This window comes from Oreochromis niloticus, linkage group LG2 (assembly GCF_001858045.2).
Source record: "Oreochromis niloticus isolate F11D_XX linkage group LG2, O_niloticus_UMD_NMBU, whole genome shotgun sequence".
Taxonomy (NCBI): Eukaryota; Metazoa; Chordata; class Actinopteri; order Cichliformes; family Cichlidae; genus Oreochromis; species Oreochromis niloticus.
Window position 1 is genome coordinate 24,736,014 of NC_031966.2, and position 229,661 is coordinate 24,965,674.

The 229,661-nt window shown below is 39.2% G+C and overlaps 10 protein-coding genes and 1 long non-coding RNA gene across 23 annotated transcripts; 9 read left to right on the plus strand and 2 right to left on the minus strand.

The window, feature by feature from the left end:
• The first annotated feature begins 1,989 nt into the window (after window positions 1-1,989).
• On the plus strand, window positions 1,990-141,159 carry LOC102077425 (uncharacterized). Of its 2 annotated transcripts, XM_025912000.1 has the most exons (10): window positions 1,990-2,342; window positions 16,781-16,785; window positions 28,518-28,584; window positions 30,229-30,354; window positions 32,150-32,275; window positions 49,449-49,574; window positions 53,059-53,385; window positions 91,786-92,043; window positions 140,347-140,469; window positions 140,684-141,159. In XM_025912000.1, the coding sequence occupies exons 3-10, from the start codon at window positions 28,536-28,538 to the stop codon at window positions 140,920-140,922; spliced, it is 1,374 nt and encodes a 457-aa protein (XP_025767785.1). In that variant the 5' UTR covers window positions 1,990-2,342; window positions 16,781-16,785; window positions 28,518-28,535; the 3' UTR covers window positions 140,923-141,159. The 2 variants fall into 2 exon arrangements, with proteins under 2 accessions (XP_025767785.1, XP_005467759.2); XM_005467702.4 differs by lacking the exons at window positions 1,990-2,342; window positions 16,781-16,785; window positions 28,518-28,584; ... (3 more) ...; window positions 53,059-53,385; window positions 91,786-92,043 and adding exons at window positions 135,905-136,117; window positions 136,207-136,575; window positions 139,360-139,680; window positions 139,857-140,114.
• LOC109204808 (uncharacterized) lies at window positions 65,474-66,849 on the minus strand. Its single transcript, XR_002064324.2, has 4 exons — window positions 66,608-66,849; window positions 66,023-66,066; window positions 65,831-65,877; window positions 65,474-65,518 (listed from the first exon to the last, which is right to left on the minus strand). It is a non-coding gene; the product is annotated as an uncharacterized LOC109204808 (long non-coding RNA).
• Window positions 72,195-77,889, minus strand: LOC109204800 (uncharacterized). 3 transcript variants are annotated; one of them, XM_025912033.1, is made up of 17 exons: window positions 76,895-77,889; window positions 76,679-76,768; window positions 76,471-76,590; window positions 76,217-76,392; window positions 75,852-75,923; window positions 75,518-75,704; window positions 75,219-75,375; window positions 74,512-75,091; window positions 74,137-74,252; window positions 74,027-74,068; window positions 73,868-73,939; window positions 73,720-73,785; window positions 73,519-73,607; window positions 73,295-73,406; window positions 73,096-73,204; window positions 72,939-73,009; window positions 72,195-72,436 (listed from the first exon to the last, which is right to left on the minus strand). In XM_025912033.1, the coding sequence occupies exons 8-17, from the start codon at window positions 74,666-74,668 to the stop codon at window positions 72,344-72,346; spliced, it is 927 nt and encodes a 308-aa protein (XP_025767818.1). In that variant the 5' UTR covers window positions 74,669-75,091; window positions 75,219-75,375; window positions 75,518-75,704; window positions 75,852-75,923; window positions 76,217-76,392; window positions 76,471-76,590; window positions 76,679-76,768; window positions 76,895-77,889; the 3' UTR covers window positions 72,195-72,343. The 3 variants fall into 3 exon arrangements, with proteins under 3 accessions (XP_025767818.1, XP_019222199.1, XP_025767823.1); XM_019366654.1 differs by having other exon boundaries at window positions 76,679-76,993; XM_025912038.1 differs by lacking the exons at window positions 75,219-75,375; window positions 75,518-75,704; window positions 75,852-75,923; ... (2 more) ...; window positions 76,679-76,768; window positions 76,895-77,889 and having other exon boundaries at window positions 74,512-75,139.
• Window positions 114,790-121,463, plus strand: LOC109204802 (hepatocyte cell adhesion molecule-like). Its single transcript, XM_019366658.2, has 6 exons — window positions 114,790-115,043; window positions 116,060-116,383; window positions 116,591-116,848; window positions 116,933-117,037; window positions 117,191-117,304; window positions 117,686-121,463. Exons 1-6 carry the CDS (start codon window positions 114,995-114,997, stop codon window positions 117,862-117,864), a joined length of 1,029 nt encoding a protein of 342 aa, XP_019222203.1. The 5' UTR covers window positions 114,790-114,994; the 3' UTR covers window positions 117,865-121,463.
• On the plus strand, window positions 126,089-129,604 carry LOC109202952 (T-cell surface antigen CD2-like). 2 transcript variants are annotated; one of them, XM_025912028.1, is made up of 5 exons: window positions 126,104-126,195; window positions 127,135-127,452; window positions 127,605-127,862; window positions 128,136-128,252; window positions 128,541-129,604. In XM_025912028.1, exons 1-5 carry the CDS (start codon window positions 126,147-126,149, stop codon window positions 128,726-128,728), a joined length of 930 nt encoding a protein of 309 aa, XP_025767813.1. In that variant the 5' UTR covers window positions 126,104-126,146; the 3' UTR covers window positions 128,729-129,604. The 2 variants fall into 2 exon arrangements, with proteins under 2 accessions (XP_019217487.1, XP_025767813.1); XM_019361942.2 differs by lacking the exon at window positions 127,135-127,452 and having other exon boundaries at window positions 126,089-126,195.
• A 2,958-nt stretch (window positions 141,160-144,117) lies between the features above and the next one.
• LOC106098197 (uncharacterized) lies at window positions 144,118-151,504 on the plus strand. 4 transcript variants are annotated; one of them, XM_019366568.2, is made up of 8 exons: window positions 144,118-144,196; window positions 144,909-145,024; window positions 145,113-145,475; window positions 146,601-146,963; window positions 147,427-147,789; window positions 149,455-149,712; window positions 149,793-149,918; window positions 150,138-151,504. In XM_019366568.2, exons 2-8 carry the CDS (start codon window positions 144,970-144,972, stop codon window positions 150,317-150,319), a joined length of 1,710 nt encoding a protein of 569 aa, XP_019222113.1. In that variant the 5' UTR covers window positions 144,118-144,196; window positions 144,909-144,969; the 3' UTR covers window positions 150,320-151,504. The 4 variants fall into 4 exon arrangements, with proteins under 4 accessions (XP_019222113.1, XP_019222127.1, XP_019222120.1 ...); XM_019366582.2 differs by having other exon boundaries at window positions 149,809-149,918; window positions 150,138-150,272; XM_019366575.2 differs by having other exon boundaries at window positions 144,156-144,196; window positions 144,963-145,024.
• A 3,437-nt stretch (window positions 151,505-154,941) lies between these two features.
• LOC106098212 (uncharacterized) lies at window positions 154,942-160,353 on the plus strand. Of its 2 annotated transcripts, XM_019366618.2 has the most exons (7): window positions 154,942-155,011; window positions 155,718-155,808; window positions 155,897-156,262; window positions 157,114-157,434; window positions 157,838-158,095; window positions 158,584-158,703; window positions 159,114-160,353. In XM_019366618.2, the coding sequence occupies exons 2-7, from the start codon at window positions 155,721-155,723 to the stop codon at window positions 159,272-159,274; spliced, it is 1,314 nt and encodes a 437-aa protein (XP_019222163.1). In that variant the 5' UTR covers window positions 154,942-155,011; window positions 155,718-155,720; the 3' UTR covers window positions 159,275-160,353. The 2 variants fall into 2 exon arrangements, with proteins under 2 accessions (XP_019222163.1, XP_025767807.1); XM_025912022.1 differs by lacking the exon at window positions 158,584-158,703 and having other exon boundaries at window positions 154,945-155,011.
• A 6,803-nt stretch (window positions 160,354-167,156) lies between these two features.
• On the plus strand, window positions 167,157-201,433 carry LOC102075817 (hemicentin-1). Of its 2 annotated transcripts, XM_019366606.2 has the most exons (6): window positions 167,157-167,325; window positions 167,705-168,025; window positions 168,328-168,648; window positions 169,175-169,495; window positions 197,317-197,574; window positions 201,360-201,433. In XM_019366606.2, exons 1-6 carry the CDS (start codon window positions 167,277-167,279, stop codon window positions 201,416-201,418), a joined length of 1,329 nt encoding a protein of 442 aa, XP_019222151.1. In that variant the 5' UTR covers window positions 167,157-167,276; the 3' UTR covers window positions 201,419-201,433. The 2 variants fall into 2 exon arrangements, with proteins under 2 accessions (XP_019222151.1, XP_019222154.1); XM_019366609.2 differs by lacking the exons at window positions 197,317-197,574; window positions 201,360-201,433 and adding an exon at window positions 169,692-170,430 and having other exon boundaries at window positions 167,160-167,325.
• On the plus strand, window positions 172,889-178,478 carry LOC109204797 (peroxidasin). 2 transcript variants are annotated; one of them, XM_025912011.1, is made up of 8 exons: window positions 172,889-173,033; window positions 173,466-173,937; window positions 174,021-174,365; window positions 174,862-175,224; window positions 175,521-175,835; window positions 175,988-176,245; window positions 176,927-177,049; window positions 177,327-178,478. In XM_025912011.1, the coding sequence occupies exons 2-8, from the start codon at window positions 173,883-173,885 to the stop codon at window positions 177,422-177,424; spliced, it is 1,557 nt and encodes a 518-aa protein (XP_025767796.1). In that variant the 5' UTR covers window positions 172,889-173,033; window positions 173,466-173,882; the 3' UTR covers window positions 177,425-178,478. The 2 variants fall into 2 exon arrangements, with proteins under 2 accessions (XP_025767796.1, XP_025767799.1); XM_025912014.1 differs by having other exon boundaries at window positions 173,470-173,937.
• LOC109204804 (uncharacterized) lies at window positions 183,033-185,864 on the plus strand. 2 transcript variants are annotated; one of them, XM_019366671.2, is made up of 5 exons: window positions 183,033-183,389; window positions 184,137-184,394; window positions 184,495-184,599; window positions 184,716-184,829; window positions 185,264-185,864. In XM_019366671.2, exons 1-5 carry the CDS (start codon window positions 183,341-183,343, stop codon window positions 185,377-185,379), a joined length of 642 nt encoding a protein of 213 aa, XP_019222216.1. In that variant the 5' UTR covers window positions 183,033-183,340; the 3' UTR covers window positions 185,380-185,864. The 2 variants fall into 2 exon arrangements, with proteins under 2 accessions (XP_019222216.1, XP_019222221.1); XM_019366676.2 differs by lacking the exon at window positions 184,495-184,599 and having other exon boundaries at window positions 183,036-183,389.
• Window positions 201,434-208,551: 7,118 nt separating the features above from the next.
• On the plus strand, window positions 208,552-216,220 carry si:zfos-741a10.3. 2 transcript variants are annotated; one of them, XM_025912054.1, is made up of 6 exons: window positions 208,552-208,642; window positions 209,156-209,265; window positions 209,370-209,460; window positions 209,544-209,900; window positions 214,892-215,014; window positions 215,350-216,220. In XM_025912054.1, exons 3-6 carry the CDS (start codon window positions 209,406-209,408, stop codon window positions 215,472-215,474), a joined length of 660 nt encoding a protein of 219 aa, XP_025767839.1. In that variant the 5' UTR covers window positions 208,552-208,642; window positions 209,156-209,265; window positions 209,370-209,405; the 3' UTR covers window positions 215,475-216,220. The 2 variants fall into 2 exon arrangements, with proteins under 2 accessions (XP_025767839.1, XP_025767840.1); XM_025912055.1 differs by having other exon boundaries at window positions 209,156-209,256.
• The last annotated feature ends 13,441 nt before the right edge of the window (window positions 216,221-229,661 follow it).

Sequence of the window (229,661 nt, forward strand, 5' to 3'; positions counted from 1 at the left end):
AAAATATAATTTTCTTCTTTAGATGACAGATCATGATAGATTAATCAATCACAATCAAACTGATATTTCAAAAGACAAAAATATTGATTTTACAGTAACTTTTTTGGAGAAGCTGTAAACAGATCATAGTTTTAGGGTTTTACTAACAGAACTGGAGTGTATCTGAAACCAGTTGAGAGTGCTGATCATCACCACTCAGTTATTCAAAATAAACTTATTTTACATTTGAGATTAAATTACTTTTGTTGAAATCTCCCAATTCTTTTAATCTTTAGGCTGAAGGAAGGACAATACTCGGTGTATAAATGCTCAATCAACAATATTTTATTTCCATACAATTCAACACTTAAGAGCATAAGAACCATCATGATGGGGAGACCTGCCTGCAGAGGGTCACAGCAAGTCTCAAAATGGTGACGGGTTACTCAGCCTTTTATAGCCTCTAGTAGCCCCCACCTAGTCGTAAAAGCCTAAACATTCACATTCTTTCTCTCACACGGCGCCTAAGTTATGACCTCGGCTCCTTGTTTTTCTGCTCTCCATAAAGGTGGGGGTATGGAATGTGGTCTGTTTCTTCTATTCTAGACACAAGGTCTCCTGCACACAACATTCTCTTCATGATGCAGCAGTATGAAATGTCAAGATGAACACCATGTAACACATTCAACAGTGTCGAGTAATACAGGTCAATCCAATAGATCTAATGATTTTCACACTCTTTTAAGTCAGAAGTATAATGCAAACTAAAACTACATACTGATCACACACTCTATATTAAGGGGTATAATATGATCTACAGCAGTATCATAATTCAACTACTTTGATTACAGATATAAGGTAACATATGATAACAGAAATCTCACACTTTCTGTAGTGAAATATAATAAAGATGTTTAGTGAGCCATTGTTTTTGATCCTCTGTATTAAAATATGTCCAATTCAAAGTCAGCTTGAGTTTTATTTCTTTATGGCAAACTGCTGCTTATGATGCTATGTTGAGCTGCTTAGGGAATAAAAACTCACAATGAACATTTAATGCACACAAAATGAAAAATCTCCCTCAACATATGACCTAGTACATACTTAAATGTACCCTATGGTTAGATGAGGTACATACACAGTAACTGTCAGAAACTGTGTCAGAAGGCTGCCGGTTTAGCTCACTTAGATGAGCGGCTGACCCAGGCGTGCGGTTGACCTTTGTCGCATGCCTTCCCCTTTCTCTCTCCTTCTGCTTTGCTGTCACTCTTCACTGCTCTGTCCAGTAAAGCTGAAAAAGGCCAAAAATAATGTAAAGACACATACTGAACTTGAACTGAACTGAAGTGTAATAAAGGTAGCCAATAAAACATAGCTAGTTTAGTAATCTTTTGCCTTAGTCTAAAGTTATTATAACTACTATTATAACTACTACTTCCTGCATCTTCTTCACAAGGACATCAACTGGTTCTTTGGCAGCAAAAACAGTCAAGAAGGTTCTTGAAAATGCAGTGGAAAAACTGAACAGGGAGTTAACTGTGGCAAATGACAAATTCAGGTTTATTTGTCTGAATGTGTCTGTGTCAACCTTTAAAATGTAAAGCAAAACCTTTGAGCGTGTCTGTTGAATCGAAAAAGCAGCGGGTCCTTCGCTGCTCACTTCATGTGCTTCTAAGTTGTCTTCTTGACAGTCGAACCACATAAAGCTGTTTCCACCCTCATCCTATTCATGTAACCCCTTCCGCCAGGGTCTAAATACCATAAGGCCAAATCCCTAAACTGAAAATATACATGTGTATATAGTCTAAGAAGCTTGGAAAGAAAAGTGTCTGGACTGCACTTTAAGTGGCTTGAAGACGTTTCAACTCTCATCCGAGAAGTTTCTTCAGTTCAATGATGTCCAGATGCTTTTCTTTCTAAGCTCCTTAGACTACGATGGTCTGGATGACTGAGAGCATTCACATACATTTTTAAATGTTTTATAAGTGTTTCTTTTTTCTTCATGGATGTGTGTATCATATACTGTGTATCAGCACCAAAATATGGACTTAAGATGGAATATAAATGGGACTGCTGTTGAATTGCATTAAACTGCATGACATTGTGGTAGATACTAAGTGATGGACAGGATAGTGTTAGTTTGTTTAATTATTACTCACACTGTCACTGGACTATTTTTAGATATGTAACGAAGTCTGTGGAAGATCTATGAGGTTCCTTTTATTTCTGCAAAGTCATGAACATGCTAGCTGTACTTCCTTTTTCACATTTCCACACACAGAGTGAGAACAGCTTTTCAAAAGATGCTGATCAGTAGCAGGAGCCATTTCTGACTGTTAACTGCTGGACAAATTTGCATATCATTTAATAAAGTACTCTGATGGCTGCCAACTATGTCAACACACACTGAACAGTGAGGAGATATGGAAGCTGTGCTGGGATTAGTGGTGATTCTCCCGGGGCTGTCTCAGGAGCTGTTCTTTTTACATGCGACACTTATCATTTAATACCTTTTTAACCTGTACAAAATATCTGACATCGTCCTCAGAGATGTTAAAGCATCTGAATACTTACACAAAGTTACAATATGTGTACTTTGATTCATTTTATTAAATTGATGTAAGAATCTATTGGCTCCATCTGCAGTACGTGACCATTTGATCAGAGCTTTAGTTCCTTTTTTTGTCTTTTTACCAGTTTTAGTAGCAGTGGTAAATTCTTAGCCTACTATGCACCTTGGCAGCCTTGTTGCAGTGTGTTTAAGTGAGTTCTGAGTTTATAGAGGACTTTATTCTTTCCCCCTTATCAGAGACGTCAAGCTTATTTGTTACTTTGATGGACTGCCTGATTTTTGAAGAATCTGTCTCAACTTATTGATTGGCTGTAACTAGGAATCCAGATCTTAAGTTATTTATGTCATGCAGTCACTACTGATATGCTGAAGAATGTATTGGTTGCATTACTTTTTCATTTTTAATGCTACCTTCAGAAATGAACATCCTCCGTCCTGTTTGTGGGCAGATTCTTTTTTCTGAAATACAGCTTCCTGTTTTCTGTTTGACAAACATCCATTTCTTTTCTTTTTTCCACATGAAAATACTTTAGTTTTTGCATTCGTCTAAAGTGTGGAGAATGTGTCTACCTGTATTTCTTAATTATTAATATATTAGTAAATGTAGGACACATTCGTGTGATAACTTTGGGATTATGGATGCAGCATTTTGTCCTTGAGCCTCTATTACCTACAATTTGCAAAACTGCTACCTACTCTGAGTAAAATATTAAGAGCTGACAGATTTATGGCAGTAGTGCTACTATAAATAGTTTGATTCCATTCAATCAAAGCACTGAGTTATCCAAAACATAATTAGGCATTAGGTATAAACATGGTAATACAAAAAATACTTTTTAACAAGTAAAAGTCCTCACATCAGTAAATTTTGCTTTGCTGACAATGTTAATTGAGTTTTTATTGTAATTTATTTGGTAGAAACTAACAAATCGCAAATGTTTTTCTTTTTTAATGTTTCAAAATTTGCAGGTGTGGAAACTTACTGTGATCGCAGACAGGATGGAGCTCAGTGTTATGGAGCTTTGGGAGGAACTGTGGACACCCAGCTGATGGACAGCACCTCAGAAATACCTAGATACCAACTGTTAAAGAATTCATTAAAAATACTAAATGTCATAAATAATAAGATATTTTTTAATACCATAGCAAATAGGTCTCTCTTTTTTCCCAGTAATAGAACATTTTTGATCAATAACCTGAGCAGGAACAACAGTGGTGATTATACCCTTCTAGTCTTTAATTCAGATGGAACATCAACAGGTGAGCAGATTTTACAGTCGTTTATTCAAGGTAAATGTTGGGAAAATTGACGGACATACAATATTGTTTTGGTCATCTTTATAATGTAGTGCTGATAATTTCAGATACGTATATTTTGTGCATTCCCTGTTCTAAAGTAGGGAACCATAAGTAATGATATCTACATGACGCACACCACATTCGCCAAAGTATTGGGCCACATCTCTTAATCTTTGAATTCATATGTTTTCCATTGCCACAGACATATGAAACCAATCAGCTAGCCATGCAGTGTGCCTCACTGTAACATTTGTAAATTAATGAACAAATCTAAAGAGCTCACTGAAATTCAGTGAGTATGTTACTGTAACAGGATGCTGCTATTGCAGCAAGTCAATTTGAGATATTTGTTCCCTCCTAGATATTAGATAATCTACTGATATTTTTGCTAAGTAGTAGATTTTAGGAACTACGGAAAGTCAGCTACCAAGTTACAGACCATGTAAAGTTACATAGAAGGAAGCATAGTGCATGAAAGTGCATCTTCTTATAGTACCAAAAGTCATCTGTGTGTTTCTCTCAGCTCCTGTGTCCTCTGTCCTGCTGGTCTCTGAGTGTCTGTCCCAGGGAGAGATGAGGGTGTCCTGCTCCTCTGAGGGAGGGGACAGTCCTCAGTACAGCTGGACTCTGGATGGACGCACACTGACAGATGCTGAGCTCCTTCCTGGAAATATTAAGACTAACATCGTCACTCTGAAACAGCACGTCTCAGGACGTCTGGTCTGCTCAGTCAAAAACTTTGTTAGTAAAGTCTCCGAAGAACAGAGGATATCTACCTGTGGTGAGTGAAAAAAGTGACAATTACAACTTTGACAATTATATCACTTTTACATTTTTGATAAATTATCTGTTTTTTGCCCATAGGATTCATTTTCATCAACTGCACTTCAGTCAATGGGACACAAGTGTCAGGGTGGGTGTATGAAGCCAATAACACCCTGTGCATTGAACCCTGTGATTGTAGTGAACCTACCACAACCACACAAACTGCAGTGGTTAAGAGGAATGACCCATGGTACAGTGGAAGCAGATCCATTGATGTTATTTTCTCCTTTCTTCATTTCATGTTTATTGACTTAATCGTGTGTTTTTGTTATGTCTTGTTTTTATGAACTAGGACATTTGCCACTGATCAGTGGTGTTCTGTCAACGCTTATAATTTTCTTAGTTGTGGTTGGAGCAGCAATCTGTGCTCAACGGAAAAAGCAAAACAGAAAAACAAAAGGTACAAAATTTCTTTTCCCTTACTCCCTTTTCTCAAATTGCTTTTTTACTTTTTTATAAATATACTATATCTCTGTTATATTTCACTTAAATATTGTTAAGCAGCCACAGTTAACTGTAAAAAGAAAAAAATCTCAACAGCTTAACAAAATCCACCATAAAGTCTAAAGTTTCATACAAAGTACAACTATTCCTTTAGTCATTCATTTATTGTTTTTGAGCCACTCCTTTTTCTTACTCTCCAGAGGAAGAAAATGATCAGGAAGAAATCTTTGCTGATCTCAGGGTCGTGAAACGGCAAGCGAAACAACTGGAGAAAAGAGCGGAGCTAGAGTTTGGCCAAGTCAAGTATTCAAAGCGTCCTCGGCAGACTGAACCAACAGGAGATGATTGTTTGTATGTTAACGTCCATAAATTCCGGTGATTTAAGTGGTCAGTGCTTCTACACAGACTGCATCACAGAAGATCCATGGAGAGAAGAGCTGATGTTAAAATGTCTAAAGGTCTTTAATTTAATGCGATTTCCCATCAGAAAAATTTAAAAAAGCTAACACTTACTGATTTCTTTTACTTTCATCTGCATTATACCAGAGGACTACACATGTATTCTTTTATGATCTCTTGATTTACAGATAGTATGTTACATAAACACTGTGAGTGTTTTCTGCTTTTGTATTCTGCAGACGCTCTAATAGAACATTTTTATTTAAGAGTTTTTCTTTTTTCATGTGAACTAGTTTTTGACTTGGTAGAAGTTGCACCAGATGATCCTTAAATTAGAAAGAAATAAAGTAAATGGCTAAATGTTTGTAAAAATGTCAGTGCAGCAAAACCTTTGGGCAGTGATAAAACATCCAGATATCAACAGTTTTACCTTTAGTCAATACATTTCCTCCCAGATTTCTTACAAGAGACACTGATGTTCAAATGACATTCTCAAGGGAAAGGTGTGTGAGTCACCATCGTTGTATTTGCTGCAATTTGGAGAATCACTTGAAAGAGGCTGTGCGGTTTGCTGTATGGCAAAGCAGCACTTGAATGGACTTAATGGACAATTAATTTATTTAGAAGCGTCAAAATGTGCAACAAACAATCCCAAAACTCGATACACAGCTTCGATGATCCAGATTCCAACACGCCAGTGATTCTCTACAACAGGCTGCTTCCCACTGGTTTCTGTGCACAAGAGGAGAGGTGGTAAGTTTCTTCACAAGATAACAAGAAGCACAACAAACCAGCACAAGACCCGGAGTTACACTAACTGAAGTTCCTCAATGATCCAGCGAAGACTGAGTAGCTCAGGTAGTGACTCTTGAGACGCTTTAATAAGCAGACTTGATGCTCTCTTTTGAGGTGGCGTATCTTTGGACTATATAAATAGAACAAAAACCTATTGAAACAAATTATGATAGTACTCAAAGTAAAGTCCAAAAAAGGGGAAAAAGGTGTAACTGTTCAACAAATCAGTCTGAAGCAGTATTATTATTTTTTACCACGAGATGGTGCTATTTTGCAGCATCCTATAACTGTATTAACTGTGTTTTAGTGGCTTATCGGACTTTATTGCAAAGGTCTTTAAGATTTGTACTATTAAAACTTTAAAGCTTTAAAGATGAACTAACTATTTTAATTATGTTTTTGTATACATTCTTATGAAACATCAGTTTTTAAATATGAAAGTAATAATTTTAGTGAACAGTGTGTGTAAACAGTCATTCGTTAACATCCGGAGTGACCGATTCTTAGTTGCCAGTGATTAAAAATTTATTATTAATAAAAACTAAATCTGTAATACAGGGAAACTGATTTCTTAGCAATTTACATAATTAGTCTCAAAACCTCTTTTAGCATAAACAATGTGTTTCCCTCTTCTTGAGGGAAACTTTGCTAAAAAGGAAGAAAAACTGATACCACTTCCTTTCATCCCCTTATCAATAAAACCTAACACCAAGGTTTTCACACATTATTCTCTGAGGCCGATCACTATATGCCGTCTGTTCAGAGCAGCATACACTGAGCTGCTGTCTGGATCAACAGATGCTGAACAGAGAGCAGACATGACAGCTGTTGGATTGTTGTTGATGGTTTTTACAGTGTCTCGTGGTTAGCCACTAAACTTTTTTTCATTAATATTTAATTATACACTTCAAAATAGAATAACATAATTTTCAGCTTTATTCTTATGGATGAAGAATCTCAAACACAGAAAAGAAGCAAAATTCAGCAATAGATCTGTTGAATATAATTACAGCTCTTTAACCGTTTTTAAATTACACTGTTTGGTTTCTTGTAATAATAATTTTAAATTCTGAGATCAATTTCATATGGATATGCACTTTAAGTACAGTTATGGCAGAAGAACTGTTTAATATATACCTAATTTTAATCACTTTAATTAGCTCCATCTCAATGTTTATTAACAATCAAATAATATGGAAGATGAACCATTTTTACAATTTTTATTTATTCTATTTAGATTTCGGATAAGCACTCAGTTATCTACAATGTAAATGTTATTTAAATGCAGTTTTCAGACACTATCAGTGTAATTCAAACACTGTTTATTGGAATACATTATATCATTTATTTGGGGTATCAACTACAACTATGGTATATGTGAACAGATTTTACATAAACAACAACCTGGAAGAATTATGGGGGCGAGTTAACTAAAACATCAAATATCAGAATTGTTCATTGTTAGCACAGCAGGCACCTTTACATTTTGTAGAAAAAGTACAACCATTTAAAATGGCTGTATTTTACAGTATGAGGGAGTGCTTCGAGCCACATTAAGAAAAAAATATTACTGATCATTTCACGGTTTGCAGGGCAAGCCGTGTGTAAATTATTAAAGGACCCAAGATGCAGGCAGCTTCTGAAGTGAGCGAGCTTTATTAATATGAAAGGAGAAACAAACAGGAATGTGGTGGACATAAACCAAAACCTAAGAATAACCTGGGAAAAGCTAAGCAAAAACAAACCTGAAACCTTGAGACATGAAACAGAGATGCAGGGAGACGTAGAAAGACACAGGTAAACCACACAGGATGACAGCAGAAGATAAGCAGACAAACTGGCAACACACACAAGAAAACACAGGGCTTAAATACACACAGGGCAATCAGGGAATGGAAGATAGGAGGGAGACACAGCTGAGATTAATTAGACATAACGAGACACGGGGAAGCGAAACTAGAAATACTAACAAGAGACACGGACCTTCAAAATAAAACAGGAAACGCACCGACTGAGCTCTACACATGCAAACTTAACCCAGACTGGGGAGACAGTACATAGGAACGTGAAACGTGGAACAGGAGAGTACAAAGGACACAAAACACTGGGGATAATCATAAAAAACAACCCAAAATAAACAAAACCACAGAATATTAATAAACTTAAACATAAACACGGAGTCCACAGACTCCGGACCATGACATTTCAAGATTAATGTCGAAATTTTGAGATTAAAGTCGAAAATCTATTTCATGTCCAAATGTGGAGAGTACAGTTGTTTTAAAACAAACTGCTATAGTAGCTATACTCACTGAGTTAGTGAAATTGTACCTTAGAATTGATTTTGGTAACAAGAAGGGAAATTATTTCTCTTTTATTTCATAAACAGAATTTGATGATCAGTATAAGCACTTTGAAAAGATGGTGCAGAAAGCTGCACCTGATGGAAAAAAATGAAACTTGGAGGAGTTGACTGGATTTGTACAAAATGAAATGGCTGGTAATGGACAGATGCAAGGCTATTTATGGTTACACCCTTGTGCAATAAAGAGGATGTATGCTATGAGATGTAAGATGGATGATTAGTTTGTTTCACTAACTCATCTACAAAAGACATTTTGTAGAGACTATAGCAGCTGTGGCAACAACTATAATTGATCAATAACATATATTTTTTTTCTTAATGTTGCCCTAATACTCCTTTGTACTATCTTAAGTACTTAAGTACTTATAAGTATCACAGTAGACCATTCGGTAGTGATGATAAGGCAACACGTACAAGCTGCAACTTCATTAAAATCATTTTACTGTTTGGACTTCCAGACAAAAATGTCAAAATTTGACACTCTAAATAGTGCTGCTAGCTGCGCCATAACTCAATGCATTTCACTCAGAGACCTGTGCAATGATAATCTGCATGCTAATAAATGCTTCTTCACATAGTGTGAACTGAGACAAATATTTATTAATGTTTCTAAGTGTTCTGAAACATTAATAAATATTCAGTAAACTTACTGTGAGGCTGCGTGTATGAAGCCAGTAACACCCTGTGCATTAAGTCAACAACGGAACCTACCACAATCAGACAAACTGCACTGCATAAGGACAAAAGCATGGTGTCAAATAACCCTTTTTAATCCAACTACCATCAGTGATGACACATGCTATATAAATGAGTGAAAAATAACTCTGAACTGGTGATGATGCAGTTTTCTTCATCTTGGACAGAAACATTTAATGTTTTTTAAATCAGTAAATAACTCTGACTACTCTACTTTTCTACCTTTTCCTACTCAAAATGCTGTTAGAACAATTCTAATTTTATAACTTCTGTTACGAGCCATTATAACTTGTGCTCTCACAAGAAACTTTAAACGGGTGCCTGCTGGTCCACCACGTCATTTGTTGTTTTTCCACATGTAGGATAGTAAGTAACAAACATATAAGAAACTTACTGTTTCCACACATTGCCTCTAAAACTATCTTCCACAGTTTCTGTCCCAACTTTTCTGGCCCACTTTTCTAAATTTCTAAATCACACATTTCTAAATGTTTATGAACTTCTATACAATGCAAATGTGGCGTACTTAATCAACTTGGACTAACAAAAAATGCCCCCTTAGAAAATCAATCAGAAAACCTGCAGTATGGTCAGAGAATCTTTAGTTAATAATAACATATTTTTGTTGCAGTACAGTGGCTCTAACATCAACACATACAAAATGTTGTACCAGGTATACCCAACAGAATTACTAAGATTTAAATGTAAAAGATGTCAAACATTATAGATTACTCAATCTGAAGACATACCCTCTGCTGGCATTACTACAGTACCACGAGTGCTCCTCAGCACTCTGTACACCTGAAGAGAAAAGAAGGGAGGGAAGAGTCCAAAAAGTCAAATGTACAAAGAATCTTCAGTGAAGAATAACATATTTGCCTTCCAAAGTGTGGTGTTAGACACCACTGTACCTCTGCCATTTAAGAAGGTGGTTGATAACATTTTGGGTCAAAACACTTTGTGTTTTAGTTCATAATCTTTTTTTCCCCTTTTTAAAATCCAAACTAACAACATATGTAGCTTTTTAGCTAATATAAATATAATTTTCTTCTTTAGATGACAGATCGTGATAGATTAATCAATCACAGTCAAACTGATATTTCAAAAGACAAAAATATGGATTTTACAGTAACTTTTTTGGAGAAGTTGTAAACAGATCATAGTTTTAGGGTTTTACAAACAGAACTGGAGTGTATCTGAAACCAGTTGAGAGTGCTGATCATCACCACTCAGTTATTCAAAATAAACCCATTTTACATTTGAGATTAAATTACTTTCTGTAGTGAAATATAATAAAGATGTTTAGTGAGCCATTGTTTTTGATTCCCTTTATTAAAGTATATTCAATTTAAAGTCAGCTTGAGTTTTATTTCTTTATGGCAAACTGCTGCTTATGATGCTATGTTGAGCTGTTTATGGAATAAAAACACACAATGTACATTTAATGCACACAAACTGAAAAATCTCCCTCAACATATGACTATCTAGAACATACTTAAATGTACCCTATGGTTAGATGAGGTACATACACCGTTGTCAAAAACTAAACCAGTTTAGCTCACTGGGATGAGCGGGTGACCTAGGTTCGAGTTTGACCCGTGGCTTTGCTGTCACTCTTCACTGCTATGACCAATAAAGCTGAAAAAGGCCAAACATAATATATCTACATATATATATATATATATATATATATATATATATATCTATATCTATCTATATATATATAAAAACACCCAGCACGCCCCTGCGGGCGGTTTATCCTTCAAGCTCGGGTCCTCTACCAGAGGCCTGGGAGCTTGAGGGTCCTGCGCAGTATCTTAGCTGTTCCCAGGACTGCGCTCTTCTGGACAGAGATCTCCGATGTTGTTCCCGGGATCTGCTGGAGCCACTCGCCTAGCTTGGGAGTCACCGCACCTAGTGCTCCGATTACCACGGGGACCACCGTCACCTTCACCCTCCACATCCTCTCGAGCTCTTCTCTGAGCCCTTGGTATTTCTCCAGCTTCTCGTGTTCCTTCTTCCTGATATTGCTGTCATTCGGAACTGCTACATCGATCACTACAGCCGTCTTCTTCTGTTTGTCTACCACCACTATGTCCGGTTGGTTAGCCACCACCATTTTGTCCGTCTGCATCTGGAAGTCCCACAGGATCTTAGCTCGGTCATTCTCCACCACCCTTGGGGGCATCTCCCATTTTGACCTCGGGACTTCCAGGTTATACTCGGCACAGATGTTCCTGTACACTATGCCGGCCACTTGGTTATGGCGCTCCATGTATGCCTTGCCTGCTAGCATTTTGCACCCTGCTGTTATGTGCTGGATTGTCTCTGGGGCATCTTTACACAGCCTGCACCTGGGGTCTTGCCTGGTGTGATAGACCCCAGCCTATGGATCTTGTACTCAGAGCTTGTTCTTGTGCTGCCATGATTAGTGCCTCTGTGCTGTCTTTCAGTCCAGCTTTGTCCAGCCACTGGTAGGATTTCTGTATATCAGCCACCTCCTCTATCTGCCGGTGGTACATACCGTGCAGGGGCCTGTCCTTCCATGATGGTTCCTCGCCTTCCTCCTCTTTCTTGGGTTTCTGCTGCCTGAGGTATTCACTGAGCACGCTGTCAGTTGGGGCCATCTTCGTGATGTATTCGTGGATGTTTCTTGTCTCATCCTGGACTGTGGTGCTGACACTCACCAGTCCCCGGCCCCCTTCCTTCCGCTTAGCGTACAACCTCAGGGTGCTAGACTTGGGGTGAAACCCTCCATGCATGGTAAGGAGCTTTCTTGTCTTGATGTCAGTGGCTTCTATCTCCTCCTTTGGCCAGCCTATTACCCCAGCAGGGTACCTGATCACGGGCAGGGCGTAGGTGTTGATGGCCCGGATCTTGTTCTTACCGTTCAGCTGACTCCTCAGGACTTGCCTGACCCTCTGCAGGTACTTGGTGGTTGCAGCTTTCCTAGCGGCCTCTTCATCGTTCCCATTCGCCTGTGGGATCCCCAGGTACTTGTAACTGTCCTCTATGTCTGCAATGTTGCCTTCTGGTAGTTCAATCCCCTCAGTTCTGACTACCTTCCCTCTCTTTGTTACCATCCGACTACACTTCTCCAGCCCGAATGACATTCCAATGTCATTGCTGTATAGCCTGGTAGTGTGTATCAGTGAATCGATGTCTCGTTCACTCTTGGCATACAGCTTGATGTCATCCATGTACAGGAGGTGGCTGACAACCGCTCCGTTCCGTAGTCGGTATCCGTAGCCAGTCTTGTTAATGATCTCACTGAGGGGGTTCAGGCCTATGCAGAACAGCAGTGGGGACAGAGCATCTCCTTGGTAGATCCCGCACTTGATGGTGACTTGTGCTATGGGCTTGGAGTTGGCCTCTAGTGTTGTGTGCCACATTCCCATTGAGTTCCTGATGAAGGCTCTTAGGGTCCTGTTGATCTTGTACAATTCTAGGCATTCCAGTATCCAGCTGTGGGGCATTGAGTCATAGGCCTTCTTGTAATCAATCCAGGCTGTGCACAGGTTGGTCAGTCTGGTCTTGCAGTCTCGGCTGACTGTTCTGTCTACCAGTAGCTGGTGTTTTGCGCCTCTGGTATTCTTGCCAATCCCTTTCTGTGCCCCGCTCATGTATTGACCCATGTGCCTGTTCATCTTAGCCAATATGATGCCTGACAGGAGCTTCCATGTAGTACTGAGGCAGGTTATTGGTCGGTAGTTGGATGGGACCGGTCCCTTCTTGGGGTCCTTGGGGATCAGGACCGTCCGACCTTCGGTTAGCCATTCCGGGTGTCTCTCGTTAACTAGCAGCTGGTTCATTTGTGCTGCCAGACGCTCGTGGAGTGCAGTCAGCTTCTTCAGCCAGTAGGCGTGAACCATGTCAGGCCCTGGTGCTGTCCAACTCTTCATACTGGAGACCCTTTCTTGGATGTCTGCCACTGTGATGGTTACTGGACCCTGTTCAGGGAGGTCGCTATGGTCTGCCCTCAGATCCACTAGCCACTGAGCATTGCCGTTATGGGTTGCGTCCTTCTCCCATATGCTCTTCCAGTATTGCTCCGTCTCCAGCCTTGGTGGTGCTGTTCTGTTATTGTTCCCTTGCCACTGAGAGTACACCTTTGCTGGTTCTGTGGAGAACAGCTGGTTTATTCTCCTGCCTTCTATCTCTCTGGTGTACCTCCTCAAGCGGCTGGCCAAGGCTGTGAGTCTTTGCTTGGCAGTTTCCAAGGCCTCAGGTATGGACAGCTTGCTGTATTTCTTATGCACCTTCTTTGTCGCGTCTTTCTGCAACTCCGTTAGTTGGCTAACCTCCCTTCGTGCTACTTTGATCTTGCCCTCTAGCCTCCTTCTCCATGGAGGGTACTGCCCCTTGTGGCTGTTCAACTTGTAGCCAAGCATCTCACTGATCACTGCTGCCGTAGTGTAGATCAGCTTGTTAGTGTCGGTAATCGTGGTTGTAGGTATCATCCGTAGTGCTGCATTAACATCATCTAGCAGACCTTCTGAGGGTACTTCACGTAATCTTGGTAACCGGCTAGGGGGGGTCCAGGTTTCAAGCTTGGCCATGATCCTATCTTTCAGGTCAGTTCCTCTCGCACTCAACGATCCTTCTCCTATCGCACTTGGGGCTATGTACCCAATCTCGGGTGGGGGTGATGATATCTCCCCCCTGACCTGGCGTCCTGACTCCTCCTTGCCGTAGCATTTATGTTGTACCTCGTCAATCTCTAGCTGTGAGAGCAGTCCCTTCTTTCGAATGTTGGAACACTGAGCTACTAGTTGTTTCGCCGTCATTGTGGATGTTGGGTATCGAAGAATCCATAGGTCCCTCATCCTATTCATGTAACCCCTTCCGCCAGGGTTACTTGCGTAGTAGCATTCCAACAACGCCCTGTTTTCGTCTCTTGCCCACCGATGCCTTCTTGTTCCAGTAGCCCACTTGTCGTCAGGGTGCCCTGGTTCCTCAACACCTGACGCGGACCTTGTTGATCCGGGCGACGTCCGAGCCGGCATGCCTTCATATTTATCTGTCTCGCTCATGTCTGCGGTAGGCTCACTTTAGCATAGGGGGTCTAGCCTTAGGACCCTTACTGGATACAGACGCCCCAGGCAGGAATCGAACTTGCGATCTTCTGCTCCAAAGGCGTGTAGTTTAACCACTACGCTATCCAGCTGCTATATATATACCTGATCACGGGCAGGGCGTAGGTGTTGATGGCCCGGATCTTGTTCTTACCGTTCAGCTGACTCCTCAGGACTTGCCTGACCCTCTGCAGGTACTTGGTGGTTGCAGCTTTCCTAGCGGCCTCTTCATCGTTCCCATTCGCCTGTGGGATCCCCAGGTACTTGTAACTGTCCTCTATGTCTGCAATGTTGCCTTCTGGTAGTTCAATCCCCTCAGTTCTGACTACCTTCCCTCTCTTTGTTACCATCCGACTACACTTCTCCAGCCCGTATATGCTGTATAGCCTGGTAGTGTGTATCAGTGAATCGATGTCTCGTTCACTCTTGGCATACAGCTTGATGTCATCCATGTACAGGAGGTGGCTGACAACCGCTCCGTTTCGTAGTCGGTATCCGTAGCCAGTCTTGTTAATGATCTCACTGAGGGGGTTCAGGCCTATGCAGAACAGCAGTGGGGACAGAGCATCTCCTTGGTAGATCCCGCACTTGATGGTGATTTGTGCTATGGGCTTGGAGTTGGCCTCTAGTGTTGTGTGCCACATTCCCATTGAGTTCCTGATGAAGGCTCTTAGGGTCCTGTTGATCTTGTACAATTCTAGGCATTCCAGTATCCAGCTGTGGGGATACTGGAGCCCCACAGCTACTACAGCCTTCTTGTAATCAATCCAGGCTGTGCACAGGTTGGTCAGTCTGGTCTTGCAGTCTCGGCTGACTGTGTTTTGCGGTGTTTTGCGCCTCTGGTATTCTTGCCAATCCCTTTCTGTGCCCCGCTCATGTATTGACCCATGTACCTCCATGTGTCTCCAGCCTTGGTGGTGCTGTTCTGTTATTGTTCCCTTGCCACTGAGAGTACACCTTTGCTGGTTCTGTGGAGAACAGCTGGTTTATTCTCCTGCCTTCTATCTCTCTGGTGTGTTCACACCGAACGCGATAGAGGCGGCCAGAGCGTCAGGTTTACATGTAAAGTCAATGGAAAGAGCGCGATGACGCGCGATTGCGCGTCAAGCGAAAATTCGGAGGCAGATTTGCGTCGCGAAAACGCCCGAAACGCGCGTCAGTGTAGCGCGTGGGGCACGTTTGACTCGCGAAAAAAACCACGCGCGTGAATTTTTGTGTTGCATTTTGTGCATACACGTGTTTCGCCTCTGCCGCTCGAGTTGGAAAATCTGAACTCCAGCGTCAAATCGCGCCGCGACAACCAATCAGGAGCCTGGTGACGTGGCTGTGACCTAGGTCAAAGGGGCAGATCCAGCCAAAGCCCTTCATTCTTTAATGGAGGGAAGGCTAATCAACCCCGTAGCAAACAACCCGGAGCTGTACGACACCAGCTGCTTTGTGTACCGAGACAGGAATATAAAGGACCGAGCTTGGAGGAAGATATGTGAAGAGATCGGGCAACCTGGTAAGTTCATTAATTTCTCTTTTTACATTTTTCACTGACCCGGGGAAGCCGCACAAAAGCTAGCAAGCCACCGCTATTTTCCCACTGATGTACAAATACCGTTCTGCTTTTATGCATGTTGTCATATAGGAATATATTTTGTTTATTAATAAACAGCACACAGTGGTCCCGCTCATCCGTCACTGCCTCGCTTTTTCGCTGATTTTTTTTTTTTTTTTTGCACAGTACAGCATTGCATTCTGCAGCCTGATTGACAAATCTCCTCCGTGCTGTGTCTCCTGCGCTTGTCAAATTTATCATGTTTTGTTTTGATAACCATCACATCCAATAGATAAAACAGCACAAAAACACCCATAACTATGACCCTCATTCGGAAATAGACACCTGCACCGCGAGGGAAAAAGGCGCACGAAAGTGGCAGGCAGATGAAGACAAAACACAGCATAATACTTTTACGTTTTGCAATCTACAAAGGTTTGCACTTTGAGAAACAACTTGTGAGAACTGTGACTAATGTTCATGTGTGTGGGGGAAAAAGTGTATAAAATGCATGGCGAGGGGCTAGTTATTCTGACAACCCCTGCTGCAATAAATGAGGGACCACTGTATATACTTTCTCTATGATTATTGTATTCAACCTGTTAACATTTAATATTGTCTTGATAGAACCAACTGATTCTGCAGCAGAGCATCCCATTGCTTCTCCTTGCACCCCAGTCCCTGAGCTCCTGCTGCTGCACCCACAGGTATGCAATTGTAGCATCAGATGTACAGCAAGCACTGATAGCTTTTTACTCGGTGGGATTCCCTTGTGATCACCTTTACTAAATATCTACAACTAATCTGATTATATCCTGTTGTTTTTTTTTTTTCAATGTTGAAATGAAAATCTAGTAGCAGCCTTCTCATTTCTTTGTGTTTTGTGCTGTTTTACAGGCCCAGAGAGGAGGACAGCTCCGAGGCAGATGAGGGATGGGTCCCAGGACGGTCCATCGGTGGTGGAGCTGGCCATCCTGGTGTCCCTGAAGAGGCCACGCCAGTCTCCAATGGAGCATTTCCTCCTCAGCCTTATATCCAACAAAAGGGAATAGAAATACATTGTACTGCCAATACTTTGGTTTATTCTTTGTATGACTTGAAAATCAGGCTTTAGGGAAAACTAAATGACATGTTTCTATCATCAATTACATGAAGTAAACACACAAGCACTTGCATACACATTTAAGACATGAGACACGCTAATTCCATCTCATAAAATGTGTCTATAGGTGAGACGCTTTGCGTTGATTGGTGCTGCTGGACCACACTGGAGGTGCGAGTCCGCCATGTAATGGTTTATGCCATTACAAAGGAGCTGGCCTCTGTACTCAACTGGGCAGGGGAAAAAACCAAGGACCAGACAAAGCAAAAAAGGGCATTTAAAGAGACAGCGCTGTGCAGATGCATATTTGGTAAGTTTTAACATTTATTGTAGTTTTATGAGCCTAAAGTGAACAATAAAGGGATCAATTGATGTGCTGGGTGCATTTCACATTTCCTATGTTTTTTTTTTTTTTGCTATATTACTTTGTCTTTCTTAATAACAAGACTTTCATGTCCGGTTAATCTGGAGATGGAGTCTTTGGTCTTCGGCTTGTTTTGTCCTCGGGTTGTACACTTTGTACAGCCCGAGGACCCCATGTTTTCTTTTTTCTTTTTTTTTTTAAAGGATACACGGCACACCATGCTAAGACATATCACATTTTCAGCTTATAGCTCTTTGGGAATCAAATGCGGCAGTTTGCTGATTTCTGCCTGGTGACTTTCATGTTTATCAGCCTAGGAGTTTACATACTTTCTCCCTGCTGAAGACAATTAACAAGAGCTTATTCATGTGCTCTAATTCCCTTTTTTTGTCTTTGTTTTTTTTGTGTGTGTGTCTATTTTTGTCCTAGATGGCCTGGTGCAGCAGCTAGGGGCGAACTCTGTCTGAGTTGGTCTTTGCTCAAGCAGTCCAGAAATGGCTCAGATATGCTCCAGATCATACGGGTGGCGCGCAGGACGCACATCATCCATCCCCATCCCGGAGTAAATAATAAAAAGTGACGTGAAACATAGAAATGTAAATAGGAAACTTTGTCTTTTAATAAAGTATTTTGCAAATGATACATGTCTATTGACCTTTTTTGTTGTTTTTTTTCAATAAAAAGCAACTGTACGAAAGAGGTGGAAAATCAATACCATAGCTCAACAGTGTTTCAATATCAGAATCTGACATTGTTTCAATGTCAACAGTGTTAGAAAATATAACGTCGAATCAATGTCAGGTTTCAACATTGATTCAACATCAAAACCTGACGTTGTTTCAACGTTAAAAATGGGTGCAAGAGTGATGTTGGGTCAACGTCACACTTCAACGTTGCTTCAATGACGTCGCCTGATATTGACTCAACACTGTTTCAATGTTTCCTTGCTATCTGGGTTGTTCCTGCTCTGGAGAGCAGCTGGGTCCTTTTTATTCCTGTCTCTCTGTAAATACTTATATTTTATATATTTATGTTTAATGTTTTTCTGTTTGTGAATTTTATTATTTCAAATAAATTTTTATAATGACTAATGTCTCAGTTCTACTACACAGCAAATGTTGGCACACGACTTGACACATGTAGAATTTATTTCATATTATACTAATGACAGAATATACTAATACAGTGGGATGCAAAAGTTTGGGCAACCTTGTTAATAGCCATTATTTTCCTGTATAAATCGTTGGTTGTTACAATAAAAAATGTCAGTTAAATATATCATACAGGAGACACACACAGTGATATTTGTGTTAAATGTGATAAATCAAGCAGGTGCATAAATTTAGGCACCACAAAAAAAGAAATGGAATAAATATTTAGTGTATATCAATGTGTGTGTCTCCTATGTGATATATGGGTGCCTTTGTCTGGACGTGCTTCCCATCCAGAGCTCCACAGCAGAGAGGGAAGTTCCAGCGCTCCTGGAATCCCTCTGTGATGGACCGCCAGTCTCCAGGTGAAGGCACAGCCATGAAGTCGTCCACTAGACAGTCCCAGATGGCCGTCGCTACCTGGGGGTGATCTGGCACACCGTGGACACACCGACTCTGAAACTGAACGCGATGGTCCTGAAGGAGTCCCCGGTGGCAAGGAACCTGGACAAAATTGTTCAAAATTAGTATTATGTGTACTGCAGTTACAAAATACATTATTCAAATTCCAAAATACTTTTGTGATGTCAGATTTAAATTACAAAACATAAATCTTACATAAAACATTTTGTAGTTATAAGGATAATTACATAACATATATTAGATATAATATAAAACAGTCAGTTGTGTTTTGTTTTAACTTTACCATATCATAATTTGATTGGTAACAACTTTTACCCCTACAGTGAGCCAATCACTCATAATTCCTAGACATGTCAATCAGGTAGGAATGAAGTAAGACATTAATAGAAATAAAGAGTTGTATGTTGACATGTAGCCCTTTCCTTGCTTAAATCATTGTTAATATTTTTGAAAAATTAACCTGTGATAAGACAGCTTATCAAGATAGAATATGCTAGATAGAACCATATAACTAAAGATGAACCAAACTGTTCACAATTTTATCTAGCTCTCAGTTTAAAGAAAGGCTGCTGACCCCTGTTATAGAGTCTGACAGCTGTGGGGATTATATACAAATATTCAACTATACCAGAATTAAACCAGGTCTAAATAAAAAAGAAAAAAGGAGTATCACTACAAAGATTAACCCACAGTGGTCCTCATACCACAGTTTGATATCAGCAAACACCGAGAGCATACATTGATAGACACCACAGCCATGCTATCGTTGCTAACACTGATAACAGCATAAATCGAATTAAATCAGGACTTGATGAGACCTTTCGAGTATCACTAGAAATATTATAAACAGTCGTCTCCATACCACAGTTTGCTATCAGTAAACACCGACGGCATTCACTGATAGCATAACACAGCCATGTTAGCAGTGTATAAACGATAGTTTAGCATATATTAGCACAGGTATCAATAAAGGACTACCGTATTAAACACTTTTACTAACCTCAGGCAGATGGACAGGCGCTCTGCAGGTGGGATTGAGCGCCTGTAGTTGGTGTCTAGGCGGGCGATTCTGGGACCGACGCGGGACAGCAGGTCCTCAAACTGGGCGAGTGAAAGACGGTGATATCGCTGAAATCGGCCGTCATCCAGGCGCTGCTCCTCGAGCAAGTGGTGAAACTCACCAAACTGCTCACGCCTCTGGAGGACCTGATGGACCCAGGTACGGCGGGGACGTCCTTAACGCCGCTGCTCTGCTCTCCACAGTAAATAGAGAAGGGAGACTCTCTCTTCAAACGCTAGCTCGACAGCTGCCATCTAGCAAAGATACCGTCTGGCACAACTTCCTCCCACATCCCTCCCACATTTCCGGTTCACGCGCGTCAAAATATGCAATTTTGACGCGCGATGGATTTTTCTTCGACACGCGTTGAGGTGCGAATGTGCACGCGTCAAATTAGGGGCGTTTGGGGCGTTTTCGCTCGCGCCTATCGCGTTCGGTGTGAACACACCGTAAGAACAAGATCCGGGCCATCAACACCTACGCCCTGCCCGTGATCAGGTACCCTGCTGGGGTAATAGGCTGGCCAAAGGAGGAGATAGAAGCCACTGACATAAAGACAAGAAAGCTCCTTACCATGCATGGAGGGTTTCACCCCAAGTCCAGCACCCTGAGGCTGTACGCTAAGCGGAAGGAAGGGGGCCGGGGACTGGTGAGTGTCAGCACCACAGTCCAGGATGAGACAAGAAACATCCACGAATACATCACGAAGATGGCCCCAACTGACAGCGTGCTCAGTGAACACCTCAGGCAGCAGAAACCCAAGAAAGAGGAGGGAGACGAGGAACCATCATGGAAGGACAGGCCCCTGCACGGTATGTACCACCGGCAGATAGAGGAGGTGGCTGATATCCAGAAATCCTACCAGTGGCTGGACAAAGCTGGACTGAAAGACAGCACAGAGGCACTAATCATGGCAGCACAAGAACAAGCTCTGAATACAAGATCCATAGAGGCTGGGGTCTATCACACCAGGCAAGACCCCAGGTGCAGGCTGTGTAAAGATGCCCCAGAGACAATCCAGCACATAACAGCAGGGTGCAAGATGCTAGCAGGCAAGGCATACATGGAACGCCATAACCAAGTGGCCGGCATAGTGTACAGGAACATCTGTGCCGAGTATAACCTGGAAGTCCCGAGGTCAAAATGGGAGATGCCCCCAAGGGTGATGGAGAATGACCGAGCTAAGAAGGAACACGAGAAGCTGGAGAAATACCAAGGGCTCAGAGAAGAGCTCGAGAGGATGTGGAGGGTGAAGGTAACGGTGGTCCCCGTGGTAATCGGAGCACTAGGTGCGGTGACTCCCAAGCTAGGCGAGTGGCTCCAGCAGATCCCGGGAACAACATCGGACATCTCTGTCCAGAAGAGCGCAGTCCTGGGAACAGCTAAGATACTGCGCAGGACCCTCAAGCTCCCAGGCCTCTGGTAGAGGACCCGAGCTTGAAGGATAAACCGCCTGCAGGGGCGTGCTGGGTGTTTTTATATATATATAGATAGATATAGATATATACATAGATATATATATACATATATATTATTAGAACCATAGTATAGTGTAGTATAATATATATATATGTATATATATTAGAAAAAAATGTGAAAACCAATTACCTATTTGAAAAGAAATCTGCCCTGCAGCCGATAAAATGTCTTCTAACGTGTCTTTATTTTTTTTTTACAAACATTCACAGTTCAGCACACACCAGACAACTGAATAATCAGCCTACAGACCTCTGATAGTATTCATGATTCTGTAACTGGCCTCTGTATTTCAGAACAGTATGTGTAAATACACGTACTGAACATACCTTTAATGTAATAAAGGCACTCAATAAAGTAATCTTTTGCATGAGTCTAAAGTTATTATAACTCCTATTAAAACTACTACTTTTTGCACCTTCTTCACAAGGACATCCACTGGTTCTTTGGCAGCAGAAGCAGTTAAAAAGCTTCCTGAAAATGGAGTGGAAAAACTGAACAGTGAGTTAACTGTGGCAAATGACAAATTCAGGTTTATCCATGTCTGTGTCAACCTTCAAAATGTAAAGTGAAACTGTTAAATGTGTCTGTTGAATCAAAAAAAAGCAGCAGCTCTTTCACTTCTCACTTCTTGTATGTCTAAGTTTTCTTTTTGACAGTTGAACAACATAACAGCTGTTTCCACCCCCAGTGTCTCAAGACTCTGGATACCTTTATCTATATAGGATCAGAGATTTAGACTCTTTAAGCAGGGAAACAATCCATACTTCCTGTATTGGGGTGCTCAACACCACTTTAGTGTCAGTCTTGAGTTCACTATCCAATAAAGGCAAAAAGAGAAATATTTCAGTGGTTGGAGCTGAAGCTTTGCAGACATGTAGTGTAAGTTGCAGAGAACAGGGATTTGTGGAGAATTTCATGTCAGTTATCAAAGAAAGATGAATTTTTTCTGTAAAGTTTTGTTAATTAAAATAACCTTGTTGAATTTGAGTTGAAATGTCCTTTAATTTCTCTGGAATCTTGCAGCATTTTGTGATGAAAGTTGGCACACATGCAGAGAAGGTAACCGAGAGGAGTATTCAATTGACAATTTCCTGTCAACAATCACAGATGATTTTTAATTAATTTTTTATGTGATGTTATAATTGAATATGCATGTTGAATTTCAGTAGAAAAGTCCTTTAATTTCTCCAGAATTATGCAGTGGATTGAGATGAAAAGCCATATAGTACGGGTGTCAAAGAAGAGGAATCCGTTGAGAAACTCATGTCAACTATAACAGATGATTTTTTAAAATACATTTTTAACATGACATTATCACATTCCTTTAAAGTTGAAACTTGAGAAGACTTGTCCTTTAAATTTTTGGGAGTGTGAAAGCCGTTTCAGATGAAGTTTGGCATAGAGGTACAGTAGGAAGACCAGAGGAAGAATGTGTTGAATGTTTGACGTCAACTATCAAGGATGATTTTTTAGTGAATGTTTGAATATGATGATATATTTTAGTACCTGTATTGAACACTCAAGGCTGTGTGATGAGCCCTTTCCTCTACTCCCTCTTCACCCACGACTGCAGACCTGCTGATGGTTCCAACACCATCATTAAGTTTGCAGATGACACCACGGTGATTGGCCTCATCAGTGACAACGATGAGACCGCCTACAGGGAGGAGGTGGATCGCCTGGCTGAGTGGTGCGACACAAACAACCTGCTGCTTAACACTGAGAAGACTAAGGAGCTCATCATGGACTACAGGAGGAATGCTGACCCACATCCACCCATCCACATTAAGGGGACGGCTGTGGAGCGTGTGAGCAGCTTCAAGTTCCTGGGAGTCCACATCTCCGAGGATCTCACCTGGACGACCAACTGCTCCAAGCTGGTCAAGAAGGCTCACCAGCGCCTCTTCTTCTTGAGGACTCTGAGGAAGAACCACCTGTCCTCAGACATCCTGGTGAACTTCTATCGCTGCACCATCGAGAGCATCCTGACCAACTGTATAACAGTCTGGTACGGGAACTGCTCTGCCTCGGACCAGAAGGCGTTGCAGAGGGTCGTGAAAACTGCCCAGCGCATCGCCCGAGCACCACTTCCTGCCATAAAGGACATCAACAGGAAGCGGTGTCTGAAAAGGGCTGGGAAAATTATCAAAGATCCCCGTCACCCATCACATAGACTCTTCACCCTCCTGCCCTCTGGGAGGCGCTACAGGAGCCTCCGGACTAAGACCACCAGGTACCGGAACAGCTTCTTTCCCACAGCTGTCAGACTCCTGAACTCTGCCTCCTGACATCTGACCCACGTTAAACTCATGGACTGAACATACACACACCCACAACCACCTACACACACACACACACAATGGACAACCATACCCTCAAACACACAATAATAACATGGACTGAACCACCACTCATAACCACTAGCACTTTATATAGCCTCTGTAGAAATTATCCACATATCTCACTTATCGTAACTGCACTACTGTATAGTTCTGTGTAAATAATCATTCTGTACATACGATAATTTTTAATCCTACAACTGTTCATAACTTGCATAGTTCACATTTCTGTATAACTGTATATCTCATATTTCTGTATAGTTTTTTATTTCATATTCTGTATAGTTTTTCATATTTATATCCTGTTCATAGCCTGTACATAGCTTGTACTCACTACAGCCTGTACATACTTATAGTTATAGCATATTCATAACATACTTCATACCGTGTACATTATAACATACCATAATAGACCCATTTCTGTAATATACTTACATATCTATATTATTGCTAATATATATTGTAATATATCTATATCATGGCTAAAGCACTTCTGGATGGATGCAAACTGCATTTCGTTGCCCTGTACCTGTGACATGTGCAATGACAATAAAGCTGAATTCTATTCTATTCTATTCTATTCTATTCTATAATATTCTCAGCACCCAGCAGAGTGTTGTTATCCATGTTACAGGTTACTCCAGCCCTTTTAAACTAACAGACCCTTAGGTAGGGATGGTTCTTGTTGAGAACCGGTTCCCACTGTTTCGATTAATTGGAATTGTTTGCCATTTTTGCAAATGATTCCCCTTCATTTACCCGACAGGAAACATGACGATTAAGTGGCACAAATGCTCAAAAGTTTGGTTATACTTTATGAGAACAGATGACAGCAGGGCAACAGCAGGGCAACTTGGGTTTCTGAGTCAGTTACAGCTGGGTGAGTCCCCTCACACATCGGTTTCATCAAAGCTTTGCACTGTTTGCTGGGTAAGATCGATAGGATCAGAGATTTGGACTCTTTAAACAGACAGCCAATCCCTCCTGTATTGGGGTGCTCAACACCACTCTACTGTCTGTCTTGAGTTCACTAAAGCTCACAAGAGAAATGTTTCAGTGGTTGAAGCTGAAGCTTTGCAGACATGTAGTGTAAGTTTCAGAAAAGAGGAATTTGTGGAGAATTTCAAGTCAACTGTCAAAGAAAGATGTTTTTGTTTTTGTAAAATTTTGTTCATTAAAATAACCTTGTGGAGTCCTTTAATTTCTCTGGAATCTTCCAGCATTTTTTGATTCCAGCATTTGGGACACATATAGAGAAGGTAAAAGAAAGGAGCATTCATTTGACAATTTCATGTCAACAATCAAAGATGATATTTAATTATTTTTTTTACTTATTGTTATAATTGAATGTGAGAGTTATGCAGTGGATTGAGATGAAACTGTGCACACATATAGTGTGGGTGTCAAAGAAGAGGAATCCATTGCGAAATTCATGTCACCTCTCACAAATGATTTTTAAATACATTTTAACATGACGTTATCACATTCCTTGAATGTTGTGAAATTTGAGCAGACTTGTCCTTTAATTTCTTGGGCGTATGAAAGCAGTTTCAGATGAAACTTGGCATAGACGTACAGACCAAAGGAGGAATGTGTTGAAAGTTTGACGTCAACTATCAAGGACGATTTTTAATGAAGTTTTGAATATTAGGGTTAGCGTTTGGTCTAGTCAATTTCACTTCTTTCTGTGCAAAATAACTTCTGTGGTGAAATAAACTAACATGTAACCTCAACATACATAACCTCAGAAAACATTTTAAAACCAGTGAACAACAGAACAATCACTGATGTCTATGAATTTGTTTTAAGATTTGAAATAACCTGTAATTTAAACTTGAATATAAATTGGAATTTTTATCATGTATGTGTTGAACTGGCATGAAAATACATATAAACCTCTCACTTGTTTTAATTTTAATTTTATTTAGTTATTGCATTTATTGTAAATAAATGTAAATAAATAAATAAATAATTGTAATTGTAAATATTACAATGTCAGTGAAACTGCATGATTAGCTAAACAAGAAAATTACACATTTGGTTTCAAAGTATTAGTATCTCTAAACTGAAAGACAACTTCTGTCTTTTCTCTCTCTTTAGTTCCATTCTAACCACTTCCGTTCTTTCTGAGTTCACACATTCTTATCTGAAACTGATCACTAATGATAACTGCTTTCAGTAGTTAGACTAGAGTAGTTTATCTGAAGGTTGCCAGAACGTGGGAGCTCCTATCAAACTCTGCCATACAGGCATACTCATAATCATCAGTAGTGTAGTCCTATTTTAAATAATTAATTATTGACCATGTTAATTCAGTTTCCTCCTTGTGGAAAAAAATAATGATGATGAAGAGAAACAGCTAGTTGCTTTTAGTTTTAGTGAGCTAACTTTAAAACCCAAGAGTTTTAGATTTAAATAATTTAATAATTTTAATAACAACTTCCTCTGACATAGGTGTGATGATTTGCCCTGTTATTTTTGACTGAAGCTCTACAGTTACAGAAATAAACAAATCAAACAAAAAATGAAACAAAGCAAAAAACAAAGAAACAAAAATGCAGAGTTCTTTCCCTAAGATGAGTGTACCAATGGCATTCGTCAAAGTATTCACACACTGCTGCAGGCACAGCATGCCCATAAAAAGTTTTTGGTTCACTGAGGCTCTGCTTTCACAGTATTAAACAAACTGATAATGAACAGTCTTCTTTGGTCAACAAACACAAAATGAAACCAATCACAAAAAGAAAGAAACAACTTTTCACTATTTTACTCATTTCAAAGAATAATAAGATGATTATAACAATGTCTTTCATCAAAGTATTCACACACTGTTCTCTGAGGTTGAGATTCACATTTAGGATCAGTAGTCTGCACAGGCAGACAATCTGAGCAGGCCTATGATTCAGATGAACACTTAGATGAGCAATAAAATGTTTCACTCACTGAAAATGCTTTGAGCAGATTAAGACAGTTTTCTTAAATGTTTATATCTGGATTATTGAGAATGTAGTATTTAAAACATACTTTTGAATAATAGTGTCATTTTTCAGAACTTGTACTGGTTTGAATGAGCATTGGCAAAAACAACCACTCAAGCCACCAGTTAGCCCAGTGGTTCCCAAAGTGTGGGGCCCGCCCCCTGGGGGGGCGCAGAGCTATTGCAGGGGGGGCACGGCATGAAAAGGGAAAAAAAACAAAAACAACGCTTGGACAATGCTAGCACGGGGCGCCCACACAAACGCAAAGCAGGAGATGAAGCATTGCTGAATATGTTTCCAAACCAACTTCATTCTAAGCCAAAGACTAGAAAATATGGTGAAGCATATCTTCCCTTTGGTTTCACCTGCACAAGTGCTGAGGTAGGTCTCCCTGCAGAATTAGTTTTCCCTGCATCGGGAGCAGCGCTGGGCTGTTCAAATCACGGACAAACAGTATCCCACAGTTGTTTATGTTTTTGAACCCATTTTGTAGAGGGGTTTTTTTGAAAAATGTATTGACAGCAATGTTGAACATTATTACACAGGAAAAAAACAACTACATGTAAAATAATTACACCGTGATGCCTCTGCCTTTCTAAATGCAGGGACAGTAATGGCCTGTATATGTAAGCGTGTAAAACCTGCAGAGTCAGATTAACAGTATTTTGTCTCTATCTGCCATTCTGCAATTCATCTCATGTAAACAATAACGTGGCGCACAGTGTGACGTGAAAAAGGCACATACCTTTGACATTGTGTGACAAACTCTGTATTCCTTGTCCACACGTAAACGCATAAAAAAAAGGAGTTTTAAAAATCTCCGTTCTCGATGATTCGATATGCCGTTTACATGTGCCCGAAACAGCTGCGCGTTCAAAAATACCCGTGTAGGTGCGGACGGAGCGTAAAAGAGTTGGTAGTTTATTTTCTTACTACCTGTAATTTATTGCAGATTATTTGTATTTGCTTAATTGTTTAATAAATGTTTGAGGTGTGAAATAAACCGCAATGGAGCAAAATATGGGTGTGCGTGGTTGAAGGATGTGTTTGTGCGTGTTTGTGCGTGCGCGCGTACACGCGTGGGGGTGGGGGGGCGCGAACATTTTTCTTGTTAAACAAGGGGGGCCCAGCAAAAAAAGTTTGGGAACCACTGAGTTAGCCTAAATACCACAATCCCTAAAGTCAGAGTGTACATTTTATAATGTTTTATAAGTGTTTCTTTTTTTCTTCATGGATGTGTGTATCATATACTTTGTATCAGCACCAAAATATGGACTTAAGATGGAATATAAATGGGGCTGCTGTTGAATTGCATTAAACTACATGAATGTTGTAGACACTGAGTGATGGGCAGGATATGGTTAGTTTGTTACCGATCTAAAAATAGTCCAGTGACAGTGTGAGCAATAATGAACCAAAGTCTGTGGAAGATCTGTGAGGTTCCTTTTATTTCTGCAAAGTCATGAACATGCTAGTTGTACTTCCTTTTTCACATTTCCTCACACAGAGTGAGAACAGCATTTCAAAAGAGGCTGATCAGTAGCAGGAGCCATTTCTGACTGTTAACTGCTGGACAAATGTGCATCATTTAATAAAATACTCTGATGGCTGCCGACTGTGTCAACACACACTGAACAGTGAGGAGACATGGAAGCTGTGCTGGGATTGATGGTGATCCTACTGGGAGTGTCTCACGGTGAGATATTCTTTGTACATGTGACACTTATCATTTAATACTTTTTTAACCTGTACAAAATATCTGACCTCGTCCTCAGAGATGTTAAAGCAGGACAAATACTTACACAAAGTTACAATATGTATACTTTGATTCATTTTATTAAATTAATGTAAGAATCTGTTGGCTCCATCTGCAGTACATGACCATTTGAGCAGAGCTTTAGTTCCTTTTTTTGTCTGTTCTTTCTCTCTTTTTTCTTTTTCTTTTCTTAAAAAAAAAATGACTGTGAGAGAAAGCAGCAAGCCAGGCTGAGCACACTCACACACTCCGAGCAGACAGGCTGGCAGAGCAGCACGGAGCGAGTCACTCGCTGGAGATTCTTCACACTGTCTTTTTTTTTGGGGGGGGGGGGGGGAGGGGAATTGTACTTACATGCGGACAACCGTGGAGCCCCCCCCAGGATCTAATGATGTGGACAGAGGTCAGAAAGCTCGTGCTATTACATCTGTTAGTCCTGGAGCTCCATTGCGCTAAAGGTAGGGGACTTGTTTCGAGGTATAGAGGGGTGAATTTGCATCGCAGCGCGGACACTGGCAACACTTTCTCAGGGGTTCTGCGTTGCCTGTTTGAAAAAAAATAAATAAAAAAAAATCCCCAAACAAACGAGTTGTCTGTCAGTGCGATCGACGTCTTCTTCTTCTTTTTTTTTTTTTTTGCCTGTCCCGTTTGGCTCTTTTGCCATCAGAATTATTGTCTAAAGGCAAAGAAAGATGCCCAATGGATTTACTTTACCAAATTGACCATCCCAGCCTTGCCGTTATGGTCCATTTGATTCACCTTTTATTGTTTATTTTATTTTCATTTGCTGAATACGGGACAGACTTTACTGGGAGAAAGAAAAGGGGAGAAAGAAAGAGGGAAAGAAAAACAGCTGAGAAGAGGGACGGGGAAAAAAGGGCAAAAAACAAAAACCAACAGAGCAAGCAGACAAAAAAAAATACATATATCGATCACCTGGATCACCTGTTGAAAAAGATCGACGTCTTCTTAAGTGCCGAGCTAATGTGCTGTGTGCATCGTGCGTACATTTGGACTGCAATGAGCGGCGGTAGGTGACAATGAATGAAATAAAGGGCAGCACATGCTCTCTAGCTGATGCTGGATGATGGAAAAAGGCTGTCAGTGGTGATGTGATCGCTGAGTGGAGATTGTAATGGTGTGCATTGAATGCATTTTTTGTAATTGGAGCTAACATTTTGAACAGAAAATAGCCTGAAATTGGTCTGAATGTTTAAGTGCCAGCAGGAACTTCGGCAGCAACCTGAGTTAACCAAAGGTGGCATAGTGGTACATAAACAACAGCATGCCCATTACAGTCTTGGTGGAAAAAGGGATAGTTGGCATGTGAGCAACACTTGAATTAATACTTGATTACAGCAGCAACATTATTGATTGGGGCAACTTTACCAATTTCCCACTTTCATTAGTCACAAATGAAAGTTTGTCAGTTAACCTCTCAAACTTGTTTGTAATTTGTTGTATTTTTGTTTCTCTGATTCACTCCTGTGACGTTCACAATGTGATCTCTAAATGAGAAATGAAAGTGACGGACAGTTTGTCTTTCTTTCTTTCTTTTAAAAAAATATTCCCCTCAAAACACAGGAACTCACACGCAGTCAGAGTGTGAGACCGGGCAGTTTCAATGCAAGAGCGGAGCGTGCATCCCGATCATGTGGAGATGTGATGGAGATGATGACTGCCCCGACAGCAGCGATGAGGAGAATTGTCGTAAGTAGCCTGTACAGAGTCTTTTGTGTTGGCTGATTGAACATAATGATGCCTTTGCTCGCTGCTTCCTGGAGTTTGAACCTGCCGTGACGGATAGCTGCGTTCCTGCTTCCATAGGAGCAGGCGCCTTTGGATGAACTCTGGATTTTCAGCGGCAGGCATCAGTGTCTAAATACTGCAATCTGGAGTTTTAATCCAGGGCAAGACATGCACATGAATGGATAATGGTGGATGCTGTAGATAACCAATTAAATTCCAAATATAACTTTGGAATGAATGAAGTTATACTAAGAGTTGGCTCCTAATCATTTTGCTTGGGGCCCCTCTGGAATCTCTCATTCAGTTGTTCTACACAATGGAGCGCAGAAACTGTTGATCCTGGATCAAAGTCACATGGCCACAGGAATTTTTTTACTAAGCAAACCTCTGACATAAGCAGATTTTTTTTTTTTCAAAAGATGATTTTTTTTGTTTTTTGAATCTTTCTCTGGCTGTTTGGAGATAATGTCAGTCTGGTTATCAGTTCTCAGCATTTTACAGTCTCATAATTCGGAAGGGAACCATAGCATTTCAGGGTTATGTTACATGACATCTAAATGCTGAGTAATGCCGGCTCTTCTGAAGTACTCGGGCTTTTTGATGGGGCTAACCACTAATTTTCTGCTTTTCTGGCCTTTGGTTATTGTATTAGTGTTATGTTAGGGAAGGGGAATGGGGGCTGGTAGTTTATGCCTCTGAACTGGATCCTATCAGGAAATTGCACTGACAACCAACTTTACTAATCATCGTTTATGAATTTGTCATGGTACTAATTGCTCGAATGGTTCCATTAGCAGCCAATTGATTCTTCACTGATGGCAGGGACCAGCACACCGAGCGCATGATTCCATCCTCTGGCACGCCGGTTGCTGCTGACTGTCTCGAGAGTTTTGTGCAGGAATGCCGTGACATTTACAGGCGCGTGTTGCTGACTGCGGAGACTGATTGGGATTGTTGGACATTTAGTGGCCAATACTCGACGGTAGCTGAATTGGATTTTAATGAGCTCCACTTCAGTCTAACAGGTTGGGTTTACTTTTTAATTCAGTACGGGGTTGTTGTTTACTTTTGTTTTGTTTTTGTTTTTTTTTTAAAAGCATTAGAATGGTACTTAAGCCACAAGGTGACAGAATGACCTTTCAACTGAGCTGCTCTGTCTGCACCAGAAATGTGCTCCTGTAAGCCTCAGATGTGGGTTTGATTTCCTCCTGGGCTCTCTGTCACTCTCTTGATCTGTTCTCCTGCTCAGACTCTAAGCCCCTCTCACTGTGCCTTATATACTCTTCATCCCTTGCTTGTGCTCTCCCTTCCTAACAGCTTTATGCTCTATTCTTTGAGAGCTTCAGCCCTCAACTTGAGCTGGAAGTGATTTGATTTTATTTTTTTAATAAAAAGCCACTCCTCTCACTTCCTTAGCGTTCAAGCACCCATGGCATAGTGGTACATAAACAACAGCATGCCCATTACAGTCATGGTGGAAAAAGGGATAGTTGGCATTTGAGCAACACTTGAATTAATACTTGATTACAGCAGCAACATTATTGATTGGGGCAACTTTACCAATTTCCCACTTTCATTAGTCACAAATGAAAGTTTGTCAGTTAACCTCCCAAACTTGTTTGTAATTTGTTGTATTTTTGTTTCTCTGATTCACTCCTGTGACGTTCACAATGTGATCTCTAAATGAGAAATGAAAGTGACAGACAGTTTGTCTTTCTTTCTTTCTTTTAAAAAAAATATTCCCCTCAAAACACAGGAACTCACACACAGTCAGAGTGTGAGACCGGGCAGTTTCAATGCAAGAGCGGAGCGTGCATCCGGATCCTGTGGAGATGTGATGGAGATGATGACTGCCCCGACAGCAGCGATGAGGAGAATTGTCGTAAGTAGCCTGTACAGAGTCTTTTGTGTTGGCTGATTAAACGTAATGATGCCTTTGCTCGCTGCTTCCTGGAGTTTGAACCTGCCGTGACGGATAGCTGCGTTCCTGCTTCCATAGGAGCAGGCGCCTTTGGATGAACTCTGGATTTTCAGCGGCAGGCATCAGTGTCTAAATACTGCAATCTGGAGTTTTAATCCAGGGCAAGACATGAGTAGTAATATAGCTATAGCTTTTTTTTGCTCCCCCACCCCCCACCCCCACCCGCATCCCCCTCCGCATCCCCCTCCGCGTCCATGTGTGCGCGCGAACGGACTTTGCGCGTGAACGGACTTGTGAGTTCAGAGGTCATATGAGTTTACATGTGTTTAATAGCGTTTTATTTAATGAAACCATTATGTGTTTTAATTAAACTCTTTTTTAAAGGATTGTATAGGTCTCAGAGCTCTGTTATTTAGACATAGATGATTTAATTTAACTAGTTTAGGGGTATTTTTCTTTAGGGCTCTGAAACACACAGAGGCTAATAGTTTCAAACAGAAAGTTTTCCACCTTCTAAAAAACACATATTCACACACAGCATTTAATTTAACTGTTTTAGGAGCATTTCAAACAGAATACCACAAACAGCAGGCATTCCTTTAGAAATAAACAGGGATTCTTAATTCTGCAACAGCTAGACAGGGGGGGGGTTACAGTTAGACCCCCTACAGTCAGCAGAAGAGGTCATCCTTATCAAGAGCATCTCAATTGTACTGCCATAGTTTTCAATACAAACAGTCTCCTTTATCTTATGGCAGGTCCATCGGAGCCACCATAGCTTTTTCACCTTTTATCATGCCATTACACTTTCTACTGACCATCCTCCAAACAGGCTTCACCTTTTGTTTACACCTTTATCTCTGCATCTCAGAGGCCAGCTGAAACCAAGCCCCACACCTATATAAAAAAACGCCCTAATCAAACACCCTGTATTTTTCCTCACTACTTCACATCGGTCCTTGAGAGCATAACACTTTCGTTCATCAGCACGAGCATTTTACTTTTAATTTAACTAGTTTAGGGGTATTTTGCTTTTTTCTTTAGGGCTCTGAAACACACAGAGGCTATTAGTTTTCAAACAGTGTCACAAATAACATGTATTCCTTTAGAAATAAACTGTGATACTTCTAAAAACAAACAAACACATATTCTTTCCTCATGACTAGCCAATTCGCCATTTTATTTAAATATCTGAATTTTCGGAATGATGATCCAAGCGGGACACAGAGGCTGCTAGTTTAATGCACCAGAATGCAAATATAAATAAAAGCATGACTATCCTGAGAGCCTAGCTGCAGCGACACCTTTCTTTCAGACGGATGCCTGGATGTGCGTTGGAGCCGACTGTGCTATCCGCACACAGCGTTTCTGACCTACGGGCGCTGCTTATACAACAGAGAAAAGCAACAATACAGCGTGTTTCTCTGCTCCAAGACATCGGTGGGCCTTTCACACGGTAAGCATGTCTGTTATACCCAGCACATAAATGTCTGTATGTCTGTATGTCAGTGCTGATTATACAAACCCTGTTTAAAATGTGACACATATGTTGTCCGAAAACAAATCCTCTAAATTTGCAAAGTTCCTGATTTAAAAATATATTTTCGAATTTTTAGTTGCATGTCAAACACACGATAGACTCTTGAGCGTATTTATTTATATAGCTACATTCACAACGGTACAACCATGCTAAATAAAAGATACCCAAGCACCAAAGCACTCTAATGCAAGCCTCTAAACTACATGTTGATAAGTGCATGAAGTTAACCTCTACAGCTGAAAACAGTATGTATCCGCACTCTGAGGGTCTGCTGAATTGTTTTTAATATTGCGCTTTTTCACGAACTGCAGATGATGAATTCCTCTTTATTGGACATAGTGTCCTTAAGCTATTGTTGCTCATACTTACAGAGTTCCCTAGCTACTTCTTTACTATGTCAGTAAACTTTTCGAAAAGGAAGGTGTTGTAGATTTAAAGAAACATCCTAATTGAAGCAAAGGCAAAAAATTGGAATGAATTTTATGTGACTGTTCATATTAAAGCCATCAACAAGTGAAAATCCAAAACCGACTCCAATGCTTTGTATTAATGATCTCCCCCTCTCTCTCTCTCTCTCTCTCTCTCTCTGTGTGTGTGTGTGCGTGAGTGTGAGTGTGTGTGCCCTCACAGAAGGAAGGTCACAGCAGGAGCTTTTTCAAACGCGTTTCCAATCATCTTTACAAGAAGTGTAGCTCATACAATGGTATTATTGTATTATTTGCGATACTTTATAAATATGAAACTCTAAAGATTTGGAGTTCATGCAAATTGTGAAACAAGAATCTAAATATTTGTGTCACAATGATTTCTATAAAAGCATGTTGTTTATGGGGATAATGTAACAAATCTTTTGTGGCCCTATTAATGATCAATGGTAATTGAAGAGGAAGCTGAACCCCGGCTCTGGACATTTTCATGACAAGTGACAGTGCAGACATCTACTAATGAGAGAACATGTTTTATCATCATAAACACGGTGATATGAAGCATCGTTAAAGTGTCACTTCAGTAATGTTTTTAATAGATGACTTTAAAACACTAAACTCTAATTTCTGTGGTTTATTTTAAGCTTACAGAATATAACGTGGTAAGACGATGAGTTTTACTTCTCACTGTCCGTGTTATGTGTATCTATTTATCATGTATGCTACTTTGCTCTGTGGACTGTAAAATGTTTCATTGTGTTCATGAAATAAACCAGACTTTCACCGTCTGAATCTTTTACTGTTTTTTCTGCTTTTGTTCACTACAAGTTTGACAAACCCACAGACATCCAGAGTTAACTTGCTAACAATGTGGAGCAGTCTCAGTGTATTTAGCTGCTTTTTCCCTAAACACAACCAACTGAGAGAAACGCTTGCAGGCCTCACTTTGGTCATTTTGAACGTTGAAGGAGATTTGTTCCATAGACACCTTATACTAGTGTTCTATTTAAATTCAGATTCCTTTTATAGTTTGCAGTTTCTTTACTAACACATTTGTAGATAAGTTTATTGCTGAACCACACAGCTAGCAGTCTCACTCACTCTCTAGGTTTTGAAGTTTTGTGTGTGTGTGTGTGTGTGTGTAATGGTTTAGTCTATCAAACCTATACCCTTTTTCTCCCCAGTATCACAACAGTATGACTCCCAAAGTACAGATCAGTAAACAACCAATGATTCTAAAGCCAGAACAGAAAGATACAGTTGGAAGATGCATGATGGTGTTTTTATGACGCATAGTAAAACTACCCCCTCTTCTTCTTCTCTGTGTTGTTGTTGTTGTTCTCTGTGTTGTTCTTGTGTGTGTGTGTGTGTGTGTGCCTTAGAAGTCAAATAATACATTAGCCACACTTAAAAATACAAAAAACATCTGAATTTCATTTAGAGCTGAGATTCTAAGTTGTAAGCAGAAATCTTATCCTCAGCCACAAACATGTTTCCCCACTTTCACAATGCTGAGGTGTCAAATCCACAACCCCCAACAAATGGTTTGTTACACGCGGGTGTGAAGGGCATGCTTTACTTACACAGCCTCACACACAGTAGATTTTTAAAGTTTTTGGGTACAGTGGTTTAGCCACAGATGTAACTTCTACTTTTGATAAAAACCACTCCACCTGTTTATTTCTTAAGAAATTAAGCTCTTATTTATACATGTCTACACAATAATAGACACCGTGTGCTCTGTGACATTATAGTCTTCTACTTCAGCGTTCATTGGTTTGCATTTTAATCTCTCAACCTTTCAGGTTGTTATGAACGACTTATATTTCTAACATTTTGTGATATAAAAGTGAACCATGTGGGGTTTTTTTTAATTTTCTGTGTGATGGAAGGACTTAAGACACGAGTTATTTAAACAATTCTAAATGACAGTGTGATGGCCATAGTACTTTATGCTGGACCAAATATGTTAAGGATAATGTTTATCAACGTAAAATTGCAAAGAACCTTTGAATAGATTATAACATTTTGTAAACAGTTACCTCAGAACCTGTACTGTCAGCCCTATGTATGTATGTAAGGTGAAACTTTCCACAGTACTTACACTTAAGTAACTAAACACCAGTGTTGGTCAAGTTACGTGAAAAAAGTAATCAGTTACTAATTACTGATTACTTCCCCCAAAAAGTAATCCCGTTACTTTACTGATTACTTATTTTCAAAAGTAATCAATTACTTAGTTACTTAGTTACTTTTTAAAAACACGATTTACAACCTGAATAGGTGATAAAGCGATAGATCTTTCAGCCCAATTCTACTTTTTCTGCATAATCCATCATACAAAATGTAATCAAATGGAAAAGTCTCTTTTTAAAACTTGTTTTATTAGTTTTAATCTTTTAACTTTATGCATCAAGCAAAAATTAAATTATATGCAACATTCTCTGACTGGAAGAAATTTGTTTAACATTTAAACCTATTTTCTGCACATTCCAGCACATAAAATAAAATATTTTTTTGTGTTTACACTCACTCTTTCAAATAGATGCAAGTAAAACACAGCAGAAAATAAATAAAATCAAAGACTAGCGGTCCTGTTGCTCTATTTTCACCTGTAAAGCAGGACTGGGGTAGGCGGAGGAGGTTTACCATGGTGCAGGTGTGCTGCAGCGGTCAGTGGAAGAATCCGCGAGTTTCATTGTGAATTTCACATTACGTCGTAGTACACTCGGTGCTTGCTTGGAAGTTTAGGGGTTTTTTCGCTGTAAAAAGAAGTTTTCTTCCCACGCACAACGGACACTAATGTTTTTGTCACTTTTTATGGAATCAAACTCAAAATAAGGTCAGTACTTCCACGCTTTAAACGCTGCATGCTACACTCTGTCCCGCACTCGATATATTATGATCTGCACACAGCTGTTGTCACGAACGTCGCACTCGCTTACGTCACTGTCATGAGACGTTCTCGCAAAAAGTCACGGTTTTAGTAACGCAGTAACGCAGCGTTCCTACGTGAAAGTAACGGTAATCTAATTACCATTTTTGCAATAGTAATCCCTTACATTACTCGTTACTTGAAAAAAGTAATCAGATTACAGTAACGCGTTACAAGTAACGCGTTACTGCCCATCTCTGCTAAACACATAAAGTCACCCTTTACCAATAATCCACTGCTCCTTGAAAAAAGTAGCACAAACAGACAACTGACTCAGCAATGATGAGTAGAGCTACCCTGAGGCCGAGACTCAAGCGGAAGAAAATTAAAAGTTTTGGTTTTGTGGCTCGAAAAATTAAAGAAAGTATGTTTAATAATTCAACAAGACCTACACTTTCAACACACGTACATTCAAATTTTGGATCAGACTAACATCGATGTTGTTCAATAGTTTTTATCCGTTCAAAAAGCCATTTTACGGCTTTAATGTTTCCAGCTGATAAGGAGAATGAGTGCATTTCATCAAATGGGCGTCCAAAGGCTTTAAACATCCGCTTTGTCTGTAAAGACAGTATCAAACTACAGAGCATTGTTTTTACTAAAATTCAACATTTTCAGATGAAAATTTGGCTGCTTTTTTCACTGTAACACCCCCCTCAATGCCATTTTTAGGATATTCTCGGTGATCCCATTTTTATCATATTTATGCTTTTGGGACTGAGGGCATCTAATACGTACGTCGTCACAGTGTATTGTACTACCAACTGTGAGGGCTCTGCTTTTGCTTTGAGCAGACTGTTTTTTATTTTGTCTCCTGAGTGTGTGTTTTTCAAACGAGATCCTCCTCCTCAGTTTGATTTTGTTACCACAAACTTTGTGTAAAGTTCACAACAGAGGTAAAGAGATTTAAACATCCCAGTTTAAGGAGGCAGGGGTTGGACCAGCTGCGCAGGGCAGGTGCAACAGAAGCAGAGGGAACATTTTACAAGATGATAAATGGCACATTTAGGTGATTAAGGATTTGTTGACAAGATTAAAAGACACGGCCGTCAGAGTTCAACAACATTACAGTTTGATTAAATAAAAAGTTTTAAACTACACAAGGTTCATTTTCTCCTCTGATAGTAATCATATTAAACATGTCAAGAAAGAAAGAGTACAAAGAAAAATAGTAAATGTGTGTCTAATTAAACTCTTCCTGTGAACCTTATATGGTGATGGCCAGAGGGGCCGATGGCGCGATATGGCAGCCTAGCCTCTGTCAGCCTGCCCCAGGGCAGCTGTGGCTACAACAGTAGCTTGCCGCCACCTGTGTGTGAATGTGAGAGTGAATGAATAGTGGCATTGTAAAGCAATTTGGGTGCCTTGAAAAGCGCTATATGAAACCCAATCCATTATTATTATTATCATTATTATATCATCCCTTAATATGTTCGGTGTTACAAACTTGAAGAATCAGAGAAAAGATCATCAGACATTAATCTAATCAGTTTTCAGCCTTCATTCATTCATATTGAAAAGTTGGAAATCTTCCCTGCTAGACCAAAGTGTAGCGTTTAACACCGTTGGCCATAACATTTTATTACAGCTATTATTAAATGGAGAGGCCTCTTCACACACCGAGGTTAATTATGAAGCTCCACAGGCTTCTGTGCAAAGACCAGTTCTGTTTACATTATACGTGCTTTAGAAGGCATAGCGTACATTTTCACTGCTATGCATATGATACCCACTTTTATTGGTTAAACTGCCGGGATGTCTTAGACACATAATGAGCTTTAATTTTCTGCTTCTAAGTTCAGATAAAACTGAGGTTATCGTAACGGGGCGTAAAAATCTTAGAAACACTGGCTAACAAAATCCTTACTCTGGACGGCATTGCCTGAGTAGTCTGTTGTAGTCATTTGGCACATTATAAGTAAAATTGAAACATACAATCCCATAGCACAACATCAACATTTATTTATATACAAAAATAAAAATGCTTTTTTACAGAAAAGAATTGTAACTTCATATTTTATCAACGATTACGCGGGTACATAGGGTAAGTCCTCATCATTATCCCATAGCGGTTCCGGTAATCTCTCAGGACCTTGGAAGGGTGGCCATGCCCAGTCTACCTCATCAATGTCTGGAGAGTCGCCGAAATACAAAAAATCTTCCTCGTTGTCAGTGTCCATAGTCCACAGTTGAGGTGGTGAAGGGGGTGGGCTCCACTCTGATACTGGTGAATACGGTGCGTCTTCACTCCAATCTTCAATGCAGGGTTGGTGGATGGCTCTTCAGAGAGTAAAGATTGCCCAGCATCCCTGATAGTACCAAGTACCAAGTATGTACCAGGTTCAGCCACTTTGATGGTTGATTGAACAGAAGGGCTGGAAGATGCCATTTTCATGGAGAATTTCAAGCCCAACAGATGAAAATTAGCGCTCTTTTCCAAAGTTGCAACTGCTAGAGAGACACGGTGGCCAACTCTACGGTTTTTGAAAATTGTTGCCACTCCTACCCACACCCTTTAAGATCAACCCACTTCCAGATCACGCCCCCTCCTGTTATTTTAAAAAGAACACCGCCGTCTCAATCCTTCAAACCTTTTTAGCTCAAAAACCAGAAGTATGGCCTCTACAGCCCTGCGCCACACTGAGGAGGAGGAAAGTTCTGCGGCCGAGGGCACAATAGTACCCGACACGCCCGGTTACTATCGCCCCTTGGAGAAGCAGCAGCAGCATGCCGACGAGCTTGACGGTTGGGCATCTTCTTTTTTCATCGATACCGTGAAAACCGCGGTGTATCATCTAGTAAACCTAGTAATCAACAGGTACCTCACTGACGAATGCAACGGCTGTAAGTCCGATCACCCCCGCCAGAAACAACACGAGTGTGTGCAAGTCTTGGAGGATGACTTTCACGCTGAAAATTATCACAGCATCAGAAAAAGACTCCTCACCCCACGTTTCATTCCATCTATTCAACGGCTTCTGATTGCTCGCAACATCAAAATGGACGACGTCAAAGTCCGCATGGTGGCGGAAACTCTCTTGCACGAACTGAAATCGGAAAGGAAAGTCTTTGACGCCATAGCCGAGGCATACACCAATCTGGTGGGGTTGGACATGGTGAAAATCAGACAGTTACGGCTGGTCGCAGAGTGTTACAAAGGAGGCTGCTAATGTTTTCTCTGAAAGACTGATTTTTCTTTCTTAAAACGTGTAACCTGCATTTTACCAAACAATGTATCCTACATTTAGTGCATTTTTAAAACATGTACCCGCGTAATCGTTGATAAAATATGAAGTTACAATTCTTTTCTGTAAAAAAGCATTTTTATTTTTGTATATAAATAAATGTTGATGTTGTGCTATGGGATTGTATGTTTCAATTTACTTATAATGTGCCAAATGACTACAACAGACTACTCAGGCAATGCCGTCCAGAGTAAGGATTTTGTTAGCCAGTGTTTCTAAGATTTTTACGCCCCGTTACGATAACCTCAGTTTTATCTGAACTTAGAAGCAGAAAATTAAAGCTCATTATGTGTCTAAGACATCCCGGCAGTTTAACCAATAAAAGTGGGTATCATATGCATAGCAGTGAAAATGTACGCTATGCCTTCTAAAGCACGTATAATGTAAACAGAACTGGTCTTTGCACAGAAGCCTGTGGAGCTTCATAATTAACCTCGGTGTGTGAAGAGGCCTCTCCATTTAATAATAGCTGTAATAAAATGTTATGGCCAACGGTGTTAAACGCTACACTTTGGTCTAGCAGGGAAGATTTCCAACTTTTCAATATGAATGAATGAAGGCTGAAAACTGATTAGATTAATGTCTGATGATCTTTTCTGATTCTTCAAGTTTGTAACACCGAACATATTAAGGGATGATATAATAATGATAATAATAATAATAATGGATTGGGTTTCATATAGCGCTTTTCAAGGCACCCAAATTGCTTTACAATGCCACTATTCATTCACTCTCACATTCACACACAGGTGGCGGCAAGCTACTGTTGTAGCCACAGCTGCCCTGGGGCAGGCTGACAGAGGCTAGGCTGCCATATCGCGCCATCGGCCCCTCTGGCCATCACCATATAAGGTTCACAGGAAGAGTTTAATTAGACACACATTTACTATTTTTCTTTGTACTCTTTCTTTCTTGACATGTTTAATATGATTACTATCAGAGGAGAAAATGAACCTTGTGTAGTTTAAAACTTTTTATTTAATCAAACTGTAATGTTGTTGAACTCTGACGGCCGTGTCTTTTAATCTTGTCAACAAATCCTTAATCACCTAAATGTGCCATTTATCATCTTGTAAAATGTTCCCTCTGCTTCTGTTGCACCTGCCCTGCGCAGCTGGTCCAACCCCTGCCTCCTTAAACTGGGATGTTTAAATCTCTTTACCTCTGTTGTGAACTTTACACAAAGTTTGTGGTAACAAAATCAAACTGAGGAGGAGGATCTCGTTTGAAAAACACACACTCAGGAGACAAAATAAAAAACAGTCTGCTCAAAGCAAAAGCAGAGCCCTCACAGTTGGTAGTACAATACACTGTGACGACGTACGTATTAGATGCCCTCAGTCCCAAAAGCATAAATATGATAAAAATGGGATCACCGAGAATATCCTAAAAATGGCATTGAGGGGGTGTTACAGTGAAAAAAGCAGCCAAATTTTCATCTGAAAATGTTGAATTTTAGTAAAAACAATGCTCTGTAGTTTGATACTGTCTTTACAGACAAAGCGGATGTTTAAAGCCTTTGGACGCCCATTTGATGAAATGCACTCATTCTCCTTATCAGCTGGAAACATTAAAGCCGTAAAATGGCTTTTTTGAACGGATAAAAACTATTGAACAACATCGATGTTAGTCTGATCCAAAATTTGAATGTACGTGTGTTGAAAGTGTAGGTCTTGTTGAATTATTAAACATACTTTCTTTAATTTTTCGAGCCACAAAAACCAAAACTTTTAATTTTCTTCCGCTTGAGTCTCGGCCTCAGGGTAGCTCTACTCATCATTGCTGAGTCAGTTGTCTGTTTGTGCTACTTTTTTCAAGGAGCAGTGGATTATTGGTAAAGGGTGACTTTATGTGTTTAGCAGAGATGGGCAGTAACGCGTTACTTGTAACGCGTTACTGTAATCTGATTACTTTTTTCAAGTAACGAGTAATGTAAGGGATTACTATTGCAAAAACGGTAATTAGATTACCGTTACTTTCACGTAGGAACGCTGCGTTACTGCGTTACTAAAACCGTGACTTTTTGCGAGAACGTCTCATGACAGTGACGTAAGCGAGTGCGACGTTCGTGACAACAGCTGTGTGCAGATCATAATATATCGAGTGCGGGACAGAGTGTAGCATGCAGCGTTTAAAGCGTGGAAGTACTGACCTTATTTTGAGTTTGATTCCATAAAAAGTGACAAAAACATTAGTGTCCGTTGTGCGTGGGAAGAAAACTTCTTTTTACAGCGAAAAAACCCCTAAACTTCCAAGCAAGCACCGAGTGTACTACGACGTAATGTGAAATTCACAATGAAACTCGCGGATTCTTCCACTGACCGCTGCAGCACACCTGCACCAGGGTAAACCTCCTCCGCCTACCCCAGTCCTGCTTTACAGGTGAAAATAGAGCAACAGGACCGCTAGTCTTTGATTTTATTTATTTTCTGCTGTGTTTTACTTGCATCTATTTGAAAGAGTGAGTGTAAACACAAAAAAATATTTTATTTTATGTGCTGGAATGTGCAGAAAATAGGTTTAAATGTTAAACAAATTTCTTCCAGTCAGAGAATGTTGCATATAATTTAATTTTTGCTTGATGCATAAAGTTAAAAGATTAAAACTAATAAAACAAGTTTTAAAAAGAGACTTTTCCATTTGATTACATTTTGTATGATGGATTATGCAGAAAAAGTAGAATTGGGCTGAAAGATCTATCGCTTTATCACCTATTCAGGTTGTAAATCGTGTTTTTAAAAAGTAACTAAGTAACTAAGTAATTGATTACTTTTGAAAATAAGTAATCAGTAAAGTAACGGGATTACTTTTTGGGGGAAGTAATCAGTAATTAGTAACTGATTACTTTTTTCACGTAACTTGACCAACACTGGTGTTTAGTTACTTAAGTGTAAGTACTGTGGAAAGTTTCACCTTACATACATACATAGGGCTGACAGTACAGGTTCTGAGGTAACTGTTTACAAAATGTTATAATCTATTCAAAGGTTCTTTGCAATTTTACGTTGATAAACATTATCCTTAACATATTTGGTCCAGCATAAAGTACTATGGCCATCACACTGTCATTTAGAATTGTTTAAATAACTCGTGTCTTAAGTCCTTCCATCACACAGAAAATTAAAAAAAAAACCCACATGGTTCACTTTTATATCACAAAATGTTAGAAATATAAGTCGTTCATAACAACCTGAAAGGTTGAGAGATTAAAATGCAAACCAATGAACGCTGAAGTAGAAGACTATAATGTCACAGAGCACACGGTGTCTATTATTGTGTAGACATGTATAAATAAGAGCTTAATTTCTTAAGACTATTTATGGTGTGGTCTGCTGGGGAGGCAGCATCTCTGCTGGGGACAGGAAGAGACTGAACAGGCTGATCCGAAGGGCCAGCTCTGTTCTGGGATGCCCTCTGGACCCAGTGGAGGTGGTGAGTAACAGGAGAATGGTGGCTAAGCTGTCATCCCTGTTGGACAACATCTCCCACCCTATGCATGAGACTGTGACAGCACTGAGCAGCTCCTTCAGTGGGAGACTGCGGCACCCACGGTGTGGGACGGAGAGATTTCGCAGGTCTTTCCTCCCCACTGCTGTCAGACTCCACAATAAAGCATTTAACTGATCAATCACACACATCCACAAATGTGCAATAACACAATGTGCAATAATCTTTCTGGCAACCGTTGTATTTTTCACTCTGTTGTATATAACATTTGTATTCTATTTTTATCCTATTGTATATTTTACTCTATTTATTCTACTGTATATATTATTCTATTTTTATTCTATTCTGTACAGTTGTGTACTGTATTTATTCTTTTTTATTTTATTCTAATTGTCCTTCATAACTTTTGCACTGTCCACTTCCTGCTGTGACAAAACAAATTTCCCACGTGTGGGACTAATAAAGGTTATCTTATCTTATCTTATCTTAAGAAATAAACAGGTGGAGTGGTTTTTATCAAAAGTAGAAGTTACATCTGTGGCTAAACCACTGTACCCAAAAACTTTAAAAATCTACTGTGTGTGAGGCTGTGTAAGTAAAGCATGCCCTTCACACCCGCGTGTAACAAACCATTTGTTGGGGGTTGTGGATTTGACACCTCAGCATTGTGAAAGTGGGGAAACATGTTTGTGGCTGAGGATAAGATTTCTGCTTACAACTTAGAATCTCAGCTCTAAATGAAATTCAGATGTTTTTTGTATTTTTAAGTGTGGCTAATGTATTATTTGACTTCTAAGGCACACACACACACACACACACAAGAACAACACAGAGAACAACAACAACAACACAGAGAAGAAGAAGAGGGGGTAGTTTTACTATGCGTCATAAAAACACCATCATGCATCTTCCAACTGTATCTTTCTGTTCTGGCTTTAGAATCATTGGTTGTTTACTGATCTGTACTTTGGGAGTCATACTGTTGTGATACTGGGGAGAAAAAGGGTATAGGTTTGATAGACTAAACCATTACACACACACACACACACACACAAAACTTCAAAACCTAGAGAGTGAGTGAGACTGCTAGCTGTGTGGTTCAGCAATAAACTTATCTACAAATGTGTTAGTAAAGAAACTGCAAACTATAAAAGGAATCTGAATTTAAATAGAACACTAGTATAAGGTGTCTATGGAACAAATCTCCTTCAACGTTCAAAATGACCAAAGTGAGGCCTGCAAGCGTTTCTCTCAGTTGGTTGTGTTTAGGGAAAAAGCAGCTAAATACACTGAGACTGCTCCACATTGTTAGCAAGTTAACTCTGGATGTCTGTGGGTTTGTCAAACTTGTAGTGAACAAAAGCAGAAAAAACAGTAAAAGATTCAGACGGTGAAAGTCTGGTTTATTTCATGAACACAATGAAACATTTTACAGTCCACAGAGCAAAGTAGCATACATGATAAATAGATACACATAACACGGACAGTGAGAAGTAAAACTCATCGTCTTACCACATGTTATATTCTGTAAGCTTAAAATAAACCACAGAAATTAGAGTTTAGTGTTTTAAAGTCATCTATTAAAAACATTACTGAAGTGACACTTTAACGATGCTTCATATCACCGTGTTTATGATGATAAAACATGTTCTCTCATTAGTAGATGTCTGCACTGTCACTTGTCATGAAAATGTCCAGAGCCGGGGTTCAGCTTCCTCTTCAATTACCATTGATCATTAATAGGGCCACAAAAGATTTGTTACATTATCCCCATAAACAACATGCTTTTATAGAAATCATTGTGACACAAATATTTAGATTCTTGTTTCACAATTTGCATGAACTCCAAATCTTTAGAGTTTCATATTTATAAAGTATCGCAAATAATACAATAATACCATTGTATGAGCTACACTTCTTGTAAAGATGATTGGAAACGCGTTTGAAAAAGCTCCTGCTGTGACCTTCCTTCTGTGAGGGCACACACACTCACACTCACGCACACACACACACACAGAGAGAGAGAGAGAGAGAGAGAGAGAGAGAGAGAGGGGGAGATCATTAATACAAAGCATTGGAGTCGGTTTTGGATTTTCACTTGTTGATGGCTTTAATATGAACAGTCACATAAAATTCATTCCAATTTTTTGCCTTTGCTTCAATTAGGATGTTTCTTTAAATCTACAACACCTTCCTTTTCGAAAAGTTTACTGACATAGTAAAGAAGTAGCTAGGGAACTCTGTAAGTATGAGCAACAATAGCTTAAGGACACTATGTCCAATAAAGAGGAATTCATCATCTGCAGTTCGTGAAAAAGCGCAATATTAAAAACAATTCAGCAGACCCTCAGAGTGCGGATACATACTGTTTTCAGCTGTAGAGGTTAACTTCATGCACTTATCAACATGTAGTTTAGAGGCTTGCATTAGAGTGCTTTGGTGCTTGGGTATCTTTTATTTAGCATGGTTGTACCGTTGTGAATGTAGCTATATAAATAAATACGCTCAAGAGTCTATCGTGTGTTTGACATGCAACTAAAAATTCGAAAATATATTTTTAAATCAGGAACTTTGCAAATTTAGAGGATTTGTTTTCGGACAACATATGTGTCACATTTTAAACAGGGTTTGTATAATCAGCACTGACATACAGACATTTATGTGCTGGGTATAACAGACATGCTTACCGTGTGAAAGGCCCACCGATGTCTTGGAGCAGAGAAACACGCTGTATTGTTGCTTTTCTCTGTTGTATAAGCAGCGCCCGTAGGTCAGAAACGCTGTGTGCGGGTAGCACAGTCGGCTCCAACGCACATCCAGGCATCCGTCTGAAAGAAAGGTGTCGCTGCAGCTAGGCTCTCAGGATAGTCATGCTTTTATTTATATTTGCATTCTGGTGCATTAAACTAGCAGCCTCTGTGTCCCGCTTGGATCATCATTCCGAAAATTCAGATATTTAAATAAAATGGCGAATTGGCTAGTCATGAGGAAAGAATATGTGTTTGTTTGTTTTTAGAAGTATCACAGTTTATTTCTAAAGGAATACATGTTATTTGTGACACTGTTTGAAAACTAATAGCCTCTGTGTGTTTCAGAGCCCTAAAGAAAAAAGCAAAATACCCCTAAACTAGTTAAATTAAAAGTAAAATGCTCGTGCTGATGAACGAAAGTGTTATGCTCTCAAGGACCGATGTGAAGTAGTGAGGAAAAATACAGGGTGTTTGATTAGGGCGTTTTTTTATATAGGTGTGGGGCTTGGTTTCAGCTGGCCTCTGAGATGCAGAGATAAAGGTGTAAACAAAAGGTGAAGCCTGTTTGGAGGATGGTCAGTAGAAAGTGTAATGGCATGATAAAAGGTGAAAAAGCTATGGTGGCTCCGATGGACCTGCCATAAGATAAAGGAGACTGTTTGTATTGAAAACTATGGCAGTACAATTGAGATGCTCTTGATAAGGATGACCTCTTCTGCTGACTGTAGGGGGTCTAACTGTAACCCCCCCTCTGTCTAGCTGTTGCAGAATTAAGAATCCCTGTTTATTTCTAAAGGAATGCCTGCTGTTTGTGGTATTCTGTTTGAAATGCTCCTAAAACAGTTAAATTAAATGCTGTGTGTGAATATGTGTTTTTTAGAAGGTGGAAAACTTTCTGTTTGAAACTATTAGCCTCTGTGTGTTTCAGAGCCCTAAAGAAAAATACCCCTAAACTAGTTAAATTAAATCATCTATGTCTAAATAACAGAGCTCTGAGACCTATACAATCCTTTAAAAAAGAGTTTAATTAAAACACATAATGGTTTCATTAAATAAAATGCCATTAAACACATGTAAACTCATATGACCTCTGAACTCACAAGTCCGTTCACGCGCAAAGTCCGTTCGTGCGCACACATGGACGCGGAGGGGGATGCGGAGGGGGATGCGGGTGGGGGTGGGGGGGCAAAAAAAGCTATAGCTATATTACTACTGACATGCATATGAATGGATAATGGTGGATGCTGTAGATAACCGATTAAATTCCAAATATAACTTTGGAATGAATGAAGTTATACTAAGAGTTGGCTCCTAATCATTTTGCTTGGGGCCCCTCTGGAATCTCTCATTCAGTTGTTCTACACAATAGAGCGCAGAAACTGTTGATCCTGGATCAAAGTCACATGGCCACAGGAATTTTTTTACTAAGCAAACCTCTGACATAAGCAGATTTTTTTTTTTTTTCAAAAGATGATTTTTTTTTTTTTTTTATCTTTCTCTGGCTGTTTGGAGATAATGTCAGTCTGGTTATCAGTTCTCAGCATTTTACAGTCTCATAATTCGGAAGGGAGCGATAGCATTTCAGGGTTATGTTACATGACATCTAAATGCTGAGTAATGCCGGCTCTTCTGAAGTACTCGGGCTTTTTGATGGGGCTAACCACTAATTTTCTGCTTTTCTGGCCTTCGGTTATTATATTAGTGTTATGTTAGGGAAGGGGAATGGGGGCTGGTAGTTTATGCCTCTGAACTGGATCCTATCAGGAAATTGCACTGACAACCAACTTTACTAATCATCGCTTATGAATTTGTCATGGTACTAATTGCTCGAATGGTTCCATTAGCAGCCAATTGATTCTTCACTGATGGCAGGGACCAGCACACCGAGCGCACGATTCCATCCTCTGGCACGCCGGTTGCTGCTGACTGTCTCGAGAGTTTTGTGCAGGAATGCCGTGACATTTACAGGCGCGTGTCGCTGACTGCGGAGACTGATTGGGATTGTTGGACATTTAGTGGCCAATACTCGACGGTAGCTGAATGGGATTTTAATTAGCTCCGCTTCAGTCTAACAGGTTGGGTTTACTTTTTAATTCAGTACGGGGTTGTTGTTTGTTTTTGTTTTTTTTAAAAGCATTAGAATGGTACTTAAGCCACAAGGTGACAGAATGACCTTTCAACTGAGCTGCTCTGTCTGCACCAGAAATGTGCTCCTGTAAGCTTCAGATGTGGGTTTGATTTCCTCCTGGGCTCTCTGTCACTCTCTTGATCTGTTCTCCTGCTCAGACTCTAAGCCCCTCTCACTGTGCCTTATATACTCTTCATCCCTTGCTTGTGCTCTCCCTTCCTAACAGCTTTATGCTCTATTCTTTGAGAGCTTCAGCCCTCAACTTGAGCTGGAAGTGATTTTATTTTATTTTTTTAATAAAAAGCCACTCCTCTCACTTCCTTAGCGTTCAAGCACCCATGGCATAGTGGTACATAAACAACAGCATGCCCATTACAGTCATGGTGGAAAAAGGGATAGTTGGCATTTGAGCAACACTTGAATTAATACTTGATTACAGCAGCAACATTATTGATTGGGGCAACTTTACCAATTTCCCACTTTTATTAGTCACAAATGAAAGTTTGTCAGTTAACCTCTCAAACTTGTTTGTAATTTGTTGTATTTTTGTTTCTCTGATTCACTCCTGTGACGTTCACAATGTGATCTCTAAATGAGAAATGAAAGTGACGGACAGTTTGTCTTTCTTTCTTTCTTTTTTAAAAATATTCCCCTCAAAACACAGGAACTCACACACAGTCAGAGTGTGAGACCGGGCAGTTTCAATGCAAGAGCGGAGCGTGCATCCCGATCATGTGGAGATGTGATGGAGATGATGACTGCCCCGACAGCAGCGATGAGGAGAATTGTCGTAAGTAGCCTGTACAGAGTCTTTTGTGTTGGCTGATTGAACATAATGATGCCTTTGCTCGCTGCTTCCTGGAGTTTGAACCTGCCGTGACGGATAGCTGCGTTCCTGCTTCCATAGGAGCAGGCGCCTTTGGATGAACTCTGGATTTTCAGCGGCAGGCATCAGTGTCTAAATACTGCAATCTGGAGTTTTAATCCAGGGCAAGACATGCACATGAATGGATAATGGTGGATGCTGTAGATAACCGATTAAATTCCAAATATAACTTTGGAATGAATGAAGTTATACTAAGAGTTGGCTCCTAATCATTTTGCTTGGGGCCCCTCTGGAATCTCTCATTCAGTTGTTCTACACAATGGAGCGCAGAAACTGTTGATCCTGGATCAAAGTCACATGGCCACAGGAATTTTTTTACTAAGCAAACCTCTGACATAAGCAGATTTTTTTTTTTTTCAAAAGATGATTTTTTTGTTTTTTGAATCTTTCTCTGGCTGTTTGGAGATAATGTCAGTCTGGTTATCAGTTCTCAGCATTTTACAGTCTCATAATTCGGAAGGGAACCATAGCATTTCAGGGTTATGTTACATGACATCTAAATGCTGAGTAATGCCGGCTCTTCTGAAGTACTCGGGCTTTTTGATGGGGCTAACCACTAATTTTCTGCTTTTCTGGCCTTCGGTTATTGTATTAGTGTTATGTTAGGGAAGGGGAATGGGGGCTGGTAGTTTATGCCTCTGAACTGGATCCTATCAGGAAATTGGACTGACAACCAACTTTACTAATCATCGTTTATGAATTTGTCATGGTACTAATTGCTCAAATGGTTCCATTAGCAGCCAATTGATTCTTCACTGATGGCAGGGACCAGCACACCGAGCGCATGATTCCATCCTCTGGCACACCGGTTGCTGCTGACTGTCTCGAGAGTTTTGTGCAGGAATGCCGTGACATTTACAGGCGCGTGTCGCTGACTGCGGAGACTGATTGGGATTGTTGGACATTTAGTGGCCAATACTCGACGGTAGCTGAATTGGATTTTAATGAGCTCCGCTTCAGTCTAACAGGTTGGGTTTACTGTTTAATTCAGTACGGGGTTGTTGTTTACTTTTGTTTTGTTTTTGTTTGTTTTTAAAAAAGCATTAGAATGGTACTTAAGCCACAAGGTGACAGAATGACCTTTCAACTGAGCTGCTCTGTCTGCACCAGAAATGTGCTCCTGTAAGCTTCAGATGTGGGTTTGATTTCCTCCTGGGCTCTCTGTCACTCTCTTGATCTGTTCTCCTGCTCAGACTCTAAGCCCCTCTCACTGTGCCTTATATACTCTTCATCCCTTGCTTGCGCTCTCCCTTCCTAACAGCTTTATGCTCTATTGTTTGAGAGCTTCAGCCCTCAACTTGTGCTGGAAGTGATTTTTTTTTTTTTTTTTTGTTAATAAAAAGCCACTCACTTCTCTCACTTCCTTAGCGTTGAAGCACCCACTGAGAGCCCTATGGAGAGGGGGAGGTGGTGGTTGAAGGGGAGGAGGAGGGGAAGATATGATCGGGAGGAACAGGATGCTGTAGGGCAGCCATGATAAGGAAAATAGAAGCAAGTAATTTTCCAGAGTGGGCGCGGGGCAGCATGGAGAAGGTCTACAGCACAATTGTGGGAAGAATTAACCCAGCGAAGCCAAATAATAAACTTTTCTGTCACTCATAATGGTGGGATAGGCTAAACAGGGTACAGGCATCTTTTAACACACTCTTATTCACAAAGAACCCTTTTAGTGCTCTTTGGTAATTCAACATGATTTCTTTTATGGCAAATTAGCCAAAGAATACTCTGTACAAAAAAATGATACTGTGTAAAATTGTGGGGACATGGGACTAGTTATTCTCAGTTTCCCTGCATGAGATTTAAACAGTTTATTATGGAGAACTTACCCCAAACATCAATGGTTCCTCGAGCTTGGAGGGTTATTGGATAAGTCGATTGCATAATTTGGTTTCTGAACAAATTGGAAGCAGGAAATACTTAAATTTCATGTGAAACACTGAAGGAGGACATTGCATGAAAACCGACATGCGAACATGTGTTTGTGTCATTGCATCCACTGTCACATAGAGTTTAGGCAGTAGTTTGTATGCAAATAAACCAGACATCATTCTTTTACACATACCAAGGCCAGATATAACTGTCTGAGCATGTACTCCATTATCTGTATCCATCAGACGGTAGCCACATTATCCACACTCGCCCATAGACAGGTGTCCCACAGCAGGGATTACCCCTATAGTATCCTCCTCCTAGCAGCTTATTAGAATAAGTCTTGGTAGATTGGGTTGTCTTTTGTGTCCGTCTCCCCGTTCTTTCATTCTCTCTTCTTCTTCCTCCTCCTGCTCCTCTCCTTCATTCTCAACATGCCTCTTGGTAGATTCCGCTCTTGTTGCCCTGGGAGACGGGAGGTGGTGGTGGTAGTTGGATTTTGTGCACGCACTTTCTTTGTAGGGAACAGAACACTGCTGCACATGTGTGTGCATCAACTCTGCATCTCTGCTTGGCTCTGTGTGACCTATATTTCAACTGTGGAACATACAGAAAAAAGCCCGTATCGTTTTAACAGCGGATTTTAGTACATGACCATTTGATAAGAGCTTTAGTTCCGTTTTTGTCTTTTTACCAGTTTTAGTAGCAGTGGTAAATTCTTAGCCCACTATACACCTTGGTAGCCTTGTTGCAGTGTGTTTAAGTGAGTTCTGGCTTTTTAAAGGACTTTATTCTTTCACCCTCTATCAGAGACATCAAGCTTTTTTTTACTTTGATGGACTGCCTGATTTTGAAGACTTTGTCTCAACTTATTGATTGGCTGTAACTAGGAATCCAGATCTTAAGTTATTTATGTCATGCAGTGACTACTGATATGCTGAAGAATGTATCGGTTGCATTACTTTTTCATTTTTAATGCTACCTTCAGAAATGAACATCTCCATCCTGTTTGTGTGTGGATTCTTTTTGCTGAAATATGGCTTCCTGTTTTCTGTTTGACGAACACCCATTTATTTTATTCACATGAAAATACTTTAGTTTTTGCATTCGTCTAAAATGTGGAGAATGTGTCTACCTGTATTTCTTATTTATTAATATATTAGTAAATGTTGGATAACTTTGGGATTATGGATGCAGCATTTTGTTCTTGAGGCTCTATTACCTACAATTTGCAAAACTGCTACCTACTCTGAGTAAAATATTAAGACAGATTTATGGCAGTAGTACTACTATAAATAATTTGATGCCATTCAATCAAAACACTGAGTTATCCAAAACATAATTTGGTATTAGGTATAAACATGATAATACTAAAAATACTTTTTACTTTTTACTACAAGTAAAAGTCCTCACATCAGTAAATTTTGGTTTGCTGACGATGTTAATTCAGTTTTTATTGTAATTTATTTGGTAGAAACTAACGAATTACAAATGTTTTTCTTTTTTAATGTTTCAAAAGTTGCAGGTGTGGAAACTCACTTTGATCGCAGACAGGATGGAGCTCAGTGTTATGGAGCTTTGGGAGGAACTGTGGACATCCAGCTGATGGACAGCACCTCAGAAATACCTAGATACCAACTGTTAAAGAATTCATTACGAATACTAGATGTGAGGAGGAATAAGGTTATTTCTAATACCCTAGTACATAGATCTCACTTTTTCCCCAGTAATGGAACATTTAGGATCAATAACCTGAGAAGGAATGACAGTGGTAATTATACCCTTCAAACCTTTAATTCAGATGGATATTCATCAGGCGAGCGGACTTTACAGTTGTTCATTCAAGGTAAATGTTGGGAAATGCAGCCTTTAATTGATGTAAATGCAATATTGTTTTGGTAATCTTTATAACACACAGCACAGAATTTCACATACGTACATTTTGTGCATCCCCTGTTTTGAATTAGCAAACCATGAATAATGATAATCTACATGATGCACACTACATTCACCAAAGTATTCGGGCACATCTCTTAATCTTTGAATTCTGATGTTTTTAGTTCCACTGGCACAGATGTATGAAACCAAGCAGCTAGCCATGCAGTCTGCCTCTACAAACATTTGTGAATTAATGAATATTTGTAAAGAGCTCACTGAAATTGTGTATGTTACTGTAACAGGATGCTGCCTTTGCAGCAAATAATTTTGAGATATTTCTTCCCTCCTAGATATTCCATAACCGATAGTGTTGCAAAGTAGTAGATTTTAGGAACTATGGAAAATCACCTACCAAGTTTCAGACCATGTAAAGTTACATAGAAGGAAGCATAGTGCATGAAAGTGCATCTTGTTATAGTACCAAAAGTCATCTGTGTGTTTCTCTCAGCTCCTGTGTCCTCTGTCCTGCTGGTCTCTGAGTGTCTGTCCCAGGGAGAGATGAGGGTGTCCTGCTCCTCTGAGGGAGGGGACAGTCCTCAGTACAGCTGGACTCTGGATGGACACACACTGACAGATGCTGAGCTCCTTCCTGGAAATAATGAGACTAACATCATCACACTGAAACAGCACGTCTCAGGACATCTGGTCTGCTCAGTCAGGAACAACGTCAGTAATGTCTCAGAAGAACAGAAGACCTGTAGTGAGTGATAACATTATGAATAAAAGTCGATAATAACGACTAATTCACTTTGGAGGTCTTTCATGAATTATTTGTTTTTTGCTCACAGGCTTCATTAACTGCACCTCAATCAATGGGACACAGATATTAGGGTGGGTGCATGTGGACAGTAACAGCCTGTGTATTGAACCAACAACTGAACCTACACCAGTCACACCAACTGCAGTGGGTAAGGAGACTAACTTAGTGTCAAATAAGCCTCTTTAATCAAATTGCCATCATTGATGACACATGGTATATAAATGAATAAAAATTAACTCTGATAAAGGGGATTCATTCATGTATTTTTTTCCTTAATATAAACTATGGTACATGAGTGAAAACTCTACTGTGAATCTTCTTTCACAGTTCTAACTTGTCATAAACATTTTTGTGTCTAACACAGGTTCTTCCTGGTTCATATTTGGCTTGAAAGCCGCTGTGGTAATTCTGTCATTAAGTGGGATTTGGATCTGGTTCACTTGGAAGAAAAAAACAATATTGGAAGGTTCTGCTTTCCCACAAAGGATGGTATCTCCAGATAACTCTGTTTTAATGATTGAAATGAGTCCTTACTCCAACACCTAGTGTCACCTTTCACCTGATGTACATTTGTCTGCTGGAGCTACTCTGCTACCCCTGTTGACACTGCGGTGCTCCTCCTGTAAGCTAAGAACAGGAAACTGAAGACAGACTGGAAGGGCTCATTAAAATACAGAAGATCTGGTGACTGTTAAGGCCGTCAGCAGATCTCAGTTTCTCCACCACTATCTTTGGGATGTGGTGGATTGAGAAATTCGTATCTTTGCAAATTTTTTAAAAGCAATATATTGTCGATTTGCAGGCCCAGTTCGCCTATACAGAAAGTCTGGTTCAGCTCTTTGTTGAAAATGTTTTAATCTCTGATCCTGTGAGTCTTATGATTCCTATCTCATGGAGTAGCTATTCTGCCCTCACTAAGTGTAAAGCTGGTTTCTAGCTTGGCAGCTAGCGTCACATTTGTAGAAAATGATAAAGTAGAATTTTTGATACAGTAGACAACAACAAGTGGTCTGCTTGACCCCTTCTGATGCAGCAGAAAACAAGATTTTGAGGAAGATTTCCATGTTAATAGATTAGAAAGAATAATACACTAAGCATCACTGCAAGTCTTTCTATAGAGATACACACCAATTCTAATGCCCTTTGACAGTCTGACTTTTCATTTTCATAACTTGTCGTTTAAAGATATTAGCTATACATAGTCCTATTACAGAACAAAAAATGTGTAATAAAAAATAAATATTAAGAAAATGCTCCTAATCTCCATGTATGTTGATATCATAGTTTTACAGCAGATGGATAAATATTAGGAGTGGGACTCGATTAAAAAAAATTTAAGTAATTATAGGCTTTGTAATTAATCTCAATTAATCGCACAAGAAAATTGGCCCCAAAGCGCAAATGTTTTTTTTTTTAATTTGAAAGGGTTTTAGTGAGCGACAGAATCAAATGATAGATATGGACATGAATACTATAAACTCAAGCTCTTTTAATTTCTGGAGAAAAAAAGCATTTAAACTGCATTTCAATTCAAAACAGAGAAACAAAAAAATATTATACCTTACAAAAATTGGACAGACTTAAAAATAAAGTGCTATTTTAAGTACATTAAGTACATTTTCAAAATGGTATTGTCTTTAAATAATAATAATAATAATAATAATGATACAATTTTCAACATAAAGGGCCATTTTTCTTCCTAAAAAAAATAAGGCAGAAACATAACAGGTTATTTGACCAGCTTCACCTTTAAACTCTGAGTAACCTTAACCAAAATTATTTTATCTCGCTATACTTCTCGCTCTCCCCTCACAAGACATTTTAAATCCTTAAAGCACGGGTAGGCAACCTTTCTGATGATGAGTGCCATCTAAAATTTCCTCAGAAGTCAATCTGCCATATGATTGTATTAGCAATACATTTAATAACGCTGTATATTAACAGTTACACACTAACTTTATAGAATTATATTTCTTCACAGATGTTGGCAGCTATCAGCGAATATTTATCAGCTATTTTGATCAAAGAAAAAAAAGACACGTTTTGTCCATAACAAGAACTTCATAAAAGCAAAAGAACTGTACAACAGAAAATGCAAATGCTATTTATGGTCTCCTCACAACAATGATAAGAAAAATAAACTGGGCCAGTATGGCATGTTTGTTAATACAGGGATACACATGTTAATGTGATCTCTGGTCTCCCACTCAGAGACACAGGTCTCCAAGCGTCCAGCATTCAGACGGCTACCTGAGGACACTCTCACACAGATATGTAGAGCCAAATACTGTCAATAAGGCCTCTGCAATGTTCTGAAGACAGTTAACCTTGTCAGGTAGTGATGTCCAGCAGGTGAAAATGCAAGCTCCATGAACACGCACAGCTATGGATTCCAGCTGCGTTCGTAGTTCTGCAAACTTTGACCCGAGCTTTTCAGTTCAATCAGCTGAATTTTGATGTCCTCTGTGTCCAGCCAGTTAAAGAGAGACAAATCCAGCTGCTCATTAATCCGTTCTGGTTTGATTAGAAAAGAAAACATTGGTCCATACAGCTGAAAGTCCCGAAAATGCATTGTGAATACTCTTTCGAGTCTACGGATGTATCCGTGTATTTCCGCGGTGCTGATGCTGCGCTGAGCCGACAGCTCCTGAAGCATTTGAAGTGTCAGAATGTGGAAATTTCAACATCGCTTGAAAAAAATGCCAGCTAGCAACGTCCCTCTCACCGGTAGGCTAGTGATTTTTAGCCAATTACAAGTTGAATCTGGTAGTTGGGGTTGTTAGCTAAGATAACGTCATTAAGAAGCGGCACAACTAATGTGTCTATGCGAGCTAATTTGCGATGTGCACCGATGACTCGGCCATTTATTTTTTAATGCACCTTCTCAGATTAATTCACTGCGTGTCGTGCCCAGGGCTGGACTGGGACAAAAAAATCGGTCCGGGTATTTTGACTAGAGACCGGCCCACCAGGTATTATAGGAAAAGCCATAAAGCCTTTGAATGAAAACGAACACTGTTGTGACAGTGATGTACACTGTCTTGTTGGTATATGTATGATTTCTATACATTTTACATCAGATAAAAACTTTGGTTGTAAGCTTCAGATAATTATTTGTTAAAAGCTAGACGTTTTAAATGAGAATGAGAAAGAAAAGTATTTCTTTGTGCCCCCCTTTCCCTGTTAATGCTAGGGCTGTGCGATATGACCAAAATCTCATATCCCGATATTAAGACATCTATCGTCGATATAACGATATAAATTACAAAAATGTAACATTTCCTGTAAATTCTGTGAATCTCGGGCATCTCGACTTGCGTGAAGTGTTTCCAGCTGGGCGTCGTGTACCTGGAGTCGAGTGTTTTAACTGATGCATGGAACTATACATTTTTAGACGTAAGTTGTAACGGCCGCCGTTTTCTTTGTGAGTATTTATTACACAGCGTGCTGCGGGGAAAAGCCTGTTCTAACGTTTGAGTCTAAGGTTTATTTTTTAGCACCTGGCGGCTCTTTTTTGCTTCTCATCCGTTAATACTCTGCATCTTTCACGTGACTCGTTTTATTTTGAAAAGCCTCAACAGGATCTTGAGCTTTATTGTGAAAGGTTTATGTGGAAAATAAACAAGCGGACACGCCGTGGTTTTACCGTCGTTGTTGCTAACGAAAACGCATAAAAAACAAGCGCTTGTCCGTCCGTAGTGTGGTTATATTAAATATAAGAGAAAGAGAGAACTTTAAGAAATTAATATAGACACTACAGTGACCATCAAAATGATGAAAAAATATTGCCGTAAACAGTTTATTTTGCGACACCACGAAACAAACGATAGCGTAAAATGAAACGATAGACGTTTTTCTATCGTCATCCGATATATATCGTTATATCGAACAGCCCTAGTTAATGCCCTACCTGGCCCCCTGGCAAAACTTTGCTAGACCCGCCCCTGCACAGTTACCAGCTGTCAGCTCGGTATCCGGCCCCATGAACGCTATGCAAACGCGGGCCGCCCGCAAATGTGCAGTAAGGCCTGGCCCGCGGGACCAGTTTCCGCCACAAGAGGGGGCTAAAGGGGGCTACTATTATTTTTGTCCTTATATCAACTAATATAAATTAGTATTAACTGAACCTTTTTATATTCAGTAGTCCTTAAACCTGTCACAATCTCAACGCTGTCCAAAAATTGATATATATATATATATATATATATATATATAAATAAAAGATAAGACCAATAAAATCACTTCATCAAAGCTTTCTTCTTAAAAACTGATCCACCTAATCCCTCCCTCGTTATATTCCTTCCCTCTGCATGTATATATTGTATATATTGTGTCTATTTCTTTGTCTGTAATGTATTGTCTGTCTCTGTTACTGTTTATACTGGAGCACTGTAACCAAAATAATTTCCCCTAGGGATCAATAAAGAATTCTGATTCTGATTCTGATAACAAAAACTAAGGATTGCTGAATCATTCAAAAATATAGACTATTACCATAACAGGTGTGCAGCATGGCTAACTAGCTAGCAACAAGCCTCCAACACAGTGCGTATGCTAGCGGCTAATCTAGCAAACAAATTAACAGCAGAGTGATTTTAGATGTTGTAGAACTATAAGCTGTCTGTCTTTTTCATAACAGTGACGTGGTCGTATTTACCTTATTTGAACGAGTCGTCAGTCGAGGTAAACCCATCAGCAAATAAACCGGAGCAGCCAGGCTACATAAAAAGTGTAGGAGGGCGTGTTTGCGGTCACGTTCAGAGGGTGTGTGGGTGGGAGTGTGGCACAGTCGCTCCAAAAACGGCGAATGGCTGAATCGGGGCGGCCGAAGAGTAAACTTTCAAAAGTAGGTACTGAATATTATGTCACTTATTTATGTGTAAATGTTTAATAACGAAGAACATTAAAACATTACTGTTGGTCACATGTCAGCAAAGTTATGTGACATTAGTGATTTTAGTACTTTCAGCGCTAACTTGGTTTTAAAGCCTTTAAAAAATACGCCGTTCAATAGTCGACCTCAATCTTACAGAGAATGTGATAATTTTATGAATAATTAAAGTCAGTCATATATCCACAAACACAACAAGCTGAAAGTCGGTGAATGCTGCTCGGTTTGTAGTCCTGAATATGACGGCACAAGCAGGATTCACTGCACTGTTAATGTTAGCTATGTTATATTGCTGCCTCTGTTCGGTGGTGTCGAGCCAAACGGACTTAAGCGTTTGTTTGAACGAGCTGACGGTTCACTCGTTAAGCTGAAAGAAAGATGCTTTAATCACAGGAGTCACATGTGTCCACTGTACCATCTGGGAACTCTTCTTGTTTAGCACTCGTAATAACACAAACACTAAATCCTCCTTCTCTTGTGCTGTTTTGTAGCAGTGTATACACCTGAGACTGTCACCTGTCTGTCTGTCCTGCACTCTCTCTCTTTTTCTTTCTCTCTTATTGTGTAATAAAAGTATGAACATGTATTTATAAGTTACACTTGTGTTTGAGCTTATCATACATTTGATTTCCATGTGTGACAACTGCAAGTGTCCAGAGTGAGGACAGACTGAGGGACCCACTGCTGCACATCATCTGTGAGGCTTTGCACCCCTGATGATCCACCAGGACAAACTCAGCAGTGTGTGAGGAAGAGGAGGAGGAAGAGCCAGCAGCAGCTGACAGATGGAGAGAATAGACAGACTGTTCCCTGTTTGTGAAGGACTGCTAGGAAAGTTTAAAAGAACTAATTGTCTGTCCTGAATCAGTCTTATTAGGTAATGTTAAAATGATTTTATCATTCAAGTGTTTTAAGAGTGGGAGAAAGTACTCAGGGCCTTCAAGTTAAACACTATGAAAGGCAGAAACAAGTTTAATATTCAGAAACCTAAAGTATGTATCAGCAGCAGAATGGACCTAAAAATAAATGTTTGTTTCAGTTCTATGAAGCTTTGATTATTTTGGATTAGTAGTACTGCTGTGTTTGTTGTATCATATTGCTGTAATTGTTTATATGCTTTATATATTTTGAGGTAAGTTGAGCTATAGTGTTACATCATATTGTATAAGGATGTTATGTGTTTGTATATTTTCTGCCCAGTTTGACCCATGTAGCAGAAGTCAGCCTGTTTAAGGCTCTGATATCTATTCTGAATGACTTAAAGCAATTATGACATGGTATGATTTTCTCACCCATTAAAGGAATATTTAATATATCAGTCTACTCTTCATTTTATCAAAAACAGTTATCACAGCCTGTAAATTTTCTTTTTACACATATTTGTAAGCATTCAGACAGATTTAGTAATGCCAACATATTAAAAGAACACTATTTGTCTCTTACGTATAAAATATCTAATAGATCTCTGTAAAAGATACAGTGATCTATTGTAGATTTAAGGTGATAGGAAATATAAATAAATGCAACTTGAATCTTTACTGAAGCTCAGTATTTGACACAGAGTTCAAGCTAACTGCTGTAATAAATCAAAATAATCTAATAATAAATATAATATTGGCCATATTATATTTACATTACCAAAGTGTAATGACTTTAGTCTCATGAACAACATAAGCTAATTGTTATTTACTAACTAATCTTAAAATGACTGTTCAGTACAGAAATAAAGCCCAACAATCATGTTTTTACAGTCCCTCGGTCTCAGCCTCAGATACTCAACAAATCAAAGTGATCTCATAAAAAAAATAAACGAACAAAAAAACATTTTTTCTCCTTCATTTCTGTCAAACAATTCTGTATGAAACGTTTCTTGCGGTTAGTATCATGGTTGTTAGGCAACCTGAGCAGCACGACGAAGGCCAGACTGTCTCATTTCGCAAGCCTCTCACTAACGTCTTTCCTGCCCTTCGGAGTACCCGCCCTACATAGTCCGCGAAGTGCGGGTAGTCCGAAGCGTGCGGTCAATGAATTGGGGCACAGCTTCTGGTTTCAAAAATGCAAGATGGCAGCCTCCAGAAGCAGGGTATTTTGGCTTCATTTTTGCACAATGGGAAGAAGTGCTGTCACGTCATCCATGTTTTCTACAGTCATTGATCGCAGCTGTACAAGCTAGCTGCGTGTTTTGTAAGCTGCTGTGCTCTTCACAAATAAAGCTTGAAGCAGCTCAGACTATTAGAACCAGCACTGAGCCCTGTTACATTTATACAGTGTTAAAGCTTTAGAGTTGCAAGCTACTGCCTTTAAACTGGCGATTAAAATGCTGACAGTAAACTCATCAGTCCAGATGTTACCACATTACTTTATGATACTTGGAGTTAAAACAACTGAGACAGAGATGATACTTGTTATGGAAATTTTAACAATAACCTGCAACTAATCCAGTGAGCTAGATTTGAAGTGGGTTCAATAAACACATTGCAATGGGGAGATAAGCATCCCAGCCAAAACACTAGGATCATCTCTGAATCGTGGCCACTGCCCTTGCACCTTTATACACAGAGACAGACAAACAACATTCCACAAACTCTTACATGTTATGGGGCTATACCTTCAGCCCGTTCCTTAAAACCACCTCCCTCACAGAGAGAATTATGACCTTGTTTTCTGCTTGGCCGTCACCTAAGGATTTACATCTCTGATAAGCAGGAGTCTTACTATCTGTTTAACATCTCCCATCACAATGGCCTCACAGTGTGTGTAGAGCATAAGGCCCATCTGTAGTGCACATGCATACAACTAAGTGAGAAAGTGACATTATTATTACTAATGTGTCTGTGAAGGTTCTCAGTCATCCAGGTCATTGTAGTCTAAGGAGCTTGGAAAGAGAAAAGCGTCTGGACTTCTTTAAGTTGCTTGAAGACGTTTCACCTCTCATCCGAGAAGCTTCTTCAGTTCTAGGGTCAAATGGTGGAGAGTCCCAGATTTAAGCTCTGTGGGAGTATCCCACCGAGAGGAACAATGGACCCCCTAATGATCCTCTACCTAATCACATGAGCCAAGGTGTGAAAATGGGTGTAGGTCACAATCAGTCAAGGTTTCGGGTGAGCTCATTGTGAAACGTATCCCCACCCTATCATGTGATTTCCTGAGGTCAGATGGCCCAGGATGTGAGTGGGCGTTAAGGTGTCTGGGAAGGGATCTCAAAACTGGATTATAGATGGCAGACAGTTGGTGTCATAAACCACCGCCTCTGTTCAAAGATGGTCGCTATTACTAATGTGATATGATTAAAATATGTGATTAATACACGAGAAAAGAAATCTGCCACCACAGTCTGTAGGTCTGTTTGATGACAATTTGGACTCCTCTGGGAGATGAGGACACACCCACATCTGTTCCATACCACAGTCATGGATGGTGTTACGGCTCTGAGTCAGCTTTGGGGCATCAGACACACACACGGGAACACCAGCACCTGAACTTCATGCATTAGAGACTGCCTATTGATTTAGGTTCATAAGCGAGTTCAAACATTTCTTTTTTCTTATTACTTAGATTTCTAAATTAATGCATGCATTAAAAAGTGAATGCATTTAAAGCAGGAACTGCACACCTACCCACATAGCAGACAGGTCTGGCCCGACTGACTTCTGGCATGGTAAGTGGTATGTCATACAGATATGGGCCAGGCCTGGCGTAGATGGCACTGTTTATGTAATAGCATGCCACACCTGGCCCGATTGTGGTTTGGTTTATTTGCCCCAGGTTAATAGAAAACAGGTCTGGCCTGGATCCGGCATCAAGCTGGCATTTCTTACTGACTGGTGTCATGGAAGGGTGTATGTCAATCAGATGTGGGCCAGGTCTGGCAATGATAGCACTATTTATGTTCCTATTTCCCTATTTTAGTTAGAAGACCCAAATGCCATGCTGCAATACAATACTGCTATGGTAGCCAACGTTTCAAATGCAGGTTTGACAGGTTTGTGAGTGTATACTTTATCCAAAACCTAGTGACGGTTTACTGATGTTTTCCATTGGGTGGCTATAGTTCAGGAGGTAGAGCAGCAAGGTGATCTGATTGGAAGGTTAGTGGTTCGATCCCTGGCTCTTCCAGTCTGCATGTCAAGAGTGTGAATGTGTATGAATGTAGTTAGGAAGCACTCAGTTTAGAGAGATTGGGTGAATGTGGCATGTTGTATAGAGCATTTTGAGTAATCTGGCAGAGTAGAAGAGTGCTATAGACGAAACAGTCCATTCATGGTCTGAATAGAGTTTTAGTCTGGTGCCAGAGCTGAAACTGTTCTGGATCATCTGCACAGGACCACCAGTGTGTTTGCAACTGGCCCGTGGCTGCACACAACTTATACATGGCCCATATACCACAAAGAATGACGGCCCTTTGGTGGCCCAGATCAGGTTTGCCAGAGGTAATCCACACATGGGCCAGCAAAGGACCACCAGTGTGTCTGCAACTGGCCTTGTGCTGGCCCATGTGTGGGCCACATCTGGCAAACCAGATCTGGGCCACCAAAGGGCCGTCATTCTTTGGGGTATGTGGGCCATGTATAAGCACACTGTGTGGGCCAGATCCAGGCCATACAAATTTTGCTATGTGGGATAGAGGTACAGTAGGTAGAACAGAGGAAGAATGTGTAGAAATTTTGACGTCAAGTATCAAAGATGATTTTAATTTTTTAATATTAGGGTTAGGGTTTAGTCTATTCAATGTTATCATCAATGTCCCTTTACTTATTAGTCTCTGTATGTCCATGTTTCTATGAACAATTGTGCCAAGAATGTTATTCATGTGGCCAAACTGGCTCCTTCGGAGTCAAAAACGTTGTCATGTCGTAAGACTGAAAGGACTGTGTTAAGCTTCTCTGTGTCGGGTGGAAGGATTGTCTTTTGAGGCCAGGCAGTTTTGAAATTATTTCCCCTGGAACTGCTAGTTCACTTTCTGAATACTCATGGACTGTTATTATGCACCCTAAAAATGCTGGGTAAAAAATGACCCAATTTGTAACCCAGTGTTGAGTCAAATATGGACCGAGCCAATGCTGGGTTGTTTTAACTTAACAGACTTGGGTTACTGGTTTGACCCAGCACACTGGGTTAGGATAACTATCCAAAAATTGGGTTAAATTGAACAATGTTTAAAGTTGAGGTTACCAAAAATTGTGTTGAAACTCAGAACCCAACACAAGGGTTATATTACCATTAACTCTCGGGTTAAGATTTCTACTTACTATAAAATACAGCATATAAAAACTACATTCAAAACAGATTTTCCCCCAAAATATTTTCATTGCTATAAGATAAATACAACACAGCAAATTTCATACAAAATATATCAATGAAAGTAAAGAGCAAAAAAAAGTGTACAGTTCATTATATTATATCCATTACGTCATATCAGTCTTTGGTTACAGCACATGTACTAGGGGTGGGTTTAAAAAATCGATTCATCGATTAAAATCGATTCTAACTGGAATAAAACGATATCGATTCATTAAATCCTGAAATCGATTTTTTTTTATACATATGTAGTTTGCCGCGTATGAAACTTGCAAGTGGTTAACATGAGGAAGTCACGCGAGAGTTAAGTGACCTGGACGCATGAACCATACTCCCGTGAATGTGCCACCGAGCCTAAAGGCAGATGTCTGGCAATACTTTGGATTTAAGAACTGTGAAGACAGTGAAGAGCCGGACAAAAGATGTGCAAAACCGTCTGTTTTGTAGGCCTGTTACGATAACAACTTTTTGTTGGTCGGTATATTGCCCCATAAACAATTGCGACAAGTTATGTCATTGTCATTTTAAGACCATTTTATGTCTTTGAATGTATAATCATAATATAACACCATAATAATGCAAGATCTACACACTTTCAATTGACAAACCAACATCTAATTCTTAAAATATTTAGATCATGGAAATTAGGTATCAAAATATTAGATACCATAAATCTTGAATAAATAGTAAATTTTCTAACAAATAGAAAACAATGTTATTTAATGTTATTGTGTTGTTATTATTATATTTTATTTTTGTAAATATAATGGCAGATAAATTGCATCATCAACAATTATTGAGGTCATGTACATGTATTGTGTGTTAAGTCGATATATCGATTATTGTGATAGGCCTACTGTTTTGGTATCATAACAAGCTTGTCAAACATGCATGACCACTAAGCAATGTCTAAGCAGTAGTATTGGTCTGAATGACAACAAACATAACTAGTGTTTTGGAAAATCTGTTAGAAAACAGTTATTTCAATAATTATGATTAGCATGTGACACAGACACTGCATAAAAAACTACAACAACAAATACTTACTTTAGGAAGATGGGGGAGGGCAGCATGAGGTTGAGACTTTGACATCTGTAAGAAACAAATTCATGTATTACAAACAAGTCACTTAAAAATACATTAATGTGGCAGACTGTTCCCTGTTCAGATGCAGTGTATAAGTACAATCAGGGCTGTCACAACAATGGGGTGGGGCCAAGTGGCTGCAACCCTAGGTACAATGTGCAGGTATATATAATTACATATAATATATGTGAATAAAGCAAGAATCTGTTTAGGTTAGTCACTGTGCTGACTGATGCTTGCTAGGTTTATATGATTGCAAACTGCACAAAAACAACAACAGCAACAACATTAATGACAATGACAAACAAAAGTACTTACATTTATGTAAATCTCACATCAGGAAGATCTGCATTCGATTTCATGGGCTGAAATAAATAAGCAGAAACATTACAGCTAAAAAAACAAAAAACAAAAACTCTAAAAAGCCTAAAAATGACTTAAAAAGCAAGGAAATGTGGAACATTGTAATTAGCAAACATTAATAAAGTATAACTGTGCTTTGTTTCTAACCTTGGTAAGTAAGTACTCTGTAGCCAGAAGGAGAGGTGGGATTTCTGTGAAAGCCAAATTAAATGTGAATAGGTTTTGATAGTTATTGTATATAACAAGTGTAAACAGTTTTATTTGTATTTTTTTCCCTTTCTGAGAAGGCAGAATAATAAGAAAAGGCAAAAGTACGTCACAATATAATTAATTAAGTTACATATTTTGATTACCAAATTATGGAAGCGTGGAGCTGCCACCCAGGCAAAAGAAAAATAGAGCTATATCTATAACGTGAAAAGTTTATTGTTCTAACATTATGCTTTTCAGGTTTGTATAATATAATATCACGTTATTACAATATACATAATTATCACGTTCGCACAATATTGTACGGATGTGATAATTATGTACATTGTTCGTACAATGTTGTTCAAACATGTTGTTCAAACATGAAAAGTATATTGTATAAACATGATAGTATATTGTTAGAACGATAAACTTTTCACGTTATAACGTGATATACTTATATTTCTCTTTTGCCTGGGTGGCAGCTCTACGCTTCCGTGCCAAATAAGCGAGAATAAAGTAATATTATATGAGAAAAGGCACCTGCTAGCTTGATGATGGAGGCTTCATAGACCGGCCACCCACCTTTTGGCTTCTTGTCGCCACTCCACCAAATAAAGGTCCGTTTCCTCCATGCCGGCTAATTATTCATCCTCATTAAAATCTCGTATATGTTCAGTTGGCAGAATTGAGAATTTTACATCTTCCAACCACTTAATTAACGCGAACATAATCGGCTTGTTTCTTCCCGTCTCCTGTATCCGGCCGTTCCTCTCACTGTCGGAATTCACGCCTCAGAGACGTCGTTATTTTTCCCCCCAAAAAAAAGAAGAAAGAAAGAAAGAAACAGCAACAACTAATAAAGAGAGTTTTTGCACGTTCATTGCACATTTGTGGGAATGTTTAAATATTTAATTTTTATTAATTACTTTTCATTATATCTTTATTTTTTAAACCACCATAACAATGCGCATGCGCATACTCTCCTGCACGCAAAGGGCTTTGGAGTTGACGTAATGTCGCAATGCATTGTGGGAGCGCAGCACCATCTTGGCAGGCCACAAATCAAAACAAGATTGCTACGAACCATTCTGAAACCTAGCTCAAAAGAAAAATGAGATTGTGTCCAGATGCAAAGAGACGGTACTTGATTGTTGAAATGTGGACCCGTATGAAATATGGCCATGGAGTAGAAACCCTGAAGACCAAACCGCTATTGATTTAGCATGATCTACTCTCGTACCTTGTCTGTGGAGTCAGCGCATACACGGCGCACCAATTTCGCAATTATAAATCTCTGGAGGCGCACATCCAATTCACCAAGGACTGGGTACAAGATTTGGCTATTTTTAAGCCTCCACGTTGTGAGTACACCGTCATTCAAGCAAAGGTAAGTCAGCTTGAGTACTGCGAGTAAAATGCGTTTGATTCCCCCCGAACATTCAAATTAGTGCAAGCATAAATTCATTCATGAGGGGGAAATTACAGTGAGAACATGTAGAGGCTCTGTTAGAGGGATAACATAGTGAGTTCAGTGCATTGATGTGACATTGTCCTGAAGGATTTAGTTATTCTTTATGGTTAAAGAAATTGCCCTAATTAATTCATATTTATTATAAATAATCCTAATTACACATCTTGCTTCCTTGTTTGTGTCCTGTGTCACTAAAAATACATTCTGTTTTAGTTTTATACATTGATTAATGACCTGCAGAATCTCCTTATCATATTAGGTGTCCATAATTGTCACTTAAAGTCGAACATTATGTTTTCTCCCTCTTGAAAGTGATTACATCCTTGCATTACATACTTTAGGTTCATTTTTTGCTGATAGGTTTCTAAAAAGAAACAGGCAGATTTAGAATATAACATGCAGCGTTCTATAGATGGATACATAAAAACACTTTATTTGTTACATTTATGATAAATGGATTTGAAAGTAGATAAAACACATTTGTGTCAGCCTTGGCTTATTAAAGTTCTTGTCTTTAAATGAACTTTGTCTGTGTGTGTTTCAGGTACTGCACTCTTAAAGACTGAATTGCAGCATTGCAGCCATGGGTCATTGTGATCATCACAGGGAAGGTTGAAGCTGCCCACTGCACCTGTATGGCCGGAGTCGTGGAGACCTGCAGCCATGTCCCTGCTCTTCTGTTTAATGTAGAAGCAACAGTGCGGATCTGTGGCACAAGGACTTTTACAGATGAACCTGCATACTGGGTTTTGCCTGGTAATATGACCAAGATACAGCCAGAGGTTGGCCATAAGATAGACTTCTCCTCTTCAGCTGCCCAAAAAAAGGCTCTTGATCAAAACATAAACAGACCATTCATTGTGACAGGTAAAAGAAGCCATCCTCAAAAAAGAAAAGTTCCACCTGCTACTGTGGAGGAGTTGTCTCAACTGATGGGACAATATTTTTCCAAGCATAGTTCTGTTCTGAATAACCCATAATGTTTTAATTTAGGGGCCCATGTAAATACTTTGCATTTACTGAATATGTACTTACTAAGTACCACTGTTCAAAAGTTGAATAAAGAAACAAAGAAATGTTTGCCTATTTTTAATTAAAAGCACTTTGTAGAACATCAAATCATTTACAATGTAGAATCAAAGTTATGTATAGTTTACAAATGACAAAATGTTCACATAAAATCATGACAGCATTTAAATAATATCACCCACTACTAGCATTCTGTAATTTACTGTCTCTTTTGAAAACCTATCACTACATAAACAGCACAAGACTTAAGAGTATTTAACAAGAGCATTTTTCCCTGGTTTTACTACCACACTGGGGCACATGTTCACCAAAACACAGTAAACCTTTGCCATCTTATCCAGGAGGGTCACCTTTTTACCCACACATGGAAGAAGTAATTTGATTGGCATGGTGGTATGTAGCATGTAGTTTGAAGCAGGGATTTCGTAGTGCCCCATGTGTAGTGTTGGAACCCAGTCAGGATTTGTTTCATTCATTTCATAGGCTGGTTTGCTGCAATAATGCCAAATAATTAGCAACTCTATAAATAGAAGGTAGTTCTGCATGTTTGTTCTAAGTTTGTGCTATGATCTCAGAGCGCATTGAAAATAAAACTAACAGGCTATAAAGAATAATATGAACTTATTTAGAACTTACCTGAATGAAAATACTGAAGCACACCAACAGATATCTGGGGATGGTAGAGAACTGAATATCAGCTCGTCTCGCAGCTGCTATCCAGGCTAGACGCCTTCTTTTGGTAACATCCAACACATAAGCTCCCTCATGATGCTTCCAGGTGAGGAAACAGTGAAAAGAGAGCCTGTTTTCAAGCTTATTCCTTTGCCGGTAGTGCAATCTAACATTACAACCGGCCACACAGCAAGCATTTGTTTGGCCTGCTAATATGGCGCCTCGACCAAAAATCTTGGCTACGCCCCATCCCGTAAGATCACGCTCCAGAGCCCTGTTAACGTACGGATCTAGAAAGAAGATGCTGCATTTTTAACTCTGAGGGAGATGGAGAATGAACCTATTTCCAAAAAAAGTGGAGTGTGTTCCTTTAAGTACTATATTGTATATATTGTCAAAAACTAAAGTGTACATAGCAGTTGTTGTATCTTGTTTACTGTATCACTGACAGATAATTTCAAAGTCAATGAACACTACATTATAGTGAAATATTGTGTAATGTGAAATACTGTAAGCAAATGAATAAACAACCTAATTCGTGATAGACCTTTGACTCTGTTTTGTTTGAATCCAACTGTTTTTTGCAGATGTGCATAAAACATGTTACTTTTAGTATTATTATCATTATCATCATTACTGCACTAAATACATTTTAAATAAAGGATACTTTGATATACATTCTACTGTAAGGTTGGAAATGTATTTTCTTCACCCTAAAATATGTTTTGAAATGTATTTTGGTTTGAAAGAAATATATTTTCAATTTCAAAAATATATTTTTTTTGGAGCATCACAAATACAAAATATATTTGCCATATATTTGAAATATATTTTGGCCAGGAAAAATTTATTTTTTTTTACCGTATGGGAACTTAGTGCAAATTAACTAAATAATTAAATAATTAAATAAACCTACCTACTAACGTGATATCAGTGTACCGAGGCATAACTTTAGCTTTAACATGCACAAACAACTATAACTATTATCGTACCAGTTAACCTGTCAAAGGTAATAACACTTACAGTTTCATTAACGCACACGGAATCACACAAACTGCGTTACAACTGCCATGCTCTGTCGCTGCGCCTTTCGTCTCTCACTCCCACTCTCCCTCTGCGTGATGTGCACATGATCAATGATGCGATCATTTGGGTGCGCTTCATTCTTGCCTCTAGCCATCCTGAGGCCGAGTCAGCAGGGAATTTGCACAGCGTTTCCTGGTGGATGATGCAGTGATATGCATTTAACTCATCTGTACAGTTCTCCTCCTGCATCTTTACTTGCATCCTGCCGACTAATCCACTTTTTTCACCGCACATTGCCGGGGCTTCATCTGTTGTAAGTCCAACAAGTTTGTCCCAGGGCAGTTTCATGTCGGTTACACTTTGACATTTCGACGTTTGACGTTTCCGAAAATGTTTTTTCCTGTCGTTGTCCCATGCATCGATTTAATGTCCAATCTTTTTTTCTCTGTAACGTGCAAATTGGAGTAACAACAACTTCACTTTGTGATTTTGCTCTGGTGAAAAACGTCTGTTGAAATGTCAGATTCTTCTTTAGCTCTTCTACTTTCTGTAGTTTCTGCTCTGCATTTAGGTTTTTCAGCTTATCCTGATGTTTTGTATCGTAGTGCCATCTTAAATTAAATTCCTTAATTACAGCCACATTAGCTCCACAAATAAGACACAAGGCTTTACCGCCAATGTCTGTAAACATATATTCAGCCTCCCACAGGTGCTGAAAGGCTTTATTTTCAGAATCAGCTCTTCTCTTTGCCATTGTGAGGGGCTAGCTTTGCAATAACAGAAGTTTGACTTGATTCACAAGCGAATATTCTCAGGTAGCCTAGTGTTCGGCAAGGAGGCTGCAGAGCTGCATTATCAAATCTGTAGTTTGTGTGTTATTAGCATATGGCTGGGCCATGCATAACAATAATAATAAATCTATATAAAATGATCTCATGGGCCAGATATAAGTGTATGCCGGTGTTCTGACAAAACGTCCTACTTTGGCAAAACGTCCTACCTGTAGGAAAATTTTACGGTGTCCTCTGATAAAACGTCCTACTTTGGCAAACCGTCCTACTGTACGTAATTTATGCACATTTCTGCTGCCACACAATAATTCCAGTACAAATTTAAGTAGGTATGACGGTTTGCCACTTAACTTTGCCCATCAGAGTATGTTTGTAGCTGATATTCATAAAGCCAGTACGGTTTGACACTTCTTTTTACCCATTAAAGTGTGCTTGTAGGTCACATTCACAAAGGTAGCATGGTTTGGCACGTAATTCTTCCCGTCAGAGTATGCTTCTAGTTTATAATAACAACGGTAGCATGTTTTGGCACGTAATTCTTCCCGTCAGAGTATGCTTCTAGTTTATAATAACAGAGGTAGCATGTTTTGGCACGTAATTCTTCCCCTCAGAGTATGCTTCTAGTTTATAATAACAACGGTAGCATGTTTTGGCACGTAATTCTTCCCGTCAGAGTATGCTTCTAGTTTATAATAACAGAGGTAGCATGTTTTGGCACGTAATTCTTCCTGTCACAGTATGCTTCTAGTTTATAATAACAACGGTAGCATGTTTTGGCACGTAATTCTTCCCGTCAGAGTATGCTTCTAGTTTATAATAACAACGGTAGCATGTTTTGGCACGTAATTCTTCCCCTCAGAGTATGCTTCTACTTTATAATAACAAAGGTAGCATGTTTTGGCACTTGTTTGTAGAAGCAGTCTGCATGCCAAGGTGCTTAAGTTATACAGCTGTCACCATTGAAGTGATTGGAACACTTGACTATATAAACTTTGACAATGAACTCACTCCATTATAGTTACAGTATATATTTACTGAATATATTTACAGATATATATATATTTCATATTTACAGATCCAACAGAACACAGGGAGAAAGAAGTGGAAAAGAAACAGTATTCATAACAAATTATGCACATTTTTTTTTTTACACAAGTACTTGACCAGGCTGCTCTTTGTACTTTACTGTGACTGACAGCATATATTTACAGATATATATATTTGATATTTACAGATCCAACAGAACACAGGGAGAAAGAAGTGGAAAAGAAACAGTATTCATAACAATTATGCACATTTGTCGCACAAGTACTTGACCAGGCTGCTCTCATATTGAGCACATCCAAAATGTGCCCATCTGAGACAAAACTCACACTGCACCTGAAGAGGGAGAAGGGGGGGGGTGTAAGTGTGTTAACCAACATTACGAATTTCATGAGAAAATAATTACTACAGTGGCTTGCAAAGTATTCGGCCCCCTTGAACTTTTCCACATTTTGTCAGATTGCATTCACAAACATGAATCAATTTTATTGGAATTCCACGTGAAAGAACAACGTCTCTACCTGGTAGAGGCATACCCTAAAGGTCTGGCAGCTGTAATTGCAGATAAAGGTGGTTCTACAAAGTATTGACTCAGGGGGCTGAATAATTACGCACACCCCACTTTTCAGTTATTCATTTGTAAAAATTGTTTGGAATCATGTACGACTGTCGTTCCACTCCTCACGTATACATCACTTTGTATTGGTCTTTCACGTGGAATTACAATTAAAATTGATTCGTGTTTGTGGCTGTAATATGACAAAATGTGGAAAAGTTCAAGGGGGCCGAATAATGTTGCAAGCAACTGTATATTGCATTTGTGGTTTATTTGTTTTACCATTTCAATCATACTGGACTCAGGATCGGCTTCCAGCATGGAACAAACCACACAGTAGTCATCAGCATTACCTAGAAACACACCGGCATTCAAAATAACAGTTTTTAAACAAAACTGAAAGTGCTATTGCAATACAAAAGCACATGACTCAACTTACTTTGATGTTCTAGCAGTTCGCAAGCAATTTCTGTGCGTTGCAGCCCAATGGCTTCTGGAGTGGACAGCACCCTAGTAACCTCTCCACTCATAAGGTAGTGTTCGGCAAACTGTAAAATATGTTACAGTAATTGCAATTGATTAACGTAATTCTAGTTAAATACAATAAATACAATTAAATACAATGGCTTATTAAATACCTTCAACACTAAAACTCCACAACTGCTGGAGTCCATCTGCTTGTTGTGTGGCAGAGTCTCCATTTTCCAATCCACTCGGGACTCTTCCTTTCCTTTCATCTTCAGAAAATTCCTAATAAAAATAAAACAATTTTTTAAAATGTAGCCAGCATTTTGCTCTAAATATAAAAAAACCCCCCACAAACCAAACAACCCAAAACAGATAATTAATGAATGATGAATACCTCCAGTTACGCATAATTTTCCTTTCATAACAACCTTCATTTCCAAGAGGGTCTAACAGCAGTACAGATCGTGAGGAGATTTTGACAACCTAAAATAAAAATGGTATTTAGTAGAATATGTGTAGTACACTCACTTAAGTAAACATAATCAGTTGTAAGCATTTTCAAAATAAGAATATGCTGCTAAAAAGAACAATGTACCACAAGGATCCAGTGTGCACCGAAGTTCAGTGGGCACAACCAAATGTCCTCAGCTGGAAACAACATCTGTGGAATATTTTTAAGTTTATAAAGGTTTAGATTCATGTACATAACATGCACTATATGACCTATATAACATCTACATTACCTTGGTGACACATTTAAACTTCCCAGAAAACAGAGAGGTTGCAACAACGCAAGACAACTGATACACGGGTTCCTGAAAAATGCAAGAGTTTTTTTTTTAAAAGATTACATAATTGTATAAAATGCTTTTGTGAAATAACTGGCATACGTTCTTACTTGCCTTTTGTTTCCTAATGAGGCAGTGCAGGTATCCATCAATGACCTGTTTGGATTAAAAGAAGATTATTTTTACAGACCACCACTAGGACCAAAAATGATTACTTCACTTACCTCATCAGAAAGCCACCCACTGTCCTCCAGTGTGCGAAAAGAAGAGTCATACAATTTGTATGGCCCAACGACTGCCTCCACACGCCCGGTGTCTTTTGCAGCCCAAAGCCACTTCACTAAAAAACAAAATATGATAAGTTTCTTTAGTAATAACAGTTGCCATTTGAAAATCACGGTCAATGGCCAACGGGCCACAAACAGACAAGGGCCAACGGGCCAACAAAATAACCATGCCAGAGGGGAGAAATTAGCCAAAATTGGACCAACAGGTCAAAATTAGCAAGAGGGGAGAAAAAAAAAAAATTCTATCCATTCGACTAGCCAAACTGGCAACAATTGACCAACCGGTCAGAATGAGATTTTTAGCTATGCCACCTTTTTCTTGCGTGCTGGGTTTCTGGGGGGTCACTGGTACAAGCTCTTCTGGTGCTTGGACTGATTTTACCTGAGCTATTTTTGGTGCAAACTGTATGACAGAGGGTCTGTTATTTTGCAGCGCTTCAGGATGATGCTGAGGACTGCAAGGCTGCATCTCAGAAGATGGGCTACTCTCAACAGGTTCAGTTGGAGTTGAGACTTGGACAGGGTGGCTTGTTCTATAAGGTTTAATGTGGTCAATACTGTATAGACTTTTTAAAGTATTTCCCTCAGCGTTTTTCAGTCTAACACATTTTCCACTGATGTCATCAATTGTTTAGGGACCTGAAAAATCTGGTTCAAGTCTTCCTCCTTTTCGCCCACGTTTCCTCATATTTAGAAGCAGAATTTGATCCCCTACATTGTACACAACATTTTTGTACTTTTTCAGGACCCGCTTGGCGTATGCAACCTTTTGCTTGTCTTGTGACTTCGCAATGTTTTCTTGTGCAGTTTCTTTAACTGCATGTTGTGCTTCACTTTCAGACTGTACATAGTCACTGTACCTTTTGTCGTCTGGCAGAATGATGTTGGAAATCTAAAATTTTGTAGATATTAGCAATTAAAACCAAATGATATCATATTCATAAAGACATTACTGGGTTTTTTACTTAAATGGTTTCAATTCTTAGTTCTAACATAGAAAGAATTTGACAAACACTCACCGGCACTTCTGATGGAAATACTGCCTCTCTTCCATACATCAGAAAAAAAGGTGAGTATTTTGTTGTGGTGTGTACTTTTGACCGCAGTGAAAACAGGGTGGGATCTAGATACAGATCCCAGTTATTCTGCTGGTCATTCACCAGTTTTCGGAGGGCTCTAAATGCAGGCATCGAAATATGTAAAGACAGTAATGAAAGTTTAATTAGAAGTAAAGAAATTAATAAATTATTAAGTAACAATTAAGTTTGAATAACATAAGTAATGTTATTAAAAACTGATAGATAAAAATTATGCATACCTTTTTATGTTGTCATTGGTCTTTTCATCTCATTGGCTACCTCAGATGCAGATTTCGTTTTTAATGGGAAAGCTTCAACCCATTTTGAAAAGTAGTCAGTTGCAGTAAGTATATACTGGAAGCCGCTTGACATTTTAGGAAGAGGTCCAGTAAGATCTATACCAATAAGTTCCCACACTTCAGACACCTATCAAGGACAAATTAATAATTTGAATAACAATTTGTATAATGTACACATTAACATCGATGGTTAAAATTAGTTGGCAAACACTCCTGCCTTCATGAATATGAGCTAGAAGCATAGTTTGATGGGTAAAAGGGGCATAATATTTACCTGAATACACTGCAACGGTTGCACAGCAGTCAGTGGTTTCCGAACTTTTTGACACTGGTCACATTCCAGAATCTTTAAGGTAAAAATATTTATGGAGTTCACGTAAATGTTCAACATTCTCATTTATAAAAAAAAAAAAAAAAAAACATCATTAATGATATATTCTCTAACGAACAAACAATTTAGCAACAAAACTTTGTGTGTGTCTTCAAATCTCTGCCAGGCCTACAGGTTATTACTGTAATATCACTAATTAATCATATTTATCTATATTTTGCAAGTGTACAGTTTCTCTTTTAACTGATATAAAAAAAAATTCTTATTTTAAACGGCATTTAACAACAATGCAAACAGTTAATACATACCCATGTTTTAATGTCAACTGTCATACCAAACCAGTAAAATCTGGAACACACTGCATTTAGCGTTTTGTGTGTGCCAGTGTGTCCTCCAATTGGAGATGAATGAAACTCATGAAATAGCTTCCTGGCATCATCCATGGTTTTTACTACTCTTCTGGTTCCAACAAAGAGTTCTCCATCTGCAGTAGAACAATATATATTTATAAATTAATTTAACCACATATATGAGTTGTTAGTATTAACAATAAATTACTGACCCTTTTGTTGGAATTTTGAGGCATATCTTCTGAGATTTTGCCTTTGAGCCTTGTCATATCCTGAAGGGTAGGAGCCCGCAGAAATAAACGCGTAAATCTCTTCCCACTTCTTCTCCATATCTACGAATGTAAGTAAACATTTTCTTCTGAGCTTCAATATGTGCAGTTAACAATGCAAATAATTTAACTTATTAAATAACGACATTACCGAAACAGCCTTAAAACACCGAAGCTGCGGATTCAGAAGTGTTGTGCAAATACCACGTGTCCAGTAACTTGACAGCAGACTTCACCGAAGCTGCAAATTCGACAGTTTTGTGCAGAAAGCAGATAGCGACTTTACTTTAATATTGACAAACAATCACAAAGGCTTAAAAAACTCAAGTATCAACGTCAATAAAAAGTACTAATACTTACTACTTACCTATTTTCCTGCAAATATGACAACGGGGTAGCATTAAATCACAGCCGGATGCGCTTTGCTTCACTTTATGTGTTGTGCGCATGCGCGCACATGCTCAGAAACAACGGGTAGGACGGTTTGCGGGGTAGGAGAAATTCCCAGAACACCTGCCGTGTTCTGGTGATGCGGTCGTAAGTGCAGTAGTGAGGGGTTGCTGGTTTCAGCACATTGAATAGAGGTTAGACGGTGGTTTATGGTGTCGGTTAAGCCTCGAGGGTTGCGGCCATAAAATTATAAGTAAAATATTTACTTCACCCCGATTAAAGGTAAAGCAGACCCTGGTTTATGGTGTCGGTTTTGAGCCTCGGGGACGAGCATCACTTCTGTTTTATGATGCGATTTTGCCCCGTGGTGGCGGTCATAAGCGCAGTGAAAGGGGTACATGGTGTATGGTGCGGTTGTGCTTCGGAAGAGTTCTAACAGTTGAGCTTAAGAGGTTTCTGTGGAAATTTCCGCTGATGAAAAGCGCTCTCTGTGGGTCTCACTGCTGGTGAGGCGCGCTCTGGGCGTTGTGTGTGTGAAGCGCGCTCTGGGTGCTGTTCTGTGTGTGAGGCGCGCTCTGGGTGCTGTTCTGTGTGTGAGGCGCGCTCTGGGTGTGTTTCTGTGTGTGAAGCGTGAACACAGTGACAGTGGCGGTTGATGTGTGAATAGGAGGACATTAGTGCGAAGAGAATGCTTTAAGATCAAAGGTTGACGCCTAGTGTACCTGTGGAAATTAATTTTGCCCTGGGGTTGGCTCCCCCACCGTACGTTGGACGCGGCGTACGGACCAGCGGTGTCTGGAGGTCCAGGTTTATCACCTGAGAGCTGAGGGCCCTCAAACGATAACAGAGTAACACTGGAACGGCCGTGTAATCACGGGTTCACATTTATTCTGGAATAGAACAAGAGAATGCTTTGTCATCTAAGGTTGAGTTCTATATTAGTCAAAAGAAAACAGAGGTTAGAGTCCTCATTTCTAAAAATAGAGGTTAGAGTCCTCGTTTCAGTGACGTTTCAGTGGTTAAAATTGTTGTGTGCCTGTTCCCTGATAGCGTGAAATTAAGAACAAAGAGGGAATTTGGAGCCACATAGAGATAGACGGGCATAATTGGATGTATTACTCTGTGGTGTAATAAAAATAAAAACAATAAAAAAAGGAGAAAGAGAGAGTAAGAGGTGCGTAGGGGAGAATTATTGAGAAGCAGAGAGAGGAATGTGTTGGGAGACTGGCGTGCAGTTTGCGCTGTCAAGGTGGGCGTGTTGCCTGCTTATCTGTTTAACAGTGATGAAAATGATATTAAATAAATCTCTTAGTGTGTTAATACAGGAAGCTACGGACCTGGACCAACTGCCCCCACAAGCACAGCGGCCGAAGCAAAATTATAGTAATGGGAACCACACCCAGCAAGAATCAGCAGCTGTGAAACAGACAGCAGCGAGGAGAGAATTAGAGGAGAAATTAAGAGAAGTTTTAACACAAAATTGGGGCCAACAGACTTGTGGAGGTTGGGAAGGCGTCCGGAGCATCACAACAAAAGGTGAAACAAAAACACACACAAGCAGAGAAATGTGAGAGAAAGGCTCCTTTTAAGGTAATGCCTAGTTTGAGAAAAAGTTAAAAATTAACCTGCCTACAAATGCACACACATGCAATGAAAAAACAGCTTACACTCATGAACATGTGAAGATTTTCCAGCAAGGTTAAAGCAGCAAAAATTAACATACTTTTGTTGTTAAATGATGAAGTTTATGCATTACTGACAAATAAACCCTCTGGGTTGCAGGACAACAATTTAGCTTCAAAGAAAAAGAAAACAAAGAGACTGGTATGACCAACCAGTGAGGAAATAACAAATTTAGTGGTTAACAGTCAAATTGTGAGATGTTTTCTGATGATTGAACAACACAAGTGATTACTGACGGAAAGAAAATTCTCTTTTGTGAGTTTAAACATGATCTTAAGAATTTGAACATGTGCATGTTGTCCTGTCAACTTGGTGGGTTATGAGTTGATTATATCGTGAGAAAAAAAAAAGAAAAAGGGGGGAGAGAAGGCTGACACAGGGCCTGGTCCGGTGTTTCTCCCCTCTCGTTGTAACACAGCCAACACAACATCATTTTCCTGTTTGTACACTTTGGTTTGTTTTTGTTTTGTTTTGTTTTGTTTTTTTTTGTTTTTTCTCTTTATGTTTAATTACAGGCTGCTTTGCCAGCCCTGAAAGCCGAGGCTGACCTGGACTCCTGCTCTCCCCTCTACGTGACCCTGACCAAATGCTGCAACAGCTGGACCCACAACAACAACCTGAAAATGTCAACAGTGCTGCAGGAATGCGATCTCATGCAGCAGAGACGGAGAGCACTAAACCTAAGGCCCGTTTCACTACACGGGGGAAAATTCTCAGACAGCTTCAGCTGACAGAGCTGTGACGAGACGCCCGCCAAGCCCGAATGAAAAGTAAGGTCAAGCAAAAGGATGCTGATCTTAACAATTCTGCATTAACACTGTGCAGGACAGTGATGGACCAACACGGCAACAAAATGGGTGTGACCGAGACAGGAGGAGCAAGTGAGGTCAAAAGGCACCTCAGAATGGACAAAAAGCACAGAGGAAGATGCAGCTTTCACCTGCGGTGAGCATGGACACTGGAGAAAGGACTGCCCCAATTGGGGTCAGAACCAGGATGGACAGAACTTCGAGCAGCAGCAGCAGCAATGGTCGCAAACAGACTGAAAAAGAGGAGGGCAGGACCCCAGGGCACGCTTCAGGCCGTGGTTTACCCAAGACACCAGAACAGGAAAGTGATGAACACAAACACACACATCTACATACACTGATGAAAAGAAACACACACATGAACATATGTGCACTCGTTGATTGAGTGAAAAATGACACACACACACACACACACACACACACATCAAAAATGCTGATTCAATTCACTGAGAAGTGATCCACACATACACATGCACACGCTTGTGCAATAAAGAGTGATGCACACACACACACACACACACGCTGATGCAATGAAGAATGCTTTGCTAACAAATGCTTATGCTGATATGCAAAATGCTGCACACAAACATCCCAATATATAATTTTTATGAGGAGCCATTAATTATCGTTGATTATTTAGAATGTGTTTTATGTCACCCAAAGGGCATTGATGTAGATTTAAGGAATAAGGTCTAAAACAGTTTGGTTATGAAAACAATGTCTGTGCGTGATGTCTGTTTATGGCTCAAGGCCTTCACTGAATTCTTTGCTGTGCTTCACACAGCCTGATGAGGAGCAGTGGCACAGAGTGAAAATGATGAATTAATAGTGTAAGTTTTAGGTTGGAGTACGGCATTTTCTGTGATTGAAATTTAATACAAGGAGGAACAAAGGTGCTACGGTACCTGAGGTTCTCATCCCTACACAATATTGTCCCGGCAGGAAGCAAAACGTTCCTGTGAATTTCTGGTTGACTTTTGGGTTTTGCTTAGCGCTAGCTTGATTTTATCAGTGAGCTTTGGCTTGTGTTCTTTCTCTAAGCGAGAGAGGGATAGTTTTATGCTTGGACATGTCTGCAACGGGCCCTAGTATGTGTTGTTTTTATTAGTATTTTGTTGGTTACGTCTGTTTTTGTTTTTGTTACAGTGCACTGAGGAAAATCTGAGAGGTGATCCACCGGTGGTGATATTTTGTGAGTTCATGATTTAACAATCAGCTCTTTAAACCAGGCCTGAAAGATTGAAATTTAAAGCGCTATAAAATATTATTACTGTAAACAGTTGCAAAGTGTGCTTCTCCATGATTGTAATTGGCTTGAGAGAAATTCACTTACAGGGACACTGATCACGTGAGAAGTCCTGAGTCTAAAAGGATTGCAGCGAGTCAATCCACTCCAAAAAACAAGGAATTGTTTTCCTTTAAAATGATGACGTCATCTTGCTGGTGATGGATGCTCGAATAGGTCGCGCGTGAGACTCCATTATCAGCAACATCTGGTATGAATGGGTGTGAATGAATGCATGTGACTGGACTGTGATGGACGGACTAAAAGTTTTGACTGACTTGATACTGAGACAATGACTGCACCAACTTTAGGATTAGTAAATGCTGACAAACAATTCAACCAGTCAGCAAGAGAAGGGTGGATGCTTCGCTTTGTTTTGTTTTTGCAGGAGCAGGAGGATAAGAGAGACTGAAGAGGAGACGGTAGCTTCACATGAGAGTGTGGAACTGCAGATTTAACCCTTTGGTTGCTAATGTTGAGTTCTGAGATATGATGACACTAACCTTATCTTTTAATTTTCTAGCTCCAATGGATTGACACATGGGAGTGTGTCAAAAAGGGGGAAGTTGAGTTTTAACATCAAACCACGGTTTTATGAACATTTTATGACTTTATTTGTGTGTTTGATAATTTAGCTATGGTAAAACTTAAGCTTATGAGATGTTAGACTTAGAAATGGTTCATTAATTTTTGATTTCCAAATTTGCATCACCGGAACAACAATGGAAAACAATATTAGATTATCAAGGCTAGGGAGAGAGGTGTTTTGGTTTTCTGTCTCTTGCGGAGAGAGGAACAGACACCAGACGGGGACACGGAGATATGAGGACCCTTCACAGCAGAGACAGACGTACGGACTCCCGAGACAGCAACTGGGGTCAAGTGTCATGGCGTTTGGGCTCCTTGAGAAGATGGATCCCATAAACACAGCAATAACCATGAAGGGGTTGGCGAAAATCTAGGAACACCAGACCAACGAGGTTCGAGAGGCTCTTGGCGAAAAGGGGGACACGGCGGTGACCCCAAAATACACAGATCTTTGTTTGAAATCGGGGCAGAATAATCCCCTGATCTGTGCACCGACTAAAGGGTGGTCTAACCCCGGAGGTCGAAGAAAGAAGCTGAGAATCACCCAACTGGAAGATACTGGTAGCTGCAGCAATAAAAATAAAGGTTAAAAGCTCCTTAGACAGAGGTTCTAGTCTAAGTACATTTGAAAGGTATAAGGTGACACCAAAATGGGAGTGGGAAACTGTAGCACCAAAATAAAGCTGTGGGAGAACTGGGAGTGATGGGACTGTCATCTGTAACTGCTGTTATGGTTGTAAATCTAATTTTTCTTGCATCTGAACTGCGTAAACACAGAGGTCATCCCACATATGGTCCACCCGTTAAAGGGGGACAGAGGGCCTCAGGACCAAGAAGAACTGGACCTTGTAATGCTGGAGTGTATGTTATAAGTGATCTCTTAAAAAAGAGATCAAAAGGGGGAATTGTGAGATTATTCTGTTATCATATGTTACCTTATATCTGTAATCAAAATAGTTGAATTATGATACTGCTGTGGATCATATTATACCCCTTAATATAGAGTGTGTGATCAGTATGTAGTCTTAGTTTGCATTATACTTCTGACTTAAAAGAGTGTGAAAATCATTAGGCCTATTTGATTGACCTGTATTATTCGACACTGTTGAATGTGTTACACCGTTTCTTGACATTTCATACTGCTGAATCATGAAGAGAATGTTGTGTGCAGAAGACCTTGTGCCGATAATAGAAGAGACTACATTCCATACCCCCACCTTTACGGAGAGCAGAAAGACAGGGAGCCGAGGTCATAACTTAGGCGCCGTGTGAGAGAAAACATGTGAATGTTTAGGCTTTTTATGACTAGGTGGGGGCCACTAGGGGCTATAAAAGGCTGAGTAACCCGTCACCATTTTGAGACTTGCTGTGACCCTCTGCAGGCAGGTCTCCCCATCATGATGGTTCTTATGCTCTTAAGTGTTGAATTATATGGAAATAAATAATTGTTGATTGAGCATTTATACACCGAGTATTGTCCTTCCTTCAGCCCAAAGATTAAAAGAACTGGGAGATTTTAACACCCTCAATGTATTTAAAATTGAGAGGTGGGCAACAACGCCAGGGGTGAGGTGTACACCCTGATGGTAATTTGGAGTCCGTGTTGCGTGCCCACCCCCAAGATCCTATATGTATGTGTTATGAGAGTGTGAGTAAGGTAAATGTCTAAGTTGTGGGATAAAATTGAGGCACAGGCAGCCAGAAGGGGACAGAGGCGGGGGGGGGGGGATGCCTCCTCTGCACCCTGGTGACACACCCTTACCCCAAGGCCCTGCATTTGTGGGTGATTGTGGTGGAGCGGGAACAGGGAGGCAGCTGGAGATGGGGAGGGAAGGAAGGGAGGGGCAAGTGACCCCTCCCTGGGGCCAGCTCCCCCGCTGACCCCAGTAGGCACCCCCATACTCTGCAACCCGCCAGGGAAAGGGGGCCCAGGCCCATCCGGACCGGGGCCCAGTGCAGCAGCGCTGCCTGGCCCCACAGAGCCCGGGACAGCCCACCCGACCCCACCACAGAGAAAACTGCACCCACCCCATCATCCACTCATCTTCCACACTACACAAGACAATAGACGCCCAGGCTGAGATCTTCCTCCACCTCTCCTGTATCACCCCCTCCTGCAGAGTGAGTTCCTGAAGAGAGGAAAGCTCCTGCAAGATGTGACAACCTCCCCCACCAGTTGAAGAGCCCCACGTGGCTCGATGCAGTGGCGGCACCCTGCGCCAGGGTGGGCCCCATACACCCATCCGCCCACAACCCGGCAAGACACCAACCAGGACCCAAGCCCCGAGGCCCGGCCAAGGCCCCAGCTCAGAGACGGAGCGCCCCCAGAACCTCACGCCCGTCCCGGACCCACCCAGGGGCAGCCAGGCTACCAGGTCAGTAACCCACGTCCGTCAGCAGCACAGACCCTCCCCCAGCCCTGCTGCATGCAGCCACGAGGAAACCGTCACCTAAGAGCCAACAGAGCCCTTAATTGGCCATGACCGCTACCCCGGGTTGAGCCCCCCAAGGAAGATGCTCCTGGGGAACCCCTGACGCCCCAAGCCTGTTCCTACCCCCACACCAATCACAACAGTGAAGGTGGGACCAAACTATGACCCCCCAACCCCACTATTTGATGGAGCTGATCAAAGGAGCCCAGAGCAATTGATCTGATGTGGTGGCAGAGGCTGTATCAAGACTAATGTAATCTAATAGAAAATTTCTATATTGGTTAGAATTAAGATTATTTTTATTTTTCCAGTTCATGAGGACTGTTTTCTTGGCTATGCATAGGGCAGTGAAAACCATATGGGCTATATTCTTTTCTGTAGTGACATTATCTAAGCTGCCCAACAAACACACTAAAGGGGAAGTTGGAATGTTACATTTCAGACACTTTGATAAGTCTTCACATATCTCGCACCAAAACTTCTGAACTGGTGGACAGAACCAAAGAGCGTGGATATAATTGTCCGGTGAATTGGTTTGGCAGTGTGAGCAGTTGTTGGTAGACGTAAAGCCCATCTTGAACATCCAATGACCTGTATAGTGCACTCTATGTAGTATTTTGTATTGAATTAATTGAAGACTGGGATTTCTAATTAGATGAAAGGTTTTTAAGCAAATCTGAGACCAGAAGTTTTGGTCTAAGTTAACTGATAAATCCGCTTCCCATTTTGCAATAGGAAGTGATATTGATTCATCTGTTTTAGAAAGCATTCTGTATATTTTGGAAAGTAATTTGGGGGTTTTAAGAGTAAGAAATTGAACCACACTTGGTGGTGTTTGTAGTTCAACTTGACCCGGTTTAAATTTCTTTTTTACTATGGATTTAATTTGTTGATATTCTAAAAAGCTTTTCTTGTTGATCCCATATTGTGTAACTAGTCTGTCAAATGAAATAAATTCTGTTCCTTCTAGTATATGTTCTAAATATTTGATTCCTTTACCACTCCAATCTGAAAAGTTTATCATATTATTGTTTTGTAATATGTCAGGGTTGTTCCAGATAGGTGTACATGCATGGGATTAATGAAGATTCTGTCAACTTCAGAAACTCCCACCATGCTGTCAGAGAAGAGCTGATGCTGACGCTTTTGAATCATTCATGTTGTTGGATGTTTGAGCTGATAAATGGTAGATCTGAAATCTCTAGATTATTGCAAAGTGCTTGTTCTACATCTAGCCAAGGTTCATCTAAGAGGGTATGTTTTAGCCATCCTGAGATAAACTGAAGCCTGTTGTCTAAGAAGTAGTGCTGAAAGTTAGGTAGTTCTAATCCTCCGTTATCCTTGGTCTTTTGTAGTGTTTTTAAGCTTATACGTGGGGGTTTGTTTTTCCAAAGGAATTTGGACATATATGAATCTAGAGATCCAATCTTGCGGCGGTTTAGTTGGGATCATTGAGAATAAATAATTTATTTTTGGTAATACCATCATTTTTATAGCGGCAACCCTTCCCATGAGTGATATGGGTAGACATTTCCACCTAGCCAGATCACCTTCTACTTTCTTTAAAAGTGGGATATGGTTTAATTTAGTTAGATCTGCAAGCTTGGGAGAAACATTAATACCTAAATATTTTATATTTCCCGATTGCAGTGGAGTAGAAGAGGAATTATGGAAGGAGCAATTAATCGGAAGGACTGTAGATTTTGACCAGTTAATTGAGTAATCTGATATTCTTGCTAAAGAGTTTATCAATTCAATCACCCCAGAGATATTGTTTTGTGAATTTTGGAGAAAGAGTAACACATCATCCGCATAAAGGCTGATTTTATGTTCCACGTTCTTGCATTTTATGCCCTTAATTACTGAATTCTGTCTAATTGCTGCTGCTAGTGGTTCAATAAAAATTGCAAACAGTGAAGGGGAGAGTGGGCATCCCTGCCTGGTGCCCCTCAGGAGACAGAAGCTGGAGGATGTCTGGTCATTTGTTCTGACACAAGCTGTTGGGGAATTATATAATATTTGTAACCAGTTAATGAAAGAGGATCCAAAACCAAATTTGTGTAAAGTTGCAAATAGAAATTTCCAGTTAACTCTGTCAAACGCTTTTTCTGCATCTAAAGAAAATGTCATGGTCCTGGGTCATGCGAACCAGTGTTTTGAGTTTTAGTTTATTTGGATGTTTATTGTTTGTTTAGGTTCATTAAGTTATTCCAGTTCATTTGTTATTATATTGCCCTTGTGTTAAGTCTCCCTGGTTCATGTGTCATGTCCGCGTGGTTATGTTTAGTTCATGTCATGTCTAATCTCCATGTTTCCTGTTTTACTTTGGAAGTCTGTATTCTGTGTCAGTGTATTCAGTTTCACTTCTCCTGTCCTGTCGTTAGGTTCATGTGTGTCAGCTGTGTTCCCATGTGTGGCCACTTCCCCTGATTATCCCTCATGTGTATTTAGTCTCTGTGTTTCATGCAGTCTGGGTCGCATTGTCTGTGTTATCTCCCCTACCCCTTGTCATAGTTTCCCAGCCATAGTAAGCCATAGTTTGTATGTTGTTTAGTCGTAGTCTAAATCTCAGTAGAGTCGTAATTTCCCAGTCTATGTTCAGGTTTTCCCTCAGTTACTTTGTTGTTTTTTTCCCGTGAGTTTTTGGCCCTAAATAAAGGCTCGCCTTTTGTTAAGTCCAGTTTTGTGTCCTCACCTCTGTCTGCTCTTGGGTCCTCTACTCACTCCACACGGTCTGCCCCGGCAGTCCGTGACAGAAAATATTGTAGTTTCAAGGTTTTTACTGTATGAGTAGTCTATCAAATTAAGTAATCTACGTGTATTTGTTGATGAGTGCCTACCCTTTATGAAACCAGTTTGGTCAGGATAAATTAAGAGGGGGGTTATTTTCTCTAGTCTCTTCGAGAGAGCTTTGCAGATTATTTTAAGGTCTACATTTATAAGGGATATTGGACGATAGCTTGAGGGATATACAGGGTCTTTGCCTGGTTTTAGCAGGAGATTAATGTTTGCAGAATTCATATTTGATGGAAGTCTGCCATTTTCTTTGATTTCCAACAACGTTCTGTAAAAAAAAAAAAATTGGTGCTAGAATCGTCGAGAATTCTTTGTAGAATCATTTAATTCTAGTTTTGTTTTGCGTATTTTGTTCAATGTTTCCTGATCTTGGTGGGACGCGTAGGCTTCTTCTAGTGATTTGATGGTTTTTTCTAATTCCTGAATAGTTTTGTTTTCTTTTTTTCTTTTTATGTGAAGAGAAAGAAATTATTTTACCTCTCATCACAGCTTTCCCTGCTTCCCATAGAACAGAAGCTGATGTTCCGGGAGTGTCATTAAAGTCTAAATATGAAGTCCACTCTTTTTAAAAATATTTAATAAAGTCTTCATCTTTAAGCAGTGATGTATTAAATCTCCAGTTTTTACTTGGCGTAGTATTATTCTTGTGCATTAGTGCTAAAGATACAGGAGCATGATCGCTGACAGCTATAGGGTGAATCTCAGTGTCTGAAATGTCCCTCAGCAGTGAGCTGCTGACCAAAAAATAATACAGACAAGAGTAGGAGTGATGAACATGTGAGAAAAAAGTATATTCCTTACTGGTGGGGTGAAGGGAGCGCCATGCATCGCAAAGACCAAAGTCGCTTATGGACTGCCAATTACGCTGAGTTCCTGCTGTATTGAGCCTATCCATTTCTTCATTTAGTCCAAGGTTGAGGTCGCCTCCAAGAACAAGTGTGCCATCTAAGCGTTCAGAGAGTGCACTGAAAAAACTGTGAAAGAATGAGGGATCATCAACATTTGGACCATATACACTTACAATACATAGCTTTTTATCAAGTATAGATAGTTTAATGATTAAGAATCTGCCCTCTGGATCTATAACTGTATCGAGTACTGTGAAATTAATTTTTTTATGGATTAAAATTGCTACTCCCCTTTGTCTAGAATTATAACAGGCTGAGAACACATTAGGAAACTCAGGTGTTTTAAGTTCATTCGAACCTCTAAGAGGTCTGTGGGTCTCTTGTAAAAGGACAACATCTGGCTGTAGTTTTTTGAGTTGGTTAAATATTTTTAACCTCTTTTCTCTGGAGCCAGCTCCATTTATATTCCATGTAACGAATCTTAGTGCACATCTATGTGCACACACATAGATGTCTGTGTATAACTAGGGGTGTGCGCTGTGTGTGTTGCTTAGACAGGTGGAGAGAATACATCACTTGTTCATAAATAAAGAGAGGGAGAGAGAGAAAGAACATGTGGCGAGATGCTCCCTGAGTCTGACTATGTGTTTGCATATTTACTAATATGAGTACGCTTGGCTTAAGTGTGTGTATCCTGTAGGTCTGTGTGCGCTGTCTGACTGATGTAAATGTGCTGCCATTGAGCGCATGACTGTGCGTGATCGTGCTGTGCGTATGTGTCGAAATAAAGGATGCTGTTTGTGGATGAGTCTGGAAGCAGGTGATCAAAGCAGTGAAAGAAAGAAAAAAGAAAGAAAGAAACCAAGGACAAGGGTGAGCAGCATAAAAACAAGAGGGGGAAAAAGAGAGAAAAAAAAGCGAGAAGAAAAAAACCCGGAAACATTCCAATCAAACCATTGATGGAGAGTGACGGTATTAATTCTGCTATGATATCACACTTAAGATGCGATTTGATATTAGTAAGTTAAACAGATGTTAATGCAAGTTAGTGTGAGTGGATGGGGAAAGGGTGTAGTGTGACATTAATGTTGTGGAAGTTTTCATTTAATAAAGCCTGCAGACAAACGGTAAGCAGTAGCTAACATCCTTTAACTGAAAAAGAACAAAAACCCAAACTTGGTTAGAGCAGCCATCACACGGGGCAAACGACCGGCAGAGTCTCTACTGAACTCAGAACAGCCCCAGGTTAAATACTTCCTACAGGAACAAAACTGTCTCAGTTTATTAGAACAATCCGCATTTGCATCCATTCATGGTGCATTTTACATATCGCCTTAACACGTTTTTACACATGATGAAAGGACAGAGGGTGTTTGCGTGTTGTGCAGACACGATTTTACATCCCATTGTAATTAATGTTATGTGTTATAATTTAGAACTACTTAGAACAAAGTATCAACAGTTTGAGAGCAAATGTACGAAAGTAACATCCTGGCAGTACATTTTCTTAAAGCAAATTAGAGCTGCAAGATGACTGTGAGTCTTCATAATTACAAGTGCAGCTGAAGGTGTCTAATGCTGGCAATAAATACACATGTTCTTTTTAAAACCACATGCCTTGTGTGACCGCAACTGATATGCACTACACTGATGCCACTCGCACCATTTTTTCATAGAGTTCTTCCTCTTTCTGCGCTAATGCCAGCTAAGACTGTTTGTGCCAGCCCTACGTTAAGTGAACTGGCTCCTCAGTCACCCCTTCCATGTGTATTGAGAATGTTCAGTTTAAGGCTTTTTACTGTGAGACCAAGCTGGGCATTGTGGAACTAAAGCAATTGGAGTGTTGGATCCAGAGGCTGAGTTGGAGGTCTCAGTTTGCTCTGGATTCCCAGAGGGAGTCTTTCAGCTCTTTCAGCTCCCACTATGGTCTCACATCAACTTGTGCAGCACGGCTCTGTGCCAGCTGGAAGGCTCAGATTAACTCAGGCAGCAGTATTCATTGTCAGCTGGGGGCTGACTATGAAATTTGGGTCTTCCCTCATTTGCTCCTCGCTCCAAGCTGACTGTGACAAGTCTAGATTTAGCTATAGGCAAGGAGCAGAATATAACGAAGAACAATCATGGAGAGTTGCAACATACAAACATACAAACATAAAAACATACAACATACAAACCACAGTTGTGGTTTGTATGTTGCAACTTACTTTTGCTTCACTTCCTTCTGTGCAAAATGACTTGTATGGTGAAAGTAACTAACATGCAATCTAGACATACATAACTTCAGAAAACATTTTAAAAACAGTGAACAGCAGAACAATCGTTGATGTCTGTGAATGTGTTTTGAGATTTGAAGTAATTTGTAATTTAAATTTAAATATAAATTGTAATTTTTATCATGTCTGTGTTAAACTGGCTTCAAAGTACATATAAACCTCTCACTTGGTTTTATTTTTAATTTATTTAGTTCTTACATTTGTTTTAGTTGTAAATATTACAATGTAAGTGAAACTGCATGATTAGCTGAAGTCACAGTATTATTCAAATCAAACAAAAAATGAAACCAAGCAAGAAAAGAATGAAACAAATATGCAAATTACTTTTCATTATTTTACTCATTTCAAAGAATAATAAGATGAGTATACCAATGCTTTTAGTCCAAGTATTCACACACTGCACTCTGAGTTTGGGATTCACATTTAGGATCAGTAGTCTGAGCAGGCAGACAATCTGAGCAGGCTTATTATTCCGATGAACACTTAGATGAGCAATAAAAGGTTTTGCTCACTGAAAATCCTCTGTCCAGATGAAGACAATTTTCTGGAATATTTATATCTGGATTATTGAGAATGCATCAAGACAATACATCCAAACATGCTTTTTGAGTAATAGTGTTACTTTACAGAACTAGCATTGCTATAAATGAGTATTGGCAAAAACAACAACTCAAACCACTAATTAGCCTAAATACCATTAATGCCAAATCCCTAAGCTGAAAATGTACATTTTTAAATGTTTTAAAAAGTGTTTCTTCTTTCTTCACGGATGTGTATATAAGGTACTTTGTATCAGTACCAAAAGATGGACTTAAGATGGAATATAAATGGGGCTGCTGTTGAATTGCATTGAACTACATGTTGTAGCTACTGAGTGATGGGCAGGATAGTGTTAGTTTGTTACAGATCTAAAAAATAGTCCAGAGACAGTGTGAGTAAAAATTTAAAAAAGATTCAGTGGCAGTAACGATCATGCGAGTTGTACTTCCTTTTTCACAACAGTATTTCAACATACAGAATGAGAACAGCTTTTCAAAAGAGGCAGATCTGTAGCAGGAGCCATTTCTGACTATTAACTGCTGGACATATTTGCATATCATTTAATAAAGTACTCTGACGGCTGCCGACTGTGTCAACACACACTGAACTGTGAGGAGATATGGAAGCTGTGCTGGGATTGATGGTGATTATACTGGAAGTGTCTCATGGTGAGCTGTTCTTTTTACATTGATGTGGTACTTATCATTTAATAATTTTTTAACCAGTAGAAAATATCTGACATAGTCCTCAGAGATGTTAAAGCAGGACTTAATTTATTTGATAGAAATTAACAAATCACAAATGTTGTTCTTTTTAATTTTTCAATATTCGCAGGTGTGGAAACTCACTGTGATGGCAGACAGGATGGAGCTCGGTGTTATGGAGCTTTGGGAGGAACTGTGGACATCCAGCTGATGGATAGCACCTCAAAAATACCTGCATACCAACTGTTAAAGAATTCATTACGAATACTATTTTTTAGAAAAAATGTTCTTTCTAATACCATAGCAAACAGGTCTCTCTTATTTCCCAGTAATGGAACATTTAGGATTAATCACCTGAGCAGGACAGACAGTGGTAAATATACCCTTACAACCTTTGATTCAGATGGAAGATCTTCGGGCGAGCACAATTTACATTTGTTCATTCAAGGTAAATGTTGGGAAATGCAGCCTTCGATGTAAATGCAATATTGTTTTGGTGAACTATATAATATATTCCACATAATTTCAGATACATATATTTTGTGCATCCCCTGTTTTGAATTTGCAAACCATATGTAATGATGATCTACATGATGCACACTACATTCACCAAAGTATTGGGCCATATCGCTTAATTTTTGAATTCAGATGGTTTCAGTTTCATTGCCAGATTTTATGAAACCAAGCACCTCGCCATGCAGTCTGCCTCTGCAAACATTTGTGAATTAATGAATAATTCTAAAGAGCTCACTGAGGTTGTGTATGTTACTGGAAGAGGATGCTACCTTTGCGCCAAGTCATTTTGAGATATTTCCTCCCTCTTAGATGTAAGATTACACAGAAGGAAGTGTAGTGTATGGAACTACATCTTATTATAGTATCTAAACTCATCTGTGTGTGCTTCTCTCAGCTCCTGTGTCCTCTGTCCTGCTGGTCTCTGAGTGTCTGTCCCAGGGAGAGAGGAGGGTGTCCTGCTCCTCTGAGGGAGGGGGCAGTCCTCAGTACAGCTGGACTCTGGATGGACGCACACTGACAGATGCTGAGCTCCTTTCTGGAAATAATGAGAGTAACATCATAACTCTGAAACAGCACGTCTCAGGACGTCTGGTCTGCTCAGTCAGGAACAATGTCAGTAATGTCTACAAAGAACAGAGGATATCTACCTGTGGTGAGGAAGAACATTTTGATTAAAAAATAATAATCATGACTTTGTTCAATATGGTCACTTTGTACATTCATTCATGAATTATTTGTTTTTACACATAGGCTTCATTTTCATCAACTGCACCTCAATCAATGGGACACAGACATCGGGGTGGGTGTATGAAGCCAATAACACCCTTTGTATTATGCCAACAACTGAACCTACCACAATCAGACCAACTGCAGTGGGTAAGGAAACTAACAAAGCATCAAACAACACTGTTTATTCAAACTGCCATCAGTGATGACACATTGTATATAAGTGAGTGAAAATTAATTCTGATAAAGGGGATTCATTTGTGTAATTTTTTCTTTGTCTTATAAACTACACTCTAAAAACTAAACCTGACATTTACTTAAAATTTTTGAGGCAACACTTTTACACTTAAAAATATTGAGCAGATTGGAAACTAGTCAAATCTGTTCAATATACTTGATCAATTGAATAACTAAAGCTTAAACATATTAAGTTGAAATCAATAATTGTTGTTGTTACACAAACATGAAAAAATTGAGTAAATAACACTGACATGCTTGGTCAATGTAACTGAAATATACAGTGGCTTGCAAAAGTATTCGGCCCCCTTGAACTTTCCCACATTTTGTCACATTACAGCCACAAACATGAATCAATTTTATTGGAATTCCATGTGAAAGACCAATACAAAGTGGAGTACACGTGAGAAGTGGAACGAAAATCATACATGATTCCAAACATTTTTTACAAATAAATAAGTGCAAAGTGGGGTGTGCGTAATTATTCAGCCCCCTTTGGTCTGAGTGCAGTCAGTTGCCCATAGACATTGAGCGCTAATGACTAAATAGAGTGGACCTGTGTGTAATCTAATGTCAGTACAAATACAGCTGCTCTGTGACAGCCTCAGAGGTTGTCTGAGAGAATATTGGGAGCAACAACACCATGAAGTCCAAAGAACACACCAGACAGGTCAGGGATAAAGTTACTGAGAAATTTAAAGCAGGCTTAGGGTAGGGATGGGTATCGAAACCTGGTTCTTGTTGAGAACCGGTTCCCACTGTTTCAATTCCTTGGAATTGTTTGCCATTTTTGCAAACGATTCCCTTATCGATTCCAGTCGCCCCGAATGATGTCACCATGTTGCGGAGCGTCATTTACCTGGCAGGAAACACGGCGCCTAAGCGGCTCAAAAGTTTGGTTATACTTTACGAGAACGGATGACAACAGGGCAACTTGTTTGCAAAGTAGATATTTCATTTAAGGGAGGAAACACTACGAATATGCAAAAGCATTTGCTCACAAAACACGCAATGACCTTAAATGAATGTCGTGTTTTTAATTCCGCTCCGGACTCGTGAATCTCAACCCAGCAGCAGCGCTAACGTTTGCACGTCCTCTCTCGTTAATGCGGCAAGTAAATAAACAACTAACAGTGCATATTATGTTAGCGCGATCTGCCTTATTACAAAACCTGGTATTGCTGTGCGCTGCATTTAGGTGACCATGATGAGAGAGACAGAGTCTGGCTGGCTCAGATGCTGGCAGTTCTCGCTGCAGTCTACCGTTAGTGTCTCCTTTCAGGCCAGGATAGACGAATGTGACTAAGTGACGAATGTGACTAAGTTTGTGGTCAAAGGCTTGCACCCATTTGACACAGCAGATGCCCCCGATTTTCGGTAAGTGAATGTGTTTAATTGTAGGCAGGGACATTACTGGATATTCTTGTGTAATTGCTACAGAATAATTTATGTTATATTTTGTTATTGCTACAGAAGAATATTTATTTTATTATTTTACATTTACAATTTTTTTTCCTGGGGACCCTGTGACACCCCATTGAAGAGCTGTAGGCCGTGGATCTCTTAAGAGCTCACTGTTGGGTTTGTAAGGCCATGTTACTCCTAAATTTCTATCTTGTTCAAAGAGAAGATATAAAACAAAGTTCTAAGCTAATCGACCTTAGTGTTCTCCTTTTTAAAAAATAAGAATCGATAAGAGAATCGATAAAGAATCGAATCGTTAAACAGAATCGAAAATGGAATCGGAATCATGAAAATCTTATCAATACCCATCCCTAGGCTTAGGCTACAAAAAGATTTCCCAAGCCCTGAACGGAGCACTGTTCAAGCGATCATTCAGAAATGGAAGGAGTATGGCACAACTGTAAACCTACCAAGACAAGGCCGTCCACCTGAACTCACAGGCCGAACAAGGAGAGCACTGATCAGAAATGCAGCCAAGAGGCCCATGGCGACTCTGGATGAGCTGCCATCACACACACATTGGTGATGGCATGCTACATTGCAGCCACAGCTGCCCTGTTAACATTTTAGACATTTATTTCAACTTATCAAACTCAAATAATTATTAAAAGGATATTCATAGATTTTATCAGGCTCATGTAACTTATATTTATAGTGATATTTACTAAGCCTCTGAATTACTTTTTAGAGTATATGGTACATTAGTGAAAATGCTCCACTGACTCCTTTTTCAGAGCGCTAACTTGGGATAAACATTTTTGTGTCTAACACAGGTACTTCCTGGTTCATATTTGGTTTGAAAGCTGCTGTGGTAATCCTGTCATTAAGTGGGATGTGGATCTATTTCACTTGGAAGAAAAAAACAATATTGGAAGGCTCTGCTGTTCCACAAAGGATGGAATCTCCAGATAACTCTGTTTTAATGATTGAAATGAGTCCTTACTCCAACACCTAGTGTCACCTTTCACATGCTGTACATTTGTCACACATCTGTGTAGGTGTGGGAATAAGGATTAGATTATTTTTTCCCCTTTCCATTCATTCCACATTTTGTTTAGAAGATAACAACTGTGTGTAAATTTCCATAAAAATTTGGTTCTTTCTGTAATTTCTGTAATTTTACACTTAGGTCCTCCTAAATATAATCAAAGTGGAAAGAACTCTCTGTCCTTCATAGTTTTCATTTTGCATTTATATTCCATCTGTAGTGCTGAAGCACAATTAGGCTGTGAGCAATACTTCAGCTCTCCCAGCCCTTTGCCACACCTTTTGCCAGCCAGGAAGGAGACGCCAAAACCCAGGTAACTCAAACAAAGAAAGATGTATTAATATAACATAAAACAGATCTTTGACCTTGCAGTGTTAATATGTGTGCACACCATATAAACATTGGAAGGTATAATGGAAAAAAAGTGACTGCAAAATAAAGTGAATCAACTGGTGAGGTGTGGAGCTTACCATGTGTGGCTTGCCATCACAGTCACAAACAACCAAAAAATATTGGCAATCACCAGTGATACCCCTCATCCTCCTAGTAGCCACACCTATGTTATCTATTTCACCGTTCTCGAATAATCACATTAATTTGTGAATGTGATTATTCCCTGACCGCCCACCTGGCGGGATGATGAGAATACCCTATCAGCCTTTGACGACTGATGTGGTAGAAAAGGATTTAACTAATGTGAACCATGGTAGTTGCTGGATAGTGTAGTGGTTTGTACATTTGCCTAATGACCAAGAGATCTTTGTCTCTTGGGAGGAAACAAAAATCCCTTTGAGTTGTTTTAGGAAGGGCATCTGGAATGACATATATAAAAAAAGAAAATCTTACAAATCAAATACACTTCCTGGTGTGGTGAGTCTTTGTAAATAAGGAGTCAGAAAAAAGTAGATATAACCTGATATGAACCACAGTACATAACAGATAACTCTCCTGTCACATCTTTAAATTTACCTGTGGTTTTTGTGTCTCTGAACAGATACTTCCTTGCCTATATGTGGTTTGAGAGCAGTTGTGGTAATTGTCTTATTAATTGGGATTTCCATCTACTTTACTTTACTAAGCCTCTGTTGTCCCATAAACAGAATTCCCAGAAAACTCTGTTTTGATGGTTAAAATGAAAAGTTCTGCAACTTAGGCCCAACACCAAGTTACAAATTTCATCTGATGAAGCTTTGAGTGTTTTTAACATTTGGATTCTGTGGAAACTAATAGGGAAAAAAAAGATGTAAGAAAAGTAGTCCGGATCTTTTCATTTGACAGTTTTTTTTCTAGCTAAATGTGAAATTAGATCACGTTATAAACAAAAATAACCCAGTTATGCTGGTAATGCTAAATTTTATTTCAGCATGGGGCTTGCCTCCCCACCTCATCGGGTAAGTGAAAAAACGATAAGAGTAGTGGAATTTCACCGGCGACCAAAGCCTCCCACTTATTCTACACCTCTCATGTCTCAAGTGTCAGACTACAGTCAAGCTCAACCGTGTCTTCTTCCCCCACTGATTTTGCCAAGCCCGTTTCTTTGGCAGCGGTTTCGCTAGATAGCAGTTAGGGACAGTGGGAATCTCTTTCATCCATTCATGCTCTTCACTAATTAGATGACAAGGCATTTGGCTACCTTAAGAGAGTCATAAGGTCCGCGCCAGACCGTTTTGCCCGGTGCCGATCGGGGGCCCAAGTCCTTATTAAAATAATTAATCTTTAATTTTTTTATTTAGTTGTTTTAACACTACATTCAGTCATCCTAAATGTAAAGGTAGAACACTGTTCTACCTTTACATTTAGTGAGCTATCTTAGTTATTTAAACATATGGCGGAGAGTAGTGATGAGTCGATTATTTCTAGTGGAGTGTATCAGTCAATACCGATATCTGCTGGACAAAAGAATTATTGCAGGCAAAGTGGATAAAGCTTGTGCAGAGAGGCTGAACTTGGTACATTTATTCTGACATCTGCACACCAAGTGAGTGATATATGTTCCTGTTAACATAACCAGCTGATAAAGTGCTAATCTAAATGAAAGAGAAATCTGTATATTCCAATTAATTTCAATATAACAAAAAATAATATAACTGACTAATAGTGTATGTAATGTTTAGAACAGAAAAAAAATACCTGATAATACTTGATGTTGTTATGCAAGGAAGTATAAAGTTCCATCCATCCATCCATCTTCTTCCGCTTTATCCGGGGCTGGGTTGTGGGAGCAGCAGCCTAAGCAGAGAAGCCCAGACCTCCCTCTCCCCAGCCACCTCCTCCAGCTTATCCAGGGGAATACCAAGGCATTCCAAGGCCAGCCAAGACATATAATCTCTCCAGCGTGTCCTGGGTCTGCCCCGGGGCTTCCTCCCGGTGGGACATGCCCGGAACACCTCACCCAGGAGGCGCCCAGGAGGCATCCTTGTCAGATGCCTGAACCACCTCAGCTGGCTCCTTTCAATGTGGAGGAGCAGCGGCTCTACTCTGAGCCCCTCCCGGATGGCTGAACTTCTTAACCTATCTCTAAGGGAGAGGCCAGCCACCCTTCGGAGGAAGCTAATTTCTGCTGCTTGTATCCGTGATCTCGTTCTTTCGGTCACTACCCACAGCTCATGGCCATAGGTGAGGGTAGGGATGTAGATTGACCGGTAAATTGAGAGCTTCGCTTTTACACTCAGGTTCCTCTTCACCACGACGGACTGGTGCAGCGGCCGCATCACTGCGGTCGCAGCACAGCACCAATCCGTCTGTCGATCTCCGGCTCCCTTCTCCCATCACTTGTGAACAAGATCTCGAGATACTTGAACTCCTCCACTTGGGGCAGGAACTCATCCCCGACCCAGAGTGGGCACTCCGCCCTTTTCCTGGCCTCAGATTTGGAGGTGCCGATCTTCATTCCCGCTGCTTCACACTTGGCTGCAAATCATTCCAGTGCGAGCTGGATGCCATCAACCGATGAAGCCAACAGAACCACATCATCCGCGAAAAGCAGAGATGAGATTCTGAGGCCACCGAAGTGAAAGCCCTCCGCCACTTGGCTGCACCTAGAAATCCTGTCCATAAAAATTATGAACAGAATCGGTGACAAAGGGCAGCCCTGGCGGAGCCCATCACCCACCGGGAACGAGTCCGACTTACTGCCGGCAATGCAAACCGAGCTCTTGCAACGGTTGTATAGGGATCGAATGGTCCGTAGCAATGGGCCAGACACTCCATACTCCCGCAGCACCTCCCACAGGACACCCCGAGGGACACGGTCGAATGCCTTCTCCAAGTCCACAAAACACATGTAGACTGGTTGGGCAAACTCCCATGCGCCGTCAAGTATCCTTGAGAGAATAAAAAAACTAAATAACACTGGACCAATAAAAAAACTGGTCCAGTGTTCCGCGACGAGGACGAAAACCGCATTGTTCCTCCTGTATCTGAGGTTCGACTAGCGGATGACCTCTCCTTCGGCAATGGAGATGCTGAACATGGTCCATTCTGACTCAATGTCCCCAGTCTCCCTCGGAATGCTGTTGAAGCTCTGCGTTGAAGATCTCACGGACTGGGGCCTCTGCTAGGCATTCCCAGCACACCCTCACTACATGTTTAGGTGCACCGGGTCCCGCCACCTGATCCAACTCACCACCAGGTGGTGATCAGTTGACAGCTCAGCCCCTCTCTTTACCCAAGTGTCCAGAACATATGGTCGCAGGTCTGGTGATACGATTACAAAATCGATCATCGACCTGCGACCTAGAGCGTCCTGGTGCCACGTGTACTTAAGAACACTCTTATGTTCGAACAAGGTGTTCGTTATGGCCAAACTGTGATTTGCACAGAAGTCCAATAACAAAACACCACTCGGGTTCAGATCAGGGAGGCCGTTCTCCCAATCACGCCCCTCCAGGTCTCGCTGTCATTACCTACGTGAGCATTGAAGTCTCCCAGTAGGACAACAGAGTCTCCAGGTGGAGCACCTTCCAGCACCCCACCCAGGGACTCTAAGAAGGCTGGGTGCTCTGAACTGAACAGGTCAAGAAAATGTCTCTGAAAGAGACATTAGTTGACCATGGTGCTTGGCTATTTAAAGAAAAATCTTGATTCATATTATTATTAGTAATATTACTTCATTATCACAACTACCCAGATTACGCATTTCTCAGACAACACTCTAACATCTTTATTTTATTTATTTATTTTTTACTTTTCTTGCATTTGTCAGGGAGTGCTGCAGCACCCACAGCAGTCAAAAGAAGTAGACTGATCACTTTTTACTAGACTTATAGTCAAGACCGCCTAAACCAAGACAAAGACCAGAGGGTATCGAGACCAAGACAAGACCAAGACCAAGACCGAGACAAAAAAAGTCTTTAAACTGCAGCCAGATGCTGCTTCGTTTACGGGTGTCAGGGATATTTATGTGTTTTTGCGATGCACTTGCACAGCCCTCCTCACCACTGTCTACTGTATCACTCACTTACTGAGAGGACAGACGCACGCTCCACTTGACTGTTGCGTCTCTCACCCTCTCTGTTTTAATGATAATGATTTAATGATTTAATGATAATGATATTATCCTATATCCTCGCATGTGATTGGGCACAATATGGAGGGATTGGAGCACAGCTGAGCCACTGTGTGAGACCTGGGCAGCAAAAGGAAATTAAGTGAGGAGCCGGCTCTCGCCCAATGGGAGTCGACTCTTCTGATTCACTACAAAGCACTCTCTAAGCACGGCTCTTAGAGCTGATGCTTTTGCGCATGACACATTATCGAACGTTACGTCGTGTGTCATGGATACTGTTGACTCCAAATCTCCCAACCACTATGTTGATCTGAGACAGCAAGACCGAGGGATCCGAGACCAAGGCAAGACCAAGACCACATAAAAGTGGTCTCGAGACATCCAACTCTACTTTTTACAAAGGTCTAAAATGGTTTTCTTTTGCTGTTCCTATTATGACGCTAACCTACCTACATTTTTCACACTATGCTACTCTTGTTTGCGCTCCTCTGATGTTGCTCAGCACTTTTGATTTAATGCTGTATTTTGCTTCACATGTTTATTATGCATTGCTTTATTCCTGTAGCCATTTTATACACACTGAACAACTGAATTTAACTTTGTTTTAGCAACACTTGAAGTCGCCTTCCTGTCAAGTGCTAATGAGTGAGTGTCAGTTCTTCTTCATTAAGACATAATTCCTGTGCTGTGACAATGTAAGAATGTGTGAATGACGCTGAATTGCCCAATCAAATTCTTAAACAAGGTAAGTAATTCATGCTTCTCCTTTGTTGCAGAGTGTCAGATCTCCGGCCTGTTTACTGTTTACTCTCGGTTCCCCCTCAGTGCTATGTCCAAACCCTGGTACCCCTGTACCATAGTCATGTTCATGTTCATAGCATTCCCCCATGTCCATATAAAAAATGTTTCATAGACGCAGCATTTAGCTCACGTTCATGTATATAGCTTTCTTCGTGATTTACATCCTCAGCACTTAGCTCTTGCATTTATATACAGTGGTGTTCAAATTTTTGGGTACCCCTGATAATTTTCATGATTTTTCTTCATAAATCATTGGTTGTTTGGATCAGCAATTTCATTTAAATATACCATACAGCAGACAAACACAATGATATTTGAGAAGTCAAATGATGTTTCAATAGTTATTTAAACAAAATTAAGCTGGTGCATAATTTTGGCACCCATGTTGTTTTATTGATTTGAATACCTTTAGCACTAATTATTGGAACACAAAATTTGTTTGGTAAACTCATTGACTCTTGACCTACATACACAGCTAAATCTACTTAGAAGAAAGGGTATTTATGGTGGCCAGTTGCAAGTTTTTCTCCTCTTTGCATCTTTTCTGAAGAGTGGCAGCCTTAAAACAACTCACGAATGACCTGAAAATAAAGATTGTTCAACATCATGGTTTATGGGAAGGATACAAAAAGCTATCTCAGAGATTTCAGCTGTCAGTTTCCAATGTGAGGAAGATGGTGAGGAAATGGAAGACCACAGGCACAGTTCTAGTTAAGGCCCGAAGTGGCAGGTCAAGAAAAATCTCAGATAAGCAGAGGCGAAGGATGGTGAGAACAGTCATAGTCAACCCACAGAGCAGCTCCAGATGGTGTCACTGTGTATTGTTCAACCATTCAGTGCACTTTGCACAAGGAGATGCTGTCTGCTGTATGCAGAAGAAACCTTTTCTGCACACATGCCACAAACAGAGTCACTTGAGGTATGTTTCACGCACATTTGGACAAGCCAGCTTGATTTTGAAATAAGGTGCAGTGGACCGATGAAACAAAAATGGACTTATTTGGACATAACAAAAGTTAGTATGCATGGTGGAAACAGAACACAGCATTCCAAGAGAAACACCTGCTACCCACAGTAAAATTTGGTGGCGGTTCCATCATGCTGTGGGGTTGTGTGGCCAGTGCAGGTCCTGGGACCTTGTTAAAGTTGAGAGTCCCATGGATTCTGGTCAAAATCAGCAGATTTTTGAGAGCAGTGTTCAAGAATCAGCCACAAAGTTGAAGTTGCTCCGGGGCTGGATATTTTAACAAGACAAAGACCCTAAACACTGCTCAAAATCTACTGAGGCATTCATGCAGAGGAACAAGTACAACATCCTGGAATGACTGTCTCAGCCCCCAGACCTGAATATTATTGAAAATCGATGATGTGACTTAAAGTGGGCTGTCCATGCTCGAAAACCATCAAAGCTGACTGAACTGGAGATGTTTTGAAAAGAAGAATGGTCCAAAATACCTTCAACCAGAATCCAGACTCCTATTGGAAACTATAGGAAGTGTTTAGATTCTGTTATTTCTGCAAAAGGAGGATCTACTAAATATTGATGTGATTTTTCTGTTGGGGTGCCCGAATTTACGCACCAGCCTAATTTAGTTTAAGTAACTATTGCACACTTTCTGTAAATCCTATAAACGTCATTTCACTTCTCAAATATCACTGTGTTCGTCTGGTATTTGATATATTTAAATGAAATTGTTCATCCAAACAATGTTTTATGAAGGAAAATCATGAAAATTATCAGGGGTGCCCAAACATTTGTATACCACTCTAGTGCTAAGGATCTATTGTTGCCTTCACTGATATACATAGCTTTTTCACGCACGCCGCTGTACACAGTTCCCTGCTCCCGTGCACTAGTACTTGTCATTTATGTTTAAAAATTACATCTTTGTAAATAAATGTTATTCACGCCATTTTTTTGAGTCTCAGTGTTTGCATCTGTATATTGGGTCCATTCTGCCTTTTGGCCTCATCGGCCTTGACATTATTCTTTACCAAGAGATGGTGCTATTTTGCAGCATGCTATTACTGGATTAACTGTGTTTTAGTGGTTTATTGGACTTTAATGCAAAACAGAGGTCTTTAAGATTTGTACTATTAAAACTTGAGATTTATCAAGCTTTAAAGATGACCTGTAATTATTTCTAGAAGTATAAAATATCAATATCAATTCATTGCATAGTGTGTAAAAAGTTAGTGGTCATCCAGAGTGACTTTTTTTGAAAGAGAGAGAAAATTTATTATTAATAAAAGCTAAATTATTATAACTAAAACATAAATTCTGTAATACAGGTGCACTGATTTCTTAGGAATTTAAGAAATTATTCTCAAAACCTCTTTTAGTATCAATGAGATGTTTCCCTCTCTTCTTTGAAAGCTAAAACGGAAGAAAAACTGATGCCACCTCCTTCCATCCCCTCATCAATAAAACCCAACACAAAGGGTTTCACACATTGTTCTGAAGCTGTTCACTAAAAAGAACACACGGCAGTCTGTTCAGAGCAGCATACGCTGAGCCGAAGCTTGAAAGCCGCTGTCTGGATCAACAGAAGCTGAACCTTTAGCAGACATGGAAGCTGTTGTATTGTTGTTGATGTTCTTTCGAGTGTCTCATGGTGAGCCATGTAACATTTTAAAATTAATACTTAATTCTACATTTCAAAAATAGAATATCATGTTTTACAGCGATGGGATCCAGTAAAGTCAGTGAAAAAGTTTGACTTTTTTCTCATGGATGAAGAATCTCAAACACAGAAAAAATCAACAATAGATCTGTTGAATGTAATTACAATTACAGAATGCTTTAACTGTTTTTAAATTACACTGTTTGGTTCCTTGTAATAATAATATCAAATTCTTTTTATTTATTTAATCTATTTAGATTTTGGAAAAGCACTCAGTTATCTACAATATAAATAAAATAAAAGTATTTTAAATGCAGTTTTCAGACACTATCAGTGTAATATCAGTGCAAACACTGTTTATTGGAATATATCATATTTTTTATTTTGGGTATCTACTACAACTATGGTATATGTAAACAGATTTCACATTAACAACAACTTGTCATAATTATGGGGACAAGTTAACTGAAACATCAAAGTGTCAGAATTGTTCATTTTTGTCACAGCAGGCACCTTTACATGTTGTAGAAAGGCTACAACCATTTAAAATGGCTGTACCGGTATTATGATGGAGTGCTTAGAGCCACATTAAGAAAAAAATATTACTGATCATTTCAAGAATAATGTCCAAATTGTGAGATTAAAGTGGAAAATCTATTTCAAGTCCAAATGTGGAGCGTACACTTGATTTAAGACAAACCGCTAGAGTAGCTATACTCACTGAGTTAGTGAAATCGTACCTTAGAATCGAGGAAGGAAATGATTCCTCTCTTATTTCATAAACACAGTGTGGTGATCAGTATAAGGACTTTGAAAAGATGGTGCAGAAAGTTGTATCTGATGGAAAAACAATCCAACTTGCTGGAGTTGGCTGGAAAGGAAATGGCTGGTAATGGACAGATGCAAGGCTATCGATGGTTACACCCTTGTGCAATAAAGAGGATGTATGCTATGTGATGTAAGACGGCTGATTAGTTTGTTTCACTAACTCATCTACACCAGGCATTTTGTAGAGAGTCTCGCAACCGTAGCAACAACTATAATTGATCACTAATATATATTTTTTCTTAATGTAGCTATAATACTCTGTTGTACTATCTGAAGTATCACAGTAGACGATTCAGTAGTGATGATAAGCCAACATGTACAAGCTGCAGCTAAATTAAAATCATTTTACTGTTTGGACTTCCAGACAAAAATGTCAAAATGTGACACTAATTCTAAAATAGTGCTGCTAGCTGAGCCTTAACACAATGTGCTTCACTGACAGACCTGTGTAATGTTAATGTTAATCTGCATGCCAATAAATGCTTCTTCACATAGTGTGAACTGAGACAAATATTTATTAATGTTTCAAAATTTTCAGGTATGGAAACTTCCTGTGATGGCAGACAGGATGGAACTCAGTGTTATGGAGCTTTGGGAGGAACTGTGGACATTCAACTGATGGACAGCACTGCAGAAATACCTAGATATGATCTGTCAAAGAATTCATCAAAAATACTAACTGTCAGAAATAATACGTTTTCTTCAAATAGCATAGAACATAGATATCTCTTTTTTCCCAGTAATGGAACATTTAGGATCAATAACCTGAGTAGGTCAGACAGTGGTAATTATACCCTTCAAACCTTTCATTCAGATGGAAAATCATCAGGTGAGCGGACTCTACAGTTGTTTCTTCAAGGTAAGTTTTCCTTGTTGGGAAACGAAGCACAAATTTAAATTTTTATTTACTATATATATAATATATCCCAATAAATTTCAGATGCATGCATTTTGGACTTTCCCTGTTCTTAATTTGAGAATGTAATATATACTCTTGTTGTAATGAAACTATATACAATTTAAATGAATACAATTTGACTAAACAAAGCAAATAGGCAGAAACTTAAAATTATTACATCAAAATAAAAATTGTAGAACATGATTAAAGGTCCTACAAGATACACACAAAGAAATGCTTGCAGAAGTTTTTATGCAAATAAAAAATTAATGCACACAGCATAATTGGTTTGAGTTTGAAACAAAAATTGGAATTCAGGTCAAACACATGGTTTAAATGAGTACTGTAAGGCTATTGTTGAATATAATGAAGACATTTATAAATACCTTTATGGGTGGAAAATAATCTTTTTTTAATATTGGATTAAGAATGATATTGATCAATAAATGAAAAAGCAGAATCTTAAATTACAAATACTAAATTATGCACTGATATTCTCATTTGTGGTTAGTGAACAGTGAATTTCAAAGACAGACAATTTTATGTAGGTGATACACTCTGAGAACAGATATGTTTAATACAACTCACAACTTGTTACATTTCAACATGTGCTTATTGGCCCAGAGACTATTCACTGTTCACATACATTTTGTGTGAATTTTTGAACCAAAAACATTTCAGAAAAAAGCACATGAATAAAACGTATAAAGTGTTGGAGGAGATAGGTCTGTCAGCAAGACAATGCCCCAAAACATACAACCAAGGCAGCAAAGTAGTGGCTAAAGAAGAATGTTAAGGTCATGAAGTGGCCTGTCTAGTATCCAGACCTCACTACTGTAAAATTTCTGTGGAATGACAGGAAGCTTTCAGTTTCCAAGTGGCAGCCAACAAACCTAAAAGATTTAGAGAGTTTCTGTAAAGTGGAGTTGGCCAAAACCCCTCGTGAGATGTCTGCAAACCTGATGACCAACTGTAAGAAATGAATTACTGTTGTGCTTGCTGAGAAGGGTTTCTCCACCAAGTACTAAGTCATGCTTTGCTTGAAGATCAAATACTTATGAATGACATTCAATCAATTCAAATCAAATTCTAACATTTATGTAATGTGTTTTTTTTCTGGATGATTTGTTCTCTCTTCATTATAATAAATCTACCATAAGAATTAGAGACTAATCATGTCCTGTAGGTCTTTGAGTGTCCGTAAGTGAGCAAACTTGCAAATTTAGCAGGTGATCGGAAAATTATTATCAAGATCCTATAATAGTAACATAAGTCATTTGCGTGTGTGTTTCTCTCAGCTCCTGTGTCCTCTGTCCTGCTGGTCTCTGAGTGTCTGTCCCAGGGAGAGAGGAGGGTGTCCTGCTCCTCTGAGGGAGGGGACAGTCCTCAGTACAGCTGGACTCTGGATGGTCGCACACTGACAGATGCTGAGCTCCTTCCTGGAAATAATGAGAGTAACATGATCACTCTAAAACAGCACGTCTCAGGACATCTGGTCTGCTCAGTCAGGAACAACGTCAGTGATGTCTCCAAAGAAGAGAGGATATCTACCTGTGGTGAGTGACAACATTTTAAACAAAAGGTAATATTTGGTTTGTATTGATTATGACCACTTTGTACAAATGTCATAACTCATCTAATTGTTTGCTGCATTTTTTCACATTGTTTCCACCTGGGACATTAATGTGAATGGCTCTTTTTTTCTGTATTTCCAAATACATTTGTAAAACCAGCAAACAAAACAAACAATAACAAAAAACGTGTTTACTGAGTTTTTTTTGTTTTGTTTTCGTATGTCTTTCATTTTAGGAGTAGCAGCTTTGCCCCTGATCGGTGGTGTTCTCTCAGCACTGGTATTTCTCTTATTTGTGGGTGTAGCTGTCATCTGTGCTCAGAGGAAAAAACAGAACAAACTCTCTACAAAACAAAAAGGTACACAACTTCCTTTAACTTACTTCAGTCTGACAAAAAATATTTTCCTTTATTTAATATTACCAAGAAAGTTGTGATTCTTTTTGATCTTTTTGATACCTGCTGTCTTTAACTGGGTTTAAATGGTTGGCAATGGCCAGATGCAAGGATAGCGATGGTTACACCCTTGTGCAATAAAGCGCATGTTTGTTGTATCAGAAGACGGCTGATCAGTTTGTTTCACTAACTCATCTAAACCAGGTATTTTGTCGAGGGTGTAGCAGCCGTGGCAGTTGTTTTGAAACAAGAAATGTAATTTGCACATTTCGACTTCATTCTAAAAGTGATCAGTAATATATGTGTGTGTGTAATTTATTTAACTCTTGTTAAGAAATCAAGTTTCATGAAATGTCAAACTATTGTTTTGATGACTCATTGACTTTATTTGCTCAATTTATTTTCTCTGCAGAGGCAGAGAAAGATGATGACCAGGAAGTCACGTATGCTGATGTCAGGGTTATGCTGCAGCAGCAGGGGAGGAGAGTGGAGCAAAGGGTGGAGGCAAAGCCAGAGGTGGAGTACGGCCAAGTCAAGTTTTCAAAGCGACTTCGACACACTGAACCAACAGGAATTGATTGTATCTATTCCACGAGCACGAAAGGTCCAAGTCAATATAGCTAAAGGTGATTTCCTATCAGAGGAATACAAACTATTAAATCTGATGAATATTTTGAGAAAATGCATCAAGTCTTAAGTTTCCTCTGTGTTTAAATACTACCAGTGTCAGTGTTTTCTGCATTTTTATTCTGTTGAAGCTCTGAACAAATGTTATATGGTTGCAATGGAGCAGTTTCTCTTTTCAATTTAACTTTGTTCATCATTTGTTTCACTTCCATGTTTTATGATCATTATTGATGTATACATCTTTATAATTATTAAACATTAAATACTTTTAGTTGACTTGTTGGGTCATTACTTAAAAGAAATGTTACTGGGTGTGGAACATTACGTATCAATAAACTAAGCAGGTCAGACAGTGATGACTATTTGTTTCAAGCCTATCAAGCCCAAGCCTTTATATTTATAGCAAAGCAGACAGTAGATGTGAAATAAATATTCCAATAGTTTATTTATTCTTGAAGTAAATCAAATGATGAGACAAAGGAAAACAGATTAAAAAAACAAACAAAAGAAAACAAACAAAAACAAAACAAACAAAGAAATTATGAATATCATTGATGGAATGAAATATTAATTCATTAATGTCACAAATTTTTAAAAGGCCAAAATCCAAAACCTCCATTTCCAAAACCAGCAGCTCAACTTAACTTTAACAAAAAGAAAGTAGGGAGAGGCCACTCGGGGACACACAACCAGTTTTTGCCTCCATTTTCAGAGCAGGGGAAGAAAAAGTATGCAAAATAAAGTCAGCGTGGCTGTGGGGTATTTTACAGCCTTGCGCTATTCAGACAGTTTCACTGCATGCCTCTTAGAGGTGTTAAGTTCCATCTCTGTTCTGTGATGCAGGAGTTGTTTTGTCTAACAGATGAGTTTTTCTCTGTTCCAGCTGTTATTTGTGTATTACTGTCTTAGTCTGTTTTTGTGTGTCCATGAAAATGCATGCAAGTCGTGTATATCCTTCTATATTTTATGAGGATTCTGTTAATGTATCACTCATAATGCCCAGTGAGCCTCATTAAGAGCAGTGTTGGGAAGGTTACTTTTAAAATGTATTCCACTACAGAATACTGAATACATGCCCCAAAATGTATTCTGTAACGTATTCCGTTACGTTACTCAATGAGAGTAACGTATTCTGAATACTTTGGAATACTTAATATATTATCATGCTGTTTACAACTACATGAATGTCCTATTGCTGTGATTTATTACTGTTACTGAAGGTACGTAGTACGAAACGTAGTAAAGGGACCTCTGGCTAATACGTCCGGTTCCCTGTCGGGCTGGTAGCCGAAAACTAGCTTTACTTTGTTGTCTGGGTCAACTTTGCTTGCGGGAGACAGAGAGAGGCGTTGAAAGGCTGCTCCAACGGAACTTATTTTTTCCGGAGGAAAACACGAACACAGTGTACAGTTGAGTCTTAATAGCTTACTTACAAATGGGCTCGTCAGGCACTCTTCTTGGCTGCAGTGGTTATTATTATATTTACATGCTTCCAGCTCCCGTTTTTGCTCCGTGACAGCTCGGACTTTTCCTTTCTCTCCCTCCCTCGCTCACAGACACATAACGGGTATGGTAGTCCATTCTCCCTGCAGCACGGACTACACTGCCCATCAGGCTACATTCTTTAGGGCCATGCCTGTAGCATTCTGCCTTTTAGCTTAGCACAACAACAACAACAAAAAAGCGCTCTCTCACCCAGGAAACACGCAGAGAGAGAGCGCGTCACCCTGTAACCATGGCAACCGTAACGCTGCCGCCTGGAACAACAGAACGTAGCTGTCAAACAAACCCAAACAATCCTGACCCGCGACAATATGAAACAGGGAAGTACCGCCGTGTAATCCATTTATTTCAACAAAGTAACTGTATTCTGAATACCACCTTTTTAAACGGTAACTGTAACGGAATACAGTTACTCATATTTTGTATTCTGAATACGTAACGGCGGTACATGTATTCCGTTACTCCCCAACACTGATTAAGAGTAAGAGTTTGCTTCTATCAGTGCAGAATCTGCAGTTTTTAATTTTACTACATTCAAAATGACTGTTTGACATATATATTTGAAACATACTGAAACTTTCCACTCACTGATTATTATTAGCAGCACTAAATGTGTGCAACAAGCTGTGAAAATGATGTATTATAGCTGGTGTGGTTCTGTCACAGGAAATTTGCGCTCGTTTCATGGGTGTCTAACCAGCTGGGGTGCAGTATGGTGAGGTTTAGCAAATTACAACAAAGAAGGCATAAACTTAATTCACTAAGCACTTTTTTTACTTAACAGGATGGTTCAAAGAAAGAATAAAAAGAATTTAAAAAAAAAACATTAACAAAACAGACATTATGAAGAGATCTTTTTAGGTGAAACTTTCTTTTGATAAATTAATCAAAATGTATTTCACTCAGTGTTTTCCCTTTCAGTCAGGAAACTTTTCCCTCCATTTCATTTTCTAAGTAACAATAAATTCAGTGAGGAAACCAAATCCAGTGGTTTGCAAATGTTTGGGCACCCCTGATAATTTTCACGATTTTTCTTCATAAATCATTGTTTTTTTGGATCAGCAATTTCATTTAAATATATCATATAGTAGACAAACACAATGATATTTGGGAAGTCAAATGACGTTTATAGGATTTACAGAAAGTGTGCAATAGTTACTTAAACAAAATTAGGCTGGTGTGTAAATTTGGGCACCCATGACGTTTTATTGATTTGAATACCTTTAGCACTAATTATTGGAACACAAAATTTGTTTGGTAAACTCATTGACCCTTGACCTACATACACAGGTGAATCCACTTATAAGAAAGGGTATTTAAGGTAGCCAATTGCAAATTTTTCTCCTCTTTGCATCTTCTCTGAGTGGCAGCCTTAAAACAACTCTCGAATGACCTGAAAACAAAGATTGTTCAACATCATAGTTTAGGGGAAGGATACAAAAACTATCTCAGAGATTTCAGCTGTCAGTTTCCACTGTGAGGAAGAGGAACAATGTTCAAGAATCAGCCACAAAGTTGAAGTTGCGCCGGGGCTGGATATTTCAACAAGACAACGATCCTAAACACTGCTCAAAATCTACTAAGGCATTCATGCAAAGGAACAAGTACAATGTCCTGGAATGACCATCTCAGTCCCCAGATCTGAATATTACTGAAAATCTCTGTTATGACTTAAAGCCGGCTGTCCATGCTCCATGAAATCATCAAACCTGACTGAACTGGAGATGTTTTGTAAAGACGAATGGTCCAAAATACCTTCACCCAGAATCCAGACTCCTATTGGAAGCTATAGGAAGTGTTTAGATTCTGTTATTTCTGCAAAAGGAGGATCTACTAAATATTGATGTGATTTTTCTGTTGGGGTGCCCGAATTTACGCACCAGCCTAATTTAGTTTAAGTAACTATTGCACACTTTCTGTAAATCCTGTAAACGTAATTTCACTTCTCAAATATCACTGTGTTCGTCTGCTATTTGATATATTTAAATGAAATTGTTCATCCAAACAATGTTTTTTGAAGGAAAATCATGAAAATTATCAGGGGCCCAAACTTTTGCATAACACTGTAAAATAGTTTGCGCAGATAGTACAGCTGCTTTAATTATAACTATCAGGACTGCATGTTAATCAGTCTGGTTTTAACTGTCGGGAAATGGTCAAGATAAAATTTCGAGACATAACAGAAAAAACTGCATGTGTGAATGTAGTTTTTATGTTGACCTTTGTGAGTGTTTTTCACTTCCTTTATATAGTCTCTGGGTACAATAAAGATTTCTCCTTGTATGGTGAAACCAGGCGTGTCGTTAGGTCTGTGCAGATCACTTCGTGACACTGAGGCTCTCGGTGCTTCTAAAATGTTTCTTGATAGAAGTCACACATTGAGCTAAAGATTCACACACTTCTCATGTTTTTTCACGTCTTTTTTTTCATGCAACTGAAACACAAACTTTTTTTATATATATATATTTTTTTTATATTAGCAAGAAAGAAATAGCAAGAAACAACCAGATGTCTATCACTATGAAAACATAACACCATGCGTGTATCGGTTAAACAATAGCATGGTCGCTATCCTTTTGTGTTCTCATGTACATGTACATACATTACCATGCGAGGATAAATAAATATTGTTACAGGGGGACACTCTTTGTTGCTCTGCAATTCAGTTCATGATTCCCACCAATCTTAGGTTATTCACTTGATACAAAATCAAGAATTTAAGTACATCAGCGCTGAAGCCTGGTGATATGGCTGTGAACATGTGATTCAGGGACACAGGATCCATTAAAAAGCACTAGAATGTTTATTGACATACATCTATTGCTGCATCCAGTAGCAAACTTTGGTGACTATTTAACTCCTATAATAACTCTCATAATGTCAAATCATGCATTAGTAATTTGTATTTCTGCAATCCGATCTTTGTTGATGAGCTGAAATACAGTACTATATAAAGGTCTTGAACTATCCCTCATTTCTTTATACCAAATAGGTGGTGATACCAACAAATTGACTTTTAAGTGCTTTAGAATTGTGCAAACAGTTTTTGCTTTCTCTGTGCATGTTTGCACATATTTCAACTAGTCACTACACCTGTTTCTCATTATCCTGCACAATATATGAATACATTAGGAGTGGCTAAGGAGCTTTACACATGAATTCAACCAGGACCGTGCAAAGTTAAAATAAAAATGAAAAAAGCTAAATGAAAAGAGTCAGCAGTATGAAGTTAGGTCATGCTTGAGATGTCCCGGGGCTTTTCTTTCATTTTTTAAAAAATAACCACAGACTTGTGTAAAATCGACTAAAACATTAGCCTTTTGAGTTTAGGTCTAATTTACAACAGTGAACAACTATAGCTCACTGTTCACTGTTATAAATAAGAGTTGTCATTTTTAATGTAAAAAAATCTATATATTTAAAGTATGCTCCCTTACTATTGTGTAATTCTATTTTCCTTTTCTCAAAGCAAACGTTAAAAGAAAGAGTAGAGACCTGTCAGGTGTTTTTAGCTTTCATGAGCTACTTTTACAATCACAAATTGTAGCTTAATTGTATGTTGAGCATTAGATTGGAGTAAAATTCCTGTAACAGTAGTAGGTGTAATGTTTCCCCCTGTTGGTTCATTGAGGTTCTGCAGTCACACTCATTCAAAGTGAACAGTCTCATAACTGACGTAACACATAAGCCTTAAATAAAACAACAACAAAACAAACAAACAAAATCAGGTCTTTTTGCCTTTATTGGAGAGTAGAAAGGTGTGCAGGAAGAGTGCAGAGGACACTCAGCAAAGGGTGAGGGTTTTTTTATAGTTACCTCCTCACCCTGTGAGCTAAACGGGTGCCCTAGACAACAGTAACAGGAGTCGCATCTGACTTTCTGCCAATATGCTAAAGAAATGTAACTGCACACTTAAAGAGATGCAGATGTGATCTTTTAAAAATGCCAGCTCTTGGTTTCTCTACCATGAAGATCATTTCCCTCTCTTCATGTCAGTCCAGATGGGTGTCTCAGAAATCTCCAATTCTTGTAAGTTTAAAGAGGAAGTAATGTGACAACTGCTCTTTTACCCCTTTTCAAACAATACGTCGAATATAACAATGCTGTTCTTGGTCAGAGTTTTCACACATCCTCCTGTGAGGCTGCTCACTAACAGGATGCTGTTGGAGGCTGTTGCTGACTGTGTCAACACACACTGAACAGCGAGAAGACAAAGATACATTTTTAATAAGAATGCATTTAAGCTAGGGCAACCATGACCAGTGAGCTTTGTTACTGTCACATGCTTATTAGATTTGGTATTGCATAACGAAAAAGTGATGACGGGTGTACTCTCTAGTTATGCAGTCACCTGTGCTCCAAAGAAAAAAACTAAATGATAAACCCAAAATCCAACATCTTTTATTTGTATTTCTCTCATTTAATTTATTTTCAACAACTACGGATGTAGATATAGTCAGGCTTTAAAACTTAATCACCAAAATATTTAATTTAATTGAATGATTATTACATTTTTCATAATTAAACGGCCAAAATTAAACAAAATTTCATGGCCAATGAAGCAAGCTCGACTCAAACATATGTCTCAAAGTAAAAGTTCAATGTGTTTATTCACAATGAAGTCGATAATGTTAAACACAGTGCAAAGAGGGGAAATCCTGCTCCAGGGAGGAAGGAAGAGGAATACAAGCATCCAATAATCCAAATACATCTTTGTTTGTTTGTTTGTTTTTTAAATAAAATGGACGTTTCTTTTTCTAAACAAACACAACAGCTCATAGACCTTTACTTCAAAAACATAGATTAACCAACTGCAGACACTACACTCTTGAAAAAAGAGAAAAAGACAGCAGGTATATAGTGGAAGCCCAGATGTCACAGTTTTACACTGCAACATGAAAGCAGCTTACATTTGTGGATCTGTGGGAAGCTGGCAGCATTAAATGTTACTCAAAACCCCAACTGGGCATGCAATGTGATGTGTGTCTCAAGCTATTCGTCCACACATATTTAGTGTTTTTTAAGTGAGAGCAATGTTAACAATTTGTACACACAGAAAGGTTTTTGATAGATGAGCTGAACTTAATAAAATAATGAGAAGTTTTCCGGGTTTGGATGTACGCATTTGTAAAATAGTTTTACTTGTGGTCAAATTGCTTCATATTTGAGTGTGGATTGAAACACATGCACATGACTCCTCAAAAGTTACACACAAATCATAGCACACATTTATGAAGCTTAGTTTATGCAGGTGGATCATATCATACATATATCCCTTTAAAGACACATTTCTCTCCATAGTTTCCAGCATTTTGGGGAACATTAAGTCATTTCTGTCACCTGTTGCCTTCAAATGCCTGTTTGTGCTAACGCTGTTTCTTCTCAGTTCTCCTAGTTACTTCCCCGTACTTCTATAGAAACCTTGCAAATCTGGACAACTACTTACCTGTTGCTTGCAAAAACATTTATCTCTATTTTCAGTTCTGACACCAATTCTCTGTAAACTGTTACAAGAAGGACTTCTCCGCCAACTCTCTGATAATTGCCAGGTGCCTACACACTACCTCCAATGCATTTGTAAAGCTTAGTTTACGCTTGGGGATTATGTCGTATGAATTTGGAATCCTTTTAAGACATATTTGCCAACAAATTTCCCACGTGTGGGACTAATAAAGGTTATCTTATCTTATTGCAACCAGGATAAGTCCCACCCATGAGCACAGCCAACAACAAGAGAGAGCAGAGAGAAAAAGCAAAGGCAGAGAGACAGACAGAAGCCCAACTGGGTGAAGTCAGCCAGGGAGGACTGAGGGACTATGACAGGGTTGTTACATTTTACATATTAATGATCATGAAACTGAGCTTGTGGCAGGCAGTGGTGCTCGTTTCAGTCATCATGTAGCTGTAGTGTTTACAGCTGAGAATGAAGAAGTCACTTGGATGAGCGATGAAATGTTTCTCTCACTGAATACAGGGCTGTTTTCAGATTCTGGTATGAATGAATATTGGCAACAACAGTCATGAAAACCATCAATCACCCTATAAACTACAATCCTTAAAATAAAAAAGGGACGTAAACTACATGTAAGTCACTAAAATATGAACTTTAGATGAGATTTTTGTTGAATTGGATTAAGCCAGTGGCTGAATGTAATAGACACTAAGTGATGGTAAAAGATCTAAAAATAGTCCAGTGACAATGTAAATAATGACTGAAAACGCCTGTGGAAGCTCTATGAGCTTCCTTTTATTTATACCAAATAAGGTACATGTTGTTTTCACTTCCTTTTCTAGATTTCTACATATGCAGTGAGAACAGCTTTTCCAAGGAGCCATTTATGACCATTAAATACTGGAGATATGTGCATGCCATTTAATAAAGCACTCTGACAGCTTCCAACTATGTCAACACACATTGAACAGTGAGGAGACATGGAAGCTGTGCTTGGCTTGATGGTGATTCTACTGGGAGTGCCTCATGGTGAGCTGATCAAGGGTTTTTTTAAAAATATAAATAATTATTAATAATATGTTATATATAAGCAATGTGTTTTGAAGCAATACCATTTTTTAAAATAAGGGATGTTAAAGCAGCTCTACTAATACATGAAAAAAAAAGAGATTTGCGCTTTTATTTGTTTTAAAAAAAAATCTGGTTATATTCTTTTTGGCAAAATCTACAGTTTGTAACCATTTGAGCAGAGCTTTAGTTTCTTTATAGCCATCTCTCGAATTTTAGTAGCAGTGGCCCTGAATTGGATAAATTGAAGAAAATGGATGAATAGGCATTAGGTTCATTGGTGACACCACTCTACCTGCAGTGTAAATGTGAGCAATAATTGCATAGGTGGAAGGAAATGGATGGATGGATAGTAGCAGTGGTAAGGTAAACATAATAATGAGATATTTAAACATTTAAGACTGTTCTTTGTTTCTGTTTCTTTCTTCTTTTTGTTGTTTCTGTTAAATGTTACTTTGCTCATATAAGCACTTTATGTTATTGTGCCATTTTTGTATCTATTTGTATTTTTTCATGAAAATATTAGCATTTCAACTGACCTACTGAGCTCTCCATAACTATCTGTAGGTGAAAAGAGTGCCAACTCTGCTGTCTGAAAAGTTCTTCTATAGACATGGTATCCATGTTTTAATTTTAATTGCCCAACAAATTTTATGGTGTTCGCTTTGGCCAAAACTGTGGAGAATCTGTTTAACTGTTTTTCTTGGTTATTAACATGATTGCACTCTTGGAAACATTACTGTGGTGATTACTTGCACCTTGGAAAACTACTTCTGCAAAGTATTCTGAGATCATATATTTATGGCAGTAGTACAATGCTCATCATTTTATACACACTCAATCAAAATAATGGATTATTCGATATGCAGTTTGGTATTACGTTTCAATGTGGTAGTTCAGAAATATTTGTAACACGTAAAACTATTTTACAGAAACTAACGAATTACAAATGTTTTTCTTTATTAATGTTTCAAAAGTTCCAGGTGTGGAAACTTACTGTGATGGCAGACAGGATGGAGCTCAGTGTTATGGAGCTTTGGGAGGAACCGTGGACATCCAGCTGATGGACAACACCTCAGAAATATCTAGATACCAAGTGTTAAATAATTCATTAAAAATACTAGATGTGAGAAAGAATAAGGTTATTTCTAATACCATAGAACATAGATCTCTTTTTCCCAGTAATGGAACATTTAGGATCAATAACCTGAGTAGGTCAGACAGTGGTAATTATACCCTTCAAACCTTTGATTCAGATGGAAGATCATCAGGCGAGCGGACTTTACAGTTGTTTATTCAAGGTAAATGCTTCCCTGTTAGGGAATTAAGCCATTAAATGATCTGAATTTAACCTTGATTTGGTCATTTATATATCTCACAAATCTCACATATCTCACATTTTAGATATTTGTGTTTTATGCTTTATACTTGGTTTTCATTAGAGACTACAACGAATGACAAAGATCCTGATTTTTTTTAAATAAAGATCATCTGTGTGTTTCTCTCAGCTCCTGTGTCCTCTGTCCTGCTGCTCTCTGAGTGTCTGTCCCTGGGAGAGAGGAGGGTGTCCTGCTCCTTTGAGGGAGGGGACAGTCCTCAGTACAGCTGGACTCTGGATGGACGCACACTGACAGATGCTGAGCTCCTTTCTGGAAATAATGAGACTAACATCATCACTCTGAAACAGAACGTCTCAGGACGTCTGGTCTGCTCAGTCAGGAACAACGTCAGTAATGTCTCCAAAGAAGAGAGGATATCTACCTGTGGTGAGTGATAGTAGGCGATAATCACAACTTTGACAATTAATGTCACTTTTTATAATGGTCATGAATTATCTCTTTTGCTCATAGGGTTCATTTTTATTAACTGCACCACAGTCAATGGGACAATGATATCGGGGTGGCTGCATAAAGACAGTAACACCCTGTGTGTTGAACCAGCACAGATTTTTAAGGGTAAGGAGAACGGAGCTGCCATAAGTGATGACATATGGTGGATTAGAAATTGAAAACTACCTACATCCACTGGTGTAATTTTCTTATTTATCCCCATTTAATTTTTTCATAAAATCACGTTTTCTGACTCAAACAACAGCTCTTTTTTAACAGGAAATTTGCCACTAATTGGTGTTCTCACGACGCTCATCATTTTCTTACTTGTGGGTATAGCAGTCATCTGTGCTCAGCGGAAAAAGAAAAACAGCAAACCTAAAAAACAAAAAGGTACAAAACTTCATCTTTTTCCTCACTCACAATGCTCAGATTGCTTTTCACTCTTTTTATAAAAATAAAAAATTATTGGAATTTTTTAAATCAAACTTTTTTGATGACTTAGCAAGATATGTCAGTTAAATACGTGGATAGTGTTTAACCAGCTACCTTTATCACAGAAGACAAATCTGTCCTACCATAAAGTCTAAAGCTCGCTGATGAACCCGTTTTAAAAGTCGTATTTTGTGTGAATCATTTTACATTATTTCCGGTCTTTGTGATAAAACTAACCAACTTTTTCTGCTGCAGACATGACAGTGCAATTTTCTTTACTCTTAACAAAAACTGAGCCTTCATTGTAATTAAACCACCCCTCTACTTGCTATTCCTCAGAGGAAGAAGACGACGAGGAAGAAATCTTTGCTGATATCAGGGTTGTGAAACGGCAGGCGAAACAACTGGAGAGAAGAGCTGAGCTAGAGTTTGGCAAAGTCAAGTATTCAAAGCGACCTCGGCAGATGGAACCAACAGGAAATGCTTGTTTGTATGCCAACGTCCATAAAGCCATGTAATTTAATTGGTCAGTGCTTACACACAGACTGCACAGCTGAAAGCTGATGGAGTGAGAAGCTGCTGTCAAGATGTCTAACTGTTTTTCGTTAAATGTGATTTCCCATCAGAAAAATATAATATATACTATCAAAGGTAATGCTTACTGATATAAAGGTTTATTTTACTTTCATTGCACTTCCAATCTCTTGATTTAGTATGTTGCACAAATACTGTGAGTGTTTTCTGCATATATTCTGTGGAAGCTCTCATAGAACATTGTTATTTAGGAGGGTTGATCCAAGATGGCGCCAGTGTGCTTGGCACGCCGTCCTCCTGGGCCCTCTACTGTTTGGAGTATCAGATCTCCTACCACTGTTATGATGACAACATTCAAATCCATTTCCAATTGTCTGATGACCTGCCAGCTTCATTGAATCGTTTGTCTGACTGCCTGAGAGAGTTCACAGAGTGGCTGTCAGCCAATTCTCTCATTTTAAATGAGAAGAAAACTGAGATTATGGTGTTTGATAGTCACACTCCACGAGATCAGCTAGCTGCCCGATTTGGTCCCTTTGCTTGCTTCTTACCGATACTGTAAGTAATCTAGGTGTTTTCCTGGATAGTTCATTTAAACTGGATAAACATGTTTCCTTTGTGGTTAAATCTGGCTTCTTCCAATTGTGCCAAATTTCCAAGGTCTAATACCGTTCAAAGATCTTGAAAAACTTATACATGCCTTTGTGACCTCCAGATTAGATTATTGTAACTCTCTCTACTCTGGACTCCAACTCGCTCACCCCCAACGGTTACAGCTTGTTCAGAATGCTGCGGCTCGTCTTCTAACCGGAACTAGAAAGTTTGCCTCCATTACTCCAGTGCTCTCTGACTTACATTGGCTGCCTATTAAATTTCGTATTGATTTTAAAGTTCTGCTGCTTACTTTCAAATGCCTAAATAACCTTGCGCCTGACTATCTCACCAACCTCCTCAGTCTTTATACTCCCAGCCGTTCTTTACGATCATCTGGTCAGTTACTTCTGGCCCAGCCCAGGCACCGTCTGAAGACTAGGGGTGATCGTGCTATTGCCTCTGTAGCACCAAACCTCTGGAACAGTCTTCCTGCTACCATTCGTGCTTCTGACTCCATTCAATCCTTTAAAGCACCCTTGAAAACTTACCTATTCAACCTGGCTTTTCTGACTTGCTAATTCTCACCGCTCACTAACTGCTGTATCGTTACTCATTTCTCTGGATTATCATGAATTCTCCCTATCCCTACTTACTAATGCCTTTGTTTGTTTCTCTATTTTAACCTTGTTTTAATGACTTACTGTTCAGTGTAATCATTTTACTGTTTATTCCTTACTGTGAAGCACTTTGGTGTACCCCCTGAATTTAAACATGCTATATAAATAAAATTGTATTGTATTGTATTTTTCTCTTTCCATTTGAATTTGACTTGTTTTTGACTTGGTAGAAGTTGGACCAGATCATCCAATTCAATTCAGTTTTATTTATATAGCATCAAATTACAACATGTTGCCTCAAGGAGCTTTATATCATATGGTAAAGAGTACAATAATACTAGAATCCTTAAAATAGAAATAAATAAAGTAAAAAGGCTGAGCTTTCGGATGTTTATAAGACATCCAGATATCAACAATTCACCTTTAGTTGGCAAATGTCCTCATTAAAGACACTGATGTTCAAATAACATAAAGGATCGGTGTGAGTCACTTTTTCATCTAACCATGTTTCAAATTGCTGCAAGTTGGATTTTACTTGGATTTGGCCACTGATATTAGTAAACCGAGGGACACTTTCAGCCTCGGAACAGGGGGATTGTTAATCTGCTGTTCTGCTGTTGTGCACTTTTTATAAGATGGTTGTTATCAAAAAATACATCAGAAATTTGTTTAGCTCGTTTTGAAAGTTGTAACAGTAGTGGTGATTGAGCTGTATGACTTCAGTCTACCATGAGATGGGTGGCCATTTAAAGAAAAAAAACCCTCATTATTAGTCATCATTATCACAATTACCTGGGTTTACGCACGTCTTAGAAAAAGAAGGTTGTTCACAAACTCGTGTTTTTTTTCTCTATTCCTGTCATGACACCAAGCTCAATTTTTCACACCACGCTCCTTTTGTTTGCGCTCCTCTGGTGTTGCCCAGCACTTATACCTTAACGGTTTATGCTTTACTTGTTTTGCATTGGTTTACTCCTGCAACCATTTTTATCCCATTATTTTCCTTAAAATGGTGTACTTGCACATTTTTAACAAGGACCACACTTAATACGTCAATAACTTCAATCTACACTCATTACCCTGTGAAACAGGAAAGGAAACTTCCCATAAAACAGGAAGGGAAAATTCATGCTTCTTCTTTTTGATAAATCTAAAACTTGTGTTTACCTTGGATGTGTGTGTGTTTGTTTCCCCGGTAAAGCAACAGAAGCAGTGCACCAACAATAGAAGGTCGCAGGAAGTGCTGTTTATGATTTCCTGCATAGAAAATATAAAATGGTCACAGGGAGTAATAAAATTGGATGTTTCAAAATAGAAAGCGACCTTTCTACTTTTATTTCAGAGTTCAGTTTTTTTTAATTCTGGCTGAACTCAATTCAATTCACTTCAATAAAATTTTATTAATCCAGGTTCCAAATCCAAGGTTGGCCCTGAAGGAAACTGGGTCTGTGTCAGTATACATGTGTATGTGTGTGTGTGCGTGTGTGTGTGTTCCCTGTTCAGCTAAGAGAAAGTGGCCCTTCACCCAGTTAGGCAAAAGTCAACAATCTTTGGTCGACGCAGGGTGGCCTTAAGGGAGGGGGAAAGAGAGTCACAACAACAGTCTTGTTATCTAAGGGAGAATTTTGTTATTTCTGCCAGCTTTTGCCTTGAGCAACCAGCTGGCGCCAGGGGGGCCGCATGAGTTGAAGATGGTAGTTGTTTTGGTTAGAGTGAACAAACTGCATCCAATTTTACAGTTGGTCTAATGTCCATCACTGGTCACCAGGTCTCTCAATTCCCGTTGCAGAGCCGTGAGCTTCTCCAAGATTTTGCCCATATGCATTCAATAAACAGTCTGAACTGTTTTTTAGTCCATTATAGTCCTTCAATTTGAAGTAAATAAAATGGACCGTATTATTATTTAATTTTCCTTTCCTTTCCTTTCCTTTCCTTTCCTTTTCCTTTAAACAAAGCTCATCAAGGTTTAATGGGACATTCAATAACATTTGATTTGAGGCACCAGTGTATTGGAAAGTAATAAATAAAACAGTAAAAACACAACAAAAATAAAGCAACAACCCTAGAATGGGAAGGAGGCAAATAAAGATCAAAAACCTACAGGTAAAAAAAGTTAGAATTCACGAGGCAAACAGTTAAGGTAAAGCATGAAATCCAAACATGATGAAGAAGATAACCATCAAGTGTTTTCAATTGCATTGCCACATGTATATTAAATCAAGCACCTAGCCATGCAGTCTGCCTTTACAAACATTTCTGAAAGAATGGCTCATTCTACAAAACTCAGTGAAATGATAAAATAATGCAATGAAGAAACCTTTAAGAGCTGGGCTTGCTAGGGAAAGAGAAATGGATTTAAAAAAAAAACAGTATACCAACTTCCCTTCAACAAGATGTAGAGAATCAGGTGAATTAGTCTGCCACTACTGTATACAGCCTACACTGAGGAATTATCACAGGCCAAAAGTAAAAACTCTGCACGTGGAAGAAAAAAAAAGCAACCACAGGACTTTCCTCTTGTTTAAAATAAGAAGTTCTTTTGCTAAACCCACTGTCAAATGTGTATTTGTTTCCTTCTGCACAAATCTGTATTACATCTTATTAGGTCAGTATGCAATGCCATATAAAGCTCTGTGTATGCTTTCTGCATTTGTTTGATTTTATTAATTTGTAACATTTGAGACACATAATTTGGTAAAGGTGTGATCCTTTTAATAGAAATAATGATAGTAGTGTAAAAAGTAGAATGTAAATTAGTTTAATGAGTAAAGGACCTCACGTTGGCCTTTGATACGGCTGACCACCACATTCTGCTTGGAAGGCTGAATATTGGGTCGGTGTATCTGAATCTGCCGTGAAGTGGTTCTCCTCATATTTGTATGAACGATGCTTTTCTGTGGCGGTTTCTAAGCACAGGTCATCTTCCACTTCCCTTACTGATGGTGTGCCACGTGGTTCTGTATTGGGGCCTTTATTGTTCCTAATATATCTACTTCCTCTTCAGCATACTTTGACCCCTTTAAGGACATTTGCTATCACTGCTATGCAAGTGACATTCAGTTATACATTTCTTTTAAGCCCCAAGATGTTTCTAAGCTGCAGATTCTAAATCAGTGCTTAGAATCCAGTAAAGGTTGGATGGCTGACAACTTCCTTCAACTTAATGAAGGAAAAACTAAAGTCCTCGAATGTGCTCCTGACAGATTTGTACCTAAGACAACGAAAGCTCTTGGTCCCCTTTTGACATTTGTGAAATCGTCTATCAGCAACCTAGAGGTAAACTTTTAACTTGGCTCTCACTTTGGATGTTCATGTCAAATTTCTGCTTCGGTTTTGATTTTATCGTCTAAGAAACATTGCTAAATTAAGCCCTATTGTATCTCACACCAAACTTGAGATTGTTACACATGCATTAATTTCATCACGTTTAGACTATATTAATTCAGAGGTGGTCCACACATGGGCCAGCACAAGGCCAGTTGCAGACACACTGGTGGTCCTGTGCTGGCCCATGTGTGGATTACCTCTGGCAAACCAGATCTGGGCCACCAAAGGGCCGTCATTCTTTGCGGTATGTGGGCCATGTGTAAGTTGTGTGCAGCCACGGGCCAGTTGCAGACACACTGCTGGCCCTGTGCTGGCCCAGATGTCAGCCTAATGTGTACCTTAATCAAGCCATGTAATAACAACGTGTGCCGGAACTTGATAGCGCAAAAGAAACATGACGAAACTCTGTTCGGACAGCAAATGGACTAATTTTTATATAGTGCTTTTCTGCTCTCTCGGATTACTCATAGTGCTCTATACAGCACGCCACATTCACCCAATCACACACTTTCTGTAAACTGAGTGCTTCCTAACTACATTCATACACCTTCACACTCTTGACGTGCAGCCTGGAGGAGCCAGGGATCAAACCACTAACCTTCCAATCAGCAGATGACCAGCTCTACCGCCTGAGCTACAGCCACCCGGTGGTAAACATAAGTAAACCGTCACTAGGTTTTGGATAAAGTGTACAGTCACAAACCTGTCAAACCTGCATTTGAAACATTGGCTACCACAGCAGTATAGTATTGTAACATGGCATTCTAACTAAAATAGGAAAATAAATAGCACCATCATTGCCAGACCTGGCCCACATCTGGTTGACACACACTCTGCCATGACACCAGTCAGTCATAAGTGCCAGTTTGATGCCGGATCCGGGGAAGACCTGTTTTCTATCAGCCTTGGCCAGGTAAACCAAACCACAATCGGGCCAGATGTGGCATGCCATCATATAAACAGTGCCATCTACACCAGGCCTGGCCCATATCTGAATGACATACAACTTACCGTGCCAGAAGTCAGCCAGCAGTACCAGCTTGACATCAGATCCGGGCCAGACCTGTCTGCTATGTGGGCTGTTGCTGTGGATTTGATGCTTTAGAGATGACCCTTGCAGACTGGTTGGCTATCCCAAGGTAGGTGGTTTGTAGTGCATAGAGTTATCTATTTAAAGCAACAGTGACTGTTTTGTTTTCACCACGGATAGCCATGTTGATTTATCTGCATGATTTGGTATGATGGACAACTATACCAATGTGGCCATGTATTTCAGCACCAGATACAGCTACACCATGGGTTTTAGTGCTATGGACAGCTAGACCAGTGTGTCTGTGTGTTTCAGTACAGAGGACAGCTAAAGCTATGTGTCTCTCTTTCTGCAGCAGTGTGTGTGTTTTTGTTTCTTTTTTAAAAATTATTAATGCAATCTAGTCTTTAGTCAATCATCTTGCAAAATAGGCTGCATCCTTCAGAGGTTGCATTTGAAGACAGAGTCGGTGTATCTTTTGTGGCCCAACCTATCCCATAATTCATAGCACGGCCCAGCCAATTCTAGTTTCCAACAATGGTGGATGCTACTTAGTTTTAATATTACTGCTTGGTTTATCAAGACATCACATATTTTCAAAAGTGCTCTGACGTTTTGGGAGATGTCTGTTATCCACCAGCTCGAAGCTGACCAGGAGGTTGAGGCCCACTAGAGCTGGGGGGAACACAGCACTCCCGGCACATCTCACAAAAGGTCATCTTCATTTTTTTTCTCCAATGTCCCTTGTGGGGCTCCGTAGTAGAATTTTTTTTCTTTCCACACGATATTATCCAAACTGCTCCTTTTTTACTGTAGGAAATCTATATTGTTTGCAGGCTTCAGGGTTATTCACAGAGGATAAAGGGATTCTGAGGTACTTTAAAGTGGTCACAAAAACCTCCCACCCTCTCAGTGGCTTTCATTTAGTATGTTTCAGTGGGCTGAATATATTATTTGAATATCTGACTGTAGTCTTATGGTAATTTGTTGGCTGATTAAACAGCTATGATGACCAATAAGAGTGAAAACACTTTAGCTAATGTTGAAGCTCTGACATGAGTCATGAAAAAAACTACAACTACAAAACATATCCCACACTCATTTCTCTCCCTGTGAAATACAGCAGCTAGACCTTAATCAAGCAGACACACTATGCAACAAACTGCATACAAACAGTTTGTGCATTTACTGAAGTTTGTGGAGCTGATGTATACATTTACATTTGAAATTACGTGCGACTTAAAAATTGTTACTGCATTTGTAAAAGCTTCTCTTCTGTAGGGCTAGCTAGATGCTGAAGTGCTGCAAACACAACTTATGAACTCCTGCACTTGTTTAAAAAAAAAAGAAGTGACCTAAAATAAATACTCCCCTCAAATGTCAATGAGCCTACTTTGAAAATGTAAGGACTAAGGAGTAGAAGGTACAGATATATGTTAAAATATGTAGAGAGTAAAAGTAAAAGTTCTCAGAAAAAATAAATACTCAAGTCAAGTACAGATACATGAAAATCTAAGGACAGTAACAAAGTATTTTTACTCTGTTACTTTCCACCTCTTATCCACTATATGAGTTACCAGGATGCTAGTAACTAGGTCTGTCAAAAGGATTTCCCTCTGTTTAGTTTCTTTTGTTGCTCAATCTGAAAAAAGGTCTTTTTTCTGTCTTTTTAAAGTGTTTATATAAATTGGTTTTACTGCTATACTTTCCTTTGTACATACATCATGATTTGCACTGTTTCCATTTAAAGTAATAAAAAATGCTCTTCTTTCTCAGTCACCATTTTAGTAAAGAGAGTTGTTACTGGTGGGTGTTTTCTTATATTGTGGGGCCATATAGTGTGAAGTTCTTTGAGGTGGTATATTTTGTGTTTTGGGGCTATATAAATAAATCTGAATAAAATTGAAATGAATTAAAACAGTAAAACTAAAGTCTAAGAAAGGCAAACAAATCTGAAACTAGCCAACAAATCAGTCTGAAGCAGTATTCTTATTCTTTACTAAAAGAGGGCGCTATTATGTACCGTGCAATTATTGGATTATATACTATTATCTATTATATACTGTATTTTATCAGACTTTTTAGGCTTTCAAGATTTGTACTATTACTATACTTTTAATGATAAATATGTAAAATGATCCCTTATCAAGCTTTAAAAATGAAACATATTTTTTTGTGGTGGTACTACATATATTTTATATATATTCTTCTGAAATCTAAGTTTTTACATATGAAATTAATCATAATAGTTATAGTTATTGTTTAATACGCAGACGGGTCTTTTGTAGATTGGCAGAGGTTGAAAATGTATTTTTATTATTATTATTTACACATGTTTAAATACATATTTCTGTAATAGATTATTTCTTTTAAATATGGGAAAATGGATTTCTTAGGCATTAGACAATATCATCAGTCTCAAACCCTCTGTGAATAAATGACACATGTTTTGTTCTCTTCCTTGCAGTTGGTCACAAATGAAACTATTTTCTTAAAGGCTACAAAGGGAAAGAACAGCTTATGTGATTTCCTTTTATCTTCACAGCACATGAAAATATAAATAGAACTAATAAAACCTGACACCAACACTTTCACATATTTTCCTCTGAGGCTGATTCCCCTTAGAGCACACTGCAGTTTGTTCAGAGCAGCACACACACACGTTTGTTTTTGAGGGCAAACCGAACCGTGAGCAGACATGGAAGCTGTAGTTGGACTGTTATTGCTGTTGTGTGGAGTGCCTCGTGGTGAGCAGTTCATTTTTTTCACATGAAGCCCTTTATTAATACTTAATTTTATTATAAATAACACATTTTACAGCTACGGGATCCCGTCAGTTAAATACATTTGACATGATGAGATGCTCAAACATTGAAACAATAAAAATAAGAAAAATTCAGATAGAGATCGGATGAACACAGTGGCAGTTTGTTAAAATAATTTGAACCCTTTAACTGCTTAATTGCAATATTTGATTTGTTTTAACATTTACCTGAATTTAAAGTAAATACGAATGAAAAAATATCTGATTTAATAATATATAAGTAATAATATTGATAATAAAATAGAATGGAAGATCTACCCCTTTTTCAAATATTTATTTAATCTTGGATTTTGGAAAAGCACTTCAGTCAGCTTACTATAATGATCGTAACCTATGTATGTATGTATGTATGTAATGGGTGCTCCAATCTAAACGAATGTTTGCCAAAACAGTTTCATCCATACATTGATTATTAACATTTATGCTTAAAGAAAGACCTGTTATTGATCCCAGTTCCTTTGATTTTTGTATTAATGATCACCCTGCAAATACTGAACGTGTATTTGTTACATGTTCCGTATACATTGCCTGTACATAACTAACTGCTTACCAAAACTTATATCCACGGTGTACTGTTGGTTTTTGCTAGTATTCTTCTATTATTTAGACATCTTACCCATAATTTTAAAGTGTTCTTTATGAAAACAGCTCACTCTAATTGGGAAATAGTGCTGTTAGCTGAACCCTGTGTTTCACTCACTGACCTGTATAATGGATGCTAATCAATGCTTCTTCAGTTAATGTGAATTGGGAAAGACTGAATCCATAAAAACTTCTTTTCAGATAAATATTTGCAAATGGTGCCACAATCCAGGGACTGGTCTCTCAAAATTTGTTGTTGTTTATTTATGTTTATATGCAGATGTAGAAACTTACTGTGATGGCAGACAGGATGGAGCTCAGTGTTATGGAGCTTTGGGAGGAAGTGTGGACATCCAGCTGATGGACAACACCTCAGAAATATCTAGATACCAACTGTTAAAGAATTCATTAAAAATACTAGATGTGAGAAATAATAATGTTATTTCTAATACCATAGCATATAGATCTATTTTTCCCAGTAATGGCACATTTAGGATCAATAACCTGAGCCGGAATGACAGTGGTAATTATACCCTTCAAACCTTTGATTCAGATGGAAAAACATCAGGCGAGTGGACTTTATGTATATTTGTTCAAGGTAAATTTTTAGTTTCTCTGTTGGGAAATGACAACAATTAGTAGGCTGAAACTTAGCATTGTTTTGGTAATCTATATATCTACACTATAATATAAAGAATTATGGAGATTCTGATGTAAAATCTACTGTGTGGTTTTGTTTGTTTCTCTCAGCTCCTGTGTCCTCTGTCCTGCTGCTCTCTGAGTGTCTGTCCCAGGGACAGATGAGGGTGTCCTGCTCCTCTGAGGGAGGGGACAGTCCTCAGTACAGTTGGACTCTGGATGGATGCACACTGACAGATGCTGAGCTCCTTTGTGGAAATAATGAGACTAACAACATCACTCTGAAACAGCACGTCTCTGGACATCTGGTCTGCTCGGTCAGGAACAACGTCAGTAATGTCTTCAAAGAACAGAGGATATGTACCTGTGGTGAGTGAGAACATTATTAATAAAAGTTTTGTTAATAAGTGTATTAAACATCTTTTGTAAATCATCTGTGTATTTGCCCACATGCTTCATTTTCATTACCTGCACCTCAAACAATAAGACACAAACATCTTAATAATCATTCTTAAATCAAACTCCCAGCAGTGATGACTGATGGTACATTAGTAAATATCGACCTTTAAGTTAATTGATGTCATTTTTTCTCTTCATAAAAACGTGTTTGTGGACTTGTTTGTTTTGTGTGTTTTATTGTAGAAGCAGGTATTTTGCCAGTGATCTGTGGTGTTCTCTCAGCTTTGGTAATTTTCCTAACTGTGGCTGCAGCAGTCATCTGTGCGCAGAGGAAGAAACAAAAAAACACACCTACAAAAGGTACAAATCTTCCTTTTTACTCAGTTCATCCAGATTGGACTTTCTTTGCTTTGTTTTTTGCAAATATAAAAGATAAATTTTGGTTTTGCTTTTTTTCAATAAAGAAAAAACAAACAAACAAAAATATTTTAGATAGCAGTTTTTAAATGGATTTTGATAAGAATCAAACAAACCACTGTACACTGTTGCCACTTGTTGGGCTAACACTACTTAGGAAAAAATGTCATGACATGATTAAGTTACAAAAGGGCTCATGAATTTTAATTTGATCTTCTTTGTACTCTGCAGATGAAGAAGATGGACAGCAAATAATGTACGCCGATGTTAGAGTGAAGAAAAAGAAAGAACAGAAGAAAATGGAGAAAAGAGTGGAGGTGGAGGCAGAGGTGGAGTACGGCCAAGTTTTAGTCAAGTCCTCAAGGCGATCTCGGCACACTGAACAAGCAGGAGATGATTGTTTGTATGTCAACATGTAAAAAATCAATTGATTAAAGTGATCAGCATTTTTACACAGACTACACCACTGAAGGTCCACAGAGGGAGGAGGTGGTGTCGAAATACCGAAAGGTCTTTTATTTAATGGAACTTCCTATCAGACAAATCATCAAAGCTCATAATGCATCCACTCTTATGTTCCTGCTATGAACCTCTGATAGAACAAAGTTTATGATTGTAATGGCAGATTCTCTTTTATTTTGAACTCGACGTGACAAAGTGCATTTTGTTTCATGTTATTTGGTTTCATTGCTGCATAACACTTTTTGCTTCATAATTTAAATACAGTTCAGGTCAGATGTCACTATGTAGCACCAAATCATAGCATCTCAAGTAATATCACACAGTAAAACATTAGAGTATATTAAATTTGAGCACTGTCAAACTACCTGTTATAATAATAATAACAACAGCATTTATGATATTTGGTCATCAGTCTGGGATCACAGGGGCAGCACAGGTTCAACATGGTCGTAGTTTATTTGTACTTCCAATACCCCTGGGGCAAGTTTAACACACATATCTGGAGTTTTGTTGTTGTTCAGCGGTGCCAGTGTTTTTAAAATCAGCATCAGTACAAATATCAAGGAAATGTTCAAAGTCAGAACAACATTTATGGAGCCCAGTCCTGTGTCTGTAATCATGTTGCAGATTTTTCTCTGTTCAATTCATATGTTGGATAAACAACCGAAGACACATTTAAGCATAAATGTAGAGACAGTGTCATTATTCTGGAGTTAAAATCTCTTTATGACATTATAAATAAAGCTTTTGTTTTACATTTGCTGAATTTTAATTTACTATATATGAATACACTTTGCTTTTGCACAGACATATATTTATGAATACTGATGACTTTGCAACGGTTGAATGATGCCATTAATTAGTTGTTTCTCATCTCTTTGGAGTTGTTTTCAATTCAATATTTTATCATCATTACTGATATAGATTTTTTTTTAAAATAATTAAACATTTATTGTTTCTTTCTCTGCATTTCTATTCTAGTCACATCATGCCTGGTCTGAGTTCACACATTCTTACCTGAAGATGATCAGTAATAACAAGAAATTGCAATGACAACTGCTTTCAGTTAGTACTGAAATACTGTGAAAGTAGTCACATCCTGCTGAGTCTAAATTTACATGTTTTGATCTGAAACTGGTCAAGAACAGGAAACGTGGTCAGTGGAGCAGGTGCCTGTTTGCATTTGTGTAAAGGAGAGTTTGTCTCAAAGTTGCCTACTTAGTTGACAGAGGCTGAATAAAGAACATGGAAGCTGTGTTTGGACTGTAGGTGATGCTATTAGGAGTCCTTTAATTGCACATCTTCAAGCAACTTAAAGAAGTCCAGACACTTTTCTTTCTAAGCTCCTTAGATTGTTCTTTGTCTCATATAAAGCTCTAATTATATCTGTATCTCTGCATTGACAGAATTAAAAACAGGAGCTTTAATTTTGTTGTTTCCTGTTGTTTTTGTATTTAGAAACCTTTCAGAAAATTGTCCTTTAATGTGTCATTAGTACTGTTTGCCCAGTAAGACTGTTTGGTGTCAGGTTTCCCTCTACTGGTTTACAGAGGTGTTGCATTTGCTTACAAATAAGTTCAGTGAGTGAGTCAGTGAAACTCTTACTTTCTCTTTTCTTTCCTTTAAAAAAACCAACAAAAAAACAAAGAACATGTACGTATTTTTATTAAGATAATGCTTGCAGGGCAAAGCTACACAAAACCTACATGCAAAGCATCACGTTTCTCTAAATCATATAAATAGTATTGGATGCTTTAACCAGGAGAGCAAGTGAGGGGAGCTTCACAACAGGAACATTACAGAGACAAAGCATGACATTTAGACTAGTGTGAAATGGCTCCACAGTGTGGCTGTATTTTGGGGTGAAGGTACAGACGACACAGGTGCTCTAGCCTTTCCCTCTGACTGACTTTATTCACCACCAAACATGAACTGAACACATTGTGGCAAAACCCAGCAAAACCCCTCCTCCCGACCTGGGTGTGAGTGGAGCCCTCTGGTGGGCCATCACAGTATTTACTTTATTTGTATGTGTACTTCTGCTCATATGATCTGAATCTGTCAAGGCTAATGGGAAGAGGCACTCAGGAGATCACTTCAGTGCATTTTATTTACACTGGAGTAATATACATTCAGCCATAACAAAGCAGCATGTGAAACAGTGCTCCAGGGAGGGATCCAGGGAGGAAGGGAATCCACAACTCCAAACAAACAAAACATCTCAAAAACAATGTTTAAATAAGGGCTTAACACTGTGACAAGTGTGGAAGTGATGGTAATACATTTCAATTGAGCTTCACTGCATTTCTTAGAGTGTTTTAGATGATTAGAAGCCTTTATTACCAAAATAGACGGTGAGAAGCAGAGAGAAAGTTTTTAATCAAAATCATATCATTGTATTTTTTAGACTTCCATCCAATAATTTTTAAATACTGTTTATAATAAATATTCTTTCTTATTGAGAAAATACTACTGTTGGCTGAACCCTAACTATGTTTCAGTCACAGACCTGTGTAATGCTCATCTGTATGGCAATAAATACTTGTTTGTATGGTCTAAACTGAGACAGATGGGAGCCACAAAACCACTATTTCTGTTTTAGGTCAGCATTTGCATCTGTTACCACAGTCCTGGTAAAAACTGAACACTCTAAACTGTGACATTTTGTTGTTCGCTTTTTGCCATCTAGCCGTGTTTTTCCTTAATGCAGTGGTTCTTAACCTTGTTGGAGGTACCGAACCCCACCAGTTTCATATGTGCTTTCACTGAACCCCTCTTTAGTGAAAAATAAAATATGATTTTTTTTTTTCCAATTCAAGACATATATATGTTTTTTACTGGTGCACAAAATGAGCCGTGCATGTCACGGCGGAGGCTCTGCTGAACCCCTGAGACCGACTCACCGAACCCCTAGGGTTCGATCGAACCCAGGTTAAGAACCACTGCCTTAATGGCATTGAATTATTCAAAAGATTCAAGGTTTAAAGCTAAAACAAATCTGATCTACAATACAACAGCACAAATGAGGCAGACAGTTCGGAGCCTCGGTGAGGATGGAGGTTTAGCTTTTTTTTTTAGTTTTTTAGGTTCCTTAACCTGCCATTCAAGTGCATAAGGGGCCATTTGCAACATCTTATGAGGGGATTTACCACTCTGAGTCTCACTGCACACTGATTTAGAGACAGTATACTAAATACAAGCAAGTTTAAGTGGTTTAAAGCGTAACAGGAACCATAGCATTACAGCTCTGATTGGTTCCTCCATCATGAGCCTGCTTAGCCTTGTGTGCCTGACCTGGGATCTGATGATCCCTAACCAGGTGGAAAAAAATTCAACTTTTATTGGCAGATCTCCTGTCCTTCAACAGGATGTCCATGACATGTCCTTAACCAGGGCACACATTTTTTAATAGTGCACTTAAAGAAAACCACATCAGATGGTAAGTCCCTCTGTCTAAAAAGGACTGCAGTGATTCGGTCCATTCCAAAATCACAAAGACATCTTTGGACATAAGATCATATTGCCAACAGAGGATACCGAAAAATGATGTGCGAGAGGCTCTATTATCAGCAGTGATTGAGTATGCAAATTTCACAGCTACTTGACTGACAAATTCTTTTGGACTCCTGCACTTCTGTATAGCAGCTAGACTGCGTCATACAGTGATGCCAGTTCCTGACACCTCAGAAACTTGAGCATCATCCTCATTTCCCTAGTAAATATAACAACTACAGCTGTAAGTCTCTTTGTGATATCTACTGAATTCTCACATTTAAAACTCTCAAACAGAATTTTGTGTTCATTTCACAAGTGATTTTGCTTTGAATCACCAGATTAAACCTTCTTTCAAAACTGCATTGTAAATACCTTTAGGATGTTTTAAATATCATAATGTTATTGATGCTGTTATATCAGACAGATTTCTCCTGTCTGAAAGGGAGAGGCAGTACAGGCTTAAGAGAGAAAAAGCCTCAGTAATAATCAAAGGGCTGGAGATTCAGATGAAGAAGAGTGGGTAGGACCCAGAGAACAGTAGAGACATCATTTAGGGACCAGGTGGCAGTGAGTAATTTAATCATTGAGTATGCTTAAACAACATTTTTGAACTTCTTAGGGTAACTCTCCTGTCTGAAAGGGAGGCACAGTACAGGTTAAGGAGAGAAAGGCCTCAGGCTGAGTATCACACCTGGCTGGGAATCCTGGAAGGATGAGTTAAACAATAAGCATGATTGGGATTCACACCTGACAGTGTGAAAGGAGGGATTTGTTAGAAATAACTTTAAGTTTCTTTTTTAAATTAATTGCAATGTATGCTCATAATAGAGTTAATGCACTCCTCATTAGAAGGATACAAGCACCCCACGGTGTGAAGGGTTAACTAACAGGTAAGAAAGTTCAGTGTTTTGGTGAAATTGCTACACGCTTACACAACACAGTTTCAGAAAGGGAGAGGATGATAAACTGTTGTGCCAGTAATGATGATGGCACAACAACAAATAGAAACTATAAGGTGTCAGTTAAAGCTGACATCAGCGTGGAAATTAAACATGTCTGGTAACAAGTGCAGACTTCCTGTGTTGTCTCACACAAGCAGCGCTTTCTACACTTTCCTTGCATATTGTAATCAGCTGTGGAGTATTTTAGATTGAAGCTTGCAGCAGTTCTCATTATAGATCATAGATCATTGTCTATTAAGAGAAATATGTCTCATAAGCATTGTAAATGTGTACGATATGACCCACAAGTGTAAACTAGGCTTTAGAAATGTGTACAATGATTCGTGTGTAACGTTTGAGGACTCACATGTGCGTGCTTCAATCCACACACAAATCTAAAGCAATTTGACCACATGTAGAAATATTTTACAAATGCATACATCCAACCCTGAATAAATACCAGGGGCAGATCTATTTAAAGTACTTTAACTTAATAAATTCTGGGTAATGATTGGTATTTATTCAGGTTTGAGACATATTTCTCTCAATAGTTGCCATAATAGGGAACATTAAGTCATTTCTCTTACCTTGCCTGCAAATGCCTGTTTTGGGTTAACCCAGTTTTTTCTCAGTTCTCTTAGTTACATCCTTTGCACTTCCACAGAAACCTTGCTAATCTAGCTGCCCTTAGACTACCTCCAATGCTCCATTCAGTCCTAACTCAAGTAAGACTGTTAACCACCCACTGGCTTTTTAAAATTAATTACATCGACCTTTCGGACGCCATTTAATCGCTTCATTCCCCTCTAACAGAGCTCCTGTGTGTCAGTCTGCAGTGCCACAGAGTTCCCCCATACACTGCCTTTAATCCAAACAAACATGACAAAATGCACAGTGGACTCCAACACTCATCTGACTATCCATCCATGATCTGACCTCTCCAGCCCAACTGCCTGATCACGTTACGCTCAAAAAGGAGGGTGAGCAAAGCAGTACACATTACTGACTGGTATCCCACCCTAATGGGATTATCAGGTTGTGATGAGTCCCTCACTGAGAGGCTTGATGGGGATAATGTGTTGGAAGCCATCGGTGAAGGAAAAGAATCACCCAGGCTGGAGATCTTGTACATCAAACCTTTGTATAACTATGCACTGGCTTCCTGCAGAAATGATATGGGATTTGGAATACAGCCAGGAAACTAAACACTTGAGTTTAGAACGTCATGCTTTGAGTTTTTGTGTGTTTATGATTTCTTGTGGTTGTGACAAGGTATTTGTTCTAACTCCGTGTTGGTTATGGTCTTCTGTTCATTTATATTCACTGATACCTTTTGGGTTTCTTTGTTTTTTGTTTCTTTAGTTTCGTGCTGAGTTTTGGATTATTTTGGGTTCAGTGGTTCCCTTTTGAGATTCCTTTCTGTTCCTCCAGTCTTTTCTCTGCGGTTGTGTCAGCATGACATCAATTGTAATGACATATACCAAACTTAATTTCCTGTATTGGGATTGTCCTCTTAACTATTCTGTTTACATTTTTTTCAAAGTGAAGAGTATGAAATGTATAAATTGTATATCTCATATCTCAATTCTATATCTTCTATGCTCAATATATTTTCAACTTCTTATTTGGGAAAACAGGACGTTTTGTCAACACGTGTGCATAAACATAGCTCTCACTTCCATTTTTAGGGCAGAGTAAGAGGAAGTATGTAAAATAATAGTCCCGCTATAACATTTGGACAGTTTCATTGCAACCTGCTCAGAGTTGAAGGTTCCAGCTTTGTTTTATAATGCAGGAAGTACTTATGCAGGGTTTGCTTTTCTCATAGATGATTTTTCTCATTTCCAGTAGAGTGCTTATATATATGTTGCTTCCTTAGGCTTTGCTGATTTGTGCATCCATTGCAACATAAGCATATAATGTACATCATATGTTTCTTGATCATGATTCTTCTTCCATCCATGTTCACCATCACTCCTCGTGCTTACTGAGAGTAATCAAAAGTAAGTGAAAAATTGCAAAGCTTGCAGTGTGCAGAGTCTGCAGTGTTTAATTTAAATACATTCAGTGACATTCTGCTATTTACCACTGAAAACTTGTGTTATTACAAATTTATTCTAAACACATTACAAGCCGTTTACAGAGAGAGATTTAAATTTGCATTGTTTTCATTTGTTTTCTTTTCTTTTTTTTGTCTAGAGTACATTGTTTCACAGTTTCATGTTGTGGCAGTGATTTGCATCCATTCAGTATTTACACTTTACACTCTTTCTTTATTGTTTATTTCTCTTTCTTTCAAAAAGCAAACTTATGCAAACCTACAAACATAAAAAGACGTCTCTCCTGCACACTCTGTAAAGACATGAAACAACATAGCTCTCCCCACAGAGACCTCTGGACTATTTTGAATTGCTTCCTGTTTTTTTTTTTCTTAAAATATATATGTTAAGATGAATGCTTGTGAATGTGAATGCTTTATTGACACTTGAAAGTTTTACCCCAGTAAAGAGTATTGCCTAGATTGTCTATAGGTTGCATAGGTAATTCCCCAAAATTACACCAGTTGAGGCAAAAAGATTCATTAACATTTGAGGATATTTCTTGAGATCAGTTCATTACAGCACACAGGCAAAAGCCTGCCTCACTTCTCTCTCTCTCTCTTCTCTGTCACTTCTATTTGTGTGGGCAAGTAGAAGTGAGTCACTTTATTTCCTGCTCTTGTGAAAATACCCTGTCTGTTTCATCTCCGATCTACTGTTTGTTGTCAGTTTGCCTGAGGTTCACAGAGGTTCAGCATTTGTTAATATTTTTCTATATTCTTCATTTTTTAAAGATTAAATCCACAACGTTGATGTATGAAGAGGATGGAACAGTTTCTTATTGTTGTGTTATTAGCAGGAGGAACTCGTGGTAAGATTGTCTTCATATAACAAGCCAAACATTCACATTTGTAGTGTGAATCGTTTCAGCTCATGTTCTTTTGAATGCATCTTTTCCAGCTTTCTTTCCAGTTGATGAGACTACATGTGATCTCAATGCAAACAGATGCCCATGCTCTCCTCATCTTAAAGGAACGGTGTATATCCAGTGTGATGTGATGGCTAATGCTAGTGGCCGTGAAATGAAGTGTTTGAAAGTGCTTCCCAAGGTGAACATAACTGTGTTCAGTCTAAAGAAAGAAAACATAACGATAGACAAGGAATTTAACAACAGACTACAGTTTCTAATCAAGAATGGGACACTCAAGATCACAAACTTGAGGAGGAATGATTCAGGTCAATACAGCATTGAGGTCTTTAATTCAAATGGAGTCCAAGAGAAAAACATTCTTTTCACCCTGGATGTTAAAGACAATGGCAAAGTTGAAGGCAAGTTATATAACTTATTCTTTATTGCATAGTTTTGATGTTATTATAAAGATGAACAGACATGTAAGCATTATGTGGCAGTAGAACTGTTAAACACGGTACACATCACTTGTGCAACAAAATGATAGAAGATGAAATGAAAAAAATAAGCATATGCACAGAGCAGAGATGTACAGTGAACAGAACAGAACAGAACATTTGCTGATATAGTATTAGATATAGATATATTGATATAGTCTATCTATTGATGTTTCCAGTTATTTTTGCCACATGTGGACCGCTACTCATATTCATAAATTAATCATCTTTTCAGTGTCTAACAGAGCTGTGTCCACTATGGTGTGGTATTGTGAGGTTTAGCAAATAATTACAATAAGAACAATAATCTTTACTAACATAGCAGCCTTCTTAACAAGGAGCTCCGCAGAAGATAAGAACACGAGTAAATCAGAAACCATTAAAAAGCAAAGAAGAAACAAAGCTGAAGTTCTCAATAACTGGGTTCACAAAATAGGGTTGGAAAGAATAACAGATGAGAACAATAATAAGTCAGAAACCATTAAAAAGCAAAGCTCATTGAAAAAGACGTACTTGGAGTGTATCAACGTGGATTTCCTGACGCCTGGTTTGGGGTCAGTTAATAAAGTATTCAACCACAATGTCAACTGCGTAATGGTAGCTCAGAAAACCACACGGGCATTATGATTGTTGTATTTTTAACCTAATTCTGCAGCCTCAAAACCAAGTGGCTCGTTTCACATTTCAAACTTCTATGTTGCAAACACATAGACTTAGTTTGTGTTTGAATAAAAGTCTAATCATCTTCACATACAGGCTAATATTTCTTTTTAACTGAACCGAACTGTTACTATTAAGCTGCACATAGCTGTAAAAGACAATGATGGTTTTAGTAAACTCTGTGTAGGGTGGTTCATTTAGCTCTGTATTCACCAGCTCTTTGTTTGCTTCAAGCACTAAAACCACTTGATTCATTTTAGGAAAAGATCCTGGTTTGGGCTAAAATGCATCCACCCACAACTCTGCACCTTAAAACCATAGTATAAGAGCACCCAGTGGGCAGGTATTATGCTCACAGTGTTGGGGAGTAACGGAATACATGTACTCGTATTTAAAATACAAAATATGAGTAACTGTATTCCGTTACAGTTACTGTTTAAAAAGTGGGTATTCAGAATACACTTACTTTGTTGAAATAAATGGATTACACGGCGGTCTTTTCCTGTTTCATATGTTAGGCTATGCTCTCTCTATTTTTGGTAATTCCACGTTGGTGGAAACCCAAACAAAACACGCATTAAGAGTCTCTAATGCCTGTGTCTCAATCTCGCGGCCCATGTCACCTCTACCTACGGCTCGCATAATGACGTGATGAAATATTTTTAAAAATTATTGTTCAAAAATTATTCAATATGAAGGCAATAGGCAGAGTGTTACAGGCATAGCCCTAAAGAATGTAGCCTTATGGGCAGTGTAGCCCAGTTGTAAGTAAGCTGCTAAGACTCGACTGTACACTGTGTTCGTGTTTTTCTCCGAAACAATAGGTTCCATTGGAGCAGCCTTTCGACGCATCTCTCTTTCTCTTGCTGGCAAAGTTGACCCAGACAACAAAGTAAAGCTAGTTTTTTCGGCTACAAGCCCCACACAGAACCCGACGTATTAGCCAGAGGTCCCTTTACTACGGAGGAGCCACGGACCTGTTTTATATACGCCCAGAATAGTTTTCTATACGAGATCACTGCAAAAACTGCAGCCTTACCTAATGTCCACCCTACTGTTACTCATTTTATATTAAGATTTAAAAATCTAGTTGGTATTGGTATGACGAGTAACATTCAGTAATAGTGATAAATCACACAGCAATAGTACATTCATGTAGTTGTAAAAAGCATGATAATATATTAAGTAATCCAAAGTATTCAGAATACGTTACTCTCATTGAGTAACATAAGGGAATGCATTACAAAATACATTTTGGGGCATGTATACTGTAATCTGTAGTGGAATACATTTTAAAAGTAACCTTCACAACACTGTATGCTCAGTGCCCAAGTGCTATGTCAGCTAAGGATGTGTTGCACCTTTCTACTTACTTGCTTGCTTTTCTTTAAATATTGATGCCTCTTTCTGACATCCTTTCAAAATGAATATGCAGTTTAATAAGAAACAGCTTTGAGAAATTAACTCATTACATAATCTGTAAAAGGTCAAAATAAAAAAGATTAGAAGAGCTTTGCTCTGCTCAGTTTCCATTTTGGAAAAATCACTTAATAACGGATTAAAACATTAAAAGGTAATTTTCAAGAGAAAATTTAAAAAAATAGCCTTTTTTTTTAGGTATTTTAAAATGCTTGTAGAAAAGCATGGGCCTAGTGTCACATCATCATTATCATCATGATGTGACAGTAAGTCAACATGCATATCAGCAGAACTCTGAAGCTACAGCAGCTAAATTAAATTCAGTCATTTTTTTTTTCATTTGTGATTTTCCAGTTAGATTTTCCAAATTTTCATTTTGAAAAAGATCAGCACAAGTAAAATAGCGCTGAACCCTTGCTGTGTTTGAGTCATAAACCTGTGTAGTGCTCATCGGCATGCCACTAAATATTTCTTCCAATAGTGTGAAGTGAGACAGACAGTAGGCACAAAACATTGATGTATGTTTTTTTGGTAAACATTTGTAAAAGCTGCCTCAATCCTTCTGGTAGGGACTGAAAACTCCAAACTTTTACAGTTTTGCTTTTCTTTACTTGTTTAAATTTGCAGGTTTGGAAACTTGCTGTGACATTAAACAGCATGGAGCTCAGTGTTATGGATCTTTAGGTGGAAATGTGGACATCCAGCTGATGGACAATACCTCAAAGACATCAAAATACCAATTGATGAAAAATTTATTAAAAATACTAAATGTCAGAAATAATAAAGTTCTTCCTAATGCTGAAGGACAAAGATTTGTCTTTTTTCCCAGTAATGGAACATTTAGGATCCCTAACATGAGCAGGAATGACAGTGGTAATTATACCCTTCAAACCTTTGATTCAGATGGAAGAGCATCAGGCGACTGGACTTTACAGTTGTTTATTCAAGGTAATTCCTTTTATAATGGTTTCCCTGCAGGGAATTAATTAAAATTAATAGAAATTTAATATTGCTTTGTTAAGCTATATAATATATCTCACAAAATTTCAGACATTTTCTGCTTTCGCTGTTTTTCATTAAAGGCCAACTTAAAGACTTAACTCATCTGTGTGTGTTTCTCTCAGCTCCTGTGTCCTCTGTCCTGCTGCTCTCTGAGTGTCTGTCCCAGGGAGAGATGAGAGTTTCCTGCTTTGCTGAGGGAGGGGACAGTCCTCAGTATAGCTGGACTCTGGATGGACGCACACTGACAGATGTTGAGCTCCTTCCTGGAAACAATGAGACTAACATTATTACCCTGAAACAGCACATCTCAGGACATCTGGTCTGCTCAGTCAGGAACAACGTCAGTAATGTCTCCAAAGAGGAGAGAATATCTACCTGCGGTGAGTGAGAACATGATGAAAAAAGATTGAGAATTAGTTTTTGTTGATTATGGGTACTTTCATAAATCCTCAGACTGTTTGAGGTACATTAAATTAAAATGACCAATCAGTAAAACAGTGATATCACATCAATAAATCAAGTGGTCAGCAGTAATTGATTATGGTATATTAGTAAATTAGTGAAAACATGCATTTGTTTACTTGTTTGTTTTTTTCTGTCACTTTATTTCAGAAGCAGGTATTTTGCAAGTGATCGGTGGTGTTCTCTTAGCACTGGTCATTTTATTAGTTGTGGGTATAGGAATCATCTTTAATCAGAGGAAAAAACAAAACTACAAACCTACAAAAGAAAAAGGTACAAAACCTCCTTTTTACCTACTTCACTGAGATTATTATTATAATTTTTTGCTCTTTTCATATTCTTGCCAAGACTATGTTGATGCCGCTGTCATGTAAATTTACAAATGGATAATAAAGTCCGTGTGTTTGTGATTTTTAGTCAGAATCAGAAATGACAGTGAAAATCAGAAGTCAAACTAATGTTTTAATTTGATCTTACTACTCTGCAGACGGAGAGGATGACCGAGTGGAGCTAAGAGCAGCAGTGAAGTTGGAGGCCGAGGTTGAGCTGGAGTTCGAGGTCGAGATTGAGAGCGAGGATGAAGATGAGGGTGAGGGCGAGGGTGAGGCACAGGCAGAGAAAAAGGTGGAAGTGGAGTATGCCCAGGTCAAGTTTCCAAAGCAACCTCGACACACTCAACCAACAGGAAATAATTATTTATATGCAACGGTCCGTAAAATGAGGTGATTTAAATGGTCAGTGTCTTTACACAGACTGCACTACTGAAGGTCCACATCAGGAGGTGACATCAAGACACCTAAAGACACTTTTAATTATCAGGCAAATGCACAAAGCTCAGCTGATTAAAACAGAGCATCAATGCATCCAGTTTTAGGTTCCTTCCATGTTTAATTACAAGCAATATGTGCGTTCTCTGCATTTGCATTCTGTTGAAGCTCTGATAGAATAAAGGTCATGATTGTAGTGGAGAAGCCCCTCTTTTAATTTCAACTTGACTACTTTTTGACCTTGTAAATGTGGAATTCAATCATCCTTCAAATGAAAATAATTAAAGTAAAAAGTGTGGTGAACATTTCTATGAATTTCTGTGCAGCAAAAACTTGAAACAGTGATAAATCATCAATGTAAATAAGGCCCAGCAAAGGCTTTCTTTCTCAGGAGACAAACAGGCTGGGCTCCCCTTTAGACTGCTGGCAAACTTCTATAGAAACGCAACAGAAAGCATCATCTGTCATAGTATGACAGGTTGGCATGGCAGCTGCACGGCACAGGACAGAAATGACATGGCCAAGGTAGTGAGTACAGCACAGGGCACTGTGGGAAATCTTCTCCCAGATCTGGACTCTGTATGCTTGCTGTGTCCAGAAGAAGGCAAGCTGCTTTGGTGCAGATCCCACGCACTTGAGTAAATGACTGTTTGTCCTTCTGCCTTCTTGAAGAAGGTTTAGGACCATTTAAGCAAGAAGCATTAGACTGAAGCACACTTTTCCCCCTAGAACAATGAACTCTATCACCCCCGTGCATACACACACACACACACTGGACAACTGCACTTTGGAACATGTAACTACAATGCTACCGTATTTTCCTGTTCTGTATATTTATATATTAAGTATCTTTCTGTGCTTTGTATACTAGTTGGTGTTAAGCTGACCACACACAATTTCGTTATGTGACTGCATAATGACAATAAAGGATCTTTGACTCATTTAAATCTTTGAATCAGCCATTCAAAACAATGGACAATGCACAACAGAGGTGTAGGAGAAAGTTCAGGCAGGGTGGAGAGGGTGAAGACGAGTGTCAGGGTGATTTCTGACAGAAAGATAGGAGTTAGAATGAAAGGGACAGTTTGCAAGATGGTAGTAAGACCTCCTATGATGGATGGAGTGCTGATTTGGAGACAGAAACAAGAGACAAAGCTGGAGGTGGCAGAGTTGACAATATCAAGATTTACAGTTGAGTGACCAGCATGCACAAGATTAGAAGTAATTATATCAGCGGGGCAAGAAAAGTAGATTTAGAATGTAAAAAAGTAAACTGTAAATTTGTTTTAAGAATAAAGTGCTAACAAAAATGTTATCTGTGATGTGTGATGTACTTCTTGATCTGGTCCCTCAACATACCTGCAAAGGATGCAGCATTTCCAGCTCAGAGTAACTCTTTATTACAAACTATGAACAATGCTTCCAATGTTGTCCACTCAACTCAGCTGGTGTAGGGCACCAGCTCCTTACTGTTAGCTTATCTTCCCTGCCACACACACCCTGGTCCCAGCATACTCCTGTGTACTGTGAGACCAGGACGTTGCAAGTGTTGATCTTGTTTAAGCTTTAATCCACTATAAACAAATTCATATAAATAAATTGTCGTGGGAACTTATGAAGATGTGTTTTCACTCAAGGAGTCAAGTTTGTAAAAGATTGATCTCCAGGTGAATGTTTGGTGTCTCAAAGAATAACTGACTGGCTCCAGTGATGTTTTCATTATTATTTGTTTTTTTGGATCTGCTTGAATAAAATACTGCTTATAATGTGTCACCAAAATGAACATTATAAGTTCAAAAATATTGTCTGGTTCCGTTTTGTAAGCTATAGCTGTGAGTGTGTGGAAACTAGTGTGTTTATTATCAACAGGTAAGGATTATTTCACAAAATCAAAATATGTTTACTTGACAAGGATGACAAGTTGAAATCGCAGAAGGGAATATGCAGTTTTGATTCATGCAAATATACCTCTGTGATTATAATGTCACATTACAAACTTCATCATTCATTAATGCATACATATATACATATATATATATATATATATATATATATTAGTGCTGTCAAAATCAATGCATTAACGCAGATTAAGCCGTCATCGCGATTAACGCAATAAAATTTTTTTAATGCTAATAATGCATCTGGAGTGAAGAATGACTCAAAATGTTTCTGTCACCGCATTTGGGACAGTCTGTCCAAGCAGAGTTACCTTTGCACATGCGCAAATGGGCAGTAGATCTGGTAGTGATGGGCAGCTGAACCAATCAACTCAGTTTGGAAGATGATAAACGCACATTGGCCCTCTCGATGGGAAATTTGAGTATTAAAAAAAATAAGACGAAACAGTCGACCGACGAAAGTATTATGCACATTGTGCAAGAAGGAATTTTCTTTTCTCCGAAGCACTTCCAGCTTAAAATATCACATTGACGCAAAGCATATGTTAGTCGGGGATGCTGCTAGCACTTTGGCAAACGCGTCACCCAGCTTGCGACAAACCACTCACGAGCATCAGGGACTCAGTAAGTCTACTTCGGACATATTGACTGACACAATTGCCAAGTGGATTGCAACAAACTGCAAACCTATTAATATCATTGAGAACACATGCTTTACACGCGCTTTGGTTCCTTGTTTCAAGGACTTCAAGTGCCTCCCCAAGAGTGACAGAGAGAGAGTGGATAAATGTTTACAGAGTTTTTTGTTAACATGAATGTTCAAGATGTTCAATAAACATGTTAAGTGTGTATATTTTCCCTTTTTTCTCAAGTCTGTTTACTCATGCAAAATGAAATGCAATTAATATAGAATAAAAAGGAACTATATTTAATCGTGATTAATCAAAATTAATCCACAGTAACCCTGTGATGTGTGTGTGTGTGTGTGTGTGTGTGTGTTCTGTTTACATCTCCTCCAAAATTTAAACCCTAATTTCTATGCTCAATATATTTTGGCCTGATTATTTGGAAAAAACTGGTATTTTTGCCAGATTGTCCCAGGGTAAAAACTGATGAGATGCCCAGCTGTACACAAGTATGCTGCCTGACATGTGCATAGACATAGTTGTATAGTTGTAACTTTTATCACCGCTTTCAGAATAGAAGGTTCCATCCTTGTTCTGTAATATGGGAAGTACCCATGTAGGTTGTTTTTTTTCTCACGGATGAGTTTTTCTCAGTTCCAGTTAAGTGGTTGCATGCGTGTTACTGCCTTAGCCATTCATCCATTCAAATGTAAGTAAGTTATATACATCCTTCTTTTGCTGATGTTCACCATCACGTTTTATGTTTACTGTGTGTAACTGTACAGAGTCTGGAGTATTTGATTACACTACATTCATACAGACTGTCTGAGATTTAGCTCTGACAATGTATTGTGTTATTACATGCCTATTCTAAGCACATTTCAAGTGATGTAAAGCTTAAAACATACATTTTAATTTCCTTTACTCATAGGCAAATATTATTTTTACAGTCAGTCAGCCTGCTTGGATATCTGTGTTTTAATATTATCTGGACAGCATTGCTTCACAGATTTATGTTGGGGCAAAGATTTGCATTCTTTTAACAAGCTGCTTTTTACCAGGTTGTCTACATTTTATTCTTTCTATATTGTTTATTTCCCATCCTTTCTGAATAAACATGTCTACTCAGCACACCCCATAAAGCCGACTAAGCAGTATAGCTCTCCTCACAGGAACTTTTGGAATACTTACGAATGAACTTTTCACTTTAGCTTTTGTGTGTCGTTTTCAAAAGTATGCATTATGTGAAGACCAATTCAGTGTTGTTTAAACTTAGTTATGCATGTTTAAATAGTGGAGGAAAATGATTCGTTCACATGTGGTAGATATTTCTTTCAGTTTGCTACAGCAGCCTGTATCAGTTTCTTTTCTGCTTTTGTGAAAACATCATGTTTTGTCACCCATTTACTTTTTCCTGTCAGTTTGGGTTTAGGTTTGTTGCAGATTTATACCTGGATTTGTTCATAATTTTCCAGACGATAAATGAAGAGCATGGAGCAGTTTCTTATCATTGTTCTATTAGCAGGAGGAACACTCGGTAAGGTCTTCCTCATAAAGATGACAAACATTTACATTTTTAAGATGAATAATTTAAACTTGTGTCTTTTGAATGCATTTTTTTCCAGCTCTCATTCCAGTTGATGAGACTACTTGCGACCTCAGGACGAACACATTTCCATGCTCTCCTATTCTTGAAGGAACTGTGTATATCCAAGTGATGAATGATGTTAGTGGCCATGAAATGAAGTGTTTGAAGGTGCTTCCCAGGGGAAACATAACTGTGTTCAATCTGAAGAAAGGAAAAATAATGACGGACAAGGAATTTAGCAACAGACTAACGTTTCTAATCCAGAACGGGACGCTCAAGATCACAAACCTGAGGAGGAATGATTCAGGTCAATACAGCATTGAGGTCTTTAATTCAGATGGAGTTCAAGAGAAAAACATTCTTTTCACCCTGGATGTTAAAGACAACGGCAAAGTTGAAGGCAAGTTATATATTTTGAAGTTATTATAAAATTGATCAGAAATATAAGCATCTGTCACAATGGGCCTGAACAGACTCGTGCAGGCTCTGGGTCGGGAACAATAAAGAGTCTTTATTTACAGAGACATAAGGTGAGCTATTTAGAAAGTGGGGGAAAAGACGGGCCCCGGGAATCCACACGAACAGGGAAAGACGCTTGCACCAACACACGCTCCTAGGTCCACACTCCGTCCACGCTCCACGCCACACGCTCCTCTTCACTCTCCACCAATCCACAAGAAACACAAAGCTCGCTCCAATTCTAACACACTTGGTCACACAGGTAACACAGGTAACACAGGGACAGGTCCAGGGAAATCTATTCACAAAGATACGAAAAGATTACCAGAGGAAGATAGCTAGAGATAGGAGAATAAACAAGGCCGGGGTTAACACTGACGAGAGTCAGCAACGGTCCAGCGACAAGAAACAAAGAGCTGCCATCTTATAGAGTGACTGGAACACTGTCCGATGATGAGCCACAGGTGTGAGATTACGAACAGGTGCGTGGGCCAAGGGCGGGAGCCCACAGGTGAGCTCCGCCCAGGCAGTGAGAGGAAGGAGGGACAGAGAGGGAGGGAGAGAGAGAGCAGGAGCAAAAAATCAAAACAAAAACACATGTAGCCACACTGAGCCGACCGGGTAGACACAGGGACCCTGACAGCATCATGTTGGAGTAAAAGTGGAAAACAGTACACATCACTTGTGCAACAAATGATAGAACATCTACTGAAAAAACTACAAAGACAGATGCAAATGTTTCATGTTGCTTAATGTTTTCAAATTCTTAAAGAGAATGAATGGAAAATTTTGTTATATAGTATTTGTCTATCTATTGGTATTTCCAGTTATTTTCATCACACATGGGCTGGTATCCATATTCACAATTTAATCTGTAACTTTAAACTTTAAAGAGACACTGAATTTTTAAATGTGGTCACTGATTAGTGTTAGCTGCACTAAATGAGTACTTTAGGCAGTGAAGAAGAACTATTATAGTAGAAAATTTACCAGGAAAGAAGCCAATCATTTCCATTTGAAGTGTGAATAATTTAACCTCATGTTCATTTGAATGCCTTTTTTCCAGCTCTGGTTCCAGTTGATGAGACTACATGTGACCTCAGGACAAACACATGCCCATGCTCTCCTCTTCTTAAAGGAACTGTGTATATCCAAGTGATGACTGATGCTAGTGGCCATGAAATGAAGTGTTTGAAGGTGCTTCCCAAGGGAAACACAACTGTTTTCAATCTGAAGAAAGAAAAAATAACGAAAGACAAGGAATTTAACAACAGACTACAGTTTCTAATCAAGAACGGGACACTCAAGATCACAAACCTGAGGAGGAATGATTCAGGTCGATACAGCATTGAGGTCTTTAATTCCAATGGAGTCCTAGAGAAAAATATTCTTTTCACCCTGGATGTTAAAGACAATGGCAACGTTGAAGGCAAGTTATATATTTTGAAGTTATTATGAAGTTAATCAGAAATATAAGCATCATGTTGCAGTAAAACTGCAAAGCAGTACACATCACGTGTGCAACAAATGATAGAAGATCTGAGGAAAAAACTACAAAGACAGATGCAAATGTTTCATGTTGTTTAATGTTTTCAAATTCTTGAAGAGAATGAATGGAAAATTTCATGATATAGTATTTGTCTATCTATTGGTATTTCCAGTTATTTTCACCACACATGGGCTGGTATCCATATTCACAATGTAATCTTTAACTTTAAACTTTAAAGGGACATTGAACGTGGTCATTGATTAGTGTTAGCTGCACTAAATGCGTACTTTAGGCAGTGAAGAAGAGGTATTATAGTAGAAAATTTACCAGGAAAGAAGCCGATCGTTTCCATTTGAAGTGTGAATAATTTAAGCTCACGTTCATTTGAATGCGTTTTCTCCAGCTCTCGTTACAGGTGATGAGACCACTTGTGATCTCCGGACAAACACATGTCCATGCTCTCCTATTCTTGAAGGAACTGTGTATATCCAAGTGATGAATGATGTTAGTGGCCGTGAAATGAAGTGTTTGAAGGTGCTTCCCAGGGGAAACATAACTGTGTTCAATCTGAAGAAAGGAAAAATAATGATAGACAAGGAATTTAGCAACAGAATAACGTTTATAATCAAGAATGGGACATTCAAGATCACAAACGTGAAGAGGAATGATTCAGGTCAATACAGCATTGAGGTCTTTAATTCAAATGGAGTTCAAGAGAAAAACATTCATTTCACCCTGGATGTTAAGGACAGTGGCAAAGTTGAAGGCAAGTTATGTAACTTACTCTTTATTGTATATTTTTGAAGTTATTATGAAGTTAAACAGAAATATATTAGTATCATTTGAGGGTCATTTGATGTGGTTTTGGTACAGAAAATTTGTGCTTGTTTGACAGACGTTTTCAGTGTGGCTTTTTGATTGGTGTCTGACACTACCAGCTATGGTGATGTGCTGAGGTTTAATCTATATAAGAACCATAAACTTTATTTAGATAGCACATTTATCAACAAGGTTATTCACAGAAAGGGTTGGAAAGAATAACAGATAAGAACAATAATACATCAGAAACCATAAAAAAGCAAAGCTCACAGAAGAAACCAACTTGGAGTGTATCAACCTGGATTTCCTGACAACTGAAATGGTTAATCAAGTATTGAGCCACAATGTTAACTGTGCAATGGTAGCTGAAAAAAGTGCCAGATGCATTATTTTTTGCATTTGTAACTTGATGTTTCAGCCTTAAAAAAAGTGGCTTGTTTCATATCGTGTTGCAAACTCAGTGACATCATTTTTGATGGGCACCTTTGTAATTCCAAAAAATGTAGGTAATGCTTTGTAGTAAATTGGTTAACAAATAGTAAATTCATAGATAAATAAATTTACTTATTTTATGTTTCAAAAAATTGATAAAGATCTTTATAAATACATCAATAATTGTTTTTAACAACATCATCTAAACTATCACTCTAAATAGCTAGTAACTTTAAAAGGAGAGAGGAGGGTGGAGGAGGATCACGATACTTTTAGTTTTGCTTTCTCTAAGGACTAAAGCTACAGAGTTAAAAAAAAAAAAAATCCTACTTTTGGTTAAAAAGCATTCACTCAGCACCCAACAAAACAACACTTAAGGGTTCCTAATAGGTAGGGGTTTGCTTCAAGCCAGGATGTGTTGCACACGTTCTGCTCATATCAGTTGCTTTACTGTAAACATTAATGTCTCAATCTGCAATCATTCCAACACAAATATGCACGTAAAGTAAAGTAAATATAATTCTCATTAAACTCATTAAATAGTATGTAAGACAAAAAAAAAAAAACTACATTAAAAGAGCTTCCATATACACAAGGTTGATTAGGGACGAAGAAACACATGGGAAGCAAAACCAAACGCACTGAACTCGGGACGAAAAACTCAAAATGAAACAGGAAGTACACGAACACGTGAGCTTGACATAGAAACGTGGAGAAGAGAGGGGGAAGAAACAAAGAGACAGATAAGACCACAGGCTCACAGAAGTGACACAGGGGTGTGTATCTAACCTCTCTTCTTCCTCTTCCTCTTCCACTTTAACCCCTGACTATGGCACACAGTTTTTCCTCTTTCATCTCTTTTTATGTGGCATCCTCTGGAGATTAAAAGACAAACAGGATTGTAATTCATGCGTTACTGTTTAGGCTCAAATCGGTTTGATGCTTTTAAGGCATGCACTGATGAGAAATAATAACTCCTCTCAAATGCGTTAAACCAATAGTAAAAAGCCTGTGTTGAAAATGTAAGGAGTAGAATAAAAATTTTTCAGAAAAAACACCCAAAAACTATTCAAGTAAAGATACCTGAGAATTCTACTTTAGTACAATAACAAAGTACAAATACTTTGTTACTTTCCAACTCTGTATAGTATCAAAACTCATCTGTGTGTGTTTCTCTCAGCTCCTGTGTCCTCTGTCCTGCTGGTCTCTGAGTGTCTGTCCCAGGGAGAGATGAGGGTGTCCTGCTCCTCTGAGGGAGGGGACAGTCCTCAGTACAGCTGGACTCTGGATGGACGCACACTGACAGATGCTGAGCTCCTTCCTGGAAACAATGAGACTAACATCATCACTCTGAAACAGCACGTCTCAGGACGTCTGGTCTGCTCTGTCAGGAACAACGTCAGTGATGCCTTCAAAGAAGAGATGATATCTACCTGTGGTGAGTGAGAACAATACTGATAAAAGCTGATTCTTAGTGTAATTATTTTTTTTTTAAGTTATCTCTTTATCTGCTCATAGGCTTTGTTTTCATCAGCTGCTCATTATTTAATGGGACACAGATGTCAGGGTGGGTGCATAAGTCCAGTAATACCCTTTGTCCAGAACCAACAGGAGACCCTACCACAGCCACACAGACTGCAGTAGGTAAGGAGAATAACATAGTGTCAAATAATCCTCTTTAATTAAACTGCCATCAGTGATGACCCAAGGTATTATCAAAGAGGGAAGATTAACTCTGATAAAGGGGATTCATTCATGTATTTTTTTCCCTGTGGTTTATAAAGTATGGTATATAAGCAAAGATTCTACAATGACTTCTTTCACAGCTCTAACTTGTTATAAACATTTTGTTTCTCTGCACAGGTACTTCCTGGTTCATGTTTGGTTTGAAAGCCACTGTGGTAATTATATCATTAAGTGGGATTTCGCTCTATTTCGCTTGGAAGAAAAAAACAATCTTGGAAGGCTCTGCTGTCCCACAAAGGATGGAATCTCCAGATAACTCTGTTTTGATGATTGCATTGAATTCTCACTCCAACACATAGTGCCACCTTTCACCTGTTGTACATTTCTCATGTGTCCTTATAGGCTTGTAAATAAGGATTAGTGGTCGTTTTTTCATTCCACATTTTATTCACAGCTTAGTATATTTTTAGTATATGTCAATATGTTTTTTGTGTTTTTATTATTCAAGAACAGCAATCCAGCAAAATATAATAGAAGTGGAAAATCAGAGAAAGATCTTTGTCTCCTTCTTTCATGTATTGTTTATTTTGCAATTGTATTTCATCTGTCTACTTGAAATATATTCCAAAAAGACATTAAGCACATATGTTAGTATTTTTTGTCACAGTGGCTGTGTGGGTGGCAGAGATTGGACACAAATCCGACTTTTTTGACCCTATGCGACCTATATCCGATCATGGTATGACAGTGTGAACAGCACAAATCTGATATTTTCAAATCCGACCTGGGTCACTTTTGTATGTGGTACTGAGTCCGATACATATCTGATGTTTTAGAAAGCGACTGCTGTTTGAATGGTCATGTCGCATTAAATCCGTCTTTTACGTCACTAACACAAGACAGACACCAATTATCAGCACCAGAGAAGACAAACGAGAAAGCATGGCGGCGGAAACTGGAGATGGAGGGAGTCAATGGACAGAAACTGAGGTTTTGGACTTGATTAGCATATGGGGAGACAATTCTGTTCAAGCTAAATTTGAAGGGTCGTATCGTAACTGGGCTGTGTTCGGGTGCATTGCCAAAGAAATGGTTGAACGAGCGCACAGGCCAGCGTGGCCACAGTGTCAGAGGAAAGTGAAGAGCCTCAGAGCCAAGTTTAAAGAAGCTAAAGATATAAACAAATGTGGTTGGACGTGGTCGACCACATTTTGTTCTTTCTCAAAAGTATATGTGAAGATCATTCTAAACTACAGATGTGTGTGAAAGTGTACTATAGGGAAGGGTCAGAATATAAGCAAGAAGAAAAATACAGAGGCTCGTGGTAAAAGCTGCATCTGAGCTTGTGGTTTGTGTAGTGACCCTTACTGCTGTTTCATTTCTTTGTGGTTACAATGACAATCTTTTCTTTTATGTTGAAACCTAACCTCAACAAATAGAACTTTAAAAGTCACTGAGCAACACAACAATCACTAATGTCTGTAAATGTGTTTTGAGCACGAAGGCTCAGATGTATCAAATAAAATATTTATAGCTTAATTATACATTATAATGACTGTCATGTCTGTGTTAAACTGGTATCAATTTGTTTGTAAACTTCTGTTTTGGGTTACATTTATTTAAAAGAAAATATTACAGTCTCAGTGAAACTGCATAATTAGTTGGACAATAAAATGACACGACTGGTTTGGGAGTTTTAGTGTCACTAAATTGATACACAACTTCTCTCGCTGCAGTTCTATTAGTAGTTCTATAGTTACATCCTACCTGGTGTGAGTTCATGCATTTTTATCTGAATCTGATCAGTAATACCAAGCAATGAAACCATTGAAAACTGAGTACAGTTTATTTGAAGCTGATCACTTACAGGAAACATGGTCATTGTAAACTGGGCCTGTTTGCATCTTGGTAAAATTAAGGAGCTTGTCTGAAAGTTGTTTGCTGAGTCCACAGAGGCTGAATAGTAAAGAAGCATAGAAGCTATGTTTGGATTGTAGGTGATGCTATAGGAGACTCTTAAGGTGAGCTGTGTTTAATTATTTAAAACCTGCAGCAGATGTGGCATAAAGAATAATGGGTTCAGCACAGAAGGATAGATGCAACAGAGCAAGGGAGAAACTGCAAAATGGAGATCAATGATACCTGGGACCCGGAAGCCATAGCAGGGAGATCATGAAGTTGTTTTTTTGGTACCAGTGTTGGTTATGGAGAAGGAAAATTAACAGGTGAGTACATGTGAGAGAGTATACCCCTATTATACTGCTGTAATGGTTTCTAGAGCAGTAAGACTGTTATGGGCATGAATACAACATACTGTGGACTGCTAATAATAGGGAAGGGTCAAAATATAACCAAGAAAAACAACAGAGACACTCTTCATGCTAAAAGCTGCATCTGCATCTGTGGTTTGTGTAATGACCCTTACTGCCGCGTCATTTCCTTGTGGCTACAGTGACAATCTTTCCTTTTATGTTGAAGCCACATGTGAGCTCGACACATAGAACTTTTAAAACTCACTGAGCAACACAACAATCATTAATGTCTGTGAATGTGTTTTGAGCAAGTAATATGTTATTTAAATGAATCAAATAAAATATTTATAGCTTAATTATACATTATAATGACTATGATGTCTGTGTTAAACTGGCATCAAAGTGTTCGTAAACCTCTTTATTATTGGTTAACTTTATTTAAATGCAAATATTTAAGCAAACTAATTAGTTGGACAATAAAATGACTGGTTTGGGAGTTTTAGTGTCACTAAATTGATACACAACTTCTCTCTCTTCTCTCTCTGCATTTCTATTATAGCAACATCCTGCCTGTTGTGATCAATGGAAACCAATGACAGCTGTGTTCAGTAGTTAAGACTGAAAAACTGTGAAGCAGTTGCATCCTGGATGGTCTGTATTTACCACAGGAAATGTGGTCAGTGTAGGCTGGGTCTGTTTGCATCTCGGTAAAGTAAGCTTGTCTGAAAGTTGCCTGCTGAGTCGACAGAAGCTGAATAATAAAGAAACATAGAAGCAGTTTCAATAGGTGATGCTATAGGAGACTCTTAAGGTGAGCTGTGCTTAATTTTTTAAAACCTGCAGCAGGTGTGGCATTAAGAACAGTTACTGAATACATTTTGATATCCTGTGTTTTATACATAAACACAAAGCTGAGAAAAAAAATCAAAGTTGAAAACGAACTCAAAGAGACTTTAAAGTGATCACCTCAGTGATTCGACTGTAGAAACATGAACAGGGTTAGCTGGTGAACCAGCCGGCCATTCCAAAAGTTGAACAATATTGCTTCACAGTGTCATGCTGTTGCAATGCTTTGCATCTCTTTATCAACCTTTTTGTCGTACTATATTGTTTATTTCCTTTCCTTTCATGCAAACCTATGCACTTAAAAAGGCATCTGTCCTCGACAGCATGTAAAACTGGGCCGGTTCTAGACAGACATATGTGAGGGAGCATACAGAAATAAAGGGGGCACATAGTGGCAATGGAGGCGGGAAAGGTGTGGGGGGTGGGTGGGGTGCTCTGGATTAGAGGTGCCACAAATGATTATTTTGATAGTCGACTAGTCACCGATAATTTTTGCAATTAGTGGAGTAATCAGATCATGCATCTGTTGGACGAAAAACGTACAGCTTGTTGCACCAGCGTGCATTTGCTCTTATATAACTATCATTAGCTTATAGCTTGAAGTGATTAAGGTATGTGCTAACTAAAAATAAAGACAAAATGATAGTTTATCAAACTTTTAATGAAATTTGCAGATTGTCTCGGTGGAGTTTAATAAACTCAGCCATCTGCTCCTTGCTATCTAAAATATAACAGTACACTGGAGTGAATTCTCGACCATCTCTCACTTCTGTTTAATCAGTTTTCTGTTTGACGTTTATTCAGCTGTGTGAAAACTGTAACTTTTCTCTCAGACAAACCGATTTACTCACAAACAAAAAAAAAATGAAAAAAGCCAAACAATAACTGTTTTAAGTTATCTAAATGATTTATATATTATGTTTAACCTGAGTAGCGAAAGACCACAGGGGGTCTGAAAATGAGATGCCAGGAGTTCGCTGGTCTCGTCAGCTCTAGTGAGCCGGTCAGCTATCGAGCTGGTGGGTAACAGACGTCTCCGAAAACCTCGGAGCACTTTTGCAAATACGTGATGTCTTGATAAATCGAGCAGATATTTGAAGTTTACACAGCTACAATCTCGCCTGAAAATATTTTAAAAGTTTATTTTGTGACCCTGAAAGAGTAATGTTAAAACTAAGTAGCTGCCGCCATTGTTGGAAACTAGAATTGGCTGGGCTGCGCTATGAATTCTGGGATAGGTGGGCCACGAAGGACACACCCGACCCATCCTTCAAATTTGGGGAAAAAGAGGACGCATTTGTCGGCCGCATTTGGAGAGTCTTCAAATTTGGACACCCTTCGTCACGTCACTGTAACGTAATCGGCCTTCAAATGCAGATGCGGATGCAAAGGATGCGGCTCCTAAATTTGGACACAGCTATGATGCCAGGGACTGCTTCTTCTTCTTCTTTTTCGTTTAACAGCAGCTGGCATCCTTCACAAAAATATTGCTCATCAGAAAACATGACATTTACCTTAATTGGATTGCCTTTATCGAATATATTCAAAACCAACAATAACGCTTCTCACTATTGCCAATATTAACAAAACTAAAAAGGGTAGGCCCAGTTATTAAAAAAAAGGAGAACTCACAAAGTCTGGAAAAATAGAACTGAAAAATAGAAATAAAGAATAAAATAAAATATCCATCCAGATCTTTACAACCAACAAAATAAAATCTATTTTAATTGGATGGCCTAATTCAAATAAATATAAAGAATAAAATAAGACCTCTGAACATAGCCAATACTTACAAAACTAAAACGGACTGGCATATTAATAAAAAAAACAACATAAATACCTGTTTATTGCGGTTTCATGGACACTCAAATTAACAGAGAGCCATAAAATGCACCTCACTGCCTAGCCAAATGGGAGAAAGCACGTTCTTCGCAGCTGCACTTCATTTTAGGGGTAGGTTAATAAATTGGATTTAACTTAACTACAATACTTTGAGATGGGTTCTTTATAAACTCGAGTCCAAGTTGAAGGCGGTGGCAAGATGCATGGCTTCGATGTTTAGCTGGGGGGAGGGGGAGTGGAAGTTCGCTGCCTGCGCTGTGTGAGCCTTCGCACAAACAGTGCAGGGAGGCAAAGAGCGAACGAGAAGTGAAACCTATAATCTCATTTGTGCCTTTTCCATCTGATTTTTCAGCTACTGCAGTAAATCCTGTTCATATTCAGTTTGTGGGTTATCTATTATTTCCTTTTTCAACTTCTAAAAGTTTGACTTAAGGGGGCATTGCCCCCTCTTACCCCAGCGTAAAGACTGCTAAGCAAAAGTGCTCTCCCCCCAGGACACTTCTAGACTATTTGTAAATTGTTGCCTGTTCTTTCTCAGATGAAAACTCAAGACCATTGTAAACAAAAGATTTTGTATGATAGTCGCACTTTAAAAGTGTCACTTTAGTGACACAGTGTTGTCTAGACTCAGTTTTGCAAGCACAATTACAACAGGGAGGGGAAAATGAGAAGTGAGACAGTTTAGCTTATTTTATTCTTTTTACAAAAATACAGCATCACCCATTTACTGTTTCAGTGTGAACTAAGGGTCCCAGCAGATTTATAACCAGATTTGCTCAGAATTTCATTTCACTTTTAAAGTGCTTTTTTTTTTAAGATTATGTTTTCAAGATTAAAACCACAGCGTGGACGAATAAGGGTCATGAAGCAGTTTCTCATCCTTTTGCTAGTAGTAGCAGGAACTCATGGTAAGTTCGTCCTCACAAAGATCCCAAAGATTTACATTTGAAGTGTGAATAGTTTAAGCTCACAATCTTTTGAATGCATCTTTTCCAGCTTTCTTTCCAGTTGGTGAGACTACATGTAATCTCACCCACAACACATGCCCATGCACTCCTCTGACTGAGGGAACTGTGTATATCCAAGTGATGACTAATGCTAGTGGCCGTGAACTGAAGTTTTTGAAGGTGCTTCCCAACGGGAACATAACTGTGTTGAGTCTGAAGAAAGAAAAAATAACAATGACAGACAAGGAATTTAACAACAGACTACAGTTTATATTCGAGAACGGGACGCTCAAGATCACAAACGTGAGGAGGAATGATTCAGGTCAATACAGCATTGAGGTCTTGAATTCAAATGGAGTCCAAGAGGAAAACATTCATTTCACCCTGGATGTTAAAGACAAAGGCAAAGTTGAAGGCAAGTTATGTAACTTACTCATGAATTTATAGTTTTGAAGTTATTGTAAAGTTTATCACAAATCATATACGCGTCATTTGAGTAGAACTGCACAGCACAGTACACATCACTTGAGCAACAAATAACAGAATTTCAAAGAATTTCAAAAACATATATCCAAACACAGACACAACTTTAACATGTTGCTTAAGGTTTTCAGATTCTTGAAGTGAATGAACAGAACATGTGATATAACATCTGTGTATCTATTAGTATTACCAGTTATTGTAGTTACACATGGGCTGCTATTAATATTACTGATTTAATATTAAACTTTATACTTTACCTTCATACTGAAGCTTTCCACTTGGTCACTGATCATTATTAGCTGCACTAAATGAGCAAATTAAGGTGTCAATTATTATAGTAGATGTGATTGTGGTTGTGCTGCTTTCACACAAGTTTTCCATGCAGCTTTTGTTGGGTGTCTAACACATATCAGCTCAGTTTGGTGAGGTCTAACAATAAATCAATGTACTTTATTTACACAACACAATTCTTAAGAAGGTTCTGCACAGGAAGAAAAAAGTGCAAAATAGAAGATGAAGGATAGTCAAATATGCTCCCAAGATTTTCTTGTAAAACAAAAGGGGGCCTAGCATAAAAAGGTTTGGGAACCACTGTTTTTTTTTTTTGTACAAATCCTTTTTTGTAGAAAAGGCTACAGGCACAGGCCATGTACAACATTTAGAATTATATTTTATGATGGAGTGACTGTAACCTACAGCAACTACTACTTTCTGGAAGGACACTGAACAATGAAAATTGTAAATATTTTGATTTTGTTCATTTTATTTTATTTTTATTTGCAGGTGTGGAAACTTACTGTGATGGCAGACAGGATGGAGCTCAGTGTTATGGAGCTTTGGGAGGAAGTGTGGAGATCAAGCTGATGGACAACACCTCAAAAATACCTCGATACCATTTGTTAAAGAATTCATTAAAAATACTAGATGTCAAAGATAATATAGCTCTTCCTAATATCACAGAATATAGATCAGTCATTTTTCCCAGTAATGGAACATTTAGGCTCAGTGACCTGAGCAGGAATGACAGTGGTAATTATACCCTTCAAACCTTTGATTCAGATGGAAGATCAACAGGCGAGCGGACTTTTCAGTTGTTTATTCAAGGTAAATAATGAGAGTAAAATTTTCTCCTATTGGGAAATGATGGCAATTAGTAGATAGAAATTTAACATTGGGAAATTAATTTTTTATTTGTGACTATAAAGAAATAGATTTTGATGTAAAATCTAAAGTAATTTTTTTTTTATTCAAGATAAACATTAATAGTAAATATTAAATGTTAAAATACTTTAATAATAAAAACAATAATTATAATAATAATAATAATGATTATCCTCTATGGGAAATTGACAACAATTAATAGATATAAATATAATAGCATTTAATAATTTATATATCTCATGTATAAAAATTTCATGTATTTTGTACTTTCCCTGTTCTTCATTGGATACTATAAATAAGAACACACAAATGAAAATCAAAACTCATCTGTGTGTGATTCTCTCAGCTCCTGTGTCCTCTGTCCTGCTGCTCTCTGAGTGTCTGTCCCTGGGAGAGAGGAGGGTGTCCTGCTCCTCTGAGGGAGGGGACAGTCCTCAGTACAGCTGGACTCTGGATGGACGCACACTGACAGATGCTGAGCTCCTTTCTGGAAATAATGAGACTAACAACATCACTCTGAAACAGCACGTCTCAGGACGTCTGGTCTGCTCAGTCAAGAACAACGTCAGTAATGTCTCCAAAGAACAGAGAATATATATCTGTGGTGAGTGAACACATTATTAATAAAAGCTGAATAGCAATTTGTGTTTATTATGGCCACTGTATGTTTTTCATAAATCTTTCGATTGTTTGCCTTTTTTCATTGTTTGCACATCAGTCAACGGGGCACAAATATCATATCCATCCATTCTCTTCCGCTTATCAGGGTCATGGAGGGGGCTGGAGTCTATCTCAGCTATCTTAGGGCAAGAGGCAGGCTACACCTTTGACAGGTCCCCAGCCTGATGTAGGGCTAACACAGAGAGACAAACAACCATTCCCACTCACACCTATGGGCAATTTACAATAACTAGTTATCTTAACCAAACTAATATCATGAAATCGAAATGTCAGCAATGATGACTGGTACTTTAGCAAATAAAAATGGACTTTTATGAGGTGGATTCATTGATGCTTATTTTCTTTTTTGTCTTTTTCAGAAAAAATATGTGTTTATTGACTTATTTGTTTTTATGTCATTTATTTTTGCAGCAGTAATTTTACTATTGATGGTTGGTGTCCTCTCAGTACTGGTGATTTTCTTAGTTGTGGGTATAGCAGTCATCTGTTTCCAGAAGGAAAAACAAAACAACAAATCTGCAAAACAAAAAGGTACAAAACTTTTGTTGTGCTCACTGCACTCAGATTGTTTTTTTGCTCTTTTTATAAACTGATAATACATTTAAATATATAAAGAATGATAATTTCTCTTGCTTTAAAAAAAAAAAAACTCTTTTACTTTCTTAAATGTTGATAACGAATGTCTTGATGCATGCTCAGTTATTCAGGTAAGTAAATCCCAAAAGGTTGATTCTGGTCATGTTGATAACAAAGTCATCTGAACTCACAAAAAAACAAAACAATTTTAAGTCAGCTTGTGTGTGAATTTTGCTCAGAATCTGAAATGACATTAAAAATGTTTATCATTTTCTGTTTCTTTTTAACTCCTGTCAATCTTCATAAGTCAAACTATTGTATTAATGACTTACTGAGTTTTATTTTGTCTTCTTGTTACTCTGCAGAGGAAGAAGACGACCAAGTGGAGCGAAGAGCTGTAGCAAAGGTGGAGGTGGAGGTACAACACGCCCAAGTCAAGACTAAAAAGCGATCTAGGCACACCAAACCAACAGGAGGTGACTGTTTGTATGCAAAGGTCCATAAAGGTGATTTAAGTGATTGCTGAGTTTAGGTGGGCTGCAACATTGAAAGTCCATGGAGGGAGAAGGTGATGGAAAGATACCTAAAGGTTTTTCATTTAATGTGATTTCACATCAGAATAATCATCAGAGCTCATGAATATTGATTTTCATTACTTCGAGTTCCAAATTACCACAGGGCATCAATGCCTCCAGTCTTAGATTCCCTTTGTGTTTAATTACACAACTTATTTTGTTGAAGCTCTAATGGAACAAAGATTATGATTGTAATGGGAACTTTCTTTTAATTTGAAATTGACTAGTTTTTGACTTTGTAATTGTGGAATTCAATTATCAGATTAAACTTTTGCATGACTGCAGTGCAACCAGTACTCTGGGCAGTGATACAACATCCAGATGCCAGCTTCTCTTATAGAATTATTATTTTTATAGAATAATCAAAAACATTGTGTTATTTAGTTTCATCACTATTGAGCAGTACTCATAACATCATAACAATCAATCATAACATCTCATGAAACATCCCACAGTAAAACCTTAGAGTAGTATAGATTTGTGCACTGCTAAACTACTTTTTATAGTGATAATAATAAGCATCAGTTTTGGATCTATGGATCTATGGGCACATGTTCAACACAGTGGCAGCTTATTTTTACTTACAACAAACTATAAATGCTTTGAATATGTTTATACTTGCCAGGAAATTGACAATAAGCTTCAGTGCAAATATCAAGGAGATCTTCAGAGTCAAGATAACATTTAATTAGCTCAAATCTGCTTCTATAATTATGTTCTTGTTTTTTTATTCAATGTAAATATTAGATAAACAACAAAATGCACATTTAGACATAAATTTGGAGACAGTGAGATTATTCTTTTTTTGTTTAAGAGTACCAGATTTTCATAGATTTGGCTATCACTGATTTTGAAAATATATTTATATATTTGTAAAATGTATTTTTATGCATTTGGTAATTTACAGAAATATTTACAAATACTGGCATGCATGTCTAAGAGAAACTTTGAGATGACTGAATGATGTCGTTAATTATTTTGTTATTCATCTCTTTGGAGTCTGTTTCTTCTCCTCATTGTATCAGCGTTACTGACGAACAAAGCTTTAAAGTTATTAAATATTTTATACTTATCTCTTGTTGTGTCATCGTTTAAATTTTTTTTAAAAATCAAAGGTTTCCATGAGCTATCCTTATAGTTGCAAATCATACATCTCTTTCAATAATCTTTGGCTCCACAGGCTAATAACTACTCTGTGTTGAGCATTTAGGATTAGTAAAGTAAGCATGATAGACAGTGGCGAATATATTCTCTAAGCCTACTATTGATATTGATAGTAAAGCAGACAGTCTCATTATCCTATCATGAAAAAATGGATACAGGAGGCCAACACAATGGGTTCAGCACAGCAGGATAGATTCAACTGCAAAATGGAGATCAATGATACCTGGGACCCGGAAGCCATGGCAGGGAGATCATGAAGTTGTTTTTTTGGTACCAGTGTTTGTTATGGAGAAGGAAAATTAACAGGTGAGTACATGTGAGAGAGTATACCCCTATTATACTGCTGTAATGGTTTCTAGAGCAGTAAGACTGTTATGGGCATGAATACAACATACTGTGGACTGCTAATAATAGGGAAGGGTCAAAATATAACCAAGAAAAACAACAGAGACACTCTTCATGCTAAAAGCTGCATCAGCACTTGTGGTTTGTGTAATGACCCTTACTGCCGCGTCATTTCCTTGTGGCTACAGTGACAATCTTTCCTTTTATGTTGAAGCCTAACATGTGAGCTTGACACATAGAACTTTTAAAACTCACTGAGCAACACAACAATCATGAATGTCTGTGAATGTGTTTTGAGCAAGTAATATGTTATTTAAATGTATCAAATAAAATATTCATAGCTTAATTATACATTATAATGACTGTGATGTCTGTGTTAAACTGGCATCAAAGTGTAAACTTCTTTTTTTTTGGTTAATTTTATTTAAATGTAAATATTAAAGTAAACTAATTAGTTGGACAATAAAATGACTGGTTTGGGAGTTTTAGTGTCACTAAACTGATACACAACTTCTCTCTCTTCTCTCTCTGCATTTCTATTATAGCTACATCTTGCCTGTTGTGATCAATGGAAACCAATGACAGCTGTGTTCAGTAGTTAAGACTGAAAAACTGTGAAGCAGTTGCATCGTGGATGGTCTGTATTTACCACAGGAAATGTGGTCAGTGTAGGCTGGGCCTGTTTGCATCTTGGTAAAGTAAGTTTGTCTGAAAGTTGCCTGCTGAGTCGACAGAAGCTGAATAATAAAGAAACATAGAAGCAGTTTCAATAGGTGATGCTATAGGAGACTCTTAAGGTGAGCTGTGTTTAATTTTTTAAAACCTGCAGCAGGTGTGGCATAAAGAACAGTTACTGAATACATTTCGATACCTGGTGTTTCATACATAAACACAAAGCTGAGAACAAAAAGCTGAGAAAAATGTTGAAAACGAACTCAAAGAGACTTTAAAGTGATCACCTCGGTGACTTGACTGTAGAAACATGAACAGGGTTAGCTGGTGAACCAGTGCTTCAAACCCAACTGCTCATTACTGTTATCTGATGAAGGTTCTTTTCTAGCTTTGCATTAGGATGCTGTTAGTGCAGTTTTCTGGAAAGAGTCAAAGTTGTGTTGGCAGTATAATGCTGTTTTTTCTGCCCAGGAACTGCATCCTGGGCAGAATGCACATGTTCTGCACATGTCCTGTCATGCAACAACACTAAAAGTAATGTCCAGACAGCCACTTCTCAAAACCTGTAGATCATGGGTACCGGACTAGCACAGGCTTCAATATCGCCGACTGAACAGCTTTGGTAAATGTGAGTCCAATTTTGGACTTTAAACTGTATTTTCTAAGTTTTACAGGAAAAGACCTGTCCTTATGGCCATTCAAACTACATCAAAGTAGTTAAGTAAGAGATAAATGACAGACACATTCGTGCTTTTCAGTATTTACGGTAGAAATTTATCAATTTTCAGGTTTGTTTTTCTTTTTAAACTGGATCCTTCAATAAATTCATCTTTTTATAGTTACAGGACAGTCTGGAAAATTAGAACATTTTTGCTAATTTTACACAGTAATTTAAGCCCTGTGGGAGTGTCCCCCCAAGAGGGACAATGGACCCCCTAATGATTCTCTACCTAATCACACGAGCCAAGGTGTAAAAGCGTGTGTGGGTCACCATCAGCCAAGGTTTTGGGTGAGTTCATTGTGAAACCTAGCCCCACCCTATCATGTTATTTCCTGAGGCCAGATGGCCCAGGATGTGAGTGGGCGTTTTTTGAGATCGCTTCCCAGGCCCCTTAACGCCGACTCACATTCTGGGCCATCTGACCTCAGGAAATCACATGATAGGGTGGGGCTAGAAGAAGCAAGTCCCACCCTATCGACTCAAGAAGTGACTGAAGAAGCTTCTCGGATGAGAGGTAAAACGTCTTCAAGCAACTTAAAGAAGTCCAGACTCTTTTTTTTTCTTTCTTTCCAAGCTCCTTAGACACAGACAGGGAGGTTTCACTGGTCTGGCCCACTTAAGATCAAAGTGGTATGTGCCAGAACAGAACAAGTTTGGCATCCCTGATGAAGACCTTTCCACTAATTTTCACATGTCATGAATCACTCTGACAGGCGCAGCCACAGTGAACAGTGAGGAGAGATGGAGGCTGTGCTCAGATTGATGGTGATGCTGGGAGTTTCTCATGGTGAGGCTGAATAACAAAATAAACGTAAAAGTGCTCTTATCGTTAATTTGCTCTTTCTACAATATTTGTAAATATTTATATCGTAAAAGCTTTTAAATTTTTTTCTTTTACATTTAAAACTTTGCAGGTGTGGAAACTTACTGTGATGGCCGACAGGATGGAGCTCAGTGTTATGGAGCTTTGGGAGGAACTGTGGACATACAATTTATGGAAAACACTTCAGAAATACCCAGATACTTCTTGTTAAAGGATTCATTAAAAATACTAGACGTGAGAAGGACATTTAAGTTTTTTTCTAATACCATAGAACACAGATCTCTCATTTTTCCCAGCAATGGAACATTTAGGATCAGTGATCTGAGCAGGAATGACAGTGGTAATTACAGTCTTCAAACCTTTGATTCAAAAGGAACGGCATCAAACGAGCGGACCTTACGGCTGTTAATTCAAGGTAAATATCTTTATCTTTATTATTATCATTGTTATTTTCCCCTATTGGGAAGTTATGACATAGATATAAATGTAATATTATTTTGGTATTTTATATCTATATCTTACACAGTTTGATGTATTTTATACTTTTCCTGTTCTTGATCAGAGATTTTAAACAATGACCAAGATCTTAAAATCTAATCTCATCAGTGTGTGTTTCTCTCAGCTCCTTTGTCCTCCGTCCTGCTTCTCTCTGAGTGTCTGTCCCAGGGAGAGAGGAGGGTGTCCTGCTCCTCTGAGGGAGGGGACAATGAGAGTAACAAAATCACTCTGAAACAGCACGTCTCAGGACATCTGGTCTGCTCAATCAGAAACCATGTTAGCAGTGTTTGCAAAGAACCGGAGAAGATGATGTAAAAAAATGTCTGAACTGTTATGATCAATGTCAATAGAAAATTGTACTTAGTAGTCAGTATAATCTTTTAATGATATAAGTTTCCATATATGTTTAGAGGTGTATAATCGATTGTGTAGTGATAGGATGTGTGATCTTTAGCAGGCTGCCATTGCTTTGTGTGCATTCCAGAGTGTTCTGGCCCTCACACCCACACACGCACCCACTGATGTATATAAATAAAGACCAGGGCAGCGGCACGGCGCGAGTCTCAGAGCCCTCACTTCTGTGCGAGAGCTCTGTGACTGCCCTTGCTTGCAAGTAACTAACTGCAGTGTGTGTTTCTCCTCTCTGATTCAAAGCTGAAGAAGTGTCTTAGAATACATCTCTTGACAATCATTCTTTAAATTTGTCGTAAATCATCTGCTTGCTCACATGCTACATTTTATTAATAACGGATCCTTATCTTATCTATTATGTGTCCCTTATCAGGGACATGAATATCAAAATGTAAATTAAACCAACAATAGACCCTACTAGAGTCACTAAAACTAAAATTCTCCCTTTACCCCAAAATATTAAATTCATGAAAAACTGTCACAGTTCTATCTTAACTTGTAATTTTTGTGCCTTTGAACAGATAACTTCTTGCTTATTTGTGGTTTGCGAGCAGTCGCGGTAATTCTCTTATTAATTGGGATTTCCATTTACTTTGCTTGGAAGAAAAAGAGAATTGAAAAAGATGAAGCCTCTGCTCTCCCGCAAACGACGGAATATCCAGAAAACTCTGTTTTGATGGTTGAAAGGAGAAACTCTACTTCTTGCACCAACACATAGTGTCATCTTTCATCTGCTGAAATTTCACATCTCTGTGGGTGTGAAAATAGCATATAGCATATGTTTTTATTCATTAATCATATTTTACATTTACACAGCTTATACTTGATTCCCATTAGAAGCTTTGGATGTTTTATGCATTTTGTATTCTGTGGAAATTCTGATGGTGATTTTAAGTGGAGCAGCCTGGTTCATTCGCTTTTCACTGTGTTTTGTAAAGGCAAAAGTGGGAATTAAAAATAAGTAACTTGCTGCTGTTAGTATATTGTGTATGAGCGCTTTTAAACAGCTTGTATTAATGATATTACCTATGAAAATATTCTGTCCTCCATTGAGCATCTGGTGAAGAGATGTAATCAACAGATTGGCAGCTTATATGTACTTAAAAACTAACTAATGAACCAGTTTAACACACGTCGGGAGAATTTTGTGCAAGTACATTGACAATACATAAATGTGTAAATGGTGTCATATTACTGGTGTAAAAATCCTATATCAAAATACAATGTTGTAAATAAAGTTTATGTTAATAAAGTATGTTGTTTTAAATTTAGTAGATATTCATACAATAGCTTGTCAGGGACCTGGGTCTGAGCAACCCAGGGTACATGAGCAGTTGTGGACTCGTTTTATATTATGTATGTATGCTGCACTGTGCTGCTGTTCTTGTGTTCTCCATGCTTGTAGGTATAGGCAAGTGGGTGTGTGTATGGGTGTGGCTGAGCACTGGGTTTCAGGCAGGCCTGGTGGGGCAAAGGTAACCTTTGTCCCAGTGGTAATTGAAGCACTAGGTGCAGTGACTCCCAAGCTAGGCTAGTGGCTCCAGAAGTTCCCAGGAACAACATCGGAAATCTCTGTCCAGAAGAGTGCAGTCCTAGGAACAGCTAAGACACTACGCAGGACCCTCAAGCTCCCAGGCCTCTGGTAGAGGACCCGAGCTTGAAGTATAGACCGCCCGCAGAGGAGAGAGGGGTACATTCAAAAAAACATCAGTCATAAGTACTGGAGCATCCAGCTGCTTTTTGCAAGTTTATTTCAGAAAGGTTTTTTTTCAGTTCTACTTAACTATTAGGTGTCTTACATTCAATTACTATTTAAAGAAATTATTTCTTTAAGAGGAACTGATGCATGAACTGACACTGATGACATCTGAATACGATTAAAAACACACTTGAAATACGTCTGACCTCAGTGAAGCCATCAGCAATAAACAGGTCAGTACAAGAAGTTGAGAAGAGACAAGGAGACAGCTGACAAAATGTTAACGTGTCATCACCAGATAGAATTAATAACAGAATATTATCAGTATTATTTCTCTAATACTTTCTCTAACACTGTGAGGATTTGACCTTGATGTCTAAAGTAATTTTAGGTGGTGTGATACAATTAAAATAATAATAATTACTGAATAAAAACAAATTGAACTGAATATGGCCAGTGTAACCCGTCAATGAAAAATTTGAAGCAGTATTATTATTTTGTACCACTAGAGGGAGCCCTTCTAAGGTTGATGGTTATTGTGTTATTCCTTTAATGTTCAAGTTATAAAATGAAATAATAAGAACTGTATTTATTAATTTGCATGAAGTGTTTTCGTGGATTATAAGCCTTTATTGCAAAAAACAGATTTTTGAGATTTGACTGTTTAAACCTTGAGTATTAAACATCTGAAATGACCCCCTATCAATTAGTGAATATTGTTTACAATGCTGTGCATGGATAGTTAATGTCCAACATGCTATCTGACAAGACCTGTTTGGTTTGGCATAATCTGAAAAGGTATTTTTCTTTTTTAGACTTAACATTTAAATGATTAATGTTTCTGTCTTGAAGGGTAAAAGATGAAGAAAAACTCATGTCACTTCCTTTCTTCCTCTCAGCATATGAAAATATAAATACATCTTCAAATAAACTGCACAGCATGTTGACACATTCTCCTCTAATTGCTAACACAACACACTGCAGTCTGTTCAGAGCAGGACACACACACGTTTTTTGGGGGTTTTTTGGAAAAAGTTTTAAAGCTGCTGAGTGGATCACCAGAGGCTGAAAGTAACAGCTGACTGTGGAATAATTAGTAGCAAGGAAATGTCACGACTGGACTTGTTCCACAGGTGGCATCCTATCACAGCAGTCTGCATGCCGCGGTGCTTGATTTTACAAGCCTGTGGCCATGGAAGTGATCGGAATACATGGATTCAATGATTTGGATGAGTGAGTGACTACTTTTGATATTATACACAATGTTACAGAAAATAAACATTATCAATAAGATTTTTAGGAAGAAAAAAATTATACTTAAAAAATTTGAAACAGGTCAGACCTGAATACCAAAAAAGGGTTAATTTCACTGCTCACACATTTATTCAATTTATATTCGACCACTAGATGTCGCTTTTGAAGACCTTTTTTTTGACAGTGTTTTTGTTTTTCTTTTCTTGATAGCAAAACGGGGATAAAATATGATGTCACTTCCTTCCATCCTCTCAGCGTATGAAAAGTGAAGTACAAGCTGACAGCAGCGTGTAGAGCAGCACACACACGTCTGTTATTGAGGGAAAAGTTGCTGACTGATCATAAGGGGCTGTGCAGTGAGCAGACATGGAAACTGTCATTGGACTGTTATTTATGTTACTCGGAGTCTCTTATGGTGAGCTACTAAACTTTTCGTTCTTCTTCATTAATGCTTAATTTTATAATAAAAAGGAGGTTTTGCTGCCTAGCACGGTCAATAAAATTAAGCTGAATTCATCAAAGGATTTGTTGAACTGCAGTTTAAGAGTTTTATTTTAACATTTAATATTTTATTTTAAATGATTTTTACTTCCATTGCTTATATTTCCTTAAAGATTAATGACACATTCTGAGATCATTTTGACGTGAAAATGCGTAAATATAGCTATGACATATGAACTCGTTAAATATGTACCCTGTCGTCATTTACATTTTGACTAAATTAAATTCAGTCACTCATTTTACCATCTGGGTTTGATTTTGCCTTTGTTTATTTGTTCACTTTTTTTTCGCAGGTGTGGAAACTCACTGTGATGGCAGACAGGATGGAGCTCAGTGTTATGTAGCTTTGGGAGGAACTGTGGACATTCAGCTGATGAATAGCACTTCTGAAATACCTAGATACCAGTTGTTAAAGGATTCATTAAAAATACTAGCAGCGAGAAATAATACAGTTATTTCTAATGCCATAGAGCATAGGTCTCTCATTTTTCCCAGTAATGGAACATTTAGGATCAATGACCTGAGTAGGAATGACATTGGTAAATATACCCTGGAAACCTTTGATTCAGATGGAAGAAAATCAGGCGAGCGGACTCTATATTTGTTTACTCAAGGTAATTTTTTTTGGTAAATAAAGCTGCTACTTTATATAAATTTAAGATTTTTTTGGTAATGTTTATATCCATATAAATCTGGCATTTTCTGCTTTCTCTGTTCTTCTTTAGAGACTATAAAAATGAATTTGAACACAATAATAGCAAATGCATTTTATCTTATTTTATATTTTATTTTGTTAACCATTTAACTAATATGGGGCTGAAAAAATACAGCTATGAGAGGTGAACTCGTTAAATGATATGTTATATTTAAAAAAAAAAATGAATATATTGTTTACTTTTTTTGTTTTTCTTTGCAGGTGTGGAAACTTACTGTGATGGCAGACAGGATGGAGCTCAGTGTTATGGAGCTTTGGGGGGAACTGTGGACATCAAGCTGATGGACAACACCTCAGAAATACCTCGATACCAACTGTTAAAGAATTCATTAAAAATACTAGATGTGAAAGGGGATAAGGTTATTTCTAATACCATTGCACATAGATATCTCATTTTTCCCAGCAATGGGACATTTAGGATCAATGGCCTGAGTAGGACAGACATTGGTAAATATACCCTTCAAACCTTTGATTCAGATGGAAGGACATCAGATGCTTGGACTCTACATTTGTTTATTCAAGGTAAAATTTTCCCTGTTGGGAAATGATGCTGCCAATTTACATACGTTGATAAGATTTGCAGCATTTTTGCTCAACTGTTGCCTGTTTCAGGAGTACTCAAACCTTTTCTTTGTGGGTTAAAATTTCCTCCATTTTCACTTCCTGCATTCATTTTCAATGAATAACTACCACATGAGAGTAGCTTGCGAAAGTCAGTTTTTTAGACCCTAAGAACAGCAAAAAATTGAGGTTTTGCATAACAGTTAGACAAATATTCTGTTTTTCATTTCCAGCAGGCCTGAGTAAACAACAAACCACTACTAAAACAAAACGACAGTAGCCACAAAACCACTATTTCTGTTGATGGAATTCAGTGATTAATTTGTGCCCACCTGTGGGAACCATATCAAAATAATCATAAATAATCATGAAGCTTACAAATTTCTGTTCATTGTAAACATTTGCATATGCTACTGCAGTCTTTCTGGTAGTAACTTAATACTCAAAAGTTTGACAGTTTTGCTTTTGTCTATTTTTTTCTTTGCAGGTGTGGAAACTTACTGTGATGGCAGACAGGATGGAGCTCAGTGTTATGGAGCTTTGGGAGGAACTGTGGACATCCAGCTACTGAACAGCACCTCTGAAATAGCTAGATACTACTTGTTAAAGGATTCATTAAACATACTAAATGTGAGAGGGAATAAGGCTATTTATAATACCATAGCACACAAATCTCTAATCTTACCCAGTAATGGAACATTTAGAATCAGTGATCTAAGCAGGACAGACAGTGGTAATTATAGCCTTATAACCTTTGATTCAGATGGCAGATCATCAGGCGAGCAGAGTTTACAGTTGTTTATTCAAGGTAATTTCTTTCCTTTTCTTCTCAATTAAGCTATTAATAGATATAAATTTAACAATATTTTGCTGATCTATACAATAAATATAAAAAATGTTCAGATACATGTATTTTGTGCTTTCCCTGTTCTTCATTTGAGACTGTAAAGAATTTTCACAATTCTGGTTTTAAATCTAAACTCATCTGTGTGTGTTTCTCTCAGCTCCTGTGTCCTCTGTCCTGCTGGTCTCTGAGTGTCTGTCCCAGGGAGAGAGGAGGGTGTCCTGCTCCTCTGAGGGAGGGGACAGTCCTCAGTACAGCTGGACTCTGGATGGACGCACACTGACAGATGCTGAGCTCCTTCCTGGAAACAATGAGACTAACATCATCACTCTGAAACAGCACATCTCAGGACGTCTGGTCTGCTCAGTCAGGAACAACGTCAGTAGTGTCTCCAAAGAACAGGAGATACCTGCCTGTGCTGAGTGAGAACATTGTAAGCAGTGTCTAATAATGAATCAGCAATTCAGTCACTGAAGTTTCACAGCAATCCAGGTCATCGTAGTCTTGAGAGCTAGAGATACTTGTACTTCACTCTGCTACACAAGGTGCCCAAGTGCTACAGCCTGTATTAAGAATAAGTAAAAGGACTGTTCTGCTCCAAAACTGTTGCTAATTTTGACCTCACGTGTGAGACCTCTTGTAGACATTGTGAGATATTGCTTGTGCCTTGTGCCGAGCGTCCTACCCCAGCAGAAGGTGGTATTGTCATTATTCATGCCAGTATTTATAACTTTACTAATTACAGAATTATCTGTTTGTGTCTCAGAAAATCACACGCAAATTATCACATACATACGTTCACTCCTATCTGCACAAAATTCGAATTAAGGCTGGCAAGCAACAGAAACACAATGCTGTTCATTTTGTCTGTATGAATTTATTAAAGACAGTTAATTGAACTCCTGGATTGCTTCAGTCTTTCTGACAGTAGATTTAGGCCAGATTATACACCAGCATTTCAACATATCTTTCACATGTAGCATTTCTCACACCTGGGACTTTATATGAGTCGATTAGCCACAGAAAACATTAGGCAGCACTGCTGCTTCTTTAAAGATAAAAATACCTCTTAACTATATTTTTTGAGCACATGCCTACTAGACCTCACATCACTGGAAGGAGATCTTTGGGCAGTACCTACTTTTGAATGTACTCAAACTTTTTGGTTTCAGTTTGAATCAGCACACTGTTTTGATTCCTCTGTCAGAGGATTGTGGCTGTGGATAATACATGCATGCTCAACATCCTCTGCACCACATGCAGCTACACGCTTTAAGCTTGTTATTGTGTTATATTAGGTTTTAATCATTTTTTGTATTTTCTATAACAAGTTTAACAGGTTGTTATGTGATAACATATAGCAACTACCAAATTACAGTACCATATTTTAAGTTTGCTGATGGCAATTCTTTTTCATATGGAAATTTAAAAAAGCATTTCCACATGCAACAGGAATCTGTGTTTTACTGCACTCAGTCTGATTTGCTGAACTGAGATGATGATGGTAAATAATCTCGAATGTTTCTGTGTCATTTGTGTCAAACCATTATATTCCATTTTTGTCCAGTGGAAATACCCGACCATCTACCTGAGAACCCACTAAAAATGTGGCTTTCACTACTTAGACATAAGATAAGATAAGATAAGATAAGATGGCCTTTATTAGTCCCACAGGCCACAGGTATGTCTTGCACAAGTATGTCTTGCACAGGTGTTTGTGCAAGACATACTTGCACAAACACTCACACATAAACAGAGTTAAAGAAAAAAATATTTGCTTGGTGTTTTCAGATGCAAATTGCCCTTATTTACTTTTCTGAACAGAAATTGAATGTTATGCTTGATCCGTATCTGACAAATTTGGATATAAGACATCAGTTTGTTATTTGCCAAATAAGGCAAAGAAGGATTTTTTGTCCCATGTCCCCACCCATTAGTCAAGGGAATAAACAAACATGGAGACAAGTAGACAAAACACAGGGAGATCAAACAAACAGGAGACGCTGAAGGTATAACACAGACGAGACAAAGACAGACTGGACACGAGAAAGAGAACAGAAAGAGAAAAGCAAACTGAAAACCTGAAACATAAGTATGCAAAACTCGAAGTCCCTCAAAAACTAAACATACGTATCTCATAGTTCCATTAATGAATAACGTCAAACAAACCTCAAACCCTGGGTCAAAGATCCAGGACCATGACAGGCATATCAGGCATTTTCCAGGTGGGCCGATGCACTTATGGGCTGATGGGTCAATAATTTTTTCTCTGCATTGATGTAATTATACAGGCTACAGCTGTCATTAAGGGCTGCTGTACATTATTTTCATGAGCAAATGCAATACCCAATCAAATATCCTAATGTAACCAGTCCCTTCCGTGTACATTCATGCACTATGCTGAACACAGTTTAGTGTGGTAGGAGTAGTGAATAAAGATGGATAAACAAAAGTGAAAAAGTGGAGCTGAAAAGCTAAGAAAGTTAGAGAAAAAAAAACTAGAAATAAATGCTTTAAAAGGTGTCAAATTAACCAATATGCTACAGCTGCTGCTGCACCATTAACAGCAGTGCCAGCAAACCTTCGCAGTCACAGGAAGCTGCTATTGCTAGCATGAACAACTACAAGAACAATGAAAGACAGTTTGGCATCTCTCCATTAGCAGTATGTAGATTTTTACATTAAAATTACTTTTATCTTTTATTTTAAAGTTACATATACAGTTGTATACAAGTTATATATGCTCTAAGGTGCAGTATAAGCAGTAATGTCATCATATATATAGCAGTTTCACCATGTCAACTAGTTTACCTGTAAATGAGCAAAGTGTTTGAATGTCAGACTGAATTTAAGAACATAAAGTTCAACAATCTCCACTGCTTACAGCTCTCTCCTTCCTGGACGGGTCTTTTCTCTCTTTTTCATTCATTCCTTTGGGATAGTTGCCCATGGTCTTTTTCTAACTTTGTTGCCACCTTTCTCCCTCACCTATTCTCTGGTGAATTTTAATTGCAGCACTTTCCATTGAAATATTCGTAAATGTTTATTTACAAACAGCTTGCCACCTGCCTCTTGTAGCTCAGTACACCACACAGCTCTCTCACTGGGTCACAGCATCCTACTAAAATAGGGGAGATAAACTGTTTTTGGCAGCCCCCCTGATGCCATAGCCTGAATATATATATGTATATATGTATATATATATATGACTGGTCTGTTAGTTCAAAGTAGCCCTGTACCACTCGAACAGTTTCACTGCACCTCTCTCACAGTGCTAGCTTCCATCTCTGCTCTGTAATGCAGGAAGTACCCATGCATGGGTGTCTTTTCTCACAGATGAATTGTGCCCGGTTCCAGTTGAGTGCTCGTAAGTGGGTTACTGCCTCAGCCTGTGCTGATGTGGGCATTCATTAATTTGGAAGTGAATCATGTTTATCCTTATTTCCTTGATGGTAATTCTTCTACTGTTAATGTTTCACCATCACTCGTGCTGTTTACTGACGTAAGTAAGAAGTTAAATGCTTTTATTTTTTTAATAAAGCACAAAATATTCTACCTATTTTTCAATTAAAAATTAAAAGTAATTACAAAATTGTAATGTTTGCTTTAACTTGTCTGCAATTTTTAATTTAATTACATTTACAATACAAGATTCAAGGCATATTACAGATGCATACATTTAGATTACCTAAATTTGTCTTCTTACACATATACTGTAGGCAAGTTTGATTACTTGTGAGTCGTGCAGCTACATTTTCATATTGAATTCAGCCTGCTTTGACAGATATGAGGATTCTATGTTTTAATATTTTCTGGAAAACATTACTTCAAAGTTTCATGTTGTGGCAATGATTTGCAGCATTTTAACAAGCTGTTTTTTCCTAGGTTATTTACATTTTATTCGTTCTATACTGTTTATCTCCTTTCCTTTCAGAAAGACAACTCATCCAAACCTACAAACATAAAAAGGCATCCCTCCTGCACACCCTGTAAAGAGTGCTAAGCAGTACAGCTCTCCCCACAGGAAGTTCTGAACTATTTGTGAATTAACTTGTCACCGCACATGTTGCCTGTTTGTTCTCAAAAGGATATGTCAAGAATACGTGACATACACTTTTTTATACTTGCATTGATATGCTGTGAAAGTGTCACCCTACAGCGTTGTCTAGATACTCAGTTTTGCTGATGTAATTAAAGCAGAGATAGAAAAGTAAGATATGTATGTAAATGTATGCTGAAAAATACTGTCTAAAACAGTAAACAACAGTATATATGTTATACTGATTTATACCCAGCTTTGTTCGTCATTTTCTAGAGTCATTTTTAAAGAATAAAATCACAACGTGGCTTAATGAAGAGCATGGAGCAATTTCTTATCATTGTGCTTGTGGCAGGGGGAATTCATGGTAAGATCGTCTTCATAAAGAAGTATTAGTATTTGTAGTGTGAATAATTTCAGCTCATGTTCATGTGAATGCATCTTTCCCAGCTCACGTTTCAGTTGATGAGACTACGTGTGATCTTACCAAGAACACATGCCCATGCGCTCCTCTTCTTAAAGGAACTGTGTATATCCAAGTGATGACTGATGCTAGTGGCCGTGAAATGAAGTGTTTGAAGGTGCTTCCCAAGGTGAACATAACTGTGTTCAATATAAAGAAAGAAAAAATAACAACAGACAAGGAATTTAACAACAGGCTACAGTTTATAATCAAGAACGGGACACTCAAGATCACAAACGTGAGGAGGAATGATTCAGGTCACTACAGCATTGAGGTCTTTAATTCAAATGGAGTCCAAGAGAAAAACATTCATTTCACCCTGGATGTTAAAGGCAAGTTATATAACTTATTCTTTATTGTATATTTTTGAAGTTATTATAAAGTTAATCAGAAATATAACCATCATGTTGGAGTAAAACTGAAAAACACAGTACACAACGCCTGTGCAACAAAGGGTAGAAGATGAAAACAAAAAAAAACTACACAGACAGATGCAAATGTTTCATGTTGCTTAATTTTTCCAAGTTCTTGAAGAGAACAAATGGGATATTTCTTGATATAGAATTTGTCTATCTATTGGTATTTCCAGTTCTTTTCACCACACATGGGCTGGTATCCATATTCATTATTTAATCTTTAACTTTAAAGTTTAAAGGGACACTGACATTTTAAACGTGGTCACTGATTAGTGTTAGCTGCACTAAATGAGTACTTTAGGCAGTGAAGAAGAAGTATTATAGTAGAAAATTTGCCATGAACGAAGCCAATCATTTCCATTTGTTGTCTGAATAATTTCATCTCATGTTCTATTAAATGTGTTTTTTCCAGCTCTGGTTCCAGTTGATGAGACTACTTGTGACCTCAGGACGAGCACATGCCCATGCTCTCCTTTTCTTGAAGGAACTGTGTATATCCAAGTGATGAATGATGCTAGTGGCCATGAAATGAAGTGTTTGAAGGTGCTTCCCAAGGGGAACATAACTGTGTTCAATATAAAGAAAGAAAAAATAATGACAGACAAGGAACTTAACAACAGACTAACATTTATAATCAAGAATGGGACACTCAAGATCACAAACGTGAGGAGGAATGATTCAGGTCAATACAGCATTGAGGTCTTTAATTCAAATGGAGTCCAAGAGAAAAACATTCATTTCACCCTGGATGTTAAAGACAATGGAAAAGTTGAAGGCAAGTTATTGTAACTTATTCTTTATTGTATATTTTTGAAGTTATTGTAAAGTTAAAGTTAATTGTTCATGATTTCTTGTTTGTTATTGTTACTATCGCCAAGCCTCTGCACTTGGGTCCTCTCGTAAATGCTTGATTGCATAGTGTGGACTTCAGCAAACAGTAACCCGAAAACCACAATTTCTGTTTTTGTTAAATATGTGCAAATGCTAACGGAAAACAAAAACTGTAGTTCTTGTATGGACTAAAGACTCAAAATTGTGTCAATTTTGCTTCCGTTTACTTTGCATTGGCAGGTATGGGAACTTACTGTGATGGCAGCAAGGATGGAACTAAGTGCTACAGAGCTTTGGGAGGAACTTTGGACATCCATCTGGGCAGCATCTCAGAAATACTTGAATACCAATTGTTGAAGCGTTCATTAAAAATATTTAATGTGAAAAAGAATATGATCAGTTTTAAAACCACAGAACATAGATATCTTTTTCTCAGTAATGGGACATTTAGGATCAATAACTTGAGCAGGAGTGACAGTGATAATTATACCCTTCAAACCTTTGATTCAGATGGAAGAAGATCAGACGAGCGTATTTTACAGTTGTTTATTCAAGGTATTTTTTCTGTTCTGTTGGCAAACTAAATAATATATCACAAAATATCAAGTACATGTATTTTGTTCTTTCCCTGTTTCTTTTTAGAGACTATAAAAAATGCCAGAGATTCTGATTTAAAATCTAAGCTCATCTGTGTGTGTTTCTCTCAGCTCCTGTGTCCTCTGTCCTGTTGGTCTCTGAGTGTCTGTCCCAGGGAGAGATGAGGGTGTCCTGCTCCTCTGAGGGAGGGGACAGTCCTCAGTACAGCTGGACTCTGGATGGACGCAAACTGACAGATGCTGAGCTCCTTTCTGTAAATAATGAGAGTAACATCATCACTCTGAAACAGAACGTCTCAGGACGTCTGGTCTGCTCTGTCAGGAACAACGTCAGTGATGTCTCCAAAGAACAGATGATATCTACCTGTGGTGAGTGAGGTCTTTGTGAATAATATCTAATACTGAATCAGCAATTAAGTCAGTGTAGGTTCCCAGTCATCCAGCTGGTAGTAGTCTCGAGAGCTTAACAAAAGACAGAAACTGGTCTTTTTTAGATATTTGTACTGCACTCTGCTATACAAGGTACCCAGAGCTGAAGTCGACCTACTGAAAGATCTAAACAAGGACACATTCCTGTCATTTAGTAGTGATCTCTGCAGAAATAAATAATCTTTTGTCATGTTTTTTATTAATCCTAAGTTATTAAAGTATTCCATAGATTATCTAAATGAAAAGTATAACAATAATGTCACCGAGCAAATGTTATCATATATGACTCTGTATATTTACTCTGCAACCTAACAACTATACATAGTTGATCAATGCACTGAGCAAAGTGTAGTGTGAATATGTCTCTGCTCTGACTTGCCCTCGGGAGGTTAGTGATCATAATGGCCCTTTCATAAATCATCTATCTGTTGGCTATAAGCTTCATTTTCATTGATTGCACATTAATCAGTTGGACACTAATAATGACTGATGGCACATTAATAAATTAAAACTTTAATGAAGTGAATTTATTGATTTAATTGTCTCTATTGTCTCCTTGTGTTTTGCCATAAAAACAGATGTTGACTTGTTTTTTTTGTTTTTTAATTTCATTTATTTCAGGAGCAGGAATTTTACCACTGATGGGTGGTGTTCTCTCAGCACTGATAATTTTCTTAATTGTGGCTGTAGCAGTCATGTGTTCTCGGAGAAAAAAACAAAAAAACAAACCTACAAAACAGGAAGGTAAAAAAAATCTTTGGTCTTTTTATAATTACACAGAACAATTTTTCTGTTTGCTGTTTTTTAAATAAACAATTTTGATTATTTGCCCAGAGTTTGTTGAAACATCTAAAAAGCCAGAAGTGATATCCTTGTGTGCATTTTGGTCAGAATCAGTGAAACCATTTCACAATTTTCAGTCTGCTGATGAAATGATGGTAAACTTCTGTTTAGACCTCAAACGATTATTTTAATGACTCACTAATGTTAATTTATTCTTCTTGCTTCTCTGCCGAGGAAGAAGATGACCAGGCAATAATGTTTACTGATGTCAGTCTCACACAACAGCAAGGAAAGCAAGTTGTCCAAAGAGGGGAGATGGAGGTGGAGACAGAGTAATCCCAAGTCACCCACGTCATTTACCCAGGGTTGTGAGTTTGATGATGTTTTGGGGTTTTACTCATTTTTAAATTAATTTTGTTCAATGGGGCTTTAGGTTCATTGTGGGTAATGATGAGTTTGGTGTTCAAGCTCAATAATCTTTTGTTCACATTCTACCTTCTGTTTACCTTTGAGTGTCATCTATATATCTATATTTTTAGTTCATGGTTTCTTTTATAATGTTAGTTCCCTTTCATTGGGAGTAACCAGGATGGACAAGAGTAGAAATTAGTATATTAGAGGCACAGCTCAGGTTGAGCAGTTTGGAAACAAAATGGTTGTCATGTTGGACATGCAGAGAGCTGATATGATAGGAGAGGATACTAGGGATAGGAAGACGGACTGCTGGGACGGCCCCTAAAAATATCAGATGGAAGACGAAGAGGTATTCCTGACCTGTCCAGACAGTTCATAATAAAACATCAGAGGTTAAACCTCTAAATCTGCCTCCTGATTTTAGTGTCTCATTTTCTCCATATACTGTATTGTATATACAGTAATTGTAATCATGAACACAGGTTACAAACATTGTACAAACTGCTTTTATTAAAAAATGAATTCACTAAAAAATGTGCTGCAGTCTGTGTTCATCAGTCCAGATTTAAATATAGTGACACAGTAGATATAACAAAAATGAATAAAAGAATAAAAATGAGGCTCTTCATTTTCAAACCTGCATGTGTACTTGTGGTTTGTGTAGCAGCAGTTACTATTGCTTCACTTCCTTCTGTGCACAATGACGGTTTTACCTGACATATAACATCAATGAACAGAACTTCAGACAACACTTCAAAACTGAGCAAAACAACAAGCATTGATGTCTGTGAAGGTGTTTCAAGGTTTGAAGGAATCTGTTATTTACACACTTTATTTTGTAATGTTTGTGTAAACCAACTTCAAAGTGCTTAATAACCCCTTTAACTTGTTAATTTAACTTAGTTGTAAATATTAAGTGTCAATGAAAAAGTGTAATAAGTTGGACAATATTGCACATAATGTCCTCTTTGTATATATCTATTTACTTACGGTATATAATGTTTTTCTCTATATATTTTGCACAGTCGAGGAGCATATCAGGTCACATTTCATTACGTATTATACTTGTATAACTATGTACGTGACAAATAAAATGATTTTGAATCCTGAATTGAATCTTGAATAAAATTACATAATTGGTTTAGGAGATTTAGAGTTTTAGTATTACTAAATTAATAACTTCTGTCTGTCTTCTCAGTCTCTGCAGTTGTATTCTAGTCACATCCTGCCTGGTCTGAGTTCACGTATTCTTATTTAGAAGCTGATCACTAAAACAGGAAACATGGTCAGAGGTTGTGCCTGTTTGCATCTTAGTAAAGTAGAAGGTTTACTTAAAAGCTGCCTGCTCAATCAAAAGAGGCTGAATAGTGAAGAAACACAGAAGCTGTGTTTGTGTAGGTGATACTATTAGTTGTCTTTTGTGGTGAACTGGGTTTAATTATTTGAAACCTGTAGAAACCGTGATACTAAATAGATACACTAAATAGATTGTAATGAAGCTTATGTGTTAGTTCACTGGGGAAGATCTGTAGTCACTCATCTGCCTGCTTTTCTGTTCTCTACATCGCCGCCACTTTCCCACGCTGTCAGTCTCAATACTGTCATCTTTACTTAGTCCAATCATCCTCTTACTCACCTTCTTTGGGCTAATCAGTGTACACTGCACACTTCATCATTCTCCTTTTCAGACTTTCATTCATGCTTTTTTCAGCTTTTTACACGTGGCATATCATTAATATATATTTACATGTTATATATCAGCAGTCTGTGTTATGGTCTTTTTTTTCAGAGAGTTCATTTGACTACTTGAAAACAGTCATGGGATCTATTTTTTTTTTTCTTTAAATAAAGTCAGCTGAAAATTTGAACATGTTTGTTACTTTCTGTTTTTTTGTGACATGAAAAGGGAGAGATTTCTAGTTTGTGCATTGTTTTTCAATGGTTTAGGCTATTTCAGTTCAATCTTACTACAGAAAACCAACTTCCTGCCTGCACAATGATCTTTGTTTCAATTCCTTCTTTACACCTATTTCCATTTTTTCATGTAAAGATTTAACTTTTCAACTAAAAATCTGCTTTAAACATTTTTAAAATATCCCCACTAACTATACATTTTCTTAAGGTACAGAAATTAGCAGCGTGGTTTCTTTCCAACACTTTTCTATGGATATAGTGCCAGAGTTGCAGATGCATTTGCTGACAAATTACACCGTGCTGACTCCAAGTGCTTTTGGGTATTTAGTTGTGGGCAATTTAGAATCACCATGTAACTTAACCCTGTTCATGTCTTTGGACCGGACTGGGCCCTCAGGACCTTCTTACTGTGAAGCAAAGGTGCTATTCACTCTGTCACCATTGTGCAGTGCGTCCTTAAAAAAATCGGAGGAAAAAGGACAAATGGAAACAATTTCAAGTTGTTAAAATTGTGATGACAGACAGGAGGGAGGTCAGTGTCATAGAACTTTGGGAAGCACTGTAGACATTCAACTTATGGACAACACCTCAGAAATATTTAGAAACCAAGTCCAGTTTGCTGACCAACTCCTCACTCCTCAATTTTTTGTTGTCTGCTAGTCATAGCAACCCATATTGTTGCACTAACCATGTTATAGTGTAGTTCAGCTCCTCATGCTTAGTTTACTTGTTTTGTGTTTGCCACCTGTGCTTGGGTACTCACAGTTTCCACCTTTGGAAAGAGATCCTGGCGTGGAAAGGTTGGCGAGACTGTTTGAATGATGTGGAAAGGAAAATCTGTGGGCTTACCTGTTTGCCTGGTTTCTGATGGAGAAATAATCTGTTTTATTCCTGTGAACTCAATACCTCTAAACAAAGCTGCTGAACTTCTGAGAGCGCTGCATTTGGGTCCACCTTGGTCCTCAGACATGGTGTGGAGTCCTGCTGCTTTCTTTTGACTCGTTGGATGATTTATAAAGGGTTTCTTTGACACCCAGCTGGAGAAGTTATCAGAGTCAGGAGAGTCTGCTCTGTCTCTCTCTGCAGGTCTGCAGCGCTCAGAAAACAGAAGGAATAATAAGAGAGTGTTTGCGTGCACAGTGTGTGTAAAGAGGAAAACTGTGTTTGTGATGGAGTCTGTAGGGTTGCTATGGGCCTTACAGTATCTGTCACACACAGAAGCAAAACTTGAACTAATTCAGCATTTTTTTCCTGAATTATGAAGAAATATAGGCCCCAGTTGGGCAGCACGTAGTGTGGGCTGCCCATACTAAGCAGAGAGGGTTCCACAGTGGGGCCAATTGTGGGCTTATAGTAGTATGACAGTAGGGCTATCAAAATTGAGCACAAACAAAAGAACTGCTGGTCACATGACTAGATCACATGACTAAAATGTGTCATCGTTTTCGAAAAGGCTCCGGGTTTGCTGTCCACACTGTGAAAACGGCGTTTTAAAATGTATCCGCTTTGGAGAGCGTTTTCAAAACGCTCTGTTTTCCTTGACCGAAAACGCCATCTCAGTTTGGACGGAAGGCCAAAACGGAGAGAAAAAGATGCGTTTTCAAACGAAAACGTATTAGGGTGGACATGGCCTAAGTGTGGGCTGCCCTACATGAGGCCCTCAGATGTGCCCCACATTTCACACTAATACAGGGAGTGCAGAATTATTAGGCAAAGGAGTATTTTGTCCACATCATCCTCTTCATGCATGTTGTCTTACTCCAAGCTGTATAGGCTTGAAAGCCCATTAAGCATATTAGGTGATGTGCATCTCTGTAATGAGAAGGGGTGAGGTCTAATGACATCAACACCCTGTATCAGGTGTGCATAATTATTAGGCAACTTCCTTTCCTTTGGCAAAATGGGTCAAAAGAAGGACTTGACAGGCTCAGAAAAGTCAAAAATAGTGAGATATCTTGCAGAGGGATGCAGCAGTCTTAAAATTGCAAAGCTTCTGAAGGGTGATCATCGAACAATCAAGCGTTTCATTCAAAATAGTCAACAGGGTCGCAAGAAGCATGTGGAAAAACCAAGGTGCAAAATAACTGCCCATGAACTGAGAAAAGTCAAGTGTGCAGCTGCCAAGATGCCACTTGCCACCAGTTTGGCCATATTTCAGAGCTGCAACATCACTGGAGTGCCCAAAAGCACAAGGTGTGCAATACTCAGAGACATGGCCAAAGTAAGAAAGGCTGAAAGACGACCACCACTGAACAAGACACACAAGCTGGAACGTCAAGACTGGGCCAAGAAATATCTCAAGACTGATTTTTCTAAGGTTTTATGGACTGATGAAATGAGAGTGAGTCTTGATGGGCCAGATGGATGGGCCCGTGGCTGGATTGGTAAAGGGCAGAGAGCTCCAGTCCGACTCAGACGCCAGCAAGGTGGAGGTGGAGTACTGGTTTGGGCTGGTATCATCAAAGATGAGCTTGTGGGGCCTTTTCGGCTTGAGGATGGAGTCAAGCTCAACTCCCAGTCCTACTGCCAGTTTCTGGAAGACACCTTCTTCAAGCAGTGGTACAGGAAGAAGTCTGCATCCTTCAAGAAAAACATGATTTTCATGCAGGACAATGCTCCATCACACGCGTCCAAGTACTCCACAGCGTGGCTGGCAAGAAAGGGTATAAAAGAAGAAAAACTAATGACATGGCCTCCTTGTTCACCTGATCTGAACCCCATTGAGAACCTGTGGTCCATCATCAAATGTGAGATTTACAAGGAGGGAAAACAGTACACCTCTCTGAACAGTGTCTGGGAGGCTGTGGTTGCTGCTGCACGCAATGTTGATGGTGAACAGATCAAAACACTGACAGAATCCATGGATGGCAGGCTTTTGAGTGTCCTTGCAAAGAAAGGTGGCTATATTGGTCGCCGATTTGTTTTTGTTTTGTTTTTGAATGTCAAAAATGTATATTTGTGAATGTGGAGATGTTATATTGGTTTCACTGGTAAAAATAAATAATTGAAATGGGTATATATTTGTTTTTTGTTAAGTTGCCTAATAATTATGCACAGTAATAGTCACCTGCACACACAGATATCCCCCTAAAATAGCTAAAACTAAAAACAAACTAAAAACTACTTCCAAAAACATTCAGCTTTGATATTAATGTGTTTTTTGGGTTCATTGAAAACATGGTTGTTGTTCAATAATAAAATTATTCCTCAAAAATACAACTTGCCTAATAATTCTGCACTCCCTGTATATAGTACAGCATGGGACCTGCCCACCCAGGCACCATGCTACCCACATATGCCCCATGGTACATTACTGCCACCAACTGCTATGGAGTTTGAACCTTTCTTTTTTGTAACTTAGAAGCAAAATATGGATACTACTAGTACTACTACTACTCCTAATAATAATAATAATGATAATAATAATACTAATAAAAGTACTTATGATATTGAACATAAAATACTTTTGGTTTCAAACAAGTATTTTCGATGTCATGAACAGAAAGCGAAAACATAACATGAATGCAGTCAGTTATAAATAAGTTGCGTAACCATGTTACCTCAGTGCAGAAATAAAGTCACACTATTTAAAAATGTATTGATTATCAAAAAGTAATCCAGTGCAACCAGTGATATGAAGTGAAAATAAAACCTTTATAAATAATTCAGCAATCTTTTCCCCCCATATGTCCATATTTATTTGTAATTTGCGGGGCAAATAAAAAGGAAAAAAAAAGAAAAGAAGTTGTTAAGTACAACATCAATGAAACCTGACACCAAAGTTTTCACGAATTCTCCTCTGAGGCTAATCGCTAACAGGGCACACTGGAGCCTGTTCAGACCAGCACACACACGCCTGTTTTTTCGAGGAAAAAACTTTGAAAGCTGCAGACTGGATCAACACAGGCTGAACACTGAGCAGACATGGAAGCTGTAGCTGGACTGTTGTTGATGTTGTTCGGAGTTTCTCATGGTGAGCTACAAAACTTCTTCATTAATACTTAATCTTATAACAATAAGATGTTTTGCAGCCACGGAATCTAGTACAGTCCATAAAATAAGTTTGGAACAAAAACAACAACAAAAGACAAATTTTTCCAGCTTGCTTGGCCTGCTTTTCTTTAAACATTAACATGCCATTCTGAGATCATTGAATATGCAGTAAACACATATAAGTAAATACAACTGTGACAGATTACCTCATTAAACAACTGTTCTATTTCACACAAGACATTTTTACTTTTTTTCTTGTAGAAAAGTACAGGCTACTTAAAACATTTGATGATGGTGTGACAGTAAGGCAACATGCACAGCAGCAGAGTCTAAAAGCAACAGCAGCTAAATACAATTCAGACATTCATTTTGTCATTTGAAAAATTGCAATTTTCCAGCTATGTTTTGTAAATTTTCATCTTGATAAATATCTGCACAAGGAAACTAGAGCTGCTAACTTACCCCAAACTATGTTTCAGTCACAGACCTGTATAATACGTATCTGTTCACAAAAATAAAGCTTTGAATTGTTTGGACTTAAACAGACAATCATCAGAAAATGTAACCACAGTCCTTCCTGCAGGGACTACAAACTAAAATCCACAAGTTCCTGTGGACAATTTTCAGATACATATATTGTTTTGCTTTCCCAGTTATTCATTGGAGACTATAAAGACTGACCAAAATCCTGTCATAGTATGAGAATTGATCTGTGTGTTTCTCTCAGCTTCTGTGTCCTCTGTCCTGCTGGTCTCTGAGTGTCTGTCCCAGGGAGAGATGAGGGTGTCCTGCTCCTCTGAGGGAGGGGACAGTCCTCAGTACAGCTGGACTCTGGATGGGCGCACACTGACAGATGCTGAGCTCTTTTCTGGAAATAATGAGAGTAACATCATCACTCTGAAACAGCACGTGTCAGGATATCTGGCCTGCTCAGTCAGGAACAACATCAGTAATGTCTTCAATAAAGAGAGGATATCTACTTGTGGTGAGTGAGGTCTTTGTAAATAATATCTGATAATCGCTCAGCAATTGATATGCTCACTTTGTACATCTTTAACGAATTATGTGGGTGTTTTTGCTCATAGGCTTTATTTTCATTAACTGCACTTCAGTCAGCGGGACACAGATATCAGAGTGTGTGCATAAAACTAATAACACTGTGTGTACTGAACCAGCGCAATGTTCTGTGGGTAAGGAAAAAGAAACTGCCATCAGTGATGAATCATGGTGGATTAGTAAGTGAAAACTAACTAGATCCAATGAAATCAGTTTTTTCATCTTTCGTTGTCTTTTATCTTTGAAACAGGCAACATGTCATTGATTGGTGGTGGCCTCTCAGCTCTGGTAATTTTCATAGCTGTGAGTGCAGCGATCATCTGCTCAGAGAAAAAGCAAAACGACAAACGCTTAAAACAAAACGGTAACAAACATCTTTTTTTTCTTTTTCCTATTACTCAGATCGCTCTTTTTTTTGCATTTTTTAAGAAGATATACAGAATAATTGAGCACTTTTAAAATGTTTTTTTTTTTAATTCTTGCTAAGAGTTTATTGATATCTGTTATGTGTTAGTTAAATATGCAAGTATTGTTAACCAGCTACCTTTAACACAAAGTCTTGGAAAGCAATTTTGCCCGGCTTTGTAAAGCTTAAAGCTCACAAAAGAACGTTAAAAGTCATGTTTTATTTATTTATTTATGTAAAATGCGAATCATTTTACATTATCAGCATCTTTGTGGTAAAACTAACTTTTTCTGACAGTGACATTTTTTTGACTCTTAGCAAACAGCGTTAAGTTTCATAGAACGTGAAAATATTCCTTTAATCATTCACTGACTCTATTTGCTGCTCTGCAGAGAATGGAGATGGCCAAGAAGTCTATGCTGATGTTGGTGTTGTGGCAGGTGAAGCAAAGGGAGAAAATAGCAGAGCTGCAGTTAATCAAGTCTTCAAAATGAACTTGCCAGACTGAAACAACAGGAGATGGTTTTGTGTATGCTAACATCCAAAAAACGTACGGTAATTTAAGCGGTCACTACTTTTACATAGACTGCATCATTCAAGGTCCATGGAGGGAGGAGGTGATGCCAAGATGCCTAGAGGTCTTTCAGTTAATGTGATTTCCCATCAGACAAATATAAACCATCAAGGATCACACTTATTGATTTATTAATTTATCTTATTTTCACTGTATTGTACAAAATGGTTCTGTTGTTAACTTATTTAAGTACGGTTGTGGTGGGCCGTGGTAAGCGGTGTCACTGCAGGAGAGGGAGCACCTGAACAGCATCCGCAATCACCCTTCACCAGCTTAAAGTCTGTGTTCTAACTGTTGTCATTGCTGTTGGTGGTGATGTGTGTGGCTGGCAGCTGTAGAGCTGCAGCCGTGTGTTTGTGACAGCAACCGTGAGAGAGTAAAAGTGTCAAAGTATGCTGAAAAGCATGTTCATGTATGAATCATCAAATCTGCTGTGGTATGTTTACAACAGTTTAGTTCAAATTTATGTAACATTAATTCATAACATATGTCACCTCAAGAAACATTACACAATAAAACCTGACAGTATTTGAATGTCAGACTGTCAGATTTGACTGTTTATTATAGAGATAATAATAACAATATTGATTATATTCTGTCATTTAGGAAAGTTACATGATCAGCATCTTGTCAACTTAATTGTATTTTCAATTAGCTCAGAGCCAGTTTACCACATAACCCTTTAGGTAAGAAGATCTTTGACACTGTATTACAAGCTCAGTCTCAATTCAAATATCAACAAAATACATAAACTCAAAATAAAATTTACACAGCTTAACTCTGCTTCTACAGTCATGTTGAAGCTGAAGGTGAAAAACTAGACATAAAGAAAGTCAGCATGGTTAGAGTGGCGGAGTCTCTCCTTTTTTCTGCTTGTCATCAGAAAACATCTGTGGCACATTTATATATTGGATAAAAATTAAACTGTTAACCTGATATAGAGCATATAGATTTTAGGAATTAATGTGTAAATAGTGTTCTTAAAGAGAACTTTATAAAAATATCACAAAGTAAATAAAGCTTCTTCTGTTATGTGAAAATACAGGCTTTGATATATTTTTCCTTATGTACAGCTACACTGTAACATTTGTGCATTTGTACAATATATCAAATAATATACTCTGGATTGAAAAATCTTTATTGAATCCCTCCCCCGTTCTCTCTGTCTCTTTTTTTGTACAATTCTAGCAGCTTAATATCAGATATGACCACCTTTGTTCTTCAACACAGTCTGAACTCTGTTAGGTAAACTTTCTTGTAATTTCTTTAAGTAGCTTTCAGGAATAGTTCTCCAGGTTTCTTCAAGGACATTTGACGCTCTTCTTTGGATGTTGGCTGTGATTTCTGCTGTTCTGTCAAGATGATCTCACGCTGCTTCAATAATGGTGACTTGCAAGTTTTGGGGAGGCCAAACCATGACTGTGACCCAGAGTTTGGATTTGTTTTATTATTAATGTTATTAATCTGTGACTTCATGGTTTATGATCACTAGTGTTTTGGTTTCTGTTTAAGCACTCTAGTCCATTTGCTCTGTTAATTCTAGTTTTTAGGTTTTGTTCTGGTGCCGCCATGTTTAGTGTAGGTTTAGTTCGGTCCTCGTGTTTGTCTTGTTCCCCAGTCAGTCGAATCTCATATCACTCCTGTCCCTGTACTCAGTGTTCTCTCTGTTCAGTATCTAGTGTGGGTCTCTATGTCTGTTGTGTACTTCCTGTTTTATTTTGACAATTCTGCTCTATGTTCAACCTCTGTTCCCTGTCTCGTCTGTGTAATTAGTACAGGCTGTGTTTCCCTTCTGTCTCCCATTTCCTGATTACTTAGATTACTCCGTCCGTCCCAGTTTATATGTTCTGTTTCCCTGCGTTTTGACACCTGAGTTTGTACAGCACAATAAAGCTGCCTCTTTACGTTCGTTCCTCCGTCTTTTGAGTCCTGCTTTTGGGTGTTTATTCTGCCTGCCACACAGCGAATCATGACTTTTAATATTCCAACGTGGTATTTTCAGTTGATCCTAAATTTGTATTGTTGGGAATAAAGAGAGCTCAGTTTTTATCATATTAAGAAAAACTGTATTGTTTCTCCCAGTGAATATGTTGCAGCTTCAAGGCAGGGATGACTCCGGGAGTTGCTTTCTCACTGCATGTGCTTTATTTCACAATCAGATAAATGACAAAAACATATAGCAGCTTCTCTTCAACTTCTAGCCCTTTGCTGCGGTGGAAAAAGAACGACTCCAAAACCCCTTCAAGGAACATACGTACACAAGAGTTTTCCTGACACACCCATGAGGCATTCAATGCCGTCTTGTAAATATGAGTACTCTGGCAGAATAACAGTTCAAATGAAAAATACACCAGAACAAATAAGCAAAAAAAGTGTGGGGTACCTTTGAACCAATGAACAGAGTATAACAATTTATACTTTTTAACATAACCCGACCCCGTCAATATCTGTATCTCTCACACTCTCCCCCACTCGAGAAATGTCGTCCCGACATAAATGTACCTTTCAACAATACATAGAGAACAATAGAATGGCATGGACTATTTACCAGGTTACATTACCTCATTTTTTTAAAAGTTACCCAAACTACCGTGCACTGTAGATGTGTATACTCCTGCTATAATCAGTATAGCTTTTTTTTTTTTTAGTCCAACATTCGATCTATCAAATTACCATGCTATTTGTACTCTCCTGTAAGGGCATTAACGTTGTCGACATCTCATCTGAAGACTAAGCATCTTCCCTTTACTCATACACATGTTCGGCCTGCAATCCATGTGTCACAATATTACAATCAACATAGGTACATTTGTTACCATTTGAAATAGGGGTACAAAGTGTAAACATTATATCTTCCTCTTTTACCAAGGTCGCCAGTAACCTTGAATATTCACACATTTGGTGGCCACTATTCTTTCTTCAAGACTTGGTTGTCCAAGTTTACTATAGGTCAAAGTCTGTGGTCTCCTCCTTTCTCTCTTTGGGTATGGACTTGGCTGGTCTGTTTCCAAAGCCTCTTCGACATCAGAGCTGCTGTCCACCTCCCCTGCACCCACAATAGCCACATCCTCTGGTTCCATATTGTCCATCTTCTCCTCATCAGTTTGGCTGGGGCCCCCCTGGTCATCTCCTGACAGGTGAGGAAACTCATCTGGCTCACCCCCGTCCCTTAGTGGCATAAACTCTGCTGCTGTGGGGTCCAATGTAGGTGAACACTGAGGCACAGGATAAGGCCAGGTGAAAACTGCATCAGAAAACTCATCTGTGTCCTCCTCCTCCTCACTCCCCACTTGTGTCTGAGTCATGCATGTTTGTTTCCGTTTGTTATAATGTCTTTTCCTCGTTTTAGTACTAGTTACAGTTGCCTCCTTATCTGCTTGGAGTGGAAGGAAATCGCAAGGCAACAACATATTCCTGTGCAAAATCCTTGTCCTGCCTTTACCATTCTCTGGCTCTAACTCAAACACAGGACTGTCCTGCCCCTTTTGTCTTTTAATGATGTAGATGTTGTCTTCCCAATAGGAGCGGATTTTACCTGGTCCACCCCTCTCCACAACATTTCTAACAAGGACACGACTCCCTAGTTGAAGTGATGGACCATGCACACTTTTGTTGTATTGCTTTTTACCTCGATCAGCCGACTTAGCTGCATTTTTGGAGGCGACCATGTAAGCCTCAGCCATTCTCCTTCTCCATCTGTCAACATAGTCCTGGTAGGAGCCTGAACTGTCCTCCTGCTCAATGCCAAAGAGAAGGTCGACCGGTAAACGTGGTGACCTACCAAACATTAGGAGAAAAGGAGGATAGCCAGTGGCCTCATTAACAGTACAATTGTAGGCATGTACCACTTTATGGAGGTGGCTTTTCCAGTCTCTTTTCTGTTCCTCTGTTAGTGTTCTTAACATAGAGAGCAGGGTCCTGTTGAATCTTTCAGTCTGCCCATTTCCTTGGGGGTGATAAGGAGTAGTGTGTGACCCTTTAACACCAGCCAGTTCTTTTAAATGGTGCAATAGTCTATTCTCAAACTCTCGCCCCAAATCGTGGTGTAATTTTTCTGGAAAACCAAACCTGAGACAATAGTCATTGAATAGTTTTTCTGCTACAGTCTTTGCTGACTTATTTGTAGTTGCGTAGGCCTGAGCGAAGCGGGTGTAGTGGTCCATAACTACAAGTATGTATTCACACCCCCCCTTGCATTCCTCTAGGTGCAAAAAGTCAACTGAAACCAACTGAAATGGGTGAGTGGTCTCTATGCTTAACATAGGTGCCCGTGCCTGCCTGTTTGGCTTCCTCTGTTTGAGACACTCACAAACATTACTGACAAAGTGTTCAATGTCTCTTTGCATCTTGGGCCAAAAGAAACGATCCCGAATTAAATTTAGGGTCCTTTCTGATCCCAAGTGACCCATCTGTTTGTGTAGTTCTTTGAGCACTAGTGGGTGGTAAACTGAGGGGAGAACTAGTTGTTTTTTGTGTCGAGTCTCTCTGAACATAGTTCCATCCTCTCTGATTTTTAGTTTGCTCCACTCTCTAGCCAATGCTTTAAACTCAGTGCTCTCAGTCTTAATTTCCTGTGTGGTGGGCCTCTTGTTTTGCCTTACAGACTCATACATTTTACCTATCACGGGGTCTTGCCGCTGTGCTGCACAGATTTCCTCTCTCGGTATTGGCTGAATCATGTCCAACAGTTCCTCTGCTTGTGTTTGATGCTGAAGAGTGTGGAAGGAGACAGCGTTAAACATCAGAGCTTCTGTTTGCTGCACTAATATGCCCTGCTGTGAGGCTGCAACCACGTCCTGGCTAACCGTTTGTGTACAGCAGTTCATATAGTCCTCAAAATCGAGGGGCATCCTGGATAAAAAATCTGCATCTGCATTTGTTTTTCCTGGCCTGTATTTTATTGTAAAGTTGAAATCTGCGAGCTCAGCCACCCAACGCTGACCTGATGCATTCAACTTTGCTGTCGTTAACACATAGGTGAGTGGATTATTATCTGTATAAACCACAAAAGATGGCGCATGCAGCAAATAATCTCTGAAGCGCTCACAGACAGCCCATTTGAGAGCTAAAAACTCCAGTTTGCCAGCATGCATGTGGTAATTTTTTTCTGGTGGGGTTAATGTTCTAGATCCATAAGCTATAACCCTTAACTTGCCATTACTGCGCTGGTAGAGCACTGCTCCTAACCCTGCTTGGGAAGCATCAGTATGAAGCACAAATGGTTGGTCTAGGTCAGGGTAGCCTAGGATCGGAGGACTGGCCAGCTTATTGACTAAGTAAGACAAAACCTGATGGTGCGACTCTGTCCATTTCACAGGGGCTGATGAAGGCAACTGTCCTTTAGCCTGTTTGTTTTTTTCCTTCCTGCTCTTGTTCTGTGTTTTTAAGTCTTGTGGGCTACTTTTAGCATTTGTTTGGACTGCTAGCAGTTCATACAAAGGTTTGGCGATGCATGAAAAGTCCTGTATATAGGCTCTATAATAAGATAGGAAGCCCAAAATCTGTCTCACTTCCCCCACTGTACTAGGGTGTTTCTCTTTAAGTGACATCACGGAGGCCACCTCTGCTGGATCCATACTATGGCCATCTTTTGACACCACTCTACCCAAAAACCTGACCTTAGGCTTGAACAGTTCACATTTCTTAGCAGTAAGTTTGACCCCATGTTTCTGATACCTTTGTAGCACGGCTCTTACATGCTCAACATGGTCCTCAAAAGATTTACTGTGGACCAAATTGTCATCAAGGTACGGTAGACAGATATCATCACGCAGACCCCAAAGGCACTCCTCCATGCTCCTCTGAAACTCTGCTGGGGCGGAGCTGAGTCCGAACGGGATTCTAACCCACTGGTATAAACCCCAGGGGGTGATGAATGCAGTGAGTGGCTGACTGTCTTCGTCTAGGAATCCTTGATGATAAGCCTTTCCCTGGTCTAGTACTGTAAACCAGGAGCTACCAGTAAGGCTGTCCAACATGTCTTGTATCCTAGGAATCGGATGTCTGTCAGGCACCGATTTGCGATTAAGTTCTCGATAATCCACACAAAGTCTGAGGTCACCGGACTTTTTCCTAACACAGACTATCGGTGACGAATAAGGCGACTTGGATTTTGTGACCCACCCCCTATTGATCAAGTCCTGCAGGTAAGCTTTTACTTCCTGATGCAGAGGTTTAGGCACACTATTGTAAGTCTTTTGAACTGGTGTTTGGTCGTTGAGAGTGATGTGCATCCGAAGGCTAGGAATGCAGCCTACCTCATTTTCATCTTTGGCAAAAGCTTTACATTCCTCCCTGAGCATCATCCTCACCGCCACCTGTTGCCCGCTCGTTAGATGGTCTAGAACTACAGGAGGATCCCAAACACCCCTTGTCTCACCTGTGGGGGCTAATGGGACTTCAATACCTGCATCGTCTGCTGTTTTAGTTGGCGTTTCTACAGGTTTTAGGGCAGCTGGGTATATTGCTTTTACGCCCTCAATGTGCCCCAGGACAACACGCGAATCTACAGTAATATTATGGCATGTGGTGTTTGTGACAGATACTGGGACCATGGCTGAGTTGCCCCTTTTTACTTTAAACAGTACTTCCTGCAAATGAAGCCCCTCAGGCAGGCTGGGGTTTAGAACAGGACAAAATAACATTACAGTGTCCTCGTCAGCCTGTATGCGTGTGCGACAGCGAATGGTAGTAGCTTCACTAGGGCCTAAGACAACTTTACTCCGCCCTGTCTTGACTTGGATCTCTTCCGCGGCTGTTCGATGTGTCTCTATCAACTGGATAAAAGTCTTAGCAGATCCGGTGTCAATACCAAAAGCACTACTCACAATGTTTGCAGCACAGTCACTGTTTTTAGAGCCCTGTTGTTTAAGTTGCTCGTTGATGACTTCCTCTATCACATTATATCCAATAATAGGATCCTGAGCTACATTTGGGTCACTAGAGACCAATACAGGCACTAGGAGGCTAGAGCTGGCTGTCTCCACCCCAGTCAGTCTAAACTCTACAGGGACCCACCCCATAAATGGTATCTCTGTCTGATTAGCTGCAAGCCCATTTAATGGTTCTGATCCTAAGAGTTCATCTATCCCCCTGATAGTGGTGTGAGGTAAGTGCTCAACTCTCCAGCTCTCATTTATTACTGTAGCCTGTGCACCCGTGTCCCACAATGCAGTGACTGGTATATTATCAAAAGTGCATCTCACCATTTTCCGCCTACCAATCAGTTTCACAAGTTTTTGTCCTTGCTTATCTGATAGGAGGTCAGAATATCCCATGTATGACAACCACCCCTTTTTCTCTCTTTCACTCAAATGTTGTTCAACTAGCCTCACCGCTTTACATACATGTTTGTGATGGTGCCAGTGTTGTCCCTGACAGGCTTTGGAACAGTAACTGACAGATGAGCAGCCTGCACACCTCTGGAGTGGGGTGCTGACCGACTCTCTCTGGTGGCAGCAACCGCAGCGGCGGGACTCCTGATGTGGTGGTGGGGTCACTGCTGGTCCCGTGGCAGTGGCCCTCTGGCGTTTCCCTGCAGCTGAAGTGGAGCTCGGCATCCTCTGGAGATGTGGCCGGGCTGGCCACACTTAAAGCAGTGGGTGCAGTTGTCTCCCTCTCCGTTGCTCTGGCAGGTCCTGCAGCCTTTCTTCCTCCGGGTGTCCGCGGCAGCATCTGATGTCCTCTTTGTAGCCTGCGACTTGCCAGCGTTCAGGGAGGCAAGAACCATCTGCCTTACCCCTGCAACCTCGTTCCTCAGCTCTTTCACTAGGTCATGCATTTCGGGTGGAGGATGATTCTTCTTATCTTCCTTGGTGGCGGGGATCTGTGAGCTGCTGCGTGGTTCATCCCTAGTATGTAGCTCATTGATCCTTGGTGGTTTTGTATTGTTCCTCTTTAACTTGTTCAGTCTTTCTGTCTCGAGACTGGCAGCTTCATTTAGTTTCTCAATCAGCATTTCATCAGTCACATCTGGGTTGTCAAGAAGGCCAATACTTACCAATGTTCGCTATCATCAATCTTTATATTACAAAAAAGGGCCATAAGGATAATCCATAAAACTGGTTACAGAGATCATACAAATCCACTATTCTTAAAATCAAAAATTCTAAAATTCACAGATCTGGTTCATTTTCTCACTGCACAAATTATGTATAAAGCAATAAATAACCTGCTTCCTGACAATATTCTAAAACTGTTTTCTAAAAGGGAACGGGGATACAATTTGAGGGGGGAATTAATTTTAAAACATCCTTATATCCGCACAACATTAAAAAGTTTTTGCATCTCTGTGTGTGGAGTGAAGCTGTGGAACAGACTAAGTAAAGATATGAAGCAATGTCCGAGCATGGTGCAGTTTAAAAAGCGGTTTAAGGATATGGTTTTTACAGGGTACAGGGAGGAGGTAGAGAGTTGATAGGGTGTTCTTGTCCAATATTTTCATGTGTGCGCGGGTGCACGGGTATGTTGGTATGGGTATATATATCTGTAGGTTGTGTATCCTTTGAGGTGTTACTGGGGTTATTGAAAATGTGTATATGTGTGTATGTGTATATACGTAGGTATGGATAGATAGAAACATAGATATATATATATATATATATATATATATATATATATAAATTAATAAAAAAAAAAAAAAATACACATAACATATAATGTAATTGCAAGGAGGTATTTCTGTAGTCTATTCATTACTACATAGTGGAAAAGGGGTGGGATTAAATAAGCTTATGCTTCTTCCTGCTCCTTTTTGAACATGAAAGTTATTTGTAGTTGTGGTTGCTCGTTTTCCTTTTGTTTTGCTTTGTTTATTTGTCTCTTTGAATTCTATGTTGTTGTACTTTTTTAACATGTTCAAAATAAAGATTCAATAATAATAATAATAAAAAAAGGGCTTTAATCTGGAACTTTATGTTGTCATTTTGTAGCCCAGTACCCACTGATCTCAAAAACTTCCTTTTTACCAGGTCCCGACTGTAGTGTTCTGCTTCTTTGTCCTTGGATGCGTACAGGAGGCGATCTTTAAGCTCAATGGCTCTGAATAAAAAGTCTTGAGCTGACTCTTTTGGATCTTGAGAAATATTTATCAGTTTTTGGTACAAATCAGATGTGTCATCTTCTCTGTAATGTCCTTTCAATATTGTCTTTAACTGTGTGAGTGTCAAATCAGTCTTTATTTCAAGCATATCACGCAGTTTGAGACCCGGATTGATAGCTCTTATCACTGCTTCAATAACTTCTGACTCACTGTGGCCTTTGCGGAGTCCATTTTCCATCTGATGCAGCAGGTTGGTATAGGACAGCCGATCGCGCTGCCCTCCCTCCCCTATTTGGCCACAGATGCGAAACTCCCTGCGAATAGTCACCTCTGGTACTTTAGAAGACGGCAGGTTCTGGCCGAGGCTCAGGGCAGCGTCTGCCATCTTGAGTTTCTGCCCTATCGCTCTAATTTCTTCCTGCAGCTCGTCATACTTGTCTCTTCCGTCTGAAGGGCGGGAAAAATCACTCTCGGCCGCATTGTCTTTAGCTTTATATTCGCCCAAAAACAATAAAAGTTCTTTCACAAACTGTACAGCATCGTCTTGTGTATAACTGTTTTCCACCTCGTCCAGTTTATGTTCTATAACTTTCATCAGGTGGCGTCTGGAAGTGTCTTTTGTGGGCTCATCTAGCGGTGTAGCAAAGCCTTTCACATTATAACCCACTTCTATGAGCTGATCACGACTTAGCTGGCAGAGTGTGGCGGTGATCTTATCTCGTAGGGCTTCTACCTCCATTGTGGGTACTCACAAGCTTGTCTTTAGTCCGTCAGATTTCAGGTCCGGTGCTTGGAGAAAGGTTTTTCTTCAGCGGTGCGGTAGCGCTAACGTTAGCTGCTAATGACGCTAACCAGGCCTCTGCTTCACTCACGCGCTGGTAGTTCTTCGAACCTTCCTCCTGGCTGGCTCGCCATGATATGTTGCAGCTTCAAGGCAGGGATGACTCCGGGAGTTGCTTTCTCACTGCATGTGCTTTATTTCACAATCAGATAAATGACAAAAACATATAGCAGCTTCTCTTCAACTTCTAGCCCTTTGCTGCGGTGGAAAAAGAACGACTCCAAAACCCCTTCAAGGAACATACGTACACAAGAGTTTTCCTGACACACCCATGAGGCATTCAATGCCGTCTTGTAAATATGAGTACTCTGGCAGAATAACAGTTCAAATGAAAAATACACCAGAACAAATAAGCAAAAAAAGTGTGGGGTACCTTTGAACCAATGAACAGAGTATAACAATTTATACTTTTTAACATAACCCGACCCCGTCAATATCTGTATCTCTCACAAATACTTTTAATTGATCCTTTAACATCTGGTATCTAAATATTTCTGAGCTGCTGCCCATCAGTTGGTGGTCCACAGTTGCTTCAGAACAAAGCAAAACAAAAACAAAAAGAATTTAAATATTTACTTAAAACAAACATATTTTTTCTGGATCTGTTTGTATCAGTCAAAGTAAATAAATTATATGCAAAAGTTTATATAAGTCTGTGAGTAAAACACAGATCTGACAACAACACTAAAGAACATCTAAATATTAGTTTAACTGAACTTACCTGACTAGCTTAATGTAATAATGCGATGCATTGTATTTGTTACTTAAGATGATGTGAGGGAAAGGAAAAAGTAAGTGATAAGAACTGCGGACATGACCTGACTTACTCTGTGACCTGCCTTCTTAATTCAGCATTTCTTTTCAATGTAATAGTTTAAACACGCCCACATTGCCTAAACTATTTTTATTAAAAATGAAAAGCAAACAAATAAAACATTAAAAAAGTGTTCTACGGCCTGTGCTCATCAGTCTACATTTTAAACATAAAGCAGGAGCAGAAAACCAAGACTTATTGAGAGACTCTGTGTGATAAAAGCTGCATGCATACTTGTGGTTTGAATGGTGACCCTTTTTGTGTTTCACTTCTTTCTGTGTGCAGTGACAGTGATCTCTCTTTTTATGGTGAAACATAACATGACACCTTTACTCACAGCTACCGAACACATTTCAAAAAGTAAAATTACAGAATTGGTTTGAAAGTTTTATTATCATTAAATTGATAGGCAACTTGTTTCTTTTGTCTCTCTTTGCAGCTCTATTGTAGTCACATGCTGCCTGGTCAGTGTTCACACGTTCTGAGCACTTACAGGAAACATGGTCAGTGTAGGTTGTGTCTGTTTACATCTTGGTAGAGTAGAAGAGTTTGTCTGAAAGCTGCCTGCTGAGTTGACAGAGGATGAATAGAGAAAAAAACAAAACAAACAGAAGCTATGTTGGTGTAGGTGATGCTATTAGGAGTCTCTTGTGGAGAGCTGTATTTAATTGTTTGAAACGTGCAGCAGTTGTGGTATCAAGTGTGGTCACTGAATCGATTTTGATGTCACCCTTAGTGTTACGCTCTGCAGCTTAAAGATTGAGCTATACTTAAAATAAATAAAAATAATATACGTCATTATAAGTTTTACTTTGACGTACACTTGCCTGAATTTTGATATTAAGGGTAAATTTTTGGGGGGTATAATTTAGACTGTTGTTTGTGGATAATTACTGTTTACACTTATCACGTGTAAGGAGTCACTCAGATAGCTGAAGACTGTATCAGCACACACTGAACAGTGAGGAGAGATGGAAGTATTTTGTGGCTACTTTGCTCTTCCTTAGATTCTATTAAGAATGAACAGAACAGAACTGTTCTGTTGGCAAACTAAATAATATATCACAAAATATCAAGTACATGTATTTTGTTCTTTCCCTGTTTCTTTTTAGAGACTATAAAAATGACAGAGATTCTGATTTAAAATCTAAACTCATGTGTGTGTGTTTCTCTCAGCTCCTGTGTCCTCTGTCCTGCTGGTCTCTGAGTGTCTGTCCCAGGGAGAGATGAGGGTGTCCTGCTCCTCTGAGGGAGGGGACAGTCCTCAGTACAGCTGGACTCTGCATGGACGCACACTGACAGATGCTGAGATCCTTCCTGGAAGCAATGAGAGCAACATCATCACTCTGAAACAGCACGTCTCAGGAAATCTGATCTGCTCAGTCAAAAACAACGTCAGCAATCTCTCCAAAGAAGAGAGGATATCTACTTGTGGTGAGTAAGAACATGATATAAAAATATCTTAAGAGTTATGATCTTTACATTTGTCATAAATTATTTGTTTCTTCAGGATTCATTGTCATTAACTGCACATTATCTGATGGGACACACATGACAAAGTGGCTGCTTGAAGCCAAAAATACCCTATGTAAACCTTCCTGTCGTTTTCGGGTCAAATCTGACCAATTTACAAATTTAAAAACTCATAATTATTGTGTTTTACATCCGATTGCCTCTTATGACATCGTCCACACTATGCACTTGAACATATAAAAGTGATGACCACTTCTTTTGTTGAATTTTGAGTGTTTTAATCAACTTTGTTTCATCTGTGGTGTTCCCGGTCAAAAGTGAAATGAATGGGAATTCACACTCACACACACACACACACACACACACACACACACACAACCACACACACACACCCCGTTTGTCCTCTGACCCCCTGAATTGTCCAATGAATGACAATATGAAAGATCCACTTTTATGACCTACTGAACAACCCGCTGAATGGCCCACTGAATGACCACTGAACGACCCATAAACCCACCGACTGAACTGAATTTCGTGGTGAAAAATGTTTCTTATGTTAATTTAAGAGCTGTTAAAACCGACTGGTCACTTGTGACCCGGATTACTAAAGTAAGGGGGGTGGGGGTGCACACAACCAGAGGCCCTATAACAGTCTCTGACACTGCTCTGGGTAAGGATTCAATCCGCCAGTAATATCACTTACTCTATAAAATGACTCCCTCTACACCGAAGAACAAGTGAACCCTAACGAGATTTTTGTGTCTTTGGACAGATAACTCCTTGCTTATATTTGGTTTGAGAGCAGTCTTGGCAATTTTCTTCTTAATTGGGATTTTCATCTACTTTGCTTGGAAGAAAAAGAAAATTGAAAAAGTGGAAGCCCCTGCTGTCTGTGAAGGTTCTCAGTCATCCAGGTCATCGTAGTCAAAGGAGTTTGCAAAGAAAAGCGTCTGGACTTCTTTAAGTTGCTTGAAGACGTTTCACCTCTCATCCGAGAAGCTTCTTCAGTTCTAAGGTCAAATGGCCGAGAGTCCCAGATTTAAACCCAGTGGGAGTATCCCCCCAAGGAGGGACAAAGGACCCCCTGGTGATCCTCTAATCACATGCGCCAAGGTGTGAAAGCGGGTGTGGGACCTAATCAGCCAGGGTTGACAGCCCCTGCTGTCCCACAAATGAAGGAATATCCAGAAACTCTGTTCTGATGGCTGAAATGAGTTCTACTTCTTGCAGTGCATAGTGCTACCTTTCATCTTTCTGTGGTTGTGAAAATAGCATTTAGAATGACATTTATCTATTGTTTTTATTCACTAATCATGTTTTAATTTTTAGCAACATAAACTGTATTCCCATGGGAAGCTCTGAGTTTTTTCTGCATTTTTTTCAGTGGAAACTGATATAACAAATGTTGTGATTGTAAGTAGTCTTTTCATTTCTCACATTCATTTTCACATAATACATACTAAAAAAATACTCAACCGACCAGAAACTGCTGTTTGTACTAAATTGTATTCAAGGATTGTCAGACTGTTTACAAGTGCTTGGAATTAACAGCACTGATAATATTCTGTCCTGCATCGATCATCTGGGACAACATGTATTCACCACCTTCACAGCTTATTTGTACTTCAAGCTAACGAAAAGGAAGTTTAAAAAACATGGCCGGAGTCTCTAAAGTTTGCCAGGCTATTGACAATAAATAAATGTGTAAATAGAGTATACAAAATAGTGTAAAAATCCTATATCAAAATATTGTGTTGTAAATAAAGTTTATTATGCTAAATATCTATGTATGTTCATATATGGTCTGAGTCTAATTTTGTTTTTTGTTGTGTTCTTCCTCTTGGCCAGGGTTGTCCAACCCCACGCCTCAAGGGCTGGTGTCCTGCAGGTTTTAGATATCACTCCGTGTGAACACACATGAATCAAATGATTAGTTAATTCAGGCCTCTGGAGAATTTCAAGACATGTTGAGGAGGTCATTTAGCCATTTAAGTCAGCTGTGTTGGATCAAGGACACATCTAAAACCTGCAGGACACTGGCCCTTGAAGCCTGGAGTTGGCCACCCCTGCTCTAAGCAGTGTCCCTCATGCTGTGTGCCCTGCGATCCATTTATCCCACCATGTGAGCCTAGTTCAATAATTCCAGTTTCCACATTGATTGGATTATTTACTATTATGTATTTTAGTTTTTGTTTGTTTAATAATAAAGCTGAGTTTAACTTCTATCTTTGGGTCTTAACCTGCCTGCTATACGGCCACTGTGACACAGGAAGCATGATGTTTAGAGTGCGAAACAATAGCACAATGTGACTGTTCATATTTGATCAAGTTGTACAGTTTCAGAGCTTCTGCTTATAAGAAGATCTGTCTACTTGCTTTGCCATGTTTTGAAAATTCAACCAGCAATTTTGTAAACAAAACATCTCAAAACCTTTGTTTTTAAATGGATACATGGACTGATACTGTGATGAGGTCAGAAACTGCAATAGATTTCAAACTTATATGACCACTGTAAAACTGTTACCTGTTAAATAGGTCAGTACAAGAAAGTGTGGATAATGATCATAATTATTATTACAGCAAGTGTAAAATACCCTAAAACACAATTTCATATCAAGAGCTGTTTCTGTTGGGTTTCTCTAATACCTTTAGGGCCTGATCTTTGTGGATAAATTGCTTTGAGAGGTCCAATGAAAACTGCAGTCAATAAAATCACATTAAACTGAACATGGTCAGACAAAGCTTTAACTGGCCAAGAACAAATGTTACAGCAGCATTATTAATATGTATCACTGGAGGGAGCCATTAAGTGAGAGATTTACAATAATTGTCTTGGTTTTATGCCTTCAATGTTCAGGTCTTAAAATGAAATGAGAAGCACTCAGAGTGTGCAAACCTCTAATAAGACATCTGCTTTTAAAGGAATAGTATTGTACTCATTTTGTTTTCTTTGTTTCCTTTAAATGTTTTTGAAAAGTTTGTAGTGCAATAAAATTGAATAGAATAGCCCTTTATTGTCATTGTACATGTACAACAAAATTGTGGGTGCTCCACACCACCTGTACATGAACAAAATGGAGAAAAGATGGAGAGAACATGTTAATGGAGGATTTTTAGTGACTTATCAACCACAGCACATTGACCATTGGAGGTTTCACAAGCAACAAGTTGAATAATGAAAAACCTAAGCCAACTCCACCCTTTTTTGCATAGCCTAGCACACCTGACAACAATGGTGTGGGGGGTCTGGGTGGAGGCACAGGAGAGACACATAGCTACTCTCAGCTCATGCTTGAAGGTGACAGTTTGTGGCAATAATGTTCACTTTCTTGGGTTGTCAGGACAAGTGGTTAAAAAATGTTTACTTTATTGATAATTTGCCTGTTCAAGTTATGTTTTGCGTGGAATGTTCTGTGATCATGACTTGTGTTTCTATAAATGATTCTATGGTTGTTATTATTCTTTGTCAAAAACATGCAGTGGTTGTTCAGCAGAGCATGAAGAAACTTTCGATATTTGCATACACTATATACTACCATGGAAGCCACATCTTGTGACATGAGCATGATGTTTTATTTAGTTTTATCTGGGCATTTGCTTATACTGAACCTGCATGACTTTCTCATGTTTGTTTTCACTGGTTTTAACAGTGTTAAAAGTCAGCTGTTGTGAGAATTCCTGACAACAATTGTGAAAATAGGCTTTTACAGTTATTTTGTACTTTTTTCCTCTTTTTTTTACAATAGGAGACTACTTCAGTTCTTTGCGGTGCAGAACGCCACTAAGGGAACACTTGATCAAGTGATGAAAATACATCTATTGAAGGTAGAAAAATGTAGAGAATATGAACAGTTCTGTCTGTTCTGTCTGTTCTTTTTTCCTTGAAAGCACAGATGGTTTCTATTGAGGCAATTCAGTGAATTTAGGGCACATGCACCACTCTCACTGATGACATGATGTTGCTCACCAAACAGTTTCTCTCTTGTCTCCCCTGTGGGACATGGTCAACGAGGGCCCTCCCTACTGCTCCCCAGGATGGGGGAACTTGATTCCAGGGTGTGACTACTGGGTATTCTGTTGACCTCCTCCTTTGGGGTTTGCGGTCTGGGGTATTTAACCCCTTTAGCATGGGGGAGGGGCTGCCAGGTGTCGGGCAGTTCTCGTATGGTTGGGACTCTTTTCTTGACTCATGGTGGGAGGGTCAACTTATGGTGGGGTAGGTTCTCTGCCTCTGGTTCTCTAATGTTCTCACCCTTTAGCCGTGAGTGCTTCATCTGGGCATCCCTCTTCCCTCTGCTGTGGTGGACACGTATTTGTCATCAAGACCTGTGCCTTGGGTCTTGAGTACTCTTGCACTGCAGATGACCCTGGTATTCTGGTCTTTCTCGGCCAGCCTCTAGCTCCTGGGGTGAGTGTTATTGTGCCTACTCACCCTTATTATCAAGTAGAGAAAGTGAAAGAGAAAGTCCAAAGTGGCAGAGAATATGTAAGGGTGGTGCGGGACATTTATGAGGACAGCAAGGAAGTTCTGTTGTATGCAGTAGGACTGAAAGATGGGTTTGAGGTGGGGATTGAACCCCTCCATGCTTGTAGTGGTGATAGATTGGTTGATAGATGAAGTCGGGCAAGAATGTCTGTGGACTACGAGGGTTGCAGATGACACTGGAATCTGTGGTGAGAGTATTAAGCAGGTGGAATTCAATTCAATTCAGTGTTATTTATTTATATAGCACCACATCACAACAAAAGTTGCCTCAGTCCACATTATATTGTATGGTAAAAACCCTACAGTAATACAAAGAAATGATATGACCCCTGTTCAAGTGCTTTGTGACAGAGTGACCCCTTTTAACAGGACGAAACCTCCAGCAGAACAAGGCCTAGAGAGGGGCGTCCATCTGTCGCGACCAGCCAAGGGGGAGCAGATGAAGACAGGACAAAGAGACACTGTAGACGAGAGCCAAAGATTAATAAAAACTAATAATTAAATCCAGATTGGTGAGACAGACATAGTGAAATGGAGTCTGAAGTGGTGGAGATATGCTCTTGAGAGCATAAGAGTGAAATTCATTAGAAACAAGACATAATGCATGTGTGTGGATGTCAGGGAGATGGGTGAAAAGGTAAAAAATGCAACAAGAATAGTGAGAGTGCATGAATTTAAATGACAAAAAATAGGTTAGGAAGAGAGGAGGTGAGGAAAAGAGTGGTGACAGGGTGAAGTGGGTGTAGATGAGTGTCTGGGGTGATATGTTACAGAAGGATAGCAGCAAGAGTGAAAGGGAAGCTTTATGAGATGGTGAGACCTGCTATGAAGTATGGTTTAGGGAGTGTGGCACTGTAAAAAAGCGCAGAGCTAAAGGTTTCAGAGCTGAAGATGTTTCAATTTCCTCTGGGAGTAACCAGGATGGACAGAACTAAAAATGAGTATATGAGAAGGACAGCTCAGGTTGAGCATTATGAAGAGAAAGTTAGAGTTAGTGTTAGGGATGCAAAAGTGGGGTCAGATTATGTCTGCTCTCCCCCTCACTTCTCACCGCCATGAGCTGCTTCACTTTTTGCCTACGAGCATGTCTAGCGATTTAGCTGGACATGTGCTGCAGCGATTGTGAAGTGGAGACTGCAGCTGCTGAGAGTCCACTACTGCTGAACCTTTGGATGGCCAATCTGACCACTACCGGCACACTTTTGCACCGGAGGTTTTCATAAAGCTTATATTTTGGTATTTCCGTTGATCCGTACAATAAATTTGCAATAAATTAGCTAAATATTTAGTTTCCTGTAACATTTAGATTTAACATTAAACATTTAGATTTAAATATAATATTTAGATTTAACATTAAACATTTAGATTAAAATATAATATTTAGATTTAACATTTAGATTTGACATTTAAAATTGGGTTTTAAAAATGAAAAGTTACAAATATTTTACTAAATGTTGTAAAAAATGACTCGAAAAAACATGTTTTTGTAAGGTTTTGAGCTAAATGTGGAAAAATGTTGCCATTAATTTCAGCATGTTTCACTTTACAAACGGTGCCCCTTACGTTTCGATGTACCATTTGCTGTAACTGTGACTGACTGCAACTATAATTGCGGCCGATATAGCTGTTGTATGATGTGGCTAATTAATATTTATTTTTATTTTTTTCTGTAATTATCTAATGAATTACTATTTCTATCGTTACAATGCTATTACGGTTACTAACAAGAAAATGCGCTGTGGATGCGTAACTATTTTTCAACACAGAGACACAATCGTTTGTAAAAAAAAGAAAAGAAATCTATTTAAAAATAAAACACCTAAAATGTACCTAATTTGGTTAATAAATGGTTAATTGATTGTTATATTATATAAATTATTTCCTACATTTTTCATTTAACATTGATTATAATGAAAATTGTGCTCTTCGAAAACAATGTAACACAGAAGAGCCTAATGTGAAATGAGTCAATTTATTATGAGCCTGAGGCACCACGTTACAAATAGATAAAATCAGTAAATATCAGTCAGTTGAGATATACACTGTCCATGTTTTTTCATTGATAATTATTATAGTCAATTATTTAATTAACTTTTGATCTTGTTCTGTAAATAAGCCATCCAGCCTACCCTAATCCTCCCCCCGCAAGTGAGAGAGGAAATCAGTCATGACCATGTGCACCCTGGCTTATTGCTCACATTGAACTTAAAATGCTAGAGAGCCAAATGCCAATGGGTGATTTGGGCGTTGGCATTGTTCATGTGATGGAGCCTATACAGGTTGTAATGCACCTGGCCTCTTGCTCTCACAATTTCCAGCTGATGTAGAATACAGTGTGGTTGATCCCTTTACCTCCTGGATCAAAATGGAAACCAGACCTCTGTCCGATGTCTGCATGAAAAATGAGGGAAACGTTAAGAGTGTTGAGCAGGGGTTCCCCAGAGAGAGGCTTCTTTGCCTGCTCGAATGCTGTATTGCAATGCTCCATCACCAGAACAGATCTGGTGCACCCGGAAGAGGTCAGTTAAGGGGCTGGTCTGCAAAGTTTGGCACAAACCAGCAGTAATAACCAGTCAGCCCTAAGAACCGCTCCAACTCATGTTGTGAGTCCTGCGTTTGGGTCCAATCCTGCCTGCCACACAGCACTACATGACAGTGATGAACTGATTAGATATTTCAAACCTACCCACCCACTGTGAAGATGTCACATAGAAGAAAAGTTGTAAAGAATTCAGAACAAATAAGCTGACAAATTGCTTCATGTTTGTAATTTCCAAAATTCCTTCTGATTATAAAGGAAATATTGTTCTTATTTTTATGATATATTACTACAAAAATCAGTCCCATATATATAAATACAATTTGGTATGGACAGCCATTACTGGTGGGCTTCTCTAATACTGTGAAAGTGTGGAAAGTGTAGAAAGTAAATAATAGGAAGGGAACTACGATTCAACTGACTGTTAATAAAGTCTAAAAAGCTGTTTAATTCTTTAACACTAGAGCAGGGGTAGGGAACTCCAAGCCTCGAGGGCCGGTGTCCTGCAAGTTTTAGATGTGTCCTTGATCCAACACAGCTGATTCAAATTGCTAAATTACCTCTTCAACATGTCTTGAAGTTCTCCAGAGCCCTGGTAGTGAACTAATCATTTGATACAGGTGTGCAGGACACCGGCTCACGAGGCCTGGAGTTCCCTACCCCTGCAGTAGAGGGTGCCATGTAAGTAATAATAATTAAATACAAAATTAAAATAATAATAATAATAATAAATACTGAGCTAGTCGTTATTCTATTAGTACTTCAGTGTTCAGTTTTTAACCCTTGTGACCTTTGCACACCTTCCTGTACAAAAATGCACATCTGCCATGAAATTCTCATATAACAATATATCTTTTTGCTTTTTTCCATAAATCACTTAATAAGCTTAAGTCCTTTTCCAAATGATCAAACGTTAAATTATTTTCAGGATTTTAACCCTTGAAATGCCAGTTTAATGGAGCCGTGTCAGTACCAGGGAGCCCCAAGAATTTGTGTGTGAAATAATCAACATCTGATAATCAATGGGGACATTTATTATGCAAACTGCAACAACACTGAAAACTTCAACAACAGAAGAAAACACAACAGAACATATGAAATATGAACACATTTGAAACCAAAATATCCAGGCTTTGGATACGTGATGTATGAGTGTGTTTGAGAGAAAGACATAAATGGATTGAGAGACGATATGTCTCTCTCTCTCTGTCTGTCTGTCTGTGTGTGTTGTGTGCATGTGCGTGTTTGTTTACTGCATTTCCAGCAGTAGGCCAGCAGGTCCTGCATCATACAGTGATGTGAAACCTTTGACAGCATTAAAACAAGAGCATTAATTTAGTTGTTCAGTAAATTGTTCTTGAAATTGATCACGTTGGTAAGCTTTTTTGTCATTTTGATCACAGATTGTTTTAGGGAACAAGGGATATCTTCAGTATGAAGAGAGATGAGGTTTCCTGCTAGGGCTTTACAGAGGTGTTACTGTTGCGCATAGATAAGTTCTGGATTTAGCGAAATTCATTATGCTGGGCATATACTGTGCGATTTTTTCAGTCGCGTTATTCAGCTTCTGCTCAAACTGTACGATTGACTCGCAGGGGTTAGAAGTTCGTAGGTCACGATGCAGGGTCTCACACTATACGGCCCGATGGTCTGATGCGACCTGAGTGCTCACACTGTGCGTCCATAAAATGAAGGTTATAACAGAAAATCTGTCGCTCGCTCTCCCTCTCTGTCTTTCACTCACACAGACACGCACACCATCACCATCATTTGCTATATTGCTAATGAAAAACATTGATCAGGCTGTTGTGATTGAGCAGCAGTGTAGATCCAACTATTTTCACGGTTGTTGTGGTCGTGATAATTTTGTGAGGCCACATCGAAAAGGCTCGGATGAGCTTTCCAAAGTTCTACAAGTGCCTCCATCATTTGTGTCCAGATCACACGCTGCACTGCTGTGCTACTCTGTCTTTTTCACCGATGTTTATGTGTTTGCGCGTGCGCAGTGTGAGCGGTTGCGGTGACACCCTCACGACGGTCCTGAGGATTTCAAACAGGTTTGAAATCCTCACGACCAAGCGATTGATGATCGGGAGCTGGTCGTGAGGTGTTAATCGCTTCTCGTTACCCCATGTATACTACACGATGCACGACGCACGATGAAGGCCAAACTCGGGCCGATCACCAAAACGGTCGCACGACTCAAAAATCGGCTCAAAATGGGCCAAAAATCGCACAGTGTAAGCCCAGCATTAGTCATTACTTAATTCTGTCTATGACACACTTCTTTCTTTGTGACTTTGTTTTAATTTCTCGGGGGACTGGTGTACTCAGTGTTGGGAAGGTTACTTTTAAAATGTATTCCACTACAGATTACAGAATACATGGTCCAAAATGTATTTTGTAACGTATTCCGTTACGTTACTCAATGACAGTAATGTATTCTGAATACTTTGGATTACTTAATATATTATCATGCTTTTTACAACTATATGGATGTACTGTTGCTGTGTGATTTATTACTGTTACTGAAGGTCCGCGGCTCCGAACCATAGTAAAGGGACTTCTGGCTAATACATCGGGTTCCGTGTCGGGCTCGTAGCCGACACGGAATCCGTGGGTCTCTTGCAAACAAAGTTGTGTGGGTCAACTTTGCTTGCGAGAGACAGAGAGAGGCGTTGAAAGGCTGCTCCAACGGAACTTATTGTTTCAGAGGGAAACACGGACACAGTGTACAGTCGAGTCTTAATAGCGTACTTACAACTGGGCTCGTCAGGCACTCTTCTTGGCTGCAGTGGCTCTCATTGTATTTACATGCTTCCAGCTCCCGTTTTTGCTCGATGACAACTTGTACTTTTCCACTCTCCTTTTTCTCCCTCCTCTTGCTCACAGACACATAACAGGTATGGCAGTCCATTCTCCCTGCAGAACGGACTACACTGCCCATGAGGCTACATTCTTTAGAGCTATGCCTGTAGCATTCTGCCTATTAGCTTAGCACAGCAACAACAACAACAAAAAGGCGCTCTCTCACCCTGTCAAACAAAACCCAAACAGTCCTGACCCGCCACAATATGAAACAGGAAAGTACTGCCATGTAATCCATTTATTTCAACAAAGTAACTGTATTCTAAATACCACCTTTTTAAACAGTAACTGTAACAGAATACAGTTACTCATATTTTGTATTTTAAATACGTAACGGCGGTACATGTATTCTGTTACTCCCCAACACTGGGTGTACACTCGCACCAGATTGCCTGTAAGGATGGGTGTTTATTATCGCACAGAAAACAGTTAATTTACATGATCACACTCTGTGTACTTGACAAAAGTGACAAGGTTAATGTAAATGATGAATATTTATGTCTCAATGGGAGATTTATTGTAAACTTAATTTCTTTTATTTAAATTTTCTCTTAAGTATTGTGTTTACACATTTTCAAACTGTAGAACTAGATCTCGGTTTGTGTAAATAGAAGATCTTTTTCACAATTTTCAGCTTCCTGATCCTCCTAATATTAGTAGGAGACTTTTTTATTGTCCTCTTGGCAAAATTTCATTTATGAAGTAGAGACTTGAGAATTAAAAGGGTCTTGCCAAAAGAAAAGAGCATTTAGATGTTTGTCACTGCTATTCAGGGTGATCTTGTAAGAAAATAAATTTTACTTAGCTTCACAAAAATAGTGAAGCTCCTACAAAATGTATACATAATTTCTAAGCTCAATACATATTGAACTAATTATGTAAAAAAAAAAAAATATATATATATATATAACAGGCCTGTTAGTTTAAAGTAGGTGTGTTTGAAACTGTTGACATACCACTTGAACAGTTTCACTGCACCTCCCGCAAAGTGGTAGTTTCCGTCTCTGCTCTGTAATGCAGGAAGTACTCATGCATGGGTGTCTTTTTTCTCACAGATGATTTGTTCCCAGTTCCAGTTGAGTGCTCATAAGTGGGTTACTGCCTCAGCCTGTGCTGCTGTGTGCATCCATTAAATTGTAAGTGAATCATGTATGTCTTTATTTCCTTGATGATAATTCTTCTTCTGTTAATGTTTACCATCACTCCAAGTGTTTACTGAAGCAAGAAAGAAATTAAATGTTTTTGATATTTTAATAAAGTCAAAAGACGTCTTCTTACTTTTAAGTAAAAATTAAAAGTAATCACAAAATTGTAATGCTTGCTTTAACTTGTGAAGAGGGCAGTTATTTACATTTACAATACAAGATTTAAGGCATATTACAGCTGCATAAATTTAGATGAGCTAAATTTGTCTTCTCTACACAAATACTGTAGGCAAGTTTGATTACTTGTGAGTCATGCAGCTAAATGTTTGTATTGAATTCAGCCTGCTTTGATAGATACGAGGATTCAATGTTTTAATATTATCTGGACAACATTACTTCACAGTTCCATGTTGTGGCAATGATTTGTGTAATTTTAACAAGCTGGTTTTCAATTGGTTATTTACATTTTATTTGTTCTATACTGTTTATCTCCTTTCCTTTCAGAAAGAAAACTCATCCAAACCTACAAACATAAAAAGGCATCCCTCCTGCACACCCTGTAAAGAGTGCTAAGGAATACAGCTCTACCAAACAAGGAAAGGAAAGTAAGAAATGTATGTAAATGTATGCTGACTTTTAAAAAAATACTGTCTAAAACAGTAAACAACAGTATATACGTTATACTGATTTATACCCAGCTTTGTTCATCATTTTCTAGAGTCATTTTTAAAGATTAAAATCACAACGTGGCTTAATGAAGAGCATGGAGCAGTTTCTTATCATTGTGCTTGTGGCAGGGGGAATTCATGGTAAGATCGTCTTCATAAAGAAGCATTAGTATTTGTAGTGTGAATAACTTCAGCTCATGTTCATGTGAATGCATTTTTCCCAGCTCACGTTTCAGTTGATGAGACTACGTGTGACCTCAGGACGAACACATGCTCTCCTCTTCTTGAAGGAACTGTGTATATCCAAGTGATGACTGATGCTAGTGGCCGTGAACTGAAATGTTTGAAGGTGCTTCCCAAGGGGAACATAACTGTGTTCAATATAAAGAAAGAAAAAATAACAACAGACAAGGAATTTAACAACAGACTAACGTTTATAATCAAGAACGGGACACTCAAGATCTCAAACCTGAGGAGGGATGATTCAGGTCAATACAGCATTGAGGTTTTTAATTCAAATGGAATCCAAGAGAAAAACGTTCTTTTCACCCTGGATGTTAAAGACGATGGCAAAATTAAAGGTATGTTTTGAAACTTACTCCTGATTTTATATTGTAAAGTTAAAGTTAATTGTTCATGGTTTCTTGTTTGTTATTGTTACTATCACTAAGCCTCTGTATTTGGGTCCTCTCTGCTAAACGCGATCTGTGCCTGCAGATGATGACTGGTTAATCACAACAATAGGTTATTATTCTTATCAGTGATTTAGTCTTAAATGTTATACTTTGAAGCTACACTGAAACTTTCCACTTGGTCAGTGAGTATTATTATTAGCTGCACTGAATGAGTGCATTAACCTGTGTGGTAGATATGGTTCTTTCATAGGAAATATGCACTGGTTTAACAGAAGTGTGGGTTTTCATGGGTCTTTAACTCTGCTGTGGTGTGGTATGGAGAGGTTTAGCAAATAATAAGATTAGGAACAATAAACTGTATTTGCATAGCACTTTTCTTAACAGTGTGGTTCACAGAAAGAATGAAAAAGATTTGATGATAAGAAGAAGAGTTTTTGACACCTGAACTGAGGTTAGTTATTAAGTATTAAAATTCAATCACAATGTTAACTGTGTGATTATCATTGAAAAAACATGGAGAGTGTATATCTCAACTGACTGATATTGACTGATTTTATCTATTTGTAATGTGGTGCCTCAGGCTCATAATAAATTGGCTCATTTCACATTAGGCTCTTCTGTGTTACATTGTTTTCAAAGAGTACAATTTTCATTATAGTCAAAGTTAAATAAAAAATGTAGGAGTTGTACCAATGAGAGTAAAAATTGTTTTTGCAACATTATTTATACTGTGACAGTAAAGCTGAAAGTAGCTTATAAAAACAGTGTTTTTAATGAACTCTGTGTAGAATAACTTTACATATATATGTTGTTAGATCTTACAGGAGGAGGATCCTGAAAGACCACTGGACATTTGTTGTCATTTCAACATTTCTTTGTTAGGATTAAGTACTAGAACCACTTGGTTAATTTTACTAAAAAAATCTGTTTTGGATTGAAATGCATCCACACACCACTCTGCACCTCAAAAAATGATACTTGGTGTGCACAGCTAAGGATGTGTTTCATACTTTCTACTTTCCATTCAGTTAACAGTTTTTCAAAAATTCCGACATTATTTCATAAAAAAAACACCCAGCACGCCCCTACGGGCGGTTTATCCTTCAAGCTCGGGTCCTCTACCAGAGGCCTGGGAGCTTGAGGGTCCTGCGCAGTATCTTGGCTGTTCCCAGGACTGCGCTCTTCTGGACAGAGATCTCCGATGTTGTTCCCGGGATCTGCTGGAGCCACTCGCCTAGCTTGGGAGTCACCGCACCTAGTGCTCCGATTACCACGGGGACCACCGTTACCTTCACCCTCCACATCCTCTCGAGCTCTTCTCTGAGCCCTTGGTATTTCTCCAGCTTCTCGTGTTCCTTCTTCCTGATATTGCTGTCATTCGGAACCGCTACATCGATCACTACAGCCGTCTTCTTCTGTTTGTCTACCACCACTATGTCCGGTTGGTTAGCCACCACCATTTTGTCCGTCTGCATCTGGAAGTCCCACAGGATCTTAGCTCGGTCATTCTCCATCACCCTTGGGGGCATCTCCCATTTTGACCTTGGGACTTCCAGGTTATACTCGGCACAGATGTTCCTGTACACTATGCCGGCCACTTGGTTATGGCGTTCCATGTATGCCTTGCCTGCTAGCATCTTGCACCCTGCTGTTATGTGCTGGATTGTCTCTGGGGCATCTTTACACAGCCTGCACCTGGGGTCTTGCCTGGTGTGATAGACCCCAGCCTCTATGGATCTTGTACTCAGAGCTTGTTCTTGTGCTGCCATGATTAGTGCCTCTGTGCTGTCTTTCAGTCCAGCTTTGTCCAGCCACTGGTAGGATTTCTGGATATCAGCCACCTCCTCTATCTGCCGGTGGTACATACCGTGCAGGGGCCTGTCCTTCCATGATGGTTCCTCGCCTTCCTCCTCTTTCTTGGGTTTCTGCTGCCTGAGGTATTCACTGAGCACACTGTCAGTTGGGGTCATCTTCGTGATGTATTCGTGGATGTTTCTTGTCTCATCCTGGACTGTGGTGCTGACACTCACCAGTCCTCGGCCCCCTTCCTTCCGCTTAGCGTACAACCTCAGGGTGCTAGACTTGGGGTGAAACCCTCCATGCATGGTAAGGAGCTTTCTTGTCTTGATGTCAGTGGCTTCTATCTCCTCCTTTGGCCAGCCTATTACCCCAGCAGGGTACCTGATCACGGGCAGGGCATAGGTGTTGATGGCCCGGATCTTGTTCTTACCATTCAGCTGACTCCTCAGGACTTGCCTGACCCTCTGCAGGTACTTGGTGGTTGCAGCTTTCCTAGCGGCCTCTTCATGGTTCCCATTCGCCTGTGGGATCCCCAGGTACTTGTAACTGTCCTCTATGTCTGCAATGTTGCCTTCTGGTAGTTCAATCCCTTCAGTTCTGACTACCTTCCCTCTCTTTGTTACCATCCGACTACACTTCGAATGACATTCCAATGTCATTGCTGTATAGCCTGGTAGTGTGTATCAGTGAATCGATGTCTCGTTCACTCTTGGCATACAGCTTGATGTCATCCATGTACAGGAGGTGGCTGACAACCGCTCCGTTCCGTAGTCGGTATCCATAGCCAGTCTTGTTAATGATCTCACTGAGGGGGTTCAGGCCTATGCAGAACAGCAGTGGGGACAGAGCATCTCCTTGGTAGATCCCGCACTTGATGGTGACTTGTGCTATGGGCTTGGAGTTGGCCTCTAGTGTTGTGTGCCACATCCCCATTGAGTTCCTGATGAAGGCTCTTAGGGTCCTGTTGATCTTGTACAATTCTAGGCATTCCAGTATCCAGCTGTGGGGCATTGAGTCATAGGCCTTCTTGTAATCAATCCAGGCTGTGCACAGGTTGGTCAGTCTGGTCTTGCAGTCTCGGCTGACTGTTCTGTCTACCAGTAGCTGGTGTTTTGCGCCTCTGGTATTCTTGCCAATCCCTTTCTGTGCCCCGCTCATGTATTGACCCATGTGCCTGTTCATCTTAGCCGATATGATGCCTGACAGGAGCTTCCATGTAGTACTGAGGCAGGTTATTGGTCGGTAGTTGGATGGGACCGGTCCCTTCTTGGGGTCCTTGGGGATCAGGACCGTCCGACCTTCGGTTAGCCATTCCGGGTGTCTCTCGTTAACTAGCAGCTGGTTCATTTGTGCTGCCAGACGCTCGTGGAGTGCAGTCAGCTTCTTCAGCCAGTAGGCGTGAACCATGTTGGGCCCTGGTGCTGTCCAACTCTTCATACTGGAGACCCTTTCTTGGATGTCTGCCACTGTGATGGTTACTGGACCCTGTTCAGGGAGGTCGCTATGGTCTGCCCTCAGATCCACTAGCCACTGAGCATTGCCGTTATGGGTTGCGTCCTTCTCCCATATGCTCTTCCAGTATTGCTCCGTCTCCAGCCTTGGTGGTGCTGTTCTGTTATTGTTCCCTTGCCACTGAGAGTACACCTTTGCTGGTTCTGTGGAGAACAGCTGGTTTATTCTCCTGCCTTCTATCTCTCTGGTGTACCTCCTCAAGCGGCTGGCCAAGGCTGTGAGTCGTTGCTTGGCAGTTTCCAAGGCCTCAGGTATGGACAGCTTGCTGTATTTCTTATGCACCTTCTTTGTCCCGCCTTTCTGCAACTCCGTTAGTTGGCTAACCTCCCTCCGTGCTACTTTGATCTTGCCCTCTAGCCTCCTTCTCCATGGAGGGTACTGCCCCTTGTGGCTGTTCAACTTGTAGCCAAGCATCTCACTGATCACTGCTGCCGTAGTGTAGATCAGCTTGTTAGTGTCGGTAATCGTGGTTGTAGGTATCGTCCGTAGCGCTGCATTAACATCATCTAGCAGACCTTCTGAGGGTACTTCACGTAATCTTGGTAACCGGCTAGGGGGGGTCCAGGTTTCAAGCTTGGCCATGATCCTATCTTTCAGGTCAGTTCCTCTCGCACTCAACGATCCTTCTCCTATCGCACTTGGGGCTATGTACCCAATCTCGGGTGGGGGTGATGATATCTCCCCCCTGACCTGGCGTCCTGACTCCTCCTTGCCGTAGCATTTATGTTGTACCTCGTCAATCTCTAGCTGTGAGAGCAGTCCCTTCTTTCGAATGTTGGAACACTGAGCTACTAGTTGTTTCGCCGTCATTGTGGATGTTGGGTATCGAAGAATCCATAGGTCCCTCATCCTATTCATGTAACCCCTTCCGCCAGGGTTACTTGCGTAGTAGCATTCCAACAACGCCCTGTTTTCGTCTCTTGCCCACCGATGCCTTCTTGTTCCAGTAGCCCACTTGTCGTCAGGGTGCCCTGGTTCCTCAACACCTGACGCGGGCCGGCATGCCTTCATATTTATCTGTCTCGCTCATGTCTGCGGTAGGCTCACTTTAGCATAGGGGGTCTAGCCTTAGGACCCTTACTGGATACAGACGCCCCAGGCAGGAATCGAACTTGCGATCTTCTGCTCCAAAGGCGTGTAGTCTAACCACTACGCTATCCAGCTGCTCATATATATATATATATATATATATATATATACACACACACACACACACACACACACACACACACACACACACACACACACACACACACACACACACACACACACACACACACACACACACACACACTTTTTAAAATGTACATCTTGAAAAAAAGTAAATAAATGCTTGTTTGCATAGTGTGCACTTCAACAAACAGTAACTTGAAAACCACAATTCCTGTTTTAGTTAAACATCTGAAAATGCTAAAAAATAAAATAAAAAAAGAAGTTCATTCTTGTCAGGACTAAGCAATCAAAATTGTCAATTTTGCTTCCATTTACTTTGTATTTCGCAGGTATGAAAACTTGCTGTGTTGGCAGACAGGGTGGATTGATTGATGTCATTGTCTCTATTGCCTCCTGTGTTTTGCCTTAAAAACACATGTTGACTTGCTTTTTGTTTTTTTCATTTATTTCAGTAGCAGGAATTTTACCGTTGATGGGTGGTGTTCTCTCAGCACTGATAATTTTCTTAGTTGTGTGTGTAACAGTCATCTTCGCTTGGAGAAAAAAACAAAACAACAAACCTACAAAACATGAAGGTAAAAAAAATCATTTTTACTCACTTAACTGGAATTTTTATTTTTTCATTTCTTCATTTATGGATTTTGTTCTTTTTATAATTACATAGAACAATTTTTGCTTTTGCTGTTTTTGAAATAAACCATTTTGATTCTTTGCCAAGAGTTTGTTGATACCTCTGCCATAAAAAGCCTGAAGTGAGCAATATTAAAAGTCATATTCTTGTGTGCATTTTGGTCAGAATCAGTGAAACCATTTCCATTTTCAGTTTGCAGAAGAAATGATGGTAAACTTTAAGAAATCAAGTTTTATAAAAACTCACTGATGTTACTTTATTCTTATTGCTTCTCTGCAGAGGAAGATGACCAGGCAATAACGTATGCTGATGTCAGGTTCACTCAACAGCAAGGGAGGCAAGTTGCGCAAACAGAGGAGATAGAGGTGGAGGCAGAGTATGCCCATGTCAATTCTTCAAAGTGACCTTGGCAGACTGAACCAACAGGAGATGATTGTTTGTTTGCCAAGGTTCATAAAATCAAGGGATTTCAGTGAAATCAATGCTTTTACACAGACTGCACCACTGAAGGTCCACCGAGGGAGGAGCTTATTTCAAGATGCCCCAAGATGAGGTCTTTCATATAATGTCGCATCACATCACACAAATCGTCAAAGCTCATAAAATCTTGTCTTTCTAACTTTCACTGTTTTTCCAAATTACAGCAGGACATATGTCTATCCTATATTAGGTTACCGCTAGGTTTGACTGCAAGTACTGTGAATGTTTTTTGTAAACAAAGGTTACGACTGTAATAGAACATAACATGAATTTCAATGCAAAAAATGTTTGGGCAGCGATGAAACATCCAGATGCTAACAGCTTCCCCTGTAATTGCAGATAATTTCCAGTGTAAACAAAGACACTTTCCTCATTTGTTTAAATACAATTTAGATTAAATATTTCATATGTGCATAATATTGCACAGTAAATCCTTAGAGTATTACAGATTTTAATACTGTCAAACTACTTGTTATGGTAGTAATAACATTGTTAATAATGTATTGTCATCAGTCTGGGATCTAGGGATGGCAAATTTTCAACACTGTGGCAATAACCTAGGAGACAGTTTAACACATACTTTAAATGTTTTGACAGTTACCAGTGTATTTACAGTCAGCCTCAGTACAAATATCAAGAAAATGTTCAAAGTCAGAATAACATTTATGCAGTTCAACTCTGCTTCTTTTTTTTTTTCTTTTTTTTTTTTTGTCTGTCGCATTTGGTTCTTTAGCCGTCAGAATTGTTGTCTGAAGACCAACAAGGATACCAAATGGATTTATTCTGCCAAATGGATCATCATGGCATTGCCGTATTGGTCCATTTGATCAAACTTTGTTGTTATTACTTATTTTATTTTCAGTTGTTACAGATGGAACAGACATTACTGGGGGATAGGAAAGGGAGAAAGAAAGAGAGGAAGGAAAAGAAAAACAGAAGGGAAAAGGGACAGTGAGAAAGGGCACTTACAAAGACAAAGAGAAAGAAAAAAAAAATCTCCTGGATCACCTGTTGAGAGAAAAAGAAGAGAAGACAAGCAAAAAAAACCCCAAACAAAAACAAAGCAACATACTAAACACAACACCATCACGTTAATCTAGCTAAGTGTGAACAGCAGTAAATACTAAATATTGAAAGTTGTTGTGCAGCACGCAGGACAGACAGCGCACAATGTGCTTTGAAGTAGCAGCTAAGAAAGGTGTAGTTTATGTCTACAAACAGTGAACACCCGTGTGCACACCTGTGTGGATCAACGCGCTTGTATACAAAAGGTTTCCCCATGTAACGGTCTGCTAGAGGGTGTGGAGGCCCATAGCCCCGTCCCCCAGGGCATGAAGCAGGCATGGAGGAGATCCAGGCTCCAGACATCCAGAGGCCCCAGAGTGCGAGAGCCCAAGGAGTACCACCGGAGGGGCATCCGTGCCACCTTCCTGGGAAGGGCTGAGGAGATCCCCAGATGAGGGGTCACCCAGTAGCCACGGAGCAGAAGCCAGAGGGGGCTGCACTGGCGTGCCCGCCGGCTCTGCCAGGAGCCAGCTGTGCCAGAGTGAACCGAGTTGCAGGCCCCGAGGCCGGAGGCCTGAGGGCCCCCTTTGCCCCAGAAGAGGCCTGACCGAGCGACAGGCACCAGGCCCCGCCAAGTAGCCACCGGGAGTGAGCTGGTGCATACCTGAGCGCCCAGCCCCGGACACCAAGAACCACCAATGCACCAACCCCTGAGGGCATCAGTTACCAGCAGGGAGTGTGGTGAGGGGAGATAGGCCTCCACACTTGGAGGGCCTGGGAGTACCCAGGGAGGTGGAGTCTAAGACCCGACCTGACATATAGACACAGACAAACAGGCACACACAGACATAAACATGCTTTCCCACCCTAATGCACACATATACAAACACTCAGCACTCACCCAACGTAGGGACAGACATACATAGACATGTACACACAATCATACTCCCCAAACATACTCTATGCCCCGGGTCCAGGTACCCTCGCCCCCAGAGGGGGAAACGGCACCCAGACCCAAGAGATGTGACCCCTTCCCCCGGGGTGGAGGCAAGCAGACCGCCCCAGGCTCCGCAGCAGCAGGGAGGCCAATCGGACAGCCAACACCTCCTCCCAGCCCCCCGCCCCGATGGCTAGTAGAGAACGGGGGTGTGTGAAGACCCCATACCTCCCTCCTCCCGCTCATGTGTAGTGTTGCTGCGTGTTGTTCTAAAGTGCATTTAAAACAAGGGAGGGCATGGTGCTGCTGCCAGAGACCAGCAGGTGTTAGCACAGCCCCTCCTGAGAGCCCTCAATGTCTACATGGATTTAAAATTGAGAGGTGGGCACCGGCGCCAGAGGTAGGGTTCAACTCTGCTTCTACAATCACACAGTTGATTTTTTTTGTTACATTTGCATGTTAGAGCTTCTTCTTTACTGCACTGCAACAATATATTTGCAAAATGGACTAACATTTAAACAATGAATTTGCTCATTATAGACATATTTACAAGGATTGACATGCATGACTGAAAGATACTTGCTTGAATGGTTAATTTATGATGCCTTTAATTAGCATTTTCTAATAATGTCACACTATTAAGCATTGGCATTAGTGCTCAATTCATTATTTATATGCCATTACTCCTCCTTAGTAATTGGTTCTGAGCCGCTTCTTGTCTGGAGTGCTGATGGACAGGTTGATGATGTAAGGCTGGAGACTGCGGACTAACATGTTCACAGAGCTGATATGATAGGAAAAGATGTTAGGGATAGAAAGACACAAGATGGAGCGTGGTGATTACCTGGGACGGCCCCTAAAAGTATCAGATGGAAGAAGAAGAGGTAATCCTGAGCTTTCCAGACAGTTTATAATAAAACATCAGAGTTCAGGGTTAAACCTCATCTTCTGTTTCTGTCCTCTTATTTCCTATATACTGTATTGTATATAAATGTAATCATGAACACAGACAAACATTGTACAAACTGCTTGTATTAAAAAAAAATGAATTCATTAAAATATGTGCTGTAGCCTGTTCATCAGTCCAGATTTAAATATACTGAAACAGAAGAAAATAACAAAACTGAATAAAAGAATAAAAGTGAGGATCTTTATTTTAAAACCTGCATGTGTACTTGTGGTTTGTATAGTGGCAGTTACTATTGCTTCATTTCCTTGTGCACAATGACGGTTTTGCTTAACATGTAACCTCAACACACAGAACGTCAGACAATATTTCAAAACTGAGCAACACAACAAACATTAATGTCTGTGAAGGTGTTTCAAGGCCTAAAGGAATCACTCATTTACATTTCTTAAATTAAAAGCAATTATGGCTTAATTACACACTTTATTTTTGTAATGTCTGAGTTAAACCAACTTCAAAGTGCTTATAAACCCCTTTAACTTGTTAATTTAATTTAGCTGTAAATATTCAGTTTCAATGAAAAAGCGATAATAAGTGGGACAATAAAATTAGACGATTGGTTTAGGAATTTTAGAGTTTTAGTATTACTAAATTAATAACTTCTGTCTGTCTTCTCATGCTGCAGTTTTATTCTAGTCACATCGTACCTAGTCTGAGTTCACGTATTCTTATTTAGAAGCTGATCACTAAAACAAGAAACATGGTCAGAGGTTGTGCCTGTTTGCATCTTAGTAAAGTAGGTGGTTTACTTAAAAGCTGCCTGCTCTGTCAAAAGAGGCTAAATAGTGAAGAAACATAGAAGCTGTGTTTGTGTAGGTGATACTATTAGTTGTCCTTTGTGGTGAGCTGGGTTTAATTATTTGAAACCCGTAGCAGCTGTGATATTAAGGACAGTCACTGAATAGATTGTAATAAAGCTTATGTTCACTAAGAAAAATCTGAGGTGACTCATCTGCCTGCTTCTCTGTTCTCTACATCACTGCCGCTTTCCCACGCTGTCGATCTCAATACTGTCATCTTTACTCTAGTCCAATCATCTTCTTGCTCACCTTCTTTGGGCCAATCAGCCTCCACTTTGCATAGTTTAAATCTGCTCTCTTCATCATTTTCCCTTTCAGACTCTTATTCTTGCAGGCCACCTCCTCCCCATCTCCATCTCACAGACACCTCAAATTCAAATTCAAATTTTATTTGTCACACACACACAACCATACACAGTATGACATAGGGGTGAAATGCTTGTAGCTGTACAATGCCCGACCATTAAATGACAGAAAAAAGTTTTACAGTATTTACAATTTACAGGTTACTACAAAATTTACAAATTAACTTAGAAATTCACAGTAAAAAATGTGCAAATAGCAGAAAGAGATTATAAAGATTATAAATTATAGGAAATGTGTGGTGGTGCGTGTGTTAATGTGATGTGTGTGAGAGTCCAGTCTTATAGTGATGTGTGTGGGAGCGTCCAGTCCTACACCTGGTTCAGGGCCCGAATAGCCTGAGGGAAGAAGCTCCTCCTCATTCTCTCTGTTTTGGCCTTAAGGGAGCGGAAGCGCTTCCCAGACCTCAACAGTGAGAAAAGTCCATTGTTGGGATGGGAGAGGTCCATCATAATCTTCCTAGCTTTGGACTTGCACCGCTTGGTGTAGATGGACAGCAGGTCAGGGAGCTCTGATTGAATGATGCGTTCGGCCGAGCGCACCACTCTTTGCAGATCTCGTCTGTCCTGCTTGGTGCTGTTCCCAAACCAGGTGCAGATGTTTCCCGTCAGGATGCTCTCGATGGTGCAGGAGTAAAAGTTCTTGAACACCTTCAGTGGCAGATGGAAGTCTGTAAGTCTTCTGAGGAAGAAGAGACGCTGACGGGCTTTCTTAACCAGGGTGTTGATGTGACAGGACCATGACAGGTCCTGAGTGATGTGGACACCCAGGTATCGGAAACTGTCCACTCTCTCCACTGGCGTGCCACTGATGATGAGGGGTTTGTAATTCCTCGCCTGCTTTGTAGTGAAGTCCACGATCAGCTGATATTTAGGAGGAGGTTATTCTCCTGGCACCAGGTCTCCAGGTTCCTAATCTCCTCCAGGTAGGCCGTCTCGATGTTGTCGGAGATCAGGCCTACAACAACAGTGTCGTCAGCAAACTTGACAATGGAGGTGGTGTCTGATGTGGCTTCACAGTCATAAGTGTACAGTGAGTACAGCAGGGGGCTTAAAACACAGCCCTGAGGCACTCCAGTGCTGAGTGAGATGGAGGGGGAGACTTGTTTTCCCACCCTCACTGATTGGGGTCTGTCTGTGAGGAAGTTGAGGATCCACTGACACAGTGATGAGCTGAGTCCTAGATCCGTCAACTTGGTGAAAAGCTTAGAGGGAATTATTGTGTTGAATGCTGAACTGTAGTCCACGAACAGCATCCTAACATAATTCCCTCTGCCAGTGTCCAGGTGACTCAGGGATGTGTGGAGCAGATGAGATATGGCATCATCTGTGGAACGATTAGTCCGGTAAGCAAACTGAAGTGAGTCGATGGTGGCAGGAAGTGAAGAAGTGATGTGATCTCTCATCAGTCTTTCAAAACACTTCATCACAATTGAAGTCAGTGCTACTGGACGGTAGTCATTGTGGCAAGCGGGCTGTTGTTTCTTTGGAACAGGAACAATAATGGACTGTTTGAAGCACGTGGGAACCACTGCTTAGGCCAGGGAGAGGTTGAAGATCTCCGTGAACACCGGTGCTAGCTGGTCAGCACAGGCTCTCAGGACCCGGCCTGGGATTGCATCTGGTCTTGCTGCCTTTCTGGTGTTCATCCTCCTGAAGGCGTTCCTCACGGCATGCTCTGTGATGATGAATGCATCGTCTTCACTGGTGCACTCCGAGCGCGCGCAGCCGTTTGTTGTTTTAATTGCTGCGGCGTTGAAGCGAGAATAAAACGTGTTCAGCTCATCAGCCAGTGAAGCATCGGCATTCATCATTGAAGAAGCTGGTCGTTTATAGTCCGTTATAGTCCGCAGTCCTTTCCACAGGCTCCTAGAGTCGCACTGTGGTAGCTGTGACTCTAGTTTTTCCCCGTAGCTCCGCTTTGCCTTTCTGACCGCGCTGCGCAAGTTGTAGGACGCAGCCTTGTATAGGTCCATATTACCGGAGACGAGCCCTTCATTGTAGGCAGCGGTGCGTGATCTCAGAGCGTCGCAGATGTTTTTATCCACCCACGGCTTCTGGTTGGGAAACGTTCGGATGATAGTTCTTTCTGCTGTGCCGTCCGCTAGTTTCCCGATAAATCCCACAACCGCTTCCGTAAACATGTTGATGTCATCAGAGCTGCGCCGAAACATGTCCCAGTCTGCGTCATCCAGTGCGTCCTGCAGCGCGGCCACTGATTGGTCTGTCCAGCGAGCGACCTCCCTCCTGATTGGTGGTTGTTGCTTTAGCCTTTGTTTGTAGGCAGGCATGAGGAAGATGGCGGCATGGTCCGATTTTCCAAATGCCGGCAGGGGCTGAGCCTTGTAACAGTTCTTGAACGGGGTGTAGCAGTGGTCTAATGTCCTAGTGCCCCGGGTGGGGCAGTTGATGTGCTGGTGAAGGTTGTGGAATGTCCGTTTGAGATTCACTCTGTTAAAATCTCCCATAACAATGAGTGCGGCATCTTGGTGAAGTGTTTGTTGATGTGTGAGAGCCTCATGCAGCTCACATAAGGCAGTGTCCGAGTCCGCGTGAGGCGGAATGTAAACAGTGCAGGCAATGACCGCAGTGAATTCCCGAGGGAGATAGAAAGGGCGACATTTAACGATCAAAAGTTCCAGATTGGGCGAGCAAGAGCATGTGAGTGGGGAGATGTTTGTGCTGTCGCACCATCTGTTGTTCACCATCAAACACACTCCACCACTTCTTTTCTTCCCCGACTCCATTGTCCTGTCCATGCGGTAAACCGAAAAGAACCCCGCCGGCTGCACGGCATGGTCTGGTATCGCTGGGTTCAGCCAAGTCTCGGTGAAGCAGAGGAGGTTGCAGTCCCGAATGTCTCTCTGGAACTTGATTCTGGCTCTGAGGTCATCAAGCTTGTTCTCGATGGATTGAACATTGGCTAGCAGGATACTGGGCATGGGTGTGCGGTGTGCGCGAGCCCGTAGCCTGTTCCTGATGCCGGCTTGTTTCCCTCAAGGCCGTCGCTTAGGGTCGCGTCCTTTGTTCTCTCTCAGGATCTCCTTTGGCCAGGTTGGGTCCGGAGTTAAACATGGTGAAATGTTCGTGTATTGTAGACCAATAGAAACCAGAGTGTGTCTACTGTAGCGAATTTGTGTGTTTTGCATGATGCCCATGCAAGATTATGGCAGACATAGCAAAAAAGTGGCGAAAAACTGCAAAAAGTGGAGAATTTGGGGCAGAGCATCCAGCACGGCAGCCGACCTCACCGGCGCCATTTTGTAGGCGCCTCATCTTCACCACCACCACTTCTCGACTCTGAGGAGTCCTGCCCTAAATCCTATCACTGCTGGGGTTCTGTTCTGCCACGATGAGTCATCAGAGTCTAATCGCCAAAGAGATTTATTAATTCTCTATCTCAATAAATCATGTTTATATTCTTCCATAGTGGTATAGTTACTATTTACACTTTAACCTCCTAAGACCCAAACTCTTTCATGGCATGCATTTTTAATTCTCTTTGCTATTTGGGCTGATTGGGACCTGATCAATGGAAAAACAAAGAATTATGTTTTTTTTGTTTGTTTGTTTGTTTTTACCTGATTTTTGTTTCTGAGAAAAATGAGATCCACATGTGAGGACATTCGCTTTAAATTTTGATAGAACAGTGGCAGTATAATGTCCTCGTAAGTAGATATCAGGCCCTTATAGAGCAAAATTTAGTATTTTGGTCTAGACAACCCAAAATGTGATGTCCACATATATGTACGCCAGGTCCTAGGAGGTTAAATGTCACTTGTAACGAAGCACTATGATAGCTGCCCACTGTTTCTATCCGGTCTTTAATTCTGATGTCATTAGCCGTGTCTGGGCCCAAACTCTGCTGCAGGACCCCAAGTCAAACGATCACTGCGGCATCACTGAGAGTTAAAAACTGTCTAAATTCTTTCATCTGTAATAAAATGATCAGTGTGGCTGCTCTACCAGGTGTAACAATTAAGTTTAACATCCAAGCATCCATGAAAACGGAACTTATTAAATTTAATGTTAGAAATTACCGAGGAGTTAGCTCGCAAGTTTCCATCTAAATATAATATACCATGTTCTGACTGAAGGATTTCGTAAACAAATTAAGACGTACAGCTCTGCTATCACTTCCGACATAAATGAAGACAGGAAAGTAAACAGCAGTGACGTTTGTAATGTACACTATATAAAGAGTATATATAGACAAAGGCATCTCTTAATATTTGAATTCAGGTGTTTTCAGTTACATTGCCACGGGTATATTAAATCAAGCACCTAGCCATGCAGCCCACTTTTACAAACATTTGTGAAATAACGCAAAGCTCTAAAGGACTCCATGAATTGATCAAATAATGAAATAATAAAATAAATCAAAATTCAAAGTATAAAACTAGCGACTAGGTGGAGGCTAGACAAAGACAAATATTTTATAAAAAAATAAAATGAATTCAAAATAGCAGTAATAAAAAGATGAAACATGAACATAACTATCAAGTTGAAGCCTTTAATTTGACACTATCATAAACTCGGAGTGTGTTTGTCTCATATGACTCTAATTACAGATGCAGGCCTGTTGCTGCTATTATTACAAAGATTAATGATGTGAAACCTTTCACACCATTAAAAGCAGAAGCTTTAATTTAGTTGCCTGCTGTTGTTTTGTATTTAAGTTCTAAGTTAACTTTAGCAAGCCTTTGCTGCCATTTTGATCACAAACTGTTTTATTAATGAAGGCTGACAAGTGAACAAAAGTGTGAAGAGGTGTGAAGTTTCCCTCTATTGGTTTACAGAGGTGTCACTGTTCCTTATAGATGACCTCTATATTCAGTAAAACTCTGTTGCTTAATTCAATACAAAGCATCACATTTCTTTTATGTCGTTATGAGTTCAGTACATTCTTTAAGTCTAACTTGAATTTAAAAAACGTAGTTGTTTTAGAGCCCATCTGTGTTTTATTTTAATGAAGTGGAATAAGAAGATTTTTGTGGAAGTGTTAAAATGAATGTAAAAAGATGACGCTAAGACGACCCCACCTACCAGTGGAATGGTCTCTTTGATGAACTTTGTCAAACCACAGCCTCCACATTTAGCAATTTGAAAGCAATTCGTGTGTGTTAAAACTGAGGAAAAATAACTTTTACCACCATGTTTGAGAGAGAGACTGAACTCAACTCATGAATTAACTCTTTTTTTGCTAAATTAAGCTTTATTTGAAATAAAAAAAAAAAGAACCATTAAAAATAGTTCACAAATCATATTTGAAAACTCATTATATATATATTTTTTGCTCTGTTTTGTTTTTTTATTTTTACCTGCATGTTTCTTCTTGAACTTCTGAGTTTCTAATTCTAATAATTTCTTTCGTGGTAGCCTCGTTAGTTGTGTGGATCTTGGTACAGTGCGTCACAGTTTTCATGCTGGCTGATAGCACACGCCTGCTTTGATTCCATTCTGGAGACAATTTCAAAAGACAGGATAGGGACGGGACGTTTTTTTTCAGTGTCTGGCCTCCTGATCAGTTGCCATTGCTGAGTTATACTTTTAGAAGACCAGCTTTCTTTACCATAAATATGCACATGTCAGGAGATCACTGGCTATCTCTCACAGTCTTGGTGTATGCTCAGTCATCCTGGTAAGTAAATCTCCAAAAGTTGATTCTGTTCATCTGGACGTAGCGTTTTCAGAGGGAGAAATGTTTCGTCACTCATCCAAGTGATATCTTCAGTCTCAGCTGACTGCAGGTTTCCCCAATCTTATAAACAGTACATTTGCATAATGACTGAAACCAGCCCACTGAAGGAACAATGGGCTGGGAGGTCAATTCCTTCATCATAATTATGCAAATTCTCATGACCATTGATCAACAACCACTGATCAATGGCCGTGAGTACCTCCCAGCCCATTGTTCCGATAACATAAAGTAACAGATAGCAGTATTTGTATAACAGTTTGATGGTAAAAAAAAAGGAAAAAAAGATGAAAAGACTAATGATTGTATGTTATGAGAGTTTAAACAGGGTTTGCTTCTTTGTGTGTGTGTGTAACTGTTGTGCTCTTATAGAGGATACGTTCACAGATGAGATTCCTGCAGTGACCGCTATTCTTCTGCCCATGCAAAACATCATATTTCTTCTACCTATGGACTGGATAAAAATAGTGACCTTAAAGTTTTTCTCAGTCAATTTGGCTCACAGTAGAAAAATCATTCGCATCACTCTTCATCCAGTTCTCAAAACAGTTAATGCATTTTTCATGACACAGCCTCACCTGGACAGAAGACACTAGACAATCAAAACCTTTCTGACATCTGTCAGACTATGAATTGTCATTCAATCACTTCAACTCTGTGATGAATGAATACAAATCTTTATACCACACTTTAAAGAAGTAATCATTAAGTTTTCTTTTTCAAAACCTTACTGTCATGGTCCTGGGTCAGTGACCATGTGTTTTCTGTTTTGTGTCATTAATCTTTGATTTCTTGATGTGTCTTTGTTAGTTCTTAGGGTTTTGGTTCTTGTGTTTAGTGTATTATTATTCCAACCTGTGTCCTCCCAGGTGCTATGTTCGTGTCTCTGAGTTTGAGTTTGTAAAACAGTCTGTCAATTTCCTGTTTTACTTTGAAGGTCTGTGTCTCGTCGTGTCTAATTAGGTTCAGCTGTGTTCCCCTCTGGTGTGTCATTCCCTCGTTACCTTGTGTGTATTTATAGTGTGTGCCTGCCTGTGTTCCTTGTCGGCTTGTCTGTGTTACTTGGTGTATCTCTGTGTCTCTCTGCTCTACATTCTTCGTGTCATTTCTGCGTTTCATCCCATGTCCTTATGGTTTGTTCATTAGTTTTTCCCAGTCTAGGTTTTGGTAGCTCCCTGTTCCTTATTTCCTATTTTTGTCACTTTGCCATCACTATAAATAAACGCTCACTCGCATCCCTGCCAGTACCTGAATTTTGGGTCCTTTTCTCACAACACCACATGACTGCTGCTCCAGCCGTGACACTTACAGACTAGAGAGAGTACAGCAAAAATGTAGATGTAATGTAGAGTAAAAACAATTCAGACACAAAAAGGAAACATGAAGCACTTTTTTGATATGTTGCAAAATCAAGAAAAGCAAAATAATACTTGTTAAACTATATGAATCAGAAAAGAGACAACAAAAATATATTTAATCTAAAAACATAGCACCAACTGCTGTATAGTCCAGTAATTTACACTACATGCATTCTGCAACCTCTTTATTAGGTACGTCTATTACAGTAATCAAAATATCTAATTAGCCTTTACATGAACAGCATGTCAAAGCATTTAGCATGTACAAATGGTCAAGTTCAAACCAAGCGTCAGAATATGGAAGAAATATGATTGACCTCTGACAGTGTGTTTCTGTATTTGTTCTGTCATACATATTTGAAAAAAAAATGAATTTGATTATTGCAGTTTTTCTTGATTGCTTTGACCTGCCTAAAGATGCTGGGATCCCTCAGTTTTCATCATCATTATATCAGTAGTACAGAAGACACCTCTTGGAAATGTTTTAACCCTTTCTCATTGGATTGAAACATTTTTCACAAAATTTAGCAAAACAGTTAACACGGATGTCATTCAAGCAGTCCAAACCTCGCTGCTATGGTAACCAAACAGAAATCAAAAGGTTCCACATCTGTGTTGTTCTTTACCAGCATGTATGGAGGAGGTCTAAGGCAGATGAGTGTGAGTATCAAAAGTGGCAATTTCTAATGCTGTAATAGATTTTATTTTGGTTTACATGTATTTTCTGTAATATTTCATGTATTTCAGTTTTCAGGCGTTCTCATATTCAAGTGAGAAATGCATCAACACAGTAACAAATATCTTTAGTGGTGAAGTATGTGCAGAAACAACAGTAGTTTGTGAAAACGATGAGAATGATTAATGTGTTACTGATTTCAGAACTGCATTAAGAGTGGTGAGAATCATGTTTCTGCTGTGAGAATTGTGCAAATGCAATTGATAATATGTATGTAAAATCAATTTAGTTAAGCTGTTATGTTTTGTCAGGGATCATGTTTATAAAATAAAGCAAGGCAAGTAATGTGGCCAGTAAAGAAGTCCAAAGCTGTATAATTTGTAATCACTAGAGGACGCCATTATGTAAAAATTACTGAGCTGATGGTGTTTCCATTATGAATTCAGTGTTCAGGTTTTAAAATCAAATGTTACATTTCAAACCAAGTTTGGCTTAACTATGTTTTTGTTGAGTGCAGGTAGGGTGGAGTGTGTGGAGATGAATTTCAGGTGTGACAGAAGGATAGCAAGAAGAGCGAAAGTGAAGGTTTGCAAGATTGTAGTGAGACATGCTATGATTTACGGTTTGGATCTGGAGGTTAAGATCTTCGATGGGAGTAACCCGAATGTACAAGACTTGAAATAAGTATCAGAGGGAACAGCTCAGGTTGAGGATTTTGGAGACAAAGTTAGAGAAGCAAGTCTGAGACGGTTTAGACATGTGGTGAGGTTTTTAAATACTGGAGAGGTGTAATCGAGGGTGCTGAATATCGAGCTGCCAGGCAGGAGGAAAAGAGGAGGCCTGTAGAAGTAGATAATCTACCATGGCGAACTCTAGAGGGAGCAAACAAAAGAAGACAAAAAAAGCTGTGGTCTTCCTGATCTGCCCAGGCAACTAATATATAATATCAGAGATTATATTTCAATCTCCACCCACATGTTCTGCTTTGGTTTTCTTCTTCATCTATTTTCCTCCACATACAGTATCATATATAGATGTAATAGTTTGAACACACCCACATTGCCTAAACTATTTTTATTAAAAATCAAAAGCAAACAAATAAAACATCAAAAAGCAGTTGTGTAGCCTATGCTCATCAGTCTACATTTTAAACATAGAGCAGGAGCAGAATATAACCAAGAAGAGTTATTGACAGGCTCTGTGTAATAAAAGCTGCATGCATATTTGTGGTTTGAATGGTGACACTTTTTTTGTGTTTCACTTCTTTCTGTGTGAAGTGACAGTAACAGTTGGTGTGCAATGACAGTGATGTCTCATTTTATACTGAAACCTAACATGAGACCTCGACACACAGAAATTTGGTACATTTCAAAACCACTGAAAAACACAACAATCATTAATGCCTGTGAAAGTGTGTCAAGGTTTCACAGGTAAAAAAGAATTGACAGTTTTTCATTAAATTGGTAGGCAACTTCTTTCTTTTGTCTGTCTTTGCAGCTCTATTGTAGTCACATTAGTCACATCCTGCCTGGTCAGTGTTTACACGTTCTTATATGAAGATGATCACTAACAGGAAACATGGTCAGTGTAGGTTGTGCCTGTTTACATCTTGGTAAAGTAGAAGAGTTTGTCTGAAAGCTGCCTGCTGAATAGGCTGAAAAGAGAAGAAACACAGTTTGTGTAGGTGATGCTATTATCATATTGTTATATTATATTACTGTTGATGCTATTATTGCATTATATCTGTGGAGAGCTGTATTTAATTGTTTGAAATATGCAGCAGCTGTGGTATGAAGTGTGGTCACTGAATCAATGTTGATATTATCCTTAGTGTTCTGCAGCTTAAAGGTTGAGCTACACTTACGATAAATTTACACAAAAATAAAATTCATTATAAGTTTTCTTTGGATTTACAGTTGCCTGGATATTAAATGAAAGCTTCCTTTGCTACAATTTCCACTGATGTTTGTGGATGATTACTATTTACACTTATCACATGTAAGGAATCACTGGGACAGCTAAAAACTGTACCAGCACACACTGAACAGTGAGGAAAGATGGAAGCTGTGCTTCTTTTCATACCGCGCCCCCCCTGCAATGGCTCTGCGCTCTGCGGGCCCCACACTTTGGGAACCTCTGAGCTAGAGGATGAATGCTAACTTTTTTCCACTCGATTAAAGTTAACGTGAGGGTTCCCGATGGTCAGGGACAAATGCAATCGCATGGCAGGATGCTATAAACAGACCAAACTTCAGTCAGGAGAACAACTGATATAACCCATCCACAATACGAGGTTAGTCATTAATAT

Excerpts from the sequence above, each read along its gene's own strand:
- LOC102077425 (XM_025912000.1), top strand. The coding sequence starts at position 28,536 with ATGGAAGCTGTGCTGGGATTGATGGTGATCCTACTGGGAGTGTCTCAC. Across the intron at positions 49,575-53,058 it reads CAGCGATGAGGAGAATTGTC|TTGCAGGTGTGGAAACTCAC; the intron begins GTAAGTAGCCTG and ends ATGTTTCAAAAG. Across the intron at positions 140,470-140,683 it reads CAAACCTACAAAAGAAAAAG|ACGGAGAGGATGACCGAGTG; the intron begins GTACAAAACCTC and ends ACTACTCTGCAG.
- LOC109204800 (XM_025912033.1), bottom strand. The coding sequence starts at position 74,668 with ATGCAGCCTTGCAGTCCTCAGCATCATCCTGAAGCGCTGCAAAATAAC. Across the intron at positions 73,940-74,026 it reads GCCTCATTAGGAAACAAAAG|GAACCCGTGTATCAGTTGTC; the intron begins GCAAGTAAGAAC and ends TGCATTTTTCAG. Across the intron at positions 73,010-73,095 it reads CGAACTGCTAGAACATCAAA|GTAATGCTGATGACTACTGT; the intron begins GTAAGTTGAGTC and ends GTGTGTTTCTAG.
- LOC109204802 (XM_019366658.2), top strand. The coding sequence starts at position 114,995 with ATGGAAGCTGTGCTTGGCTTGATGGTGATTCTACTGGGAGTGCCTCAT. Across the intron at positions 116,384-116,590 it reads TTTACAGTTGTTTATTCAAG|CTCCTGTGTCCTCTGTCCTG; the intron begins GTAAATGCTTCC and ends TGTTTCTCTCAG. Across the intron at positions 116,849-116,932 it reads AGAGAGGATATCTACCTGTG|GGTTCATTTTTATTAACTGC; the intron begins GTGAGTGATAGT and ends TTTTGCTCATAG.
- LOC109202952 (XM_025912028.1), top strand. The coding sequence starts at position 126,147 with ATGGAAGCTGTAGTTGGACTGTTATTGCTGTTGTGTGGAGTGCCTCGT. Across the intron at positions 127,453-127,604 it reads TTTATGTATATTTGTTCAAG|CTCCTGTGTCCTCTGTCCTG; the intron begins GTAAATTTTTAG and ends TGTTTCTCTCAG. Across the intron at positions 127,863-128,135 it reads ACAGAGGATATGTACCTGTG|AAGCAGGTATTTTGCCAGTG; the intron begins GTGAGTGAGAAC and ends GTTTTATTGTAG.
- LOC106098197 (XM_019366568.2), top strand. The coding sequence starts at position 144,970 with ATGAAGAGCATGGAGCAGTTTCTTATCATTGTTCTATTAGCAGGAGGA. Across the intron at positions 145,476-146,600 it reads AGACAACGGCAAAGTTGAAG|CTCTGGTTCCAGTTGATGAG; the intron begins GCAAGTTATATA and ends CCTTTTTTCCAG. Across the intron at positions 146,964-147,426 it reads AGACAATGGCAACGTTGAAG|CTCTCGTTACAGGTGATGAG; the intron begins GCAAGTTATATA and ends CGTTTTCTCCAG.
- LOC106098212 (XM_019366618.2), top strand. The coding sequence starts at position 155,721 with ATGTTTTCAAGATTAAAACCACAGCGTGGACGAATAAGGGTCATGAAG. Across the intron at positions 156,263-157,113 it reads AGACAAAGGCAAAGTTGAAG|GTGTGGAAACTTACTGTGAT; the intron begins GCAAGTTATGTA and ends TTTTATTTGCAG. Across the intron at positions 157,435-157,837 it reads TTTTCAGTTGTTTATTCAAG|CTCCTGTGTCCTCTGTCCTG; the intron begins GTAAATAATGAG and ends TGATTCTCTCAG.
- LOC102075817 (XM_019366606.2), top strand. The coding sequence starts at position 167,277 with ATGGAAACTGTCATTGGACTGTTATTTATGTTACTCGGAGTCTCTTAT. Across the intron at positions 167,326-167,704 it reads GTTACTCGGAGTCTCTTATG|GTGTGGAAACTCACTGTGAT; the intron begins GTGAGCTACTAA and ends TTTTTTTCGCAG. Across the intron at positions 197,575-201,359 it reads AGAGAGGATATCTACTTGTG|GAGACTACTTCAGTTCTTTG; the intron begins GTGAGTAAGAAC and ends TTTTTACAATAG.
- LOC109204797 (XM_025912011.1), top strand. The coding sequence starts at position 173,883 with ATGAAGAGCATGGAGCAATTTCTTATCATTGTGCTTGTGGCAGGGGGA. Across the intron at positions 173,938-174,020 it reads TGTGGCAGGGGGAATTCATG|CTCACGTTTCAGTTGATGAG; the intron begins GTAAGATCGTCT and ends CATCTTTCCCAG. Across the intron at positions 175,225-175,520 it reads AGACAATGGAAAAGTTGAAG|GTATGGGAACTTACTGTGAT; the intron begins GCAAGTTATTGT and ends TTGCATTGGCAG.
- LOC109204804 (XM_019366671.2), top strand. The coding sequence starts at position 183,341 with ATGGAAGCTGTAGCTGGACTGTTGTTGATGTTGTTCGGAGTTTCTCAT. Across the intron at positions 184,395-184,494 it reads AGAGAGGATATCTACTTGTG|GCTTTATTTTCATTAACTGC; the intron begins GTGAGTGAGGTC and ends TTTTGCTCATAG. Across the intron at positions 184,830-185,263 it reads CAAACGCTTAAAACAAAACG|AGAATGGAGATGGCCAAGAA; the intron begins GTAACAAACATC and ends GCTGCTCTGCAG.
- si:zfos-741a10.3 (XM_025912054.1), top strand. The coding sequence starts at position 209,406 with ATGAAGAGCATGGAGCAGTTTCTTATCATTGTGCTTGTGGCAGGGGGA. Across the intron at positions 209,461-209,543 it reads TGTGGCAGGGGGAATTCATG|CTCACGTTTCAGTTGATGAG; the intron begins GTAAGATCGTCT and ends CATTTTTCCCAG. Across the intron at positions 209,901-214,891 it reads AGACGATGGCAAAATTAAAG|TAGCAGGAATTTTACCGTTG; the intron begins GTATGTTTTGAA and ends CATTTATTTCAG.